We start from the raw sequence: 258,307 nt of genomic DNA, 5'->3' as shown, positions 1-258,307 counted from the left end.
CTCAGCCCGTCCCCCTGTCGCCTCTCGAGGCTTTGCGGGTGATGCGAGCTGACGGGGAGGCCTTGCCCGGGGCCGTGTACCCCTGTGGCCACTGCAGGGTGATCTTTCTGGACTACGTCATGTTCACCATCCACATGGGGTGCCACGGCTTCCGCGACCCGCTCGAGTGTAACGTTTGTGGCCACCGCAGTCGGGACCGCTACGAGTTCTCTTCCCACATAGCCCGCGGTGAGCACCGCCTAGAATTGAAGTAGACTGCAGGCGCACCAGCACTGCATGAGAAAAAGCAGATTAACTCATACGCAGTGTCAGAAATGAGTTCATGAAGTAGCTATCACGCTCTCTGTGTGTGTGTGAGCGTGTGTGTGTGTGTGTGAGAGAGACGTTATACAAGTGTAACGGGTTTCAGAATGTTTTTAGTCATACTGTAGTCATCTGAGAAGATGGTCTGTAAAGTGTTAATGCAGGAGCAGTTCTACCTCCTTTTTCATGCATGTTTTTGTACTTCATCGTCCCTGCTGTAGCCACTGTTTATATCCTGAGTCCCAATGACCTACGTTGAGTCAGCTGTTCAAAAAAAAAGTCAAAGTTAATACGTTTCTTGTGTAAATGCATTTGTTTTGTTTTTGATCAGTGTAAAGATGTAAGTAATAACAGACAGTACTTCCTTCATCACACACAAACTGCAGCGCACACACAGTTTTAGCTTCTCTGAAAAACTCTTTCCAATTCAAGACTGCAGAAAAAAAACTCCTATTATCTAGAAGGTCACATGTCTCTTCTGTTTCAGCTGTGGTTTTCTGAGTGCAGTTCACGGCTTCAAAGGACACACTTCACTTTGCTTCTCACTCCAGAATATTGTGCTCATTTAGCGCTCCCCACAAGTCGCTTCACAGTTTTTCACAAGACTTTCAGTCACACCAAACACGAGCGTTCAATTACATCTCTCACTTTGTTTGATTTGTAAAGTACCGCTCGAGTTCACTTCACATTGTAAAGAGAAGGCCATACTGTAATATAGAGGTTCCATTTGTTACATGTAATCCTTGGAAAGTATCAAACTGCACTACATCTGTGGGGGACGGAGGTGAAGGGGGTGGAAATGGGAATGAAAGTGGGTCTAAATGAAATCTAAAGTCAGGCCTCGAAGTGACTGAAGCCGTCAGGTTCCATTAACTCGGGGAAAGAAGAGGCTGAGCGCGTTTTCCATGCAGTGTGTGTGTGTTGGCATGTTCTGGAAATGATGAAATGTATGGATGTCTGAAACTGCCAGAATCAAGTTTAATAAATAAATAAAATGGCTCAATTAATGTAATGAAAATGTCATTAAATTCACCAAAATGTTGTTAAAAATAAATGAAGGCATTTTTTTAAAAAAAACTGCAACTTAAGTTTTTATTTCTGCTTTAAGTTGTTTGTGAATTACTTCTGTATTATTTTCCCTTTGCCCCCCCCCCCCTGTTTATGTGCTCTCGTGTTTATTTCTATGCTTTCTGTCCTGATGGATGTCAGAGCCGCAGCAGACGGGCTCCTGCAGGCTGAGCTGCTAACAGGATTATTTATTTACAAGCACTTCACTCATTTTACTTTGATGTCTGCGTTCGTTACATTAAAAAATGGTGCATGTAGCGAGATATTAATCTGTTTCAGGTTAGGTTTATTTGTAGTTTCCCATTGGAGAACCAATAAAACACACACACACACACACACACACGACATCAGCACTCTTAGGTGAACACAGAGGTAAAAACCTACAGTTGTAGCAGAGTCCTCCGTCAGCTCTGTTTAATCTGAATTTTTGTATTTTGTTACTCATCTTTGATTTTGGCAGTTTTGGCCCCCCCATAGCTGGAGGGGGGAGACGGCAGTGTTCGTCACCTTATTTAGATTGCACTGTTTATGAAGAAAATGAATGTCAGTGGGTCACATTTCTCTTCACACCTGTGTCCATCTGTGGGGAGAGTATGTGTCGCGATGATGAATTATCTGTGTGCATCGCTGCTGTCTGAAAGCGGTTTTGTTGGACAGAAGCTGAAGGGGATTTCAAGCAAAAATGAACAATAGTTTAATTTCAATACTTCTTTGACCAGAAAAGAATGAGAGAATATGCAAAAGAGGAAGAAAAACCCCACTTCCCACTTAAATCTCACTTCACCCACAGCATGGAGAGTAACAAATTATGCATGCCAGTAAAACTCCCAGATATGGGATCTCAAAGGTGCAAAAATGTATGCAAAATTTGTGGGAATTTCTTGATGACAAACTTTAGGAGGCTCCTCTTACGCCTAAATCTGTCTTTCCTGTGTGCTGGGGAAGTTTTTGGCGAGCACACAAATTGAGTTCTGACTAGCTAACTTATTATATGAGTGCAGGAGGGGCTGTGTGTGTGTGTGTGTGTGTGTGCGTGCGTGCGAATGTGGATGCACTTCGCCCCCACATGTCACTGCAGGAACTTGGCTACGCCTTGCTGCCTTCAGATCAGAGGAGGGTGTTAGCTTCATCCAGCTGCCACCTCGCTATCTGTCCCCTCCATCAGCGCCAGTTCCCTTTTCTGTCTTTGGGTTTGAAGAGAAATGACACTTGTAAGACAAACTGTCATCGCAGCTTTGTGTCCGTGTGTCGGTACAAAAAGCCCAGTCATCCATTTCAAAAGTACAACTGCACTGGTTCTCTTTTTTCCTATTATAAGACACTGACTGAACAGCATTTGTCTTGTGAGTAGTTTGATGGTGTCGGTAAAGACTGTGGCTGAGAGGCATGTCAGGTAGTGATAATGTAGGAGGATACAAGTGTTTTCTGACGCGTCATTTCTGAGCAAAAATGAAATGTGGGAAAACAGGAATGAGCCTGGTGTCTAGAAAACCTCTATGCAGAGGTGTGTGTGTGTGTGTTTGTGTGTGTCTGAGGTCACCTTTTCACCTTCAAACCTGTCCTGTAAGACGGAATTACTCAACCAGACAGGACGGGAGTCATAAAGCAGCCGAGACCAGTCAAAATGAGACGTTTTTGGTGACATCTGCTGACTGAGTTACAGGAGTTAAACTTGGCGTAAGTGGAACGACAGCCAGTAAAGTTTGAGTCATGAAACCTCAGTGCGTTTCAGATGGACAAAACGGATTAAAATTTTAGTCTAGTATCTGTTTACTACTTTTTAGTAGTGTTTCCACCTAGATCAGAGGAGTCGAGCGTCTGATTTTAGCTCAGGGACCACAAACAGCACAGTTTGGTCTCAACTGGGTTAGACCGCAAACGCCATTACATAATAACCTATATGGAAAAAACCCACCCAGCTCAGTGCGTCTAATAAGTGTAAAGAAATGCACTGAGTCATCCGTTCGCTAAAGCGTGATGAGCACACTGATGTAGCTGTATTTCAACAATACCCCTCAGTTTTTCCACATTGGGTGAGACTGCTGCCATCAGATTTACGATTTAATCACAGTGCATCTCTAATGGAAACCATGAACTCATAAATAAACAGGAAAAAGAGAAGTAAGGCAGAGGTGGTGTGGATGTGTGCAGAGGACGCACCGCGCGTGGATTAAACTCAGGATTTTGAAGGAGAAGTTGCCGGGCGGGAGGAAAACGGGAAGGCCACAGAGAAGGTTCGTGGATGTAGTGAAGGAGGACATGCAGACGGTTGGTGTGATGGAGGAGGATGCTGGGCTGGGGTGAGATGGAGGCCGATGGCCCGCTGTGGCGCCCCCTAAAGGGAGCAGCGGGAAGAAAAAGTGCTTCATGTCTTTGCGATTTTTAACTTTTTTTCTACATCAAGGGTGTTGAATTAATTTCAGTTCCTAGGCGCATACAGCCCGATTAGATGTAATAAAACAATTTCATAATAATCCACCTCTCTAAATTTAAGGAAGGGCCGGATGTTTGACACCCGTCATCCACAGGGAAATTAATGTGCAAAGAAAGAACGAAACACCTCTTTGTGGATACTTTAAATTCATTCAGACCAAACTGAATATATTAAAAAATATTATGAATAATATGGAAAACAAACATAGACAGCCACATGAAAAAGAAAGAACACTTTTTTCAGCCAAAAATAATCCGGTCCTTCGCATGTCTTAGAGAGAAATACCTCTGATGGACGACACATGACATAAACACTGTGTCAAAAATGAAGCACATCCTTACTTCCACACTCGCTTACTTCCCACGTTAAGTGGTCATCAGCGAGTGTGAGTTATCAGTCTTATAAGGCCATGTACAAATAAAGTCTGCAGTGAGAAATAATCTTCCCCAGAAAATTCACACCAAGGTCAGAGAAACGGCAACAAACCCAAGAGCTCCGTCAGGTTTTACAGGCCTCAGCATGTTAAATGGTTCACGATAATAAAAAAAAAAAGATTTTCACAGTACACTCATAAAAAGACTGAACAAGTCTGGCTTGTTCGGAGGGTTTGCCAGGAGAGAGCCTCTTCTCTCCAAAAACAACGTGAGAACAGGGCAGCGTGGCTGAGGTTTGCAGAGCTGCATCTGAAGACACCAAAATACTTCTGGAATAATGACGTCCTTTGGAGATGGTTGTCCATAAAGCACAGCAAACACAGCATATCGGCACGAACACCTCATACCACGGTGATGATTTGGGCGCCTCGCAGTCTCTGAGTGGACCGTGAACTCCTCTGTGAGGTCACCTGTCCAACAGCTAAAGCTTGGCTGAAACTGGGTCATCAACAGGACAACGATCCCGAGCACAGCAGCAGCAATTCTCCAGCGACCCAGGCAGAGTCCACACCTCAGCCTGTGCTGCTCTGCTGAGGTTCTGTGTCAGTAACTTTAGAACCTGATGAACCCCTTCATTATTATTTTTATTATGTAAAACCTTAGAAATGAAGGATGTCATGTTTTCTTTTTCACACGACCGCACGTGTTGTTCGCACCGAGGATGTGTGAGGAATGAGGAAACTCTAATCAAGTTAATATGCTGCAAGCTTTCAATTTTTATGATGTAGTCGATCCACCACACTGATAACATACAGAGCACGAAATATTTCAGGCCACAGGTTAGAGAGGGGCTGTTCGGTGTTGGAGACAAAGTATGAAAAAAGATGTTTATCTGTCAGAGCTGTAAACTTGTGTAATGGCTGTGATGGGGAATTTCAAACTGAGGTATGATTGGCATTGTTTATGAAACATTTGGTTTTGTGTTTCTTTTTTTTTTTTTAGTGTATTTGTAATGAAATTTGTGTGGTAATGAAAGTGCTTCCATTTAGAAAGGGTGGGTGTGATACTAAAGCTTCAGCTTACACAGAATTTGGTCTTTCCATTGAATTCAGTTCGTTGTTGTCATTTACTTATTTTTTACAGGCATTTCTTCTTTTTGGTTGTCATTTGTGACTTGGCTTTTTACATGGCGTTTTATTGTATTATATTTAGATTAGTACTTATTGAGCTCCTTTTTAAATGTTACCATTTTTATATTTAATTGAGCTCCTTTCTTTTGTGTAATTTTACATTTTTCGTTTTTCAGATTGTGTTGAGCTGTTTCGGCTGCTGTCACACAGGATTAATGTTTTTAATAAATCTCTATCTTTTGTTATCTGTTTATCATTATTTATTATTTATTTCGGCTCAGGACGCTGGATGGTGAAATCGGTTGTAATTGCTGCTGTTATCGATCCCCGCGGAGTCCTGCAGATGGCGCTGTTGAAGCGCAGTTGCTCCGGAGCGCAGCCAGCGGTTCTGACCGGTCGATGCACGTTTTATTTGTTTAAAGAACAAAACGGATTCAAACGGGAGCGCGTGCGGGTACGTGCGTCCCCGGGTCGTTAACGTGAGGCCGCCGCCGGTCCTGGAAACGCGCCGTGAAAAAGAGCTTCCTGCTTAACAACAACTTACCACCTTTGCTGTGACTTTTACTCCGACGGAGATTATCTGAGCATGCGCACTGCATCTATTGGGACGGGGAGGACATCACGGAAAACGTAGCAGAAGCACCACAAACCCCCACGCAGAGATTTCGGCTCTCCGCTGCGCTAAAACTGCGCAACGAGCGCGGCCCGAGACTATGCCCGGAACGGCGTTAAGATGTGGGACGACCGCCTGACAGGCCTAGCCAGGGTCTGAGCCGTTGCCGGGAGGGGATATATATTTCTTCATATGGGAGCAGCATGCGGGAAATGGTTGGAGGTTGCTGCGTGTGTTCCGACGAGCGAGGCTGGGCTGAGAATCCGCTGGTTTACTGTGATGGACACGGCTGTAGCGTCGCCGTTCACCAAGGTAACATTAGCCGCCGTTAGCGTGTTATTACCGGGCAGATGTGGCGGCTCGAGCCGGCGGCTGGAGGCAGCCAGAGGCGCTGGTAGGTCGGTAGGCTTGTCCTTGCCTACGTGCGTGTTTCTGTGTGCGTGCGGGAGGGGCGGGTAGGTAGGCGTGCTGTTGTTGCTTCCTCTCCGCACACTTGATTGATCGCGCAGGGCCAAGCGGGGTGACACCGAGCCCGGATGGCGCCTTGAGGTCCGTGCGTACCGGACCGCTACGCGGCACACTGCGATGGTTTTTTTTGTTTGTTTGTTTTTGCGGCCCCGGTGAGGCCCGGCGGGTTGGACATTACATGTGTCCACTTGCTTTGTTGCATTCGTGCGACTTGAAGTGGGACCCCACACAGGATGATTATTCTGAGCGAAAATCCGCCCTCTGAGTGATGGTGTTTATGCACAAATCTGCAGGCTGCATTTCTTAAAATTAATAATATTTTTGTTCCCAAACTCTGCAAAAGTGCTTCTGAAATCTGATAAAGAAAGATGAGGAGGCAGGAGGGGGACTCCAGGGCTGTCCCGGTCAAATTAGAGCGTTATGTCAAAGAGGATTTTAAGGTTAATCCGATCAGGATGACAGCAGCACTTCACACCACCGACAGGAAGAGACGTTTGTTTTAGACATGTTAAACTTAGAGAAAGAAAAGTAATAAAAAATATGATGTCTGTATTCAAATCATCCGTTATATTAACGCAGGGGGTCACTGAGAGGCTTTAGAAGGTGTAGAAACTGCTGTGAAGTCAGTGATATCTTCAGTGCGGTTCATAGAGAGGTAATGCCAGCATTACTACACCGGCGTGAAAGTGTACTGAAGTATTTCTAGAGACTGACAAGTTTAATTATAGAGAGTGAAATATTATATCCAAACTCTCCCCGTGTGCTTTTATAGATCCTCTGTTATCCTTAATGAACACATTGTTGACTGCTGGAGTCTCAGGCTGTTCTGTAAATGAATGACTCGTTAAATGTGCATGTTTTCATTTGCGCTTATTTAAATGAAAAGGAAAGGTGGGCTGTGGTGCGTGTGTTTTATTTGGCCCGGCCCACCAAACCAGATTTGGTTTAATGACTCTCCCGTGTTTGTGTGTCTGTCCCAGCATGCTACGGCATCGTGCAGGTGCCCACTGGCCCGTGGTTCTGTCGGAAGTGTGAGTCACAAGAGCGGGCGGCACGTGTGGTGAGTATGCCAACACGCATGACACAACACATCCGCCCATTCCTGCTTCACCCTCTACAAGCAGTCTGCCCAGGGATGTGCTGATCCAGCTCGTCCAGCTCCCGTACCATACCTATGCCTCGGCTTTGAGTATCTGTCAGTACCAAATACTGATCCGTAAATCAATAAGCTGTGTTGGTCAGTCTGGGGGTCTGTTTAAAGCTGCGTCAGGCTTGATTTAAACTCCTCCTCCTCCTCCTGCAGGCTGTTACAGTGAGTATTTTTGAGCATCCAGAAATGCTCCAATCCCTGCGGCTGCAACTCATGCACACACGCTTTGCCTGCAGAGTGGAGCTGACACGAGATAGATGAGGTGACATAATAATAAAAAAGCTGACGTCGACACATTATATTACCATAAGTGCAATAAAAGCTTCCCAACCAGCATAATACTGAAGATAAAGAGCTCAGAGGGAAAGTCATAAACTCATGCTGGCCCTCTTCTCTTAGCTTCCTCCAGATCATGTTTGGAATAGTTCAGCCACACAAATCTGGTCTAAGTTTTAGAGTCGAGATGAGACTGCTCTCTCCTGTGTTTCCTCAGAGGTGCGAGCTGTGTCCCCACAAAGATGGTGCCCTCAAGAGGACAGACAGCGGAGGTAAATAGCATCTTTGTCCCGCTCACTCTTCCCGAGGGCACAGCCAGTGTGCTCATTTCCACTTGGTTCATTATGAGTCTCGTCAATCCACTGACCCACTGCCGATGTCTCCTCCACTCAGGCTGGGCCCACGTTGTGTGCGCACTCTACATCCCCGAGGTGCAGTTTGCCAACGTCCTCACCATGGAGCCCATCATCCTGCAGTACGTCCCGCACGAGCGATACAACAAGGTACGGACACACGCTGTTTGATTGGGAAAGGTGGATTAGTCCACAGGAATTTTGGGGAGTGAGAGGAAAGAGAAATGAGGAGAGATCGGATCCAGCCCCGACGATGAGCTTCATCAAACAGGAAGGTCTGAAAGTAAAGAGGGTGTCTGCTGAGATCACTGAAGACCTCACAGTGTTGGTGTTGTGTTGTTCTGTTTCACGTTCATCATACAGACTCATTTCTAAAATAATTATCCAGCCTTCCAAACCCTCTGAGACATCTTTTCAGATCCTGCAGCTCCGCCCATTTCCTCCACCCACTCTCAAACTGAGGGTGAAGAGTCATTCATCATGATACTAGTTTGGGTTCCTAACATGTTTATCTTCACTAATTCCAAATCATTACCCAAAACAAATAGCCTGGGACTGTACGGGATATGAATCCCTATAACATCATAAATAATTTCGTATATTCTGGTCCAGAACCCATGAACATTGTTACAGTTTTATTATAGTTTTGTTACATGAGCATAAGGCCTGGAATAAATGAACCTCCTCACAGTTACTTCACCTGTTTCTTTTTGCCCAAGTCTAAATAATCTCTGTGGTATCCAATAATAACCATGAACAGTTTTAAAGGGAATAAGTCGCACCCGTGCATCACGTGACAGAATTTTAATATTCCTAAGAAACAGTCCCATTCTTTATCGTCCCATTTTAACCTTAAATCACTTTCCCATGTCTTCATGAGCAGCAGAGGAGAACTCTCCGTGACCTTTCCCAGGGTTCGTAAGTGTCTGAACGCTTGGCGACTGCGGGAGGTCTGAAGATCCCTGATAGAAGAGGGCAGAGCTGCAGAGATCTAACTTTTTTAAACTGATGTTTAAGATCTCCAGATGTTTTGGGTATATCATCATGGTGAGGGTCACTCAGAGCGGCCCCTCCGTTTTCTTTCCAGTCCTGCCAGTAAAATGTGGCAGAGCTTCAGGTCCAACCAGATACTGGAAGAGACAATTAAATATGGATCAAAATTAAACATCCGAACTGCTTTAATCCCGATTGTATTAAGATGAGTAATTATTGGGCAGTCTTTTGCTTTTTTAGCCAGTTTGGACTCTGCAGTGGTGACAGTGGGACTAAAAGATGCTGTTCGGTACCCCACTAAGGTGGCGGGCTCTCAGAGGGAAGAAACCAATGGACCGGATGGCTTAAGTTAAATGCATAATAGTAATAAAAGATATTAGGTAATCTCAGACCCCTCCGTCAACCAGTCTGTGCATTTTTTAGGATTTAAATACGTTTTTTTGTCTTTGTATGTGAAGTTCTTTGTAATCCTTGAACCCTGAATCTAAATAATTGGAGAGAAATCCATAACTTTAAGTTCAGTTGTTACAAAGTGACCCCACAAACCACAATTCAATAAACGGTTTAAAAAAAAGGGTGGGTGGGCTTAAAGATGCACTCTTATAATAGGGAACGTCACTGAATACCCTCCACAGCGTAACGTATAGACAGAGAGTGCATACGTCTGTAATACTCTGTTAAACAGGTTGCACTGGGAGGGGGTCTGATCATGTGTATCACAGGTCATCTAAAACAGAGCAGGGACTTTCAGAGTGAACGGTCCCACAGATGGAAACACATTTCCTCCATCCTCGACTTCAACCAATCACGATGCAGTGCAGCAAGGAGACACGCGGCACAACTCCTCTTCTTCCTCGACAGGAAACCAGTTCTGCTTCACATCCCCGTCGTCGCCTCCACCTACACGTGCTGTACTAACCCGGAGCTCGGCGTGGCGAGGTCACGCCTGTTCTCTGGAGGCTGTTGAAAGTCTTTGTGGGAAATGTGGGAGATTTCCAGCTGTAGTTGATGGGGCGTGTTTAGTAAACAGTACATTTCCCATAAGCACACAGATTCAAAAATACCCTGAAGTGATTTGTCTTTGTTTTTCTGGTGTTCATATCACTGACAGCTGATTCTTCCTGGAGGCTGAAAAAAGTCATAAACGATCTATAAAAAAAGTGGAAAATGTGTTAAACGGTGCTGAAAAGCAGAATGCAGTCAAATTATTTAGATATTTAATATTTAAAGTGCTATATTTGAAAGAAAATGTGCAAAAACGATGTGCCCGATGTTGAGCATTAAGACCAAAAACTCATTTTAAACATGAAGCTGGTAAATTTAGGAGAGGAGTGTGTGCCGCTGTGCTGGGTCGCCTCTTCATCGACACAAACGGCACGTCTGGACCCGTGCTTATTACCGGCTCCTGAAATAAGCTGCTTTATCTCTTATTATATATATATATATATATATCCTTATTAATGTTCACATTAGCTTTTTTACATAAATAAAAATCGATTTATAATTTAACAGTTTTAACATAAAGAACCAGCAGATGCTACAACTTAAAATGATTTTACTGTTCAGCTGATCCGTCCACGTTCGTCCACTAATTAGGTTCATTGGTGGGTTAAATGATGTCAGCTGTGATTCGGTGCTCAGTTCCACATAAGCCACCTGCACTGCTGTTACATGGAGAGAAGAGCGATCAAAGGCAGAATACATGTGTGTGAATGAGAGGGAGGCGGGTGGAGCAGCAGAGCTAGTGAAGGTGGATGGGTTTAAGTACCCGGCTCAACCGTAAAGAGCAACAGAAGAGAGTGCAGGCAGGGTGGAGTGGGTGGAGGCGAGTGTCAGGGCCGACAGAAGCTGCCAGCAGCTGGTTAATGTGTTTTCTTTTTTACATTATTGTTTCATATTATTGAATATCTTTTCAGCAAAATGAATGATGATGCTTTAGCGTTATTTGCTTTATGTAAGATGGTCAGTGTAAACAGAAGCAGGATAAACCGGTTAGTCTGCAGGGCTGTGCTTGTGCCTGTGCTCGCTGCTGGGTTAGCTCAAAGCTAGCAGCTCTTTAGTTGGAAAGCAGCCATCGTGGCTCTTGTCATATAGCTCATGTGACATCTGCTTAGACATCATTGATTGTATTCAGTGCAGCAGCAGCAGCAGCAGCAGCAGGTCAGCTGATGTCCACACAGAAAACAAACACACGGCTACGCCCAGGCCTCAGGACGTCCCCTTTCATCCCTCTTTTATAAACTGTCCCAACGTTTCTGTGCAACAGGCCGATATCCTCAGGTCTGCTTCCAGCTGATCTCCGTGCATAATTCATGAATTGTGGTCAGTGACATGCTGACATGAGGAACCGTTAAATGCTGCATCCTGGCTGAGGACCGTCACGCACGGACACGCTTTTGAGTGAAGTTATGGGGCATCGGCCGTCCTGTAACTTCACTCATTTATTAGGACGGCTCAGTTATGGTTATTTTGGTCCCAGACTTTGGAAAAATAGTGGATTCATCCACCACAGTGAATTGTTTTTAACATTTGGATGAAACTCCTTTGCAGTTAATTCCTGCCTGTAGTCTGTCTGTCTGATCAGCTCTGCAGCATTCGGCTGAATCTGAGCAGACGGTACGGCCCTGTGCACTTCACAGTTCATCCTGCTGCTTCTATCAGCAATCACATCATCAGTAAACACCAGTGACCTGGTTCCACGGGCCCACGTCACAGCCCTTCCTCCACCCACAGATCCCGCGGTATCCTTCGGATCATGAGCGGTTTCTCTGCTTCTCCACACTTTTCCCATCATTCTGGTGACCATGGAAACAATTCTGGCACTGCTCACCTCTGTGGTCTTTCAGGCCTTTTGGTGCCCATTGCATTCATTTTTAATAAGAATGTACCAGACTGTTGATCTGGCCTCTCCTGAAGTGGTTCCTTTCTCTCTGGTAGGTTTATTTTGGTTTTTCAGCCTCATGATGGCCTCCTTCACTTGTCCACATCTCTTTGGACCTCATATTGAGAGTTCCAGTGAACAACGACCAAATACGAGTTCTTTTTATCAGATGAATCTGTCATTAAATAAAGAGGGAACGGGCCTCGCCGGTCCTTGTAACTCCAGTCCTTGTGTACGGAGGCAAAGCTGCAAAAGCTGTTCAGTCACCAGATGCTCACAGAGCTGAGTGTGTGCAGAGGAGCTCTGCAGGGTGTGCAGCATGCACCAGAGCAGGCCTTTCAAAGCAGATCACATCACAAAGAAATCAATATTTGATTCATGGACATCTTGCATTCTGCATCGTTTACATGCTCTGTGTGTGTGTGTGTCTATGTCTGTGTGTGTGTGTGTGTCTGTGTGCGTGCCTGCATATAAATGTACATGTGTGAGTGTTTGAGGGCCTGGTTTCATATTACTGTGTCAGCTACAGTAAATTGCATGCAGCTTTCCCCCGTCAGGGCCATTCATCCAGACTTTGCTGCCCGCATTCCTAGAGTACGTTACAATGGACAGTGAAAACTCGAGAAGCCACTCTTCCTTTTACATGCCTGGTATAGTTATGTCTCCAGCCTTTCATTACACAGCAGACGTCCTCTGAAGGGAAACAGAGCTGAGTAGGATACGGAGAGAGGAGGAAAAAGGGAGAGAAAAAGGTGAAACAGAGAGGGCCGAAGTGAAAAGGTAAAGAGCCCGCTGTTCCTTTGTCCCGCACCTGTTGCTAGGCCTCTTCTACCCCCCACCAGTCAGCCCTGCTTGCTGGGGAAAGCTGAACACAAAGTACAAAAGCTGTGTGTGTGTGTGTGTGTGTGTGTGTGTCTGTGTGTGTGTGTGCGCGCATGCTTACATGTCTTTTGGAGACAGGCTGATATGAGTCTTTTGTCGTGTCGGCGTATGCACCGTTTGTTCCTAACCACGTCACTTTGGGGCAAAGACAAAGATTAACAGAAGGGTAAAAACTGCAGCTGTAGCGACCGTCCGCAGACCGATCAGCTTTCTTTACAACATCCCCAAACATCTGCTCGACAGTTTCTCTGTAGAAACTGGTCTGTTTGAAAACCTCATCTGTTGTCTTGACAAGCAAAACTTCCTAATCATCTGCACCGCAGCTGCAGCTGCGTTTCATCTCTCCTGCACCGCAATCGTGATGGTTCGCTTTGATGGCCGTCACGCAGAAACGCTGGCTCTGCTCGCGCCGCATCGACAGACGGAAAAGCGATGCAGCACCTGTTGTTGATAATAATGATGATGACTGATGTATCTGAGTCCCTGCATCTCCTGCACACTCTGTTTGTGCTGTTTCGACAGACTTGTTATATCTGTGAGGACCACGGGAGAGAGAGCAAGGCGGCCTGCGGCGCGTGCATGACCTGCAACAGACAGGGCTGCAGACAAGCTTTCCACGTCACCTGGTGAGTTCTGAACTGTGTGTGTGTGTGTGTGTGTGTGTGTGTGTGTGTGTGTGTGTGTGTGTGTGTCCAGATATGGTGATATTCAGACAACATGCTGAACATCATAGAAGGCCAAGTGTGATGAGTAGTGGATTATTTTTATTTAATTAGCCGATTGTTACCGAAATGACAAAAACAAGCAGATGTTAGGACTCAGTGTCAGACTGTGTGTAAAAGCTCCTTGATGTCAGCGTTTTCGGCCATCTTAACTTTCTGGGGCCACGAGTAGGGGCTTCTGGAGACTGCATGTTTTGTCAGTCACAAGGTAGCCCCACCCCAATGAACACCCTCCTTTATCCTCATTTGTTACTCTAAATAAAACCACAGTTTATAAAATGAGCAGTGCATTATTTTCACTGAGACCTGAAACTAACAGGTGAGACCATAAACTCATCAGTGAAGTGTTGAGTGAAGTCACTGATCAGGGTCATTTTCTCAGACTTCTGCACCACTGGAACTCTTTTTGCAACCAGAGGGGTCGCCCCCTGCTGGTCATTAGAAAGAATGCAGGTTTGAGGTACTTGTAAATCCCTTTTATGTGCAGCCTATGGTTAATACTGTGGTGCATGTTCTCTCTGAGCACTCCTCCCACAGTCCAAAGACATGCATGTGAGGCTCACTGGTGATGCTATATTGGCCGTGAATGTGTGTGTGTGTCTGTCTGTGTTGGTAACCTGTCGCCCTGTGGCAGCTATCATGGATGGATGTTTATTACTTTTTACTTACTGATGTGATATCTGTCCACGTGTGTCCGCATGTTAAAGCTTGTCCTGGTTCTGTAAGTATCCTGTGTCTTTGCCCTACTTTTGAAAATAAAGCTTAGAAAAGAAACTGAATCTCCAAATCCCGAGATTGAAAACTGAAAACCTGCTCAGTGAACAAATATCTGAATGGTCGAGTGTTTGGTTACAGCTTTAGTTTGCTCGCACAGTCAGACGTGATTCTCGACCAGATTTCTTTTGTGTCACTTACAGTCCGGACCGTCTGAACCGTCCTCGCCTCTGTTTTGTTTCCTGCTACGTGATTTATTTAAAAGTAAATCCCGGGAAAATGAACGGCTCAGATTCTAACCTGACATTTGATCCTTCTGGATCGACCGACTGAAGCTCTCAGGTGACTCTGGCAGGTGTCGCTGTCTGAGTGCGTGCACGTGTTAACCTGGCTCTCCTGTTTCACCCCCTCCCCGACCCCGTGCTGCTCCGTAGTGCTCAGATGGCCGGTCTGCTGTGCGAGGAGGAAGGACCCGAAGCTGATAACGTGAAGTATTGTGGCTACTGCAAGCATCACTACAACAAAATGGTAAAGAACGCAACAAAATCATATTATAACCCAAATAAAGAATTCAGCAGATAATCCTCCTGCAAAACGGCAGCATGCTGTTTTTAAAGAAGTCAAATGTTTAGTTATGTTTAATGTCGAACTTTAAATCTTCAGCAGCTGTTAAGTTTTTTTTGTTTTTTTTTTTTGCTCTTTCTTCTTTTGGACTTTACAGCAGAAGAAGTTGCGCTCTAGTGAAAATACAAGTAGCTCCTTCAGTCATTCCAGGGGGCGCTCTAGCTCTCCGTCACAGGACAAACCGCACTACCACCACAGACAGAGGAAGGTAAGCACTAGTGTGGTCAGATCAGAGGCAGCCTCCCAGAGCTGAGCGCGGCCCAAAGCTGCAGTTCCTCTAACGTCCACGTAAGGCTGGCTGCAGAAGTCGGTCGGTCCTCGTGGACTCGTGTCCAGCTTTACAGCCGTCGGTCCGAGTCCAAGTTCCTCCCTTCATAAGAAAAACCCGCCGTGATGCTGGAGTCGTGCTGTAGCTGCCGGCTGGTCTGAACTGTTTCTGTGCTGTTGGCGCCTTTTAATGCAAATATCAGACAAATGAAGTGGTTTACTGTTTGGAGCAGTGAAATTCTGGGATTTTATAACTCTGTAGCACTAATGTGTGCGTGTGTGTGTGCAGCTTGCTAACATTCAAATTCAAATTCATCCAAAGTTCACTCGTTGGTCATCTGCAGCTTCAGAAAAACCAACATGGCAGCCAAAACGTAACAAAAGCAGCATCAGGGCCGCCGCGCCGGTCAGATTCATAAGAACAATCCAGAACGCCGCTCACGCCGGTCAGTCTGGACTCTCGTTTTAGACCAAGAGAATAATTACAGAGTTGGCGCAGAGGGAAAGAGTGAGTCGTAATGACTGATTCTGAGCTAGTTGGAACAGGTAAGCTGAGCTAGTCACCCACCAGCCACACCCTCCCAGTTATCGTGCTCTCCAGCCTCACCGCTCCCATCTGTAGGCTCCGGGGGGATGTTTACACATCACTCCCAATTCCAAAGTGTCCAAATTGCAGGGAGTGATGAGCTCAGAGCTTTGACTCCAAACTAACTGGATACAAATTATGAGCTGAGACGGTCATAAATTGTTGGTGGTGAGCATAAAAAAATGTTGCTGTGCTGTAATCGTGCAGCAGCTCAGCATCACTTCCTCTTACCTGGAGATGATACTGCCTGACTAAACAAAGAAGCACAGCAGGAGTTCCACCCGTTCTCCACCCGGTGCATTTTTTAATTAAATATGCTGTTTTAAACAAAACAAGAAAGTTGGTTCTAGTTATCACCAATCCACTTCACAAGGCAACAACCGAAAGGTCTCTTGGTCATGAAGAATTAAAATGCTTCAAATTAAAAAGTGCCAAACTGGCAACATGATGAAGTATGTGTGCCGTCCTCGCGGTGACCTCTCCGTCCTCTCAGCCCTCAGACACCTGAAATCAAATGGAAGCCGTTCATGTAGCGCTCTTCTCTTTTTTCTGCACTACAGACCGCGTTTACCTGCTTCACACACATTCATGCAGCGCTTTCTTCAGTGCACTTGAATGAGCAGTTAGCCTGACATGCACACGTCAGATGATGACGAGTTAAGTCTGTGAAGGTGTAGCGCCCGTGTCCGTGTGACTGCACGCGCAGAAAAAAAGAACAGAGTCGCTGAAGCTGAAAAAAAGAGACCACGAGACAGTTCGAAGATCCAGATGTTCCAGAAGAGATCTGGATCCACAGACAGGGAAGTGGGGGGAGGTGCAGATAACGAAGAAATCTCAAAGTAACCGAGCTGTAAGAGCAGGTTTTGTTGCAGAGCGCTCTGTTTCATGGTAACCTCGCGACAGGTAAAATATGTGATCTAAAGTCATGCAGACGCCACCGGCAGCTGAGGTTGGTGAAGACGGGCTGCTGAGAGCAGGCAGGTGGTCTCGCTGCAGAGCTGTGAACAGAATTTTGCTCGACTACATATTAAAACGCTTTTTTTTTGGTTGTAGGTTTTAGATCGACTCAGTTGTGTAATTTCAGACAGTAAACTGTGCGTGGCGGCCCTTCATGTGATTCTCGTCGCTCACAGCGAAACTGACAATGGCAGCTTTTCAATGGCACCCAGCTATGGTGATTGTAGCCTAGGTTGTAATCGTTATAGATATTAGTTGATCAAATTACCCGCCTCAGATACTCTGATATAAAATATATTTGCTGCGACAGGAAACCCGTTACTGGAGACAGTGGTTATCAGAGGCAGTCATGTAGAAATATTGTTTCTGCTGCTTTTTAGTGTCACTGTGTGCTGTTTGTGTATCCCAGCAGATCTCACTGCTAAGACTGCTTCGCTGGTTTGTCAGACTCAGGCCTGATTGCAGGCTCATCCTGTGACTCTTACACGCCCGATCCCTGCGTATTTGTATGTGTGTTTTTTTCAGAGCCATAAAGACAAGATTCGGCAAAAGGAGCGCCACAAGAAGTCGAGCGACAACCTGAGCTCTTCTGTGACGTCCAGCGGTGTAGAGAAGGTATCAGAATCCACCCCGCAGTGATGCAGAGAGGTCCCGATGCCTCAGTCAGTGTTTTAAATACGATCGTTTTGACCTGTGTGTGTTGGGACAGAACTCCGGTCACCACAGCAGCAAGGACGGTGAGGGGAAGTCCAAGAAGCTGAGCTCGCACAGTCACAGCCATCGCAGTAAGAAGACGGGAAGCACCGGCAAGAGCTGCTCCTCATCGTCCTGCTCCTCCAGTCCGTTCAACACAGGTACCGCAGGAAGGGTCCGAGCTGATACCGTTGCTGACCGAAAGCATGGCCGCTTAGCTCGCCCAGCGTGCTCTTTTACTCGCCCCGGGCTGCCGGGGCCGTCAGTTATGTTGAACCCTGGAGATGGAGGGAGGATGTTTCACTGTTTAACTCTTTGTTTCTCCTTAAGGTGGTTCCCTGTCGTCTGCTCAGGATTTTCATCAGTTCTTATCTTCTTCCCGCCTGGAGCGCGAACATGACCGAGGGGGTGATGACCACAGCGGAGAGGAGCGCAAGGAGCGTCACAGGAGGCCGGCAGTGCACGAGGAGGAGGAGGAGGATGAAAAGGAAGAGGATAAAGATGAGGAGGAGGAGGAGGACTGTAAATACCACAAGCCACCAGCATTGACCCCCGCTGAGGGCCCGCTAGCAGGGTCACAAGGTCACGACAGGTCAGAGGGCAACTCCAGCCCCTTCGAGAACAAAGTCACCATTTCCACCTTCGGGTCTATCATGCGCATCACGTCGACGGGACTCGGCAGCGGCGGCAAGATCCGAAAAATCTCTTCCTCGAGCGACTACAAACCCTCCAAATCTCTCTGCAAACCGTCTCAGCTGAGCACGCCACCTATCCTGGAGGAGGCCGACCTGGAGGACAAAGCCGCGCTTCCGCCGCCGCTGCCTCGAGAGAGGAGGCACCGTGGCAACAAGAAGAGCCGGCACGGCCCGGGGCGCCCACGGGGGAGCAAGAACCGAGAGAGGAGGGACGAGGAGCACCACCACCACCATCACCACACAGCGCCGCCTCCTCTAGCCTTAACCTCCTCACTCTACCCGAGCCCGTCCTCCATCCCCCACCCCGCCTTCCCCTCGACGCTGCCTCCCACCGCCACCTCTTCCTCTTCCTTCTCCTCCTCCTCCACTGGTAGTTTTTCTACAGGCCGCGGCAACTCGCTGCTCGGCTCTGGTGAGTCTGAGCGAGTGGGCGTGTGTGTGGTAGCCCTCTAGCTTCCTGTGTGTGTGTGTGGTGAGGGAAAAAAACTGCAGCGCCGTCTCTTTGCACTTTGGTTTCCATTACACTCAGCTGCTCATCACTGTATCAGAAAAGTCCTCTGGAATTAAGATTGGACAGAAAAAATGTTTCTTGGCACTGCTTTTAAAATATGTGTTAAATCTCTCAGAATATTTCTGTAATCTGTGCGCGGCAAAGAGATTGCCCTACATAGTGTTTTTTAAGTGTGCTGCACGCGCCTGTGTGCATTTCCTGCCCTACTTTCCTTTTGATTTGCTCATGTGTTCTTTTTGCTCTCTACAACTTCTAAGATGAAAATAAGATTTTATTCCTTTATTTCCTTCCCTTTCCTCACTTAGGCATCTACTCCAGTCTCAAGGACCCTCTCACACTGGGAGGGGGTGTCTGCAGTACCCCCCTTTCCCTGGGTGGAGGGGTGTGTAGCACCTCCTTGTCCCTGGGAGGGGGCATGTGTAGCACCCCTCTCTCCTCAGGACTCCTTCCATCCCACTCCTCGCTGTCTCTCCCGCCAGTCAGTGCTGTGTCAAACACGCAGGTACGTCACAGAGAGGACAGTCGGTTTTGTTTGTGGTCCTTTTGGAAACTTTGTATCTGTGTCAGTAAAGTGCTTCATGTGAAGTTCAGGCCCTGAGGATTACAGGAAAATCATAATCATGATCATGAATTAAGACCAATAAACACATGAAAAGGCGGTGATGGAGGACACAGGCCCGCCTGGTTGGTTAGTCTCTGACTCGCAGGTGTTTTTAGGCAAATATTAGCCACTGCCAGCATGCCTCCACTGCAGGATCTCTGTGGGCACATGTCAGTGACTCATTGCAGTCTATAGTCACTGGGTGCAGATGGGGTGAAGAGAGCCCCAGGCGGTGCTGCAGAGACTCAAAGCTGACAGCCGACTGTCGCAGGCCCTGAATGATCAGCTGCAGGCAGACGTCGCGGCCCCCACACAGGCTCACCCACGTTTGAATTTGACTCCTTTAAGCTGGATCGTGTTTTTAAAGTGTCTCTTTTCGTTTTCTTGGCTCGAGCTGAACTACACTGTGACTGAGTTGGGCTTTTAGAGTTGGGGTATAATGCACCTCTGTAAATTAAAGGGGTGTGCCTGCTTCATAAGAATGAATGCAGTAATCCTTTCATGCACGGTGGAGCAGAGGTTAGTGCTGTCACCTCATAGCAAGAAGGTTCTGGGTTCAAATCCACCGGCTTGTGGAGGTTAGCTGGTGATTCTGATTTGGCTGTAGGTGTGAATGTGGGTGTGTGTGGTTGCTTGTCTCTCTGTGGGGGCCTTGTGATAGACTGGCGACCTCTCCAGGGTGGACCCCGCCTCTCGGTCTGTGGCGGGCTCCAGCCCACCCAGGATAAGCATAAGAAATCAGACGATATCTGCGGTCTTAAACAAGTGGACAGATGTGGAAATCATAAAAACTTCATTGTCGGGTTATTTTCGTTTCGTGCACTAGCTTCCTTCCTAGATTATCTTTCTCTGTCAGCCAGATGTTGACGTTCACTGTCTCGTAGGTGCATCCAGGTTCCAGCACCTCCTACAGCCTGAGCTCCTCTCAGCCTTTCGCCAGCTGTCTCTCCACAGCCCCGACACTGCCGCCACTACTGAGCCAAGCCCAGACCTCACTGCCAGGTGAGGCACGAGTTATTTATTGAGACACTAATGTTGGCTTTAGAGAAGCTTCACGCATAGTTTGTGCTCTCTCAGAATGCGGACCTTAATTCTGCTGTTATTGCACAATAAACATGATCCTCTGATGATGCCGCCGCCTTTCAGTAAGCAGCTAATGTCTGTCTGTCCCCTTTCTCAGAGTCTGACCTCGATGACTGTCGCTTCCCGTGTCAGGGGAACTCGCCGAGAGAGAGTCTTTCCTCGCAGTGAGTCTCAGTCTCTGCTTTTTCATCTTTATTGTTGTTTTTTAATGTCAAGTCCTGAGCACAATTCTTCATTCTCACATTTCAAATTTACTGATTGAAATGAGTCAGCAGGTAGATAAGTGCATGACCCATCAGTGACTCATCATTCATCTGTCAGATGATGGTTTGGCTGAATTTTCCCCTTTGTCATTTTCATTACCAGCAACAGGAAAATGCCGGCTGGTGAACAATCAAAGTGGCTGAGTGGATTAAAAAAAATACAAACCACAGCCACAGAGGCTGGTTGGTAGTTTCCCAGCTTAGCTGCCGCAGCTGTGACGTGTTGCTTCTCTCTGACTTCCTGTCGGTTTTATCCTCCTCCTCCTCCACACACAGGTCTCCGATGAGCTGTCTTCCTCTTCTGTTCGACCAGAGAGACGGGTTGGGCGCGGGAGTCAGAGCCCGTCCCGAGAACGTCCCTCCAGCCAGCTCTCACATCGATCTCCTGCTGGAGAAACACAGCAACGGGGAGATGGGAGTCAACAGTAAGTAAGGCCAGTGGGTCTGCATATCAAACCAAGTGTCATAGGGTGAAAGAGGGGATAAACATGTCAGCGTGCACTTCATTAGTTACACTGTTGGACCCCCTTTTACCTTCAGACCTGCCTTATTTCTTCCTGGCGTAGATTCAACTCCATTCCTCACACAGTTGCTGCAGATTTGTCCCACCACATCCCAAAGTTGCCCTCTTGGATTGAGATCTGGTGACCGTGGAGGTCCTCTGAGTACACTGAACCAGTTTAAGATGATTTGAGCCGTCAGGAGACGGGTGCACTGTGGCCATAAAGGGATGCACATGGTCGGCATCAGTAGTCGGGTAGGCTGTGGTCTTTACGCAATGCTCAGTTGGTACTAAGAGGCCTAAAGTGTGCCAAGAAAACATCCCCCACATCATTACACCACCAGCAGCCTGAACCACTGATACAGGGCAGGGTGGATCCATGCTTTCATGTTGTTCACGCCATCAGAATGTCACAGCAGAAATTAAGGCTGATCAGACTGATGTAGCCTCAGTTTCCTGTTAATAGGTGACAGGAGTGACACCTGGTGTGGTCTTCTGCTGCTGTAGCTCATCTGCTTCAAGTTATATGTTCACAGGTGCTCTTCTGCATACCTTGGTTGTGATGAGTGGGTATTTCAGTATTTTTGGCCACAGCGGCTTTTATGAGCAGTGGAGGGAGACAGGAAATGGCGACACAAACTTCCTGAGTATCATTCTGAGTTGCTGCAGCTAAATGTTCGAGCTGCTGCATCATTTTTACTTTGATTTTTGGGTTGTATTTGAATTCAGCCTCTGTAGGTTCATCGTTTTCATTTTTCAACAATGCGGCTCCTTTCGTTCCTAACACTGAGTCCAGATCAGTGCAGACATCCAGCAGGATGGGTTTTTTTCCCCATTGAGCTTCGATGTGTTTTCAAAGTGTTCCTTTAATATTTGAAGCAGGTTATTTGTGTTGCTTACTTCTTCACCTCTTTGAGCCTCTCAGAATCTTTCAAATGTGAGAAAGAGAAACAAACTTTTCACTTCATTTAAAGCCAAAGCGGTTAAACACACACTCTCACATACACTCCTCTAGTCTCTGAGCCTGGTGCTGTCTGCAGATGATGACTGTAAAAAAAAAAAAGGATCACATGTGCCGTTGATACTATAAGCTGCTCCAGCAGCTGCTTGGTTTCACCTGCCTTTGACTCTGACTCACTTTTTCTCTCATCAGCTGATGCTCGTTTCTAATTTATTATTTGCTGTTTCTTCCTGCACTCAGCCCTGTCACTGTTTTTGACATGCAGACAACTTTTTTATTTCCATAGTTGCCCCCCCCCCCCCCCCCACCTCCCAGCTCTTATAGCACTTAAGTCCATTTCTATAAAAGGATACGCCCCCCTGTGTTCACCTTAAGTATATTTATCTGCATGAGAAAGCATGAGAAGTTTATTTCACAGATTTTTCTCAAGCTGCAGCTTCTGTGCGTATCTTTTTTTAAGCCTCCCAGCATAAAATAACTCGACTTACCCCCACAATAAGCACCCCCCCCCCCCCCCCCCCCCCAAAGTCTGCTAAAACAGTAAAGTTAAAGCTAAAGTGTAACTACTTTTGCATCGTGCGATGATTAGAAAAAGTAAGCAATGAATGAGTGGTTTAAAGTAGGGTGCACAAGGCTGAAAATGTGGATCGGTTCAGGACACAGCCTTCGTTTTGTGACCTCTAATATTTTCCAGCATAGCGCTGCCCGACTTCAACCCAGGCAGGGGCCCAGACTGCCAGAATAATTGGAAACACCTGTGAGAGGGTGCAGGACTTCAAAAAAGCCCAGTACAGGTTTCTGGGTCCACCTTTGTCCCCCCTGTGCATCGGTGATCGTTTAGCCGTGACTTTTTTAATCCTGCATTGATATTAAATGACACAGAGCTGCAGAAAAACTGAAGTTTTGTTTTGGATTGATACATCCAAACGGTGTAGCCTCACCCTTCATCAGCTCTGTCCCTTTGACTGTATCGAACTGGCTCTGCAGCAACTTCCAGCAGAACAAGTTTCACGTTATCGAGCGCTCGCTGACAGAAACAGGCTCTGGGTGGGCGGCCATCTGCCCCGACTGGCTGGGCTGACACAGAAAAGACTGAACGCTTGTACTTCATTTTTATTTGAGCACCACCAACTGGTTGTTATAGTAAATACAATAATTGTGAAAATAATAACAACATCCCTCCTCCAAGGCCAGAGATCCGTAGAGCTAAAAGGATATCTGGAGCCTGATTTGTTTGTGATATTCTCTTGAAAACATCCAGACAACGTCTTCAGAGTTTTCTTATTTCAGTGTTAGCAGGTATATGTGAAGATGTGACGATCATGCAGATCCACCCATAACCTTCTAATACTGATAACAGACAGATTCAAGAAACGCAAACAAACTGATCCATCATTGCAGTAATAACAGTACTGACTGATGACACAGCTGGAGTTCCTGAGCCAGAAATACCTGCAGAAAGGGGGTCGGGAAGAGAGAAAACACAGTCATTGGTATGCAGTAGTGAGTGAAAGAGAGACAAGTGGAGCGCCCAGTGCATCATGGGAAGTCTTCCAGCAGCATGAGCGTAAAATAGTATAACTGATTGGATTTTTGATAAGCTTTATCAACAAGAAAAGTGTCTCCTGAACCCAAACTGGGAGCTGGTTCCACAGCCTGATAGCTGAAAAACGTCGACTAGCATCCACGTTTCTGACAATACTTATTGTCAGAAAATATATGCATGTATAGTATTATTTAATAATTAATTTAAGATAGCGTGTGCCTGCTTTCCTGGGCAAAAACCTGCATTCACCCGGGTCTCCCTGTCCCTGCAGTTGTGGAGATGCTCCAGTCGTTGCACTCCCTGCAGCAGGAGAACCAGCGGCTTCAGGACCAGATCCTCAGCCTGACGGCCAAGAAGGACCGACTGCAGCTGCTCAACACGGAGCTGGCCGTGCCTTTCCCTCCGCAGGTTCACTCCACCCAGGGCTCCATGCACGCGTCCGCCCAGATCAACTTCCTGTCATCCACCCAAGGTCAGATTAAGCTCTTCCGTTCGCGTTCATATCCAAACTTCAGGACGCATAATTCACTGTCCCATCTCCATTTTTTATCTGCACTCCTTCGTCCTCCCTTTGCAGCCCCACCTGCTTACACAGATGATTTATTGATGTTAATTAACTGTAGGATCAGTTTGATAGTACAGAAAATGGTGTTCAGCGCAAACTTGGTAGTTTTCGCCCTGTGATTGTGGCTCTCATCTCCTTAGACCCCCTGAGCACCAATAAGAGTCCCCTGTCCAAAAGCTGCTTCCTGAATGACACCTCCTTTGTTACCTCGTCCGAGGTGAGAAACTTTAGTTCCTTTCGTACCTTGAAATCACCGTGCAATCCTGTCAGGCACCATTAGCAAGTATATTTTTGTTTTTTGTTGTTTCTTAAGCCTCTTTGTAGATTTTCTCGTGTTCTTATTTTACAGTAAACTCGCTAAAAAGCTGCTCTCTCGTTTCTGTTCCAGGAGCTCCACTCTGGCAGTCCGTCCCGAAGTAGCTCGTCTCTCTCCTTCCAGAGCACCCCCCCTCCTCAGCAGAGCCCCGCCTCCTTCGGCCAGCCGCTGCTGAATGGCTTGGGTCGAGGGTTGAATGACGGCTTGGGGGCGATGAGTCAGGCCAGCGGCTCCGCTCTGCCCGTGATGGGCGGTCTCATGGCGTCTCTCGCGGGAAGTCCTCAGCTGACCATGAACGGCGTGCTGGGCAGTCTGAACGGAGTGATCCAGTCACCTGTGCAGAACGCCTCTCAGCCCACGCTCCCGGCTCTGCGACCCCAACCCCCGCCGCTCAACCCTCTGGCGCTGCCTCAAAGCTTTCAGCTTCCCAAGAGTGCGAGTCCGTACGTAACAAATCTACCTTTAAAACTGCAGAAGAAGAAAACTGGAAGATTTTTAGTTATTTAGCTTAAAGGCTTTAACTTTGGTTTGGGTTTTACTTCCAGGGACATATTTAGAATTCAGATTTTCCCTTTTTTTAATCCATCTGAGACATAAACACCTTCTGAACTGAGCAATCCCCTCGCTCCTATTTTTAAATGTTAGTGAGGTGTTTTTCCACCAGCCGGCCCGCTCGCCACACTTCTGTTGCAGTCCTTTGCATCAATTAGCTGCTTCCCCACAGTCGGCCACACTGCACCGACTTGGACTGCAGCTGCCGGTGGTCGTTGTTTTGCTTTGAAGAGCTGCTGCGAGATGGCGGGCCGCTCTGACCCGAACTTGCAGCAGGTGGAGGGGAGCAGGTTCACGCAGCAGAACGACCGCCAGCTGCAGTCTGAAAAGGTGGAGCTGGAGTTCACCGGCAGGAAGAAAGACCCACTCGCAGTTATTTATTTAGTCAGTTCAGTTCTTTATGATCACAAAGCAAATAACATCTTTGCAGAGCAGGAGATTCATTCAGGAAAGCACGCGTCCCTCGCTGGCAACAAAATCTGTGTCTGAGGGAAATATTTAAACGCTTTGGTGCTTCTTGACTTGCGTGTCCTCGTGTTTCAGGTCTTCGTTCCTGTCAGAGCAGCAGAAGCAGCTTCTTCTCGAGCAGCAGCAGCTGCAGCAGTTCCTCACCTCACAGAACTTCACACCTGTAAGGACTCTCACCTTATGGCTTTGTCTCATTCTCACCTTTCTGCATCTTCTCACAGGATCTCTCAGACTTTCCTCTGCTCAGATTTTTGTGATGTGGTACGTGCTGCCTGCAGAGTGACTCATGAGGCAGAAACAGTGACTTTGTTACTGTAACGTTTGTCTCCAAAGCTTCTTTCACAACTGTAAATAGAGTCACTTTAAGCCACAGACTGTAAATCAGTGATTCTCAGACTCCAGGCCTCGAGGGCCGGTGTCCTGCAGGTTTTAGATGTGTCCCTGATCCAACACACCTGAATCAAATGGCTGAATTACCTCCTCAGTATGCAGTCAAGTTCTCCAGAGTCCTGCTAATGACTTCTATATGTGACTCAGGTGTGTTGAAGCAGAGACACATCTAAAACCCGCAGGACACCGGGCCACGAGGGTCTGCAAAGTCCCGTTTTCAAGCCTGAATTTTAGCATCATGGTTATCACCTGCTTGGAGAGTGAGGAGCAGGCTTGTTTAGTGAGCTGCGTGCACAGACAGACCCCTGCTAATGAGTCCTAAGAAGCAGACATAAAGAAATATAAAACTAGAACTAAAATTCCTCTCGTGAAAACTGAACCACACATTTATTGGTACATATAACCACAGAGAAAGCCACATTATTTGTCTGATAATTGCAGCTACAGCTGTTTGCATCTGTATGTAATTGTCAGTCAAAGCAGCCACTCGTGTATAAATGCCCACTTTAAGCTTTAGAGCTGTAATTTTAAAATGGGAGTCCTCGAGTGGCCGTTAGAGGAACTGCAGGTTTTTCCACAGTGTGCTGCTGAGTTGAACCCATTAATAAACACTTAAATATTAATAAAATATGTGCTATAAAAGTTTTTAAATTCTCAGAAATATTTACTTTCTGTTCAGTGCAAACTAACTTTATAAATAAGATGGATTGCTTTGTGTAATATAAGAACTTGCTTTAACATACTGGAGCCTTTGAATTAGGAGAATTATTCTGTAATATTAACTAGTAACAAGACTTCATATAGCTAATTAAAATTGTCTCTTAAGACAAAAATGACACTAACAATCAGGAAGTGAACCAGCCGCTCTTATTTGACTTGCAAAGTGAGGAAAGCTTGGGGGGGTTCAAACCAGTCAGACACTGTAAATATAGGAACAGGCGGGTTTCCTGTTTGACTGTAAAATGTAGGTCCTTTGATATACTCGACCAAAGGCAGAGGAGAACTGAATACTTTCACTTTTGCCCTGTTAGAGTGAAACAGAATGAACGGCTGTAGGAAAGTAGTTTTTACATTTGTTCACGGTTTTAATCTCTAAGCAGAAAGTGCGCAGATAGGAAGGATTTTTAAAATAGAAACTTGTGAGTTCTCACTCACAAACAGGCGGTATGGTTAAGGTAGCGGTGCCTTCATCAAGGTGCAGGCTCACAGCTGGATTTGGGGCAGTAGAGTAGCTCCCTCTGTACTCTGTTGTGCTAAAAAAGAAAAAAGCTTTGAGTTTTTTAATGGAAGTCGCATCAAACGACGCAGAGCCAGTGAGGATGTCCTAAAATGAGTTGCTGCTCGGTTATGGCACTGTGATTATTTTACACAGATATTCCTAAACTTAAAGAGGAACAGGGATTTCCTTGAAATCCTTAAATACAGTTTAAAACGAAACAGTTGTGCACTTGTGAGGCCCCCTCTAAAAAGCATGTAAGCTAATGGTGATGAAGGCCAGGAAAGGGAGTGACAGTGGAGCTCAGCGACAAGAGGAAGATGCAAAAAAAGCAGCAAAGATATTTTTTAAAAAAGCACAAACGGGGACAGCCTGTGGCTGCTGTTCTCAGTCCATTCTGTGCGTTCCCAGCAGGAGATACAGGACCAACAAAAGCACAAACATGAGTGGCCCACACAGGCAGTGGTTCCACGTTATGGCAAACACTGCCCCCTGGTGGGAGTGCACTGCTACAGCAGGTAGATGTGGGCCTGCAAACCTCTGCACGGTGCCTACAGAGCGCTAACACTGCACCGCCCCCCTTGTCCATTAAAGCCGCTCTCCTCTCGCCCTCCTCCAGGAGCAGCAGGTGGTGGTGTGCCAGATGTTGCAGCAGCAGCGACAGAGGGAGCTGCAGCGCCTCACGCTGACAGGAGCGCTCACCTCCACCCCCAGTTCACCCATGATTTCCCAGTCACCCAACCTGCTGTCCTCAGCTACAGCCTCACCCCTGCAGGGAGGCCAAGGAGGCGGGCTCTTCGGTCTGCAGGAGAACACGCTTCACAAGCCCGGAGTGAGTATTCCTCATTATGGTTTTCCTGAAGAACTCCAGCAACACATAGAAGCTGATCCAACCCAAACTATAAACTTTAGCAAAAAGGAAAGTTTGAATCCTGATCTTTCTTTTTTCAAACATATATTTATTGAACTTTTTTTGCAAAGCAGGTAAGACAGAAACAAAGTGCAGTACCTGCAACAGTGTACAAAATATAGACAAACCAAACAGCACATAATAAAGTAAAAATCATATATGGCTGAATAAACTGACAGCAGCATAAACAACACACAAAAAGGACAAAAAAAGGGGGGGGGGGGGGTAAGTAAAATACATTATTTAGAAATAGTAGTTCAGGGAGACTAAGAAGGACAACATACATACTGAAGTTTGAGATCCTGAAGCCTGATCTTAAAAATAGAGAGGGTGTCTGTTTCCTGAAGCCAAACTGGGAGCTGGTTCCACAGAAGAGGGGCCTGAAAGCTGAAGGCTCTGCCTCCCATTTTACTTCTGTACCCCAGGAACCATGAGTGAGCCAGCAGTCTGAGAGCTCTGTTGGGATAATGTGGCACTCTGAGCTCTTTAAGATATGATGGGGCCTGATTGTTCAGGGCTTTGTATGTAAGAGAAGGACTTTTAATTCACTTCTGGAGCCAATGAAGAGAAGAATAGGCCCTACATGTAGGTCCACATTTATCTCGCTGGTATCTGGACACCCTGTTATACCGCAGGCGTTGCTGGAGTTTGGACTCGATGGCGGTGAAACTGTCAGAAACCTTCTACTCTGCTTTTCTTGTGTTTTCAGGCTGCAGGAGAGAAGGGTGGAGACAAGAACGGCTGATGTTTCTCTGCAACATGCGAGCAGCTCAGATGAAGACATGAGGTGTCGCATGCCGCCGTGAAGAGGTCGTCTTCACGAGACTTTTTCCTTCTCTGTCATCTTTCTCTAACGCCCTCTTTTTATGAATGTACAACAGGATGGACTTTAATGTCAAGGTGAATTTTTTCGTGTTTTGAAATTCTTGATATCAGAGGTTCTTCTCATAGGGTTTTTTTTTTTTTGTGTAGGCAGCTTTCAGAGAGCATGGATACAGTGGTCTCTTCTTAAATTGCACTAATTTGTTAGCTAGACCAATGGGGCTGCTGATGAAGGCAGAGTTCGTGAACTTAAGGTCGGAGTCTTTGCGACCTCTCAAGCACTGACTGTCTGTGAATTCCCTCCAGTTTCCATTCAGTCGGTCAGTGAGGAGGAAAAAAAAAAAACGGATTTCTGCCACTTCCTGCAACCTCAACTGTCTTCCTCGATATTGTGTCTTCCCTTTGTGTTCACCCCACTTATTTTCATCCAGATCTTCTATATGTGAAGCCTCTCACGGGCACTTATTATGTAAAGGATAAACATCCAGTCATTTCTGATGTGTGGTTAGTGGCATTTCGACATTAAGCTAGTTATTACCTCAGACTGTTTCATTGTTGACTTTTGTGCAGACTCATTACCACAACAGCCTTCACTGGATATAAATGCCCACCAAAAAAACAAAACTCTTGGTGTTTGCTCTAAGGTATTAACTCACGTAAATGTAAAAATGACACCGAGCCTGCGTGTCCAGAAAGCCGCCGTCATCCGTCAGCAACCGGCATCGGCGTGCGAGCACCGAGTTTTTATTCCGAACCACCGCCGGAGGTTCTCCAGACTTTTATATCCTTCCAGTTGCTATCGAGATTAAGCAGGCGAAACCAAACATTTGGAAATCTTAAGCAAGAAATTAATAGTTTTTTCCTAAACAAATGTGCACTTTGCATGTTAGTAGCTAACAGAGCAAATTAGCCATCAACACACAGTACCTTCTAAAGGACGCTCGGTACTTCGTAGGCCGCTAGGGACTAACAGGTTTTTTTTTTTTGTATGAGTATTTTGCACTCCTGTCCTGAAGTGTCAGTCTTTTACGTTCATGTCCACCAACTAGCTGTTCTTTTAGCAATACTGGATAGATAATGCCTTAATGATGTTAGATCTACAGAGGAAACCACGAGCCCAAAGGCTTACTCTCTTCTCGTGCTTCTTTGATAACGTGTTTTTTTTTTTTTAATTGCGGGTAAACGGAGGGGGTTATGTTATTTAACGAAAGCGCTCTTCCTAAACCCATTTCTACTTTTGATAGCTGACTGATAATTTCAACAGTGGAAAAACGTGTGAAGCGTATATAGTGGTGACTAAAGTGTCAAAGCATTTTCTATTGTAAGTTTTGTGTTCGGACGTTCTTGAGTTGTTTGTGCTTCGGAGACCTGAGAAAAGAGAATCTGCAGCGCTGCAGAGACAGTGTGCCGTGCAGCTGTTGGCAGCAGGAAACAGGGAGGCTGTAAAGGGGGAGACCCGGGGGGTGGGGGGGTGGCTGTGACATTTTTTACATTTTCCTTAACAACTTACAGACTATTTGCATCAGTATATTTGCATTTATGACAGTTTTGATAGCAAATCTGCAGCCGTTTGATGACGTAGAGGAGCTGAAACGAGCAGTGGTACCCTGAAGGTTTGGTCTGTGTTCTGATAGTTCACTGGAGAAAAAGTGCATTCTGGGTAAACTTTCAAGGGTCATATCACCAAGTGGGACAGGTGGCTGCTCAAAACAATCTGGAGCACATGAACGGTCTCATTTTTATCTACATTTTGGCACCAGGCTCGGCTTCTCGCTGTGATTCCTCCTGTGTTAAAGTCAGTGATGAGTCAGAGCAGTGGTTCCCAAAGTCAGGAGTGCTGCAGCCTAATTAAAAACCTGATAATCCCATGCAGAAGGGAAAGTGATGGATTTCCTTGAAATTTTCATTCAAAAAAACATAAACAACACAGGCTGTTGGCTATAAATTGCTAATACTGCCCAGTGCTAATACCAACATGTGACCCACCTGCCACTGGGGCTTTAAATTTAGGTCAGAGTAATATCACAAACTAGCCGCCTCCTGTTACCAGTTTTAATTCATTTTTTATATAAATGAATACATTTATATAAATATCTAACTATAACTAGTATTATGGCGGCCCTCCCCTGCAGTAGCTTTGTGGCTCATCAGGGGGCCGCGGCCCACACTTTGGGAACCACTACGTGTAAACTGGAAGAAAAACAATAATGACGTGAGGTCCAAACAGCAGTCAACAAACAGGACACAGAACATCTGCAGGACGACAAGAAATGATCATGAAAAATATACAAACAAAATCATTATGAAAGAGTTAAAATGTTACCAGACACTATAGAAAAATATGAAACGGTCATCCCAGTGTTACTGATCACAGTCATTACGGTAACTCACCGTTCTTCAGTACACAAAGCTTCGGGTCTGCATGAATCCAGAACTGTATTCCTTCCTTTGTAACAGGGATCGGTCCTCTTTCAGGAGCAGGAACGTTTCTGTCCCGTCGTGGCCACCGAACCGTCTCACCGCTCGGGTTGATCCGGATTTCTTATTGAAATCTTTTTCCTCCTCGATGTTTTATTGAAAACATCGAGGAGGTTTGTTGGAAGGATTTTGAAGAACTTCTTTAGGATTAAAGTTTTTGTGATATGTTACCAATGTTTCCACTTTTCACAGCCATGAGTTCCATTCAGAGTGTAAAAACAGGACTTCATTAGGCCAACGACACCAATCTGGCTCCTGAAACACGTCTGTTAATCCTGCCCTCGTTTTTGATTGGACTAGTTAGTACTGGGTGTCACAGCCGCCCCTGGTCTCCCCAGATAAGCTTCTCCTTTCATTCCACATTATCAACCGACACCTCAGCTTAGCTCAGTTTTATTAATGAAGGTTTGTTACTATTTCACCTGCTCAAAGTAGGGAATTATTGAATTTCCTCCTTCCTTCACATCATTTGTCACTCTGTTTGGAGTCTTGAACACGATCTCCCATACATGTGATATCTATTTTATTATTATTTTTTTTTTGTTAGCAGCTCATGTAGACATCAGAAACTCCAAGCAGCTCACTAGCTGGTGATAAATACTGTAGCAATGACAGACGGAGAATGTCGACAAAGACGTGAGTCAACACGACTCCTCCTGGGAGGTCTGCAATTTACCAAGTATGACTAGCGCGACCACGGGATCGCCTGCAGAGCGGCGCGAAGGATTTCTGAAGCGGTTTCTTTCTCATGTTGCACTGGGGCGCTTTGGCCCACTTGTAAATCTTTTTTTTTTTAGTACCTTTTTTGAATTTTGTTGAGATGCGAGTTGTATACTTTAATAATATGTTTGTGTAAAAACACATTCATTCTTTTAAGCTTTGAAGTTTGGGTAACCAAGATAATTCATGTTATGAATGTCGTACTGTGTATCTTTTATGTATTGCAACATTTAAGCACCTGGCTCCGAATGAGGTCTGATGGACAGCGAGTTAACTATCGGGATATGAATTGCATGAAATGCAGTGACGTCTCTCAAATGTATTGCTTAATACCAAGTAATAGCTATGCATAATTTTAAATGCATTGTTCCCTGAAGAGAAAAAAAGGAAATGAAATGAGCACTGAATTTAAAAAGGACAAGCACGTTGTCGTTGTACAGTGTATTTGAGAGAATCGATCGAAACAAATTTGACAATATTCAGATTAAAATCCCTGTAAAGTATTTTGATATTTTTGTGTGTAAAATTAAAAAGACAGATTAAGACAACGTTTTTTGTCAATAAATGTATTTTACTGAGTTGTTTGACATTTTCTCTTGGATGTCGAGTGATTTACCTGTTGGTGTAAAGGAGTCGACTTCAGGTAAAGTGAAACACCTTTCATTTGTTGAACTGGTGCTGATGTGATTTAGACAGCTGTAACAAATATGGTCTTTTACACGATATGAAGGAAAGTGTTTTGTATGTTGAGAGAGAGAAACCCAATTTTTTATTTTTGCTCTGGTAATGTTTTGCAGGTGAAGAAAGTTTAGGAATATTTTCTTTAGTTTTTCACCCAAAGTTTTTACATTCTGCTAAACTTTCTGGAAACTTTTCTCTAAAATGGTCACCTTGTATGGAAGTTTATTAGGAAAAAACTTTTATTAATGATGAAAAGGTATTAAAAATCAGTGAAGTGCACAGAAAGACACGACTAGGGTTATGTCAGCTAAAGGCATTGAACATCACTGAGACCAGGTTTCATGGGAGGGTATATCTGTCAGCAGGGCAGTGAAAGGACACTGTGAGTGTACAATTTCACAACTGCAAGCAAATAAACAGAAAAGAAAAAAGGGACCCAAAATCAAACCTTGCGGTACGCCACAGGTAATGTGAGCTGTAGACACGTTACCTGTGAGACTGAAAAGGTTGTTTCTGAAAGATCACAATGATCAGCACTGCCCCCCCCCCCCCCCCCCCCCCACACACACACACACACACAACCACCGCACCACGTTGATGTCCAGGATTATCAACCACATATCAAAACGATTTTATGATATCTTTAATTTATAATTAAATTTTGATTAGATATACTGATGAACCTTTCACTGTTCAATAATGCAAGTTAATGGTTAATAAAATGTTTACAGGATGTGGGATCACTAAGCATGACTTAAGCCTATTCCTGTGTTTTCTGCCCTGTTGATTAACAAACATGTATTCTATGCTTGATATACACACACACACACACACATGTGCGTGTGTGTGTGTGTTTCTATATACAAATAAACACACACGCACAAATATATATGTGTGTGTGTGTGTGCATGCGTGTGTTTGTTTTAATTTGGCCCAGGTAGGTTTCCATATATTCAGGGCTAATATCTCAGTAATTAAGTGGTCTGTAATTCATTAACGATGTATGAACTCACCTGTTCCAGCACGTGCATTTTAATGCAGGTATTAACAGTGACTTGTACCTCTTTGCAGTAATGAGTGAGTGCGGTGCAGGGGGAGGAGCGCTGGGGGAGGAGGCGTGTCCTCAGCACAGTGAGTCGTTACAGCCAACCAGCAGCACCGTCGCAGCTGTTTTGTAACTTTTCCTGGAGTCCGGTGAAGTTTTGTGGAGCAGCGGTTTGCAGGATTTGCTCTGACGGAGCAGCATCATCGGGCCCTGGTGCACAGGAAGCCGGCAGCAGCATGAACACGGCCCGGTTTATAGTCGCCATGCGCGGAGGCTGCGCGCAGACCTTCAGACGACCTCGGCTCCTCCTGCCTGTTTGCTCTCCCACGGTGAGGCCGTCTGCCTCGTGTCCAAGTATTATAGTTAATAATTACTGTGTTATTAGCTGTTCGTGTTACTGTGTTTGCGGCTGCATCCATTTTTTATTTTATTGCTGAGTCATGGTGAGAAATCTACCGAGCAGCCTGCCGGTATTTCCTGTCCTTTTTTCTGTGTGCAAACAGCCTGACGCGCCTCCTTCAGTCACCTTTAGCACCGATACTTAATGATCGGGAACACGTGAGGGCTCGGTCCCCTCAGCGCGGACTATGATGGCTGTATGGATATCTGTCATAAAATAACAGGATGTGCAGTACTGGTCAAAAGTCAGGACACACTCACTTTTGACTGGTGATTATTGAACCTGTATATAAACAAAAATCAACTTTTCTTCAATGCAAAAATATTTTCATAATAAAAGAAACAATTAAACTTTAGGGTTTCCCCCAAACTGCAGTAAGTTACAGTGAAACAGCTGGAAATAAAGTGCTCTGCTTTAAGTGTCTGATTAGGTTTGTTACAGACATTTTCACAGACGTGGAAAGTAACAAAGTACAAATAATTCATTGCCGTACTTTAGGATTTTCAGGTATCTCTATTTTTATGAGAGGATTTATTATTTCCTGTCACGCCTTCAACCTTCGCCTTCATCAACCTGATTTGAACCTAAATGGAGGGAACAGGAACACATAAGAGGCAATGCTACTGAGGAATCTATTTTACTTTGTTTCTACTGGCTTTTGTTTGAATACATTTATTTTGATAACTCATACTCACCGTGCCTGTTAGTGCCTGTTAGTAAATACAGACAGATTCCACCTCAGAGATCCACCATCATCAGCTGTCCCCAATGTCGCCACTCACCTTTTCTTTCTGGCTGCTCTGGATGGCTTCAGCTCAGCCAGAAATTAGTCCAGCTGGAAGGTCAGATTTCCAACATCTACCAGATCTGGGAGAATGAGCTCCTGCTGGACTCCCTGGGTGCTGAGGCCTGATCCAAGGAGTCAAAGGGAAGAGGAAATGAAGAAAATCCTCCCGCGCTTGGGATCCATCGCCCTGTCTAACAGGTTTGAGGTGCCAGGGAGGCTCGAACATCAGCACCTGTCCACTGCAACCATGGACACGCGGAGTTGACCACCTGTAGAGCCAGCTGAGGTCCTGGGATGGTGCTGCATCCAGGAGCCAGTGAAAGTCCCCGGTGCTCCATCTCGAGGCCAACCAGCTCAGAGCCTGCGAGACTTCACATACGGCGGGTGAAAACACTCTGGCGGCCGTGGCGTTGGGCGTTTCCGCAGGTTACTGTCACTGCACACCTGGCTGTCATCAGCCTGCGCTGCCTGCAGCGTCTCCTTCATTGACAGTTTTAATGTGTTATGGGAACGCAGCCAGTTACTCAGATATGATGGCATACAGCCAAACAAACACACTGGATTCTAATTTCCTCAGAAATCTCCCTCAGGTACTCCCATCTGAAATCAGTTCATCACCATCCATTCAGTCTGACCAGTCTCACTACTGCTGATGTCATCTGGGTCCTAAACCCAGCCCCCATCGATCCCCACTTATATAGATCGGACCCTGTGTAAACTTGATTCCCATATTTGGAGCTGTTCATCTTATGACATAAATCCAGGTCTACAATTACTAACACATCACTATATAACTTTGCTACTATCACATTTTCTCATATTAAATTAATAATTAACAACCGACCAATCACCAACAGGAAGCCAGTAAGCAGACCTCAAAGACCCTCTGCTCCGTCTCAATCCACTGATACCTCCGTCACTCCCTGCAGTTTAAAACTCACCTGCTGAATCCCACGTTAACCTTTAACCTCTGACTATGCACCTTTTTCTTTTAAGGTGTGGAGGCAAACTCACACATCAGAATCAGAAGGTTTTATTGCCATATGGGTGAACAGGTTCACAGCATTAAGAAATTGCTGCGGTACTTCGTGCTTACATAAAAACAAATAAGTATAAAACTATAAGACAATATTACAAATATACAAATTACAAATATACAGAGATATTAGAAAACTATAACACAATATTACAAATATAAAGTGCAGAGAATAATTAAAAGATAAAAGAATGTAAACTATAGTCCAGTAATACAAGCACACTGTGGTTTTTTTACTTTGAGTAAAAGTTTAATCAGTACTTTAGTGCTCACCAGAGTATTTTTAACACAAGTACTTTACTTCTCTGGTCACCGGTCAGGGCTGAGAATCAGGAACCTGGTCGGTGAGTCGGAGCATCTCTCAGACGTGCACCACTAATCAGATTGTTCTTTCCATCACCGTCTGCCATGTTTCTGTGCAGCACCTCAGCAGCTCATGTATCAAAAGTTTACTTTATTTTATTTATTTTTGTTTGAATTTTCTATCAGGCAGAACAAAACCAGAGACATCACATTGATTACAGTGTAGATTTATGTTGTAAAAAATTTTAATGCATTTTAAATTTAGATTTTTCAAAGTACTGTTGTACTGTTGTACTGCTGCTTTGGCTTAGACCACATGGGACGTGTCCCTGCAGGATGCTGCGGTGGCCATTAGGGATGCAATGAGTTAAGTTTGTGTCTCATTTTGTGCCACAGGTTCAGTGCTGTCTGGAGTCCACCCAGCCGGTTCCTGCCGCCCGGCTGCCCTACAGAGTGAAGCTGTCTGCTGGAAAGCACTACGCCTGGTGCGCTTGTGGTCACAGCAAGAAGCAGGTGAGGCTCGGGTTGCAGTTAAAGCTAATGCAGAGCGGAGTCTTAGCTCATTTACTGCTGTCTACGTTTGAAAGAAACAGTTTTAAGAAGCTGGTCAGGACCAACTGGTGTGTGATGAGATCCTCAGTAACGTAAAGGAGAGAGCCAAACTGGACCAACTCGCCTTAATGATGTCTGGGTTCTGTTCCTCCATTTCGACGCGTCCAGCCAAGAAAAAACTAATTACCTGTGGTTTACAGGTGTGCCTTTCCTTCATGATGTCTGCTGTTTAAAAGCTGCAGTTACACTTCCTCATATTCTTCATCGTGTCAGTAACTAAAAACCTACACATGTAGAGGTAATAGGAGGCGTGACCACCTCACCTCATCTGATCTGGAGAGTCCACAGTGTCAAAGTTCAGCGTGTCAGCTGAGGACTGAGAGCAGGAGCGGGCTCATCATTCTTCTTCCAGCATTGGTCCCCCAGAGCGAGGCTGTTCTGCCGTACCATCTTCAGGTGTCTGAGGGAGGACATTCAGGCCAGGAATGTTTTGGCCACGCCAGCATAGTCCTGATCTCACGCCAGAATCGGCTCCCTGCAGCTAGATCCACTTGTTGTCTTGTTACACTGGAGGAGAGCTGAAAAACACTGCAGAGGCACAAATAGAAGATATAATAGGACTTCCATCTGAGAGATCTAAAAATAGCAGCACTATACATGAAAAAAATCCCAAAACAGTTTTAAAGTCTGTGTCTTCATCCTGTTTTTCTTCTCCTCTTCAGCCCTTCTGCGATGGCACTCACAGGACCGAAGCCCCGAGCATCGCTCCTCTTCGCTTCACCGCCGACAAAGACAGGACGGCCCTGCTGTGCGCCTGTAAGCAAACCAAAAACGCCCCGTACTGCGACGGCTCGCATCTTAAGGTCATCTACCGGGACGTAGTGAAGTCGCTGAAAGGCATCTTTAAATGATGTCATCTTACAGGAAAATAATGTGTCATAATCATCTTATTCAGGAATGTGTCAGGGTGAAAAAGTATTTTTAGGCCCGAGCCGACGAAGTCTCGGCGAGGAGCCTATTGGATTCACTATGCCACATACCCCAAAATGCGTTAAAATCCCCACGGTCGCATGGGACGCGGTCGCCAGTGACCCCTGACCTCATAGGGACGTGGGTCAGGTCGAGACGTTTCCGAAAAGGTATGCGTCGGGGTGACTGGGAAAACGCCTAATTGTTTTTGCTCGAATTCTCCATTATTCTTTATTATTATTTTTCTTTATTATTATTATACTTTCTCTCTCTTTGAACCCAAATTTGACCCCCTGAATGTGCACGAAAAGTCACCATTTTTTGCATGGTGGTCAGGTCTGGCGAAAAATTACGTATTTTAATGTCGCCACAAACTAACTCCAAAACACGGCTCCACAGCGCCCCCTGGAAATTTCATTTTTCGGTGCCCTTATGGGAGAGGCCAAATTCAAGTTTGCCCTAGAGTCATGAAATTCTCGTCACACATAGAGCATGTCTGGGCAAACAATAAATCCTCTTGAGGCACCCCTCCATGACCCACAGGAAATCCACCAGGTTGACTTGAAATTTGGCTTTCGCCGAGTCAGCAATTTCGCTCACCTTGTATTTGCGCGAACTTCTCCTACAGCATTTGACCCACAAACACCAAAACGGCTCAGCATCATTTAGAGACATAGGGCATCTAAAGTTATCGAAGGCTTCGTATTCAATTCAATGGTCTTGTCACACTAGGCCCCTGAAGTTGGCCTTCGTTTGACCAAAAATTCCGGTCTTCTTTCCTGCCATCAATCGCACATGCTTTGCCCGATCTGCCCCAAAATGGAATCATTTATGAACACACCTACACTGAATCCATAAGTGCAGAAACCACGTCGATTGATGCCATAGCGCCCCCTACAGAACAAAATGAAAATTTGTATGGGGGTCCACAAAATTAGTTTCTCTGGTATGCATGAAAATTTTTTTACACAATCTTCTGATCCTCCTGGTCAGAAAAGGCAATCAGACCTATGCCCAATTTTGCACGCCACAGGCGCCACCACACCGCAAATGTGCGTTGCGTTTATATGGGGAGCCAACAATTTACTTTCTCATACATGCATGCAATTCGAGACAAACATTCTGTACCCCAGCACGATCAAAAAAGTCAATGAGACCCATGTCCACATTCCCACAGGAAATCCGCTAGCTTGGCTTGAAATTCTGTTTTTGCCAATTTTGCACTGTTGGACACCTCGTATTTGCGCGAACTTCTCCTAGGGCATTTGACCCACTAAACCCAAAATGGCTCAGCATTATCTAGAGACATGGGGCATCCAAAGTTATCGAAGGCTTCGTATTCAATTCAACGGGCTTGTCACACGAGGCCCCTGAATTTGGCGTTCGTTTGACCAAAAATTTCTGTCCTCTTTCCTGCCATCAATCGCTCGTGCTTTGCCCGATCTGCCCCAAAATGGAATCATTTATGAACACACCTACACTGAATCCATAAGTGGAGAAACAATGGCGATTGCTGCAATAGCGCCCCCTACAGAAGAAGCTGCAATTTTGTATGGAGGTCCACCGCATTACTTTCTTTGAAATGCATGAAAATTTTTTTACATGTTCTTCAGATACTCCTGATCACAAAAGTCAATCAGACCTATGCCCTTTTTTGCACGCTGCAGCCGTGACCACCACCCCAATGTCAACATGACGTCACTATGGACAAACCACAACCTTGTCACACGTATTGCGCAATCACTCACGCACTCTGTCTGCACTTTGCTTGCCATTTCCTTTCCCTTATGTACTGGACAAGACTTAATTTAGATTTGTGGATTCAGAGCAACAAGTGCACTAGTGCCCCCTACAGATGGAACAAAAGCATTAGATGGTGGGAATCACATTTAGGTTTTCTGAAATGCATGAAAAAAGGTAGACAACTTCGCGACAGTCAAATAGATAGATTCAACAGTGTTATCATGTCCATCCTTGCCAAGATTTTCATCTTTTGCCAGTGGGGATTACATTTGGCAGAACAGGTGGCTCTCTGACAGCTTGAAGGGGGATCTCAGGTGGCTCGCAGGTGGGTTGCAGGCTGTTTGCAGGGCAGGTTGTTCGCAGGGAAGGCAGGTCGCAGGTTGCAGGAGCAGCGGCTCTCAGGCGGCATGCAGTGGGGTTTGCGGGGCTCGCAGGTGGCTGGCTGGAGATTTGCGGAGCTCGTAGGTGGCTCGCTGGGGGTTCGCGGGGGCTCACTTGCGGCTCGCGCTGGGTTTGGCGGTCGCGCAGGCAGCGAGGGCCGTAAAACGCCGCTTGCGGCTTTAATTTTATATTGAAATCATTTAATGCTGGTTTGTCTGTTTTAGGCAGATTTTATTTTGTCTGTATAAATGCCACTTTTATAATACACATTCTATACAAATAAGTGTTCCATTAAAGTGCTTTAATAATGTTTTAGTGTCATAAAGAGACCAACTGGTGCAGCAACCAGCTCCTGACTGACCCCAGAAAAACCTCCTGTCAGAGCCTCAGAGGAGTTTCCACTGAAGTTTTGATAACTTTTAAAAGTCTATCATGGCTCTGCTTTAAATTAAAATACCTGTTGGCTTTATACTGTATTCTTAGTTTGGCTGTGAATCTCTTTCCTGCCTGTTTATTGCTTTTTATTGTGCGTATTATGTGTTTTGGTAAAGCTGGTTTTGGTGCCGTGAAAATAAACATTCATTTTCTTTTAAAATATAATTTTACGGAAGCCTTTTGAGGTGATTTTTTTCATGTCTGAAGATCTCCACTGAATTACTCATCGAACTGACCGGCCACAGTAAATAGATAAAGCTGATTTCATCACAGAGCAGAGCTTAATCAAAGTCGGGTTTCTGAGATGGAAACAAGATTGTATCTTAAATACTGTATGTTGTTCTCTGAGGCCAGATACAATAAACTTAATAAATAAAATAAATGAATACAATATTTTGCTCATTTAGTATCATTTATGAAATCTGCCAATGTGTGTGTGTGTGTGTGTGTGTATATATATATATTTATATAGTACCAAATCACAACTCACCTCAAGGCACTTTATAGTCTAAATGACCCCCTATGAGCAAGCACTTGGTGACAGTGGAAATGAAAACTCTCTTTTGACAGGAAGAAACCTCCAGTATATACACACATATGGATAAACTATTGGCTTTTAAACCCCCAGTATTGCTACTTTCCCACCAACGAGGACCCGGTTCGCGTGCCAGTGCTCGTGCTGTTTCCAATGAACCGGCGAAACGCTTCAGAACGGGCCCGCGTTCCCACCGCGTTTCTGTGAACTGCTCCTTTACGTATGAGTGTGGGCGGGTCCTCGTCTGGACCCAGAAGCCGAAGCGCACAAACGTGGGAGAACACGCTCCCCTTTCTGTGCTGCAAATACGTTTTAGGGTCCAAACCAAACTCCTGCAGCATCTGTGTGCAGCACAGAGGGAAACACAGACAGCGATTAGAGCAAGACGACAAGTACGCACTTTGTGTCCTTTTATCTGTGATATGAACTAATACAAAGCAGCAAGTTCAACCTTAGAGCCCAACCTAATTCACAGCCGTGAAAATCGCTTCGCTTTTCTCATGTAATGCACATGTAATATGGTAGAAAACTTGATGTTGAGACGGCAGAGTCACGCCCTTCTGCCGCTTTGTGGTTCCAGACCAGCTAGTTTGCGGGGCCGGAGTTGAACCTGTTTTTCGACCGAGCACCGAGTGCTTCCGCGGTGGAAAACCCACCTAACGGTTCAAATTAAGGCACGGGCACCAGAACCCTGTTGGTGGGAAAGAGGCTTATGTGTAACTTTGAATTATAAAATGTAAACTGCAGCTCAGGTCCTCTGTGGTGTCCTGCTGTTTTACTGAAGCGACAGCTGATTATTCAATAGTCTTTTCTTTTTTTTTTTTTTTGGCAGTTTTGATCCTCCATATCCAAAGTCCAAATCAGTTCAGGCCGTCCGACATTCTGTCCTGTGATTGGTTGAGCTGCCGACACGTGACTCTTCTTGAAGCTGGGAATTAAAAAAAAAAAAGAAAAAATGTTCTCTAAATTTTTTTTTTTTTTAAGGCATCTGAGATTAATTTTGACTCTCTTTGCTTTCTGTAGCTGTTTCCAACTTTGTCGCTTCTCGCGTGAATCTTAAATCTCGTCCGCTGTTTGTCAGCCGGTGGCAGAAGCGTCGCTGCGTTAATCTGTCAGCGGAAACATGAACGCGGCGGTGACCAGGTTAGACCCCAGATGGCTCCGTTTCACCGTCGGACGCCCGTGGACCGCCGCCGCGGCAGCCTCCAAGGTAAACGCCGCCTCTGTGAAACGACGGCCGGACTGTCGGTGCTGTGCTGCTAACGGGCCGTTTGTCCCTCTTCCCACACATGAAACGCTTGGAGGGGCTGCGCCGTGTAAATAATCCACGGGCCAAGTTTTTTCTTTTTTTTCTTTTCTTCCAAAATAGGCATAAAAAACAGATGTTTGGCATGAAGGCTCCTCCAGCTGTTTTCATAGTGGGTGCATCCCTCCTTTAGAATAGAAGAAATAATGTTTATTCAAATAATAACCTATTCAACGAGAAACTGGGTTTAATATGAATTTTGAGCACTATTATATTTGTTTTAACGGCCTGTTCTTTTCCATAACCTTCAGTAGTACCTGTGTGAGAGTTTGCTTATATAACTGAAAGTGTTGATGTATAAAAGACCCCAGGAAGGATGGCTGCTGCTGCTGAGGACACAAACTAAGAGACACACAGTTATAGTAAACTGATGCAGCTACATGAAAACTCCCCACCCCACCAATCATAGCCAACAGGTATTCCTAATGAAGTGGCCACTGAATGTATTTTAAAAGAAATCTGCTGCTCTCCCTCAGGTCCAGCTGTCCACGCTTCCTCCTGAACCCGTCATCCCGTCTAAGCAGCCTCTCAGAGTGGAGCTGATTGGCGGGAAGCGTTACTCGTGGTGCACCTGTGGGTGGAGCAGGAAGCAGGTAACAGCGTCTCTGAGAGTCATGATGGTTTTTACACTTTCTTTTGCTTTTCCAGTTCAGGGTTTGCGTTGGAGCTGGAGCCTTTCCCAGCTTCAGCTTTTTTTCTTTCTCATCATTACGTCATCGTAAACATTCTCATAAAAATAAACAAATAACAGCAAAGATTTTAATGGAAAACATTAAGAAGACAAATGACTGGAAAGTTGTTTGGCAGAAGCTTCACATGAAGCATTTTCTAAATGAAAACACTTCTGTAACTGTTCATCAAAAACAATACCAAGGAAAATAATAACAGATGTTTCATAAACAATAACAATACCTCAGTTTTCTGTTCTTTTACCATCTGATTTTAAAACTTTTTTCTATGAACTAAAACATCAAATTTAAAAGTTTGTAAGTTTATTGTTTTGGATTTTTTTACACTGAGATGAACTAAATTGTAATATTTAAAGAGCCAAGTTTTATAAATGATCTGCTGGTTCCCTAATAATTCAAACTATTTATAATTCTCACAGCTTTGTTCTCTATCAGATAAATGAAGGTTCATTTTTACACTTTACGTTGTTTTTTTAATTGTTTTTGTGAGCTTTCTGTCATATCTGTGGTTGCTGAGAACTTAGCAGGATTACATTTTTTCTCTTTCAGCCTTTCTGTGATGGAAGCCATAAAAGCCGAGCCCAGGGCCTGTCCCCGCTACGCTTTGTCCCACAGGAGGACGCCACGGTTTGGTTGTGTGGATGCAAACACACCAACAACCCGCCTTACTGCGACGGCACGCACAAGCAGGACTTCATTGTGTCTGCCCCCCTACACGAGCCAACAGAGTCCTGAGGGCGGGGGTGTCTGAGTCTGGTTGTAGGTGCATCTTAGTTGTTGCATCAATGAGAGAGACGCACATCTTGTTTCCTGTCAGTATTTTCATCAGTCATGTGACTTTGATGACAAAGACACTGCTGCAGCCACGTTAGGATGAGTTACTGTAAGCAGACCCTTCCATGATGTTAGATGGAGGGTCGTTAACCTGGAAGCTAAAGCTCAATAAGCTACTGGGCAGGCAGCCCGTGAAGAAGGTGGGATGTGGTGTTATGTTGGTCTGGATTTTGAAGCTCCAGTTTTGTTCTGGTGGGATGAAATTAGAGTTGGTGGGAGGCACCTTACCCCACACTGCTCACTCCACAGAGTCAAAACACTGTGGGTTTTTTCCTGTATGTACTGAAAATGATAAACCGAGCACTGTTCGTGGTCCTTGTCAAGCTTTTGCATAAGAACAATAAAAACTTGTGTTGGTGGATCTCAAGGCGTGCAGCTGAGGATCCATTAAAGGTGGTTAAACTTTGGGGCTCAGGGATGGATGTTGGTAACAAACATGTTTGTATCTCTGCCCTTACGCAGAGTGACTGATGCCTGCTGTGACAGAGCAAAGCTACACACAGCTGCATTTCTGTCATTCAAGTATTTAAAGCACACTGCTTAAAAAAATGAACACAGCGATCACAGCACAAAGTCTGCAGTTAGGAAGCAGAAACCACCTCAGCTGCTTTGGCACAAACCAAAGTGACAGAACAGGTGCACTGCAGAGGCGGGCACAACCACAGGTTACTGCTCTCATCCCTCCCCACTCAATTTTCTCTGCGTTCGGCCGGTCGAGTGAGACGGTACCTGCAGCCCGTTCAGGTGGCACAGGTGATCCACGCGTTAGTCTGGGAGGACGCGACCAACCGTCCATCCAGGAGCCTGCCCGGACACCGTCTCATGCTGCCAGCTGTGACAAAGACTCAAAGGTTTGTGCTTCCTAACTGGCTTTGTGTTACTGCGAGCGGTGTATCGTCTGCTATTCATAGCTGTGATTAAACTAAATAAACTGTCTTGCCACATGTTGTGAATTTAATTAGAAGTCGCCCTAAATATAAAAAATTTAATGGGCACTGTTACATCTTAGACCATAAAATACAGCTGTAGCTGTTTATGATGCAGCTGTGCCAAACATTTAATTCACACCACTTTAAAATGAAGGACGTCTGATTCTGAGGAGGAGGAGGACGACGAAGGCTGTACAAACTGAGGAATGAGAAAGGGGGTCAGGTCAGTGGGAAGGATGTTGAGCAGTACATGTGAGTTACAAACAGGACACTCAGGTCAGAAAAACCTAGTAAGTAAACATTTTATTGACCTAAAACATGCACATATGGCTGTTTTTTTGTTTTATTTTTTCAAAAAGTATCAGTTTTTTTTTTTAACAGAAAGGGGGGAAGAAAAAAAAAAAAAAAGGAATGCTTGAAATGTATGGAACTACAACAAACATGGCCAAATATCCAAAAATCCCTTTTGAGTTCTCCGGCTGCCATGAAGGAAAGCGCGCCGGCAGCTCCGTAGTGCTTCTGTGGATATAAATGCTTCTCCTGTCGGGAAAATACTCGTCGGCTTGCGTGACGTGACCGTAACAAAGTGCATCAACGGTTTAATGAACGCGTGTTACCTGATGAGCTGTTGCTTATACTGGACAATTATACAGCAGTTATTAACATGTCTGACTTTTTAAAGGCGAGGATTTTACTTCATGTTTACATCCAACCTCAGCAGCGAGTCTCACTGCACAGCCAACGAGGCCAAATCGATGTTCAGGGAAATGAAACAGACCCACTGCATGTACAATACAAAACGATTACAATATCTTGTATAAAAGATAAGTTTATACATATGTATGCACACATGCTCACATTTGATACATACTGTACAGTTTGTATGTGTGCACTGTTCTAGTCTAACACACAAACACACACACGCACATACATACAAGTGTCTATTTGGCTGCACGTTTCAGTCTGTCCTGCTGGAAGATAACAGAAATCCGACTCCCACGTTTCTGGGAGGGTGAAGGCCCGAGCTGTTTCTGCTCTGCACGAAGAAACAGGGAAGCAATTCCAACACTGTCCTCCCCGCCGCTGCGTGCGCGCGCGCCCGCGCGTTAGGTCGTCGGGGGCAAGCCGCTTTTGTCACCCCCCCTCGCCTCCTCTTTGCCGGCCCCGGAGCTCGTGCCGTTGACAGTCACCTTGCGAGCGGCCTGTTTGGAGGCGAGGGCGTGTCGCTGAGCGTTGTTGGGCACAGTGGTACCGTTGGAGCTTTGGATGGCGGGAGAGAGGTTGTGGGACGCCGGGCTGGACTGCGAGGAGGCTCGGGCCGGCTGAGCGGCGGCAGGACTGTGGACTTTGTCGCTCTGAGAGTCGCTCTCTGACGTCGGGCTGGTGTTGACGCCATCGGAGTGGCCCTGGGCGGCAGACTGGGACGGCCTCCTGCGTTTCCGGGTGGGTTTGACCAGATACTGCAGAGGGATGGGTCCAGTCTACACGGAGACAGACACAGAGCTGCTGTTACAGAGAATATTTGCTTACAGGAGGTTAAATTTTCCTTTGTTCATCTTCAAAAATGTGCAGAGCTTCACTATTAAAGCATTTACACACCAACAACACACACTGCAGTCCATTTTTAAACCAATCCCACATATACAGCCCTGCTGCAAGAAACACTACAGCAACAAAAGTGTGTTCATCCTGGGCTGAAAATGACCACGTCACCGCCATCAGCTGCAAACCACTGAGTCGACAGAGTCAAGTGAAGCTGAAATACCAGCGTGGCAGCCAAAATTAAAGCTGGTCAATTCCTCAAAAGGCCAAAGAAAGCTGCCTCACTGCTTCCTTTATTACCTCCATATAGGTGACATTGTGGTTCATCAGTGTCATTCATTTATCAGTATTCAATTGTACATAAAATTGTTTAAATTTCCATATACATTGTACATACACTTATACATTGTACAAAAAAGGACTGTGCATATATATATAATGACACCTATTTAAGAAATTTTGCACTCAGAAGTTTTATATGTGTATAGATTTAGATGTGTATATAGTCAAATTATCTCTTTAGTCTTTATATTTTTATGCCTTTAGTGTATGTTACTGTGTTTTTGGTTTACTCGTTTAAATGAAACGGTTGCAGCTGTAACAACAGAAATTTCCCTCTGGGATCAATAAAGTATTCTGATCCTGATTCTGATTCCTTCAGCAGAGCACTGACCGAGCCGTCCTTTCTGAAAGGAAAGGAGATGATGTCGTCCTGTAATTCAAAGTGGCGCATTAAGGGAGAAGTTATCGGATAAATAATTTTCCAGCCTGCATTCACAGACTGTATAAAAACGATGTACATAGCTTCCAGGTCCACAGAAAGTGAAAACAGCAACAAAGTGCCTTAATCTGGCATTCTTCCTAGTGAGCAGCAGGGGGCGACTCCTACGGCTGCAAAAAGATGTGATGTGTGACCTCCGTAAACAGTCTCACAGTTAGTGCAGGCATAACAGAACAGTCAGCTCTCCAGCTGAAGTCTTTGGGAATCAGCAGGTGTTACACAGCCTGCCGTGGCTGCGCTTCATGTGTTGGTCATCACGTGGCAAACTGTGACCTCGGCACATCCCTGCAACCACCTGTACAGGTGACATGCTGCAGTCTCCTAAACGACAAGCATCAAAGCTGAAATGTTAAAAAAAAAAAAAGTCACATGATCAGATTTCCTGGCCTAAACTGCACTTTTGGAGGGTGAAGCACTACTGGCCCCCATAAAGAGTCTGTTTTACCGCAACTAACAGCAGTCTATGAATTTTTCTGTCAATTCTTGTCATTTGAAAAACAAAAATGTATCTCATTTCATTAATAACTAAATTAAACCTCACTGAAAAGTGGGTAAAAAGAGTTGTAATCACAGCACAGGTGATTATTTCTTTCATTGAAACCAAAATGTTTCAAATGCAGGAAAATAAGCCCTGAACGACAGATTCCTCACATCAGAACTTCACATCTCTCCTTGGTGGAGGAGAGGGTGATCGCTCGCTTTGTGAATCAGCTGGGAACCGGTGGGTTAAAGGTTTGATGCAGGTGAGCGCAGCTCTGCTGGGTGTGTCTTATTAAACTGAGGGCTGCAGTACACGTTTGAAAACGGCAGATTTTGTAGGACTTGGTGACGAAGGTCAGAACAATTAACACACCCTTGTCTATAGTAAACTGTAGTTGGCGCTGTTGCTGAAAAAGAAGTTTCATATTTGCAGGAACTATTCGTAACCATCACGAATTCACTAAACTCACACTCATGAGGTTTTAGAAAATGATGAACTACTCATTTCAGCTTCTCCTCAGGCGTCACCACAGCAGATCATCTGCCTCCACCCTCACCCTATCCCAGCATCCTCCTCTGCATGTCCTCCTTCACTACATCCACGAACCTCCTCTGAGGTTTTCCTCTTTTCCTGCTGCCGGGTGTCCTTTGTCCAGTATATCCACCAGCCCTCCTCTGCACACGCCCAAACCCTCTCAGGCTCACCTCTGATTTTCTCTCCAAACTGCTCGATCTGAGCTGCCCGTCTGACTAACACGTCTTTAACAGCGTCAGCCTGATGAAGGACCACGCAGTGATCTGTCCTGTTTGAGCTTGTTCTCTTAAGAGTGTCTTCTTTTTCTTCCTGGCAGATCCTGCTTTTATTTCACAGTTTACACCAGTTCAACTTGCACGGACTTGAAGCTCGTTGGGGACGAGTAATCCATCACAGCAGACTTTGGTCTGCCTCGTTTGAAGGATTTGCTATGAGGAGCTCTTTCACAGAGAGCGTTACTACAGTCAGCACAGAAACTAACGTACTGCTTAATGCGCACAAGCTAAACTACATTTATAACATTTCCATAATCTTTCCCTTACCATCAGGGGCTCGAAGCCGGTATACTGCTCTCTTCAAACCACCAGACACCTTCGACATGAAGTCTAATTTTATGTCAGAGAACTGAGGAGTTGCTGGTCTAACACTGTCCTGATCACATTAGTAAAAGTAATTAGTAAGGAGCTATTTTAGATTTTTAGATTTCAAATTAACACAACTTACAGAGATCATTTTGGAGCTTTCTTAAAGGTCTGGTGACTTTAAAGCAAAGACCATGGATGCAACAGCTTCGGTTCCTGTGGGAAAATCTTCGGTTTTTTTGAGTGACTTGTGCTTCATATCAGCTGGAAGCGGTCTGCCCGTTCTGAGTGAAGACCCCTCGGTGATGGCAGAAGTCAGAGAGCTGCCACTCATTGGATAGTCTCTCTTTTTCAGACCACTCTCTGTAAACCCCGGAGATGGTTGTGTGGGAAAATCCCAACAGAGCAGCAGTTTGTGAAATCCTCAGACCGTCTGGTACCAACAAACATTTCTTCTCTCTTCCTCATTCTGATGCTCACTTTGAACTTCAGCAGGCTGGCTTCACCACGTCTACATGCCTAAATGCACCAAGTTACTGCCACGTGATTGGCTGATTAGATAGTTGCTTTAATGAGCAATTGTGGCCATTTGTGTGTCATTATCATTAAAAAATGGAAATAATAGGTAAAACTATTTTTAAAAAAAAACAAAAGAAAAAAACAACTTTATCCCCCACTGAATCCAAACTACACCTGAACATTGATGTTTGTGTTTCAAAGGCATCGAAGGTTTCACTCACTCGTCTCCACTCGTAGAAGTAGGCAATATCCATTAGTGTGTAGTAGTCCTTTAAGGGTTCATCTCCATACAGCACCTCCACCTGGAACAGACCGGGAAACCCATTTAACACAACGCAAGATGGAGAAGATGTCCACCTGCCAGAAGGTCTATTTGAAGCTCATACCAAAATAAACTATCACGGCCGAGGATTCGCAGTAAGCCTCGATGCAAGAAACATTTTTAATGCAAATAAAAAAAACTTGTTTAAACACACGAGATTGTCCAAACTTTACTGAAGATCACGGTCAGCTTATGCTCCTGATTTTAAACTTGGGAAATATGATCACATTTGCAGATATTTTGCTTCTGGATAAAATCCCCACCCACCCTTACATAAACCTTCACATACACATGGTACCCATCCAAATGGTTCATTTCCATCCAGTACTCTCTGTTCAGCTTTTTTAGAAGTGCTGATGCTTTATTTGCCCTCAGTGAACAGGTAGCTTACAGGGATTTTTAAACAGTGGTCTTCCCATTGATGAGGTGCTGGACTTGGTGGTTTTTAAATGTCTTTATTGTGAATTACTTCTTGCAGGCCACCTGCAGCACCTTCACAGCTTTACAGGGAGCTGCGGCGGTGATTGCCAGAACTCTTATAGCCCACAAATGCAACCCAATATGACCTCCACTTTTTAGCAGCTACTATGGAGCAACAAGGAGTTTAAATGTTTGCTCTGCAGAATCAGTATAGTAAGTGTTACGGTGCTGGGCAGCAGCGGGTACAATTACCCGATAGTTGTTGGGGATATCCATCTTGCTGCGGAGGAACTTTGCTAAGTGCATGACAGACATGGCTGCTGGACACTGCAGGAAGCGTTTACCGTTGGACTGAGAACAAAAAGAAGAGCAGAGAGGGGACATAAATCCAGGATGAGGACCAGAAAACCACATTAAACTTCAGCAGCTGCTTTTGAACATCTTCACTTTACCTTGTCTCCTTCCATCTCTGAATGCTGCCTCTCATTGTTTCTGCAGGCAAATATAAGAAAGAAAACTGTTAAACAAGAATTAAAATGTATTTTCACACAGGTTACATATTAATGATATTTATGAATCGGATTATTCTCGATCAAATCTTCCAGTTATAAACAGTTCAAAGTCAGAACAAAAATAAATTTCGGGTTAAAATTTGACCGCAACATTAACTGGCTACTAGCTGCATGTTTGAAGACATGATATAATTGTTGGAGGTCATTTATTTCTTTGCACCGTGCTGAGTGGCGGCCTGTTATTGGAACTCACACAGTTATTTTTTTAATGACTTTATTAACAGATAGTCGCATTTTGTTGTAGATTGTGTTTTATGTGATGGTGAATGTTTTTTTGTTACACTCCTGGGATGGAAAACCTTCAGGTGACATGCTCGGCAGTTCTACTGCCCGGAGAGACGCCTGTAACCCTGAAGCAGCACAGAGTTTGAACGAGTCCATGATACTCGCTGAGGGAATTCGCCTCCATCACTGCTGTTTGAACGGACACACTGTTTGGATTCCTCCATCAGCTGGCAGCTGATGGAGGAATCCAAACAGTGTGTCCATTCAAACAGCTGACATCTGTGTCAACTGATGAGGAATCCAAACAGTGTCTGGTCATCCCAATGACTGTGAATGACCCAGACCAAACTCTGCATCCACTCACTGGGCAGACAGCAGAGGACGTTTTTCTATAGAATCTTTAATCTGATTCTTTACATTTGACTTATTAAGCTTTTTATTGCCTGCAATTTGGGTTTTGCTTCATTGAACGCTTAAACTTTTTTCTATTTACTGGGCTCCTTCTTTCTTTTGGGATAAATAAAGTATATCTTGTTAATCTTAATTGTAAACAGTTAAATAGGATTGTGTTGGGAACTATCTGGATATAAAAACATGTACAGTACACTGGACGCAGACTCTGACACTGTCAGTGTGTCTTTGTAATTTTTCCATTACACATAATTGACTAAATTCTGAGCAACTTTCAGAGATTAACGGTCCTCCCTCTTAATTCTTGAGTAAAGTAAAAAGAAGGAACTGGCTGACTCACTTGTTCCTCTCGTAGAACTGTATGGACAGACTGATAATTTCATCCTCCGCTATGTTAAACGTCTCCACCACTTCCCCTGGTTCCAGCACACGATTCTCTGCATAAAAGTCCCGCCTCCGTTTCATCTCATCTGGGTTCAGAAAAGCAACAGGCATCATAAAACTTAAGCCTACGGCAAAGATCGTGACCGAGACGCTTCGCTCGCTCTCGAAAATGTGGCGTTACCTTTGAATAACCCCGGAACGAGCTTATAAACGATGTCTTGTAGAGTTTTGTCCGCTCTGGAATGAAAAAGAGATTTATGATGTCAGATATGAAATACCGCGGATTCGGAGATGTATAAAAAAAAATAAAACATAGGTGGCATGAAGCAGACTTGATTACCTGATGCTGAGCTGTGGACACGTCTTGTGAACCTGGACGTCACATCGAGGACAGAACTTGTTTGTCTCGAGGAAGGCAACGATGCATGTTTTACAAACTAAATGTGGAGAGAGAACAAGCAATTAGGAGACGAGCGGCAGGAAGTCCATGAACACAAACCTTTAACCTCAGGAGGAAAACTCAGGGTGCAAAACATACAATTTAGTTACAATTTAGCCATTTCTTTGATGTGTATCTACATTTAGAGGCTTAGAGCTTTGGCTCAGGAGATTCAGGTCCCATAGGCCTCTGCGTCAATCCCCGCCTCCTTCAGTCTGCGTGACGAAGTGACCTTTGGGAAGATACTGAACCCCCAAACCACCCATCACTGTATGTGAAAGGTAAAAAATACATACATGCATACAACAAAGTGCTGTGTGAATGGATGAATGTGGCTTTCAGTATGTGACAAAGTGCCCACGGGACCCCAAATGAACCCTGCCATCTCCCTACGTGTACGTGTGTAATAAAGTAATTAAAAAATATATTATAGTATTATAGAGGCACAAAATCAAAGTCCCTGAAGTCTTGACACACTTCTGTTTGCGTATTTGAGCACTCAATTTGAAGCATAATCTAAATTATCTTTCATTTTAAATGTAATGTGTACAATCAACAGTCAAAAATGCTTCTACCACCATCTTTACTGCTGCAGACTTCCTGCTTTTCCTTGATCAGTGTGACGAGGAGTGAAGGAGGATTTATCAGGACTCCCTCAGAGAATCCATCCGCGCACTCACTTCACTGCTCAACGGCACGATGGCAGACGGCCGCTGTGCTGAAACTACAATGTCTTAAAGCACGCGTTTCAGTCCACCCCAACGTGTTCGTACCACATCATTTCATGCAGGTCATAAAAGCAAGAGCCACCAGCAAAAAATATCACATCATTACAGAGGACTGAATTATTCCAAAAAAAAGAACATAAAGCCTATAAATTAAATAGATCTTATGTTTTCCAGTGTAATCTCTCGTTCTCCTCTTTGTTAAGGCTTCTTTTGTCGATCATATATTCCAGTAAGTAAAAATGAATCCATGATAACTGTAAAGGCTGCAGTGCAACAACGACACTCAGGCTTAATTAACGCAAACCTTAAACACACTTTGATATTGTTGCTATAACTTCTTCACTGGTTTGAGAGAGATTAGATAGATAAATACTTTATTGATCCCGAAGGAAATTAAAGCTGCGTTCTTTACATCTCAACAAGAATCAGCTTTTATTAATGCAGCAGGAAAATAATTAACATTTACATGATCTTAACCACCTGTTAGTTGGATGGCGCGTCACTGTGAACTGTTGGATGGCATTAGCGCTTCTCCTTTCATAAAGGACTGCCCAGCGTATCCTCCGCTAAAGGAGGCGGCAAAGGAAGCATTTAAGCACCTTTCCTTAGTATTTGGAGAATTGAAAGAGGTCTTATTAAGGCTGCCAAGCAGATACTCCTGAATCACTTCTGTGAGTTGGGAAACTTCCTGAGAAAAACTGACTGCAGACACTGAGAGTCTCTGAGCACTGCATGACTGAGTGAACAAACATCTGAAACCGTCTACAGCTCCTTTCTTTATGTTTTATGACGATCATTTTAGGTCCTACACGTTCCTGCCATTTCTGCTTATGTGCTTTCTGTATAGCAACAGATTGACGCACTATACCCAAGACACGCGTCCCCTCGGCGACATTAAGATTCACTTCATTTAATTAGTGTTAAGGTGCCGACACGCCTTCTGATACGCTTTTAATAACATACAATAAAAACAACACCACCTCTGTTAGTCTGTAGGCCTTAAAGTGGACCCATTCTACTCATTTCTACTTCATATTTTTATTGTTGGACTCTACTAGAGGAGCTTATAATCCTTATTATCTTATTGTGAGCCTTGATGCAGCCCCTCAGTTCACCCTCTGTCTGAAACATGGTCCCGTTCAGCCATCTTTCTTCCAATTGGCTGCCCTTGCAAACAGAAGATCGGTGGGACCTGTGCACTCACAGCGGGAGCTGGGTCAAAGCACAGGGACTGTGCAGCTGCAGACCAACATATACACTTTCCTAACAATGTTTGTCCTGTCTGTGATAGAAGAAGTTAAGGCTGCAGCTGGAGTCTCTTTTATGTCGTAGTAAAATGTCTTTCTGTAAGTTTTAGTGACATCACAGCATCACGAGCAGCTTTATGGCATCCGCCATTTTGACCCGAGGCGTGAAGCCAGCAGCAGCCTGACGACAGCGTCACCATCCACCACCACAACCAGCTGCTTCTTCTGCTGTGGTTTAATTACATTTCTAACGTCTGGATTAATTATTGCTTGTAAACAGGCAGCATCCAATGAGTGAGCCCTGTCATAAAACCTGAACTGACCAACCAGCACGCAGCAGCAGGATGCGAGTGTTTGTGTCAACTGATTTCAGCCATAAAGCTGATACCATATTTACACAAACAAAGATAAAATGTGGGCTTTTTTTTTTCTCCCCTAAAACATGCAAGAGCAAAATAAGTCCTGAGGGCCAGAAGAGGCGAGCAGATCGTCTCCGTCCGGCCTCCAACATCCAGAGAGAAAAGTCTCAATTCAGCACTTCAGTGGATTCTTTCCTGTCACAGCACACCTGACAGGCACAGAGAGGCCGACGTCTGCTCACACAAAGTTGTGCGGCCGCTCTCGTCCATCACGTCCATCAGCTCTCTGTGCTTCATGCTTCAGTTCCATTTTTCAAAGTGTGGTCCTTCATGCAAGTAATAAACCATGTTGCCCACCCCGGTTCTCCAAGCAGGTGTAAGTAATTATTTTAACTGTGCAGGTCCATTTATTCACTGAGGATATTTGCAGCCATTTTCACAACAGCAGCATTAATAAGGAGTGGAGTGGCTCTCCATAGACGGGCTCTGGTGGGTTCCTGAGTGACCATATTAGGGATATCCCCTCTCTGTGACATCATGCAGACCCAAGATTAGAAAAGTGTCAGGCTGAAGCCTGAGCTTGTGACTCAGAGATTGCTCGACCTCATTACTTGAAACTTTGCACATGTTTAATATGAACATCCACCATTTTAAACAGAATCCCGCAGGTGCATGAACAGTCACGTATTGTTACGCATGCATTACATATTTTTGCACAAGTGTGGTCCCTGAAGTGGACCTCCTACAGGCCTAATTAAGGTGGAGTGTGCGACTCAACATCATGCCTGCTCACCTCCCTACAACCTGAAGAGGAGCGGGACGTCTCCGTGCTCCTGTCAGGTCTGTGCTAATGTCCCGCTGGGGTTAACAGAAACGGTGTGCATGCAGGTAAGGTGGTGCTTTCATGTGAGGAACTTACAGGAGTGCAGGCACTCTACGATGGTTGTAGCATCAATCAGGTAGCCGGCGCACAGAGGACATGTGAGGTGCGGGTTCAGATCAGTGATTTTGATCCGGTTCGGCTGCATTTTATCCATCTGGGCTGATCTGCAGGAGAAGCAGAAAACGTGAGGGGTTTTTTTATGAGCACTTACTGCTGGAGACTACAAGTTATCCCCCACACTGTGTGCGGCTGCTCTCAGACATTGTCTGAGGCGCGTCACCGGGACAGCGGGTTGCGAAACCACAACAAACGGAGCCCGACGAAAACACCTCAAATCACGGTGCTGGGTTCAGTAACGTGCCGGGAGCCGGAGCTGTGCAGCTAAACGCAGGCTGTGAGGGGGTCACACGGCGGCGGACTCTTCAATCGCCCCTGTGTGGCCTCATCTCGTGCACCAGCTCATCTCCTCGAGCCCAACAAAGAGCGTTTCCATTTCCCCGGAGCTCCGCCGTCCGAGCGAGCGCCTCAACCCAGCACCAGCGGCGAAACCTGCGGCTCTGAAGGGGGCACGGAGCCGCAGAAAATCACACTGGTACACAAAGCAGCCATCTTAAATTCACTGACAGGGCTGCTGTATCGGGAGGCGAACAAGGGAGACTCAAATGTGACACCGTGCGCTTCGCGTTGCGCCTCCGCAAACAGCGTCGCGATGTGCGCGATAAACAAAAGCGATCCGCGACGCTTCGTTCCTACCTGATCAGACATCAAAGTTTCCCCTTCCTCCCAGCGCGGATCCAGGTAAATTATTTGGGACTTGGACAGAATTTGCAGCAGCGCCAGAAAATGGCTTTTTTCAGCACCGTCAGAGGACTGCCCATTTTGGATCACGTGATTTTATTTTGTCGCCTCGTTCACGGGGCAAACGGGGTATCCGGATCCAGAGAGCCCGCAGGCCCCGCTCACTTTGTCCATGGCGTGCATCCCGCACAGGCCGTGCACTGCACTCCGTTTTTATTTCCCACTTTGTGATTAATTTCTCAGAGTAAGTCGCGCTACAGTGCGCTCGGCCCCGCCCTCCGCTCCTCCGACTGTAAATTAGTTTGTGTGTGTGACCGAGAGAGAGGGAGGGAGGCCCCGCAGGCCGCGTGTCCCCGGGCCCGAGACCCACGGATGGTCCACCAACTCAGAGAAATTTTACTGCAAACGAGAGAGTCCCGTTCCGTTTCTATTTTAATTATAAAAAGTAAATATATTGTCCAAATTTCATTTTTAGACAATAAATTAAACAGTAAATAACAATAAAGTACAAAGAACAGATTTCCACCTTACCAACAAATACTTCACAGGTTTCAGTGCAGACTAGTTGACATGCAAAACCGTTAAATACTCTGACAACTATTTAAGTGCAAATTAATATGAACTAATATAATATAACAGCACATATTTACAGGCAGAACTACAAAAATAACAAAATAAAACTCTTGGGGGGAAAAAAGTTTTAACAGAAAATTGTGAGAAACCAGAAACCGTTTCAAATGCAGAGCTGGCATTAAAGTAAGAAGAAAAGTATGATGGCAGTTACCTCTGACCTTTAAGGATGGACAGTCTCATCCACAACATCACAGTAAAATTCACTGATCTAACATTCGCCTCAGCTGGTGATGTACTCTGACCTACGGGACAAACTGTAAAACTTAAATGAAAAAAATCCTTCTTCTTTGACATTATGGACATCTTGACTGAATCTGAGTGATTTCAAAGGAGAACAACAGAAATTAATTTTCTAAAGAGCCAAAACTGCAGCAGGATCCTCCCAGGCTGCTTTACACTTTCGCTTTTTAAAGTTTTAAGGGCCTGAAATTTAATATTGCATCCATGTGTGTACAGTCTGAATATTAAAGGGAAGCGTTATCAGGATCCTCTCCTTGGAAATTTTGATTGCCACACACTCGATTTTCCTCATTTTTGTGCTTTTTCTGCGTTAATCAAAGATAGAAACATCTTTATTTATGCAAAGAAAAACTCTTTTGTTTCCTCGGTAATTCCTCTGCTTCCTTTCACGTTTTTGTTGGGGGGAGGGGGACAAATTCATGTGTTCTAAATACTGAGAATGTCCCCCCACCCCACCTCCCAAATCTACACACCTATGAATGCACCAAAGCTGAAAGACTCACAAAAGACAAACTTTAAAAGAAAAATACAAAAAAAGAAATAATAGGCTGTAATCTGGATCCAGCTTTTTTTTTTTTTTTAACTACATCTCCCAGAATGCACCCTAGTAGCTACCATCTGTTCTGTAGACTTTCCCTGCCTGCTTTTAAAGGCCATGTCCTCTGGGAAGCAGGTTGTCGGGGCAGGGAGCCCCCCGTCCCCCCCTAGCTCAGAATAATTAAATAGCCATGTGTGGACACTGAGCGCAGAGAGCGTTCACGTAAGGTAGAAATTTAAATGATTTAGCATTTGGAAGCTGACACACAGTAACCTGCAGGGATAAACTGAGTCTGATAATTACAAATAAAAATTACACAATTTGAGGAAGCACATTTATTTGATTGTAAAACATTTTTTTACTATGTCGACATTTATAAATCATTTCAAAGGCTTGACGTGTTTACCCTGAGGGGACAGAAAGTGTAGCAGCTTCATGGCCTTCCTCCAGGAAATTATGAGCACAGACAATTAATTTCCTCTATTGCTTAATTTAAGATGGAAATATCACACACACACACACACACACACACGCAAAAAAAAAACCCAAATCAAGTAAAACAAACAACCAAAAAAAAAAATATGAACAAACAGATAAATTAATTATTAAATGCCCCCACCCTCAAAATGCACCCACAGTGAAGGACTCACAGAGTCAAACTTAAAAAAAAAAGTGGCACAAATATGGTTTAAATCCGAGAAACACTGCAGTCTATAACTCCTGTAATGCAGCTCAGAAGCTGCCGTCTGCCCTCCAGCTCGGTGTAACCTAAAGCTGTAGCCTGCAGTGAATTTTCCATCTTCAAGGAAACTATGGAGCTCTTCTAACCTCAGCGCAGGAAAATGAAAAAGCCACGTGCACAAACTCTCATCCAGAAATCTGACTGCTGCAGCGTCCGACTGACTTCTGTGAGAATTTCAAACAAATCATTCAAATCAAAGAAATGTATAAGAATTACATTTCTTTGATTGTGAGTAAGACAATCCTGAATATTGGAAATGAAAATATACATGTTTGGATATTTATGAATATTAAACTTAATATTGTTCTGACATGACTTTATATTAGAATTATAAGGAGCTCAGAGATCTGTGCGACCCATCGAAGTCTCACTTTGATAAATGTTGTGGTTTTTTTGTGTAGCCAGGTTACAGATTTTTTAAGTCAGGCCAGTTTGTTCATTTTTAATAATCACATCCTCTGGGAAGTTAATTTTCAATAAACTGCTGAAGAGGATCTCTTGTGCCTTTCATTATTTCTGCCTCGTGTTTACTGTTAAATTGATGGACACTCATATGAGACGTGGCCAAAGCTTCAAATAATCTGATCAGTGTATGCACAGGTAATCCCGGGATACACTGACTCTTCTAAACTCTCAGTTTCTGACAGTTTTCTCTGCTCTTGGCTCTGCATGATGTCACTGAGACCAGATAATCCTACATATGGCAAAAAATTAACGGGCATGTGAACGCTCGCACAGAGCCTTGACAAACTTAACACCACCCAGGTACATGTGAACATAGTCTCAGATGCAGAACTATAACACCAACATCATGTGGTCACCTCACACAGCTCTAGCTGCGAGCACTGAAGCTCCACACCCTGCTGTCCAAACCTTTTGTTTATAAGGGGAAGCCAATCAGAGGAAAGTTGGTCTAAATGGGGAGGAGCTAAAACAATTTTAAAAAATAAAGTTTTTTCAGACAGAGGATGAACTGAGGTGCTGCCCAAGAGCTAGAATGAGATAAATTAAAGATTATTTTCTTCTGGAAATTATGCAAAGATACTCTAGTAGAGTGCAAGAATAAGCATATAAAGCTGGAAATGAGCAGAACAGGGCCGCTCTATATAATTTAAGGGCAGCATTTCCTGCATTTTTCTGGGTGACCTTTTTGGGTGGGGGTAGGGGTGGGGTGTGTCACTGTGTGCAAGTAATGCGATGACCCTGAAGTGTAAGCAAGCAACATTTCAGAAGGCGTAACAAAGTAAACAAAACACAACAGAACAATGCAACATTTCACTTTAGGGAAAAATGCCGAGACACTTTTCAAAGTGTTCTCCCTGCCTTGTCCATAAAGTAGCTACACTGTTGTTGTGTTTTGTTTCTCAGTGAAGTCAATGAGCTCTTATTTAAAACGAATCTTTGTAACTCTCTGCTACATGGATGTCCTGTCCATTTGGTTAAAACAATCTCTATTCAGCTCAACTGAATAAAATGTTACCTTTAAAAAAATCACATTACAACAAACAGCATTAGTGAAGGTTACCAATGATCTTCTTACAGCCTCTGACAGTGGACTCATCTCTGTTCTTGTCCTGTTGGACCTCAGTGCAGCTTTGATACTGTTGACCATAACATTTTATTACAGAGATTAGAGCATACTATAGGTATTAAAGGTACTGCATTGCAGTGGTTTAAATCATATTTATCTCATAGACTCCAGTTTGTTCATGTAAATGGGGAGTCTTCTTCACACACTAAGGTTAATTATGGAGTTCCACAGGGTTCTGTGCTAGGACCAATTTTATTTACATTATACATGCTTCCCTTAGGCAGTATTATTAGAAAGCATTGCATCAGTTTTCATTGTTATGCAGATGATACTCAGCTTTATCTATCAATGAAGCCAGATGACACACATCAATTAATTAAACTGCAGGAATGTCTTTAAGACATTAAGGCCTGGATGACCTCTAATTTCCTGCTTCTAAATTCAGATCAAACTGAAATTCTTGTTCTCGGCCCCACAAATCTTAGAAACATGGTGTCTAACCAGATACTTACTCTGGATGGCATTACTTTGGCCTCCAGTAACACTGTGAGAAATCTTGGAGTCATTTTTGACCAGGATATGTCCTTCAATGCACATATTAAACAAATATGTAGGACCGCTTTTTTGCATTTGTGGAATATTTCTAAAATTAGAAACATCCTTTCTCAGAGTGATGCTGAAAAGCTAATTCATGCATTTATTACTTCTAGGCTGGACTATTGTAATTCATTATTATCAGGCTGTCCTAAAAGCTCCCTGAAAAGCCTTCAGCTGATCTAAATGCTGCAGCTAGAGTACTGACAGGGACTAGAAAGAGAGAGCATATTTCTCCCATATTGGCTTCTCTTCATTGGCTCCCTGTTAAATCTAGAATAGAATTTAAAATCCTTCTCCTCACATACAAGGTCTTGAATAATCAGGCACCATCTTATCTCAAAGACCTCATAGTCCCATATCACCCCAACAGAGCACTTCGCTCTCAGACTGCTGGCTTACTTGTGGTTCCTAGGATACTTAAGAGTAGAATGGGAGGCAGAGCCTTCAGCTTTCAGGCGCCTCTTCTGTGGAACCAGCTTCCAGCTTGGATTCAGGAGACAGACACCCTCTCTATTTTTAAGATTAGGCTTAAAACTTTCCTTTATGATCAAGCTTATAGTTAGGGCTGGATCAGGTGACCCTGAGCCACCCCTTAGTTATGCTGCTATAGGCCTAGGCTGCTGGGGGCGGGGGGTCCCATAATGCACTGTTTCTTTTCATTCACCTCTTTTTACTCTGTTTATACCCCACTCTGTATTTAATCATTAGTTATATTAATCTCTTCCACAGCATGTCTTTTCTCTCCCCTCAGCCCAACTGGTCACAGCAGATGACCCCCCCTCCCTGAGCCTGGTTCTGCTGGAGGTTTCTTCCTGTTAAAAGGGAGTTTTTCCTTCCCACTGTCACCAAGTGCTGCTCATAGGGGGTCGTTTAGACTGTTGGGTTTTCTCTGTATTATTGTAGGGTCTTTACCTACAATACAAAGCGCCTTGAGGCAACTGTTTGTTGTGATTTGGCGCTATATAAATAAAATTGAATTGAATTGAATTGAATTGAATCATGATTGATCACGATTGTGGGGTGACAGGGTGGAGGTGGCACTTAGTAAAATGGAAGTAAACGCAGTAATAATGAAAAGCGGGTCAGAGCGAGGCATTAGGAAAAATAAAGAAGCTTTCAGGTAAACAGGTTTTTTGTGAAGGAAGACACCTGAAACACTTTAATTAAAAAAGTAAAACATTTAATATATTAAAGGATCAGAAAAATACACATGCATGCAGGGACTCAGAAGAGACAGCCTGTGTGTGTGCTCTCTCTCTCTGAGTGTTCCTGTCTAACCAAAACATTTTTATACTACTTATTATCTATGCATAAACAATCTCTGGGCGCTATGAGTTGACCTTCGTCATTCAGTCTTGTTCTGGCTAGTTTTTTTCATGACCCAAATTCCTCTCAGTCATAGGCACATCTTCTTCCTGATGTTCTAATTTAATCAATACAGAGAAATCTTGTCCAGATTAATGACAGAACATGGTGACGTTGGCGATGTTCTAATTGTACGTTCGGTGGCCAGTCCTCAAGATAAGGTGCTCTGAAAGAGAGAAGGTACCGTACTACTTTCTGATCAGTTGCTCTCTGTCTAATGTATTATTTAATTGTTTATTATTTGGTTGATCCGCTGTTAATTATTTAATTTACTGGATTTTACCTTAAACATATGTCCTTTATTCACTGAGTAAAAAATAATCCCTAACAAAGCCATAATTTTCTAATATTTCTAATAGAGTGGGGTCACACAGGACCAAATGAAACTATGTCATTGAGTCGTTCTGTATGTGAGAAAAAAAAAAAGAGAGGTAAACACCATCACATTTTATTAAAATGTCACAGCTATAGAAGAAGAGAAATCACAAACAAAAGGAAGCAAGGCTGCTGATATGTTTAGATATTTTATTTTATTGCAGGGGGTTATTAATGGTAGCAGGGCTGTACTGTGGGGTTTTTAAGGACTGTAAACAGAATCTCTGAACCATGCCATCTAGAGACGTTGGCACTGACAAAAAGACAGAAGGTGGAGCTGGAGATGGCAGAGTTGAAGAGGTCAAGATTTTCACTGGGACTGACCAGGATGGAGAGGATTAGAAATGAGTACATCAGAGGGACAGCTGAGAGTTAGAGGCAAAGCTGAGATGGTTTGGACGTGTGCAGAGGGGGGACAGTTGCTATATATGGACAAAGGATGTTCATCATAGATGTTCCCAACCAGCCCCAGACTGAGAGACTTGGCCCCCATCTCTCCTCCACCCACACACTGAGCACTGGCTCCCCACAGGGCTGTGTGCTGAGCCCCCTCCCTTAATGCCTCTACACCCGTGACTTCAGCCCGGCCCACAATAACAACCTTATTTTCAAATTTGCTGACGAAAACCAAAGAGATCATCATCAACTTCAGGAAACAGGACTGACCCACTCTACAGCTCCCCTCTACATCAACAGCGAGCGTGTGGCGAGGGTCCACACCTTCAGGTTTCTTGGTGTCCTCATCTCTGCTGATCTTTCTTGGTCAGATAACATCACAGCTGTTATCAAGAAGGCTCAGCAGCGACTTCACAGCACAAAGAATCGTTGGCTGCCCTCTCCCCTCCCTGATGGACATCTACACCTCCCGCTGCATCAGGAGAGCCAAAAACATCATCAAGGACAGCACACACCCTGGCTTTGACCTGTTTGACCTGCTGCCCTCTGGCAGGTGCTAGTGATGGGTCGTTCACGAACGATCCGGCTCTAAGAGCCAGCTCTTTGAAGTGAACGATGGGAGTCGGCTCCTGATTGTGAGCCGTTTCTTTTTGTCTTTTTGTTCTTTTTTTTTTTTTTTTGTGGAACCCGCAGGTGATTGGTTAAGATGGGTGGCAGCATCTGTGCATCTACACTGAGCGGGAGGGGAGGGGGGGCGGCCATGGACACATCGCAGTGAGTACACAAACACCAGAGAGGGAGAGGTTCCTGCAAAGTTTGCTCAGAGACAGGAAAGAGCTAGAGGAAGTTGCGCTTTACATAGAGGCTACACGCGAGAATGTGAGGAAAATGAGTGCCAGAAAACGTAGTAAAGTTTGGACACGTTTTAATGTGATACACAGACAGAGTTAACTGCAAAGTTAAAATTTCTTATCGAACAGGCTCCACAAACAACCTGCAGGGACATATACGAACTGTTCATCCATCAGTGCAGTTAGAGGAACAAAACAGGGCAGGTCAAATCAGGAAGGAGAAACAGGATCCCCAAAGGCCCTTGGTTTTTCTGAGTCAATCTTTTGTTTTATAATTTGTATTTGGAGCACTCTATTCTATGCTGAGTATATAAAGAAACATTTGATATAATGTATGTTTTTACATTAGTAATTCATTTGACACATTTTTCAAGTAAAATCTGAGGAGCCAATTGGGAGCTGAAAGAGCCGGCTCTGCTTTGGGAGCCGAACCTAAAGAACCGGCTCTCTGAAAAGAGCCGGAATTCTCACCACTAGCAGGCGCTACAGGTGCATCAAAGCCAGAACAAACAGACTCGAGAACAGTTTCTTCACCAGAGCACACACACTCACTGAAAAATATCTATCACTCCTATATTGTGCAATATCCAATATTCATTCACCTAGTGCAATACTCACCATCTTCATTACTATATTTATACTGTAGCGATTCTCTTAGTTAGAGAGCGTGTTGATGTTGTGGGATTTCAGACTGTTCGGGAGGTTCGTGAAGGCAGCATGGAGAGAGAAAAAAGACCGAGAGCTTGCCTGTGTGTGTGTGTTGCTGTTCCGTTGTTGTAGTTGTGGTTGGCGTGGCTGTGGCCTACAGCAGCCGTTTTTCTGCTAATAAAGACGACCTTTGTTGTGAACATCGCCGACTGTGGAAGTGTGTTTACAACGTTACATTGGTGTCAGAAGTCAAACTGCTAACCGTCGGCTAGCCCTGCTTCGGCTACCTCAGTTGACAGCCTGCGCTAACTATGGCAGCGCAGCGAGATGTGGCCGGGGCCCGCCCGAAGATCAAGAAAGAGGCTATGGACAGTGACTTTGGGGGCACGCTGGGTCCTGAGGGAGCGGACAGTGCCGGAGAGCGTTTGGCCCGCCTCAGACGGACTGCCAGAGGCCTGGCGGCCGCCGCTGACTTTAGCCCATCGACTGCAGGAATATACGCGGGCGCGGAGACGCCCGCCCCGAACAGCGCGGGGCCCGTGCTTGGCGATAGTGGCGCCCGGCCCTGCCAGGCAAATGTGAAAACCCCCAAGTACTCCGGTAAGGCTGACTGGGAGGCCTTCCATGCTCAATTTGAACTGTTAGCGCATGCTGCGGCCTGGTCCACAGACACTAAAGCACTCCAGCTAGCCTTGTGCCTCACTGACGACGCTTTGGCATGCCTGCTGCTGCTTAGCCCAGCGGAGAGGGGTGACTACAGGGCTCTGGTTGGTGCTCTGCAGCGGCGGTTTGGGCAGTGTGGCCAGCCTGCTGTCCTGCGGTCCGAACTGACGAGTAGACGGAGACAACCGGGTGAGCCGCTTCGCGCTTTGGCTAATGACATTGAGATGCTAGCGAAGAAAGCATATGCCCACATGCCCATCGACGTGCAGAACGAGCTGGCCAGAGACCAGTTCATCCGCGCCATTATCCCTGGTGAGCTGCGCATCCAGACTCAACTTTCCCACCCCCGCAATCTGCACGAGGCCCTGGAGATGGCCTTGGAGAGGGAGGCCGTGGTGGCTTCTGCGGGGTGCGACCATAGCGAGTATGACCCGGTGGTGAGGGCTGCGGTGCCGGAGGCCCCGGGCCAGGGGGTGCCAGCTTGGGCGGCCGAATTGACCGAACTGGTTCGAGGCGTGTCTCTACAATCTTCACGCCGCGGTGCTCGTCCTCGCCGAGACCCTCCTGTTTGCTGGACGTGCGGACAGCTGGGCCACATCAGCGTGCGATGCCCAGACCGTGCCGGTGTTCAGGGAAACGCCTCAGGGCCTGCGTAGGCGGGACGGCGCAGGCCCCTTCTTCTGTGTCCCAATCCACCGGGGCGCCGGTGGACAGAGCCCAACGGTACAGCTGGGGGTGCGGGGCTCAGCTCCCCCCAGAAGCAGACGACAGCACAGAGTCCGCGAGGGTGGTGGGCTGGACGCGTGCAGGGGATTTTTGTCACATCCCCATCACCCTGGCAGGGGCTCCGTGCACAGCTCTGGTCGACACTGGCTCCACTGCGACCTTGATGAGACCTGACGTGGTGCCGGTAGGAACCCAGTTGGAACCAACTACAGTAAAACTGCGTACAGTGACTGGTGAGTTAGCCCCGATGTTGGGAAAAGGACTGGTCCCTATTCAGGTGGGGGGCCTGGGAGTGAACTTGGAGGTGTGGGTGGCAGCGGTGCAGGACGTTTGCATATTAGGCCTGGACTTTCTGCGGGCCTCACAGAGTGTCTTAGACCTGGGGAATAACACGCTGACCTTTCCAGGGGGCCCCATGGTTGACCTGGTGCGCCCCGCACAGGCCCCGAACCTACACCCGCCAAAGTCGAGAGCAGCGGGGGTGCACCATGAGGCACACCTTCCGCCCCCGATCTACCCCCCTGCACCCCTGTCCCCTGACCCTGATTTAGCCACCGTGGTGGGTTCTCCTGCCTCAGACCAGCACACTGTAATGGGGGAGGGGGATAGACTGGCAGTAGTGAGGGACATATGGACACGTAGCTGCCAAGATTTAGATCATCCACAGCGGGAGGAGCTGTGGCAGGTGCTGCTGGAGTTCAAGGACATTTTTGCTCTGTCAGAAGACGAGGTAGGCTTAACTCACCTCCTGCAGCACGACATTGACACGGGAGATGCACGGCCTGTGAAGTCACGCCCTCGCCGCCTCCCCCTGGCACATCAGGCTGCGGCTGATAGTGCGATCGGGGAGATGCTCAGGGCTGGCGTCATTGAACCCTCCGACAGCCCCTGGGCCTCGGGGGTTGTGATGGTTAAAAAGAAGAAGAGCCCCAAAATGAGATTCTGTGTCGATTTTAGGCCGTTGAACAGTGTGACTAAGAAAGACTCATACCCGCTGCCCCGCATCGATGAGTGCCTGGATTTGGTTTCCGGCTCTTCCTGGTTCTCCTCGCTGGACCTGCGTAGCGGGTATTGGCAAGTGCCCCTCAGCCCCGCAGCCAGACCAAAGACTGCTTTCAGCACAGGCAGGGGGCTGTGGCAATTCCGTGTTCTCTGCTTCGGCCTATGCAATGCGCCGGCCACGTTTGAAAGGTTGATGGAAAAGGTGCTGGCCGATATTCCCCGACAGGAATGTTTGGTCTACTTGGACGACATCCTGGTCCACGGAAGTTCCTTCGAGGCAGCTCTGGCATCCCTGCGGCAGATTCTACAGCGGATAGCGGCAGCGGGCCTGAAACTCCACCCTGATAAGTGCTGCTTTATGAGGAAAGAGCTGGAGTTCCTGGGACACAAAATCGGGGGTGAGGGTATCAGTACGCTGGAGGAGAAAGTGCAGGCGGTGAAGGACTGGCCAACCCCCACAAACTTGAAGGACTTAAAGAGCTTCCTTGGTCTGGCGTCCTACTACAGGCGGTTTGTAAGGGGGTTCTCCTGTATTGCTGCGCCCCTGTTCCGCCTGCAGAAAAAGGATAGTGACTTTGACTGGTCAGCAGGATGTGAACAGGCTTTTGAGCGGCTGAAAAACGCCCTAACAGAATCTCCCACCCTCGCCACCCCGGACCCCAGTCTGCCGTTTATTCTAGACACAGATGCCAGCGATGTCGGAATGGGGGCAGTGTTGAGCCAGGTGGGGCCAGCGGGGGAGAGAGTGGTGGCGTACTTCAGCAGAACCTTTAATAAGGCTGAACGACGCTACTGTGTGACGCGAAGGGAGCTCCTGGCCATAGTACGGGCAATAAGTCACTTCAGGTACTACCTTTGTGGCCTGCCCTTCACTGTCCGGTCAGACCATTCAGCCTTGCAGTGGCTAATGGCGTTTAAGGAGCCAGAGGGGCAGATTGCACGCTGGCTGGAGGAATTAGCGCCATACGTCTTCGAAGTGAAGTACCGAGCGGGGGCTCACCACGCCAACGCAGATGCCATGTCCCGCCGCCCCTGTGCTCCAGCTGGTTGCCGGTACTGCGAAAAGCGGGAAGCCCGGGAGGAGGAGCTCCGGGCTGGGGGAGAGCATGATTCCGGGTGTAGCGGAGGTGAGCTGGCCTGCAGAGTGGCACAGGTGATTGACCCGCTCGAGTGGAGAGCGCAACAGGAGCAGGATGTTGACCTCCGGCCAGTGCTACAATGGGTGGAGTCTGGTCAAAGACCGCAGTGGAGCGGAGTGGCTGGATACTCACCTGCAACTAAAGGACTGTTTGTGAAATTTTCAGCTCTCCGAGTAAAGGACGGAGTGCTGCAGAGAGCCTGGAAGGAGCCAGCTACGGGGGAGGAGAGGTGGCAGGTGGTGGTCCCCAGGGCCCTGAGGGAGGCAGTTTTGAAGGCCTCCCACGGAACCGCCGGGGTGGGGCATTTTGGAGTTTCCAAAACCCTTCGGCGGCTCCGGCAGAGTTTCTACTGGGGGCAGCTCAGGAGGGATGTTGAGGACTTTTGCCGCCGGTGTGACCTCTGTGCAGCGCACAAGGGTCCCTCAGACCAGTCCCGGGCCCAGCTACAGCAGTCAGCAGTGGGAGCCCCGATGGAGAGAGTAGCAGTGGACGTGATGGGGCCTTTTCCACGCACAGACAGAGGAAATCGTTATGTCTTAGTTGCCATGGACTACTTCACAAAATGGCCGGAGGCATATGCCATACCCGACCAGGAGGCGGAGACGGTGGTCGACAGGCTGGTGGAGGGCATGTTTGCCAGGTTCGGGATGGCAGAAACCATTCACAGTGACCAGGGAAGGAACTTTGAGTCGGCTGTTTTCTCTGTCATGTGTGAGCGCTTAGGGATGCGAAAGACCCGGACGACACCGTTACACCCGCAGAGTGATGGGCTCGTCGAGCGCTTCAACAGGACCCTGGCGAAACAGCTGGCCATCCTCACTGCAGAGCACCAGCGTGATTGGGACATGCATCTCCCCCTTGTTTTGTTGGCGTATAGGTCCGCTGTGCAGGATTCCACCTTGTGTACGCCTGCCCTGCTCATGCTGGGGCGAGAGCTACGGACGCCAGCGGAGATGGCACTGGGGAGGCCTCCGGACGCTCCGGTAGTCGTACCGGGTCCGGAATACGCCAGGAGACTGCAGGACCGGCTGGAGTCGGCCCATGCTTTTGCCCGTGATCAGCTGGAGAAAGCGGGAATGAGACAGAAAAGGAATTATGACTTGAGGGTAAAAGGGAAAGACTTCAGGGCCGGTGACCTTGTGTGGGTGTACAGCCCGAGGAGGAAGAAAGGCCGGTGCCCTAAGCTGGACTCCCACTGGGTGGGGCCTTGTGTAGTGGTAGAGAAGCTGGGGGAAGTGGTGTACAGGGTTCAGCTGCCGACTAGGGGGAGACGAGTGGCCCTTCATAGAGACAGGCTGGCTCCATATAAGGGTGATGTGCGCCCGGTCCAGTCGACCCCCCTGAGAAATGAAACAGCCACAGCCCCAGACTCACTGACTGTGCCCCCTTCTACTGCCCCACAGCTTCCTCCACTTTTGCACTCCATCCAAGATCAAAAGCAGGGTGCTGCAGGACAGCAGACACAGCCCCAAGTGTCGTCTACAAGGGGGCTGCAGAGGCAGAGAAGACCCCCAGGTCACCTCAGAGACTTTGTACGGGATCCCTCGGGGCGAGGGATTTAGTGAGGGGGGGCAATGTAGCGATTCTCTTAGTTAGAGAGCGTGTTGATGTTGTGGGATTTCAGACTGTTCGGGAGGTTCGTGAAGGCAGCATGGAGAGAGAAAAAAGACCGAGAGCTTGCCTGTGTGTGTGTGTTGCTGTTCCGTTGTTGTAGTTGTGGTTGGCGTGGCTGTGGCCTACAGCAGCCGTTTTTCTGCTAATAAAGACGACCTTTGTTGTGAACATCGCCGACTGTGGAAGTGTGTTTACAACGTTACAATACACTTATTTTCTTTTTTACTATATATATATTTTTTTTGTCATAAATTCTGTTTTAAGTGCTCTATTGGGGTGATACGGTACTATGAGGTCTTTAAGAAGACGGGGGCTGGTTATTCAAGACCTTGTATATTACACAAAGGATTTGGGACATCCCATCCCTTGCTGCATGCAGGCCTGAGTTTTGGAGTCTCCTGTCATTACTTCAGCCAAGCAGGAGGCTGCAGAACACCTGCTGTGTCGTTATCAACAGTCGAAAAAGAAGAAAATTCTGGAGTCTGAGGAGTGAACTTTGTTTTGGCTTTTGAAGTGGGGCATATCAGAAAAAAAAAAAAAAACCCAGAACAAAACAAAAAGCAAAGCTGGGAAGCACGGATCGCAGCATCAGCCCTGAGCGGGACACGGTGGGAATCCCTGCAGTTTCCCGCAGTGGCCTGCTGGGGCCGCTGTTGACCGCGGAGCGTAGCACGGACGCCATCTTGAGGAGACCCCGATCTCAGCGCTGGCTGCGGACTACACGCTCATCATGAGGGGATTACTCACTTCCAAGTAAAACGGCATCACACCAGTGTTGGGTTGCAGGCGTTCAGGGGAGAGAAGAGGAGCTGTCCCGGCGACGGTTCACCGCTGCAGGCTGTTTTTAGAGAGAGAGAGGCTGCGCTGTAACCCGATGGCCGGCTAGCTGCCGTGTGGATCCGCCGCGGCCTGCTCGGGAGGAGGAAGGGTGGTGACGGCGCAAAATGCTCCACCGCTGACTCCCAAACAAACAGTCATCCTGCCCAGAGACTCGCTGCGAGTTGGACTACGAGCACGATGCACTTATAGATTTTTTTTAAACACGCTCTCTACTTTCAGATTTAGTTTTTATTTATCGCTGTGTGAACGACCCGGAGCGCCGTCTTGCGTACCCTGAATTCCCAGCCGGAGACATGTCATCCAACTGCACCAGCGCAGCGCCCATCAGCGCCAGCAAAACCAAGACGAAAAAGAAGCATTTTATAGGACAGAAAGTGAAATTATTCCGCGCCAGTGAGCCCATTCTCAGCGTTTTAATGTGGGGTGTCAACCATACGGTAAATACATGTGAAGTGTGTGTGTGCGCGGTTTGTTTACGCCGCTGTTTTGGTTTAGCTAGCATGCTAGCTTGCTAGCCATCTGCCTTCATCTGTCAAGCCAGCTTCGATGTCCTTTAATTTATCTTTTTTATGCATGGACTCAGCCAAGTATTTAGCACAGTACTTGGACTGTAATCCAGCCACTTTGGTGCAGTTAACACTGAGCTGCTGCGGCTGCTGCCTCGGGTATCCGTGCCTGAAGCGTGCGTTTTGCAGGGATTTTATTTGCTTAACTTCTGAGAAAATATGCATATTTGTGACAGACTCGGGGGCTCATGCAGCGAGCTGCCATCCTAAAATTACAGATGAATGTATGAAGTGTCTTGTTGCTTAATCGTGAGCTGCTGCGGCCGCTGTAAGGGCAGGCAGGCAGGCAGGCAGGCGTGGGGTGGGATGGGATGGGATGGGTGTGACGGGCAGCCGGAGCAGCAGGTTACACAGATTTTCAGCTCCACACAGCTGCACACAGCAGCCGGGCCATTGTTCAAATAAACCTGCTCTCGAGGCTTTTATTTGCAGCTACCGCACTCCGCGCCTGCGTCCAGTTCGCTGCAGTTTACTCCATCGCATCATTTCACTATAAATAGAGCAGAAAATCTATCGCATTCGCTTTTGGCCGAGGCTGCAGTGCCTATGAAAAGCTCAGTGAAGGGGCAGATTTGGACACCAGTGATGGATGGACGGACTGGGCTTTGCACCAGCAGTTTAGTCCTGCCTGCTGTGCAGGAGCGGTTGCTCTCTTGCTTTATTGATGCGTGGTGAAAACAGCCCCTGAGGTGAGACACAAGTCTTTTGATTGGTGCTGACTTGGGGAACACCTGGCGCTGTAATGTTGCTTCATTGACACAGAAAGCTGTTACTTCTTTCCCAGGTCGTTTTAATTTGTCCTCTTGTCATGTTTGGGTGAATTATTCATTAATGAACTGGCAAAACACAAAATTTGTCAGCGAATAATAAAGGGTAGGGTTCCTGGGACATGTTACTAATTCCAGCCTAACTTCATGATATTCACATGAAGGGAATTTGCCTGCCTGGGATGGCAAGTAAAATGTAGCTGCTCTGGAATTAAGTGAGCTCCTAATGATATGGCTATCACTGCAGCATCTCCATTATTCAGCTGGTGAACTTACTTTGTGTGTGTGTGTGTGTGTGTGTGTGTGTGTGTGTGTGTGTGTGTGTGTCTGTGTGTGTCTGTGTGTGTCTGTGTGTGGGTGCATCACACAAGTCCTGATGATTTGAGGTGTGGGCGGGAATCCGATTCAAGACATCAAACAGACTTCTCATCAAAGCTTTCGTCTTCCACTCAGAAGTCGTATGCATTTTTAATGGCGCCTGAGCTGTGATGCTGCAGGATTTCGCTGTCGCTCTGTGCGTGAGGTGATGTGTGACATCACCTGTGTGATGCTATTAATCCCCCAGCAAAATGCCTTCACTGACGTGCACAGTGTTTTTAAAAGACACTGTGAGGTTAACTTTATTTCGCTGCATTACGTCTGAGTTCACGCAGGCCCTCAGGCATGAGGGAGCCTCCAAACAGGATTGTTGACAATCTGGTTTGGAAACTTTGCTCATCGTCACCGGTGTCAAATTGAAGATATTTGTTGATTCATCATTGGTGGCTTGTATTAAGACAGGAGAGTGCTGTTATTTACATTATAAATCTGCAGGTGAAAGCTTGAACCAGGTAATTGCTCAGTTTGAATTGGCTGTGTGTGATCAGAGGTAAAATAGCAGCATGTTTTGATTAACATGAACACACGGTTAGCATTTTATTAGGTTTGCACTGCTTGTGGAATTCTGGGCTGATATTGATGCTTAAAATAACAATATAGCCTACAGCGCATGCCGATACAACTGCTGTAGACATTTGGCTTTGTTGCTGCTTATTTTCCCACCTTTTATTCCAGGGAAACAGAAATCATCTCAGTGCTTCCTGTAAATGTAGATTCTGTCTGTGATGCGGCAGACGGTACTTTGTGGCAAATAAGTAACTGATCAATATAACCAGTAGCTTCTTCAGCGAGTCTCTCCCCTACAGATGAACTCCAACTCCACCGTCTTGTCCTGCAGTAGTCCGAGTTCAGCTCTGCAGCCTCAGTGAGGTTGATGTAGCAGTACATGCCCCCCCCTCCCCGATGCCAGCTGCAGTCCAAGACAGATGGGGTTCTAGCCAGCGGTTGAGCGCCTGGCACTGCACCGGGCTGAGAATACACCGGCTGTTTGCTATTACCACAATTAGGAATTGTTCTCCCGCCCACCGCGGTTGTCCCATACTGCCTGGATCCCTGGATGGTGGCGTTGAAATACGTCCAACCATGGGACAAAAAACTGGCTTCAGCAAATCAGCAGGAAGGGTCGGGGTGAACTTTCAAATAAGAGCGAGGGGTTGTCCACTAAATTGAACACAGGTGGTGTTGGCTCTTGAGAGATTAAAAATATGCTAAAAAATACAACACAAATTTGATAATAAATATCTGCCTGTGAATTGCTAAAATCAGTCTGCAGAGTCAGCTGAGGTATCAGTGCATTCCCGAGTCTGCTGTTTCCTTTCAGCATAAGAAGAGCTCGTTTCCTCTAAATGGCAGCGCCGTGAATGTGTACTGTCCCTTTGTGCCACCCTTTTAAGTGATCCGCTGATCTACGTGGAGGTTTTTCTGAAGCTCTTCACTGTGAGCGTTTGCTCTGAATGACTTTCAGTAAATGAGATGAGTGTCTGGAGGCTTAGCAGCAACAGCGGCAGCGAGAAAACCTGCCTGTGTGTGTTCTTTGGGCCCAGAGTTAATCACTGTCAGAGATTTGAAACGGCTTTGAATACTGAGCTGTGTTACAGGTAGTCGTGGCTTTGTTCTATAAATTAACCTGCACTACTCAGTGAGTACTTTGTGTATGAGTCTCTTTTTTTTTTTTTGTGCCCAGATCAAAATTGCAAAAGCCAATATTGCTCTCTTGATTTCTGCTATTCCTCGGTAATTGTGCAGTCTGTTTGTTCAGCTGTTTGCACTCTTCTTCAGGCTCTTTCCTCATTTCTCTCTCTCTCTTTCTCACTTCCCTCTTTCAGATTAACGAGTTAAGTAATGTGCCTGTACCAGTGATGCTGATGCCAGATGACTTTAAAGCCTACAGCAAAATCAAAGTGGACAACCACCTATTTAACAAGTAGGTACATCGCAGTCGCCGCAGCCGCCTTAAAGGCACAGTCCGTAATCCAAGAGAAAATAAAAGCGTTAATCCTTCAGCAGGGTTCTGACTCTGCCAGACCGACAAACCTCTCATAAAATGACTCCACAGGTGCTCAATGGTCAGAGATCGCAGGTTGTGCATTTTAACTTTGCATTCATGGAAGCAGACCTTTGAATGGCCTTTGAGGATATTGCTGCAGGATGAGGTTGCATTCACACACATTGTTGCTGGAGCTCAGCTGAACATTTAACACGTCCTCATGCCTCAGTAGCAGCTTGGGACCGCTGAAACACAACAACGTTTTCTTTACCTCTGCGAGGCTGAGCCAGAGAAATGCGTCCCGTGATCCTGCATGCAGGAGTGGACAAAATGATGATAAATAAATAAATAAAAGCCACTGAAACATTGCCAGCACTGCCCTGAAGATGAGTCATGTTTTGTTGCTCACATTCAGCAGTGTTTTGAACCCCCCCCCCCCCCCCCCCCCCCCCCCCCCCTGTAATGAAATCTGTGTAGGTTTTTGTTTGTTTGTTTTGAGCATTTGACTCATTATTAAGGTGCAGATGGTTTGCTCTCTTTGGTGCTCAGGTGCGCTCATCCTTTGAGGGCTGTCAGAGCACTTTTACAGATGCTATTATGAAATTAATTTTGTACAGTAGATCGGCAAAAGCAGCAAACTTTAAATGATAGTTTCACTTAGATCCAACTTATACTCTTATAGTTCAGGGGGCAGTCCTGATTTTAGGCCATAAATACTGTTGATAATGGATCAGTCATAGCTAAACTGTAGTGCTGACCCACCTCACCTGCAGTGGCTCTACAGCTGTATAAAGATGCACCGCAGGTGGAGCCTTAATGACCGGGGGAATTAGACCATAGATGGTGTAAAAGATCTCATCCAGTGGACAGTCTGTACCTCACAGCAAGCCTTAATATTAGCCAGATAGTTGATTAAGAAATGCTTTAGAAAGCAGCAGCACACACAGTGGAACGGTCCAGTTTAATGACTGGAAGTAGCAGTTCTTAGTAGTTATGAAACTATCCATAGAGGCCAAAACTACAAACATGTTTATTTCTACGGGAAAGTTGGACCTTTTAACAACGGGGTCAAAGTTCAACCCGTGTTGACCGCATCACACGCAAGTGCTCCTCGGCCGGCCTGCTTCTCCTGCTTTTCTCGCCGCAGTGGAAACTGTTGTTGGTGCAGGCCGTGGAAAAGGACGGATTTCAGAGCGCAGGTTTGTTTGTGTGTGAAAGGCCGTGTAGAGGAACTGCAGCTTTTGGCACTTCCACATTGGCTCCATTTGTTTTTAGCTCGGGGGGGGGGGGGGGTTCCCCCTTGAGTGAAACTAAGATGAATCACTTTTTTCCCCATTTGTGCAAAAATAAATGAGTTGATTTCTCTGAAGTTCAGCTTGGATTCTTTTAAGGCGGCACATGTTTGAGTTTTTGTAAAGGACTCGTGGTGTGTTTAGTTTACTGTAATCTGTTCAGCTGCCGTGCTGCTCTGCTACGTGTGCTGCAGAAAAGTTGCTGGAACAACTACGTGAAGACACCATTTCCATGTATGAAACACCCCAAAGATCTTTTTCTCAGTTATAATCTGTAAACTGTGATGATGCATGTTACCGTGCATCATCAGTCACCGCTGCTTCCAGTATTTTCAGTGTGAGGACGAGTGCAGTCGCACAGAAATATTTGATTTGTGGTTACAATTGATACATTTTGTTTAATTTTCATGTGCAAAGAGTCCTGATTGTTCTCTGTACATGATGCTGCTGAGGCTTTAATGAGGAGTGAGTGAGGTGCTGAGGTTTGACTTCTGCCCTTTGCTCCACTGTAAATGCCAACTTCTCACTGTTTCATTGTCTATTCTCATTACAAAAAAGCAGAAATAAATCCAACAGTCAGCAACCAAAAAAAGTTGAAGTCAGTGGTTCTAATTCCTTGTTTTAGAGTTTACTGACTCGCTCGCTCTCTCTCCTGTCAGAGAAAACCTGCCTAGTCGCTTTAAGTTCAAAGAGTATTGCCCCATGGTGTTCAGAAACCTGAGGGAGAGGTTCTGCATCGATGACCAGGACTACCAGGTGAGACCGCACAAACACTGATGCAGAAACCGAAACGCCCATTAGCTCTCATGAGGGGGGGATTTAATCCACCTCGCTGTGTTTGTTTGGCAGAACTCTCTGACCAGGAGCGCCCCGCTCAACAGCGACACCCAGGGCCGCTTCGGCAGCCGCATCCTGTCCAGCTACGACCACCGCTTCGTTATCAAAACCGTGTCCAGCGAGGACATCGCCGAGATGCACAACATCCTTAAGAAATATCACCAGGTAGAGACGCCACCCACAGGGAGCCGCCAGAGCCAGATTGTTACTGCAACTCGTTAAATGTTCACATGTTGGGTGATAAATAATTTTTGATTTGTCTTTTAATCTAAAGACAAAGACAACCTAAAATGATTTTATTTTCTGTCTACATTGAGATTCATATTAAATGTGGTCAAATTTTTAAATAATGTGGTCTGTGTGTACAAGTAATCCCTCTCACGCTCTGGGAAAGCAGATTAAAAACCAATAATCAAAATAATTATGTAATAATTGTCAGTTTAGATGTAGCAGTGTGACTCACAGGTTAATAAAAGAGTTAGTTAAGAATGAATGTTTTCTTTGGTACTCCTGCCTCTGTATGATGTTATAGTGGATACATACAATATGGCCATTTTAGGCGCACCTAAGCCCCACCCCCCACTGATCACATATTTGTTTTAGGAGGGGCAGCCAATCAGAACAAAGTTGGCCTGAAGTGGGAGGAGCTGAAACAGATGCAGCCAGGCCCAGTTTAAGATAAAGTAGGATTATTCTGAAGGTGAATCATGCAAAGCTAGTCTAGCAGAGTCCAAGAGCAAAAACGTGGAGCTGGAAATGAGCAGAATAATTTCCCTTTAATATTCACACAAACTAAAGAGGACTGTGGGAGAGAAATCAGGAGCATCAGTGTAAACGCTGCTGCAGATATGCTGCGCTCGCTTTGAATCAGCTGCTGTTCTGTATTTGATTCCTCACTCCCACACTTCCTGTTTCTCTTTGTACTGTCTCCAGTTTATAGTGGAGTGTCATGGCAACACGCTGCTCCCTCAGTTCCTGGGCATGTACAGGCTAACGGTGGACGGGGTGGAAACGTACATGGTGGTGACCCGGAATGTATTCAGCCATCGCCTCACCGTACACCGCAAATACGACTTGAAGGTAGGATACGCTGTGTACTCACTTTAATGTTCTTTTGCAGTCAAATATTTTTACACCATAATTCATATATGTAGGGGTATCTTGAAAACTGAAGCATTACTGGAAGCGTCTTCCTTCCACCTGCTGTTACGGGCTTGTTGACTGATATCAGCCTGAGGTTGGTGATGCTCCTCATAGTCTATCCCGTCCACTGAGGGGGTTAACGTTGTGCTGTCCACCCTTCATAATAACCAAATGGCCCTAGAACAGCAGAGCATGATGGGAAAGCCTGTAATGCAGGAACGCCCTGTTCACAAGAAGCGATGAATGATTTAGATTTACTCTAATTAGTGAACGTAAGTGGACAAACATCCTTTCCCTCCAAACACAGAGCAGACTCTTTGACTAACAAACACACACGTGCTTAAAGGTTAAAGAGACGAGATAAACGAGCAAACACACGGCCTGTGAGGCCCGTTTAAAATCAGACCAACACACAGAAACGTCTTCCTCACGGTACGTCTTCTTCTCACGCACATTCAACCCAAAGGGAGCCGCAGTCCGAGCGTGACCGTGTGAACTACGGCGTCAGAAGCCGTGGCGAGATGCTGAGCTATAGAGAGGCAGATTAAATGCAGTGTTGAACTGATCATATTGATGATGCTGATTTAATGCATCATTAGGAAAACAAGTTAAAAATCACTGTGATTGGTGAGCTGTTAGCGATCACTGTCATCAACTCCAGAGATCATTGTTCATTAGCACAACCCTGAATGATGTGACGGCGAGCTGAAAGACTTAAACGCAGTTCTGATTTTTATAATTGTTACTGTTGCCATCTTGGTGTTTTGAAACTGTAAGTGAGGGCTTGATCTGAGACACTGTGACTAACAAATCCTTAATCAGTGAAAATAATCTGGATTATCCTTCTTGGCTCTTAGAATGACCATAGTTTAAAAAAATGTAATGGATCTTGATAAGACTGGAACCCATAAAGTCAGGACAGGGTTTCACTGAGGTCACAGAGAAGGGAGGCTGTGGGACTTCTTTCCTTTCACTTCCACAGTCTGAAGTCTATTTGCAACGCCTGTTATCGCCCCCTGGTGGCCATTAAAAATGCCACACTGGCTTCTTTTTTCACTTATTTTTTTTTTATACCGTCTGAGATAAATAACACAAACAAAATGATGCTGAAAGGCTGGTAATAAACATTTTTTCTATATTATTTTATTTTTTTAAGAAAGTACATTTTGAGTGAAGGCTATAAGTTATGGTTCAAATACCCAACTTACAGTTAGAAATTGTATATTTTAAAACATGCAGCGTGTGTTGCTTTTTGGCTTTTCGGTAACGCATCAAAAGCGGGCAGATTCCTCGATATTTGCATCCTCGGTTCACTTCCTACCAAAGGAGGGAACTCAGTAAAACCACATTCACGGCTTAATTCTGTATTGTTACGTTACAGTGCTGTCAGATCACTTTTCATTAAAGGTGTAGTGCATAATTCTTATCTGCTCTTTGGTAAAACCTGATACATCTTGGTTTGTGTTGATTTTTTGAGCAGTAGCTGTTGATGTAGCTCGCTGACTACACACTTGATTAATCAGTCCTTTTCGACACGCACCTTATCGGCATCTTTGTGTTTCTAATACTGACAGCCTGAGTGCAAATGAGAAATATGCTAATATCTCCTCTGATGCGTCTTAAGCGGGTTTCAGTTCGTTCTATTTTTATGCTTATTTTCCCTCTTTTTCTAGGGTTCGACGGTCTCGAGGGAAGCCAGCGACAAGGAGAAGGTAGGCTTTATTTCTGTGCACTGATGGCTGCTGACACGATGGGATAAAAATAGATGCCCTCAGCTCACCCCACAAGCAAACCTGTCAAATGGCTGCTAAATTAAGTACTTATATGTAAGCAGATGTTTTCTAGTCACACTTTGTGTGCTGGCTTCATGCTGTCAGTGTGACCTAAATCTGCGTACTTTCTCTGTAATATTGTGGTAATCACGACTGTATGAGTATTGACATCGGTGCACACAGCAGCTGATGGTGTAGGTGGGCCCCAACACCTCTAAATCTTTCATTACCATTTAAAAACAGGTTGGTTTGAATATGAAGCATGTTTCCTGCTGCAGCCTCATAACACCACCGCCTCTCCTCTTCAGGCAAAAGAACTCCCCACTTTCAAAGACAACGACTTCCTGAATGAAGGCCACAAGCTGCAGATAGGAGACGACAACAAGAAGTACTTCTTGGAAAAGCTAAAACGGGATGTAGAGGTAACGCGCACATCCGGGGTTTCATCTCATCTGCTCTGGAATTAAAGAGTTTCACCCAACAGCCTGTTTTGTTGTTGGGATCTCTGGGGTAAAACGCTATGAGGAAGCAACATATGCTTTATTTTAAATTTTTTTTGATTAGTTTATGTAAAGCTTCCCTGTGGAAATTCTGGACTCTACTTTGGATCCCTTCTGAACTGTTTTTCTGCAAATTTGCTCCCATTTTAGTTTGTATGCTTAATACTGAACTGATCTATTGTAAAGTTTTTTCTACAGTTAGGGCAGCCTGAGTCAGAACTCTGTCTTTGCGTACAGTCCTATGAAAAATTAGGTGCACTCTTACCGCTTCCATAGGAATTAAGAGCATTAGTAGCAGCCAGGTGCTGCTAATTAATTGATTATCAGCACCTCCTATAAAAGCAGAAGTTCTTGCAGTCTGCTGCTCTGGAGCTTTCAGGTTTTTCAGTCTTCCCAAGAGTGGACATCCCAGCAAATTCACTCCAAGGTCAGAACCCTGCATCTGATACCCCTTTTCCACCACTGGGGTTCCGGTTCCGGTGCCCGTGCTGTTCCCAAAAGAACCGGCGAAAAGCTTAGGAACAGGCCCGCGTTTCCACCGCGTTTCTGTGAACTGCTCCTTTACGTATGAGTGTGGGCGGGTCCTCGTCTGGACACGGAAGCCGAAGCGCACAAACGTGGGAGAACACGCTCCCCTTTCTGTGCTGCAAATACGTTTTAGGGTCCAAACCAAACTCCTGCAGCATCTGTGTGCAGCACAGAGGGAAACACAGACAGTGATTAGAGCAAGACGACAAGTACGCACTTTGTGTCCTTTTATCTGTGATATGAACTGATACAAAGCAGCAAGTTCAGCCTTAGAGCCCAACCTAATTCACAGCCCTGAAAAATCGCTTCGCTTTTCTCATGTAATACACATGTAATATGGTAAAAAACTTGATGTTGAGACGGCAGAGTCACGCCCTTCTGCCGCTTAAGTCATGCGTTCTTGGTTCGAGACCAGCTAGCTTGCGGGGCCGGAGTTGAACCTGTTTTTCGGCCGAGCACCGAGTGCGTTCGTGGTGGAAAACCCGCTGAACGGTTCAAATACTGACACTGGCACTGGAACCCCATTGGTCGAAAAGCGGCTTGAGACTCTACAGGTTCAGTCAGCATGTTAAACGTTAAAGTTCATGACCGCACAATCAGAAGAAGAACAAATTTGGCTTGTTTGGAAGGCTTGCCAGGAGAAAGCCTCTTCTCTCCATGTAGAACATGGCAACGCAGTTTAGGTTTGCAAAGTTGCATCTTTACAAACCACAAGACCCTTTAACAAAGTGGAGATGTTCGATCGTAATGTACGTAATGCACGTTTGGAGAAAACCAAACACCTCATACCAACTGTTGGCACAGTGGAGAAGCGCCCAGGTCCTGTGTTTCACAGCCACAGGAGTCGATCATGAACTCCTCTGTATACCTAAGTGTCCTAGAGCCAAATGTGAGGCCATCTGTCCAACAGCTAAAACTTGGCTGAAACTGGGTCATGCAACAGGACAAAGATCCCAAGCACAGCAGAATGATGGACTGGGCTGTTTCAAAGTCCAGACCTCAGTCTGAGTGAAATGCTGTGCTGGGACCTAAAGAGAGCTGTGCATAAAGGAGTGCCCGCAAACCGCAGTGAACTGAAGCAGCGATCTAAAGAAAAAATGGGACCAAATTCCTCCACAGTGATGCGAGACACTGAAACTCATACAGAAAACAGTTGCTTCACGTTGCTGCTGCTAATGGTGGTTCATCAACCTCGTGGGGTTTACTTTAGTTTTTCACAGGACTGTAAAAACTTTGTTTTTCTTGATGACCAAATCTATTTCTTAAAATAATAACAAACCAGGTTGCACACCTGAATTTCTGTAGCCTGGTTTGTACACTTGTTAGCACACTCATAACCTTTGCTGTCTGTAATCACTGCAGACACACAGTGGTAACATTGTAGCGCTGGGCAGTGAACACTCAGCACAGCATTTGGATACTTATTTAATTTAAGCATCACACACAGAGGCATTTATTTTTTACTCTTTAATAGCCGTTTCTTGAAATTTAGACGTGTAATATTTGTATGATGACAATGACTGGACCCGCGCCACCTGCAGAAACCCAGAGGTGTTTCCTGTGTGTTTTAGTTCCTGGCCACCCTGAAGATCATGGACTACAGTCTCCTGGTGGGGATCCACGATGTGGAGCGGGCCGAGCAGGAGGAAATGGACGTGGAGGGCACGGGAGAGGACGAAGAGTTCGAGAATGACGGGATGGGAGGAGGCGTGCTTACAGGCTCTTTCGGCACTCCGCCTGACAGCCCCGGAAACCCTCTGAACTGCGGGGGTTTTTTCGGCCCCGGGGAGTTTGACCCCTCTGTGGATGTTTACGCGATCAAGAGCCACGACGGTGAGCGCCGCCGTTAACGTCCACCTGAACGCAGCTGTAGCACTAAATCAGAATCAGATGCATTATTTTTTTAATTCAGGCCAGCAGATTAAAACCTTCCTGTGTTTATCGGCCGGGTTAAAGCCGCTCTGAATGAGCACCGCTGAAGGGAAAAAGTGCTTTTAATAAATCTGCTCGTGTTGTCCTCCACAGGTGCTGTGAAGAAGGAGGTGTACTTCATGGCTATCATCGACATTCTCACACACTATGACGCTAAGAAAAAAGCTGCACATGCTGCCAAAACTGTGAAACACGGGGTGAGTGTTAAGATTAGCGCTCCGCTCGCTACTGAGTGTTTATTTTACTGCTGTTTTTGGAATCAAATCGGTCAACTCAGTTCAAACCCTACAGAGGTCTCACTGACACACAATCCCTGATTCAAGCACAAATTATTAACACATATTAAAAAGTATTAAACAATCCCAAACTGTAACAAAAGAGTTCACAGTTTGAGCTAACTCAGTCCAGTCCTCATTGATCCAGTTCATTCATAAAGGGGGGGGGATCCACTCCATGATTGGTTAATCACCCCTCCCTTCCAGTTCAGTTCAGTATGCACAAATTACTCCACTCCGGGTTTTTCAAACAATCCACAATAAGGAAACAAATGAGCCGGACATTTTCACTTAAGGAATTACGAAGTTCAAAAGCAAAAATCACAACGTCAGACCGGCTGGCTAGCAGCACTTACAACACCTCGGTGAGGTCAGGAGGCACTGCCGAGCCGATTCCCGGAGGAACCTCCGACCTGATGGCCTGCTTTGTGGAGGAATCCAACAGGAGGTTAACGGCGGGCGGATATACTGATGGCCGCGGAGACAGGCTGAAATACGGTCGTGGAGGATAGTTTGAGACTGCTGCACCCTTCCCACACTCCCCGGCTGGATCAAATATAAGGAAGGAAGGCAATAATGGCCTGACCAATCCTAGCTTGCCAAATCCCAGTAATCTAACTGGTTGAGTGGCAGCAGGATTTGAAAGTGTTAAAAGTGGAAAAACACAAATATAATTCAAAAAGAATAATCTGGAAATCGCCACAATCTTCTGACACTTATCTGGGTCTGGGGCAACAAGCAGAGCTCCGTCCCTCCAGCCTTCCTCTTCCAGCTCTTCCGGGCGACACCGAGGTATTCCCATGCTAGGTGAAAGGAATAATCTCTCCAGCGTGTCCTTGGGGGCAGACTGGGGACACACCTGAAATACCTGTAGGATGCATCCTGATCAGATACTTGAACCGCCTCAGCTGGCTCCTTTCAATGAGGAGGAGTGGCGGCTCCACTCTGAATCCCTCCCCGTTGACCGAGCTCCTCACCTGATCTCTGAGAGAGACACCCGTCAGAGGAAGCTCATTTCTGCCGCTTATATCCATGATCTCATTCTTTGGTCAGCTCATGGTCATAGGTGAGGACAGGGATGCAAACTGACAGCTTCCCGTTCACATTATCAGTCCGTCGATCCTCCTGCTCCCTCCTGCCCTCAACTATGAACAAGATCCTCAAATATTTAAACTCCTCCACTCAGGGCAGCGACTCATTCCCAACCCAGAGTGGGCACGCTGCCCTTTTCTGGATGAGAACCATGTTCTCATCCCGGGCCCTTCACACTCCAGTGCAAGATGATGATGAAGCCAACCGAAGCACATCATCTGCAAAAAGTGGAGTCAGCTGTAGTGAAATATGAATTTATATTTGCTCTTGCTTTTATCTGTTGGGCAGGACTTAATGGGCTGCTACTGCCAACAAGTGGTGGTGTCGCACCTACAAGCTGTTTGCTGACCACCATTCAAGAACCAGAGTAGAAGAAGGAGATACTAATTAACTAATTAACTACCACGTGTCAGACTGATTAAAATGTGTGAGATGGAGTGACGTTCAGGCCAGAGGTCTGCTACAGCTGTGCGTTTGAGAGTTTGTGTGAGGGGAGAGCAGCTGTTTGTTCTCCCTGAAAGTTTTTTTTTCTCTTGCCTGTTGCTGCGTAGCCTAATCACATCTGTCACTTCATCTACATCTTTTTCTTTGTTCCCAGGCGGGGGCCGAGATCTCAACAGTGAACCCGGAGCAGTACTCCAAACGTTTCTACGAGTTCATGTCCAACATCCTATCATAAACTTCATCTCAGTCCAGCCAGCTGGTCTCTCCCTGTCACAGATACTCCAGATGACACACACACATGCACACACACACTTATTTCTCTCCTCCTTCACCTCAGTGTAGGTCAATCTCCCACCTTTAAAACCTCCTCTGTCCTCAGCATCAAGCCTGTTACACTATCCCCCTCCATCTGTGAACCCCCCCCTCACTGAATTTGGTTCCTGGTAATCTCCCTGTGGTGTTTTCTTTTCTTTCTTTTTTAAAAAAAAGAAAAAAGAAAAAAAAAAAGGATCTGCTCTCCCTCATCCACCTTGTTGCTCCTCACGCCAGCACGGAAACTGTCTCACTAATGCCTTGAACGAGTGTGTCGGCTTCAGCAGTTACCAGTCCGTTAGTAGAGTCTCTTCGGTTTCTGTTCATGTTGTTGTTGTTCCTATAATTTCTATTAGACACACGCGCGCTCGCACACACACACGCAGATGAAGAGAGGTCCGATTGCATGACAAACTCTTCGACAGTCGCCATCAGGCTTTTCTCTCATTAACAAAAAAAAATAAAGTTCTGCTGATGGATTTTGGAAGGACAGGGTGATGAACACATTAATATGTAATGGTGTATTAAGTAAAAGAATGCAATATCAAAAAAATGCATGGCTGACGTGTACATGAGGCTCCACCAGTCGAAACATCGAACCACTGAACTTTAGCATCTGAGTGTTACGACTAAAGCTAAAAAACAAACAAAAAAAAAAAATCGGTGTTTGAATGTTTTGTTGCCATATTGTTTCTGAATATTTTTCAAATTTAACCGTGAGCTTGGTGGAGGTCGGTCAAAGAGGACAAAAAAATATTTCACATTAAAAAGGGGAATTCTGCAGCAAATACTTGTTTTATTACCATAAGGATCATTTTTATATCTTGTTTACATTAATGTAGCAACTTTGTGTTTGTATACAGTATTGTTTTGTTACCAACAGACATTAGGAAAAAAAGGTTACTTGAAAATGGTTCATTGCATATTAAAGGGAGTTTTATCTTGTTTTCGTGGTGTGGCTGTGCTGCTTTCTGCTGCTTGTGTCGTACGTTTGTGATACGTGGGCTCGGGGTGAGTGATGATTGGGTCCTGCCTGGGTTTGAAACCAGCCATTAATTCCTGTGAGACAAAAGCTTGATTTTGCTTTAAATCAAGGGTCTCAAACATAAGACCCGGGGGCCCAAAATTGTTCGTCACAGGCCCCAGTCTGGCCAGCAGGATGCTTCGAAAAATTTAGGACGGCATAAGTTTTTTTTTTTTTCTTTTAACCATGTTTTTGTTAACTTTGCAGAATCCTGACATACTGCGATAAACGTTTATTTACTGTAGTTTTTCTTTTAGCAGTAGGTTCACAGTAAAAACAAACAGGTCATGAAATTTGATTACTGGGCACTCTGGGTGGTGAGCTGCCGGTACAGACCCAATTCTGATTTTTTTGCCTTTATGCAACCTGTATCCGATCTTTTCATGACAGTCTGAACAACACAGATCCGATTTTTTTCAAATGCAACCCAGGCCACTTGGATATGTGGTCCTAAATCCGATACGTATCCGATCTTTTCAAATGCGACCTGTGTCTGTACGGCCAGGTCACATTTATCCGACCTGGCTGTACATTGATACTCGCCAAACGTCACTATTCTGCGTCCCGTTACGCGGAAGCGGGAAGGAAAACAAACTTACTTCCGTAAACACTGAGCATGTTCGCTACGTGTAACGTTATCACGTCCTCTACTGCACATGCGGGACACTTTTAGGTTCGTCTGCAATTCACACACAGATCACGTCCAAGTTGCATATATTTGGAAATGTGAACGACCATGCAAAAAAAAAAAAAATCGGAATTGGGTCACTTCAGGCTGCAGTGTGAACGTAGCCTTTGATTCTACAAACCGTTTTAAAGGGGCTTATTTTCTTATAACTACACGTGCTTCTTCCCTGACACCAGACTGTGACCTTATTCATATGGACATCCAAATTGGTGCCTTAAACATCATGTGAAGTTTCTGCGCAATCCTTCCTGGATTTGAACCCTCAATCTGCTCTTCCAAAAGCAGTAATACTACCACCACTACGTGCTGGTGCATCATGGTGGTTGAAAGTCTGAAGGAACTGGAACAGATGTCAAAGGTGAAGCCCAAAGTAGCCCCAGTGTAATTGGTGGCTGTAAGATTTTGATGTGAGATTAATTTCTTTGGTCTCTGATTTCCCAGAACTTAATAACAGAATTAAAATATTCTGATTGCTGAGGATTAATGTCACTCATGACAACTTGGACCTCAGTTTTATAATCTTTGTACATTTGTGGTTTAAAATCGTAATCCTGAAACGTTACATTTATTTAAAAAAAGTTTAAAAGCTTTTTGCACTGGCTCAGTATCTGACATTACAGCTGTGCATTAAAGATATTTTCACCTTTAATTCTATTGAAATTTCATGTTAAGTCAGTTTTATGGGATTCCAGTTTGAGGTATTCACTGATGACGTTTCTGAGGGTCGAAGTAACAAAGACATCAGCCATGTTTACGTTTTAAACCTAAGTTCATTTATTGAACAGTATGAATGAGAAAAGAGACACAATAGAAGCATTGTTTATTATTTTTGTACAAAACATCTGAGTTAGTGACGAGTGAGGAGAAGGAGCTCTAGTCCATCCTGGCCTTCAGGGTTCGTGTGGTGATCTTGTCTTTCTCACTGCCGAGAAAAGAAAACAGCTGTCAATCACTGCAGACTCCACCCAGCAGCTGTGCTCAGCTTGTTATGGTCGTTGTGTGCACTGACTTTATTAAGTTTATACACACTGCTGATTGGGTAACACTTTTTACTGACCAACAGCCCTCTGTCAGTCATCTCGAGCTGAACTGAATGCATGGGGACTCTGCAGCATGTCTCCTGCAGGTTAAAGGCGGACTCTACAAATCAGTCCTTGTCGGGGCTCATCGGGCAAAGCTTTGGCATTCAAGACAGCCCCGCCTGTTACACCGGCACCAAAACACTACTTACATGACGTGCACGACGACTCCCATGCCAGAAACTGCATCTCGATCAACTGCGTTCAGCATCGCCTGGGAGATGGTCTCAAACAGATCGTCCGGCTCCTGCGTGACCCGGAACAAATTTCAGATTAATGCTCAGTAAATTAAACACCTCCATAGAAGAAGAAGAAGTGTGTCTTTAAGAGCTTTTATCTTCCATTTTAATTCCTCAGATGTTGAACACTGAAAGTTAAAGCTAATGACTGCACAAATAAAATGAAACCTAAATGCAGGTGGTTTCAAATTCAATACTGACCATATCCGGCTCCCACAAGGATTCGCACATGCCGTACATCTGCTCCGAGCAGGTGCCGCTCACAACAAAGTCTTCTGTCACCATGGGGCAGCCAATCAAATCCAAGGAGCAGATGAAGGGTTCAAAGGTTTTAGGATCTAATCCAGCGATCACAGGCTCGATGTAGTACGGCCCAAACCTAAAAAGAGAATCACGCAGAAACCGTGTCGTCCGTGTGAGTGCTCACCACGTTCTCATTGAAGTTCACAAGAAGAAAGGGAGCGCTGTGTGGTTCTCATGGCTGCTTAGAGAGCTCAACCTCCAGGAGAACATGCTAGATATTATGTGGTCTAAGTATCACCAAAGAAAACTACTGAGGCACTCTGACTTCAGGTAAAATAATATTTTAAGTTCATTCTTTAAGCAAACGGGCAGAAATAACAGACCGATCAGTATCCGAGTCTTCAGCAGGGTCTGAGTCCTGTGTACTCACCTCCTTTCGTACAGCAGGTTGGACACCATGCTCATGAAGGTTTTGGGTTTGATCTGGCGACCCTCCTTCAGCTCATACAGGTTGAGCCTGAATTTAAGCCTCTGGGATCTGAAAAGAAGTCACAGCAAACAAGAAATCATCAGACTTCTCATCTGTCCCAACTCAACATTAGAGGTTCAGTGAAGTCTGTTACTACCATCTCATGCTGCCTAACACAAACACTATGGTAATGAACTTTGTGTAGGATAAATGGGATGCCACCCCACAGCAGTGTGAGACCAAGCTGGTGCCCAGCATGAGGGGGAGGTGGGGTAGGCTGCTGTGGTTCTTCCATGTGTTACTGAGGCCCCCATTTGTTACATGAATAAACTGTTAAATTGCTAATATGTCTCGTTTCTTCAGATTTAGCTTTTTTTGGTTCACTTCGATCTTTCAGAAACTGAACTGAAAGTTTGCAAACTGATGAGCCGATTCAGACCAAACAAAATAAAGGCATAAAAGTGGCTCTCAGGTCAGAGGTTGTTCATATCCACACTAAAAACATCAAAAATCCAAAAATGAGTCAGTCTGCCATTTTGAGAGAAAGAGATTCACACTCACACTGTCTGAACATCGGTCGCCAGGCCAGCCAGCGCGATGTACAGCCTGTCTCCCATGGGGAAGATTTTCTGGAAGTCTGTTGTGACCATCTGGGCCTGAATGCCAAATCTCCGGTCTGCTGCGATCGCCACGCAGTTCTTCCCCCGCATGGCCATGACGGCCCCGCCGTTATACGACATAATAGACTGGGAAGAGGAGACGAGGGCAGAGGGAAGAACTGACCAATCAAACTTATAACAGGGTCGCACCATCTCAAATCACAGTGAGCCTTCTACTCGGCCATCAAACAAATAATGACTGCTCTGAAATTTGAGCTTCACAAATCAAACACTTTAACATATATTAATTTGAAAAATGGTCCATCGACCCACTTCCAGCATGTTTTTTTTTCCCTTAGAAATCAATGTTCAAACATGAATATCTCTCTTACCATAAAGCTGAATCAGGGCAACGTGTATGCTACAAACTGGGACTTGGAAATGAAAAATGCGCTTTTATTTAACAAAATTATTTTCTGAGCTATAGTTAGTGTGGCATCGGATGTCTCCAGGATTTTGCTCTATTACATGGACTAGTTCATGTATAGTGCTTTTCTACTCTAGCTGAGAACTCAAACAGATTAATCAGGATTAGATCGTCTCATCCTATCTACTGATATTCTTGTTTTTGTGGTACAACTTGTCATATTTGCTCAATCCAGCATGAAAGTTGAATGAAAACAGCATTTTTGTGACTAAGAACCTCACTTTAAAAAGTATTCTTATTCAGATCCGACATGTTTTTTCTACATGTTTTATTTTGCATTATTGTGAAACACAACCATATACCATTCAGAAGATGTCACTAGTTCTTGTGCAACGTTTTTGTTTTAGTGTGTGCATTCAAATGCAGGCCTGCTTAATTTTTCTTTCATATTTTAAAAAGCCAATAATGTGAAGACATTTTTTGATAACTAACAGATAACAGATACTTTTAACACTAACAGCTGTAACTCACACACTAAATACAGTTACAGGACACAAACAATAAGAAAGTGTGTGAAACGCAGGCGTAACATCGGCTGATAAACTGCAGAAAATCCAGTTTTAACCGTTTTTATCCCTTTAAACTTTAAGCTGTCCGAGCTGACAGTGTTTGGTGACTCTTGGCTGAGGTTAAAAAAGTCTCATTAACGCAAAAAATATCCTGAAACTGAACCAAGAAAGTGAGTAAAGAGAAAATCCTGCCCAACACTGATGAGCACCAAGAGCTAACCATTTAGCTTTCCGGCTTTCTGCAGTTTTATTCTCAAGAACCGAGAACTGAATTATTCCATAGGACATAAACAGTAATGAAATAAGTATTTATGTAAAACTACCACTACATTTTCCTCAGGATTAATTCAGACTTTCACGGTCGGTAACTTTAGTGACCATGCTAAAGATGTCTGAAAGCTACCATCGTTAGCTCCGGTCTCTGCTCATCATTAACCTACAAATTCAGTTTTACATCATTTTATCCAAACAGCCGCACAGATGTGACCTCATTTTAATGTTCTTACCATTGTGAAGGCGCCGGTGTTGATTCCTATCTGCTAAAAACGTACAAACTCTGCCGCTTCTCAGCTTTGTGAGTAAGTGCCGCTAGCTTTCCAGAGTGACTACACGATTTAGAAACACACAGATCGAACTAACGCAACATCAAACGTAATCCAAGCGCTCAGATGTGATTGGCTGAGATTGTTGGCGATGTGCGGCTGTCATTGGATGAGGAGAGCAGCGTGGAAAGTACGTGCATAGTTTGGTAGAGACGCGTTAAAGTGAAATTGAAACAGAGTGGAGAGGAGGGTGAGTTTGAGCCGGTGCTGCGCCTCCATCAGACCGAGAACAGAGGCTCCTTTCAGCCTCAGACTGTCCTTTGACCCAGAGCTACAGACCTCAGAGCCCCTGAACTCCCTTAAGGTGATATTTACTTTTATCATGACTGAAACATTCATGTACATAATCACGTGTCATTTTTTTTTCACATACAATCAGTTTTTTTCTGCTCCATCATGCAGCCCATAACCTGCAGAACAAATTATTCTTGATGATGATGATGGTGCCATGAAATCAAACCACAAACCGTATAAAGAAGACAGACATGGCCTTGGCCTGGTCAAAAGTTGAGCTTTGGACTTGGATTTTGTCACCGCTGTGACTTGAATGCGTGGAGGTAAGACCAGGCAAAGCTGTCTGGGTCAAACTGCAGCTTTCAGAGAAGAAGAATGAAGCTGATGCAGACTCCCAGATGAAAACATCCACCTTTACAGCAGAAATAAACACATTTGCAACTCGACACAAATGATTTTGGCAGTTTTCAGAACAGCTGCGTGGAGGTGGTTTTTTTTTTAACCCAGCCACCTGTTTACAGGTGTGCCGACACAGGCAGCTGTGTCTGCTGAGCAACACCTCCACTAACTGGAGTCACTGAGCTGGACCTCAGGACCCGTTTGTGTTGTTTGTTCCTCCAGAAGAAACAAACAACACAAACGGGTCCTGAGCTGGACCTCAGGACCCGTTTGTGTTGTTGGTTTCTTCTGGAGGAATTTTAATGTAATTCTGACAAACACAGAGAGGTGCTGATCCTCCAAGAAGTTTGTGCTTCAGTTTTGGTGAGTGAAATTCTTCTAGGATTTTATTTATTTGCATTAATTAGCTGGTATGTTTGTCTGTGTTACACACTCACATGGTTCCTGGATGCACACACCTGTGGCATTTTAAAAAGAACAAATAACGGAACTCCAGAAACTGAGTTTTTAATACCAGCTGTTACTCACAGTACCAAACAAATTTACAAAAACATTGGAGATAAAAGAGGTCCTGTCATCATGGAAAAACAATCAACTGCACGAATCTACATGAACCTTATAAACAGTTATCTGATTGAAGAAAGTAGCTAAACAGATGATCACAGACCTTTTGCATTGTACATATGAATACTGTGGCGTCTGCTTTTCAAAATAAAAGCCTGACAGGCTCCCGGCACGTCTGCCTCAGCCCACTTTTAAAAAGCGATAAAATGGTGTGAGGCAGCCTTTACAAGTGTTTTAATTCAGTTCATAAACTGTAACGTTTTGTGTCTTCATCTCTTCATGAAGTTTTCCAGGGAGGCCGGCGTCCTCTGAATGGAGTGGATATTCCTCTTCACTCTGTCCTCCAGCGAGGAGCTAGCAGCACTCTCCAGCTTCATGTTGCTACATGACGACAAAAGGTGAGTGTTACTGAAGCTTAAAATGTATAAACAGGCACACAAACATCACACACACACTCTGAGTGATCTTACTGGATGAAGCCAGTGTGGCGGTCATGCTTGACGTTTTGCTCCCTCTGTTTCTCTTGCTCGTCCTGCCTCTTGTAGCGCTTCACGTTGTTCTCCCTGTCCTCCTCCCTCTGCTTGGCTTGGTCCATCATCTCACGCCTCTTTCGCTGCATCTCCTCTGCAGAGAGCTTCCTACATCAGGCAGAACAACATGGAAAATTAAGCGATCCAGCGTGGGTGGTGATAAAGATGAGATTTTATATAACACATCACTATTCCATCAGCTTTTTGTTCTGCTCATCTTAACACACACATCACAGTAATCACAATATTTAAATGTGCTTGCACTAAAAGAACAGATCAAAGCAGCTGCTGAAGTTTAATATTTATACTATTAGATTTCAGAATATACTATATTCATTTATAAATATATTTCCTGGAGATGGGCACACTCTTACGTGGACACGTGGTTCTTCTGTCTGTGGTAACGGTCTTTTTGTGGGCTGGGAGCTCTGGGTTCCAGCTTCTTGTCACTCCGATGTGAGGAGGATGAAGAGTAGGAGCGGCTGTCCTTGTAGTTTCTGTGAGGTGATCGGGATCGGCTCCTCTCACGGCGCCCTGACTGAGCGGAGGGGGCCGAGGTCTGCTGGTGTCTGCCGGCAGGGAGCTGAGAGAAAAGATGAAAAATTCAGGACTTTTCAGAAAGAAAAAACACAGAAGAAGAGCACATTTATTTTGTAACCTTCAGACGTGTGGGGCCCAGGAAGATTAGGTGCTTCTGTACCAACAGAAGAAAGAAGAAGCCAAAGATGACCACAGCTCTTCAGTGCGACCTCTGCCAGGCACAGCTAACATAACCATAACCAGCTGCAGAGTGAAACTGATGAGTTTTGCTGCAGCTTTTCTTTTCAGTTTGCACCTGGATGATTTTTTCTTTACATATAAAAATAAAGAAACTTCAGAGGCTCCACAGATTTTTACTAAGAGGCTCTGGGACTGTTTCCCACAGTGGACGTCTCAGAGATCAGTCGGTAAAAAAAAAAAAAAAAAAAACATCAGGAGGCTGGACCTGTGTGTGTGTGTGTGTGTGTGTGTGTGTGTGTGTGTGTGTGTGTGTGTGTGTGTGTGTGTGTGTAACTATGTTACTGACCTGTAGGCCGTAGCCTGGATGATGATGACGAGAATGAGATTTGGTGTGTGAAGACTCGTCTCGTGAGTGTGACCTGAAAAACAGATTAAAAGTGATAATTACATTTTTTTTTTAATTGTGTGCAGCTGCTTTGCTCCTAAATCTCATAATGTTGTGTAATTATTTTTCATGTAACCTCTTTACTAACCTGTGTTTCTTCTCATCTTCCTCCTCTGAGCTGGAACTCCTTCTCTTATGCTTCTTTTCCTTCCTCCTGTCTTTGTCGCCTTTCTTCTCCTTCTTCTCCTTCTTCCTCTTCTTTTTCTTGTCTTTCTTGTCGAGATTTTGACGAAGCTGTTTAAAAAAAATAATTTATTTACTTGGTGGAAAACTTCAGCCTTTTTAGGATTTTATATCCCAATGAACCACACACTGGTACCAGGTTTTGGAAGTTAACATTACCATTTCTTTGATTTTCTTCATCTTTACTGGATTAGTTAGAACTTCTCTCTTTTTTTCTTCCTCACGTTTCCTTCAATACACAAAGCAAAACACAAATAAGATCATCTACAAATTTAACAATATTTCCAGAACAAACCCGAGGCGAGAGGAGAGTTCTCTGACCTGATTTCAAACAGGGGGTCTTCCCTGATCTTGGTGGCGAGGTCGAGGCTGGAGGCAGGGGTGGCGGGGTTGAAGATGGACCCTGGCAGGAGGCCAGTCTCAGCTGAGGGACCGCTCTCTGGCTCCTCGTATTGGTCAGTGATCTGCTTGTCAATGGGGCGCCCAAGCAGGTACTCATCCCTGGACACTTGCCCGGCAGGACCATGGTACATCCAGTCCAGCCGATCGTCCTTTTTTCTGTCACCATCCAAAAAAAAGTACAGCATATCTCAGATGCAACATTTTTGTCTCAACTTGTTCTTCATAGAATCCAAAATGCTGCAGGGACTAGAAAGAGAGAGCAGATTTCTCCCATATTGGCTTCTCTTCATTGGCTCCCTGTTAAATCTAGAATAGAATTTAAAATTCTTCTCCTCACATACAAGGTCTTGAATAATCAGGCACCATCTTATCTCAAAGACCTCATAGTACCATATCACCCCAACAGAGCACTTCGCTCTCAGACTGCTGGCTTACTTGTGGTTCCTCGGATACTTAAGAGTAGAATGGGAGGCAGAGCCTTCAGCTTTCAGGCCCCTCTTCAGACACCCTCTCTATTTTTAAGATTAGGCTTAAAACTTTCCTTTTTGATAAAAGCTTATAGTTAGGGCTGGATCAGGTGACCCTGAACCCTCCCTTAGTTATGCTGCAATAGGCCTAGGCTGCTGGGGGGTTCCCATGATGCACTTTTCATTCACCTCTTTTTACTCTGTTTATACCCCACTCTACATTTAATCATTAGTTATTATTAATCTCTGTCTCTCTTCCACAGCATGTCTTTTCTCTCCCCTCAGCCCCAACCGGTCACAGCAGATGACCCCCCCCCTCCCTGAGCCTGGTTCTGCTGGAGGTTTCTTCCTGTTAAAAAGGGAGTTTTTCCTTCCCACTGTCACCAAGTGCTGCTCATAGGGGGTCGTTTTCACTGTTGGGTTTTCTCTGTAATTATTGCAGGGTCTTTACTTTACAGTATAAAGTGCCTTGAGGCGACTGTTGTTGTGATTTTTTGCTATATAAATAAAGTTGAACTGAATTGGATGATGAGAGATGACTTACTTTAGGACGCCGGTTTCCTCTGCGTATTTTGTCATTTCCTCTCGGGCTCGTTCCTCCTTCAGCTGCTTCTGGAGCTCCTCGATCTTCTTGCGTTCAGCCTCATGTTTCTGCTCAGCTTTCCAGACACGCTCGATGTTTTTCATAGTCTGGGGGTGCCAGCTCTTCTTCAAGTTCTGTTAGAAAACAAGTCAAAAGACTCAACAGCTGCATCACTGAAAACTATCAGCTGCTCCCTTCAGAGGACAATAACCTTTTGTGGAGCTAATTCTTATTATATCTTATTTATTTCAGTCCACTGTGATGATCCAGTTATGCGACTTGACAATAAAATGTATAATCCTTCATGTCTTTAAGTATATAAATAAGTTAAATATTTCTAAAAGGTTTCTGATCTCTCGAAATTCACTCATATATTTACAATCCTCAGCCAGTTTAGAGTAAACAGACCTAAGTGAAATATGGCCGAACGTAACAAAACTTCTCAGCCATTTCCAAATGCTGTTAATTTATGTTGTAAAAGCCCTAAGTGTGTGTGTGTGTGTGTGTGTGTGTGTAATATATGAGCAAACACGTCTTAAATTAAACAAATTCTCAATGGACTTCGGTATAGCGTTCTCGCTCCCACGGCGCATGCGCCCGTAGTGAACGATTTAGTTCAGACTCACCAGATCGCCGCCTCCCATCTTGAAAAGCGTTTCTTTTCGGGCCCAAAGAGAAAAATCACCGTTACCGACTGAAGACGAAACCACGAAAGTTTTACACCAGCTGGAAAATGGAGCTACCGACGCTCGAGTGTGACGCGTTTTGTGTACATCCTGTTTTCATGTTTCGTTTTCCGGTTTTAGCTCATGGTGCCTTCAGTGGTCTTTAAAAAATTCCGTTAATTTAACATCTGAGGGTGCGTTCAGTGAAAAACATAGGCCATAGCTGTAAAATCTTTATTATTATTATTATATTACACGTATACAATATAATAGGTGTTTATATGTTTCTCTATTATAGGCACGTCATTAGTGATGATAATTTTATTAATATAAAAACTATATACAGTCTATGGCTAAAACAAAGACTCATTGTTGCAGCAATGTACTTCGTCAGCATATATAGCCTTTATATTCCTGCCATCAGTTCTGCCTGTTAAGTATGTACTTTTATTGGCATCTAATTGGCGCATGCTGTCCCTGAACGCAACACCCCCAGTGGATTTATATGTTCCTTCAGTTTTTACCGTCTTGCAAAGATTTATGGCAACATGAATGATTAAAACCTCAGAATAAAAAAATCTCCCATCAAAGGTGACGTTTGATCAGTCATCAGCATCCAAACTGACAGTTATTCAAATAACCATTTCCACCCAAAACAAAATAAATTAATTACACAGTAATGCATGAATTAGTCAAACATTTTATTTTTAATCCTTTAAAATTAAGGAATTAAGACCCCCAATTTCAATCTCTAGAGCAGTGAAGCTTGCACATAATTTGACTTTTCCCCTCCACATTACAGGCGGGTTTAGAAGGTGGGAAGAAAAACATTTAATAATGTTGGGTTGGCTATTTAAAGCAGAAGAGCTGATGTGCTTGGATCTTCCAGCACATGATTTTTTTTTGTTTTGAAGTACTTAGAGCTGAGACACTTCTTCTTTCAGCTTCTTCCTTTAGGGGTCGCCACAGCTGATGATTCGCCTCCATCTCACCCCGTCCCCTGGCTTCATCTTCTGTCACGCCAATCCTCTGCATGTACAGTTGTGGCCAAAAGTTTTGAGAATGACAAGTATTGGTTTTTCACAAAGTTTGCTGCTTCTGTTTTTACGATGGCGATTTGCATATAGTCCAGGATGTTATGAAGAGTGATCAGATAAATTGCAAATAATTGTGAAGTCCCTCTTTGCTTTGAAAATGAACTAAACCAATCCCAGAAAAAAAAGAAAAAAAACCTTTGCACTGCATTTCAGCCACAAAAGGACCTGCTGACATCATTCCACCATTTATGTGTGGGGTTGTGTCTCATCCAAGACACAATTTTGCCTAAGAACACAGCCATCAATAAAGAATGGCACCAAAACATCCTCAAGAGCAACTTCCAAGAACCGTTCAGTGAAACACAATGACTTTTCCATCATGAAGGTGCATCGGGCCATAAGGAACTGTCAGGGCGCCTGGGTCTTGGATTGTTGGGTTTTTGGGATATTTGGGGGGTTCTCCCACTTTGTATGATATAAATTAGTTTTTCTCCTTGTTCTTGCAGTCTTGTCATCGTCAGGTTCACATGTGTGTTAACAATCACTTCCTGTTTTACTTTGGTAGCCCCTTGCATTCTGACCTTTGTATTCAGTTTAGCTTCCCCTTGTCTCTTAGTGTGTTCTGCTCACCTGTTCTCCCCAGCTGTGCCCACTTTCCTCATTACTTCTTGTGTATTTGTTGTGTGTGTCCTCCTGTTCTCCGCAGTGTTCTCCCTCTTGCTGTGTGGGGTACTTGCAGAGAGCTTTTGTTATTTTGGCCTGATGCCCTGCCAGCCGTTTTGTTGTGTTTGTTTCTTTTTGGAGAACTACAGCAATAAAAGCTGTTTTGAGTTCTAGTGATGGGAAGTTCGGCTCTTTTCAGAGAGCTGGCTCTTTTGGCTCAGTTCCCAAAGAACAGCCGGCTCTTTCGGCTCCCAAACGGCTCCTCAGATTGTAGTTTAAAAAAATGTGTAAAATTACTTACTTTTCCTCAACATTCCTGCATGTAGCCTCTATGTAAAGTGCAACTTCCTCTTGGTCTTTCCAGTCTCTGAGCAAACGTTGCAGGAGACGCTTCCTCTGGGTTTGATCTGTGTGGACTTACTGTGTGGTGTTGCTTCGTGTAGACATGCAGATTCTGCCACACATATTAACCAATCACATGCGACTTCCACAAAAACAAACAAACAAATGAAAAGAAAACGGAAACAGCTCACTATCAGGAGCCGGCTCCCGTCATTCACTTCAAAGAGCCGGATCGTTCGTGACCAACCCATCACTATTGAGTTCCGTCCTGCTTATCGAGTCCTGCTTTGGGATTCAGTTTCTGCCTGCCACACAGCGGTGTCTTGGCAGGAACAAGACATCGAAATTTTGAGACCATGGCCAGAAAACTCCCCAGATCTGAATCCCATTGATAGCTTGTGGTCAATCCTCAAAAGCCAGATTGAAAAACAAAAACCCACAAATTCTGACAAACTCAAAGGGGCTGCTATTAGTCAGGATTTGGCCCAGAGGTTGATTGACTGCATGCCAGGGCAAATTGCAGAGGTCTTAAAAAAGGAAGGACCAACACTGGCAATATTGACTTTTTTCCATAAACTTAATGTAATTGTATCTTAAAGCCTTTAAAACTTATGAAGCTCTTGTAATCAAACTTAAGTATACCATCGAAACATCTGACATAAAGACCTCAAAGCACTGAAGCAACAAACTTTATGGACACCAAAACTCACACAGCTAAGACACGATGTACCGAAACACAAGGAGACAAGCTTCGTGACCCCCAATGAGTACAGAACAAGCCGTTATATTAACAATTAAAGGCGCAATTAAAAAAGATATCACACATACGTAAGATGCTACAAGACAAACTAATAGACAACAGTTTGGACATCAAACGGGAACTGGAGATGAATCCTATCATTCCGGATGAAAAGTTGTCCTGGAGAGAGCGACACAGAATAACCAATAGTTCTGTTTGGAAAGAATTTGAGTAGAAAGTTAAGATGAGATTTTTTTATGACATCAAAATTTGGGAGCAGCTCAGATCAGTGTTTGGGGGGGGCTGATACACAAATGTTTTTGGATGGTCCAAAACTATCAAATTATTGGCAAAATATACAAAATGAAATGAAAAACTGTTTAAGTATAGAACTACCACCAGAACCTAGAACCTTGACCAGGTCATCTTTGTAAATGAGAGCTGGTTCTCAAACATTTTACCTGGTAAAATAAAGGTTTTTATATTGAGTATACTACCAGAAGGATTAAAAGGCCACAACTGGATATTCCTACTGAGAGTCTCCTGGCTGAGGAGGCCACAGCCCTCCACAGTGGGTCCATGGAGGGAGAAGGTGAAGGAGGTTTACTACACAGAAAGTAAAACAGAAACATTACAACTAAAATCAGATATATAATCAATAAAACAGGCCCCAGTTGTCTCATACTTCGTCATTTGATGTGATTTAAGAAATATACACATTTTTTTATCCCGCTGTTGTTTTTATCCCACTCCCACACTCTCCTCTCTAATTCAGGTGCATGTGATCCATGTTGTTGCTGTGTATAATCTCAGAGTGCTGTCAGGGCTCCTGCTGAATGCTTTTTATTTCTCTCATGTCTCGTAGCTGTGGAGTAATTTATGGACACTGTGAGAATCCATGGACTGATTTTGGATTTGACTGCACCTTCACTGTAACTGTGAAATGGAGACAAAAGTGACTGGACGGTCTGATCGCACTTGATGAATAAAAATTAAAAAGTAGTAAAAAAAAATAAGGGGATGGAGACGGTCGGCAACAATACTCAGGTAGGCTGTGGTGTTTAAACAATGCTCAGCTGGTACTAAGGGGGCTAAAGTGTGCCAAGAAAATATCCATCACACCAGCAGCAGCCTGAAGCATTGATGCAAGGCAGGATGGATCCACGCTTCAATGCAAAATCGCAACCCTGCCATCTGACTGTCGCAGCAGAAACTGAGACTCATCCATGTTTTTTCAGTCTTCTGTTGTCCAGCTTTGGTGAGCTCATGTGACCCGTACGCTGAGTTTCCTGTTCTTAGCTGAGTGGCACCCGGTGTGATCTTCTGCTGCTGTCACCCACCTGCTTCAAGGTTCAACATGTTGTGTGTTCAGAGATGCTCTTCTGCTTCTCTTCTGTTCCTGTTTCCTATCAGCTCAAAGCAGTCTGCTTCTTCTCCTCTGACCTCTGACCTCTGGCATCAAAAATGCATTTTCTCCCAGAAAACTGCCGCTCACTGGATCTTTTCTCATTTCCCGACCATCCTCTGTAAACCCTGCTGTGTGGGAAAATCCCAGCAGAGCAGCAGTTTCTGGCACCAACAACCATGCTACACTTAAATCACTTTTCTTCCTCATTCTGATGCTCAGTTTGAACTTCAGCAGGTCGTCTTGACTGACTCTACATGCCTAAATGCGCTGAGTTTCCGCCATGTGATTGGCTGATTAGGTATTTGCATTAACAAGCAGTGGAACCAGTGTACCTAATGAAGTGGCTTTGAGTATATTATTATTTGTATCTTCATTTTCTGAGTGAAAATTAAAATAAAAAAATAAAGTTAAACATGGACACAGCATACATACATATATCTTTATTTAATAAAGGGCAATAATAGATTAAATACAAGTTATTACACCGAGATATTTAACTTATAAAAAGTTTTTGAACTTATTTTATTACACTCTCCACAACTATTACATTTACTACAGCAACCAATTCAAAAAGTTGTCCATAAAAGGAAATATTATAAGCCTATGTATAAGAACTCAGAAATTATTTCTATTATTAATAATAATAATAATAGTCAATACACAATAATTGACTAATGTTTAAGCTCTCTCTTCCATTTGTTATTTTCTATAACACAGCAACTGTGAGCCTCCCATAATTCAAGCTCTCTAATATATAAAAATCTGCCTAACGTCTGTGACGGTTTACATACACCCTAAAAGTGTTTTACACTGTAAAGCTGCTCGCACTGCTTGCTACACAACTATCAATCATACAATATTGATTATGAAAGTTAACTACCCAAAACAAGCATCCTACAGTAAGCTCTGGTCTCCTTCTTCTGCACGCTGACGCTCCAGAAAAGGAGTCGAATGGTGCTCGTGCCTCAGCAGCTCTCAGTGGGATGTAACAGGGCCGGCAGCATTCGAAGCGCTGCTGCACTGGCTGCTCCTCAGCTGTATAAAGCTGAGGTGTGGAACATTTTAAAACTGGTTGTTGTCAGTATAAAACAAGGACAGATGTGTTCTCAAATAAGCAACCTTGTTGGTCCAGTTTGGAAGAGAAAGCCTGCGAGAGTGTGTGTTTGTATCAGGTTTAATGGAAAGGTGAGCACCTACCAACCATCTGCTGTAACACTGCCTGACAGCACCCTCATCACATGCTGGAAAGTGGCACCAGCCCTTCCAAAAACTGGCTGCGGACACACACCGTAAGACGTCACGCCCCTCTGATTAGGCCGGGCTGTGTTTAACCACACTGATGCCGATTACGCTGACTCGCTGTGGTTCAGTGTAAACAAGCAAATGCGTCATAAACAGGGGTCACCTGATATCCATCAAGGCGGAATCTCTGTGTGATAAACCAGGATCTCCAGCCTCCAGAGCTGGAAAATAAAGCCAGCATGGAAATGGCTGCAAAAAGGCTTCTAACAACTCTGAATTTTATTTTATAACTCGTCCACCTGATTAATTAAGTTATGGGTGTGGCTGCACTGATGGACAGGTGAGCTGAGTACCTCTGGCTCCAAAAAACGCTCACGCTGGCTGTGTCCACCTTTACACTGACTATAGCACTAAAAAAATAAATAAAAAGCTGTAAATGCTGACATTTTTATAACCTGTATTTGAGTCTGTCCAGTTGCACTCATTCCAGTACTTTTAAATTTATACACTATATTTGTAATAGTATTGGATCACACATCTTGGTCTTTGAATTCAGGTGTTTTCAGTCCCTTTGCAAACATCTGTGAAAGAACGAGTCAGTAACTGCAGAGCTGCAAACCTCCTCAGGCATTAATGTCAGCACAAAAACTGTGTGCCAGGAGCTTCCAAGGCTGGGCAGCTCCTGTAGGTGTAGTGTGTGTAGATGGTGCATTTAATTTTCGCTCCCTTTTAGGGACTGACAAATTATTAGGAAAATATCAAGTTTCATTGTCCTTACTAAAGTGTTTCCAGCTATCTGCTTGTTCTGTCTGGTCTTTAGTGCTGGTGGATGATTCATGGGTGAAGCTGAAACAACAGCAAAGCTGAGGGCAGGTAAACCGAAACAATGAGCTAAAAGATGCTGAAACATAGAGTCCAGATGAGATGAATGAGCGGTGACTCATCTCTGCAGGTGACGTCTTTCACATTACACGTTTGAGCCACCGTTGTTACGGAGCCTACATTTAAATGCAGCTTTAAATGTCGGGACTGCACGGGGCTGCGGATCAACGTCTCAGCATCGTCAGTGACCCGTGAAATGTTAGAGCCTCGTTTGGTTGTGTTTAAGCCACAATTCATAAAAAGGGATGAGTGGTAACTCTACCCTTGACTCTAAATGGCAGATGTAGCAGAAGGAGCATTTCTCTGTGCAGGAGGCTTCAGCGGCAGCCTGCCGTGCTCACCGGGCCGACCTGCGACCGCCGTCACCGGCGTGTCCTAACAGAAACCGGCCATTTCCCGTCCCTCCATCACTCTCTGTCTGTATGAGCTTTCACATCACTGTCGTAGTTTTTTGCTTCGTTGACCTCCCACCTGAACACCTGTTCACATTCTCCTACTGTGTGTTTAATAAGTGCCACTCCAGCAGTGACAGAAACACACAATTTTTGGTAAATACTAGCCATTATAGTGCATAATTTTCTATATTATAGCATTTTATTTTATATTATATAATCATCAAGCTAATTCTGCCATAGTACAACATTAAAGTTGTATTTTCTTTGGTTTATGGACCATTTTGATTATAGTCACACTCTTCTGTACTTTCACCCATCCAAATGGCTGTTAACCTACATCATCTTCCAGTACAGCAGGCTACACAAACACACACACAAACACGCACATAAACACACACACACACACACACACACACACACACACACACACACACACACACACACACACACACACACACACAGTAACAGTCTTAATCATAAGGAAAATATCAATATCATCATCTGCTTTCCTTGAAACTGCTAAACTCGGTGTTCTTCTCTTCCAGTTGCACATTTGATCTGATTGTAAACAAGCTAACGAACCACCTTCTGATGAGCTCGTGCCCGTCTCTGCTGGTGGCTGCAGCTCTAGCAGCAGCTGAAGTCCAGCAACAAGCTGCAGCTTCAGCTCCGTCGCCTCCTTCTCCACCTTTAGTAGGAAAGGTTTGCACACAGGTTCAGTATAATTCCTGCTTTTCTGCGTGCTGTAACATCACGGTTATCACATTTATGTGATGAATTCACAGGGCCACACACATTTATTTTTTTGTTCCATTCAGTTTTCATCAGTACAAGAGTGTTTGCACCTTCCTTCTACTCTCTAATCTATGGTGAGACTCTGACACCTCTGTGACAGAGATGTGAACCTTTGACTGACAGCGGCGCAGTTAGCCTGACTGCCCCGTCACACTGGAGACGGAGGGGTCGGTCTCACACTTCATCTTCAGCGGAGGATCTGCGCTGTCAGACACATTTGCGGACGACTGTGGGGGTGTAGGTGCGTCGAAGCTCTTATCCCCCCTCCCGTCTCCGTTTACCCTCTCCTCCCCTTGGCCTGGGGGGGACTCGTGCGTGCGCATGTGCTTGGCCAGGTGGTCATTACGCATGAACACTCTGGGGCACAACGCGCAGCTGAACTTCTTGGCGCCGGTGTGTGTTTGCAGGTGTCGCTGCAGTTCATCAGAGCGTGTGAACCTCTTGCCGCAGAACAGCCAGTTGCAGACGAAGGGCCGGTCTCCGCTGTGCCACCGCAGGTGAGCCTTCAGGTGGGAGGTCTTGGCGTAGGCTTTGCCGCAGCCGGGGATGTGGCAGTTGTGCATGTGCTTCCTCCTGCTGTCGTCAGTGCTCTGGCCCATCTGTTCAGCGTGGACGCAGTTGGGGCAGCGGCACACAGCCTGGCTGCCGCCTCTGGAAGACGAGCGCCGCTGGGGCTTGGGGCGAGCTGACACAGACGTCTCCTGAGGTTCCTCCATTGAGAAGGTTTCTTGCTGCAGCATTTCAGGTGCCAGTGGCTCCATCTTGAAGCCGTCCTGGGGGAAGAGGTGGGACGGTTGCGAGGGTGGAGCATGCTGAGCTGGGGGCAGGGTGCACAGCTGTGGGTCAGAGCCATAGGGCCCCAAGGAAGGCTGCAAACCCATGGAGCTCCCCGGACTGACTGAGGGCAGGCCGACACCTGGACCCGTCTGCAGGTCTATCCAGCTGCCTGCTTGCACGTCTCTGTGAAGGTCCCACCAGGAAGGGATGTTCATGTCTTCTGAGCTGCCACCAGGTGGTGCTGTCCGTAACCAGGGCTCGTACGGGTGGGCCATGTGAGCAGCTCGTGCAGGTGCAAATCTGTGGATGAGGTCACCTGCTCAGAGTGTTGTTCAGTGTCTTTTGGGCTGCACTGAGAAGATTACCACATGGCAGGATGGTGACGCATTAAAAACCTGCAGAAAGAAAGAGCAGACTGTTATGGAAGTAATGACGAGGCCAAGTTTCAAAGGGGCAAAACAAACTGTGGCAAACAGACAGAAAACAGGTCGTCGTGCTCCAACAGGCTCCACCTGCTCTAACCTTTAGGCCTTCCCGAAATAGTGAGACCTCAACAAATATACGGCTTGACTCCAGAAAAGCTGTGAAACTGCTTTAATTATAATGAAAATCTTATGCTTAAGACTTGTTAAGCTATGAGGATGAAGTGTTTTTAAAGACAAAAAATATCGATCAAGAATAAAACCACAATAAAAACAATCCAAGACTTCTTCTCCCCACTGAGGCTGAAAATTCCCTCCACAGCAGGCATGAATGATTCCCCGGATTCAGAAGGATATCTGGATGTAGATTAGTTTATCATTTCTGGAGGATGTCTCCCGGTCGTTCTTATTTTAATTTGAGATGTATTGACGATATAAAATGTCTAATTTTACCCTAATTTTCACAAAGTTCTAAAAAATCCTTCCAGAACTTCCTGGATACGAATTTGAACAGACGAAGTTGGTCACACCTCTGGTAAAAAAAAATTAATGCAACCCTCAAAACAAATCTCGAGGACGAATTTAAAAGCAGACATTTCCAGAGTTGAGCTACCAGCACGTGTTTTATCATCCTCACACCTTTACCTGGATGACCCTCTACATCCTCTGCGAAGCCTATCAGAACCCAGAGCCTTCCTGCTGTGAAGATACTTTGATTATATAAAATAATATATAAGTAAATGGAATAAATATGGTTTGTTTTAAATTGCTGTCTATGTGTTAGGAATGGACATAAGGCTGTCCTGGATTTATACAGTGGCTACGTGTGATGAAGACTAACTGCTAAATCTTCACTTCTGAACCCACATTAATCTTTTCTCTGACATTTTTTCCAGCATCCTGAAGCATCCCGAAGGTCCATGGAGGTCTGGTGGTTGGTGGGAACCCAGCAGAGCAAAGAGGATGGTGAGGAATTAAAACTTCATCAATGAATCAGCTGCCAGAAAAAGTAAAGCCCCGTAAGTCGTGAGCAGAATTTTAAAATGGACTGAAAAAAGAAATTAGTCACCAGAGCAAGGAGCCCAAAACTGGAGTAAGACAAAGTCAGGCTGCAGTTTTGTAGAAGCTGAGCTAAACAAGGTGTTGATGAGGAAATAAAAACTCCTGTAACATTTCTTTGACCTTCAGAATATCCCTGAGTTCACCATTTTTCTGTGTGTGTTTCTGAACCTCAGAGGCGCTGACGTTCAGCCCTAAATCCGCCTGTCTACAACATTTAAATAACCAGCCCTAAGCACACCTCCTCCATCGCCATGGATACTGCAGTTCTCACGCTGCATGGCCGTGGAGACGGGGGGGGGGGGGGGGGGGCACGGACGTGGCCAGGCAGAGGCCTGCTACGTGCATCCGCTGCCAGGTACTTCCCATGGAGGACAGTCAAAGACAAACACAAAGAAAACAACATCATCGGCCTGCACAGAGGCAGCGGTGGGGGGGAGGATAATGATGGTTGGATGGGGGGAGGGACGAGAGCGAAGGGGAGTGTTGACAGGAGAGAAGTTTGGTAAAGGAAGAAGTTCCAGGGAGGTATGGCTGCAGGCCAAAGTCTATTTGTACGTCTCTGAGGTTTGTGGAGATGAAACCTGGCAGACAGGAGAACCAGTTTTTTATGAATCACACATGATTTACAACAACAGCCCTCCAGGTGAGACCCGTGAAACGCCCTGCCCCTCACACACCGGAGGCAGAGAGCAACACTTGCAGACTGATGACATTCACAAGCCTGAGAATGAGAGTCAACTGCAACATGAGAACAATTACTTTACGTGTATAATCACGGGCACACGCGCTGAAATAGCATCCTGTGCTCAACATGCTCCAGGAATGCACACCGCAACAGCATCAGTGGGATGGGCTCAGATTTCCAGGTGACACAAAGCTTGTTAAAGGTGGACAAGTCTGTGAAAGCTTTGACAAGAAGCTACCAGCCTGCAGGTTTGTCCTTGGCTCAAAACAATCTTGTTTACTTCCACTAACCCCCGCCCACCCCCAGCCCAACCTCGAACATCTGTAATTATCTTTACAGCAGGAAACAGTGAAAGAGTCTGAAGCTTTAGAGGCTGGTACCTCAGTCTGGAGGTGGCTTGGTGTGATAACATATCTGACAGGCTGTCTGGAAGCAAGACGTCAAGCTTCAGCGGAACGCGGACATCTTGTCCGATGTGCAGATCCATTAGCAGCAGGTGGAGCTAGCAAGCAGGTGATGTCAGGCAGACTGACAGTGAAGTGTCCCCAGACAGTGAAGTGTCCCCTCGGTCACACGTGGACCGTCCATGGACTTTATCATGTGACTGGCAAAGTTTAAACCTCATCGCACATCATTAAGACTCAAGCTGAGTTTAGTTTAGTCGACATTTAGATCTCACTTCACTGCATTTTCAAACAAATACATGCTTTTGTCTCATTGTGTGCCTCCTTGTGTGTTGTATGGTGAGTTTTCCTCTGGACAGTAAATGTAACACGGAGCTGCAGTGGTCAGCATCTCAGGGTCAGGGTTCAGGGTCTGAAAGTGATCCGCTGATCTGAGGAGTTTGCTGAGTTGTTGAGTTGCATTTTTAATTCAATTCAATTCAATTTTATTTTTGTAGCACCGAATCATAGCAAACACTCACCTCAAGGTGCTTCGTATTGAAAGGTAAAGACCCTACAATAATTTTAAAAAATCTTTAGGTTATAAAGGAACATCTTTCTCTACTTCTGCGCACTTTTTTTGACGACCTCCCTACAGATGTAGCTACACACCGCACTGACACAGCTGTGAATGCTGGCGATGGTGTCGGAGAGTCACCAGCGTGGGTTCGGCCTCTTCCAGAGTCCAGGTAAAGGTCAAAGTGTGATGGAGCGTTTTGTCTCCTTTACTTCCAGCTGTACCAGTTTACTTTTCTCTTCCTTTACTTTTAGTTATGATTTCTTAATTCTGAGCTTTTTGCCTCCACCACAGAGTTCATGTGATTTCATGTGATCAGTTTGTTTGTTAGCAGGATTACTGTATGTGGAGCTCAGCCTGATTTTAGAGTCGATCTGGATCCAAAACTGGATCCAGGACTTTTCTGAAGGATTCTTTACTGTTGCTAAATAGGCCAAACTTGGATCTATAAACACAAATATAAATATATATCTACAAATATATGCCAAAAGGGACGAAGGGACATGTTTTCATCGACCAAAGCTTTACAGCTTTTACTTTTCATCCAAATCTCAGGGTCTTTGAGGCGTTTCAAACATCTTTCCACCGTCTTCTCAGCACGTCCTTGCCATGTGGGGTGGGTCCCAGTTTGTTGGTTCACTACAGCCTAACCATGCAGAGTACACGTCCTTCTCGAAGGTGGAGCCGAAGCCAATCAGAGATGCTTTCCTGTCTCTATGAAATCATAAAGCAATTAGTTTGGAATTCCCACATGAAAGGTCTGTCGTTAAAGGTCCAGCTGATTTATTTCCCGTCAGCCTGGAGCCACAGCTCCCGGCTGCTCTGTAATTTTTTGAGAATGTGACATGGTGCACAGCGGCATGGTCTCCCCATGAATCTGCTCTTACTGACATGAACAAATGAGTAGAGCTGTTTGCTAAAGTGCCGGGAGTGCTGCGGACTCCTAACGGGAACAGCTGGCATGGGGAGGGATGGGGGGAGGGGGCGGATGGTTCAGAGTAATGACAGATTTTAGGCCATAAAACATGTCCAACCAAGACTCAGCACAGCCCCAGTTTAGGAGTCGGAGAAAGAAAAGGCCCAACGAGGAAGCGACAAGAAAAGAACTTGTTACTGTTGGTCCATCAGCCGGTGATTTTTCCAGATTAGATCAGTAATGCATGAGTGCTATTCTCTAATTGTTTCTCTAATTGTTTTTATTTAGAAATGAAAAGTCAGCTAATTCTGGATGTTTCCTTCGGGTCCGCTTTAACCATCAGTCACATTTAAAGCATTCAAAGCAGTTAAACAGTGATGGTAGTCCTCCAAAAGAACTCGTTTGGGTCAGACGGCATTTACAAGTAATTTATTTTAACCTGTTTGAAGCACATGATGATGGAGTGAAGCGCAGCTTTGGGGGAAGGGTCATGCTTTGTGATAGAAAAATGTACAAACGGTGAGCTTTAAAAAGATGTTAAAGATTAAAAAGTCCTGTAATGATGACAGTCTGACTTCAGCAGTATAAAAAAATCTGGTCGGCCTTGTAATCTAATTTCTTCCATAGATTACAGGCCCGCTAAACTGAATGACTAACCTGCTTGGTTACACTGTTGCACCAAAAGTCAACAGATTTCAAAATCAGGTCATTTACAGCTCCAGTGTTTCCATCGGTCCATCATCTCAGCTCCCACATGGGGAGAAGATATAAAAATAATCACTCTGTCTGTGCTTTGGGTCAGATGGATGGAGTACAACCCCCCCCCCCCCCCCCCCCCCCCCTTCATGATGACAAGCACTTTTATCAAAATCAAACACTTCTGTCCTCTGCACAGCCGGCTGTTTTTGGTATCAGTACAAAAAAGATTTTAAAACAAACATTTAAAAGTCCCGTAGTGACCAAAGTCTGACCCCAGATCTGTGCCGACCCTTTTAATCCGTCAGTCTATCGTCCCATTTCACCCGAGATGCAGAAAAAAGCAGTTAAAACAGTCACATTGTTTCCACTCCAAAAAGACCAGTTTCAGTCAGATCATTTAGAAGCAGCTTGTTTCAGTCTGTCTGAAGTGAAAGATGAGCCTGAGAGGAGCCCGGCTTTGTGGCAGGAGTCACGTCTCTTTTCAGAGCCGGGAATAAAATATGAGCCTCAAACATATTTCTGTCAAAATCAAATGTTTCTGAGCTTTGCAGAACATGTAAAAGGGTTTGGCAGCAGTAGGAAAAGATGTTAAAACAAAACTTTAAAACTTCTCGCAGTGAAAAAGGTCTGACGTAAAGGTCCAGTTCTACGCCCCACATCATCAGAGATGCAGAACAGCGCAGTTAAAGCAGTAAAGCTGGCGCTCCAAAAACAGCAGCTTAGGTCAGAGGGTAGTTCGGTTTAACCTGCGTGAAGTGCATGGCACAGAGTGCACCTTTATGGCTGAGAATATGTGAATGTAGAGCGAATGCATGTGAGGAAATGTCTGCCATCATTAGAAAACGGTGCAGTGACCACAGTCTGAATGCAGTGAGCTGAAACATTTACAGTTTTAACTGCAGCCCAGATGCACAATAACGCAGTTAAAACAATAAAGTCGGCGCTTCCAGAAAGACTCGTTTGGTGTCCGATGACATTCAGAAATATTTTTTTTAACCAGTTTGAAATGCGTAATGGGTGGAGAGGAGATCGCCTTTGTGCAGGCGTCACGGCTGCTGTCAGAAGAGTGAATAAAATACGAGCTTCAAGCACATTTCTCTCAACAGCAGATGTTTCTGACCTTTGTGGAGCGGCCGTGTGTGAGAAACGTTCACCATCAGCACAAAAAGATGTTCAAATAATCATTAAAATGTTCCGTAGTGACACCGGTCTGAGGCCATTTGCACACCTGAGCCGAGGATTAAGGTGCAGGACTGACGTTTGCTGATCTCTTTATCTGCACTTTAACTGCATCATTAATCACAGAGGTAGCTTAGATATGGCTGACAGATTTACACGTGAGACACTGGTTCCCACTGCTGCTTATTTTAACACAGAAATTCTCATCAGAGTTGCTTTTTGCTTTTTTTAATCCTTTCCACCTTAAATCTGTTTGACGTGAATCCACAGAGGTCAGAGTCAGTCACCCTGCTGAGAGTGCTGAGGTACTTTATGAGACAAATACACAAGAATATAGAAAATATGGTTTCTTTCTCAGATGTTCCCAGTCACAAGTCAGCAGAAAGTTTTCTTTACATACTTGAAATAGTTTATTATTAAATGGACAAAAAAAAAAAATCTTTTCTCCTCGTTTGTGTGAGCAACAAGATTTTACCAAGTGTTGTGTAATTTCTAGTACTTTACTCAAGATGCCCCCCCCCAAAGACTTTTTAAGATATAGTATAATATTTCTTACTTTTAACCATAAAAAGTTTATAAGCTTATAAGATATGAAGCTTTGTTTTGCATTAAATTAGCCAGCAGCATATAAAATTATTAAAATTAGCTGCACATTCGTGATTAACAACAATAAAGTGGCTCTTATATTCCCAGTATATGTGAATATGAAAGCACCTACAGTTTGGCACTGAAATCTCACCAATGTCGGTATTTTCAGAATAAAACCTTTCCTCTAAAATCATATTTAATTAAAAGACAAAAAATGAAGCTGCATTTTTTCTAACTTTAAAAGACTTCATTTGAAATTGTCTCCACATTCTAAAACAATGATATTCTAAAATATATATTTAGAAAATTCTGAACTTTGGATTTACATGCTGTTGGGATTTATGGTTTGGTAATTTACAATAATTTTCTAGTAGAAAAAAAGGGGGAACACTGACATTAGACTGAAATCTGAAGCCTCCACACTGCAGTAAAATAAAATTATACAGGTTTGATTTATTAAGTGAAATTTTCTTTTTTAATTTAAAGTTTGAAAATACTTTTATTTTCATAAAAAAAAAATCATCCCATTGACGATCTAATGTGCACCTTTGGGTCATTTTGATGCTCGTTATAAAACTTTAAAACAAGCATTTTATCATCTCATTTTCTATTATTAGTCACGTTTTATTGAGGTGAATAACAGGAGCATTTATTAACCACTGCATTAATATATCCTTGAAAATCACTATGAATAACTTAATATTAAGTGGTAGTATCTGCTTAGGTTTATAATGTGAATTTCTCTTTTTTCTCATCGCCACGTTAAATGAGTTTGCGGCGCGCATGTTGCCTAATATTCTAATATTCTGTATTCTGAGACTTTTATTTTCTCAGATAAAGACGTTGAGTTTACTTGGAGCCTGCAGGAGTTTCCTTCAGTCTGACTGATGGTTAATAGCTGTGATTCCTTTGTTAAAGAGCGCTGATACGGGACCACTCACAGGGGGTCGCAGGAGATGCCAGACAGTTAAAATGCCGCCTTACCTGTTTGTCCTTCAGAGGAGCTGCGCTTTTCTTTCTGAAGCAAACTCTGTCTCGGCTCCGCTCCGCTGTTTTTGCCCTTGTTGGAAAAATACGCGCAGAAAAGTAAAATCCTCATCATATTTCATCTGCTCGTCTCCATCGCAGACGGTTCAGGTGAGGCGAAAGGCTGTCAGAGTCTTGGCGCACAGGTAAGCAGCATTCTCAGGAGTGACAAACTCTATAATAGGCTGCGCGTCTTGAGCCCCTCCAGGCTCCGCCCTCTCCTGCCGGTGCACCGTCTCTCTCTCCCCCCCTTTGAAGGTGCGCCCTCGGCGGCTGGAGGTGAGGAAACGACTCGCTTTTGGAAAACGGGATGAGCCCGTCAGAGGTGCAGTGGTGGAAAATGCATCAGTTCACTCATCAGCCTACTTTACATCCTTTCCACTGAATGCGTCCTACACAACAGTTCGCGGGAAATACTGCAGTTTTTATACTCTGGTTACTTCAGTGGGATTATGGATCAAAGATGAGTGTGACCACAAGGAGATACATGCATACATAAACTGGCTGCAGATCAGTCAGCTATAAACAATAATGATTGCTCTGATAATATATACTACTTTTAGGGTCATTTTTTAGCGACTTCAACAGAAATGTTACGCTTGTGATCAGCTGTTTTTACTTTATATATTGCTACCCCAGTGATTAAAAGATTATAATGTCTCCATTTCTTACCCAGCTGCAGACAGATGTGTGACTATAACAGCTGCATTTCCATAACATAAAATATGAACAATACAAAAGTATCTACCACCAAAAATTCTGACATATTTTTTAATAGTGTTGCCCGTGAAACAGTCACCACACATGCTGAGACAAAAAAAAAAAATGCAGTGTTTGAGAAGAGTTTTTTATTTTTCAGGTTTCAAAGGGGCTCTCTGGTTTTATTGCTATGCACAAATAGACAAATAGAACAAATTACTTAAATTAAATATTAATTTTAACACAACTTTGATGCAGTTGTTAAACCTTAAAAAAAGTTTGATCAAAAAAATGTAAATGAAGTAGATTTACAGATTCACGCTCCACGATGGCTGTGCTGGGTTTGTACAATCTCAGCATGCAAGTGTCTTTCTATAAATACTGAAGGTTATTAGTATTTGCTGTTTTGTATGAAATTGCAGTGAGAAACTCAGAGACATGTAAAATACTAAAAAAAAAAAAAACTACTAAAAATTAGTATTTAGTTTATTCAGTAAAAAAATTATATCTGGACCGATGAACTTTCTATCTTCTGACAGGTCTGTCATCACTCTGCACAAACTTCTTTGATTTTAATGTGCAAAGACGTCCCTCCTTCAAAACCTGCAGTTTCATAGAGTTGACATGAATATCAAACACGTGAATTACAGATTAATTTTTTATCACTTTTGTGTCTAAAGTCACAATTTGTTTAAAACAAACATCAGTGGTGCTGAACTGGACTGCTGATGGACTCCACACAGACTTTTTCTCCTGCGTCTGAAATATTTCTACCAAAGAAATATCACCAGGATTTTAATAAAGGATGTTTAAAAAAAAAAAAAAAAAAAGAAAGAAGGAAAAATTAAAGCATAAAATACTTTTTTTTGTGGTGAAAATTTTTTAGAAATAACTGACACATTTGTGTTTAGTGAGGTGAGACAGACTCTGTGCTCATGCAGGCGTCCGGCTGCCCCATTTAGAGCTTTTATTTTGATACGATGCCTCAGAGTTTAACTGCTCGCAGGTTTCAACTTTTTAAAACTCCACACAAAGAAACATGAAATGTGCTGATGTTGGAAGACGATGAATCCAGCACTAAAATAACTGGAGATTTCAAAGTTATTGGGATGAATACTGAGAGGCAGCAGGCAGCTGCACAGCTGTAACAGCTGTTTGTTGTATTTATTTATTACAGGAGTTTCAATCAAATTAAATATATTTGTCAACATGCTGAAGCCCAAAGTTTTATTTATGTGTTTGGATTAACACATCGGAAATGTATAAATGTGTTTTAATAACCGTGGTTAATAAATGGTAACGTTATAGTTAATTTTAAAAAATTATAATTATTACATTAAAAATTATTATTAATATTAAAAGTTTATCTCTGTTAGTTTGGATGAAAAAAAACTATATTTAGGATCATGTGTGATATCAAAGCTGATGTGAGTTCTGCAATAATAATTTTTACAGTATTGAAAAGTGCTTTACAGAAAGAAAATAAAATATATTAAAACAGCAAAATAAAAAAGTTAAAAACAAAGAAAAGCAGAAATGATAAAATGAGAGAAACAAAGAATGAGGAATAAAAAAGCCAAATATGAACAAAAACCTGCTGCAGGTCAAAGTTCAGGTAATAAAAGAAGAAGAAGAGATTTCAGAGACAATAAAAAGATTTCTCTTCTGATCCACGGTCGTCACAGCAGAGCCCCTTCATACAGATTAATGGCACAGATGGCATTAATAAATCCCAGACTGGCTCAGGACTGAGGACAATCAATGATTTTAAAGTCAGTGCAGAATTTAACAGGTGCCCAGTGTAACTTTACACTGAGAGGTCCTGTTTAAGTCCTGTTTAAGTCCTGCGCAGCAAAGCTTTGAATCACCTGGATTCGGTGAGGTGAGCTCTGACTTACAGAGAGCCACGCAACAGTCAAGGCGGGAGAAATGAGTAAGATTAGCTTATTGATTCCCGGGGCGTCAAATCCTGCTGCCCGTGTCGCAATGATGGGCACGATCGACAGGAAAAGTGAGACCGCTCCCACCTAACACATCACATCACATTTGAACCTGAACCACGAGCTGTTCCTAAACCGAACCAAACAGTTTTGGAGTTTATAAATCTGGGGCCTATGCAGGCTGCCAGAGGGCAAAAGGCAGGGCACACCCCGGACAGGTGGCCAATCTGTCGCCTGTCCAGGTGACACACAACCATTTGCATTTTAGATTTAATTATCTTACCCTCAGTAACTGCACGTCTTCGGCCTGTGGGAGGAAGCTGGAGTACCCACGCAGAGACGGGGGGAGCATGCAAACTCCACACAGAAGGGCACCAGCCAGATACTGGACTCAAACCCGGGACTTTCTTGCTGTGAGGCAACAGTGCTAACCACCATTCCACTGTGCCACCCCGAGGGCTCATAAACTTTAAAAAATTTACAGCATCCAAAAATATAGTGACAGGCAGCATTTATGAAGAATTTACAAAGATTTTAAATCCATCAGCTGAACCTTTACAATAACAATGCAGAACATGCAGAACATGAAGTCTGAATGTTCTCTCCATGTGGGTTCTCTGTGGGTACTCCAGCTTTGTCCCACAGCCCAAAGACCTGCACGTTAATTTAACTGGTAATGTTTAACTGTCTGTGGCTGTGACGCAGACACGCACAGAATCAGACTCACACATGAATGTGTGAGTAACTGTACGACTAAAAAAACGCTGCATTTTGTTAATGATGGTTTTTATAAAGTTTTATGAAAGTGCCTCACTGCTCTCATAAGGGGGGCTTTGCTGCTTCTTAGCCCTGGAGATGCGTCCCACAGTGTCTCACATGCTCTTTGCTTCATGTTTGGATGGATCTGCTCTCCCCGCTGAAGGCGGTTTGGCTCAGACTGAAACACGGGAATAGCACAAATCTCCTTAAAAACTCATTCATGTTTCTCTTTAACACGATGATTAAACTCAAACAAAAGCCTTAAAGAACACGCCAAACGATGCATTTCTTTTAACATGTCAGCGTTTAGCGGGTGGCTTTGAACATGCATCACACATTTAATAGTTTTTAACATCTTCTTCCTTTGAGGTGTTTTTTTTCTTTAAATTTCGTCTCCTCTCTGAGTTAATTCCTTTCCTGTCACGGCATGTCGGTGGAACAGCTTCAAATCGACTGACAAACACAGACCACAGACAGGCCGGCGGGAAGTGACTTCCTACCCTCTCTGCTCCTCTTTCTCTGAAAGAACGCCGAGCTCGGGCTGAACGCTCGCCGTGGACTGGAAGGCAGAGCGACTGACTAATACTGAGAAACTCTTGATTCAGGACACAGCTTGTTGGGTTTAGGCGCTCTCTGAAGCTGCACACGGTGATCAGGGAACAGTTTTTCTCCAGTAACAGAGATCTGTTTGTCTTCTAACACATGAAAAACCTCCTGAACGTGTTTTATTTTGATGTGACTGCAGGCACACGTGGAAAATCTAAAACCTGCCTTGTTATTAAAATCATTATTAAAATTGGGATACTGTAGATTTCTTTCAGCGTCAGGTACACGCGCAGAAGAAATCAAGCCACTAAACTGAAGACCACACACCACGCCTAAATAGTGTTTACCGACATCTTTAAATAGTCAAGCATATTTCCTCATGAATACAATGCAGCACCATTGGAAAGAGACTGCTTAATAACATTTAATTACAGAGTGATTTCAAGCAGGGGCTTACAAATTCTCCTAATGATTTCAGCGTGTTTGGAAAGCTTGTTTAACACTTTTTATTTCTGTCACTGCTTACATATTTTTGTATTTTTGATTTTTATAGATGTGTGTGACTTTATGCTGTGCGCGCGTGAATATATTTTTGGTTCCTTAAATATTCTCGAAAAGAAGCTTCGCCTGCACTGTTGACACGTGCAGCACCTTTGACCTTCACGCGTTCACACTTCAGATACAAACCGACCACCTCACACTGCTTCTTCTTCTTCTTCTGCTCCTTTCAGGGGTCAGCTTCTGTCACACCAACCCTCTGCATATGTTACTGCACTACATCCATGGATCATCATTCTGTCCATTATATCAGCTCTCCCTCTGCACATGTCCAAACCATCTCAGCCTGGCCTCTCTAACTTGGTCTCCAAACCACACACCACAGCAGGTCTCGCCACCATCTTGTAAACCTCCCCTTTCACTCTTGCTGCTCTCCTTCTGGCACAAATCACCCCTGACACTCGTCTCCACCCACTCCACCCTGCCTGCACTCTCTTCTTCACCTCTCTCTGCACTGTCCGATGCTTTCAATGTTTGACCCCAGGTACTGAAAGTCTTCTGCCTTCACTACCTCTGCTCCTTGCCTCTTCACTGTTACACCTGTCTCCCTCTCATTCACACATGTTCTGTGTTGATTCCACTGACTTTCATTCCTCTTCTCTCCAGAGCATACCTCCACCTCTCCAGGCTCTCACAAACGTCACAGTGCACAGCGACTCCTGCCTGACCATCATCACTGCAACAAAGATGGGGCTCAGTCGCTGATGTAATCCCACCCCCACCTTGAACCCATCATTCTCTTCATTCATCAACCCCTCAGAGTACTCCTTCCACATTCTCAGCCCCCCCCCCCCCCCCTCTTCATTTGTTAGAACATTTCCATCTCTGTACTTAATCACCCCAACCTGCTGCACATCCTTTCTGTAGCCAATTGTTACGAGTTCTTTTTCCTTCCTTAGTGTCCACCCTGACATGCATCTCACTCTAAGCCTTTTCCTTTGCCACCTCTGTATTTGCTGTACACCTAGCCTCCCAGTACTCCAGTCTTCATCTCCCTTTTTCTTTGCAAAATGCTTCCTTTGAATACTTCATTCCACCACCAAGCCTCCTTCCCTCCTTGTCTTCCTTCCTCCATCCAGAGGATACACCAAACACCTTGGTTCCCCCCAGCACTGCAGTACTTTCCCAGTCACCTGGTAATTCTTCCCTACCCCTCAGAGCCGGCATCAACTCCTCCCTGAACTCTTTGCAACTCTTCAACTTCCACCATTTAATCCCTGCCTTCACTCGCTTCCTCTTCTTTATGTCCAAAGTCATCCTACAGATCATCTGATGGTTCCTCCCCTGACATCACCTTGCAGTTTCCTATCTCTTTCACATTGCACCTGTCATAGAAGATGTAGTCCATCTGTGTGCACCTTCCTCCACTCTTATACATCTCCCTGTGTTCCTCCTGCTTCTTAAAATATGTGTTCACCGCAGCCATTTCAATCCTTTTACCAAAATCCACTCCCATCTGCATTCCTCTCCTAACACCCAACAGCCCCTCATCACCTGTTTCCTTTACCTACATGTCCACCGAGGTCCGATAATTTTATTTGAATTTGTTTAGTTTATTTAACTTAAACTAATCAACCTAAATGCAGTTAATTATTTGTTCAAACGGCTCAGACGGTAACTTTTATGTAACCACGTTACTGTGTGATTCTGGAACAGATTAAAAACAGAAGAATAATTTAATCCCATCTGTTGAGGAATGAGTATGAAATCTATTTTTTTCTTTCTACAGTTTGCACATTAAGAAATATTTTAAAATCATATGGAAATGTATTTATTTTCCTGTTTTTCTGGCAGTCACATAAACCACAGATAGCAGCCGTGAGCTTGGCTTAGCAGAAACATAAAGTTGCTCACTACTTAAAATGTTACACAGAACTGTTTAAATGTGCCATCCCTCATTTCTTTGTATTTTCCTAACAAAACGGGAAATACGTGGAAGGATCTTTAAAAGTTTTTGTTGCAAACATGCACTGAAATACAGTTAATAAGCAGAATTTGTACAATTCTAATGAGCTTGAAAGTCAGTGTTTCGGTGACCTCCTTTATTCTTCAGCACAGCCTGAACTCTCTGAGCAGCTTTCTTTAAGACGTCTTCAGGAATCGTTCTTCACGCTCCGTGAAGGACACTCAAAGCTCTTCTCTGGATTTTTTTCTGCCTTTCCTGTCCAGATGATCTCTCAGATCCTGTTTCGTGACTTTCAGATCTGGTTCATCTGCTGTAGATATTGTTTTAGGCCACTTCTTCTTTTGTCCTCTGCTAGTCCAGTTTCCTCAAAATTTTAAAGACACAGTGCACACCATGCCGAGATATGTCAAGTTTTCAGCTAATAGCTCTTTGCGAATCACCTTGTTGATGCAAAAATACTATTTCATACTGTCAAACTGTGCTGTTGGTGTTTTTCACAGATTCAATTAAAGAAAAAGGAACAAATGATGTCTTTTGTGACAGGCCGCTCACAGCAAAGTGCCTAAAGATACAATTTAAAATTGATTCTTTGCTAAATCATCTGTTTTATGCTCGACTCAAAGGTCAGTGCTGAGTGTTAAGTTGGTTACCAGACATAAAAACATTGCTCTGAGAATGGTCCGGTACAGAGACTGGACTGAAAATGAGTGAAAAAGCAGCCAATGTCCACAGAAAAGCTTTGAAAGACCTTGAGAAATATTGGTCAAGCGCAGCTTAAAAATTATAGAAAGTCTGGCTGAATGTGAAGAAACGAGGGGTGTCTCAAGACTTCTCAAACTCTTTTTTAAAAAAACTGTTTTCAGACAGATTTGCTAATTCAACCAACCACCATTCTTTTAAAGATGCTGAGCGCCTGATGCGACTGAAATGTGACTCATGGAGCACTCGCTGTGCTTCATTTCAGTCACAGAGATCCACAGTGAGCCACCGGTGTGAGGACGCACCTGAGTGCAGTTTGTTGGAAGCAGAAATGATTGTGCTGCAAAAATGTAAATTTTTACTGGAGCTTTTAACTGACTCATTTTGTCTTATTTTGTTTCTCCCGGGTCTCTGTTCCCCTTGGAGCCCGAGGGTTTTAAATTCGGCCTCACAGTGTTGGAGTCTCAATTTGGGGAATGTTTTTTTTTTTCATGTGGGAATTCCAAAAAGTAGCCCGGAGCTTAAAGGAGGTAAAAATAAAGAAGGTAATCCCCACAGACTGTCATTTTTACATGTTAGAGTTTGTAGTATTTAACACATGCTAAAAAAAACAGTTTCTTTATATCTGTAAGTGGTTCTTACCATATGCATTGTAACTATTTTACAGTATCAACATACTGTTTCTTGCTTGTTAGCATCTATTGTATTTTTAATTACAGTAATTAGCCAGAAACTTGTTTTGTGAGCTTCCTGAAGGTCAGAGCAGTTTACATGAGACAGCAGTCTGAATTCTTGTGCTCACGGTGAGTGTGTGACTTTATTTGTGTGTGGGACTTTCCTTAAAGGACGTGTGTTTTGTATACAAAGTCCCCAGCATATTAAGCCGGTTCTGATTCTGATTTACTGGCCTGCGGCTGGATCGACTTTTCTCTAGTCCCACGGGAACCGCACTGGTGTCCCAGACAAATCCTCCTGCGAACAGCCTCCAGAGAGCTAGGCCAGCTAAAGCCTCACTTCCCCTCCACAGGCAACAAAAAATCCAAGCAAAGTAAACAGTAAGCACCTAGTAGTCAACTTCCTTATCCTTGTTAATTATTCAAAATCCCGGAGGAGAGACCGGCCCACAGTTGTCTTCTGAGTCACTTTTTTTTTTCTCATGCAGGGACTCACTCACCACCCTCCCCCCCCCGCCTCCCCTTTCAACTTCAAACCCAGTCATTTCTGCAAGCTGAGCTTTGATTGTACCAAACACCTGTATTTTTCAAGGACAGACTTCCTTGCGAGCCCCCGCCTCCCATCTTTGATTGTTAAACAGCGGTGGCGCCGTCATTACTGTCTGTGCGACTGATGCCGCCCAGCTTCCCCTCCCATCTTCCACCTCTGCCTTTTAACCGGAACTTTAATTGCTCAGAGAAAATTTGGATTGCTTTATTTTATCTAATTTTCAAAACCCCCCGTTGTGTGTGTGTGTGTGTGTGTGTGTGTGAGAGAGAGAGAGAGAGAGAGAAGGGTTGTAAAAACTTTTTAAAAATTGCCTTGCTTGATTTATTGAATGAGATAATCACAGATTTCCTAACAGCTTTAAGCCCCCCCCCCCCCCCCCCCCCCACAAAAAAAAAGCTCTCATATTAACTATAAGATGTAGCAAGTTTGTAAATGTGCAGTAGCCACATGGACACAGACACACAACTTTTTTTAACAGCTCACCAGTAATCCTCCTGGAAGACAGACAGACAGACACACACACACACACACACACACACACACACACACACACACCTTTAATACCATGCTTTATTAGACGTCCTCCTCTGCTGCCATCCTGTCTCCCCCCTCAGATTAATATCCTCTGGGCTTCTCACCAGCTGTTTCCGTCCCTTAACACCCCTCATCATTCTCCGGCCGGCCCGCCGCTTCTCATCGCACGGCTCACAAACTGGGCCTGCGCGGCTTCAGGTGAAGTCCTCAGCGTGAGAGTGCGTTCACGCAGGTGAGCTAAAGGTCGGGTCTTGTGTCCACGCAACTTAAAATCCATCACAGTGCCCAGACGCCGTGCTGATGAAAAGCCTTGAACGCGCGTAGTTTACGCCGTCTTATTTGCACCCACTTAAAGAGCGACAGACAGATGCAGTTTTATCAGAGTTGCTTTTTTCAGCTAAAAGTCGAGTTCACCTCACAGCACGTGACAATAAATAACACGTTACATGGCAATATGAAGTTTTTACAAGCACAGAGATCCAGAGCGGATCTTGGTTTTTGGCTTTGCTCAACTGAATCTGCGTCCTAAATCATTTTTCATCACTCATCATCAGTCAACACAAAGTGTTGTGAGAGTGGTTTGATATGTGGGTGTATTTACAAGCTCTGTTTTTCACTCATCTGTTTAGTTTCACTCTGTCTCTGCTTGTTTCTGCACCCCAGTGTGTGTGTGTGTGTATGTGTGTGTGTGCTACTGTATACGTGTGCGAGCTTGGGTGTGTCTGCCTTTGGCTCAGGTAGGTGTTTGCTTGGTGTTTTGTGTAAGGGCAGACAGGATGTGCGATGCTTGTCAGCACACTCCGGAAGATGAAAGGCCGGAGAGGGAGTGGAAGTAGCCGGCTGCCGTTCAGGTAACAGGTTATCTTCTCAGGAAACTTCTCAACAGTCCAACTCCCGTTGCCTTCAGCGCTCCCCGTGAGCCACGGGGGAACACCACTCACCACCGCGCCGCTTCAAAAAAGTAACTCAACACCTCCTCTAAGTCGGCCGCAGCAGGCTCCAGGTGTGTGAGCTTGAAACACAACTTTTTTGTGGAACATTTGGAGCGGATTAGTGAGCACTCCTTGTTTCCTATGCGCTCGCCTATGTATTTAAGAACTTCAATAACTCTGATTGCGTCACCAAACATTTACAGATGCCAACATGACTCAGTTTTAAGAATGGGATGTACCGGTATGCATATTGACGAGTGATAGTAACACAATTACACGCTGGTTTTGACGCTGGATATGACATATGAAGGAAGGTGTAACTCACTGTAATGCAGCAGAGCCAGTTTTCTATTAGAGCAAATTAATCTGATTATCACTGACAGGGTTACAGTGACCCAGTTTAACCTGTCAGTTATTATGATACTTACAAATAAAAAAAATAAATTAAAAATTAAAAATATTTGTGCAAATAAAATAAAGTGAAAGAAGTTCTGTAAGCCTCTTTCAAACGTATGAATGATGTGTCATCATGTGCCAGGTAATAAAATACTAGAAATTCACTCATCAAAAGTGAGGCGCAGCCTTCTTGGATGGCCCGTACCACACAGTAATACAATATTAATTGTTGGAACAAAATTCCTGACTCCACTTAGTAGAACTGAGGCCTGAGAGCTATTGAGGTTCCTCACATTGGATGTGATTCAACCATTGGTTGCTTGGTAAAAACATGTATTCTCGACTGGTTGTTACAGTGTTCGTAGTTTCACTGCAGGTCGGAGAGCAGCTGCACAGTTTATGAGGACACGTCTGTCACTTCCATTCAAACTACGACTGCAGCAAGTGAAGCAATCGCAAGGAAGTTTTTGCCAACTGGTCGGAGAATCCACATTTTCCCCTCACAACCAGAGGCTGAGAGGTGATTACAGGCTGGTCTGTAGGCCTGTGTGAGTGGAGCCTCATTAACTCGATCCTTCACTGTGGCAGACGAGTTAATGTAACGTGGTTAGTGGTCACATGTCTGCAAAACCTCAATAGTCATGTGGTTGCACAATAAGTTGAAGTGAACATGCCTCTAATTTTCAGCCTTAAATTCCAAACAGTTCTAACAACAGTACAGTTGTTATGATGGGGGAACAATCCAGAGAGGCAAAAGCTTTCTCTATGTTATCAATCTGGGCATTTTAACATGGGAGTCCATGGGGACCCACTCACTTTAGGAACAAGCCTCCAGTGGCCATCAGAGGAACTGCAGTTTTTAACTTTGGCAGCAGAGGTTGCCTCTGATACTGAGAGTGAATCTGCTTTTACTCGTTTGTTTCTGATTGGAAAGGAATTTTGTCTTGGACATCTTTTAAAACACCTCAGATTAGCTTTTACAAGTGTTCATCTAGAGCTGAACTGATGATATTTTGGCCACTGGGAGGCAAAACATGAACACTGGACACCAGATTTTATGGTGCAGTTTCAGCCCTTATCAAACAGGTTGGTTTGGTAAATTATGGTTATTGTTAAATCAGACGGGAGGATAAACCAGCGTATGCTCATCAGCTGATGCCTGATTCCACCCCCCACTCATCAAGATGGCGACAGTGAAAACACTCAGTCTGAGTATGTAACTTCACTCAGCAGTGTCATGGTGGTGACTCCATCTTTTATACAGTTTATGGGTGTAACAGATCTGATTAATATCAGAAATATTGGTCAGTGTTAAATATGTTTCACATCATTGACTATCTGTGCTGATTTCGTGTGCTTACAGCTACTTTGTGACTATTTTCTGTCACTAATTTTCCTGCTCTGGATCTTGAAGGCAACATTCTGAGTTTTCTAACCTGACGTGGGGACAGAAGCAAAAATTACTGGATGCATTTTAATGGCTGAAAGTGAATCAAAGGGAGGTGTAGGAGTCTCTGGGAACACCTAAGGCAAACCAAACATGTGCCCTGCTCTCAGCGTTTTCACTGGGACTTTTTTCTGCTGATGAAGTAAGAAAGCAGACGGTATCCAGGGTGAAATGGGTCATCAATCAATGCTTTGCAAACAGCAGGTGGAAGTTAGACTCCAGCGACTGAGACAGGGAGTGCCAGCGACATAATTCAATGAAACACCAGTGATGGGAGACACCCACTCTATAAACCACTGACACACATGAATTCGCCCAACTTTAATTACACTGATTAGCCAACATGTGATCCAGAGCGCTGCTAAAAGGCAGTGGTGTAAACAGCGTTGGTGTCACAGCGCCAAAGAAGGTGACCTCCGACAAAATAAACAGAAATGTCTTTACTTACCCTGTTTTTTTTCACCCACTGCTCAAATCTAGTAAACAGTAATTCTGATTTCATTTCATTGTTGACCTTATCTGACATTTTTTTTAACCTACTGCTATAGAAGCCTATTTACATTGCATTTAATAGAGAAACACTTTAAAAAGTCCTGAGACAGACTGTCCAGGATGTAGCCTTCCCCTCCGTTTAAAACAGGAACATTTTCAAGATTAATTAAACATGTTGGCAGCTGGAGGCCAACATCCTGTCAGGTGGGGAAATAAATGTAAGATTAAGAAAAGGCTGTTTCTTAAATATCAGTCAGATAATCCTTTTTACAGTACACATTATAGTATTAGCTTTGTGGTTTGCAGACTTGGTCGTTTTTTACTAGTTACCTGTGTTTAAGCTGAACTTCAGGTACTCAGCTGGGGCTAGGCAGGTTATGAATTTTACTCACATTATTTATTGTAGCCACTAATGTCCCTTTTCATTTCTGGACTCCACATTTTGAATCCTGAACATCGGCATTTTGGCCGACACTGTTTTATTCTTTTAGAGGCAGAAGTGACAAGAAGCCTTGTTAGGAGGCTGCACACATAAAGTTTACAGGTGCATCACACAGACACAGATAGGTGCTAATTAGTGCTAACAGACTAATAAAATACTAGAAACTCACTCACCAACACTGAGGCACAAACGTCTTGGATGCACAGCCCAGCCCAGCAGAGCCAAAGCCATTAACAATCCTGCAGGATCCTGGCAGAGGTTCAGTTCAATGAGAGGTAAAACCTCTCAGCTGGCAGCTCCTGATTTTAATGCAGTTTTATTAACAGTTAGTTTCTTTGATTTATATAGATTGTAAAACACTTTTCCCAGGACATCCATGCTGGAAATGAATTTCCTGTTCTTATATACAGAGTTTTAAGCCTTGAACCAAGCCATCAATCTATGAGGTGAATCATGACCATCAGAAGATTTGATTTAGATCAAAACAGTAAAATAAAACACAAAAAAGGGGCTTTTAATGTGAAGGAACCACTCATCCCATAAAAGACGTTGTTGATATCATACAGATTTGTGACTCATAACAAAAATAAACTGGATTTTTACTGTTGACTGACTTTTGGATTTTGCCTCAAGTGGTCATTGGATGAACTGCAGTTTTTTTTGGCTTCATTTTTCAGCCCTGTGAGTTGAAGCTACCGACTGTGAATAAAAGCCGTTGGTTAGCCTGGAGCTGAGCATTTTCACCATCACCATCTTAGTGTTTTGAAACCAGATGTGACAAGCGAGGGGTGGTTTGGACTGTGAAACCAAAGACGCCACACTGACTGGCTAACGACTCCCTGGTTTATCCTCTCACGTTAATAATGACCATAATCTATGAAATATACGTTTCATTCACAAAGACTTAAAACTAGCAACTGATCCTGTGAAATCATCAAAAAAACTGATACTGAGGTCACTGAGGGAGGGAGCCCGTTTTCCTACAGACTTCATCAACCAGAAGTTGTTTTGCAACTAGAGCAGTCGCCCCCTGCTGGCCAATATAAAGGATGCAGGTTTAAAGGAGTCCTCAGACCCGGAAGCTACATCCATCTCTATGGTTACCGCTTGGCTGCACATGGATGCCCCTGCTACCAAGAGACATGTTTCCTAAAAGAGTGCTCAAAATCAAAAACCTGAACTTAAAACAGTAGATCCTACATTTCCCACAATCCCACTGATGCCATCACGTTTTTTTTTTAAATTTAATTTAATTTTTTTTCAGGCTTGTGAAAGTTTCCTGTAAAGCAAACTGTTTTTACAGAGGCGTGAAACAGGCGGAGTGCTCCTTTAACTGCGGCCGTGAATCTTATGAAAATGTTAACTTGTTTACGTTAGTGAGTGCAAGCTAAGAGGTTTGTCCAGCTCATCCTTTAAGTCACACAGACATGAGGTCATGAGTGTAGCTGACAACCATTTTGCATTTAATTATACTCGTTTAGGCTCTTTATTTATATCTGACCGAATAAAGCCAAAAACCCAACAGACTTTATTTGTCACCTTCTTAGTGGAAACAGCGGATTGTAAAAACTTGCAGTGTTTGCAGGGATTTCCTTGAATGTGGATGTAATTATGGTCGTGTTGACTGCGGGTTTGCAGCACTGATAAACAGGCGAAGGGGAGGCAGACTCATGAAGAAGAGCCACCTCATCACTCAGGCCTGCTGTGCAGCTTTGCACAGGTGTGGACTGGACTGTGTGAGACGGTGAGCTGTGCTTGTGGCCAGACGAGACGAGACCTTTAAGTACAGACCTTTGGATTTCTTTGTCACGTGACTCTGTATCTCCAGCCTGCCTTCTCCCAGCCGGCCGTGCGCTCTCACCATTGAAAACCAAAGGTAAACATTTTCTGCAGCACCATCCGCCGCTTAGCTCTAGTTTGCACACTATTATCCCTCAGATTCAGCCCCGCACTCAGCCCCCAGATTAAGGCGAAATGACGCGAAGCGACAGGCGCGTCGCTGCTCCGGAGAGAGCGCCGCGGAGCTGACAGTGTGGGCCTTAACTCTGAAATAAGCACTCATCTCAAAGCGAGCTCCGTCACAGGCTACAGCTGCTACAGCCGGGCCACTTTTGGCGACATTATTTCCGGAATGTAAACGATTCGTGCTCGAAAAGGAGCGACGGTAGAGTAACGTGGCGGTCGGATTTGTGAAGATTACAGTCAATAAAGTGCTCTGCACAAGACTGCCTCCTAATCCCTGTGTGAAAGGGATGGGCAGTGCACCGGCTGGATCTGACTTTCTGCAGAAAGCTGGGTGGGGAATGGATGGAGCTCTTCCTCTCGGATCCACACATGCACATTACGGTGACAGCAGGGTGTAGGCGCACGCGTTTGTGCCGGATGTCCGACACACCGTCAGACTGATGATTAGTTTGAAATCGGCTTGTTTACACGAGGTGGTGAAGTCAGTGCTGCTTATGATGCATCTTTATTTCACTCCCTACCCGATCTTGTTTTTTTTTTTTTTTTTGAAGGGGGGGGGGGGGGGGGGGGCACGGGAAAACAGAGTATTTGCTCAGATATAAAAATGATTTGGGGCTCATGTGAATCCCCGTGCCCTCATACAGATGGTATTCTAATAGTACATATAGTAGTAGATTTATGTTTTTAATTCTGCAAAATAAGAAGTAACTAAAGCTTTAAGATAAGTGTATGGAGGGTAAAGTACAAACCAGTACATCCAAACTGTAGTGGAGTACATTACAGTACATTAAAACAAAGTAAAGTACCTGAGTAGATGTACTGCTACTTTCCACCATTGAGCCTGGCCATGCTCTTATCCAGTGTAACCAATGTGAGATTAACAGTACTCCAGTCCAGTGTCAGTGGTGGGATAGGGCAATCATAGTGGGGTCTGTGGCACCCCTCTGGACACGCCCCTGCTCCCCACAGCTGGCCAGACTTCCTCACTTATTTATTTTTCTGTGTCTCTGTTGCAGGATGGCAGAGCCTCCTGTGTCATGTGACTGTTTTGTTTCCTTGCCCCCTGGCTCTCGTGAGGACCATGTGATTTTCGGGAAGAACTCAGACCGTCCTCGGGACGAGGTGCAGGAGGTGGTCCACTACCCTGCAGCCTCTCACCCTCCAGGCTCCACGCTGGAGGTAAAGCGGCCCCGGAAAAGTCCCACAACAGCACAGCTGCTGCTGCATTTTAAATCCAGGAGCTGACTGATATATGTCATATTTACAGGGTCTGCTGCAGAAAATTAATTCACAACCAGTTTATGAAACAACCCTTTTTAAGGGTCGTTGAACATTAAGAGACGTTGAACATTTACACACAAACTTTATGTGGAAATGTTTCCTGTTAATGGTTAAAGAGAAGTAACTGCTGTGAGCTCAGTGAGATCGGAGCGACTGAGCTTCACATTAATGCAGTCTGTCAGCCACTTCTCATAAATGTGAATTTTGAACAAGAATTAGAGACTTATGGTCCCGTAGAAGTCAGTCAATGAGTTTAGGAGCTCAGTCACTAATTTCAGGTCATACTGAATAAATTAGTTAAATAGATTTTATATATTTTGGTGATTTTAAGTTTCAAACAGGAGGATGAGCCTGGGATTATTCATCAGCTAACAACTTGTGATTAACAGCAGCCAATGAGTGCTTGGTTTCACAGTCGGATTGGCCCCTCAAGCTCACCGCTAGGCTTCGAAACAGGATGTCAGAAACATCACAGGATGTCAGGGTGATGTCACAGTAGCTACATTCAATTCAGTTTTGTTTATATAGCACCAAATCACAACTAACAGTTGCCTCAAGTCAGTCATCTGCTGTGACCGGTTGGGGCTGAGGGGAGAGAAGCAGGACAAAAGACACACTGTGGAAGAGAGCCAGAGATTAATAATAACTAACGATTAAATGCAGAGTGGGGTATAAACAGAGTAAAAAGAGGTGAATGAAAAGAAACAGTGCATCATGGGAACCCTCCAGCAGCCTAGGCCTATAGCAGCATAAGTAAGGGAGGGTTCAGGGTCACCTGATCCAGCCCTAACTATAAGCTTGATCATAGAGGAAAGTTTTAAGCCTAATGTTCCACTGTTATATGGTAATACTGGCATATCTGTAAAAAAAAATTGTTCATGCTCCCCTGTTCATACCTGCATGCAGTACACATAATGCTGAAGTCATCTCACTCATTTGTATTTATTTGAAATTTTTATCTGCAGTGCACGTACATCCAAATCCCTCAGGTGGAGCAGACCAATGCTGTCATCCTCAGCAAACCTGCCTGGATGTGGGGGGCTGAAATGGGGGCCAATGACAAAGGGGTCTGTATTGGGAACGAGGCAGTCTGGACCCGAGAGCCCGTCGCACCAGGAGAGGCTCTGCTGGGCATGGACCTTGTCCGGTGAGCTGCTGAAACCTTTTGATATTCCTCAAAAACCTGTATGGATTAAAAGCAGGATATCAATAAAGGGAAAATAATCCAACTGCTGACTGCATCCTAATTAAAGTTTGGATAGCATGTATTCAGTGGAAGTATTAAGTTAATCTTCTCAGGCTTTGATCAGGTGGGTGTGTAGGTTGTCATGAGCATGTTATGGCAGGTGGAGTAATGACTGTTGAAGTGTAGCCCATATCTGTTCATCACTGCGGGTAAAAAAATACTCAAACAGCATGGGCAGCAGCCAAGAAACTCTTTAACTGAGCAGCATTTCCTCTAATACACACTTCAGAGCAGTTAAAGTGTATTCATGGTTTGTGTAACTGATCAAACTTTAGATAAACAAATAGATGAAACCTGATATGCATATAACCCAGCATGGGTTCTGATCATCAGACTGGGGCTGGAGCGTGGTGACAGTGCCTGGGCAGCGCTGATGGTGATCACCAGCCTCTTGGAACAGCATGGGCAGGGGGGGCAGTGCAGGGAGGCCCCTGAACCCTTCAGCTACCACAACACCTTCCTCCTGGTGGATCGCAAAGAGGCCTGGGTGCTGGAGACAGCCGGGAGGCTGTGGGTGGCGCAGAAAGTCTCAGGTAAGGGGGTCTTTTGTGCTTTTCTGTCATATATATGCCGTCACATGGTGGATGCTCTCATCAAGGATGGTCATACTTTCAAATAATGAGGCCGGTGTATGTGCATGTAATACCTGTGAGCCAAAAGCTCAGGGTTCATGTTGCTCTAAATACTTAGTTTCAGAATTTGTTTTTTTTCTACTGTTGATATATAAAGCTCTGGCTATGAAGCCAGAGAACCCACCTACCTGCTATTCAAACCTTCTGTTTGTGAGGGGGAGCCAATCAGAAGAAAGTTGACTTAAAGGGGAGGAAAGCTAAAAGAGCTTGTTCCTTCAGCTTGTTCATTCAGTTCCTTCATAATTGCATCCGGTCGAGAAATAGTGAACAGGCATATTTCCAAAAATTTTTTTTTTTTTTTTTTTTTTTGCTGTTATAAATGAAGTCGTAAAATGAGCACAGATTTTGTCTGTATGTGTTTGTCTCAAGCAGTTTATGCAGAAAAGAGTTTGAGATGAGGTGTTATTAATAAGTAACAGTAACCAGGTAGTGGACGGTTTTTAAGTTCATGGTGATATTTTTTATAAAGCCCTCATTACGATTGTCTTAAAGGCCTTTGCACCCTGAACACCATGTGACCGTCTGTCCTTAGATCTACATCTACAGGAGAGGTTAAAGTCTGTGTGGTCTGTAGTTGCTTACAGACCACACAGAGGAGCAGAGCGGAGGACGCCACAGTCACTCTGCTTAACTTAAACACTCAGAGGGAAAAGGGTCTCATGCTAGGCTTCTCTTTTTCTTTTTCCCTCTGCTTTTTAATTTTTTAACCTCATATTTTACCAGTATGCTTTTAGAACAATTTGACTTGTGGGCACAAAATGAAGTTAAATGGAGTCCTCAAACCAGGTTTGCTCTTCTGCTGGTTCCTCACAGGGATGTGTGTGCTCTCACCCCTGTTATTTATCCTCTGCACAACTGTGTGTCAGAGTGTGATGATAACAGGACCACGTTAAAGTATGCAGATGCCTTTGTTATTGTCAGTCATCTCCAGGACAATGAGACCAGCCATAGCTCCATCATCAGTGGTTTTCTTGTGTGGTGTGGTGGACTAAAGAAAGGATAACGCATGCTAGAAGATACACTCATAAACATGAAAAAACATCCATTTGGAGTCAGGAAGTAGGAGGTGTGGTTGTTATTGACTCAAAACTTAAATCTATAAACAGGTTCTTCATGTGAGTATGTAGAATCTGTACACAAGTGACAATATTTTGGCAATCTGAAGGTTTTTGGTTTCCATTTGTGGTTTCCTTTTAGTTCCAGTGCTACGGACCAGTCATGTTTGAACAGGCTATGACTGCATGCAGGTAACAATCTGAGTGAAGAAAAAGGGGGATTATCATCTGTTTGTTAGTTCTTATTAATTTATCTGCATTTGTAAACAGTGACCTGTGGACAGAGGAGTAAATGCTGTCTTTGACATCATTACACCAGAAGACAGACTGAAAAGGAAACTGTGTGAAAAATGGAGCGTCAGCTTTGGTTATGTTTGGGAAAACTGTCCATAAACTTTTATTAAATCTATCTTAAGCCTATTGATCTGTAGCTCTGGTTTCTACTAAAGTAGCTTTGCATGACTCACAGGTCAAAATAATCCTTATTTACCTTATACTTAGCCTTACTGCAGCCCCTCAGTTCATCTACTGTGTGAAATAAGCCATTTTAGCGGCTCTCCCTTTAAGGCTGCCTTGCCTTTAAGCAAAGGATACTCAAATCTTTTTGGATACTTCAGAAACTACAGTTCACCCCCCACCACCACCACCACCATTTTGAATCATGATTAGCAATCAAAAAGATCCAAATTGAATTTTTTTACATGGACAAAGAGGAGAGTAAAACAAAGAGAAGAACAGAAGATCCCAAAAACCTCATATTCATATTATATTCTGATTGGCTGCCCCTGGCTTCCAAAAAGTCTGAAAATCAGGTGGGTGGAGCTTGACACAAGCATAATATTAGGCTCTGTATGATCTCTATCACATAATACAGACCGATGGGGATATCCTCCTATGAGGAATTAAAAAATCAACATCACAGCCCCATTTGTTCAATTCCTTGTGGTTTTGGACTCCATCGACCAGAATGGTTAAACCTCACAGATGGATGGACAGTATGATGATGATATTCTCCTGCTTTATTTTGCACAGGAGGATAAAAACTCCAGAGTGTTTAGAGAAGTCTGAATCCTGAGCTTTTAGGATTATTTGAGCATAAACTGAACCCCCGTAAGAGAAAATAAAGGACCAAAAATATGGAAAACTAAAGTAGGTCCTCCCCTGTGACAGACTGTCCTCTTGCCTGAAATCAGCTGGGGTGGGTTGGGAATGCAAGCATGGGAATCTTCATGGAGTGATTTATCCATAGAAATAAACTTTGTAAGTTGTTCTGCTTTGTGGAAAACATACTTTACACAAGCAGAAATTTTCTGGCTAAATTGGTTTAGATTTTAAATTGTGTTACTGTCAGTAACATCAGAGGTGTCTCAAAATACTAACATCCACCTGCTCCTTTCAGAGGGCGTTAAGAACATCTCCAACCAGCTCACCATTGGCACCGAGATCTCCACAGAGCACCCGGAGCTGCGGAGCGTGGCCAAGGCTCAGGGCTGGTGGGATGGTGAAGGAGAGTTCAACTTCTCTCAGGTGTTTAGTCCCGAGAACCCACCAGCCAGGATGGAGCTGGCCAAGCAGCGCTACATCGGGGGCACGGAGCTACTCCAGCAACATGATGGTAGGTACAGAGGTCGTGAGAGCTTAGAGCTGCTGAACATGAGGATACTTTGACATACCTGGAGAGCCAGAAACCGACGTTTTAGCTGTTGATTTGTGGAGACGTAGAGCTCTGTGTCTCTCCTGGTTTCAGGCTCAGTGACGGCGGAGGCGATGATGTCCATTCTGAGGGACAAACCCAGCGGCATCTGCATGGACTCTGGAGGTTTCTGCACCACCGGCAGCATGGTGTCTATCCTGCCCAGAGACACCACTCTGCCCTGCATCCACTTCTTCACTGCCACCCCAGACCCATCCAGGTTTGTAGCTCACTAAACTAAGAATTCATCCTAAATATATCAACTTAATGCTATATGCAGTTTCAGGGTTCCTTCTGTGTTGCCTGCTCTGGTCCCTGGAATACAATCAGCTATGGTTGCTGGTGTCGCTAGCTTCATGTTTCTCAAAACAGAGTCGCCAGTAACCAGAGTTTCTTCCTCAAGGGGCGTGTCGCTTGGGGGAAAATGGTTAGAGACATGAGTGCGGGAGCAGAGAAGAAACCGTGCCGCTAGTGCAGGGGTCTTCAACTCCAGGCCTCGAGGGTTTTAGACGTGTCTCTGCTTCAACACACCTGAGTCAAATATAGAAGTCATTAGCAGGACTCTGGAGAACTTGACTGCATACTGAGGAGGTCATTCAGCCATTTGATTCAGGTGTGTTGGATCAGGGACACATCTAAAACCTGCAGGACACCGGACCTCGAGGCCTGGAGTTGAAGACGCCTGCGCTAGTGAGTAAGAGCCAAGTTAATAGTGGTGCTAAGCTAGCGAATTCCTAAAAACAGCCTGAGTGAATAATGTGAATATAATTTACAGGTGATTCAGCAGAGAGTGGATAAAAGATGTGATGGTTACTGTATGAAATAGCTGTTATTGTAAAACTTGTAATTAATCAAGCTACACAGATTAACCTGCAGACACCACTGTGTGGATAAACCGACACCACTATTATATACTGTATTAAGTACAGTATATATTTATATATAAACATTTCTGACATGTAGGATAAAGGCTGTTTTAAATATTGCAAGATGCATTTAATTATTATTTTCAGTGTATCTGGTATTTTTTAATAATGTAAATTCAATTACGTCCTGAAACATAAACCTCAGTCACATGAATGCTGGACACCAGATACATTCCTGATGTGCGGGAGTTGCTGTTTGGAGAATCGTAGACAGCATAAACGAGTCTGAATGCTTTTTAAGACTAGTGGTGGCAGTAACTGTGGTTTCAAAAAGACGCGTAGCTTCACAGTAGCTTCACATGATGATGGCAAAAATGTTTATCCTGAGGTTTCATTAACCACAGCAGCTGCATCCACTTTGATACTCTCTGTTAAATCTGAAATGAAAGTAAAGCACTCTGTCTCTGTGGCTTCAGAACCACATTAAACAGACAGGGAAAAAAATCAATAAAAATGGCTTTCAACCAGTGGATTTATATATTTATTTGTGTGTGTGTGTGTGTGTGGGGGGGGTGTACGATAATAAACGCAACTACAAGTTAAATAATGTGTAAAAACTTTTTTTTTTAAATTGCCCCTGAAGGTGGTCACATTTTTGGCAGCCTCTGTGGAAGTCTAATTCTGACCATTAGCATCTGTGGCTTCACATCAAACTTGCAAGTTTAATTAAATTGAGGCAAAATTTTATGTTGATTTCCTGTTGAGGTCTCACCAAAACTGACTCTCAAATTCTTTGGATGGTCTGCTCCACACAGCGCACCATAATATGACTCAGAGAAGTCCGTTTAACATTGGAGTCTGTGGAGAGTGACTCTCGTTTGGAGCCAGCCTGAAGTGGCCTTTAGAGGACTGCAGTTTTTGCCACTTCCACGTTTGTGTTTCGTTTTTCAGCTCCTGATGTTGCCCCTCGGGTGCATCAGGGACGGGCAAATCCTGAGTGTGGGGCAATCTAAGAACAGTAGGAGTGTTGGAAGTAGTTCAGAGGTGCACACGAGTGTGATCTTGAATGGGAGACTGAAAAATGTAAATTATTAGTCACAAAACTTTATGACCTCCTCTGATATGAAAGTGTGAATCCCAGTTTCCTTTCCTTTCTAATCTTTATTCTTCTGCATTATCCTCTTTGGGTTGATGGGGATTTCTGAGTCCGCTCTGTCTTTCTTCTTTCTCTCCCTGTCGAATCATCTCACCCTTGCAGGTCTGTATTCAAGCCTTTTATCTTCTCGGACTGTCCCACCCCAGTGCCGAGGGTGGTCTCGCCGCAGTTTGGCCCCGACGACCCTGCGAGGAAGCAGCCTCGCTTTCAGAGCCAGGTGGACCGCAGACATGACCTGTACAAGGCCCATCAGGTGGCGCTGAACACCATGGAGACCAACCCGGTGGGCACTGATGGATGACCTAGGTCAATGATAGTCTTGCTCAGATAATGGCAGTGCTTGTTGTGGTTCATTGCATAAACATTCACAGCAGGATCACTTTTTATTTTTTTTAAAGAGCTGATCCGGTTGAGTTGTTGCTGATAAATTACAGGCGAGTTGCACAACCCGAGGAAGACACTCCCAGTGCAGAGCCAAACACAACAGCACCTCACAGACAAGACGCATGGCATCAGTGCAGACTAAACATAAACACACTACAAGTGCACATTCAAAGCCAAAGAGCAGGGTTTCAAACCGTGCAACCAGAGCACTTCCAAACAGGTTTTCCATTTAGACATTTTAGCTGATGTCCTGTCTGAGATTATGTGTGTGATTACAAGCTGAACTGGAAGTCAGAGAAAGGTCAGCGTCCTGTTTGGACTGAAATTTTGCCCCGGGACAAAATGAGCATACAAAATGTTTTTGTAGCTCTGCTAATGTTAGCTGCCAAAAGCTGTTCATTATACCACATAAATGCTGTTTCTTTTTTTTTTAAACTTATGATTTTAACTTTTGTAATTTGAGGAAAGTTTTTCTCTCTTTAAAAAGTGAAAAAAAGTCTGCCTTTAAAATTAAACAGAAGTAGAAATTTCCAGGAGAATTAAAATAGAACTGATGCAGTTTAATATTAAACATGACCAAAGTTTTGAATGATGACATCAGCATATGTACAAGTGATCGCTGTGAGCTCAAAGCTCAGGTTTGAGACTCTAAACACTCAAAACATTTTATTTCGGGTTTGTTATTTAACTCTTGACTCTGCATGATGTCATAGGGAGTGGATATCCCTTATATGGTCATCAGCTCTGGCTGCGAGCACAAAAGCCCCACCCACCTGTTGTTTAAACCACAGTGGGTTGGTTCGGGTTCGGGTCCAGTTTAGTTTTCATTAGTATCTTAGAATCACTTTCCTCCTACATGATATTAGTTATGACGATGATCAGTAGTGGATATGAATATGTGGCTCCACCTGCTGTGGTGACCTGTGAATAAGGAGCTGCTGAAAGTAGCTTTTAGATACCAATGGGCTAAAATGACCCCTTTTTAGCATTAATACACCTGTAACACTTTAGAATGCACTGGCTCATTTTGATTTCATGGCAGTCATGTCTAATTTATATCCACAAAACTTGAATATTATATATATGAGTCTATCATGTTGCCTGGCAACCACCTAACAATGAACTAAAATGACATTTATATAGTAGAGCAGAGCAGGTACTAGTTTACATTTTTCTTTTATTTAATGGATGGTATTTGTTTTTTCACACGTCACTTCGTTCTTCGTTTAGCTTTAGTTAACTCTAAAAACCTAGATTCAAACCTTTTGTTTGCAAGGAGCTGCCAATCAGAAGAAAAGGAGGGGTGGGAGGGCGGAGCTAATACTGCTTTTTTCAGGCAGTCAGAAAACTGTTGCAGTATAAGATGTAGGTGATACATAGTTACTGCCAAAACAGACTCACGTCGAGGTTTAACTCACTGACATCTCTGTGATCTTTGAACCAAATCACACAGAATTCATATTAGCACAGAGACTCATAAATCCATAAATCATACATGTTAGCATGAAAGTTGTATATTTAATCATTTCACCTTTGTACAGAACACTGATTTCTGTAAACTGTCTAAAAAATATATGCTGTGAGAGTGAGTGTAGAGTATATTTTGTAGACTTTTACCGTTTACAGCAGGGTTTGGCTAAAGGAAATAGAGGTGTGTGACAGCAGGTGTGTGACTGTGGTTATTCAGACTGCATCTCCCATCACGGATGTCTGGCTGCCTTGGATTCAGGGCTGTTTTCAAAAGGGCGACAGCAGGACCCGACTCTTAAAATCCAAATGAAGCCCACTATGATGAAAGACATTAATTTGGGAGGGGTAAAGGCACAGAGAAAGTGAGGTATATTAACAAACAGGAGGGTTGCCATATCTTGTGAATTAGACACATTTCACAGCTCTGTATGACTTGGCTCAGTTGTTACTGTTATTCTCATGTCATCTCCCTGTTTTTCTCTCTCCTGTCTCAGGATGACGGCCTAGCTGTCTACAACATTTTGAGGGATTTGGAGTCTCAGTGTCTGAGCGAGATCACAGCCATGCTCAGCGGAGAGATCCCAGGAGAGGAACTGGGGGACTTATTTTTTGATTGCGTGGACACTGAGATTAAGTTCTACCAGTGAGGAGGTGGGAGGCTGCAGGAGCTGTAGTTAGTGTTGCATAATGTGCATGAATGAGGTTTAGGCTGGGATTATACTCCCTTGTGAATCCATAGTTTGTTTTAATATAATCTTTATAAAACAAATTTAGCATGTATTTTTATTTAAATGCAGAACCTGCTACAAAAGGTGATTTATTTCTTTTCCACACACATTTAGGGCCACAAGCATTTGGACTTTTTTAATTTGTTTAATGTGTCCTGCAGTAATGAGAGAACAGGGCTCAACTACCGTAAACCTCGCCTGTCATTCAATTGCCAATTACTGTTGAACCTCTGAACATGGGGGACTGTGTTTAAGAATGGCTGTGATTCCTGAACACTTAATGCAGTACGTCTGCTAAACTCCTTTAATTAAAGCTGAAAGGCTGCACTTCACTCACATCTTGGTTATTTGATTTATGTCCAAAGAAAAACTTGGAATGACCTTCAGAAATTTTTGGAAGCAAATACAAAGACATGAGGGCTGGCTCAAAACTTTTGCACAGTACTACATATTGGATATAACAATTTTGCCAATTGGACACATCTGACCATAATCATAGAGCCTGTGCTGGCTACAATGCAAATTAAGTTGATTTTTTAGCCCTGCTGACTATGACAATCAGCAGCTTTTTTTTTTAATTTGTAAAAGATAAAAAGTATCAGCTCAATAATGTTTGATATCCAGTATCACATAGTTGTAACATATCGTTCAAGTAAAACATTTGACAGTGGAGCTCTGTAGGCCAACAGGTCTCTGTTAAAACTGTGTTTTTGGTATCAGGCAGCTGCTCTCTGACATCGCCCTGAAGGTGAAACACAAACAGAAAAGCCTTTCGTTTAAGGAAGTGATCTCAAAGCTCATCACTGTCACGAGAACTCATATGATTCCTACTTGTAGAAATATCCGTGTGTTAAAGTGGGATTTGCTGCTTTGCTCCCAGCAAAGCTAATTAAGCTTCTAACATGTATGTGTTTAACTGTCCTCTGCTACAGCGCCCTCAGGTGGACACCCTTTGTGCTCACAGAGTGGCAGGAGAAGGCCCTGGGACTGTTGCAGACTCCAGCGTTTCTCGTGTTGGCCTCACTTCCGCACCACATCTCTGACCCCATTCCATCCTTAACACAGACTAAATGTCTTAACAGCACATGTGATTGGAGCATATTTATCATCTATGTCACCCAGGGAGCAATGACTGCACCTCATTAGTGAGAAATATGACTACACGTAGACTACACAGGCGCCTATGTAGAGCTGTGTGATGTTGCACAAATACTGTGAGTATGGCATTTGTTTAACTTTTTGTTTGATGTTGCAAATGAATGGGTTTTCATTTGTTGACGGCTCCCAGTAGGGAACGCTCTAATAAAGAATGTGCGTAGCCTGTCCTGAGTGTGTTGTGAGCTTTTTGGTCACACGTGCACTAATGTCTGCTTGGACAGTCAGCGGGGGCTGAGCTGAATCGAGTAAACCCGCATTAACTAAAGTGAACTTCAAACAAAAATTATATAAATTTGTGTGGAAAAATAAAGCTATAGTACCCTTCATTTGCACTGGCAGTATGGTGATCTACATATAATGTACTTCCCATTAAAATAGTGATAATTAAAGGCAACAAAAATATTGCTGGTCTGGTCTGCTGACTGTTGGGTGCTGCATGAAATATTTGAGATAATGCAACATAATTCAATGTTCCTTTGTGTCAAATATAATCTGTGTGTACCTGGAAAGTGTGTGTGTGTGTGTGTGTGTGTGTGTGTGTGTGTGTGTGTGTGTGTGTGTGTGTGTGTGTCACCATCTAGTGGTTGATCAGATTTACTGCAAACAAGTTCACTCCACCTTTGCCTAGATCAGAGGTTAGCAACCTTACACACACACACACACACACACACAAAAGTATGGAGCCACAAAACATAACTGGGCCTTATGATGAGGGTGACAAAGCCCATCAGTATAAATTGCCCCAATTTCCTTTGGGAGCAATAAAGTATGTAAATTAGCCCATCAGCATTATGGGTGAAAATAATGACTACTTTCCAGTGGGCTATTTATGCATTGCAGTAAACCCATGTTTTGTTGCCTTTATGGATTTATAAAACTAAAACAAATAAAATTAAACTATTTTATTGTTGTTACAAACAAAACTGAACAACTGAGATGGAGGAAAAGAGTGCAGCTCTACTTTGAAACTGTGCAGGCCGATGTCGAGCATTCTGGGAAGTCTGATGCGTCGGTGGTGAAAGCAAACAAATCTGTCTGTGCACGGTAAAATTCTCTGTTTTCCTCTGTGACATTTTTCATATTTGGAGTCCAAAGTTAGGAGCACTTATGTGCATTCATCCACGATTCCCACCACAGGTGACAGATGTAGGCGGTGGTGCACAACTTAAAATTTTTTATTGGGGTATATAAGCAACACATTTTTTCTGTTATTACATGTAAAGAATCGCTTACAGCAGTGATAAAGATTAAAATGTTAAAAAATATTTTTTTTAAATCAGGCGCTTTATTGACCAACGAGTTTGCCTTGATAGGGTTAAAATGCCCCTGGTGGGGTCTTCCAAGGCAAATTGGTTTGAGGTTAGGGACCAGAGCAAGTGCAATTAGGAAGTCCTCTATGAAGATTAAAAACAATGGTCCATGTTACCTCTTCTGGAATGGGCTTACCGGCATCCCACCCTGGAGGCAGGCCTGTGGGGGCCTTGTTCACAGGGATCAGCTGGGCTAAGTCTGAATGAGCCACAGGGGTCCTGGCTGCATGGGCCTCTTGGTGGGGTGCTGGAAGGTGCCCAATCTGGGGACTCCACTGTCCTACTGAGGGACTGGAGGGACAGTCAGCTCGATCTCTGTTATTAGACTTCTTTGCCAGGTTGTCCATAATTAATACCATGTTCAGGTGCACTTGACAACAGGACCCCCCTGGGTTATGGGTCAATAACTGATTTTGTAAATGTATAATCAGACAGCCGTATCGGTTTGTCTCTGCATAAAAACTCCACTCTGGCGCTCACTCTCCCTCTCACACGCACTTTTGCAGAGCACGAGTTTCATAATTTTGTGCATTTTGTAGTTTGGTCCAGGAAGCAGTGACACACCCACCTTGAGTGAGGTTGCACTGGGAGTATCTGTGCAGGGGAGCAGATACGTGGGCACCATGCCACTTCCAGCTGAACATGATGGAGAGATTATGTGTCTTGGCTGACTTGGGAATGCTCCCGTTCCCCCTCAGAAGAGCTGGAGAGAGGGTGAGCTGTGCTTCTTTATTTAGACTGCTATGTGCTGACCCAGGCCAGGATCAGGGGCAGAAAATGAAAAGTTTTTTTTTCTTTTCAAAGCCACAAGAAGCCACTGGACATGTTCAAATAGACACACGTGTCTCTAAAATGGCAATTTCACGAACCCCAAAAGGGACAAATGTGACAAAAGTCACAAACATGCATTTGTTTAATTCATTACTGTTCTTTTCCAATCAAGAATCGAATTTTGTGGAGGGTTTGAGTTTTCAGTTGAATTGCATGTCTTTGGACTGTGGGAGAAACCCGGGATCACACACACAGAGGCTGAGGCTGTGACTCTACAACCCTGTTTCCAGAATTATCGGTGCGCTCATCGTAAAAAAGTCTTCTCTGAGCTACTAATTGATTGTATTCTAGAGAAATTACGTCCTGTTTTCAGTATTATCTGCATACCATTTTAAAATTTGTTGCAGTCATTTAACATTTCTGAAGAGGTTTGTGCATTATGTTGGCCTCCCTGCAGCCAATCGCTGAGCTAATCTTCCTAATCCGTTTATTCAGATTGTTGGTGTCATGCTGCTCCCCCAGCAAAGCACAATACACTGCTCCCAACTGAGTGACAGAAAGTCTCCGTCATGTTGCTGCACACACTGAAGGCTCTCAGCTTATTCTGCTTTTGTGTAGAGCCGCTGCTGCTCTTCCACTTCAGCCTGTTGTTGACATGGACGCCCGGGTACTTGTACTCCTCCAGCACAGCCTGCCCTGTCCTTCGGGGTAGCTGTGGCTCAGGAGGTAGAGTGGGTCATCTACTAATCAAAAGGTCAGCAGTTCAGTTGCCTCCAGCCTGCATGTTGAAGTATCCTGGGGAAAGATACTGATGCATTTATTATGAGCGTGCATGAATGTTGGATAATACCAGTCCAAATATATGTCTACTGGACACATGTAGCTGTCCTCTTCACTATGAAGTTGATCACCATCTCTCTGATCTTATTCACATTCAGAACCATCCAGACCAGTCCACAAAATCATCCACAAGTGCTCTGTGCTAATTTAGGGCAGCACAGTGGCGTGGTGGTTAGCACTGTTGCCTCACAGCTGCCCGTGTCTGCCTGGGTTTTCTCCGGCTACTCCGGTTTCCTTCCACAGTCCAAAGATCTGCAGTTAATGGGGTTAGGTTAACTGATGATTCTAAATTGCCCATAGGTGTGAATGTGAGTATGAATGGTTGCCTGTCTCTCTGTGTTAGCCCTGCAACAGGCTGGCAACCTGTGACAGCTGGGAGGCTCCAACCTCTGTGCGACCCTGAACAGGATAAGCAGAAGAGAATGGATGGATGAATGAATGAATGAATGGATGGATGGATGGATGGATGGATGGATGGTGTGCTCTGTATTCCTCCTCCTGCCCATCACTAGTACAGCAAACCACTGCAGAATCATCAGCATATTCCTGTAGATGGCAGGTAGGTCCTGGAGCTGAACTGAAGGTTTGAATTCTGGAGGTGAACAGGAACGGAGACAGCACAGTCCTCTGTGGAGCTCCTGTGCTGCACATCACAAGATCAGGGAGATCACTGCCCAGTCTCACATACAAAAAATGTTGGCAAAATCTCCTTGTAGCTCTTCTATAGACTGCACAGTACACCAGTACCAGATAGGGGCAAAAGGTCAAAAACACAAGCTATCACACTCTCTCTCTCTCTCTCTCACGCACACACACACACACATACACACACACACGGCTTATTTGTATTGTTGTAGCTCATCCTCAGAGAGAGTGTATGATGTTTTCTGATGCTTTATGTTGCTGCTTGAATACAAAGGTAATCATTTAAATATTTGCTTAATCTTTGTCTCATCCTGTGTTTAAAAAAGTGTAGACTAACTGTTTTGTGTGTGTGTGTGCCTTTGTGCTGTAATTGTGTGATTGGTGTAGTTTTTGAACGTGCATCCATGGCCTCAACATAGCTTAAATCGCAGGGTTCAGATCTTTCCAGTTATAATCCTTGTACGTGCACACCGTGGATTAATATGAGGGTTTTTATTTAGAAATAAAATATTACTTTCATGTTAATTTCATGACTGTATAATTGGTAGTTTTCTATGCTTTTGTACAGTTGTGGATTCAGACCCTCCCTGCCTGTCTTCTATTTTCAATGTAAGATGATTTATTGAGTTTCTAATGAAGAATTTCCGTCTTGTGTTTCAATGCTATCAATAAAGTTACATTAAAATAGCTAAAACCACTTCTTCATCGCCGGGGGGGTAGTTAGAAAAACAAACTCCCTGGACTTCAGTCAGAGCTTGTTATTAAATTGCTGACCAACTGTATGTATTATAGTTTAATATTGTTAGAAAAAGTACTTACTGCCGAACATGTTCTGAGTAGTTTCTTTGAGTGGTTTCATTTTCTCCAAGCGGATCCGGATTCACTGATTGGTAAAGAAAGTGGAATCGCCCGGCGGAAACGGTAATTTTACGATCCCTCGTTAGCCCATCGCTGCTAAGTAGGTTAATGAAAAACAGCGGCGCAGCTTAGACTTCAGAGGATTTACCTGCACCTCAGGCTGGGGGAGTTCGCACAGATGCGTCGCTTTTAGCTGGAAATAACTTCCTGTCGATGATAAAATTGTGAGTTTGATATTTTTCCGTCTTGCTAAAGCTAACTGAAGCTGCTCAGCGGCGTGCTAGCAGACGGACATTAGCGTTAGCTCGGTGTCGGCTGCGGGCGGCCCACCGCCGTCCTATCGGCTCCACAGCAGCTGGCTTTACCCGCAGCTCCTGTTTCAGCTCCTCTGCGTAAATCCTGCAGACTCCTGCTAAATGCTTCCTCGTTACTTTTTTATGTTTTGGGGCACATTTTCGTAGACTCATTGTGACCTGAATTTGCTTATATATGCTGCATGTGAGCAGTGTGAGAAGGAACAGCTGCAGAAAATAATCCAAATTGTCTGTAAAAGTTAATGTGTGAACTAAAGGGGTGAGGGAGTCCCAGTGGAGAGCACTTTATTTGCCATGTTAACACGAAATAAGTGATTGGTTCTGCTTTTCTTAAGTCTGACATAATTTAAGAGCTTATTGTCTCTCTTTGTGTGGCCCAGGTCTGAGGATGCACTCAAACAGGTCAGAGCACAGCCACAGGCGGCAGTACAGCCAGAGAAGTTCAAGGCAGTGGGATGAATATGACAACAGATGGGAAAAACGGCGTGAACCTCCCAGAGATGTACCACGGGAGTCCTGCCACAAATATGGTGGGGATGGGCACAGCAGTGCAGAGAGGACAAGAAGCAGAGAGTACAGTGAGTCGCCGAAGAGGCTGTACAGCAAAGATGCACTGAACAGAGACTGGAGCAGGAAGAGCCCAGCGAGGAGACGCATGTCTTCACCCATCTGGGACCCCTCTGATAAGAAACGGCAGAGGTTTGCAGACGATGATGAGCGGGATTACAGGCACAGGCGTGAGCCTCAGGAGAAGACTCACAGGCCTTCACCGGACAGTTTTTCACGGTCACATGTAAGCAGGAATTTTGAAGATGCATCACCACAAGATGAGGATTTCAAGTACAGGAAAACACCTCAGGACTCCAGACATGGGCATCGGCATCGGCAGGAAGATCTCCCATACAGGCAGCTAAATGACGAGTTAGCTTACAGACGGCTGCTGGGGTCTCACAAAGATGGAGGTGAATACGAGAGGAACCGGGATCCGTCGCAAGAGCGGGCACAGTCACAAGAGCGGGTAGGTTCACGTGATCGTTTTATGAGGGTCATTCATCTTTTAAATTGTGTGTTTGCATCAGTTTAAAAAGTGTTTAATCACAAGTACTCGTTTTGTGGTGTAATAAAATATTTATCAATGTCAAACAGAATTACACCAACCCCAGAGAGAGGACCGACAGCTCGTTCACATCCTTGTATGATGAGGATTATCGCCAAGATAGAATGAAATATCTGGTGAATGGCTTAAGTGGACAGGTGAGTTTGACATTACACATGCTGATAAATCTGTTACGATGTTTTGCCATTTTTCTCCCACTGGTTCCCCGAGACAGCAGATCTGAGTGTTACTGTCTCCGTGTATGTTTTTACTGCTCTGCAATAAAAGAAGCAAATTTTCATTACTTTATATCATTACTTCATTACTTTAATTGTATAAATCTGCAAAATAATTAGTAATTAAAGCTTTAAGACAAAATCCAGATGCTGTTACCTTGTAGCTCTGTTCACCCGTGACCTAAATGTGACCACCTGACAACAAAATGTGACGCACATCAAAACTGGCCTCAAAGCAAACAGAATAGCGATTAGCACTATTGTAATACAAGAAACAAAGTGTAATATCACGCTTCTATTCTGCCATTTTAGACGTCGCTGTTTTTCATCAGGTTCTGAAGTCTTCTCTACTTCCCGTAAAAGTAACTGTTGTTCAACATTAAGTTCAGTTTGACTCGTAGCACAGCAGTGTGAACACATCAGCCACAAGTGTGAACGCAAACAGCGATGCAGCTGTAAAACAATAAAAGCTCGACAGAGACGGCATCGTTGGAGCTTTTCAGTCCTGTCGACTCATTTGACCAAATTTGAAGTAGTAAAAAAAATAAATAAATAACTTTTGCAAACATATAAAGAAAGGTTGTTGGTGTAGCTCTCCTGCTAGTAACCGGTGCACTGCTGCTGACGCGTGGCGTACTGAACTTAGAGCAACATAAACCTGAATCGAATAGAACAGCTCGTAGGTCGTTTCGCCAACACCCAATCCAGCTTTTTGAGCAGGCATCAGGCTGATAGTCAATCCAAATGTTGGATCTGTGCAGCAGACAAAATATTTTAATCCTTTGGCATCAAATGTTTATATTTTTATTCAACTCAGCACTTCCTCTTGTGAAGTATAAACATATATATTGCCTTATCGATATTTTGTCCCACTCCCAGTTTGCTCCTCCTCTGAAGTGTGTCGTTCTCCATGTTGTCTTGACAATGAACTGTATTTACAGGGAGCACCGACTTGTAGAAAACATCCAAGCAGCTCAAGCTGAGTTGTTCTTTTAGTCCCTGCTGGGTAGATGTCAGCCTGCAAAGCTCCAAACACTTCCTTTAAAACTCCGAAGTAAAAGTGCTTCTCGTGTTTCACTGTTTTGGTTTGCTTTCAGAAATGTCTCAGAAAACTGGTTGGAAATGTTTAACCGTAGAGAGATTTGGCTGAACATTTCTCAGGGTTAAATTTTGACCTGTGTTGTTTGTATGAACTGTGGCTTCTGTGTGCTTTCCATTAGTCCTTTGAGAGTGATGCACCCGTTCCTGAACATAAGGCAACCAAAGGCTTCCAGCGTTTCCTCGAAGTGCTCAACAAGGGGGTGAATGTCGACGTTCTCACCAAGATCGTCACTCAGACCTCTACGGAAGACGACGAACAGCCCATTTCTCAAACGTTATTACCGAGCCCTGTCGATCGTCCGTGGTCTCCCCCTCACACTGCTGGGAGGAGTCAGGGAAGCCGCCAAGATGACAGCTTTTGGAGTGAGAGCGAGGGGTCCCGCAGCCTGGCTTCTCCACAGATTGATCACAGGTCCCACAGCCCAAAAAGGTACCCTCTGTCTGATGAAAGGCCCCTGCAGGGGAGTGACAGCAGGGAAGCCTTCCACAACAGATCCAGGTCCCCTCTGGTGGTAGAAAGGGTTCCACTGCCACCTGAAGATGAGCATAAGCGCAGGCAAATGCAGGATGTGCTGCAGGCCATTGGCATGGATTTGGGATTTGAAGAGCTTGGCCAAATGTCTCATAGAATCCAGGAGCGGCTCTATGGGAAGAAGGATGGCGACCCGGGCCGTAAAGTTGGGAAGGAGAGGGGCACAAAGCGAGCGTATTCTCCGAGACATCAAAGTGGAGCATCATCATCATCGAGCAGATCTAGTTTTAGCCCCTTAAATCAGAGTTACTACTCTAAAAAAGACTCGTACAGTGCTGAGAAGGAAGTAACGGATGTGCATCAAATCTACAAATCTGCTGAGTATGGCCGTAAGACGAGCAGCAGCTCTTTACAGGACAGTGTGAAGTGTGAAAGGAAATCTCAGGAGAGCGCTGCTGCATTACAAGCATTTTCTCCAAATTCCACATACCCCGTATCAGAACTTCCTCCTGCTCCGGTGGTGCCGGGGTACCCTCCCGTCAACTGCTCACCACTACCGTACCCACCTGTCCCGCCAGCTGTACCTCCAGCAATGCCCCACGTCCGGCCCGGGATGATTATGCCTCATTTGCCTCCCTTCTTCCCGTATCCCGGCATCCCACCTATGAACATCTATCCAGCCATGCTCCCTCAAGCGGGGCAAATGTTCCCACATAACATTAATCATCCACAGCTGCCAATGTTCAACCAATCCAACGTAAGCGCAGTTCAGCCAGTGAACACAATGCAAAAATCCAAACAGATGGCAAGGCCCCGCTGTCTGCAGGTTATTGACACCAAGCAACCTGGATGAAGGAGGCTGCATTGGGGGGGTGGGGTGAGACTTTGAAACTGACTGTTGGAAACCGATGGGCCTTCAGGGAGTCTTTTAGCCACATCACACGTTTGAAACATCAGAAAAAATCTGTTAAATATTTGCAATTAGCCAGGCCAGCAGCACCTAAGGGAGCATCACAGTGACATTAACAGCTACTGTATCATTCGTTAACTGAAAGACTGTAGGTGGTGCTGGAGTACTCTTTGGATCTCAGTCTGCTCTCATACCTATAGCGCATGTGCTGATCAGCCACAACATTAAAACCACTGAGAGCCGATGTTACTTTGACACCCGCTTAAACCTTGATGCAGACCTGGCACGGGGCTGGTGGCAGCAGTCTTCTCTTGTAGGACAGTGCAGCCCGTAATACTACAAGAGGTACTGAGCCAGCCTCCGATTCTGGATCAGCGTGATTCACGGAGGCTCACAGGACCCAAAGGATCTGCTGTAGCTCCCTGTTGCAGGCAGCACAGGGCACCTCCACAGGTCCCACCTGGTTTTAATGTGGCTGATTAGCTTATAATAGCCAGATCATGCTGGGGGAAAAACACTGAAACTGTCGATAAAAATGTGTTATTTTGGTAAAGTTTTACTAAAATTTGATGTATTTTCTTTTTGTGGACGTTATATTTGTCTTTTTGTAGGAGACTTTGTGTTCATTTATTAGCTTCAAGGCCATACCTACAACTACAAGATGTGCTCTACACTTCTGTCTCCTTACATATTTTCTTATTCTGTAAACATTAAAATTTGCTCTATAAATATAGAACTGGATACTATTAAACATAAAGCAAAGAGTTTGACTGTGTGCTGAGTTATTGAACGAGTTCAGAAGATTACAGCAACAGAAGATTATCAGGATTTTTCACGTGTGTGCTTCAGGTTAATTACATGTGGTCTACAGTTTGGTACACATCATTAGAAAAGTTGGCTTAAGTTTCATTTATGTACCACAAAGGCTGCAGATGTCTTGTTTAAATTTAATTTTTAATTATGATTTTTAGCTTTTAAAATCAGTCCAACCAGGAGCAACAAGCTTTAAAAGAATCATGCTTAAAATGTTGATTAATTATGATCGAAGCAGCCATAAGGTGGGGGGAAAAGTGGCTTTAGATGATGATGATATTGATACATTTTGGTTAAAATATTTAAATTACAGATGCAGACCTTGTAAGATAAATGATATCCCAAAGTTGGGAAATGACTGTTAGAGCAGCCAAAACATGAAAAATAACAGGTCAGTAAAATAAAAACAATGCAAAACAAAATTACACTATATGACAGATAAAATGCAAGAGAATGAAGAGCTCGATAAATCATAATGTGAGTATACAACAATCTGAAATGAAGGCAGGGTTTGTGGTATGAGGTGGGAGACGTTTCCGTACCTGTTTGTGTCCGTGGAGGTGAAACCGTGCTCGGCTGAATGTCCAGCGAGCGATGCAGAGGGTTAAACATTAATTATCCTCAGCCATTCACTGCAGCACAGAAGTTTTATTCAGCAGCAGTGATGAAAATCCTAAACGACGACTTATGCAATTTATTATTTATTTGGTCTCTGACTAATTCCAACATATTATGACCATAAATCTTATTTCTTTTAAGTTAAGTCAGTAGGAGGCTTCCAATGAGGAGGAGGAGGAGATGTGGAAGACAAAAAGAGTTCAGGGCTTCGAACTTTATTTCTACAGCACCTTTTGAGCCTCGCAGCAGGTTAGCTCAGTTCAGTAAATCTCTCCTCTAAAATCAAGGTAGAATAATATGTTCAATGTAAAATTAGAGCAATAAAACTGAACAAAAATGCTTTGTTTATAGAACAAAACAGCATTTACAAAACGTTTTGACAGACAAAAGCAAAATACTGAATTCAAACAGAATGAACCAACATATATGTGTAACAAAAGGAGGCTTAATGTAGAAAAACAAACTGCTAATTTAATCTGAGGCTTTTTAATGGATTCATGGATGGTTCATTAAATGCACATCTGCACAGTTAAAGAATTATTAAAAATAAATGATGACAATCTTTAAAAAAAAAAAAAACAGCTTAAATATGTGGGCCAACTGTCAGAAATAATAGTTTAAAAACCAGTTAAAGACTGCAGTCTGAAGGGCAATCTTTAGCATCAGTGATGAAAGTTTATTGTTGGAAAATGTGTTTATTTATAAATTAATAATGAATATCCATCCATCCGAACCAGGACTTTCTTATCATGAGGCGACAGTGCTCACCACCGTGCTGCATAATAATAATAATAATTCATTTATTTGCAAATGCAGACTGAACACATGAACCCAGAAACCAACAGCTGACCCGTTTCACTCCTGCGGTGTCGACTCTGTCCTGCAGGGGCCGCTGCTGTCACATTCCACTCAGCCGCACCACCGAAGCAGTGTGATCAGCCATGGCCTCCTGTTACCGCTACAAGCTGCTTTTTTAAGTTTTAATGGCTCCCATTTTCTTCTGCCGAAGCTTCTTTAATGCTGGAGCTTCGTCCGAGTGAGACCGAGTTTAAAAGTAAGACATCTTCCCACGATGTAAAAGAAGAAGCGTCGTTTGACCCGCAGATGACCATTTTTTTTTTTTTTTTTTTTTTTAGCAACGATGCTAAGATGTGCAAACATCTGCACCGTCTGTCCGCAAGTTAACGAGTCCCTGCTCTGATTTGAGGGTTGGTTCTTACACGCTGGGCTCCGTGTTTCCTCATTAGGAGCTTTCATGTAAGCTAACGCTGAGCGAAGACATGAAGCTGTTTCTGAAACAGCCTTTGTGTCTTTGTGTTTACATTAATTGAGATGGTCACAATATGTACACAAATCCATGCCTCTTAACCCACACTTACTGCTTGCTTCTCTCTTACTGTGTCTGCTTTAGAGACTAATAGATTCGTTGAGGCTGGAAAATGAATCAGCGTGAGTGGAATGATGCTGTGGAAAGGCTGCAGAGACTCCTGGAGCCAAACTTCCACAGCATGGAGAATGTGTCCAGAAGTAACTGGGACACCTACTGTGAATACCCGAGATATACTGTTCCTGAACCACACAGGAGCGACGTGGGGTGGAAGGAGCTCAGTCCTTCATCCCACCACGTTTACAGTAAGGCCCCAGAGATGGAGGATCCGGATGGAGAGCCGCTGCAAGGGAGTGGCGAGGATGCAGAGCTGGCAAGAAAAAAGAAACAGCTGAGAGAGATAGAGGAGAAGATTATGCACAAGAAAGCTTCCATCGCCATGAAAGCGGTGTTTGTGGAGAGCTCGACACCGCCAGGTGTTTCAGGTGACGAGCAGCTGGCAACATGTGAAGGTGAAACTCTAAGGGACAGAGTGAAGGAGATTCTGAGGCACCGACAGCATCTCAGCTATCTTTCAAAGGTGAGGCTCACTGGATAGACTCAGAGTAACTGAATTCCTCCCACATGAACCCCCAGAATCAGCTGATTAAGATTCTTCTTTTTTTAAATACCTTTGTATATTTAATGAAGACTTGAAAATTTTTTACCTTCATATGATAAATACGTTCTGAGTTGCATACATAGGTGTGGGTTGAAATTCAGGAGCCTAATTTTTTCCAGCATTTTTGAGCCCTCGTACAGGAAATATCCACACGAGAGTTTCAGGGCTGAAAAACACATTTAATCTGTTTTTAAAAGAAGCTGCAGCCAGTGTCTTTCATGTCTTTCAGCTTGTTAAATGTCCAAAACATTACATTACAGAAAAATCATGCTGAACAGGAAAAACAATGTTTGCTTTAGAGCGTGACACTTGGAGTGGGTGCAAACCAGCTGGTTCTAAAAGGGTGAGGTGGAAACTGTTCCCAGATTTGAGTGATTTTTATGTAGCGACCCAGCAGATACTTTCAGGTGTTACTGTAGAGCTTTCTTTTCCATTATTCAGTTCCAGTCAACCAGAGAGAGAAAGAACTCATCCAGCCTGAGCAAAGATGGTGTGCTGCAGGAAGAGCATCCTCTGAAGCTCAGAGTGAAGGCTCTAATGAGGAGGAGACGCAGTGTTTTACCGTCTAACAGCAGCGAGGTTTGTACTATATGTTTTTTTTTTTTAAATGGCAAGACTGTTTTAAAAAGAGGAAACACGTTATATTTTAGTGTTAGGCTTATCAACAGAAGAGCTTCACCAGAAGCTTAGATTAGAGTAGGCTGACATTTAAAGGTGATTTTGAAAATCTCAAAGAAAAATCAGATTCATCTTTTGACAGTAATCAAAGTTTTGCAGTCTCTGAAGAAAAGATCCTAATAAAACTGACAGCAAAGAAAACCTGTTCCTCGGCACATTTTATAGATGAGACACTTACACACACACACACACAGTATTAGATATTTTAAACTACTCTGTCATGGAGATGTTTTACATTTAACGTGGAGACAAAGACAAGTTGTTGTGTAGTCCAAGTACTGAACTGGTTTACTTATGTGTTTTTTTAAATTTACTTGCTGAGCGTGAGCATTAATTAACATCAACAGTAACATCAGTTTGAGGCTGCAGCCTTATTAATTTGGCCTGCGATGCCAACTTCTGATTGGCTGAGCATTGTCTAACATGTTGGTCAGCGATGACTCATGGCCATAAATAGCACAGACTGTGACTCATCATTGAGCAATATTAAAGCCATACCTACTGCTCAGCAATATTATATATTGTAATATAATATACTCAGATATAAACAACATGGTTGCTTTATGATTATAGTGATGTTATACCTAATGCGTTGATATCAGCAGATTATATAGTATGGGTGCATTATGTAGTAATATTCCTGTAGAACATGAGTATAATATGATGTGAATACCTTGTAAGTATACATTATATTTGTCTTATTGTTATGGAGCATATAAATGGATGCAGCCTTGTACAAGAGTGCAGTGCGTATTTTCTGTGATTTACCATGGAAATTTTTTTGTCTTTTTTTGTTGTTACAAAAAAATATTTGTAGAAATGTTAAAATTGATTTGATTTAATTAGTTTGGTTAATATTGAAAACATATTATTGCTGGAATATTTGTTATATCTTTACAAACTCAGGCGTGATTTGGATAAAAGTTTTGGGCAAGGCTTCCAGAGTAGGGCACAATAGTTTTGCAGAAGCTAATAAAATGTCTGCGTTTTTATAAGTCCAGTCTGAGCTGTGATTTCTTTTTTGAGAGTCTTCTGAATTTCTTCCAGCTCTGAAAGGATGTTGGCTTCCATAGCTTCTGTAGCTTTGTCTGCTGTTAGCTTGTTATCCTCAGGGGCCTCTTTCGATGAAACAACGGTTTCTTTCACGCTTTCTTGCTGAATTCCTCTTGTCTTTCTCTTGTTACCCCCTAACATACTATTATGAATATTAAGAACAAAGTTTTACTGAGTTAATTGTCGAGGGGCAACTGGACCGTCTAGGAGCTCGGAACTTAATGCTGGGGCTCCTAGACGGTCCAGTTGTCCCCGTAATAAAATGTCTGCTGAAGGGTTTCTGTCATGAAATCGAGCTGTAATGTTATCCTGACTTCTAACAGGGCTTTCAAATTATGCCGGCGCATTTTCCATCTACTCCACCACTCTGCGCCGTCTACTTTTTAATTTTTCTTAAAAAAAGATTTTGCGCCTTCCGCCGTCTCCATTTCCAGCGCCATGTGGACGCACGTGGCAATATTTACATTCTTTCAATCTGAGCCATTTGATTGGTTCACGACTGCCATGTGACTATTCATATAGTCTGCTGCTGTCATGGCTTCGGTCTCGGCCATAAGGTGCCTGCTACTTTGGCATGCCCCCCCCCCCCCCCCCCCCCCCCCCGCTACTCCAAAACAGTTTGAAAGCCCTGACTTCTATGGTTAGTGTATATATTCATTAATTGTGGGAGGGTATCCCCATCGGCGATGAGTCTTGTTATGACCCCATTTAAGCTTCTCAGCATGAACCTGCTGCTGACCTTTCTCAGGTCCCTGATGTCCCACGGTCTCCTCCCGGCCGAAGCGTTACATCACCAGCCAAGAGAGAGGACATCATCAACAAGGGTTTCGAGTGCTTCCTCAGCGTGCTCAACAAAGGAGCAGACATCAGCTTGTTCAAACCCGAGGATAATTGTGGCGAGGTACGCTCGATGCTGTTCTCTTTCGTGCATTTCATCCGAACCGTCCAGTTACATATAAATATATGCGAATGAATCCTTGACCTGAATTTGAACGGGTCGGTACGTTACTGAAAAAAGTCATGTAATTTATCACCATAGTGCTAAAATAGGAAGCTTTGATTAACATTAGAATACTTTACTATTCTCTGTAATAACACAATAATCTCTGTATTTCTGACCTTTCTCAGGCCCCCGATGTCTCACTGCCATTTCCTGGCCGAAGCATTTCTTCACCAGCAAAGGAGGAGAATAATATCAACAAGGGTTTTGAGCGCTTCCTCAACATCCTCAACAAAGGAGTGGACATCGAACAGCTCAGCAGAATTATGAGCAATGACAGAGAGGATCTTCCTTTAGGTGAGGAGCCCCTGAGCATTCAGCTCCCTGACATGGAGAGCAAGTCAGATCCATTCTTTAGGAGTGAGAGGCAGCAGACGAGCAGTGGAGGTTCCCTGCTGGGCATCAGCCAGGCCAGTGAGAAGCAACGGTTGAACAGAGGAGCCTTGCTGGAGAGTCTCAGTCAGACCAGCAAGAGTCTACACACCATGGACAATGACGCTGAGCCGGACCTCAGTCGGACAAAGGAAAGCCAACGATTGAGTAGTGGTGCCTCACTGCCAGGCCACAGCCCACCCAGTGAGAACCAGCGCTCAAATGCTAGACCCGCTCAGCGAAGCCTCAGCCAGGCGAAAGAGAGCCAGCGGTCAAAGAGTGGATCCTCGCTAAAGGGCCTCAGTCAAGCAAGTAAAACACAGCAGTCAAAGAGTGGCCAGGCCAAGAAGACAAAGGACTCCCCAAGGAGACCCCACACAGACAAAGTGTTACAAAGTGGCGCATCGTTGGTGGGCCAAAGCCGGACCAACATTACAAAGATTAACTCACCTAGTCGAGAGCAACCCCGCTCTGAGAGGCGTTCCTTACCTGCTGCTGAGGAGAAGAAGAAAGACAGAGGAGACCACAGTTTGGGCTCTAGTAGTCGATCAAACTCCCCTGTGACAGTGAAGAAGAAAAAGGAAGAGGAAAGAGAAGAAAGTCCGTCAGTGAGTGAGCAACATGAACAGCTGCAGAACATCCTTAAAACTCTGGGGTGGAACCTGGATGTGGAAGAGCTGAGCAAACTAGCGAAGCGCACTCACGAGAGGCTGTACGGGAAAAAAAATGAAGGTGCCGACAGTAGAGAGGCGCATGGGAGTCAGCCAAAGCGCTCTCACGACAGCGATCGCAGGACGTCCTCCTCCTCTCGCTCCCCTCTGCGGAGCAACAAAGCAGATCGCAGTCAGCAGAGAACGTGTGGGAGGAAGAGTGAAGGGAGCAGGAGGACCGAGAGCAGAGAGGAGGAAGAGACACGGCAGAGGCGCTCCCCCAGAGATCACAGAAAGTCCCCCTCCTCCTCGTCTTCCTCGAGAGCAGCCTCCAGCCCGAGCCCCTCACGCCAGCAGCGCTCTCGCAGCAGAGGTTTGAAACAGAGGCGAAAAGTCGAACGCAGCCGGTCTGGAGAAAGAAGGAAAGACAGACAGAGCAGCAGAGAAGCACAGAGGGACCAAAAAGACTTGAAGCATTTTTCTCCTTTTCCATATCCACAAAATCAAATGTTTCCTCATCCTGCTGCTTCGGCTTTTCCAGATTACCTTTCGTCTCAGTGCTCCCATTTTGCTCTTAGCCATAGTGGCCACTACAGTGGTGCTACGAATCCTTACTGCACATATAATCAGTATAACATTCCTCCCACTCTTTCTGCCAGCAGCCATCCTTACACACACTTTTCTGGCTCTGTAGTGGCACCTAACATGAGTTACCCTGATCCCAGTTTTCTTACTGTGAGTGAAAGGAAGGTTAGGCGGTCTTCTGCTCCTCGCTGCCTGACGGTCATCAATACCGAGCAGGCATCCTCTCAGGACCTCACAGGTGACCACGAAGAACTTATGGGAGATTTCAGGAACCCTGAAGATATTTTCGAGAAACACGATAATACGCCAGTGGAGCCAGAGGAGTCAAAGGTATACATAAAAAGTGTGGATGATGCCAACGCTGAGCCGTTAGAAGAGGAGAAACCGCAGCCAACAGAGGAGGAAATAAAGGCGAACCTGAGGAAAAAGGTTGGTGGACAGTTGGTTTTCCAAGCTCTCGAGTCCGTGTCGTGTTGGGAGGTTAGGTTATGGCTTTGTTTGCTTTGCTCGGGAGATCGTTTGATTCAGTTTCTAAACAAAGGTCGCAGGTGTCAGAAAAATGATTTACGTCCTAGTCCAGGTTTAGTTTAGACCAGGTGATAAAATCGGCACTGCAGGGATGATGGAGAGTGAAGTCGGCTCAGATCTGCTGAATGCAGAGGTCATAGCATGATCATTTTGACCTGTTTCATCGTAGGATGAAGGTGATCACTGAGTAAAAACCTTCTGCTGTACTTATGAAGATATTTAAAAGAAATTGCTCAATTTCATCTAGTCCCTAAAGACTTGATAGTTATTATAAAGTTTTACTAAAAGTGTGTGTAGGAAGCTCAGTAAGTTTTCCTCTGTTTTTAATCCGAGGATCAACTTCAGCAGAATTCCTGGTACACTTACGATGTTTTGTGTATTTTATGCCTAAGAAAGTCCTGTTGCACATCACAAAAATAATTAGCATTTTTAAAATTTTCAGCATTTGAATACATAGCTGATAAGTTATGAAATGTGTCTGATATGATATTCAGTTCTGTGCCCTGCATCCATAAAAGTTCATGTAATATAAAACCTTCGATATACTTTTCCGTGCCACTATCCTGATCTCAGTGTAATTCCAGTCATTGTTACAGTGTTTTATATTATCCTTCCTGTGACTGTGAGTGATTCCTCAGTCTTAGGCTCCGGACTTCATCATAAATCATCTACTACAAGATTTCTTTGCCTTTATTTTTCTAGCTTCAAGCGTTTAACCAGAAGGCGAAGAACACGAGTCAGCTGCCTCACCGCAAAGTCATGCAGCCGGTGAACTCCCTGATCTCTGAGATGGAGTGAAGTAAGTGCATTTAAAGGAAAATTCAGCTGTATTTCAGCCTGGGGTGTTTCTGCAGGTTACGTTAAGCGCTCCGTCCCTGCTGTGGAACACTTGTAGAACAATAGCACAACTCACATGCAGCATGACTGCGTTATTAAAAAAAACCACAAACAGCACTGCTAAATCAGCACCTTGAAGAAGAACATTAACAGACCCGTGAGTCAACAACTCCCAGCTTCCACAGGCTGAGGAACTGCTCACCGCAGGCTGTACAGAAGTGGAATCTGACCACTGAGACTGGGATGGCAACTAGCAGCTGTAGCTTTGGCTGTAGAATATACACAACTGCAATTAAGCACAACATTATGACCATACTGCCGAAACAGCCCTGAGCTGTCGAGGCTCCGCTGGACCCCTGAAGGTGTGCTGAGGTATCTGCACCAAGATGTTACCAACAGACCCTTTAAATCCTGTAAGTTGTGAGGTGGAGCATCCTTGTTTGTCCAGCACATCCCGCAGAGACTCCACAGATCTCCCTGTTTGCTTCGTGGCAGGGAGCACTATCCTGCTGGAAGATTCCACAGTCATCAGGGTGCACATGGTCTGCAATAACACTTAGGTAGGTGGTAGGTGTCAGAGTAACATCCACATGGATGGCAGGACCCAAGTTTCCCAGCAGAACATTGCCCAAAGCATCACTCTGCCTTTGCCTGCTTTCTTCTTCCCATAGTGCATCCTGGTGCCAGGTGTTCCCCAGGTAAGTGATGCATCCACGTGAGATAACAGAAAATGTGATTCAGCAGACCAGACCCCCTCTTCCATTGCTCTGTGGTCCAGTTCTGATGCTTATGTGCCCGTCGTTGGTGCTTTCGGGTTGGTGACAGGGGTCAGTACGGGCACCCTGACTGGTCTGCATATGCAGCCCCATACACAACAAACTGTGATGCTCTGTGTATTCTGACACCTTTCTATCAGAACCAGCATTAACTTTGCTGGCAGTTTGAGCTGCAGCAGCTCATCGTTGGATTGGACCGCACAGGCCAGCCTTCGCTCCCCACGTGCATCACTGAGCCTTGGCCGCCCATGATCCTGTCATTAGTTCAACACTGTTTCCTCCTTGGACCACTTTTGACAGATACTGACCTCTGCAGACCGGGAATACCCCACAAGAGCTGCAGGTTTGAGGATGCTCTGATCCAGTCGTCTAACCGTCACAGTTTGGCCCTCAAACTTGCTTTAATCCTCATTTTCATTTTTCTGACTCTAACATCAACTTTGAGGAGGAAATGTTCACTTGCTCCCTGATATGTCCCGCCCACTGACAGGCATCGTGATGAAGAGATGGTCAGTGTTATTCACCTGTCAGTGGTCATGATGTTGGGTCTGATTGTTGTATGTTTTCCAACTGTAAGGTCGACGGGTCGATTAAAGGCTTTCGTTTTGCTTTTTGTCAGAGGTTTCATCTTTGGGTCGAGGGATTTTCTGGTGGGAAACGCTTCAGTGCTGTGTTGTTGTGTAACTGTGTTGCTGTGTAAGTGTGTTACTAAGTTGTGGTAAAATTCTTCACGGACTGCATGGTGATATAAATGTGTTTGATTCTGTGCATTAACTGTACTTTCCTCCTTTTTCCAGAAATCTGCAGCCTGTGGAGACGATTGTTATTCGAGCCTGTTCTGAGGCTCGTCTTCACCTGCAGCTCAGTGTTACAGGACCATGCTGAGCTTTAGCTCCGCCTCCACATTTGTCCTGGGTCGTCCTGTATTGACTGTCATCTGTAATAGAATAGATTTTGCACAGTTTGTTACCGACTTGTTTTCAGTCATATTTTAACTCTACATTTCAATGAATGTCACAGTTTTGCTTTTCATCTTGTATAAATTTGATTATGAAAAATATATTTTTTAGGTTTTATTGTAGTTAATCAATGAGATGTATATTTTTATTGTTAGAAAGGTTTCAGCCTGTAAAAACATTCACGCTGCCGCAGTGAGTAAAGAAATCTCGTCTTGACTACCTCAGCGCTTGGTGACGCCTCTGTGGAGCTTTACTCTGTGGCTGAGCTGCTGTGGGTCCTCAATGCTTCCACTATAATAATAATAATAATAATAGTAATAGCAGCTGATTGTGGGATCTGTGGGAGGGATCCTCTGGCTTTTCGTTTAGTGCCACCTGCATCCTTAAAATGCTAAATATAAACCTGTACTGAATGTAATTAAGCCCAAATATTGAGCTGAAACTCTGCATGAAGCTCACAGAGCTCAGGGCAGCTGTAGACATTTCTGTTTGTCTCTCCTCATAATCATAACCCCGAATGATTTTACATTAACAAGTTTTGTGACACAAACACAAATTGCCATCCATCCATCCACCCATCCACTTCTGCTTATCCGGGGCTTGGCCACGGGCCCCGTGGTAGACCCAGGACACACTGGAGAGATTATATCTCTCGGCTGGCCTGGGAACACCTTGGGGTCCCTTTGGATGAGCTGGAGCAAACACAAATTGTATTTTTTTTTAATTAATACAATTCCAAATAGCCTGACACTGATCCTGAAACTGAAAATGGTCGGTTTATAGTAGATAAAAAGTCACAACCTTTCCTCTGGTTTCATCTCGTTCCTCTTTTCTGAAAACTAACAGCTGTTCAACACTTTTTCAGCATTAAGCAGATCTTTCAAAGTATTTCCTCTGATCATTTTTTTTAATTCCACAAAAATAAAAATAAACTGTAAATTCTGGACCTTACTGTTTAATTTTCCAGCAAAATATCACAATGCTATGTGCGTGCGTGTAGCTCTAACTTCAGATAATGGGAAAAATCTGATCGAGTTTCAGTTTCACCTTCAGATGTTTTGCAGTGAAATTCTGACATGTGGACGTGAGTTTGTCAGCAGCAGGAATCTGTTTTCACACATGAAGACCTTTTGGGGAGAATCAGGTATTTTCCATAGTTTTCCTTTCAAAAATGAAGTGATCCGCTGGAGCGGTGTTCATGTTACTGGAAGGTTTGGCTGTGGCTGACGGGCTGGGATGAAATGATTTCTGGGGAGCTCTCATCAGTGATGGAGTCATTAGTAAAGTAATTAATCACTTTACTCATTTGCTCCACAAGTGGCTCCATACTGTAGTGCATGGATTTCCTTAATAATCTGATTAAAAAAAACAAACACAGGCTGTTGGCTATAAGTTGCTAATGCCAGTACATTTAGGTCAGAGTAATGAGTAATACCACAAAGTAACCACCTCCTATTACCAGTTTTAATTCACTTTTTTGTATAAATTTATACATTTATATAAATATATAACTATGCATACATGTGAAAAACTTCAAACTGAATTTCTGTTATTACTGCAGTACCTTCAAGGCCCACCAGGGGGCCACAGCCCACGCTTTGGGGTTGTGTCAGGAAAATCTGATCAATAAATCAAACTGAAAGTAAGAAGGAAGAATTTTCTTTCTGTGGAAAGTAATTTGTTACACTTTTCCTTTCATAAGTGTTTCTCTGCAGCACGGCCTGAGATGAACCAAAACATCAAAGAACTCCAAATTGCTCTCAAATAGCAGTTAAAATGCTTTTATTCTCACAGCATTGTGTAACCTAAAAAAAAAAAAAATCTCCAGCAGGTTTCAGAGTACAAACTTTTATCTGTGGATTAAACAGATTACATGAAAACAGTGATAAATATTGTGGCCTTTATGCTAAAACCCTTTGGCCTCCTAAAACTGGTTTTGAACGGTCCTATTGATGTTTCCACCCTCACCCCAGAAGGACGTCTGCCTCTGGTGGAATATCACGAGCTGGAAGGTTCCTGCTGGTGGAACTAGAAAAGATCTGCGGTGTCAGATCATTGTGTTCGGCATGACCGTGCTTTGAGAATTGTATCCCTTCCAAAGAGCACCTCAAAAACTATTTCCAGGACACAACAACAAGAGTCGCTTCAAGGAGCTTTATTGTAAGGTGAAGACCCTGAAATGTTAGGAAGAAACCCCCAACAATCACATAACCCCCTATGAGCAAGCACTTGGCAACAGTAGGAAGGAAATCTCCCTTCCTAACAGGAGGAAACGTCACACGCATGCAGACAAGTTTTCTTCTGGCTTGAATGAATGATTTTGTTAGTGCTGCACCATAAAATGAAAGAATTGCATTTATTTTTGTATAACATTTATTCAAACGGTAAATTCTCCCAATGATGACATGGTAACATTTAAAGACACATTAGAGTGGAAACTGTGTCCAGTTATTGTTATTACAGACTGTTCCAATACCAGCACCACAGGTACACAAATACAGTTTTCATAAGGAATTCAAACAAGGTAAAATCAAGAACTTCCTAATAAATTACTCCACCTTCACAACACCACCACCAGCGCAGTCGCCCGGGAATGTGGCTCCTGCTGAAGCTCTTTTATAAATAGATCCTGCTGTTCTTCTAAAGTTCGTCCTTCTCCTCTCCTGGACAGTAGCAGGCTGCTCTCTGGCTGTTCATGTACGGTCTGCAGCCTAAAGTCCACACTGTGTTGAAGAAGGTGTCTGCTACAGTTTCACACGCTGAGGAGAGAAAGTAGAAACATGACAGCGCAGAATAAACAGTAACGTGCTCAGACTTTCAGATACAGACGGTGTGCACTCAGACCTCACGAATAATTAAAATATCATGAATCTGAAGGAGATGGTGATGGAAAAGCGTTCAGTTAAAGTTAAGACATTACTGACCTTCCACTTTTGACACAAAGCCGAGGCTCTTCTTCAGATCCGAGCAGATGCTGTGGAGGCACCAGCGGAACTTGGAGTCGCAGCGATACTTGTTGGAGCCGCAGGTGTCGTAACACATGTCCAGCTGATTACAGCACTTGGTCATGGCGGGGATGCCCATGTCCATCTGACACACAACGGGAAGGATCAGTGTAGAGGTGAGTCACATATTTAGGGACTGCAGGACAATTATTAGAAGGAGGAGGTGGATCAGAGGTGCGTTGGTTGTTTTTCTTAGTTTTCATTGGTTACATTTTAGTTGGATTTTTGCACTTTTGCTACATTTTTTGAGGCTTTTCACAGTCCTGCTGTTTCTGTGCTACTATCATTGTCTTAGGGTTAAGAAGGTCCGGCTGCGGTTACAACATAAACAGTCATATTTCTTTAATGAACACCTAAAGGAATGCCATCGTTAAAGGTGGAGTTCATCCCATTTTTCCTCTGGTCCTCTACACTCCTGTTTTTCCCAGGGCTCTCCATAGCCTTCTGCCTTGCTGTTTCTTCATGCTTGACCCCCAAACTTAGTTGTTAATAGCTGTAATATACAGTAGCATGCCTGTTTCTAATGCTATATATATATATAATATATATATATATATATATATATATATATATATATATATATATATATATATATATATATATATATATATATATATATATATAGTTATAATTTCACCCCATCTGCCAGTGGAACTTGAAGGTGTGTGTCGACAGGCAGACAGCCCAGTCAGAGCCTCCCTGCTGTCTGAACTGTTGTTGCTTCACTTCAGCAGGCCTTACTTAGATGACGCAGTAAAGATGGAGACTTTGACACCAATAAATAACTAAAAGATAAAGTAAGAAATAACGGTGAGCTGAGCTACATGTGTGAGCTGACAGATGTGAGGAGTTGCTTACTTTAATTAAGTCAATTTGAGGCTCCAGAATCAAGAACTTTTAAGGGAGACACTATAAAAAGCTCCTGTTTCCAGCTGGACTGAAGTACAGAAGAAGCTGGAGTCAAATTCTCATCAGAGCGCGTTTTCCTCTGAGCTGCTCGTGTGCAGGGATGCTCTTCTGCTGTTTGTCCATCTGCTCCGGTGGGAGATGCCCAACGTTGGAGATGTCTGCTGCCGTCACACTCAGTATAACAGAAGCAGATGCCACTCACCGTGTGCAGCTCAAGTGCACCAAAAATATGTGTGAACAACAAACTATGATCAATGCCTGGTTCTAAAAATTGTGACCTGCTTACTGAAAAAAAAAAAAAAAAGAAACAGAGCAGAGGTTTCAGGCACGATGTTGCCCACCTCCACGTTTCACAGAGAAGAACATGAAGTCTGAAGAGGTCGAAGCTCCAGCAACACCGGAGCAGAAAGAATAAACAGACATGTGTTACAGGCTGAAAGGCACCACCAAAGCAGTGGAGCTGTTCTTTTATATATATCTATATGCTGGAGCTTCGACCTCTACTGAAAAAAGAATCCGTTTTATGTCGGAATTATTTTCTTATTCTTAGTCCCTAAACATCCAGTATTGTTGGGATCTGTTATGATTTCCATGCTTTAAGCTGTTTTGATTTTACTGAATTGATTGACTTTGAATTTAGTTCATTCATTAATGCAGTAAACTTGAAACTGCATCTGTGTTAGCAAACAAACTGATTGCTGTAGATGGGGGTCTTGCTTGTCCTCCTCCCAGACTTTATCATTTTTGTACAGTCCCTCAGGAAGATAGATCCATCCATCCACCCATTCTCTTCCACTTATCCTGTTCAGGGTCGTGGGGGGGCTGGAGCCTATCCCAGCTGACATAGGGAGAGAGGCAGGGTACACCCTGTACAGGTCACCAGGCTGTCACAGGGCCAACACAGAGAGACAGACAACCATTCACACCAATGGGCAATTTAGAGTGACCAATTAGCCTAACTCCAGTAACTGCATGTCTGTGGGAGGAAACCCACGCAGACACGGGGAGAACATGCAAACTCCACACAGCCGTGAGGCAGTAGTGCTAACCACCACGCCACCATGCTGCCCGGTAGATAGATCCAACTTGCTCCAAATTAATTTGCTCTAAATAGACAAAAATTAAAAAAAAAGAAAAAAGCCTACCCCTTCTGGAACTGGAAGGCCAAAGAAATAGGAGCTACATCCATCGGGTTCAGGCATCTGGTAGCCAGGACGAGGAACAGGAGCTTTACCTGAGAGAGGAAAGGAGGTAAACATGAACATGTGGGTCGTGTTTCACAACAGGCCAGCAGGACTGTGCAGGACTCTGTCTGATGCCTCCATGAGTTTAAAATAGATCCCTGTTTGCACATCACTGGATATTTGACAGAGTCAGCGCGTAAAACCTCCCCTATCAGAGGTCACAGTCCGTTTCCAGGCCCTCACCCAGATAACAGAGATGATAAGTGGAAGAATGTACAATAAATAAATCCTACTGTGAGAGAAGGAGGTGATTAAGAAGTTATTGACTGAGTAATCAATAATTGATTTGTGTTTTATTGGAAATATTGCAAGATGAGCAGTTAAATAGTCAAAGTAGTGTGGATTTAAATTATGCAAATATTCAATCATTTGAAGTTTAATTATTTATAAAAACGTACAGTTTCAGATGTCTGGCTTTGCTCAAGTTTTAAATGGTTAAGCCCTAAATATAGGAGGTGGAGCTTGTTTCAGGCTGAGAACTGGAGACAGAGCAGCCAATTCCAAAAAAGTTGGGACACTGTGTGGGACACTGTGTGGGACACTGGCATGACGTCTCCCACTTCCACGGTTCACAGAGAAGAACATGAAGTCTAAAGAGGTCGAAGCTTTTTAAGAAAAATTGTAGCTCATCCTAAATTTGATAACAGCAACACGTCTGAAACCAGTTGGGCTGGAGGCAACAAAAGGCTGGAAAAATAAGTGTTACTAAAAATAAACAGCTGGAGGAACATTTATCACCTCATTAGATTAATTAGCAGCAGGTCAGAAACATGATTGGGTGTAAAAAGAGCATCACAGAGCGAAAGAGGTTCTCAGAAGAAAAAAAACTGCATCTACAAATTTTGGAATCGTTTGAGAATAATGTTGGTCAGCATAAACTTGTGAAGGCTTTGAATATTTTATCATCTACAGTAAACAGTGTCCTCACAAGAGTCGGAGAACCCAGAGAGATGTCTGTGCAGAAGGGGCAACGCTGAAAATCATCGGAGGCAAAACTCGTTTAAAATGGACTGCGGCGAAGTGGAAACACGAGCTTACACACAGATCAGCAGGACGAAGCTAAACTCCATCCTGCATCTATTACAGCAGCATGGAGCACAGAGGAGTCCGGCTGCTGAACCGTCCCAACTTTTTTCTGTTCCTGCCATCAAATTCAAAACGAGCTTATTTTATTTTCTAATTTTAAACATCTGTTTTCTATGTTCTGTTCATGCTGAGTAAAATGTGGGTTTATGAGATTTGTAAATCAGTGCATTCTGTTTATTTCAGAGCTGGGGTTGTAATCAGCAGCTCCTCACAAACCAGAGGGGATCATATCATGGATGACATCACAGAGAGCCAGGAAAAAAAACTGAGTGTTTAGAGCAGTATGAAGCTGAGCTTTGGGCTCACAGGGATTACTTACATATGCTGACCTCACAAGATGCATAGTGACTGAAATGATTTTGATATGTATGATAGGCTGTGTAATATCACACATCCACCTAACAGACTCACCATATCTGCAGCGGTACTGGCACACTCCGTCACGTCCGCCCATGAACTCCAGCATGGAGTCAAATTATCCGCTGACGGCCTCAAAGCTGCCTCGGAGGGACCCCATTCCCCAGTCCCCGTCTCCATCCTCCCCCTGTGTGCTGTCGGCAGCTTGGCCCTGAGGTGGTGGCGGCGGTGGTGCAGCTGTTGGGTCTCCGGCCTCCTGACTGACAGCACTGTGGGTGAACAGGCCCAGCAGGAGCAGCAGGACGGAAGCAAGAAGAGGAGCCCAGCGGGTCATCCTGTGTTACAGACGGCTCAGCGTGAACAGAGTTCAGAGACTGAGGGAGTAACGCTGTCACAGAGGTAATACTGACACCGACTGCGTGACCTGAACTTTGAGCCTGACTCGGGGATGGCCTCATATGTGGAGGAGCAAAGTCCGGCTTCTATCTCATCTTTTCAACATGTCTGAGCTTCTGTTGCTCCTGCTGACCGATGAGAGGCAGCGTGTTTGCAGCCCAGACAAACTGATTCGATCTGAGGGTCTTCCCCCGGGAAAGCTGGAGAATCAAACACTTCATTTCCTGTGTTTTTATGCAACACTGTGAATATTTTCTGTATCAGTTTATAGTAGAAATAAGACAGAAACTCAGTGGTGATATAAACTGATAATTCAAATGTAATAATTTAATAAGCTCCAGCCTCCCTGTGAGCCTAACCTGCATCAGTAGTTAACTGTTAAGAGGCTTCAGGCCTACCTTTTTGGTAAAGCTTAGTTATGATGGATGAAGCATCTCAGTGTTGATGCTGTGCGTCCCGACAGAGCAGAACGTGGCGAGCCAGAGCGGAGGTCACAGGAAGAAAACGACGTGACTGTCACGCAGGTAAATGAGCTGCTGCAGCAGCTAAAGGTCAGCGCTTCTGCAGTCACAACAGGAAGTATTCAAAAGCAAACAAAGGACACGCAAGAGATTAAAACATAAAAGCTGAAAAGGTTAAACAAACTGATGGGGGGGGGGGCATTGATTCGCCTTGCTATTCCAATCAAACCCACCATGTTATGCATATTTACAACCATACACGCATAATGAACTCAGAAATGAAGCCACAGTTATAAAAGTACGAAAATATCTGCTTTAGGTCGCAGAGACAAACATGAGAGACATTTTCTGTGGCTGCAGAAGTGGATCAGTGAACTCACCACACACACACACACACACACACACACACACACACACACACACACACACACACACACACACACACACACACACAGACACACACACACACACACATACTCACTCCTGCTCTGCCTGTTTGGCCGACAGAGACAGCGTTACTGATTTCAAATCTTTATTATTTACAGGAGAACAACAGGTGACTCGAGGTGACAGGATGTGAGTGTGTCCTTGGGAGGGGTCGCTGGTTTGTTGATCCGAGAAGAAGGCTGGGCATGGAAGTCTGACTGCAGAGGGAGGAGTTGAGGAGAGGAGGACCCCACCTGAGTCAGCAGGTAAGTTGTGTCGGTGAGCGCTTTTCCTCTGAGCCAAGCGAAACAAGAGGCACAGCAGACTACGTGACAAAGACTGGCAGCTTGAGCGGATGCTTAAATACTGGAGGTGACTGCAGTGTGGTGAATCACAGGAACCAGACCCCACCCCAAAGGGAGGAGCCCATCACCTGGAGCAGGAGGAAGGGCAACTCCAAAACAACTACAAACACTCAGAGAGCTGCTGCGTGGCCTCTAGTTCTCAGATTTAAAAATGTGTTCAATCAAAGTCAGTAAATTAACTCTGGGAAAGTTTTGTGGAGCAGCAGAAATTCCTCACTTCTCCAGACTGATTAAAGAAGTTAATGGAGGAACCAAGCAAGTCAGCTCCTCCTCTTCTTCTTCACTGGTTGCTGCTGTTTCTCCATCATCTCCTTCACCATTTATTTCAGCCTCAGTTAGAGGAGCCTCCTGGGCCTTAATGCTGGCTGGATATACTGGGAGGGTCACCACTGGAACCTTTACAGTTTCACTGCCTTCTGTGAGGTGGTGCCACAGTTCCTGCAGGGTTCCCTGGCATTTCAGCTGTTCAGAGATGAGTTGGTGTCTCTTTGACCAGGTGATTCATGTGGCGTGAGATGTGATTTAGGTGATGGGGTGTAAGAAGCTGTTGGTGCAGTGCTCTCTGATGCGCTGCTTTGTTGGATTTGCAGGCACGATCCCACAGAAGCTGCTGCAGTGCTGCTCTCACAGCTTCTCCTCTCTGGTCTGATGCTCAGCTCTTCTTCACCTTTCCTGCTCTTTGGGTGCCTCATCAGCCTGCTGCACTCCTCGGAGCTCTGAACCAACACTGTCAGCATGCCAACATGCACTACTGGATATGACTGCTTTCATCAGCATCGTGGTTTTAAAGGTGAAGGTGAAGAGTTCAAATTGTTTATTTCAGTATAGCTCTGTGAAAAGCAGCCTGACACGCTGGCCTTTGACCTTTAGGCAGCGCGCAGTGTCTGAGATTTTCATAATTATTTTTTATAGAAATTTGCAGTCTGTGGTCACAGATGTGAGACAATACAAATCCTTACCACCAGGCGGCGCCAACGTCTGCGTAACCTCACTCGTGTGACCTCACTGACTGTCGCCCAACATGGAAGTGACGTATGCTGACGCAGGTCTCAATCCCGGAATTAAAGGTAAACATCAGAAGGCGCACACGCGAGGCACGAGCACCGGCTGCATCGCCGGTAAAACGTGCGCGTGGCTGTTTGTTTTTAAATGTTTGACCCTGACCCTGCTCCGAAAGCACGGACACGCGCTCATGGCGTTTGCGCAGCTGTTCTCGAGCCTGTCCGCTGTGCAGGAGGACGTGAGGAGTGCGCGTCAGCCTGCCGTCACTCTGCGGTATTTAATGCAAGTTTAGCGGGTGAGTTTTTGTTTTTGTGGCCTCGTTTTCATCGCTCGCACTTTCTGTTTGACAGCAGTGACACTGACGGAGGAGGAAGGGGAGGAAGAAGAGGCAGGAAGAGGAAAACATCGTGCGAGCTGATTGGATCTTCCAGAAAGGTGAGTGAACTTTGGGTGAAGGTGTGATTATCTGACGTCACGTTTAAGGAAAATCCTAAAAAAGAAGTTTCCAGTTTACCCTTCATCATAAAGGCAGGTCCTGTTCTGCTCCTCCTTCTTCTCTCTGATTTAAACCGTCGTAATGATGGATGTTCATATTGAACATGACCAAAGCTTCAGGTAGATGTCAGCACATGTGCAGGTAATCTCTGTGGCTTCACACTGCTGTTTTTCCCTAATTTGGGATCTTTATGTTGACATCTTTAGCAGTGAACTCAGAGACTGCGCTGGCTTTCTAATCAGCCCTTCCTCTTTCAAAAGGCAGCCAATCAGAAGACAGCGGGCTTAAAGGCAGAGGAGCTGAAACATCTCAGAGGATGAGCTGAGATACTGCACCCGGTTGCTGGGTTGAATCTCCTAGTGGGAGTCGGTCTTTCCATGGCTTAATGATTTAAACAAATCTGTTTACTCCACTTTGCATTTAATCATTAGTCATTATTAATCTCTGTCTCTCTCCCCTCAGCCCCAACCAGTCGCAGCAGATGACTGCCCCTCCCTGAGCCTGGTTCTGCTGGAGGTTTCTTGATATTTAATTTCTGTTTTTGTTTTTTTTTTCCCACAGAAGCCATGCGTCCAACATCAGAGAACCCCAACTCCTGATAACTTCAAAGATAATAACACAAAGACGAATGAACGCCATACGCAGAACACAGATGGTGGACGAGGACTTAATGGCTTCAGCGGCAGAGGCCGTAAATCTCAGAGGCAGCAGCTCAAAAAGAAGCTGGATGGACAGAAAGATCCTCATCAGGACAAGGATCGAGGGAGCAGAAGACCGACGTTGAGGAGAGGAGGAAGAGGCGGTAAACATAATGGTGACAGACGGGTGAGGGTGACTCTACGGCATCCACCATCAGCTGTTAGAGCTGCAGCAGTTTGAGTTTGTGGTGTAATTGTGTACAGTTGGAATTTTGTGCATGAAAATAGACAAAACACAAAGTTTCTTTTTTGTTGTTTTACTTGTATTTTTTTTATCTGCACAGTATAAATACTACACTGCTGCATACATTGAGCGTATAAACAAACAAGTAAAAAACTGATAAAATCTAAAACAGATGATCTAAGCAGACACATTATTTATGCCAAACAGTCCTGGAAACGTTTAACTTGTGTCTTCTTGCTTTTAGGACTCTCAAGTGAAGCCGAGGTCCATGACTCAGGAGTTCAAGGACCAGAACGCGTTGTTGGTGGACGGACGGTTACTTTGTCGGCATTTTCTTCGGGGACGATGCATCAAGGTAGGTTGCATCACAGCTGATGAGTTAACTCTACCTGTGAGATCCAAGTCTCCCTTTTCAGACTGCAAAAATGAAACACGAGCTTTGCTTCTTTCCTGGCTGCAGGCTGACGAGTGCCAGCTGGAGCATATTCAGGGTTACAACGATCTCCTCAAAGAAGTCTGTAAATTTTACGTCCAAGGCTTCTGTGCAAAAGGCAGCAGCTGTCCGTACATGCACCATATCCTTTGATGTAGAGTTATAAACTGTCATATACACTTTGCATTCACCAAATGAAACTGAAGGTTGTTGGATTTCTTGTATTTCCTATACCAAGCTGCACAGTCCTTTCCCTGCAAGTTTTTCCATAGAAAGGGAAAGTGCACCCAAAAAGAAGATTGCAGGTTTTCCCACGAGCCGCTCACTGACATCACTGAAAAACTGCTGGATGAGGTTTGCATGAAGGAATTCAATCACGAAAATGGTCTCAAAATGTTTTACGTGCATCGCTCTGTGCTGAAATAAAAAATTCAAAAGCTTCATGTTTTCTCGCTGCAGGCATTAAAACGGGAAAGTGACCTCTATGAACTTGCAAGAAAAGCTGAACAGGAGTCTTCGGGACAGCCGGCGAAGAAAGAGGAGCCAGAAGTGATGGAACCAAACGGGACCCTTAATGTTCTCGAAGAACCCGTCAGGTATGGACCTCAGAATTGAAACCTGTTCTTATCCTTACGTGCAGTATGTAGCAAATAGGATGTGCTCGATTTTTAATTTAAGGTTTAGTTCATAAATATAAGCTAGTGAAAGCAGAAGATGTGCTTCTCTGGGAGCTCAGTGCATATGAAGCAACTTCTTCAGGCCCTCTGAAACATGTGGATCATAAAGAATGAAGCATAGACTCTACATAACAGATGGATGTAGCTTCTGGTTCTGAAACTTGAAGTCACCAACAGCTATGACGTGCACTATGATAACTTTCAATTTAGCTTTATTGCAATTTGTTTGAACTTAGCAGTTTCCCTATGGGACTTTTGCACTGAGCATCGAGAGGCTAAGAGCCCCGTTATACCCGCCGCTTTGGTCGCTTCGCGCACCTCTGGTGACGTCATCCCACAACCACGCCATCTGTGCTCGCCATTATGGCGCAGGTACCCGCCTCAGCGCTGGTGTAGGAGGAGACGAAAAAATTAGTTTTATTTTTTCAAAGTTCCAACTGTTGCTGCACGTCCCTCTGTGTAAACACCAGGCAGCGGACGGCGGGTATAACGGGCCCTAAGAGGAAGCTAACATTAATCTGAACACACACGACTCAACGCTGTTTTCTAAGAGGAACTTCAGCTGTTAAGAGGGCAGCATTTCAGCTGCAGCAACCAAATCGATCAGGAAGACGATGGGAAGAAAGAGTTCAGGTCATGTGACCAATTATAGTTCGGGACTGGTGTTTACAGCTTTTAACTCGAGTTACAAAAGGAATAATTCATACGTGGAACCTTCACTGAATATTTTTATTTTTCAGGCCCAACTTTTACAACAGCACAGAAGCATCTACTGAGACAGAAACCTCCTTACACCAGACAGAAGAAACACCCAAGATCACAGATGAAGCTGCCCCCCCGCGTGCATCAGACACTGCCCAGCCTCACAGCCCTTCATCGACCAGCATCAGCCACCCGGAGCCAGTTTGTTATTCAGTGGAAGCTGTGCTTGGACCTCAGCTATACAGACCTTTCCCTAGTTTTTGTAATAGTCCTAAAACTAAAGAGTCTACATCTCTTACTGTCCCAGAGACCACTTTCAAGGCCACTTCGGGCTCCATGACCCAAAATGAAGTTCCCTACTCCGTTGATGCAGTCCTCAGGTCCTTTAGGTCAGTGGAAAATTCAGCCTTTGACCAAAGACCTGCCCCTCCAAGCATGAACACTAAGGAAATCCCGGATCCTGTGTTAAGACCACAACACCAAATAAAAAAAGTCTCACTCAGGAACAGACAAGAACCAAACAAATCCCAAGACAAAGTGTACAAGAGCCTGCCTTCCGTCCAGGTGACCACCAGCCTGATTTCTAGCCCTGATCTTTCTTGTTTCTCTGGTAATCAGAAGCAATATGGAGATATACCAGAGTCCCTGAAAACTGCTCCAACAGCTTTTCATCAGGTTAAACTGGAGCGCCTGCATCCTCCTGTCAATGTAGAAAACTTTCCATCCTCCAAAAGCAAAGTAGATGTGAAGGAAAGCACACGGCTTCCTGCAGATAATGCACGTCCTCACAAACATCCCACACAGGTGAAGCCACATCCCTCTGTAGGTGTCACAGAGGTTAAAAGCAGAACTGCTGCTCCTGTTGAACCTGCAGCTAACTCCACTGAGACGAGTGATGCTGCAAACTTTGCTGTTCATCATTTTGCAGCAAAGCAGCTTGCTGAGATCTCCCAGTACCCCAGAAAGACACAGTCTGTCCTCAAAGGTGGTGCACAGAAGCCCTGTTCTACTAAAATGTCCCCACAGTGCAGCGGGGAAACTGCAACTTGTGGCCATTTTACAGGTGGATGTAAAGAGACTCAGAAAATTAGTTGCCTTTTTGCAAACCCAGTCACTGCGAGTGTGAGACCAGCACCAGACTCTGTGAGAACCGCACAGTCTGCAGATTTCACAAGGGAAGAAAGACACGTTAAAACCGAAGCTGCACCTGTAAAATCCTCTGCTACTTCCTTCCTCAGCCTCTTTGCAACCCCACTCACTGAGACTTTGAGTACTCCTTCCTGCTGTCAGGTGTCAGCTGAGAATACTTTTCATTTAGCCACAGAAAGAGTTTCTAATTTAGTACTGACTCCTTTATGTCAGGTCCAAACTGATGCCAAGCAAACCTCTCACAGTCCAACATCTCTGAAATGCTCCACAACTTCTAAAACTGAACCACATCCTGCAGAGCATCCGGCAGATCCTTCTTCTAGCATCGTGCAAGAGTCACTCAAGGAGACGCCCTCCGGTCCAGTTCCTCGTGGTTCGAGTCCACCCAAAACTCCGGCTCAGGAGCAACTGCCTGATGATCCAACCCCCAGAAGTAAGGATGCAGTGAGTGCACTTGTATGAATCCTAGTGTCACATGTTAATGTGTGTGGCTGAAATGTGCTGTTAATGCCTGCTGTAGGGGCCTCTAAGAATTCAGTCCTGAAATCCCTGTTTCTGAACCTGAGTCCATACCACGAGGATGGAGAGCAGCAGGACCGTATTGAGATCAGTGCCCGTCCAGGTACGAAGTTTATTCGAGCCTGCTGGAGACATTAGATTCTGTCGCCCTGCTGAAATTAATCAAAAAATCTGCTTTTTGTTTTAACTGAATTTTAGAAAGCAGAACCAACAATAAAGACAGCGTGGGGTCCGTCTTTGGAAAACCGCATGAACAACGGAAACAACGGGTATGTGAACGAATCAGGTTCTGTTCTTTTCCTCACATATCTGAATAATATGAGTTCTGCTTAAATAGTTTTTTGTGTGTTGTTCTTGGCAGACTTCCAGCGGTCGGTCTGCTGTGAAGGCAGCTGCACACTCAGAGGACCGGCCTTCATTTCAGACTCCTCAGAACTCCTCCGAGGTCACAGGTGGGCCGGCCCTCGGCAGTCCAGGTGTGACTGAACCTCAGGTGAGAAACTCTGGGATGCCCAACTTTCCACCGGAATCAGCGACCCGTCAGATCAGCCGTGACTGAACCGAGAGCGACGCACACCTCCGGGGGAAAGAAAAGGGGACGTGGGAATATGGCGGTGACGCCACCGAAGGACCTTTTTAAGACTTTAGACAGCGCTTTGTTCCACCCGGGACATTAACGTTGGAATAACTGGATTAAATGATAATTTGAATTAAAATGATTCATTCTTTTTGAGCCAGTGACGTAAATGTGAAAGTGGTCAAAGTGCTGATCTTTGTAACCTGCATGTTTGCGCTCATTAAGCCGTGCCATCACCAAAAGCTGTGACTAAATCATCACTAGATTATCAGTGTTGGTGCAGGATTTGTGACTCTATTATTTTCTTGAAAACAAAATGAAAAAACTGTCGGCCTAGCGCGCTCTACTTTTAATTCCTGCAGTATTTTTGGTTTTTGCCTCGTGTTCAGTCACAGTAACCGTGTTACAGCCCATTTAGTTAAATGCTGGGTTTGAACAGGTTCATGGTGCATGATTTTCTGTCTGCATGCATTATTTTATTCAGTCCTGTAACAAAAATTTAGTGCACTGTTTTTGTTTGTTTGTTTTTTAAAGATTTAATGTATTAAAAAATACTTATTTTAATAAAATAATGACCCAAAACACTAATTTGTGCCTGCAAAGTTTTGGTAAAGATGTAAAATCTTCTACACAAATAAACTTTGTTGAATACCAAATCAAAAAGACGTGAAATATTTCTCATTATAAAGGGTACCTGATTGAATAGAGTTATGAAATTATTTTTTTTGGGGGGGGATATACCAGTTCCCCCAATAAATGTACAAAACAGAAGTTAATTACAAGGATGGCAATGAAAAAACAACTTCAGGTGGACTTTATTTATTCAATCAAAACTAATTTTAATTGATCCAATAGCCAGAAATAACATTAACAATGCACACAAATATAAAGTAACACAAAATTACTGCCTTATGCAGCCCAATCAGGTTGATGTGTACAATCACCCCCCAAAGGCCCATTTTCATTAATCAGTCTTATTAATGAAAATGATCACTCTATAATAATAATTCTTCTGCTGCTGTTTGTCAGACAGAAGCTCTTCAGGTCCATCAGATCAGCTGTCACTTCTTCAGCATTTATTTTTAAAGGGAACCTATAAAAAAGTGATTATTTCTCTTCAGGTCAAACTTAAACAGCAGGTCAGGAAAAGCTTCAAACCTCATTAAATCATCCTAAATATTCAAAGATCTTTGCAGAGTGCACAGTTTTGATCCATTTTCCGTGTAAACACCAGCAGGTTATGACTATATTAATAATCATTAAAGGATTGACTGTGACTGCAGCCGCTGATCGTACCTCAAGCACAGCCTCTCTGTCCGCGTCCACGTTCAGGACGGCGGTCGCGCTCTCGCTGTCGGGTTGAAAGAAGTTCAGTCTGATCCTGAGAGGAGATGATGTGTCTTCCACAAAATTCTGCAGGAAACAAAGAAGGAGTTTCAAAAATATTACGATGGTGAAACTTAACTCGAGTACTGTTACACGATAAAGGTCACGGCTCTGACATCAGGCACAACTACTGAAAAATTCAGTGTTGGGATTGATGAAGATGACCTGGGCAGTTTCTCACTGCTGTTTGCATCGTTCAGGTAGGAAAGAAGTGGAACTGTATCCAAATATCAGCCTGTTGGGATATTCCCTGGAATGTTTTGGATTTCCATTTTTAATGTGGCTACATAAACCATCTAATCATGTCTGTCTAACATCTCACACTGTTAGATGTCCCATTTTTTAGTTTAGAAAATATATTTTTTTTAAAGGCCTGGAGAAAACTAATGCACAAACAGTATCCTGCTGTTTTTCTGCGGCCTGGCTCTCCATCTCTGCATCGAGGAATCGGAGCACCGTCCGCTGCTTCCACCTTTCTCTCTGAGTGATCATTTTAGATTTCAATGTAGCTGAAATCACAGAGCAGCGGTCATCTCAAACACACACAGCTTTGGCTGTGAGCACAAAGGCCCCGCCCGCCTACAGTCATTGGTTTAAACCTTATGGTTTGTGAGGGGCAGCCAGTCAGAAGAAAGTTGCCTTAAAGCAGGGGTGTCCAAACTTGCGGCTCTGCCCACTTCCGGTCCACAAATTGATGTAAAAAAATAACACACAATTTGGCCCTTTAAGTTACTTTAAGTTACTTTTTTGACATTTTGCCTTCTCCAATTAAGAGGGTTAAGCAAAATGTCAAAAAAGTAACTTAAAGATGGAGGATTAACTGAGGGGTGGCACCAAGGCCCAGTATAAGATAAACATGGATTAATTTTGACTCATGCAGAGCTACTCTAGTTTAATGCAAGAATAAAAATATGGAGCCTTGTGACTGTGGCTTAAATCCATTTAACCTGGTTTAAAAAAACTGCCTCTTTAAGGAATCCTACAGATGAAAAGAAGTGTTGGAACTTAGTGCATCAGATTTATATGTTGGTATTTAACATTTTAAACAGATGGATTCATACTGTTATGTTTATGGGGTAGTTGAAGCAGGTGCTTTCATCTCTCAGCTCTAAGGTTTGAATGAAGCTCTTCTGACTTGTTTGACTCGTCACACGAAGCATGTACTTGATGTTCAACGCTGAGCTCACTGCCCCTGAAAACATCAGACACACTGAATCAGCCTGAAGTACACGAGTGTGGAGAACAGCAGCAGCAGGAGTGAAGAAATGACGTTTGTATGCAAATCACTGTGACGGGAAGATGTAGCTGAATTATTTAATGTTAAGGCATTAATGAAGAGTAACCTGAGGCTAAAAAAGCGTTTTTAATGTTGAGCTATTGTCCACCCAAACATTACAACAGATTGTCGTACCCGCTTTCCTTTTTGTTGCTTCTACCATTTCAAAGCACACTGTTATTGAAACCAAAGGCACATTTGTATCTGGACTCAGGCAGTCAAGTGTCTCAGTGCTTCTCTCCTCAGGGTCAAATGACAGACGAGGCAGGACATTAAAGACCGGCTTGGACCTGAAAGGCAGTGAGTGAATTTAAATAGATTGTCAGGGTACTTTAACATATAGTCTTTATATAATATTCACCTGAGTACAACGGCTGCATCATGTGACCCAACCACAACACTCGGGAGTCCATCCTCCCCGAGGTCCCCAACGATGGCCTTCCCAAAGAATCGCAGCTCAGAATTTATATTGATTCCCACAATTCTCTGGAATAACAAGATATCAGACTGAGACAGAGTCGCCTCTTTCACATTACAGATGTGTCTCAGCACCGTCGTGATATTCTGACTCTTTAAGGCAGAGGCTAAGGATCATAACTGCAAATGATCAAACTTAACTGTGAGCGGAAGTGGTGAGAGTGCAAAAAGTACTCCACAAACAGACAAAAAGGAACAATTACATAATTATTTTGATTGTGTGTGCATTATTGACATAAGATTTTTATCATGTCAACTATCAGACACCTGGTAAATATGCCTGCTCATCTTTTACAGCTAAACTGTAAGACGACGACAGCTGTCTATGTATATGTACACTGAAATGTTTTCATATGTCCCCTCTGGAGCTTGAAAAAGGCGACTGGACTTCTTTTTGTTTCTTGAAGACGTTTCACCTCTCATCCGAAAGGCTTCCTCAGTTCTCAACCAAATGGTGGAGAGACCCAGGTATTTAAACCCCTGTGGGCGTAGTCCTCTGGAGGTGGTTATGACCCTCTATTGATCATGTGCGTGAACACGTGTCCCATTTCTTTAGTTGAATCTCTAAAAAATGGCAAATATACCACAAACTGCACACGATAAAACACTATCAAATCATTGATTGGCCTCCTCAAACCTCAACATTATATCAGATCAGATCATTTTTATCAGATCAATGTGGGAACATCTTGACAGAGGAGGGAACAAAAGGCAGCCGGCCAGAAAAAAGCTGCTGGAATGTCCTTCAAGAAACCCGGAGAACTATTTCTGAAGACTACTTATTACAAGAAAGCTGCCTGAGAAAGTTCAGGCTTGATGAAGGAGTTCATACCAAATATTGACTCTCAGGCTTGTTAGAATTGTACTCTGTTTTTGCCTTATATACTGTGTTTCCATTTATGTTTGCATAATATGCTTCAAGAAATCACTGCACCTGCCTCCAATTTTCCAAGAAGGGTGGCTCAAGACTTTTGCACACTAGTATATGTGGGATTTTTTTTTTCTGGGTCACCTGGCTGAAAGTGCTGGTTATCCCTCTCTGCCTGTGACCATGGTAGATATACACAACCCCACTGTTGCCATCCTCAAGGGGGGCTCCAACAGCAACGTCTCGGAGGCCATCTCCATTCAGGTCTGCAAGGCTGGATATGGTGGTGCCAAATCTACCCGTGGATGGTGCCGTCACATCCTGGTTCCTTTCCAGTAGCATCTAATGGGAAATTAGAATGTTGATAACTGACTATGAAAACACTAAGAAGCTCACACAGCGTCACTGAATCTCAGTTTTTATTGTAGCCCACCTTTTCAGTCAGAGAGTAGATGTAGATCCGGCCTTCTTTCATTTCAAGAGGCAGATGAAACAGTGGAGCTCCCACCAGCAGGAAATCAGTGTTACCGTCTGAATCAACATCGAATGAGTGCAGCTCAGCACCAAAGTAAGAACCGATCTAAAAATGTTAGCAGAGGATGATTTACAAACTACAGACAGTTTTATAGCCCCATATTATGCTCATTTAAGGGCTCAGAATACAGTTAGGTCCATGATTTGTTCTTATTGTTCATAAACACACACACACCCACACACACACATATATATATATATATATATATATATATATATATATATATATATATATATGTGTGTGTGTGTGTTTAAGAAAGGTTTAAGAAAGACTACAGGTTTAAGAAAGACTTAACATAGTTACCAACCTGATCTCCACTTATTCTTTGTACTGCGGTCCAGTATTTGCACTGGTGTCTGAAAAGTACGATCTGTCCTGTGTGCTCAAACACTGGTGCACCATTGAAATACAAAGGAACGCCATTTTTCTCCCCAACAGAAATGGAATTTCCTGCAACAGCCGTTCTCATTTCATAATCCGCTAAATGTTCACAAAGACTTGGGATCTCAAGTGTGCTACACTCCTGTATCTCAAGCCACACAAAAGAAATCTTATTAAAGAAGCAGATAATGTGCAAATAGAGAAATGGGCTTACCCAGGTAAGAATCCACCTGCATTTCTTCTCGATGTTTATGGAGAGAACTACGCCAGCTGTTTGATCCCACTGAACCCACGATCAGGGTATCCTGTTTGCAGAAAGGTCTGATTAAAGTTCAAATTAAATAGAGGCGGACTGGAACTGAGATCCCAGAAACAGTGATGTTGGAAGGTCTGAACTGCTGCTTTTTCACTACTGAGGCTGGCTGTTCCAGTGCAGCTGCAGACTTCCAGCTGCCTGGTAGACATTTAGTGATGGGAACAGTAGGAGGATTATTTTTTTCTCCATCACAGATAGCAAGCTAGTAAGGCTAGGTTTAGTTGTCTTAACATTTTCTTAACTGAAAATTTAGAGTCTCATTCGTAGGCACAGTCTCTGGATCTGGTCAGGCTGATGGTCCATTTGGTTCAGTTTACAACGAGCCTCTCAGATTTTCTCTACAGAGATTTCTGAAACATATTTTACTGTCACAGAGGAAAACAAATTCATGACAAATGGAGGAAAAGCTGACTGTAACAATTGTTATTGTTTGTTTTGTATTGTTTTCTATATTTATTTTTCTTAGTTTCACTGCATTACGTCCGAGATGCAATTTAACCATTTTAATAAACAAATCCAATTGTGAAAAATTTGGGACGCCATGTATAAAAAGAATGCAATGATTTGCAAATCTCATGAACCCATATTGTAGTCACAGTAAACTACTGTACATAGCAAATGTTTGAACTGAGAAAATGTACCATTTGAAGAAGAAAAAAATCTCATTGTGAAGCTGACAGTTGGGACAGGGCCACGCTTTCCACTGTGTAGCATCACCTCTTCCTTTAACATCCGGGAACTGAGGCGAGCAGCTGCTGGACTTCTGGGAGAAGAATGTCGTAGTTTTTGTTTCATGATGCTCCAAATGTTCTCAGGTGGTCAAAGGTCTGAACTGCAGGTGAAGCCATGCTGCTGGAATGGCTGCCGTCTGCGGTTTAGCATTGTACTGAAATGTGAAGGCCTTCCCTGAAAGAGACGTCGTCTGGATGGGAGCATATAAAACCTGTAAATACCTCTCAGCACTGATTGAGCCCTTTCAGGCGTGCAAGCATCAGTGCCAATTCCATAGGCACTGATGCACCCCCATACCATCAGAGATGCAGGCTTTTGAACTGAGCATTAATAACAAGCTGGATGGTCCCTGTACTCTTCAGCCCAAAGGATGATGGATCCATTCTTCTGACCACAGAACAGTTTTCCACTTTGCCTCAGGCCATTTGAAATGAGCTGTAGCCCAGAGAAGACTGTGGCACATGTATGACAGAGCTGCATTAACTGTGTTCACAGTGATTTCTAAGTGTTCCTGAACCCATGCAGTGATTTCCATGACAGAATCAGGCCTGTTTTTAATGCAGCGCCACCTGAAGGCCTGAAGATCACAGGATCCTATATTGATTTTCAGTCTTGTGTTTGCACACGCAGATTTCACCAGATTCTCTAAATCTATTGATGATACTATGTATTGTAGATGATGAGATATTCAAAGTCTTTGCAATCATGTTACTGACCTATTACAGTTAATCAAATTAGGTACAAAATGTCCTTCCAGCTGTTTCTTTTTAATACCATTTTTCTGGGTTTTTGTTGCCCTCGTCCCAACTTGTAACGTGTTACTGCCATCAAATTCAAAACGAACCAGGATTTTTCTTAAAACGGTACATTTTCTCAGTTTAAACATTTGATATGCTATTTATGTTCTACTGTGAATAAAATATTGGTTTATGAATATGGGTGTGAGAACATCCACTACCTCAAACTGTTTTGTTTGAGCAGCAAAGAGATGGAAGGGTAAATGTTACAATTATAATTTTCACTGTTTCTCTTTATGTTAAACAGTAAGAGCAGAATTCTTTCCAAATGATAAAAGTTTAAAACAGTGGCAGAAAAGTAGATCATAACACTGTTTTCTGCACTTCACTTATCCTGATGTTACTGAGTTTTTACCAATAACCAGCACTTTACTGTCAGGACTGAGATGTTGTAATGTTGTCATGAATAAACGATGTGGACTTTGAGTGTGTGGAGGTTATGTTGATTGATGTTACTCACCTTTCTGAAAACAGCACTGAATCCACTCTGAGACGACTCATCAGTCGTGTCTCTGACCCGAGTACTCCTGCAGACTAAATATGAGGACGTACCTGTTACTGCTGCACACCAGGAAGGCAAAATGATCTTTCTAACATTGTTATATTGCATAAAGAGAGGCAAAATCATCACCTTCCAAATCAGATGCCTTATTAACATTTTGCAGGACTTCTGTGAGTCCATCGTAGTTCTCAATTTTGAAGGCGTTTTTGTCCTTTGGTTCTGAAGCGATGGCCCTAAATTTATCCAGCTTTGCATCCTTGATCTGAAACCAGAATACTGAAAATATGAAATAATTCCAAGACTGACATCAGCAAACTAACAGACTGAAAACTGGAATTTACTCATGCTGATTTAGGAAAAACTAAATCTATCAAAGGGGCCGTGATTGTTCTACTGTGTCTACAAAGACGTGAACAGAAGAAACCACAGAATAAGAGGCACGATATAATGACATCACAGCCTACCCCAATGACAAGGCGAATTATATTTTTATCATCATATTTTTTAATGATCCCAGTTCTGTCTACATCACTGGGATCTCCGTCTGTGATAAGAACCAGAACTTTAGTTGCATCAGGAGTGGCGCCTGCAGCTGGGTTTTCCAAGATTTCATTCCTGAAACAAATGTAAAAGCAGCTTCTGTTACACTCAGAATAAACGAAGCTTCATCTGTGAGCATGAATACATTAATATGAAATCAACAAATATAAGATGCTCCTGAGGTCACAGCTGTACTGAGCCAGTTGTTTGTAATATAGCTGAACTTACATCACAAATTCGAGGGCTTTGTGTGTGTTGGTATGACTTCTTAAATGCTTTTCATCCTTGAGTTTTTCCAGCGCACTTCCAGCTTCATAGTCATTGAAGTCAAACACTTTGTTGACTGTTCTGGAGAACTGAACTGCTGCAAACTGAAAAACCAAACATACATTATTTATATAACATATTACACAGTATATATAACCTAACAAATAAGTGCTGTGCCTGCTTTAATGTCGCAGTAGTGCAGTGACCTTGATTGATGTGTTCTTTAGGCTGTCCATTATCTCCACAATGAAGTCTTTATTTTTATTGAATTCTGCTTGGGTCATACTCGCTGATCCATCAAACAGAAAGACGAGGTCCACTGAATTATTTGTGTGTTCTGGGGGAAAAAAAGAGTGAAAAATGTTAAAGAATATTTAACCAGGAGCATATAAACGTTTTAAAACGTCTTTTACCTTCAGCAGCAGGAGGAAAGGAGGAGCTTTGTTGAAGACTTGTGATCTTGTGACAGACAGTATTCAGGTAGGAGCTGTCAGAAGATTTGCTGACTACACGTGGACCGCAAACCTAAATCAAATCATAACCGAACTTAAACGTGTCAGAATTGAAATATTTACCAGTTCCAGTAGCACTAAATCCAGAGCTCTGTGCTGCAGACTCAGAATATGAAACTTAAAATGCTGACTTTACATCACAAAGGTGAATGCGCATAATTAAAGTGATTACTATGCATCCTGAGGAGAACATGATTTCATGGTAAATCATTCAGCAGTTGTTCAGAATTGTTCACTTTCATCAACTTTCAATGTCACAGAAGCTGCTTTTGTACTGAACTATCACTCCAAAGCTGGTGTTTGGAACAAACTGAATTTGTGATTTTGATTTATGGGAATGCCATCAGCACTGCTGGATTATAACAGATTGGTAAATGATGTAGATTTTCAATGTGTGGAGATTTTGCCACTTTGATATTATTCACCTTGTTGAAAACAGCACTGAATCCACTCTGAGACATTTCGTCAGTCATGTCTCCTGCCCGAGCCACTTTGGAGCCTAATTATGAACCATCAGGGGTACATGTTACTACTGCACATCAGGAAGAGAACATGAAGTTTTGGTTTTAGGAAAGAAATTGGACATCACCTTCTATGACAAAGATCTTTTTCTGAAAATTCTCCAGGACTTCTGTGAGTCCATCGTAGTTCTCAATTTTGAAGGCGTTTTTGTCCTTTGGTTCTGAAGCGATGGCCCTAAATTTATCCAGCTTTGCATCCCCGATCTGAAACCAGAATACTGAAAATATGAAATAATTCCAAGACTGACATCAGCAAACTAACAGACTGAAAACTGGAGTTTACTCATGCTGATTTAGGAAAAACTAAATCTATCAAAGGGGCCGTGATTGTTCTACTGTGTCTACAAAGACGTGAACAGAAGAAACCACAGAATAAGAGGCACGATATAATGACATCACAGCCTACCCCAATGACAAGGCGAATTATATTTTTATCATCATATTTTTTAATGATCCCAGTTCTGTCTACATCACTGGGATCTCCGTCTGTGATAAGAACCAGAACTTTAGTTGCATCAGGAGTGGCGCCTGCAGCTGGGTTTTCCAAGATTTCATTCCTGAAACAAATGTAAAAGCAGCTTCTGTTACACTCAGAATAAACGAAGCTTCATCTGTGAGCATGAATACATTAATATGAAATCAACAAATATAAGATGCTCCTGAGGTCACAGCTGTACTGAGCCAGTTGTTTGTAATATAGCTGAACTTACATCACAAATTCGAGGGCTCTGTGTGTGTTGGTGAGACTTTTTAAATGCTTTTCATTCTTGAGTTTTTCCAGCGCACTTCCAGCTTCATAGTCATTGAAGTCAAACACTTTGTTGACTGTTCTGGAGAACTGAACTGCTGCAAACTGAAAAACCAAACATACATTATTTATATAACATATTAAACAGTATATATAACCTAACAAATAAGTGCTGTGCCTGCTTTAATGTTGCAGTAGTGCAGTGACCTTGATTGATGTGTTCTTTAGGCTGTCCATTATCTCCACAATGAAGTCTTTATTTTTATTGAATTCTGCTTCGGTCATACTCGCTGATCCATCAAACAGAAAGACGAGGTCCACTGTGTTTGTGGTCATTTCTAAAAGTTTTGAGTGGGCGTTAGCAAGAAGTTTTTATTTGGGACAGAGATACTGAGACTAATATTTTACTGCTAGAAGTGAAAATAATATTTTACCTTTTAACATTTGCTGATGATAGTCAATCATCTTGTAACACACTTTGCTCACAGAGGAGTTCTCATAATATGGATGTTCTGCACTTGGGCTGCAAACCTACATCGGATCATAACAGAGAATAAAGAAACAGGATCTGTCATTTTGATTATTATATTGTCAGAGAAAATATGTTTTCAAGTGTTTCTTACGGTGATTTGGGAGCTTGTGGAGTCTTCAGATACCCACAGTCCAAATTCCCTGAAGGGTATTGGTGTGTCTGTGGCAGAAATTTCTGTGACAGTAACATCAGATTAATACCACATATGGGTACAGGCAGCATTTTGGACTTGATGTCATGATCCTGGGCCTGTGACTCTGTGTTTTGTGAGATCGTGCGTGGACATTGTGAGTCTGGTATCAGTGATGCGGCGGGGTGCGTGCCCGTTTGCTAATTGCAGTGATAGAGCAGAGTTTCAATAGCAAACCAGTGAAATTCTCAACCTGATGACCTCAGCATGGCACAGCGCTGGGCGATCAACCACTGACTAGAACCCTGAATATTTACACAATTATTATGCCAAAATCTACATTTGACGTACTGTAAAGCCATGGTAACCAGATTAAAGATCGGTAGGTACGAAATCATCGCCTGTTGAGCAATCAGTTCTCCAGAAAATATCGTCACCATTTGTGGAAGGTCCCTCGGACTTCTACACAGACAGACGGAGGGTCTTTGTGTTTCCCTGATGTCCATCAGTAGGGATAAAAAATTTAGACTCAACTTTATTCCTGTTCTTCCTTCTGTTTCCAGCAAACAATTTTACTACTTATTTTATTCTGATTTAAATAATTAGCCAAGCCAGCCATGCCAATTTTATTTATAAAGCACTTTAAAAACAGCAAGCACGACCAAAGTGCTGAACAAGGAAAACAAGACAACAATACACAAGGGAAGTGCAGATAAAAATAAATAAATAAATAAATAAAAATAACATAGGATAAAAGCAACAATAACATACATAGTTTATCATGAATCAAATAATAAAACAGTATAAAATAACTAGGTAAAATAAAATACAAAATAAATACACAACAACTAAAATCAGCATCTCAAACCTGGTCAAAAGCCAGGTGAAATAAGTGGGTCTTAAGAGAGGTTTTAAAAGTTGTCAGTGAAGAGGCCTGTCTAATATGCAATGGGAGCAAGTTCCATAGTTTAGGGGCTGCCACTGCAAAGGCTCTGTCCCCCCTAAGCTGCCTCTTAGTCCTCGGCACGTCCAAGAGCAGTTTACCAGCTGATCTGAACGAGCGGGAAGGGGAGTGTAGATGCAGTAACTCAGAGAGGTACGATGGGGCAAGGCCATTTAAAGACTTAAAAACAAATAAAAGGATTTTAAAATGAACTCTAAAATAAACAGGCAACCAGTGCAATAAAGATAAAACAGGGGTAATGTGCTCCCTCTTACGTGTTCCAGTCAAAAGCCGTACGGCAGCGTTCTGGACCAGCTGAAGACGAGCCAATGAGGACTGGTTTACGCCAATATACAAAGAGTTACAGTAATCCAGCCGGGACGTAACAAAGGCGTGGATTACTGCTCGAAAATGATTTTTCAACAAGATGGTTTTAATCTTGGCGAGCTGTCTCATGTGAAAGAAACTGGATTTCACCACAGCAGTAATCTGACCCTCCAACCTAAGACTCTCATCCATCTTAACTCCCAGATTTGTGACCATGGGTTTTACATACTGGGATTAGATCCGAGTTTGTGCATGTAATCCATTCAGACTGCTCTTACTGCTTTGGTTCAGGCAGTATTTTCTGTTTAAAGCACTTTTAGTGCTCAGAGTACAAAAGCCATTACTTTATCATTTACTGTGGCTATGGATGATGTCAAAGACGGTATTCCTAATTCCACATTCCTGTGGTCATCTCTGACTCACAAACCCTCTGTCTGTGAGGGGCAGCCAATCAAAACCAACTTGGTTTAAAGGGAGTCAAAAAGTCTTCAGATCAAACTGAAATTCTTGTTCTCGGCCCCACAAATCTTAGAAACATGGTGTCAAACCAGATACTTACTCTGGATGGCATTACTTTGGCCTCCAGTAACACTGTGAGAAATCTCGGAGTCATTTTTGACCAGGATATGTCCTTCAATGCACATATTAAACAAATATGTAGGACCGCTTTTTTGCATTTGCGCAATATTTCTAAAATTAGAAACATCCTTTCTCAGAATGATGCTGAAAACTAATTCATGCATTTATTACTTCTAGGGTGGACTATTTTAATTCATTATTATCAGGCTGTCCTAAAAGCTCCCTGAAAAGCCTTCAGCTGATCCAAAATGCTGCAGCTAGAGTACTGACAGGGACTAGAAAGAGAGAGCAGATTTCTCCCATATTGGCTTCTCTTCATTGGCTCCCTGTTAAATCTAGAATAGAATTTAAAATCCTTCTCCTCACATACAAGGTCTTGAATAATCAGGCACCATCTTATCTCAAAGACCTCATAGTCCCATATCACCCCAACAGAGCACTTCGCTCTCAGCCTGCTGGCTTACTTGTGGTTCCTAGGATACTTAAGAGTAGAATGGGAGGCAGAGCCTTCAGCTTTCAGGCCCCTCTTCTGTGGAACCAGCTCCCAGCTTGGATTCGGGAGACAGACACCCTCTCTATTTTTAAGATTAGGCTTAAAACTTTCCTTTATGATCAAGCTTATAGTTAGGGCTGGATCAGGTGACCCTGAACCATCCCTTAGTTATGCTGCTATAGGCCTAGGCTGCTGGGGGGTTCACATAATGCACTGTTTCTTCTCATTCACCTTATTTACTTTGTTTATACTCCACTTTGCATTTAATCATTAATTGATATTAATCTCTGTCTCTCTTCCACAGCATGTCTTTCTCTCCCCTCAGCCCAACCGGTCTCAGCAGATGACTGCCCCTCCCTGAGCCTGGTTCTGCTGGAGGTTTCTTCCTGTTAAAAGGGAGTTTTTCCTTTCCACTGTCACCAAGTGCTGCTCATAGGGGGTCGTTTTTGACTGTTGGGTTTTCTCTGTATTACTGTAGGGTCTTTACCCACAATACAAAGCGCCTTGAGGCGACTGTTTGTTGTGATTTGGCGCTATATAAATAAAATTGAATTGAATTGAATGCTCTAATCTCTGTAATAAAATGTTATGGTCAACAGTATCAAAGCTGCACTGAGGTCCAACAGGACAAGAACAGAGATGAGTCCACTGTCAGAGGCTGTAAGAAGATCATTGGTAACCTTCACAGTCAAATTTCCATTTACTTGTCATTCAAACAGAGCTCGAAAGCAATCAAGACGATCCTCCCAGGTATTACTGTATACCACCACATCAGCCAGGTAGACAGCACAGCCTTCCAGCCCATTAAACAAACATATTGATGAGTTGCTGAAATGTCGCTGGAGCTTTGCGTACGCTGAACCCCATGACTGTATATGAGTCCAGATGGTGTGATGAAAGCAAATATTTCCTGAGCTCTGGGAGTCAATGGCACCTGCAGCTAAAATAAATCAACCACCAACTAACTACACACCTGGAGGCATTTGGCATGTTTTCTATGCTCTGCTCTAAATAAAATATTATATATAATACTATGTAAAATTTACACAATGTCCCAACTTTTTTGGAATTAAAAATGCTTTAATGATATAATGCTTTTATCACATCTAACAAACAAATCACTGGTCCATGACTCTCTTAGACTCCAGGTAAGCTTCCAGACATTTCTGGATCTCATTCAGAAGAGTGTTGTTCTCCTGCAAAGTCTCCAACAGACCTGTTTGGGATAAAACAACAGGCTTGGAATTCTGCCTTTGCCCTTCACTGTTAACGTGCCTAAAATTCCCATTTTCCATACATTCTGTTAAGTCACTTTACCAGACTGCGTGGCTGCGTCGAAGGCATTGGGCATCCTCTTGACTTTAGCCATGAGCTTTTTCCAGGAATTGTCAACCTTCAGAAACATGTCTGACTCAGTAGGCAGCTGCCTCTGTATGTCTGGAGCCATGAACATACTCTCCAGGGATAACCAGTTCCTTTGGCATGTGAGCCACTCATCCTGGAAAGGAAGTAATAAAGGAGAGAAAATAAGAAACAGAAGGCAATGGAAGACAGTGGGGACAAGAAATTAATAAAAAGGAAAAACACAGTTCCCTCACATCAACTACTGAACTCAGTGAACTTTGAAAAAACATATATTAAAGGCCAAAGGACCTGTGAATCAAACCTAAACAAGAATCACTGAGAGCCAAATCAAAGATCCATCTATGCATTTCTTCTTTAAAAGTCTTTACCAGTGTTTGGTTAAAGAGGGTCAGCTGTCTTAGCAATTCGTTAACCCTCCACTTGATGGGAGCAACATAGCATGAAGATGCTACTGTGCCCACATTGATAATGCTGTCATCCAGGAGTGCCTTCACACAGAGATAAACACAGTTAGAGACACTGAAACGCTGCTGCTGCTCTTTTAAAATAGACCGCATGACGGTGCTACACATTACGACCTGGATATCCTCCGTGCCTCCCAAGATAAAGGCGTCTTTGGAGTCGCCATGAGGCAGCACAGTGAACTCTGTGTTCTTCCACAGATCCTCCACCTGCAACTCATTAGGAGGGATTCATCAACATGGGGGAACTACAGGGAATTTTGCATGCATGTGTATTTTCCCACAAACATGAATTTCCAGGAGAGTAAATGCTGTGTGACAGAGTGCTCATTATGACGCCACAGCCAAGACAGCTTAGTTTAGAAGTAAGAATGCAGGAAGAAACTGCTGACCTGCCTATGACTGATGATACAAATATCCGCCATACTACACCTCGAAAGATGTGGCTCATATTTGAGTATAAAACAGCACAACTGAATATTCAGCAGACTAATGTAAATGTAACTGCTGCAGTTTAGCCGGTGATAAATAATATGAGTATAAATACTGATATGTAGTCCACATACCTTTGAGATAATGGTCTCCACTGAGACCTCTCCTGGAGCTTGTTCTGAAACCTAAAAGTTAAATATTCTGTTAGAGTCTGTACTTCATTTGGAACAGTGACATGAGGGGTTTGACTTTTAATTTCTCTAGTACTGACTAGGGTTTAATCCCGGGATCCGGGATTCCCGGGAAATGCGATCAGAACCATTTCCCGTTTCCCGGGAAACGTTAGACGGGAAACCGGGAAAAAAGTCACGCAAAGAAAAGAAAGAAAAGAAAAGAAAAGAAAGCTTCAGAATGTTAAATTTAAGGAAATATTGAGAGAAGGGTTCGTTTAATGCGAAAAGCATTACTCTTCATTTCAGGCACGTTCAGCCTCCGTTTAAGGCTTCAGCCTTCATCTCAAGCGTTTTAATAGAGGTATTACACAGTTGTACTTTTTTCCTCTTTAATTTGTTGAAATCGTAGGCAATGTGTTTACCCTAAGGTATTTTGTATTATATAATTTTATATTATTATATATTGTTATATTGCAGTATATAGCCTATAAAATATGCCTGCCCTGAACAATAAAGAAATATCTGTTTAACTTCGAGTGTTTCTTTTCCTCGTTTGCAGCCGCTTACTAACAATCATGAATTAGGATACGGGCCTAATGTGTGAAGAAAGTATCATGAAATAGATTACTTTAACATATTTCGCTTTTAAAATGGAGTTGAGTAAAATGTATATTTTTTAGGCTATAAGGATCGGCCAGTTTTTCAAAAGACGATTCACAGCGAACCTACTTTAACCCTCAGACACGGTGTTATAAATTTCCTGTTGCCAGAATGGCAATGACCAAGTCGTAGTGCATTACTCAAGGCCCTGTGTTATGTCATATTATAGTGCAGTACGGTAGTTAACTTTTCAATGACTATTACAGCGTTCCACTGGTGGAGATATAGCGCAACAGATGTCGCCACGACAGCGTGGCTGAGCCTTTATCAATGCTGTGGACATGAACCGTATTGTTTTGCACCAGCAGTTGTAAAATAGCTTGGTATAATTCCATGTACAATGGAGGAATATTCTAATTATATTTGTTAAGGGAGTGTTGAGGAACGATACAACACCACATAGCTCGATCACTCGAATGTCGAGATGTAGGTTTTATTGCGTTAATCAAGCCAACGTTGCCCCCTACTGGGCATAACAGGACATAGCTGGAAAGCTACCTCTACAATATCACAATAGGTTAAGGCCGACACAGGCTACAGAAGGCCTAATTAAAATAAAAAAATAAATAAACTTTTTCCCGGGATTCCCGGGAAATGGCTCGTCATTTCCCGGGATTTGATTCATGTCATTTTCGGGAAAAATATTAAACCCTAGTACTGACTGTAGTAGTGACTCGTCAGCCAATCGACATTTTACCTCATGTATCTCTTTGGCATACTGGAAAATATTGAGCTCTTCTAAAGCAGCTATAGTAAGTTCGTTCACATTGAGGGAAGTCCCCACCAAAGACTTCAAGGTCTTCCAATGCTTTGGTTTCATATGTGGGTTATGAAGATCAGTGATCACAGGCAGCTGAAAAAGAACACATAAACAGGACTCGGGGGAGGTCACAAAGTAGTTACTGGCTTTCAGCCCATATTTAACATGGTATGATTTTAAAAAGAGATCGCTGTATGCCACATAAAAGCATCAGATACTGCAGAAGACTTTGTTCTACCCACTCTGTGCATCATCACTTCCACCTTCTCCTTCAGGCAGGGCACGCTGCTGTTGGGCGGCAGGCCCTCCTCAAGCTGGCTGATGCACTTGCTGTATTTGTTGACCTGTGAGGTAAACTGCTCCATGTCCAGTTGTTCAAGTGTGCTCTAAGGGATGAGTAACATGAAAGTGCACAGCAGAGCTGATGACATTCACAAATACAGCATGTCTGTACATTATAGTGTGTGCATGTACAGGCTTGCTGTACAGTGGGGGAAATAATTATTTGACCCCCTCCAACCCAGCCAGAATTCAGGCTTATTTCCCACGCTGTACATGCAGAATTCAACGTGTGCACCTCACCTGCTGCCATCCGCTCTGTAAGCAGTCCCATTGTTCCAGAGAGTCCCAGAGCAACTGTGTCAGCTTGAACATGGACATTAACTGCTCCAGGGACTCAAACGTGGTCACCTCCATCTGTATTAATCAAAGGACAGAGGACGGGGGAGTAGGTTGGGCTGGGCTGGGCTGGTTGGCTTAAAAGGTTGACATAGTAATGACCACATCTCTATTGCATCCCTTTTTTTTTTAACCACAAAATAAAATTGTTAAGTCTTGATCTGGGATGTGTTTCTATTATATATGTCGAAGTTACAGAAAGGATTTTAAGAATGAGAGAACCTTGAAGTTCCTCTGGTAGGATACGCAGCAGGATGCTTTTGATTTAAGATCTTCTATGGAAACCTGGATCTCCCTCAGCTGCTGACGCACGTGTGATGAATTGGCATCGATGTCTAGAATTTGTGGATCCTGCACATTAAAAAAAACAAGGTAAAGTATTAAGACCTTATGTCCTGCTAAAACTTTGTGTCCCTAGTTTTTAATTATACCTAATGTAATTTTTTATTAGCTTACATTAGTAAATAGAAAAAGAAAACATATTACATCATCTTCTCATACCAGCAATTTAAGCCGGATTTTCATGTCCTCGTTGTTAAGCTCCTTTATATCCATCTGCAGGGAGCTGCAGAACCTCTGCATGGTAGAGTCCTTTTCTTCCACTGCGTCAGCCGTGATACGTTCTAATGAGTCAATGAAGGTTTCCAGTGTGGCAAATCTCACAACATCCTCTAGTGGCGTGGGGACTGCGTGCACGTTGATCAGATTGTACATTTTTGATACCGTTTCCTGCTCTTTCTTTAGCTCTCCAATCTAGTGAAAGGACAACGGGAAATACCGTTTTCATAAATATATTTTTTTTTACGCCTCTAATTATTAAAGCGGAGCATCTTACACTGTTCTCAATCTCATCCAGAAATGTGAGAAAGTCGGCCAACTCAGCTGTGGTGGAGCGGTGCAGCCCCAGTTTAACCTCTGCCTCAGAAACTTCGGCCATTATGGTGTCGACTTTTCTCTTAGCGAGTTGGGTGAGCATGTGATTGATGACCTGAATTCAAATTTTATGGTAAAAAAAAGAAAGAAAGAAAAGAACTTCAAAACTTTTTAAACAAAATCAGGAAAAATATTCAATAATAAAAAAAAATTGTAAATTTGAATGTTATGTTGTTGTGCGCACAGCATACATGGGTATATAGATAACACTAACGTTCAGACATCGCAGCGAAGAAGACTGGAGCTTCTCTTTGAGCTGTCTGGTGTCCACAAGCAGGAGGCCGAGACGTCTCTCCTGTTGGATCCGTGTGGCTTCCTCGTGCTGACTCGGGTATAACGTGAGTGCTTTTTCAAAGAATGCCACATCTGGGAGACAAAATCAACAATCATCAGCAAAAAAGGAAATTCATGTTGCATAATTTATATTTTTTTCTTTAAGTAATTGTTTACTTCTTGCTTTTTTTTGTGACTTTATTTTCTCCTTTTCAGAAGCATTCCCTCTGTGGACTGTTCTCAGATGCTTCCCAGAATATTAAGAGCATTTATTATAAAAGATTTTCTACATCCATCCATCCATCCATTTTCTTCCGCTTATCCGGGGCCGGGTCGCGGGGGCAGAAGCCTAAGCAGAGAAGCCCAGGCTTCCCTCTCCCCAGCCACCTCCTCCAGCTCATCCGGAGGGACCCCAAGGCGTTCCCAGGCCAGCCGAGATACATAATCTCTCCAACGTGTCCTGGGTCTACCACGGGGCCTCTTCCCGGTGGGACATGCCCGGAACACCTCACCCAGGAGGCGGCCAGGAGGCATCCTAATCAGATGCCCGAGCCACCTCAACTGGCTCCTTTCGATGTGGAGGAGCAGCGGCTCTACTCTGAGCCCCTCCCGGATGGCCGCACTCCTCACCTTATCTCTAAGGGAGAGGCCAGCCACCCTTCGAAGGAAACTCATTTCTGCCGCTTGTATTCGCGATCTTATTCTTTCGGTCACTACCCAAAGCTCGTGACCATAGGTGAGGGTAGGAACGTAGATCGACCGGTAAATCGAGAGCTTCGCTTTTACGCTAAGCTCCCTCTTCACCACGACGGACCGGTGCAGCGTCCGCATCACTGCAGAAGCAGCCCCGATCCGCCTGTCGATCTCCCGTTCCCTTCTCCCATCACTCGTGAACAAGACCCCGAGATACTTAAACTCCTCCACTTGAGGCAAGAACTCGTTCCTGAGCCGGAGATGGCACTCCACCCTTTTCCGGCTGAGGACCATGGCCTCAGACTTAGAGGTGCTGATTCTCATGCCAGCCGCTTCACACTCGGCTGCGAACCGTTCCACTGCGAGCTGGAGGCCCCCCCTGATGAAGCCAACAGAACCGCATCATCTGCAAAAAGCAGAGATGAGACTCTGAGGCCACCAAGGAAGAAGCCTTCCGCCACCTGGCTACGCCTAGAAATTCTGTCCATAAAAATTATGAACAGAATCGGTGACAAAGGGCAGCCCTGACGGAGTCCAACACCCACAGGAAACAAATCCGACTTATTACCGGCTATACGGACCAAGCTCTCACTGTGGTTGTACAAGGACTGAATGGCCCGCAACAATGGGCCAGACACCCCATACTCCCGCAGAACCTCCCAAAGAACACCCCGAGGAACACGGTCGAATGCCTTCTCCAAGTCCACAAAGCACATGTAGACTGGTTGGGCAAACTCCCACGCACACTCGAATATCCTTGAGAGGATAAAGAGCTGGTCCAGCGTTCCACGACCAGGACGAAAACCGCATTGTTCCTCCTGAATCCGAGGTTCGACTAACGGACGCACCCTCCTTTCCAGCACACTGGCATAGACCTTACCGGGGAGGCTGAGTAGTGTGATCCCCCGAAAGTTGGAGCACACCCTCCAGTCTCCCTTCTTAAAGATGGGGACCACCACCCCGGTCTGCCAATCCAATGGCACTGCCCCAGATCTCCACGCGATGTTGCAGAGGCGTGTCAACCAAGACAGCCCTACAACATCCAGAGCCTTCAGGAACTCAGGGCGAATCTCGTCCACCCCAGGGGCTCTGCCACCAAGGAGTTGTTTAACTACCTCAGTGACCTCACCCCCAGTGATGGTCAAGTCATCCCCCTCATCCCCAGACTCTGCTTCCACTACAGAAGGCGTGTCAGTGGGATTCAGAAGGTCCTCGAAGTATTCCTTCCACCGTCCGACTATAGCCTCAGTTGAAGTCAGCAGCACCCCCCCCGCACTATAAACAGTGTGAGTGAAGCACTGCTTTCCCCTCCTGAGTCGCCTGACGGTTTGCCAGAATCGCTTCGATGCCGTCCGAAAGTCTTTTTCCATAGCCTCACCGAACTCCTCCCACACCCGAGTTTTTGCTTTGGCCACTACCCGAGCTGCATTCCACTTGGCCAGCCGATACCTGTCAGCTGCCTCCGGAGTCCCACAGGCTAACCAAGCCCGATAGGACTCTTTCTTCAGCTTGATGGCTCCCTTCACCTCCGGTGACCACCATCTGGTTCGGGGGTTACCACCACGACAGGCACCAACCACCTTGCAGCCACAGCTCTGAGCAGCAACCTCAACAATGGAGGTGCGGAACATGGTCCATTCGGACTCAATGTCCTCAGCCTCTCTCGGCTGAGGACACTGAGTCCGAATGTCTCTCTCTTTTTTTATTGTAGATTTTCTACAATAAAAAAAAAACAGCAAATTAAGAGCAATAAAAAAAAATGGGGGAAAAAAAATTGAAATAATTTATTATAGCATTAGCAGCAATGACTGATTGACCGTGTGCTGTTAACTCAGTGATTCTCAAATCCAGGCCTCGAGAGCCGGTGTCCTGCAGGTTTTAGATGTGTCCCTGATCCAACACACCTGAATCAAATGGCTGAATTACCTCCTCAGTCTGCAGTCAAGTTCTCCAGAGTCCTGCTAATGACTTCTATATTTGACTCAGGTGTGTTGGATCAGGGACACATCTGAAACCTGCAGCACACCGGGCCTCGAGGCCTGGAGTTGAGAATCACTGTGTTAACTAAACCTACTGTGATCAGTGTGATTTCATCTGGAAAGTTATCCGAGTAGCTACACCGACAGGTGTCTGATCTTAGGTGTGGGAGCTTCTCACAGAGTTGCGACAGAAAGTTGCGATGAGAACGCTGCAACAAAATATTTCTACAAACTGGCAACATGACAAATTCTGTCTGCAAGCTGATTTTAATTATAGGAAAATTCAACAAACCTGCTTTAAAAATGATTTATAGAATTAATAGAGTAGAATAAAATACTGTGTAATGATCTCTAAAGAGCTCCTGATTTGTTGATCACTGGAAGCTTTAGATGTACGAATGAGAAACGTTTTATGAGTATGAAAGTGAACAGAAACACTTACAGCATGTACACCCTGAAATGAACCAACTGTGATCTTCTTTTTGCTTTTTAATGGCAGCTCTCTGCACCCAGAGCCTTTAACTTCAGCACGAATGTGTTAAAGTGTCCCAAACAAAGAGAAACACACAGATTTCCTGAATGTTGTACTGTGAGACACAAAAACAGTGTTTATGTTGATGTGCTGCAAATTACCATGATCCTGTTTGTGGAGTGCATCCAGATCCAAACTTTCATTCTCCCTGTAGACTAATTGAAAACGCTCAAACGTGTTGGAGTACACTTCTGCAGCAGCAAATGCAAACCAGAGCAATTCCTGAGGGAGAAAAACACATCAGACTGATTCAAACCTGTAACACCGCCGCAGGAAAAGCAACGCAGGAAAAACACCGACCTGGATGCTGTTTGTGATACTTTTAAGGTGACCGTCATTTTTGAGGATGTCTTCCAGAGGGTGCGCGTTTTCATCTTTCTTTACCACCTTCTAGACATGCATAAAAACACACAAATACTGTCACATATCAGTTATAACTTAAAATCCAAAATAACCAAAATGTTTCAACCGTTTCAACAAGTTTGACATTTGCAACACTTCACTACCTTGTCCCCTTCAGGCCGTATCACTGAATCAAAAACAGGATCTGTGGAAAGTGCTTTAACTGACATCACCATGTTCTTAAACCGCTCGATAAAATCTGCAACAGCATCCTGTAGGGAATACACAGCATAAGGTTGACAGATGTTTCCTGAGCAAAGTGACAAAGCTGAAAAAAAACTAACTTCCATACCTGGAAGTTCTCCTCAGACGGTTTATAAGTCAAGCTGTTTGTGTCCAGCATCAACTCAGACATGAATACAGGATGGAAGTGCAGCGCTTCTGAGTCAGCAAACTAATGAAGAGACACCGACAGAAACAAGCTGAATACACCGTGTCCACCTGACTTCTTAGTTTCTCAGGTTTAGAGAAATAAATGCAATATTTTTATGGCTGTACTGAAAAAATTGCCCTGCCTTCTTCATCTCTTTTTCAGCTGCTGTAGAGTCGTGACTCCAGCTCTGAATGATGGCATCGCTGGGCGTTTGACCTGCCTGCACCTGGAGCAGAGTCAGCATTTCAGCCACTGTATTCACCACAGAGCTGTGCAAGGTGGTCGCAACTAAACAGTCTATAAGTCGAATTAAGCTGGGGAGGGAGAAAACACAGGCAAATACATGTGCTTGATTATTAAATCATGCTTCTGTGGTGGAACTGAGCCATCATTAACTGTGTGTTATATGTTTCTTTTTTTTGCAATTTAGCGACATCACTATCAGTGTTCTGTCATTAAAACAAAACGGGGTTAAATATGTTTAGTATACAAATCAAGGCAGAAGCATATAAAAATATAGGAAAGCCAAAAAAAAAAAAAGCAATGCACCCACTGGATGATGCGGCTGGAGAAAAAAAACATGTTGATCTCTGAGACGATCTTCTTTTCACCATCTGTGACAAACAGAGAATGATCAGCCTTCACCTCTGTGAGCTACGCATGGATACACAAATCTATGTTCAGCGTAGACACACCGGGACAAGCTTCAGTTTCCAAACGGTAATGTCCACAGGCGCAAACGGTCACCTCCTTTACCAGTTCATGAAACTTCTCCAGGTCCTTGGATGCCTGACAATAACAGGAAACCTAAAATAAATAGGTTTGTACTCTCTCTATATAAAATATATATATAGAGAGAGTACAATCCAAACAATAAGATAAAGTCTTGCACACCTCTTGTAGTTGTTTGATTTTGGTGTCCTGGAATTCCTGCAGTGTGTATGTGTGCTGCTTCTTCATGTGGCAAAAGCCTGTCTCAGTAATTTGGCAGCACATTTTCCTAATATCCATCAATGCAGAACTTAGAGACTGCACAGACAAATGTAAACAACGAAATCAGAACTGCACACAAATTAGAAGTTGTATGATTCAAAGACTCTCTCGGTGAGAATGATTAGAGATCACTGAGACTTCAGCTTCTGCGTGCACATACCGGACTGAGAATGAACAAATATTTCTGTAGTGATTGTTTGGCCAAACAAATCTTCTTGGCACGAATCTTGGTGCGCCACACGTAGAAGGGTTTCCACATTTTGTAGCGAGCGAAGAAGGGGATGCGGCGCAGCTTGCTGTGGATCTCGTTATAATTTTGCCAGCACTCCAAGCTTTGAAATTTGATGTCATCCTCACAAACTGAAAATACAGCTTTGTTGTGGATGAAAATATACTCAGTACTGCTGTACTTACGAAGTTCAATTTGGGGGGCCGGGCCCAGCTGTGGAAAGCTCTTAATGGAAAATCTTGGTCTTGGGGGAGGAGGGGTCGACGCTACATTCTTTGAACCCTGAGGAAGGAAGGGGGGGGGCACAGTTTTAGTGAAATCATTTCATGAATTCATTTTTGCTGTGGAACTACTTCAGCTGTTCACTGTACACTACTGATGCTGTTTAAAGATGCACTCTAGGCTTCTTCAATGTAAAATACACCGTCGTGATCATAAAAGTTCAAAGATACCATTAGAAATTCCTGAAACTATGTCTAGCAGAAGAAAATGGATGGATGGACACTGCAGTTACTTTAACTCATGCTACAGGCCTTTCGTGTTGTGCTGTGGGTGAAAACATCAGAGCAGGATTGGCTCATATTATTTTTAATGGCAGGTTTTGTAACCCATACCTGTTCTCCCCTCATACCTGTTGGTCACTGGCGTTTTTAGTGGATGGCAGAGGAGGCATGTGGACAGGTTCATGGCGCCTTTGCTCCTGATCTGTTGGTTTAGATGGCGCTGGCTCGGTGTACCAGCCCGGAAATCTGTTCATCTGCTCACGGACTTTTAAATGTGGGAGACTGGGCTCCTTTTGTTTGACGTGTCTCTTCAGCACAGCCTACATTAAAGGAAAGCAAAAGACATGCAAAGATTCACACGGCCGACTTTAACTGCATTTCACCCCATCTCGGTTTGACCTTAACAAGCCAAGTCTCACCTGGGGATCTATGATTGGAGGTCTGGATGGGACAGATCTCTGTAGTGCAGGAAGCTTGTGCAGCGGCTCTGTGACAGCATCAAGTAGACATGAAATTTACTCCTAATATTTGAAGCGGTTGACTACCCAAGTCTTACTGGTTATATGTGACTAACTATGATAGATGTTTTATTATTATATCTTTTATTTAACCCAATACAAAAAAAACCTCCTTGAGATTAAAATCTCTTCTTCAGGGGGGACCTGGCACGCCTACCTCGGGAGTCACTGTCACTTCTTTGGCCAACGAGGCTCGGCAGAGCCCCCCTCGGAGATGAGGAGGCCATATCCTGAGGGGGTGAAAGGGACAGCAGGACAAAAAGTGCCAAAACAAGTGTGGACGGCGATGAGACCGGCTGAACTCACACAATAAAACGCTGGGTCACACGGGAAAAACGGTTTTCTGAACTCACCTGTAAGTGGGTCCAGACTGGGTTTTATATAACTTTAAAAAACAACCCGCTGTGATTGCTGCCCTCACAGACCTGAGGTTTACGGTCTCCTAGCAACAAAATTATCTCCCGGCATGCAACGCGGCCAAGCGCACCGCGGCGCTCACACACGTGTCTCACTTCATACGGGGATCATGCAACATGTCATCGCTCCTATCAGGGATCCACGTTTCGAGTGGGTCGAGTTTTCAAAGATTTTTTCACAGCTGTTTGCCTCAGAGAGAGAAGCGCTGATCTCTGAGTGCAAACCGGTGCTGTGCCAAAAAGTGATCGTCTGCCAAAGAGCGATTTGCCAGAAAACGATCGGCTGGTGGTAAATGGCTTCTTGATCAATAATCTGTGAAACATGTGTCAAAAATATCTCTCGTGAATTCTGTCAAATCATTTCGATCCAGAAACAACATTCCCGTCACAAGGTAGAAGCTGCAATCACGTTTTGGCAAAGTGACTTTCATATATTCTTCATTTATCAGGGTAAAAACTGTTACTGACATTTAAAAAATTATTTTTAAAGAAAAATCTGGCCAAGAAGGCAGCAGAAGTCACAACTACCATTCAGTTCAATTCAGTTTTATTTATATAGCGCAAAATCACAACAAACAGTCGAATCAAGGTGGTTAGGACCAGGGGCGGAGCTTATGGAGGGGCTGGGAGGGCGGCACGCCCCCGGCCCGGGGCTAGCGGGGGCCCGGATGGGAGAGAGGAGAGGAGAATAAGATTTCAGGTAGCTAGGCCTCTGTCACGTCCGAGGCGAGGTGGAGAAGGAGGGCCCTGTCTTGATTATATCGCAATATGCATGGCTCAATGTGCACAGTATACAACCCACTATACATCACCCATCATTCATGTTTTACACGGGGGTTTTAAAGGTTGCCACAGTCAGGACTGAGTCATGGTTGCTCAAAACTTTACAAGACCGACTGACTTTAGTGATGTAGTAGGTGTAAAATATTGAATAAGATGTTGTACTGCATGACTGGCTTTATTTTCACTCTAAAGGCCCTTTCACACCGGATGCGTTGCGTAAAAACAACATGAAATTTCAAATCTTTCGGATGTGAACTTGTCGTGTAACCTATATACACACCGGACGCTGCGTTTTTGCGAATAAATCAGAGCGCTGCATTTAGCAACATGTGAGTTCATAGCTCTGATGTACTGAATATACAGTGATGTGGGAACAGTAAACTCGGACTATTTTACCTCAGACACACAGCTACACGCTGTTCTGAGTCAGTCGGCTCTCTGAAATTATTCTCTGCCTCCTCACATGTGATCCCAACTCTGTCAACAACAACTGCCCACTGATGATATGAAATGTGCGCAAAAGCATCCGTGATGCAGCTTCATACACATGTTCTGGGCATGTGTATGTTATAAAATGATGTTATGATGAGCTTTATTATTTGGGTATAAAGGGCCCGGTCACTTGCCCCGCCCCCGGGCCCGGCTCTGATTTGTTCCGCTAGTGGTTAGGACATTACAGTTCTGTAGAGATATTACCAGAATATCTAGAATATATATTAAAGTGGCCAAACGGGACTGGATTGATTATAATGTCTTTACCCAGATACTTCCAAAACAGGTTGTTTCTTTATTTTATATTGTATATAGAAGTCATTTATAAATCCTGTTTACTGCACTCTTTTTACCAATACAAGCAATGACATTACACAAAAGCACATAAAAACATCAGAAATCACTTTATAGCAGACAGTCACTTTTTGGCACAACACAGGCCGTGACTGATTCAGGATCAGGTTCACGCAGTGACCCCCCCCCCCCCCCCACAGCAAAACTTTTTTTTTTTTATCTGATCTCTCCTAATAAGGTATGCACATAGTTATACATTAAGTAATAATTAAGTAACACAATCCCAGTCACATCACATCCATCTCCCCAATTTGTTCCACTTTACCTTTTGACCCCACCATTGTATAATAAAGACAGACACCATGTGAATAAGTTCAGAATTTATGTATTGGCACCACAAACTTCGTTCGTTTTATGCTTTACATTTACTGTCCACTTGATGGCGCAAAAGAAAAAAACAAAGCACAGTGACGCTTCAGCCCAGGAGTTCACCAATTGACGTAAAGCTTCAGTGCTTCATGAAGCTTCATCTCACCATCACTACTTTTGGCTTATCCAGGTAATTTCAGGGTTTACCTGTACCACAGAGGTGTCTCACTTCTTATCGAGGTAAATCGCCATAATAACTTGTGCTGTGACCCTAACCTGCTCCAGAGTAGGTTATGTTTTATATGATTTAGGGTAATCTACAGCATTACATCATGTTCTCTAAGGATGTCATGTTTGTATCTCCTCTGTCCAGTTAGACCTGCTCATTAAAATATCAGCCCGTTCATAGCTCAGATATCTGTTTTAACCTATTATGATCTGGCATGATTTTCTCACCCTATAAAAGAGTATTTAATATTTAATGAATCTCCTCCATTCTATCAGAAACATACACAAATGATCACATCAGGGTTTTTTTTTTTAATAACTTTTTTGGGTGGGTGGAGTGCCCACTCCGGCTCAGTGATGAGTTGCTGCCCCAGGTGGAGGAGTTTAAGTATCTCGGTAGAAGGCAGCGGGAGATCGACAGATGGATCGGGGCTGCATCTGCAGTGATGCGGACGCTGCACCCGCTTCGAATGTTATCAGTCCATTAAATGAACGTTATTAGCAGTTTTCAGGCCCATAGTTAAGAGCCAGTAGGTCTCGTCTCCACCTCCTAGCTGGTCGAAAAAGTTATCATCGTTCTAATCAAGGATTACTGACAGACGCATGAAGGACTACAGAATCCATGCTCGCTGACTTCCGGCGGAAGTCGCAGTGCTTACAGGTAAGACGAGTTAAATGGACAGCGTTTATATAGCGATATTAATAAGATAGTGAGTGTCAATAAACACTTGAAATGATATTAATGTGCTGTAAGAGAGCACTAATATCACAACTCTGAGATGCATTTGTAGAAATTATTGCAGGTTTGTAACGTCTTTGTGGCGCTAGCTTAAAGTTTCTGTGCAAATGTTAGCGGATATCGTAGGAAGCAGTCACTATTTAAACGATGTTATGACAAAAATATGAGCTTCTGTTGGGGATCACTAAGTTACCAGTTAAGTAAAATTAATATTTTCAGCCACAAATAAATTCCCGATTAGCTTAGCTTCAGTGCATTTATATTCAATATCTGCGAATTCAGTGCTTCATTAAGCTGCATCATACTGAGCCAGGGTTATGGACAATGTAAAATAAAATGATATTTGTCTGTACAAAATCTGGCTACCTTTAATCCTCCGTGGCAAACCCGAGGATGCAGCTTTATACGACCTGCTGTCACCTGAGAGTGAGCTGAAACTTCCAGTAATATTCCCATCATGGAGAGGCTGTCAGACTCTGGGAATCCTGATTCACTGTCCTCAGCTTTAAACAAACCCAGAGTTCATCTATGTCTGTGTGTCTGTGCTGAATTGGACTTTTCCCACTTCCCTTTGTTGTGTCTCTGTCTTAACGCCAGTATTTTTATGATTAGATGATTTGTTAGTTCTACATGCCAATATTTTTTTATTCAGGTGTGGGAACAGTGGTTCAGAGGGTGCACTTCAGGACTGTTAAATGAAGTTGGTGAGATGTACTGGATTCATCCCTGTGCAAAGATATCTACAGATTACTGGACTGACCACATCAACCTTTTGTGAGGTCTGTCTAAAGAAGACTAACAACAATTCAGTGCAGCATCCTGAGAAGATGGATGTGAGGACAGAAGCACACAAACATGTAGTTGCAGTGAGCTGCCAGTAATTATAAATGGATTTGTTCCTCTAACTCATGTCTGTCTCTCTATTAGACCTGTGACACATTGGTGACCTGTCCAGGGTGAACCTGCCTGTGCCTGCTGGGATAGGCTCCAGCCCTCCACCCACACCCTGACAATCAGATGTGGACAGACTAACTTCTTTTTTAGATTGTTCTAAAAGTCTGTTGCGATGTGTTAAGCAATGTATTCATATTTAATTTAAAAAAAGAATCAATGATTTTCTATAAATTTGTGATGCATTTTTGTTTACTGATTCCAAGATGGCGTAGTGGTCTTTAGAGAAATCCTGTTTGGATTTTTAAATGTTATTTCTGTTTTCTGTTGCTAGCGCAGCTCTGCAGTCACTATCCAGGTGGGTCAGTGGGAGCAGAAGCCCTCTGCTGATGTACAGGCTCTGATCAGCAACATCCAGCAAGACCCACACAGCCTCTTCTTGCTGGAGCTTTTTGTTTGCCTGTGACTGGAGAGTCAGATTTCTGTTGGGAGGTTGCAGCTCCCTGTGCTGGAGAAACCACTTCACACCTGCAGAGGTCAGTCAGTTTGCAGAGGTCATTAAAACCCTCCCACCCTGGCTTTCATGTGGTGGATCTTATTAAACAAAACAGCAATATTTCAGTGGCTCCTGCTTATACCACAGGTTTACACTCTACAGATCTCTGATGGGCTCCTTCAACAAAGATGTTTAGTAGATGTTGGTCTCCAGTTTGATGCTCAGCATCTCCAAAGTTTGTTTGTTTATTATTCATTCATACAAAGTAATGTGATATCTAATAGTATAACTGTGTCAACCTGGTGCTCTTCATTTATGAAGAATTAATATTGGAGTATGAATGTTGGACCCTGTGTATCTGTGTTCTCTGGGCTTTTCTGACCTTGGTCTTTTTGCAGGGTCAAACAACAAACCTCGTATTACTGTACATGTTTCTTTCTCAGGTGGACCGTGATGTGATTGTGACCCGGGCTGCCACCTTTGGTCTTGTGAGGAAGCAAAGCTCAGAAAGAAGGAATCCCTGCAGTCCTGTTCTTTTAGCTCCAAGCCTGCTCAGGTTAGTCATAGTTGTAGAACACAATAACGAGTGCAATAACTGAGGTATAAAATTTGTGATTAGATGGATGGAAAAGAGAGAAATGTCTTCTATAATTATCACTATTCTAATCTTCGGTAACTTCGACATGCTGAGGTCACAAAAACAGGAGAAAAGAACTGCCTGGATGTTTGTCACCATTTGCCAAGAAGAGCACAATAAAGTAATGACAAATGTGACTTTGGCCACAGTTCCACAATAATAATTGACACAATAATAACCGTAATAACCGTAATAAATAATAACCGTAATTGATTGTTCCCATACAAAAGGTTTTATCCTTGTAACATCTGTAGCATCACCCTTACATAAGTCATGAATATGGGTAATTAGGTTCATAGCTTAGTGAGAGTATTACTATTTTTCATATTCAAAGTATCATAAGCTTGCTATGGTTGAGATGATTCTTGAAAAAATATTATGAGTTACTGCCTGAGCAATCTGCAGAAAAACATCTACAGGAAATAAGGGAAAACCGAGCATCAGGAGTCGGGACAAACACAGTTGATGCTGGTAGCAGTGGGTACAGACACACGATGAGTGAAAAGTGGGAGGTGGAGACAAAAGCTCAGTGATTCATGGGACGTTCCCAACACCCTAGGCCTATAGTAGTGTCACTAGGGGAGATTGGGGTGGTTCAGGGTTACCTGATCCAGCCCTAACTATAAGCTTTATCATAAAGGAAAGTTTTAAGTCTAATCTTAAAAATAGAGAGGGTGTCTGTCTCCTGAATCCAGACTGGGAGCTGGTTCCACAGAAGAGGGGCCTGAAAGAAACTGTATTCATTCAGAATCAGGAGCTGCTACATCACCCAACATCTCACTGTCCATGATTATGAAATGCTGCCACCTGTCCTCTGATCTGTTTGTTCTGCTGTTGAAATGAAGATCTAAAGTTATCTAAACTTGAGCTCTAATGTTTAGTAATATAATATTCTTCACTTCTGCGTGTGATTTTCTCCAACTAGCTTTAATCACAGAGGAAGCAGCAGAGCAGCAGACAGTTTGAGAGGTTTGGGCTCACAGATGGTGACAGCATGGAGAGACTGTGGTCCTTCCCCTGAAGAACTGCAGGAGTCACAGAGGAGATGACTCCATCTCACTGTCTGGACTTGCTGACTGATGTTCTTCTGCACTGCAGGTGTAGCTTAGCACTTACAGGCTGCTAACATCTGAATGTTTGAATATTGGTGCTGTGTTTTTGTAATAAATAGGCTGTGTTTGGGACTTTTATACACACAATGAAACCCAGCAACCAAGCAATACCTGTTATTGTTGTCTTATAAGTGTGTAAATCTTTAATCTTACCTGCTGCCCATCTTAGAAGGAGTGTTCATAAAAACATGGAGGAAAAAGATGGAAGAATCTGAGCTGAACTTCCTGTTTCCTGCTACAGATGCTGAGTATGACCTCAGAGGCCAGCTGGTCTGCAGAGTTACAAGTGAATCAAGGCGGAGGGCAGTCTGCCTGCAGCTTCAAAGAATACATCCAGGTGAAGGTATGTGGATCAGTCGATAACCCTGTCGCTACTTTCAAATGAGAGCCTATTAGAGAGAGACAGTCTGAGCCTCACAAGAAGGACAAAAATGAAGATCCAACTTTGACCATAATACAAATGAATCATTGCTGTGTTTTCAGACTCAGATGGGCAGGATCTCAGCATCAGACTGTCCAAACAGGCTCCAGCTTCAACAGCAGACTGAGACAGCCAACAAGAGAAAACAGCAGCTTCAGTGGGCTCCACAGGTGAGCGTGTTCCTGCACCAATCAGCATCTGTTCTCTGTCGGTCTGTGTACTTTAATAAATGTAGTATTGATAAATACAGTAACCTAACCATAGTAACCATACAGCAGTCACTCAAAACATCTACTTTCTAACTGCCTGGCTGCTGCCTGCCACTCATTTTAGAAACCACGTGGTAACTGGCCTGAACCTCTGCTTCCTTTATTCCCCTCAAGGTCAAAGGTGACGTTTTAAAGAGTCTTCAGAGAGTAGGGACTGATGTCATGTATCGATCACAACGATAATGAAGATGACAGCGAGAGCAGCTACGACTGTAAAAGTCTGACCACGACTGTTTTGCACTTGTTTTACAAACAAAATTCAACAAACTCAGTTTAACTGAAAAAACTGCATTTTTACAGGCCACACTCACTGCACATAAGAAAAGAATAATTTAATCACTGATGACTTAGTGACTTTATAAAAGCTTTAAGTAGAGCCAGCTTTGAATATTAACACTTACCATATTGTACCTGTACAGCGTGTTTATGTACATATATGATGCATGAGATGTTTTGCATGTTGAGGTCATTTCCTGATTTATTTTGTAATCTTTGTTGGTTTTCTCTTCTTTGGAACTGATTGTGAGTCAGTGTGTAACCTCACCTGCTTCCCTTTGTTCCACATGACTTTAAGTTTTTTATTTCTGTTTACTTAAATTTCTGTTTCATTTTGATCTGTGTTGTGTGACTCTTGCAGACTGTTTTGTGGACTGCTTGCCTCGCTGTGTATACACTGTCTGTTTTTGAATAAAGATTTGGATTTTTGACTTTTAGCCCGTCTCTGAGTGTCCTTTGAGTCCTCTTCCTCTGAGTGAGGCACATACACATGTTTGAATTCAGTAACTCAGCTTTGCCACTGTTTTCAGCTGTGGTCAGCAGCAGTGACTCACAGCATGTTTGAGAAAGGAAATTCACTTTTATAACGTGATTATAGTTGGGACTGTTAGGATAATAGTGTTTTTATGCTTTTATTATTGTGTTAGTTACTGTTAATGTGTTTACTTTCTCTGGACCAGCTCAGGTCCACATTACAATTTCAGCCTACAAATGATCTCAATATTAACATACACTAACATCAGTGCGCTTTATGAAGCCAAATATTTAAAGTAAATTAATAAATGTTTATTCATGTCTCTGAAATAAGTACAGCTGTTCACGTTTGTCATTACAGTTTTATTTATTTATTTATTTGGATTGTGAACTTCAAATTGTGTATTTAATCAGAGTTTAAAATGTAAACATATTAATTAAAATAATATTCAGGTGATGTGAAATGCGCACACAATGACGTCACCTCATTCACTGCTAGCTACATCGTATCATTCATGATCATCTGTGTAAACAACGTTTAAAGATGCCGCTACAGCTCTGCAGCTGTAATTGTTTCAAACCATATATTTTTGTTCGTTATGAACTCTGAGGATGTTTTTAAAACGGCCTTAAAAGGCTGTTGCTATGGTGGTTGTCATGGACGCCTCAGTAGCTTCTTGGGCTAACCTGACGCGTCCGGTTCCTGCTGCGTCCCATTTCAAAGAGCTGCTGCTGCTCCGCCGTAACTGTGGCTCAAACACCACTTTATCCTTTAAGAAAAGGGCTTTTGTAGCCACTGATGACACACACACCTGTATGCACGTCACTGTCACAGTGTGACTTCACTAAAACCTCTAAAGTATTGTTTATAAAATGGAAAATGAACCGGGCAGGGACCTGATGATGGAGACTGGGGGGTCTGCAGCTGACGTTTCACAATCCTGATTGACTCGCTGTACATTCATATAATTCATCAGAGCAGAGTTTAGACTGCACAGTGCGCTGTGCTCACTTTGAGCCTGCTGCCTTCATATATGAGGTTTGATGAAGCAGGTGGAGGAGAGTCAAAGAATGATCACAGTCAGCTCATCATTTCCAGGCAAGGAGCCTGCTTTGATTTTAGTTTGATTTATAATCTTGATCCAAATGTTAGATATGACTGATGAGCTGCAGACCTGCAGGGTGCAACATAACTTTCACCCAAGGATCCCAGGATAGAGCCCATCCCCACCAAGACCCTGGGTGGATCAATGGTGAAAATGAAGACTGATAATCAATATGGATATTAAATAATATTCCACTTCTTATGCAATTTCCTACTTATTTGTTAGACTCAGCAAAAGTAATATGGATGACATTTAGAGTCTGAATTACTAACCCTAACCCTAGCTCAGCATACAGTGATGCCCTGGACTGCCAGCATTATTAGTTTGAGGAGAGTCATTTTGGTCGCAGTATTGATTATAAAATAAAAGGAAAATATAAACAAACAAAAAGCTTAACATTGTGAAGACTTGGAAGAACAATGTAACACTGATGAGAGGATTAGGCTTATTTATGATGACAGACCAGTAATTCATGTTATATTGTAAAAATTGTCATTGTTTTGGTATGCTTATGGTCACCACCTCCAATCCAGTTTAACTTATATGCAAAAACAATAAAAAACTGTATATAAATTTGATTTGATTGACAATATTATCAATAGCATAAGAGCACATTTTCTAATATTTTATTAAAGATTTGATACTTTATTTTAATTATACTTTACTTTGATATTTTATTTTAATTATACTTTATCATATGCCAGTCCTAATGCCAGAAAGATTTTTCACAGCTCCTGCTTTATACAGAACTTTATAATTTGACCTCATGTATGTTTAAAAGGTAATAACTCAATAATAAAAGCATAAAAACACTATTATCCTAACAGTCCCAACTATAATCACGTTATAAAAGTGAATTTCCTTTCTCAAACATGCTGTGAGTCACTGCTGCTGACCACAGCTGAAAACAGTGGCAAAGCTGAGTTACTGAATTCAAACATGTGTATGTGCCTCACTCAGAGGAAGAGGACTCAAAGGACACTCAGAGATGGGCTAAAAGTCAAAAATCCAAATCTTTATTCAAAAACAGACAGTGTATACACAGCGAGGCAAGCAGTCCACAAAACAGTCTGCAAGAGTCACACAACACAGATCAAAATGAAACAGAAATTTAAGTAAACAGAAATAAAAAAACTTAAAGTCATGTGGAACAAAGGGAAGCAGGTGAGGTTACACACTGACTCACAATCAGTTCCAAAGAAGAGAAAACCAACAAAGATTACAAAATAAATCAGGAAATGACCTCAACATGCAAAACATCTCATGCATCATATATGTACATAAACACGCTGTACAGGTACAATATGGTAAGTGTTAATATTCAAAGCTGGCTCTACTTAAAGCTTTTATAAAGTCACTAAGTCATCAGTGATTAAATTATTCTTTTCTTATGTGCAGTGAGTGTGGCCTGTAAAAATGCAGTTTTTTCAGTTAAACTGAGTTTGTTGAATTTTGTTTGTAAAACAAGTGCAAAACAGTCGTGGTCAGACTTTTACAGTCGTAGCTGCTCTCGCTGTCATCTTCATTATCGTTGTGATCGATACATGACATCAGTCCCTACTCTCTGAAGACTCTTTAAAACGTCACCTTTGACCTTGAGGGGAATAAAGGAAGCAGAGGTTCAGGCCAGTTACCACGTGGTTTCTAAAATGAGTGGCAGGCAGCAGCCAGGCAGTTAGAAAGTAGATGTTTTGAGTGACTGCTGTATGGTTACTATGGTTAGGTTACTGTATTTATCAATACTACATTTATTAAAGTACACAGACCGACAGAGAACAGATGCTGATTGGTGCAGGAACACGCTCACCTGTGGAGCCCACTGAAGGTGCTGTTTTCTCTTGTTGGCTGTCTCAGTCTGCTGTTGAAGCTGGAGCCTGTTTGGACAGTCTGATGCTGAGATCCTGCCCATCTGAGTCTGAAAACACAGCAATGATTCATTTGTATTATGGTCAAAGTTGGATCTTCATTTTGTCCTTCTTGTGAGGCTCAGACTGTCTCTCTCTAATAGGCTCTCATTTGAAAGTAGCGACAGGGTTATCGACTGATCCACATACCTTCACCTGGATGTATTCTTTGCAGCTGCAGGCAGACTGCCCTCCGCCTTGATTCACTTGTAACTCTGCAGACCAGCTGGCCTCTGAGGTCATACTCAGCATCTGTAGCAGGAAACAGGAAGTTCAGCTCAGATTCTTCCATCTTTTTCCTCCATGTTTTTATGAACACTCCTTCTAAGATGGGCAGCAGGTAAGATTAAAGATTTACACACTTATAAGACAACAATAACAGGTATTGCTTGGTTGCTGGGTTTCATTGTGTGTATAAAAGTCCCAAACACAGCCTATTTATTACAAAAACACAGCACCAATATTCAAACATTCAGATGTTAGCAGCCTGTAAGTGCTAAGCTACACCTGCAGTGCAGAAGAACATCAGTCAGCAAGTCCAGACAGTGAGATGGAGTCATCTCCTCTGTGACTCCTGCAGTTCTTCAGGGGAAGGACCACAGTCTCTCCATGCTGTCACCATCTGTGAGCCCAAACCTCTCAAACTGTCTGCTGCTCTGCTGCTTCCTCTGTGATTAAAGCTAGTTGGAGAAAATCACACGCAGAAGTGAAGAATATTATATTACTAAACATTAGAGCTCAAGTTTAGATAACTTTAGATCTTCATTTCAACAGCAGAACAAACAGATCAGAGGACAGGTGGCAGCATTTCATAATCATGGACAGTGAGATGTTGGGTGATGTAGCAGCTCCTGATTCTGAATGAATACAGTTTCTTTCAGGCCCCTCTTCTGTGGAACCAGCTCCCAGTCTGGATTCAGGAGACAGACACCCTCTCTATTTTTAAGATTAGACTTAAAACTTTCCTTTATGATAAAGCTTATAGTTAGGGCTGGATCAGGTAACCCTGAACCACCCCAATCTCCCCTAGTGACACTACTATAAGCCTAGGGTGTTGGGAACGTCCCATGAATCACTGAGCTTTTGTCTCCACCTCCCACTTTTCACTCATCGTGTGTCTGTACCCACTGCTACCAGCATCAACTGTGTTTGTCCCGACTCCTGATGCTCGGTTTTCCCTTATTTCCTGTAGATGTTTTTCTGCAGATTGCTCAGGCAGTAACTCATAATATTTTTTCAAGAATCATCTCAACCATAGCAAGCTTATGATACTTTGAATATGAAAAATAGTAATACTCTCACTAAGCTATGAACCTAATTACCCATATTCATGACTTATGTAAGGGTGATGCTACAGATGTTACAAGGATAAAACCTTTTGTATGGGAACAATCAATTACGGTTATTATTTATTACGGTTATTACGGTTATTATTGTGTCAATTATTATTGTGGAACTGTGGCCAAAGTCACATTTGTCATTACTTTATTGTGCTCTTCTTGGCAAATGGTGACAAACATCCAGGCAGTTCTTTTCTCCTGTTTTTGTGACCTCAGCATGTCGAAGTTACCGAAGATTAGAATAGTGATAATTATAGAAGACATTTCTCTCTTTTCCATCCATCTAATCACAAATTTTATACCTCAGTTATTGCACTCGTTATTGTGTTCTACAACTATGACTAACCTGAGCAGGCTTGGAGCTAAAAGAACAGGACTGCAGGGATTCCTTCTTTCTGAGCTTTGCTTCCTCACAAGACCAAAGGTGGCAGCCCGGGTCACAATCACATCACGGTCCACCTGAGAAAGAAACATGTACAGTAATACGAGGTTTGTTGTTTGACCCTGCAAAACGACCAAGGTCAGAAAAGCCCAGAGAACACAGATACACAGGGTCCAACATTCATACTCCAATATTAATTCTTCATAAATGAAGAGCACCAGGTTGACACAGTTATACTATTAGATATCACATTACTTTGTATGAATGAATAATAAACAAACAAACTTTGGAGATGCTGAGCATCAAACTGGAGACCAACATCTACTAAACATCTTTGTTGAAGGAGCCCATCAGAGATCTGTAGAGTGTAAACCTGTGGTATAAGCAGCAGCCACTGAAATATTGCTGTTTTGTTTAATAAGATCCACCACATGAAAGCCAGGGTGGGAGGGTTTTAATGACCTCTGCAAACTGACTGACCTCTGCAGGTGTGAAGTGGTTTCTCCAGCACAGGGAGCTGCAACCTCCCAACAGAAATCTGACTCTCCAGTCACAGGCAAACAAAAAGCTCCAGCAAGAAGAGGCTGTGTGGGTCTTGCTGGATGTTGCTGATCAGAGCCTGTACATCAGCAGAGGGCTTCTGCTCCCACTGACCCACCTGGATAGTGACTGCAGAGCTGCGCTAGCAACAGAAAACAGAAATAACATTTAAAAATCCAAACAGGATTTCTCTAAAGACCACTACGCCATCTTGGAATCAGTAAACAAAAATGCATCACAAATTTATAGAAAATCATTGATTCTTTTTTTAAATTAAATATGAATACATTGCTTAACACATCGCAACAGACTTTTAGAACAATCTAAAAAAGAAGTTAGTCTGTCCACATCTGATTGTCAGGGTGTGGGTGGAGGGCTGGAGCCTATCCCAGCAGGCACAGGCAGGTTCACCCTGGACAGGTCACCAATGTGTCACAGGTCTAATAGAGAGACAGACATGAGTTAGAGGAACAAATCCATTTATAATTACTGGCAGCTCACTGCAACTACATGTTTGTGTGCTTCTGTCCTCACATCCATCTTCTCAGGATGCTGCACTGAATTGTTGTTAGTCTTCTTTAGACAGACCTCACAAAAGGTTGATGTGGTCAGTCCAGTAATCTGTAGATATCTTTGCACAGGGATGAATCCAGTACATCTCACCAACTTCATTTAACAGTCCTGAAGTGCACCCTCTGAACCACTGTTCCCACACCTGAATAAAAAAATATTGGCATGTAGAACTAACAAATCATCTAATCATAAAAATACTGGCGTTAAGACAGAGACACAACAAAGGGAAGTGGGAAAAGTCCAATTCAGCACAGACACACAGACATAGATGAACTCTGGGTTTGTTTAAAGCTGAGGACAGTGAATCAGGATTCCCAGAGTCTGACAGCCTCTCCATGATGGGAATATTACTGGAAGTTTCAGCTCACTCTCAGGTGACAGCAGGTCGTATAAAGCTGCATCCTCGGGTTTGCCACGGAGGATTAAAGGTAGCCAGATTTTGTACAGACAAATATCATTTTATTTTACATTGTCCATAACCCTGGCTCAGTATGATGCAGCTTAATGAAGCACTGAATTCGCAGATATTGAATATAAATGCACTGAAGCTAAGCTAATCGGGAATTTATTTGTGGCTGAAAATATTAATTTTACTTAACTGGTAACTTAGTGATCCCCAACAGAAGCTCATATTTTTGTCATAACATCGTTTAAATAGTGACTGCTTCCTACGATATCCGCTAACATTTGCACAGAAACTTTAAGCTAGCGCCACAAAGACGTTACAAACCTGCAATAATTTCTACAAATGCATCTCAGAGTTGTGATATTAGTGCTCTCTTACAGCACATTAATATCATTTCAAGTGTTTATTGACACTCACTATCTTATTAATATCGCTATATAAACGCTGTCCATTTAACTCGTCTTACCTGTAAGCACTGCGACTTCCGCCGGAAGTCAGCGAGCATGGATTCTGTAGTCCTTCATGCGTCTGTCAGTAATCCTTGATTAGAACGATGATAACTTTTTCGACCAGCTAGGAGGTGGAGACGGCACCTACTGGCTCTTAACTATGGGCCTGAAAACTGCTAATAACGTTCATTTAATGGACTGATAACATTCGAAGCGGGTGCAAAGTCGGTAACTTGGCAACGCTGGTCAAACCGTGCATTTTATTTACAATAAAATGAACACGTCACGTGACAATCTAATTTGCATATGGAATGTTTACTTTATTTGGAACTCGGTTACGTCATTAGAATCTTACGTCACCGTCAGTGGCCTTGAAGGTGACGTGGTCTTTGATCCTTCACCTATAAGTAAGGGGGAAAAACTTCAGTGGAACATTTTAAGTCGAGAAGTGAGTTTGTTCACAGCGTTCAAAGATTTGAATATGTTTAAGGGGATTCTTCAGCAGAGGAAGCCGAGAGAGAGAAAGGTTCGCACTGAACAGACAGACAGGTTTATTTGCAATAAACCGATAATGAACAGACAACAAGAAGTTCAAGGGTTGCAGAGCAAAACGGATGATAGGAAGATAATGTGTGGGCAGAGACATAACCGCAAAATGAACTTGATGCTGCGCAAGACGGAAGAGTTGAGATTTATGCTCATCGACAAGCTCAGTACACGAGTGCCAGGACATGTAGAGTTGCTACACATTGCGAATGAAACCCTGCAAGAAATTGGGAAAATTCTTAAAAAAACGATTGAACAGGACATAGAACTCAAAGAGGAGCAGAGCAAACATCAGGACACCAAGAACGAAAATGCAGGCTTGCGAGCGGAGCTTGATGAAGCCCAGCTAAATATTGAAGAAATGCTTAAAGAGAAGGAAGAACTGAAAGCGACACTCAAAGAGGAGCAGAGCGAATATCAGGACACCAAGAACAAAAATGCAGGCTTGCGAGCGGAGCTTGATGAAGCCCAGCTGAAAATTGAAGAAATGCTTAAAGAGAAGGAAGAACTGAAAGCGACACTCAAAGAGATGCAGAGCGAATATCAGGACACCAAGAACAAAAATGCAGGCTTGCGAGCGGAGCTTGATGAAGCCCAGCTGAAAATTGAAGAAATGCTTAAAGAGAACGAAGAACTGAAAGCGACACTCAAAGAGGAGCAGAGCGAACATCAGGACACCAAGAACGAAAATGCAGGCTTGCGAGCGGAGCTTGATGAAGCGCTTAAAGAGAAGGAAGAACAGGAAGTGACACACAAAGAGGAGCAGAGCAAACTTCAGGACACCAAGAACGAAAATGCAGGCTTGCGAGCGGAGCTTGATGAAGCCCGGCTAAAACATGAACAAATGCTTCAAGAGAAGGAAGAACAAGAAGCTAAACACAGAGAGGTGCACAGCAAACTTCATGACCTGGAAGTGACACACAAAGAGGAGCAGAGCAAACTTCAGGACACCAAGAACGAAAATGCAGGCTTGCGAGCGGAGCTTGATGAAGCCCAGCTAACACATGAACAAATGCTTAAAGAGAAGAAGGAACTGGAAACGACACTCAAAGAGGAACAGAGTGAACTTCAGGACACCAAGAACGAAAATGCAGGCTTGCGAGCGGCGCTTGATGAAGCCCAGCTAACACATGAACAAATGCTTAAAGAGAAGGAAGAACTAGAAGCTAAACACAAAGAGGTGCAGAGCAAACTTCAGGACACAGAGGAAGAAAATGAAGGCTTGCACGCAAAGCTTGATAAAGCCCAGCTAAAAATTAAAAAAATCCTCAAAAAAAAGAACGATCTGGAACCTAAAATCAAGGAGCTGAAGGACAAGCTCAATGACCTGCTACCGAAACACACAGAGGCGCAGCGCAAATTTTACGACACCAAGAAAAAAAATGAAGGCTTGCGAGCAAAGTTTGATGAAGCCCAGCTAGAAATTGAAGAAATTCTTCAAGAGAAGGAAGAACAGGAAGATAAATACAGAGAGGTGCACAGCAAACTTCAGGACACAAAGAAAAAAAATGAAGGCTTGCGAGCAAAGTTTGATGAAGCCCAACTAGAAATTAAAGAAATGCTTAAAGAGAAGGAAGAACAGGAAGCTAAATACAGAGAAGTGCAGAGCAAACTTCAGGACCTGGAAGTGACACACACAGAGGTGGAGAGCAAACTTCAGGACCTGGAAGTGACACACACGGAGGTGGAGAGCAAACTTCAGGACCTGGAAGTGACACACACAGAGGTGGAGAGCAAACTTCAGGACCTGGAAGTGACACACACGGAGGTGTGGAGCAAACTGCAGGACACAGAGAAAGAAAAGGCAGGCTTGCGAGCAGAGCTTGATGAAGCCCAACTAGAAATTGAAGAAATGCTTAAAGAGAAGGAAGAACAGGAAGCTAAATACAGAGAGGTGCACAGCAAACTTCAGGACACAGAGAAAGAAAAGGCAGGCTTGCGAGCAGAGCTTGATGAAGCCCAACTAGAAATTGAAGAAATGCTTAAAGAGAAGGAAGAACAGGAAGCTAAATACAGAGAGGTGCACAGCAAACATCAGGACACAGAGAAAGAAAATGCAGGCTTGCGAGCGGAGCTTGTTGCAGCCCAGCTAAAACATGAACAAATGCTTCATGAGAAGGAAGCTAAACACAGAGAGGTGCAGAGCAAACTTCAGGACACAGAGAAAGAAAATGAAGGCTTGCAAGCAGAGCTTGATGAAGCCAAGCTAAAATATGAACAAATGCTTCAAGAGAAGGAAGAACAGGAAGCTAAACGCAGAGAAGTGCAGAGCAAACTTCATGACCTGAAAGTGACACACACAGAGGTGCAGAGCAAACTTCAGGACACAGAGAAAGAAAATGAAGGCTTGCGAGCAGAGCTTGATGAAGCCAAGCTGAAGGAACTTACTGTCCAAGACAGAGAAAAGATAAAATTCTATCACACACTTACTGACAACTGCAATAAAATGGAGGAAGACAAGAAAGATCTGCAGAAAAAATGTGAAGGGATGCACCAGAAGATCCAAGAAATGATGAGAGAAAATCAACAACTGCACAACAAAATTCAGCACAGAAACATTGAAATGGACACGAAGCTGAAAGAACAGGAGACCAGGCATATTTATTTGGTTAAAGAAAAACAGAGCCAGCTTCAAGAAGTGCAGAGGAGAAATCAAGAGTTAGAAGACAAGTGTGGCAAACTGCAGCTATGCACTTATGTCATGCATGAGGCACAGAAAGAACAGGAAAAGACATATAAAAAACTGAAAGAAACGCAGCAAGAATCAAAAGAATTTGAAAAAAAGTGCAAGAACCTTGAGAAGAAGCATGCAGAAAATATCAGTGAACTGCAAAAGCTTATATCAGAGAACGAGGATCTGCGAAAACGCTGCCAGAAAAAGCCCTTCTGGTTTTTATGGAAGAAATCTACTGATTCTTCAGTGCCGCGCAGACAAAATCGTGTTTTCCCGTTATAACTCTGCTACTTCTTCAGTGCTACCTGCACAAAACTAGCCTCGTCTTCCTCCATCTTTAATCCTCTCAGACATCTCCCCATCCTCTTCATCCCTTTCTTCTTCCTCCCCTCTCTTCTTCTGTCTCCCGTCTTTTCTTTTTCCTTTCAAACCCCCAAACCGGTCCCGACAGATGACTGCCCCTCCCTGAGCCTGGTTCTGTCGAAGGTTTCTTCCCGTCTACAGGGAGTTTTTCCTCCCCACTGTTGCCTCGTGCTTGCTCATCGGGGAATGTTGGGGGTTTCTCTTCTCTCTCTCTTTCCCTCTTTTGCTTACCCTATCATCCCCAACCTGTTTCTTCATCCTTGAGAATACAGGATAAGGAGGTAGGGTCATAATATTATATGTAATATTATATATAATAATAAAGGCAATCACATGCCATCTAAAACAGTTATTTGTGGATGTCTACTTTTTCCCCTTTGCTTACATTATAGTCTTTGTGCAAAGCTAGACTAAATGCTTACCACACAAATATGAAAGTTGTATAAAATGTGTGGTGACCAAAAAGCACTTTTATAGTTTGAAAATGATTATGCTAATCCTTATGAAAATGACCAGAATTATAGATTACATTCATACTGGTTTGGACCATTGCTAATTTTAGATTTAAATGAATATGACTTATCTAAAGGTTGAAGTCAGGTGTGTTGAGCTGGCTTTCACAGAATGACACTAAAAAGAATGCAGTCATCACATGCCAATCAAACCCTCCAAATCTCTCATGTCTGATGTGATGATTAGGGTGTTTAACACATTATTCACATTCAACTTCTCTTGTGCACAGAGTCAACAATTATGTATTTGAACACATTAAAAAATCTAAGATTGCATTATGATTAGGATGGGTTGGTCCCACAGAGGCAGGAGTGTTTCAGATGTGACTTGGCTCGGTGACAATCTGACGCCTGAATACAGTTACACTCGAATAATTCTTTTAAAAAGCACAGCTAACCGTCGTGGTTCCAGCCTGTTTCCGTAACAACTGTAACCACTGGGAGGGCAATCAGTTACAAGAACAGGTCACTGATGTCATTTCTACTAGTCCGAATGGAATTAGAGATATCTCAAATAGGTATTTTGTCTAGTCAAAATATAATTAGAGATATCTTAATTTACTAATATGTCTAATCATAAATCAATTTCAGATCTCTGGAATGAAATGGATTTTATCTTAAAACGGCCTGCCATATCGATTGCAACTACTGCAAATGAACAATTATGCAAATTGGGCAATGACGTGTCATATAGCGACTTCTATTTTCAGCAGCGGAAAATTTCCCTTATTTTTAAATACAAAAATTGACAGGTATTCGGACAGTGGAGCTGCCTGCATGCTCTTGCCACATGAGGCCAGGCACTGTGGTGCACCAGGAGGAACCCAGGACCCACTGCACCAGAGTGACAGCGGGTTCAAGGATTTCATCCTGATACTCTTGTTATAGATGACCTGACTGACCTCTGCCACTACTGTGGCAACCAAGATGGTGACAATCACTGAGTAAATGCTTATGTTTTATGTGTCCTTCTCAGGTTCTGTTTAAGAGATATGATCATTTACAATAAATATGTAAATATGAAGTTAAAATTGACAGAACATGTAATCACTGAAAATGACTTATTGTAGTCGTTAAGCATGATGGCCTTCTTTGTGATCTAAGAATTTAGCAACCATTAGTGATTTTTATATAATATTTGTGTGTCCGTGTTTTTCTAACTTAGATCGGCTGTGACGCTTGCCCACGGTGGTACCACAAAAGTTGCGTGAAGAAGCCCCGCATGAGCAAACACAAAAAGTTTTTTGCAAAGCATGCCAGTAAACGGTCCAGGGTTTCTGGGTTTAAAATATTGTTTGAGTGTCCTCAGTGTCCCTGTTTTTGATTTGTTAGTTTATGTTATGGTCCTGGGCCATTTTGCCCAGTGTTTTGTTCTTTTAGGTTCTGTTTTCATTTGAGATTCTTGTGTTGTTTCACAGTTTTCATGGGGTTTCAATTGTTACTTCATTATACATTTTAGGCCCTATTATTAGTTATAGTTATTTAAATTGAATATATGTTCTGTGTTGTCTTCTTTGCATCTTGTACTCTAGTGTCTGTCCTGTTCCCCTGTGTTTAAGTTCCTTGCCTCTTGTGTTTATGTATCCAGTTTTATTCCTAGTGTTGTGTCACATCTGCGTCTGTCTTTGTATTCAGTTGATTCCCATTTTACTTCTCTAGTCTCAGTCCTGTCTGCCTTCTATTTAGGAAAGTTCATGGTCCTATCTTGTTCAATTATTCCCAGCAATGACTCCACCTGTTCCCGATCCTCTTGTTATCCTGTGTCTGTATTTCAGTCCTCAGTCTGTGTCAGTTCTTTGTGGTGTTGTCAGCTGTTACCCACTCTGCTCCTTAGTTTATGTTGAGTGCTGGCACCCATCCAGCCCCAGTTTATTGGTGTTCAGTATTCCTTGTTGTTCCTCTAAATAAACATTGCTAAGTTCACTCCTGCCTTAAGAGTCCTGCATACTGGGTCCAACCTTGCCTGCCACACAGCTCCAAACATGGTCAAAAGAAAGAAGCACAATCAAAGAGGAAAAAACAGGAAATAAAGGAGCTCAAAAAATATGAATAAATATTAGAGCACTGTGTGCATTTTACATATAATCTTTGGCACTGCGTACTAGAAAACACAAATGTGCCTAAAGAAGCACAACAGCAGCAAAATCAATAACAAATAGAAAAGGCGGGACTTGCTTCCTTTCTCCAAGCAGAATTCGGCACAGTATGATTCAACCAATGAGCCACACTGTTCAGTGAAACAGCAAAATAATACAAGAAGTTAATACAGTCAATCTGTAAAAATACAAACACATTTATTATCATCATACAGAAGCAAAAAAATCTGTCCTGTTTTTCCAAATGGTTTTGAAATCAGTCCTTTAATGCAGCAGAGACTCTTTGGGATGTGAAGATCACATTCATTCAGAAAAAAAGGACTTTTTGTCAAGTTAAAGTATTCAAGCATCTGTTTAGTAATTTTTCAAATCTACAAAGAAAGAACTTCTCTGCAGCACCAAAAACTGCAGTTCTTCTAATGTCCACTTGGGGCAGCCTCCAAAAGCAGGTCAACTCCCCTCAACTCGCACCTTAAAATCTCTCACAGCAGAAAAAAGTTTTCATCTCTAGAGCTCATTCACACCTTTATAACAAATGTATAAAGGATGCTGTTTTTTTTAAAAACCTGAATTTTATTAGGACCTAAAGTTTGGGGCATGGCACCTGTGACTGACTGTAGCTACCAGCTGTCTCTCAGCTTCAGAAGCCAATCAGCAGACTGTATGAGTCCTGCTCCGGAGTGCCTGAAAAGCACACTTACTATGATTTACTCCTAGGCGATCCTCAGGCCACATTCCAAGATTTTCATCTTAGCATCCATTGATCCCCAAACCGTACGTGATGCCATGGAAGCAGGACATGAAGAACCACAGACTTCTGATGAAGGCAGGTATTAGTCAGGAAAACATGCGCCTCACAACAGAATAAGTGCTATTATAGCTTTTTTTTTTTTTTTATGAGGTCTTATCAATATTTTCAAAATCAAGGATGCGCCATATTGTGTAATAAAACATTTAGGGTGTGATTTTCTGTAGGCACAAATGCTCACTGGTAGCTCCAGTAGAACCAGGCGGGAACAATGTTACCCAGTTTCTGAACTGGAGACTCGGCTCCGCACCCTGGAAAATCCTGCATCTAGCCAGGCCCCTGTAGTGGGTGCGGACCGTGGTAGCTTAGCCGCCGTTAGCTCCCCCCCAGCAGATCCCGAGCAGCAGGGAAAACAGGCCAGCTGGGTGACGGTGAGGAGGAAGCGTAGTCCTAAGCAGAAGCCCCGGGTACACCACCAACCTGTTCACGTCTCTAACCGTTTTTCTCCACTCGGCGACACACCCGCCGAGGAACAAACTCTGGTTATTGGCGACTCTGTTTTGAGAAACGTGAAGCTAGAGACACCGGCGACCATAGTCAAATGTCTTCCAGGGGCCAGAGCAGGCGACATTCATGGAAATTTGAAACTGCTGGCTAAGGCTAATCGTAGATTTGGTAAGATCGTTATTCACGTCGGCAGTAATGACACCCGGTTACGCCAATCGGAGGTCACTAAAATTAATATTGACTCGGTGTGTAACTTTGCAAAAACGATGTCGGACTCTGTAGTTTTCTCTGGGCCCCTCCCCAATCAGACCAGGAGCGACATGTTTAGCCGCATGTTCTCCTTGAATCGCTGGCTGTCTGAGTGGTGTCCAAAAAACGACGTGGGCTTCATAGATAATTGGCAAAGTTTCTTGGGAAAACCTGGTCTTGTTAGGAGAGACGGCATCCATCCCACTTTGGATGGAGCAGCTCTCATTTCTAGAAATCTGGCCAAATTTATTAACCCTCCTAAAAACTGACTACCCAGGGTTGAGACCAGGAAGCAGAGTTGCAGTCTTACACGCCTCTCTGCAGCTTCTCTCCTCCTGCCATCCCCCCAAAACCCCATCCCCATAGAGTCGGTGCCTGCTCCCAGACCACCAAAAACCAAAGCTAAAATCAGCAAAAAACTATTTAAGCATAAAAATTCAAAAACAATAAATAATACAGCTTCATCAACTGCACCAAAAAATAAAACAATTAAATGTGGATTATTAAACATTAGGTCTCTCTCTTCCAAGTCCCTATTAGTAAATGATTTAATAATTGATCAACGTATTGATTTATTCTGCCTTACAGAAACCTGGTTACAGCAGGATGAATATGTTAGTTTAAATGAATCAACACCCCCGAGTCACAGTAACTGTCAGAATGCTCGAAGCACAGGTCGAGGAGGAGGATTAGCTGCAATCTTCAATTCCAGCTTATTAATTAATCAGAGACCCAGACAAAGTTTTCATTCTTTTGAAAGCCTGACTCTTAGTCTTGTCCATCCTAATTGGGAAAATCAAAAAGCTGTTTTATTTGTTATTATCTATCGTCCACCTGGTCCCTACTCAGAGTTTCTGTCTGATTTCTCAGACTTTTTATCTGATTTAGTGCTCAGTTCAGATAAAATAATTATAGTGGGTGATTTTAACATCCATGTAGATGCTGAGAATGACAGCCTCAACACTGCATGTAATCTAGTGTTAGATTCAATTGGCTTCTCTCAAAATGTAAAGGAGCCCACCCACCACTTTAATCATACTCTGGATCTTGTCCTAACATATGGCATAGAAACTGAAGACTTAACAGTATTCCCTGAAAGCCCCCTCCTGTCTGATCATTTCTTAGTAACATTTACATTTACTTTAATGGATTACACAGCAGTGGGGAATAAGTTTTATTACAGTAGAAGTCTTTCTGAAAGTGCTGTAACTAAGTTTAAGGATCTAATTCCTTCATTGTTATGCTCTTCAGTGCCATGTGCCAACACAGTGCAGAGCAGCTACCTAAACTCTGCTCCCAGTGAGGTTGATTATCTCGTCAATAATTTTACATCCTCACTGCGTATAACTTTGGATACTGTGGCTCCTCTGAAAAGGAAAGCTTCAAATCAGAAGTGCCTGACTCCGTGGTATAATTCACAAACGCACAGCTTAAAGCAGATAACCCGAAAGCTGGAGAGGGAATGGCGTCTCACTAAATTAGAAGATGCTCATTTAGCCTGGAAAAAAAGTTTGTTGCTCTATAAAAAAGCGCTCCGTAAAGCTAGGACATCTTACTATTCATCATTAATTGAAGAAAATAAGAACAACCCCAGGTTTCTTTTCAGCACTGTAGCCAGGCTGACAAAGAGTCAGAGCTCTGTAGAGCCGAGTATTCCTTTCATGTTAACTAGTAGTGACTTCATGGATTTCTTTACAAATAAAATTTTAGACATTCGAGAAAAAATTATTCATAACCATCTCAAAGATTATTCTTCATGTTCGGCTGCTTTCAGCGCTGCTGGTATTTGTTTAGACTCTTTTGCTCCAGTTGATCTTTCAGAGTTAACTTCAATAGTTACTTCCTCCAAACCAGCAACATGTTTGTTAGATCCCATTCCTACTAGACTGTTCAAAGAAGTCTTTCCAATTATTGATGCTTCAATCTTAAAAATGATCAATCAGTCTTTAGTAGTTGGCTATGTACCACAGACCTTCAAGGTGGCTGTAATTAAACCTCTGCTTAAAAAGCCATCACTTGACCCAGTTGTCTTAGCTAATTATAGGCCAATCTCCAACCTTCCTTTTCTCTCAAAGATTCTTGAAAGAGTAGTTGTAAAACAGCTAACTGATCATCTGCAGAGGAACGGTTTATTTGAAGAGTTTCAGTCAGGATTCAGAATTCATCACAGTACAGAAACAGCATTAGTGAAGGTTACAAATGATCTTCTTAGAGCCTCTGACAGTGGACTCATCTCTGTTCTTGTCCTGTTGGACCTCAGTGCAGCTTTTGATACTGTTGACCATAACATTTTATTACAGAGATTAGAGCATACTATAGGTATTAAAGGTACTGCACTGCAGTGGTTTGAATCATATTTATCTCATAGACTCCAATTTGTTCATGTAAATGGGGAGTCTTCTTCACACACTAAGGTTAATTATGGAGTTCCACAGGGTTCTGTGCTAGGACCAATTTTATTTACATTATACATGCTTCCCTTAGGCAGTATTATTAGAAAGCACTGCATCAATTTTCATTGTTATGCAGATGATACTCAGCTTTACCTATCAATGAAGCCAGATGACACACATCAATTAGTTAAACTGCAGGAATGTCTTAAAGACATTAAGGCCTGGATGACCTCTAATTTCCTGCTTCTAAATTCAGATAAAACTGAAATTCTTGTTCTCGGCCCCACAAATCTTAGAAACATGGTGTCTAACCAGATACTTACTCTGGATGGCATTACTTTGGCCTCCAGTAACACTGTGAGAAATCTTGGAGTCATTTTTGACCAGGATATGTCCTTCAATGCACATATTAAATATGTAGGACCGCTTTTTTGCATTTGCGCAATATTTCTAAAATTAGAAACATCCTTTCTCAGAGTGATGCTGAAAAGCTCATTCATGCATTTATTACTTCTAGGCTGGATTATTGTAATTCATTATTATCAGGCTGTCCTAAAAGCTTCCTGAAAAGCCTTCAGCTGATCCAAAATGCTGCAGCTAGAGTCCTGACAGGGACTAGAAAGAGAGAGCATATTTCTCCCATATTGGCTTCTCTTCATTGGCTCCCTGTTAAATCTAGAATAGAATTTAAAATTCTTCTCCTCACATACAAGGTCTTGAATAATCAGGCACCATCTTATCTCAAAGACCTCATAGTACCATATCGCCCCAACAGAGCACTTCGCTCTCAGACTGCTGGCTTACTTGTGGTTCCTAGGATACTTAAGAGTAGAATGGGAGGCAGAGCCTTCAGCTTTCAGGCGCCTCTTCTGTGGAACCAGCTTCCAGCTTGGATTCGGGAGACAGACACCCTCTCTATTTTTAAGATTAGGCTTAAAACTTTCCTTTATGATAAAGCTTATAGTTAGGGCTGGATCAGGTGACCCTGAACCATCCCTTAGTTATGCTGCTATAGGCCTAGTCTGCTGGGGGGTTCACATAATGCACTGTTTCTCATTCACCTTATTTACATTGTTTATACTCCACTCTGCATTTAATCATTAATTGATATTAATCTCTGGCTCTCTTCCACAGCATGTCTTTCTCTCCCCTCAGCCCAACCGGTCGCGGCAGATGACTGCCCCTCCCTGAGCCTGGTTCTGCTGGAGGTTTCTTCCTGTTAAAAGGGAGTTTTTCCTTTCCACTGTCGCCAAGTGCTTGCTCATAGGGGGTCGTTTTGACTGTTGGGTTTTTTCTGTATTATTGTAGGGTCTTTACCCACAATACAAAGCGCCTTGAGGCGACAGTTTGTTGTGATTTGGCGCTATATAAATAAAATTGAATTGAATTGAATTGAATTGGTTGGTCATTTTACTCAGCTACCACTTTGGTCCAAACCAAGCTGCACGTTTTAGAGCTACAAATTATGAAGCAATAAAACTTTGTGCAGGTATTTAAGGTAAAATGATGGCATTTGGTGTCATAAATCTTTGTTCATAGATTGAATGTTAGAACATTGATAATCTCTTAATTTATCATCTTGCACCATTAAAATTTCACTTCATGCCAAAAAAACAGGACACTACCATTGGTCTCTTTGTTATTAGCATTAATTAGGAAAAGCTAGCAAACATAATAAACTGAGATGGTGAATTTAGTAAACACTGTAATCAACTACTTTGTTATTGTGAATATCAATATTATATGTAGGACATACCTCAACAGCAGACTGCCTTCTACTGTCCACGTTCAGGATGGCGTCTGCAGTCTCACTGTCAGCTTGGGAAAAGTTTAATTTGATGCTGATGGGTGACAATGTGTCTGTCACACATTTCTGCAAAGCAAAACCAACAAGATGAATTATCTGGTACGAGTTCATCTCTGAAAGTTTGAGTTCAGTATCAAACTAAAGGACTGGATAATAAATACAAGGTGGTTAGTATTACTGTTATTCCTTTAGGAAAGGCTAAGTCAAAGCTCAGGATAGGCGATATCTGCTTATAAACACATTAAATATATGTGCAAATATTAATTCAGCTTCATACGGGCATGTACAGTGGTGTGAAAAAGTGTTTGCCCCCTGCCTCATTTCCTGTTTTTTTGCATGTTTGTCACACTTAAGTGTTTCGGAACATCAAACCAATTTAAACAATAGTCAAGTACAACACAAGTAAACACAAAATGCAAGTTGTAAATGAAGGTGTTTATTAGTAAAGGTGAAAAAAAATCCAAACCATCATGGCCCTGTGTGAAAAAGTGATTGCCCCCTAAACCTAATAACTGGTTGGGCCACCCTTAGCAGCAACAACTGCAACCAAGCGTCTGCGATAACTTGCAATGAGGCTATTACAGCGTTCTGGAGGAATTTTGGCCCACTCATCTTTGCAGAATTGTCCTAATTCAGTTACATTAGAGGGTTTTCGAGCATGAACGGCCTTTTTAAGGTCATACCACAACATCTCAATATAATTCAGGTCAGGACTTTGGCTAGGCCACTCCAAAGTCTTCATTTTGTTTTTCTTCAGCCATTCAGTGGTGGACTTGCTGGTGTGTTTAGGATCATTGTCCTGCTGCAGAACCCAAGTACGTTTAAGCTTGAGTACACGAACAGATGGTCTGACATTCTCCCTCAGGATCCCTTGGTAGACAGCAGAATTCATAGTTACATTTATCACAGCAAGTCTTCCAGGTCCTGACGCAGCAAAACAGCCCCAGACCATCACACTACCACCACCATATTTTACTGTTGGTATAATGTTCTTTTTCTGAAATGCAGTGTTCCTTTTACGCCAGATGTAACGGGACACACACCTTCCAAAGAGTTCCACTTTTGTCTCATCGGTCCACAGAATGTTGTCCCAAAAGTCTTGGGGATCATCAAGATGCGTTTTGGAAAAATTGAGACGAGCTTTAATGTTCTTTTTGCTCAGCAGTGGTTTTCTTCTTGGAACTCTGCCATGCAGGCCATTTTTGCTCAGTCTTTTTCTGATGGTGGAGGCATGAACGCTGACCTTAACTGAGGCAAGTGAGGCCTGCAGTTCTTTGGACGTTGTTGTGGGGTCTTTTGTGACCTCTTGGATGAGTCGTCGCTGCGCCCTTGGGGTAATTTTGGGCGGCCGGCCACTCCTGGGAAGGTTCACCACTGTTCCATGTCTTCGCCATTTGTGGATAATGGCTCTCACTGTGGTTCGCTGGATTCCCAAAGCTTTGGAAATGGCTTTATGACCCTTTCCAGACTGATAGATCTCAATTACTTTCTTTCTCAATTGCTCCTGAATTTCTTTGGATCTCGGCATGATGTGTAGCTTTCAAGGATCTTCTGGTGGACCTTACTGTGTCAGGCAGCTCCTATTTAAGTGATGTCTTGATTGGGAACAGGTGTGGCAATAATCAGGCCTAGGTGTGGCTAGGGAAATTGAACTCAGGTGTGAAAAATCACAGTTATAGTATGTTTTAACAAGGGGGGCAATCACTTTTTCACACAGGGCCATGATGGTTTGGATTTTTTTTCACCTTTACTAATAAACACCTTCATTTACAACTTGCATTTTGTGTTTACTTGTGTTGTCCTTGACTATTGTTTAAATTGGTTTGATGTTCCGAAACACTGAAGTGTGACAAACATACAAAAAAACAGGAAATGAGGCAGGGGGCAAACACTTTTTCACACCACTGTAGATGGAGAAGTTAAAGCAAGTTCTTCTTTCTGTCAGCTTATAGGTAGAAGTAAAACTTCTGGCTTTCGTATCAGTTGGACTGAAAAACCCTCGATATTTTTGTCTCATTGGATCCACGGTGAGCGTGTTTGTGATATTCAGTCCAGAGCTCGTAGCCCCTGCAGACACATACAGCAGGATTAAAATGATGCAGTCAGCAGCTGTTAATGGTTTAACTTTACTGGATGAGGTTCCTACCTCGATTTCTCTTTGTTGCTTCTACCATTTCAAAGCAGGCTGTTAAGTCAACCATATGTAAATTAGCATCTGCACCCAGACAGTCGAGCTGCTCAGTGCTTATCTCCTTAGGTTGGAAAGATAGATGAGCCATCACGTTAAAGACGGGCTTGGTCCTGAAACACATTTATGTACAGTCATGTGAAAACAGAAATTACACCCTCTTTAAGTTCTAAGGTTTTACATATCAGGATATAATAAGAAAAAAATCCCCTGGTCTTTAAATGAGACAAGTACGTCACATGAACAACAACACATGACTTATTACAATTCAATTCAGTTTTATTTATATAGCACCGAATCACAACAGTCGCCTCAAGGTGCTTTGTGTTGTGACAGCCATTGAGTCAGCTTGCCATACGCAGTTTTTAGGTGTGCCAGACCTGATGAAGATCCATTGAGGATCGAAATATCGTCTTTCTTTCGGCACACCCTTCCTTAGTTGTTTGTTGAAAATTTTTTTTTTTTTTAATTTTGATAATTATTTTCTTTCTCCTTTTGCGAAAGCACTTAAAGTTTGCATTTAAGCACAAAGCAAATTACACAGTCATAAAAACACACAACAAAACAAAGATATGGTTGTGGGCTGTGCTGTGGAAGGAGGCGCCAGCACAACCGCCAGTTTGATGACGACCAAGAGTACTAGGAGTCCTATGGGCGGATGGACCGTGCACAGAGAAGGGCTCTTATCCCCGCTATGAGCAGCACTTTGTGACAATGGGAAGGGAAAACTCCTTTTTAACAGGAAGAATCTTATGGCAGAACCAGGCTCAGGGAGGGGCAGTTATCTTTTTCATGACCGGTTGGGGCTGAGGGGAGAGAGACAGGGACACACTTTTTGATCAAGCTTATAGTTAGGGCTGGATCAGGTGACCCTGAACCAACCGTTATTTATGCTGCTATAGGCCTAGGCTGCTGGGGGGGTTCCCATAATGCACTGTTTCTTTTCATTCACCTTTTTTACTCTGTTTATACTTCACTCTACATTTAATCATTAATTATTTTTAATCTCTGTTTCTCTTCCACAGTGTGTCTTTTGTCCTGTCTCTCTCCCCCCTCAGCAGATGACCCCCCCTCCCTGAGCCTGGTTCTGCTGGAGGTTTCCTTCCCACTGTCACCAAGTGCTGCTCATAGGGGGTCGTTTTGACTGTTGGGTTTTCTCTGTATTATTGTAGGGTCTTTACCCACAATACAAAGCGCCTTGAGGCAACTGTTTGTTGTGAGTTGGTGCTATATAAATAAAATTGAATTGAATTAAATATCCTGGCAGCACGATGGTGCGGTGGTTAGCACTGCTGCCTCACAGTTAGAATAACATCTAGAACAGGGGTGCCCACACTTTTTCAGCTCGCGAGCTCCAAGCAAAGCTAGCATGGTTAAATGCGCATGTGTAGGGTGGTAACGAAATGGATGGATGACAGTTCATCAGTCCTCTTCTACTTCTTTTAATGCAATCTACATTTCCCCCCCAACTCCACTGGGGGTTCCGTGCGATCTAACCGCACGCCTCTTGTGATCGACCAGTAGATCGCGATCGACGTATTGGGCACGGCTGATCTAGAAGGTCTGGGTTCGATTCCACCTTGGCCCAGGCCCCTCTCTCTCTGTGTGGAGTTTGCATGTTCTCCCCGTGTCTGCGTGAGTTTCCTCCGGGTACTCCGGTTTCCTCCCACAGTCCAAAGACATGCACTTACTGGGGTTAGAGTAATTGGCTACTCTAAATTGCCCACAGGTGTGAATGTGTGTGTGTGGATGGTTGTTTGTCTTTCTGTGTTAGCCCTGCAACAGGCTGGTGACCTGTTCAGGGTGTACCCTGCCTCTTGCCCCCCGACCCTGAACAGGATAAGCGGAAGAGAATGGATGGATGGATGAATATCCTGGTCAAAAATGACTCCAAGATTTCTCTCAGTGTTACTGGAGGCCAAAGTAATGCCATCCAGAGTAAGTATCTGGTTTGACACCATGTTTCTAAGATTTGTGGGGCCGAGTACAAGAACTTCAGTTTGAGCTGAACTTAGAAGCAGGAAATTAGAGGTCATCCAGGCCTTAATGTCTTTAAGAAAGTGATTCTCAAATCCAGGCCTCGTGGCCCAGTGTCCTGCAGGCTGCTTCAACACACCTGAGTCAAATATAGAAGTCAACAGCAGGACTCTGGAGAACTTGACTGCATACTGAGGAGGTGATTCAGCCATTTGATTCAGGTGTGTTGGATCAGGGACACATCTAAAACCTGCAGGACACAGACCTCGAGGCCTGGATTTGAGAATCACTGCTTTTACCCCCACATTTGTAAGCTCATTGACCCTTGACCTACATACACAGGTGAATCCAATCATGAGAAAGGGTTAAGGTGGCCAGTTGCAAGTATTTCTCCTCTTTGCATCTTCTCTGAAGAGTGGCAACATGGGAGCCTCAAAACAACTCTCAAATGAGCTGAAAACAAAGATTGTTCAACATCATGGTTTAGGGGAAGGATCCAAAAAGTTCTCTCAGAGATTTCAGCTGTCAGTTTCCACTGTGAGGAACATAGTGACGAAATGGAAGACCACAGGCACAGTTCTAGTTAAGGCCCGAAGTGGCAGGCCAAGAAAAATCTCAGATAGGCAGAGGTGAAGGATGGTGAGAACAGTCATAGTCGACCCACAGAGCAGCTCCAAAGACCTACAACATCATCTTGCTGCAGATGGGGTCGCTGTGCATCGTTCAACTATTCAGCGCACTTTGGACCACAAACAGAGTTGCTGAGGTCTGCTAAAGCACATTTGGACAAGCCAGCTTCATTTTGGAATAAGGTGCTGTGGACTGATGAAACTAAAATTGAGTTATTTGGACATAACAAGGGGCGGTATGCATGGCGGAAGAAGAATACAGCATTCCAAGACAAACACTTGGTACCCACAGTAACATTTGGTGGTGGTCCCATGATGCTGTGGGGCTGTGTGGCCAGTGCAGGTACTGGGAATCTTGTTAAAGTTGAGGGTTGCATGGATTCCAGTCAATATCAGCAGATTCTTGAGAACAATGTTCAAGAATCAGTGACAAAGTTGAAGTTGTGCCGGGGCTGGATACTTCAACAAGACAACGACCCTAAACACTACTCAGAATCTACTGAGGCATTCATGCAGAGGAACAAGTACAACGTTCTGGAACGGCCATCTCAGTCCCAGACCTGAATATTATTGAAAATCTGTGGTGTGATTTAAAGCGGGCTGTCCATGCTCAGAAACCATCAAACCTGACTGAACTGGAGATGTTTTGAAAAAAAGAATGGTCCAAAGTACCTTCAACCAGAATCCAGACTCTCATTGGAAGCTATAGGAAGCATTTAGAGGCTGTTATTTCTGCAGAAGGAGGATCTACTAAATATTGATGTCATTTTTCTGTTGGGGTGCCCAAACTTAGGCACCTGCCTAATTTTGTTTAAATAATTATTGCACACTTTCTGTAAATCCTACAAACTTCATTTCACTTCACAAATATCACTGTGTTCATCTGCTATATGATAGATTTAACTGAAACTGCTGATCCAAACAATCAATAAAGGAAAATCATGACAATTATCAGGGGTGCCCAAACTTTTGCATACCACTATAGCAACATAAGTCATTACCAGTGACTTATGTTGCTATAAGTCATTACCAGTGAACATGGCATTGATACCTTAAGATAACAGCAGTGCCCTGTGATCCAATCACAATATCTGGGAGTCCATCCTGTCCAAGGTCAATGGCTCCATCGATGGCCTGTCCAAAGAAGCTTCTCCCAGGTGTTTTCTTTCCTGTGAGTCTCTGGAACAAGAAATTTGACAGCTGAGAGAGTGCTCAGTTTGCACATATATTTGAAAGCATTCATGGTTCTTTCAAATATACGGTGACAAATTTTTGCATTTTCAATCACCAAGCATCTTATAGGAATCACTACCGGTACTCTTCATGGTACTGATTCCACATGTGGGATCCATTCATATTGACCGTTCTCCTCCATCCTCTCTCATGACTGTTTTGCTGTTTTTTGGGTTTGTTTTTTTTTTTTGGAGTTTTTCCACAATTTCGAGTAATCTCTACACACTACTGTGATAAAATGCTGGAGATCAACAGGCGATTTCAGGTTTTGAGCCAAGGGTAAAAGTCAGAGGTCAAATTCTCTGAAAATCTTGTCAATTTATTTCAGGCAACCTGAATTTTCTTGTTCCCGTCAATTTAACAAGAACATTTTTGGTTTGGCCCAGATTTTTATACACCAGATACATTCTTAAGCTACTGCATCAAATAAGTGAGCAGCCAAAAGTTGTAATGGCAAAGTTTTATGTTACTGATGCTAAATTTATTTATTTTTACTCAAGTATTTCTGTTTTTTGAAGCTCAAATTTTATTTTTAACCTCAGAGGAATATTGTAATTAGGTGAAGCAAGAAAATTCAGTTTACCAAAATCTTTGTTTAAATTTGTAAATTTTAGTAAAGTTAAAAAATCAAAAGGTGAGAAAACTTACAGTTATTAAATTGTGTTGCTTTTATATTTGACTTTGCTCAACTTTTTTGTGTTTTACAGTGATGTCACAGTGCCTATTTTCATCTGTGACTATTTATATGTTTACTTTTTCTAATTCATATCAGACTAAGACAAATGTTTAATGATAAATGCTTTCAAAAATAAAACCAAAATCCCTGCTTTTCATGGTCACTGTGGTTTCTGTGTCTGTCTCTCACCTGGCTGAAGGTGCTGCGTATCCCTCTCGTTCTGTCTCCAAGGTAGATATACACAGCCCCGCTGTTGCCATCCTCAAGGGGGGGCTCCGACAGCAACGTCTCGGAGTCCATCTCCATTTAGGTCTGCAAGGCTGGATATGGTGGTGCCAAATCTGCCCATGGATGGTGCCGTCACATTCAGTTCACTTTGCAGTTGCAGCTATGGGAAATGAGTTTAGTTCATGATTTAGATCATGGAAACAGTAAGTTTCATGCTGTAATATTACATAGTCGGGGCTCACCTCATCAGTCAGAGTGTAGATGTAGATCTGGCCTTCCTTTCTCTCTTGAGACTGGTAAAACATTGGAGCTCCCACCAGCAGGAAATCTGTGTCTCTGTCTGAGTTAACATCTACCGCGCACAGCTCCACACCAAAGTAGGAACCGATCTGACAAGTTAGTTATATCATTAGTTCAGTTTTAATTTAAATACAGATTTATATCATTTAAGGACACCAACAGATGACAACAATGATGAATGATCAATGCAGGGAAAATATAATTACATAAATAAAAACAGTCCATAAAAATATCAATCCTTACAAACATTTAATTCAATTCAATTCAATTTTATTTATATAGCGCCAAATTACAACAAACAGTCGCCTCAAGGCGCTTTGTATTGCGGGTAAAGACCCTACAATAATACAGAGAAAACCCAACAGTCAAAACGACCCCCTATGAGCAGCACTTGGTGACAGTGGGAAGGAAAAACTCCCTTTTAACAGGAAGAAACCTCCAGCAGAACCAGGCTCAGGGAGGGGGGGTCATCTGCTGTGAGGGGGCTGAGGGGAGAGAAAAGACATGCTGGGGAAGAGAGCCAGAGATTAATAACAATTAATGATTAAATACAGAGTGGGGTATAAACAAAGTAAATAACGTGAATGAAAAGAAACAGTCTATTGTGGGAACCCCCCAGCAGCCTAGGCCTATAGCAGCATAACTAAGGGAGGGTTCAGGGTCACCTGATCCAGCCCTAACTATAAGCTTGATCATAAAGGAAAGTTTTAAGCCTAATCTTAAAAATAGAGAGGGTGTCTGTCTCCCGAATCCAAGCTGGAAGCTGGTTCCACAGAAGAGGGGCCTGAAAGCTGAAGGCTCTGCCTCCCATTCTACTCTTAAGTATCCTAGGAACCACAAGTAAGCCAGCAGTCTGAGAGCGAAGTGCTCTATTGGGGTGATATGGTACTATGAGGTCTTTGAGATAAGATGGTGCCTGATTATTCAAGACCTTGTATGTGAGGAGAAGGATTTTAAATTCTATTCTAGATTTAACAGGGAGCCAATGAAGGGAAGCCAATATGGGAGAAATCTGCTCTCTCTTTCTAGTCCCTGTCAGTACTCTAGCTGCAGCATTTTGGATCAGCTGAAGGCTTTTCAGTGAGCTTTTAGGACAGCCTGATAATAATGAATTACAATAGTCCACCCTAGAAGTAATAAATGCATGAATTAGCTTTTCAGCATCACTCTGAGAAAGGATGTTTCTAATTTTAGAAATATTGCGCAAATGCAAAAAAGCGGTCCCACATATTTGTTTAATATGTGCATTGAAGGACATATCCTGGTCAAAAATGACTCCAAGATTTCTCACAGTGTTACTGGAGGCCAAAGTAATCCCATCCAGAGTAAGTATCTGGTTAGACACCATGTTTCTAAGATTTGTGGGGCCGAGTACAAGAATTTCAGTTTTATCTGAATTTAAAAGCAGGAAATTAGAGGTCATCCAGGCCTTAATGTCTTTAAGACATTCCTGCAGTTTAATTAATTGATGTGCATCATCTGGCTTCATTGATAGGTAAAGCTGAGTATCATCTGCATAACAATGAAAACTGATGCAGTGCTTTCTAATAATACTGCCTAAGGGAAGCATGTACTGTATAATGTAAATAAAACTGGTCCTAGCACAGAACCCTGTGGAACTCCATAATTAACCTTACTGTCTGAAGAAGACTCCCCATTTACATGAACAATTTGGAGTCTATTAGATAAATATGATTCAAACCACTGCAGTGCAGTACCTTTAATACCTATAGTATGCTCTAATCTCTGTAATAAAATGTTATGGTCAACAGTATCAAAGCTGCACTGAGGTCCAACAGGACAAGCACAGAGATGAGTCCACTGTCAGAGGCTGTAAGAAGATCATCTGTAACCTTCACTAATGCTGTTCCTGTACTGTGATGAATGCTGAAACCTGACCGAAACTCTTCAAATAAACCGTTCCTCTGCAGATGATAAGTTAGCTGTTTTACAACTACTCTTTCAAGAGTCTTTGAGAGAAAAGGAAGGTTGGAGATTGGCCTATAATTAGCTAAGACAGCTGGGTCAAATTTAGAGAAACATACATACAGTATATGCCTGCAAAGTAAGCATAAACCTTCACGGTGCTGCAAGCAGTTCTCAGTTTCCAACTGTCTTTGTTGAAGCCATCAATCAATCGATCCCTCCACCCCCACTTATCCAATTCAGGGTTTCAGGGGCCACTCTTCCATTGCCGGGGGACTCATTTACACTGCTCAAAAAAATAAAGGGAACACTCAAATAACACATCCTAGATCTGAATGAATGAAATATTCTCATTGAATACTTTGTTCTGTACAAAGTTGAATGTGCTGACAACAAAATCATACAAAAATCATCAATGGAAATCAAATTTATTAACTAATGGAGGCCTGAATTTGGAGTCGCACATAAAATTAAAGTGGAAAAACACACTACAGGCTGATCCAACTTTGATGTAATGTCCTTAAAACAAGTCAAAATGAGCCTCAGTATTGTGTGTGGCCTCCACGTGCCTGTATGACCTCCCTACAACACCTGGGCATGCTCCTGGTGAGGTGGCGGATGGTCTCCTGAGGGATCTCCTCCCAGACCTGGACCAAAGCATCTGCCAACTTCTGGACAGTCTGAGGTGCAACGTGACGTTGATGGATGGAGCGAGACATGATGTCCCAGATGTGCTCAATCGGATTCAGGTCTGGGGAATGGGCGGGCCAGTCCATAGCTTCAATGCCTTCATCTTGCAGGAACTGCTGACACACTCCAGCCACGTGAGGTCTAGCATTGTCCTGCATTAGGAGGAATCCAGGGCCAACTGCACCAGCATATGGTCTCACAAGGGGTCTGAGGATCTCATCTCGGTACCTAATGGCAGTCATGCTACCTCTGGCAAGCACATGGAGGGCTGTGTGACCCTCTAAAGAAATGCCACCCCATACCATTACTGACCCACTGCCAAACCGGTCATGCTGAAGGATGTTGCAGGCAGCAGATCGCTCTCCACGGCGTCTCCAGACTCTGTCACGTCTGTCACATGTGCTCAGTGTGAACCTGCTTTCATCTGTGAAGAGCACAGGGTGCCAGTGGCGAATTTGCCAATCCCGGTGTTCTCTGGCAAATGCCAAGCGTCCTGCACAGTGTTGGGCTGTGAACACAACCCCCATCTGTAATGGAGTCGGTTTCTAACCATTTGTGCAGACACATGCACATTTGTGGCCTGCCGGGGGTCATTTTGCAGGGCTCTGGCAGTGCTCCTCCTGTTCCTCCTTGCACAAAGGCGGAGGTAGAGGTCCTGCTGCTGGGTTGTTGCCCTCCTATGGCCTCCTCCACGTCTCCTGGTGCATTGGCCTGTCTCCTGGTAGCACCTCCAGCCTCTGGACACTACGCTGACAGACACAGCAAACCTTCTTGCCACAGCTTGCGTTGATGTGCCATCCTGGATGAGCTGCAGTACCTGATCCAGGGGCGCAGCTATATACTTTCTGAGGTGTATGCGGACACATCTTGGACGCCCCCCCCCCAATGCTAATTAGCAAGCTAATGCTAACCACTAAAACTCTTGCTCCAGCCTCTGACGGGGACGGTCGCATTCTATCTCTCTCCCTGCCCTCCCTATCTTTCCTGCTTGCTGCTTGCTGTGAGAGCGTCTCTTGCACACTGTTCGAATAAGAATAAGATTGAGAGCAATATGGATTTGGCAAACTGGGCCTTCAAGACCATTGATCGAATTTTTTCCACTATGAGATCTGGGAAAGGGGAGCCTGCGTGTCCGAGTGGAACAGACCCGGTTGGATACGTCATCGACTCTTGGAGCTCGTGGAGACCTGTGTGCTTCTCGGCCCTCGAGGTGGAAGACGTGGAAGACGCTTACATATTTGGCTATCTGGTAGCGGTATCTTTTCTGTTTGGGCTTGGAGGATACCTGATTTACCGAGAAATCAAGAAAACCTGGACGGCAGTTCGACATCTGCAGAAGCTGCCGACCCAGGTGGATGGGCTGACCAGAATGGTACAGACTCAGACTCAAAGCCTGATGAACCTGAGCCGTAGACTTGGGGAGTAGCAGGTGAGAGGGGTTCGATCTGGAGATAAGGTACGGTTCTGCACAGTGAGGACGGTAACTAATGAATTTGGATTATTGGATTTATTGAATGGTTTCCCAGTGAGACTGAAGGCTGTTGAAAAAACAAGCAGCCTGTTCCAAAACAACATCTGCATTATCAGAATTCGGCTCCCTAGCCGGCCTTGGCTGGCAATCATATCTCTCCAGAGCTATGTGTGAAGGCCGCTATCCCCCTCAGCCCTCTCTGTGATTTGTGAAGCTGGATCTGGTGTACCAAGGCCGCTGATGAACTTCCATCACTATCAGCGAACTGTTTGGCTGGGAGCTGGCATCTGGGCTCCACAATGCCCCCACCTCTCGTCTCCGTCTGCATCCCCTCCTGACCCTGACCCTACCCACCATACTGCTATCCCGGCTTTATATGTGCAATATGCTTTTTGCTGAGGTGTTTTTTGGAACCTCGTAAGGTGTTCTTTATGAACACAGTATGAGATGATTTTTTGAACCTAACTATCCCAATGTATCTCTTTCTGTCTCTCTGCTAAAGGTAGCGCCGTTGAGAAATGGTTGCATGACCTCAGACATCTGTCCCCCCTGTCTGTGTTATGTTTATGCTTGTTTTGGATGGATGTTCTGTTAACTGCAATTTCCCCATTTGTGGGACTAATAAAGGCATTCTTGATTCTTGATTCTTGATTCTTGAAAAGTTGCTCCTGCTTGTTAACTGAGTGACGGGGCCTACACATGTAACCAGAAAGCACATCTAAAGCCTAATCACAGTCTTTGTGAACCTGTAGTTACATTTCTTGAGGTGCATGTCATTTTTCTTGAAGGCCTTTCACAGCTCCACTGGTGCTGAAAACTAATGTTTGACTATGGCTTTCTGAATACAAGTAGGGCTGCAACTATTTTATTAATCGAGTATTGTTTTGATTATTCCATCAATTAATCAAGTAATCAGATAAGAAATAATTTTTCGTACTAACAATTCATCTACACATTTTAACTTCCGTACGGCAGTTTTTCTCTATGTCAAATGTGTCAGACTCGAGGCTTGAGGGCCACTTCCAGCCCACGATCTAATTTTATACGGCCAGCAAGATGATTTCATATAGCTTGGCCCGCGGATAAATGTGCTTCCACCACATACACTACAAATCCCACAATGCACTGCAACAGCTGCCGGCAGCCGGCAAGAATTGTGCTATCCCGTTTTCTGTATTGCCGAGTGATCAATGATCAGCGGATAAAAACATCGGTCAGCACTTTGGTGACATTTAAGCTGCCTGACTCCCCAAAAATGACCAAACGAAAAGTGGAAAACAGGGATTTTCCAAACAGGTGGGAGGCAAAAGACCTGAACGCTGACATTGGAGGTAAACCATCTGTCTCTTTTCCTCACTCGCGATGCGGGGAAAAGAGCGGATTGGTGGGACAGATACGGGACAAGATGAAGAGGGAGACCTGCACAGGTGAGCTGACAGTGCATCACTGCGTCACACAGCAGGAAATGGTGCGCAACAAAGTCCTGAAGACAGAACGCGTCATAAACACCGAAACACAGACAGGGAACTTTATAAGAGGTTTAAATCACAGCAGTTTCAGTCTTTTCTGGAGTAAATAGCTTCTGAGTTTGGTGACGTGCCTTATTACACAGGTGTGATTATCTGCCTGAGGAAATCTGTCAGTTCATAGAAAGTGAAGGAAACGGCACCAAACAATCGCACAAACCACAATAGTGTGATTATCACCAGATTGTGGTTATAGTGATCGGTCTGGTGGCTACAGCTGATGTAAGGAAAAAATAGCAGCTGACATTCTCAGCACAGGAGTAAAACCACACAGAACAATGGAGGCATGAAAAAAAAAACTTGTCAGCGATGATCCACTCATGCTAAAGCATGACTGAAATTTTCATTTGATCTTCGTTTTTCTTCTTACTTCTTCTCATTCATGCCGGTTGTCATTTCAATTTCTGTAGCTGCGAAATCAAATGCGCGCATGACCTTAGGGACATCAAACGTGCACATTGTGAACTTTCCCTGCTGTGGTAGATTGTAAATTGCAGTGAAATAATAGAGGCGCAAGCAGCGATAAAAGCAGCGATCTAGCCGGTGAGGAGTCCGCGGGGCTCCTGTTTGCTAAATGCAGAGACAGCAGAGCTCCGAAAGTGAAGGTGAAATCCGGAGCGGCGCCTTGTGACCGACCACTAGCTACAACACTACACACACACACACACAACGCACCATCCGCATCCTCTCAACATTTACTGTGTTCATGTGTGCAGATCACTTATTCATGGACTTATAAAATACGAGACTTCTACCCCTATGCATTGCATATAGTGCATACCCCCTTTTTGCGCCACTGACCTGATCCACTTGTGTGGGTTGTAGAGTCCATCTCATGCTACCACGAGTGTGAAAGCACCACCAACATTCAAAAGTGACCAAAACATCAGCCAGAAAGCATAGGTACTGAGAAGTGGTCTGTGGTCCCCACCTGCAGAACCACTGCTTTATTAAGTGCTGCTCATAGGGGGTTGTTTTGACTGTTGGGTTTTCTCTGTATTATTGTAGGGTCTTTACCCACAATACAAAGCGCCTTGAGGCGACTGTTTGTTGTGATTTGGCGCTATATAAATAAAATTGAATTGAATTGATTGTGTCTTGCTAATTGCCAATAATTTCCATCTGTTGTCTATTCCATTTGCACAACAGCATGTGAAATTGATTGTCAATCAGTTGCTTCCTAAGTGGACAGTTTTATTTCACAGAAGTTTGATTTACTTGGAGTTTTATTGTGTTGTTTAAGTGTTCCCTTTATTTTTTTTGAGCAGTGTATTATCTCAATATTTTACTCTACTTTCCCCATGGCTAATTACTGGCTCTGTTCCTAGGGGCCTCTAATGAGTCAGTGTTACTTTCATTTATCATCACATATATGGGAATATATCTACTCTTACTGGTCACCTATGTTATTTGTATTGTCACTATTTTTACTTTTATTACTTATACTGAGACTATTTTATTATCTGTATGGCCTTCATACTGGTGCATGGAGTCATTATTCTCATGTTTTAGATACCATGTGTCACTTTTATGGCTTAGTAAGAGAAAGCCCCCACACACACACCAATGTATAGAGTGCTTTATGTTGTCTGGATCACTGGGGTGAGGGTGAGACCTGTTAGATCTCAGGTGTGCGTTTGAGGCTTTTGGAGAGTTGCCAGAGTGAGCGCTGTTCCTCATGACACCTGTAACACTATTGCTACTTTCCCACCGCCAAGGAACCGGTTCGCGTGCCAGTGCCCGTGCTGTTCCCAATGATCCAGCAAAACATTTAAGAATGGGGCTGCATTCCCACCGTGTTTATGTGAACTGCTCCTTTACGTATGAGCGTGGGCGGGTCCTCGTCTGGACACGGAAGCCGAAGCACACAAACGTGGGAAAACACGTTTTTTGTGCTGCAAATACGTTTTAGGGTCCAAACCAAACTACTGCAGCATCTGTGTGCAGCACAGAGTTAAACACAGACAGCGATTAGAGCAAGACGACAAGTACACACTTTGTGGCCTTTTATTTGTTCAGCCTTCCTGTCCTCTTTTCCTTTCCTGTTTCTGCTTCTTTCTCTGTCTCTGTGTTTCCCTCTTCTCTTCTTTCTTCTTCTTCTCTTCTCTGTGTGTGTCTGTATCTTAGTCTCAACTATGTTACTGTCTGTGTTTTGGTTGTTGTCTGTGTTGTGTGTAACTAATATGTCTAATAAATAGCCTGCACCGGAACCTGCTCGTCCCAGTGAGTTTTTGGATATTTGGGTTTAATTGGGTTTCAATCTTTGGCCAAAAGGAACATGAAGCCCTTAAGGAAATGTCACCGACACCAGCCACCTCTGTTTCAATGTAAATATTGAAGCAAAATGATCAACTCTCATGATGACATAGAATAACTTCCATTGGCAGGTTTGCACATGCTAAGCAAAACACACTTATTTTTGACTGGCAGCTGTATGAAGAAAAAATATGAAAGTTACCAACCTGGTCTCCATTTATTCTTTGTGCTGGGGTCCAGTTCTTCCCGTTGTGTTTGAAAAGAACAACCTGCCCTGTGTGCTTAAACCTTGGTGCACCCGTGAAATACAATGAAATATTATTCCTCTCTCCAACAGAAACAGAATATCCTGCAAGAGTCAAATAACACACGTCTTTATTTGAAAATCTAATCTAATGCAATTGTGGCTTACCAGAAAGATATTAATACATCAGTTAGATTACAGTGGGATTTTTTTAGGTGCTAAGAGTGAAATATTCAAATCGTATTTTTAAAAAGGAAGATCAGATAATATGCAAAGTTTACCCATGTAGGAGTCCATCTGCATTTCTTTATCTTCAATTTGTGTTTCAGTTTGTCCCCGACGTTCTCGGAGAGAACCACGCCAGCTGTTTGATCCCACTGAACCCAGAATCAGTGTATCCTTTAACAGAAATGTGCAGGTGTAAGGAGGACAGAAATCCCAGCAAGAGTTAGAATGGGAGGTGGCAGATCATCTGTGCCATCTGACCTGCTGCAGCTGAACTACCTGTTCCAGTTATTCAGCAGCAGAAATTAAGCTGTGAGCATGCTGAAGTACTAAATTTAGCATGGAACATTGAGAAATTCATCTTCAGCACTTCAGGTCTTGTGTGGTTTCTACGTCCTTAATCTCATATTCAGTTAGAGGTATAGATTTATAGATTTTGCCACTTTGATATTATTCACCTTGTTGAAAACAGCACTGAATCCACTCTGAGACATTTCGTCAGTCATGTCTCCTGCCCGAGCCACTTTGGAGCCTAATTATGAACCATCAGGGGTACATGTTACTACTGCACATCAGGAAGATAACATGAAGTTTTGGTTTTAGGAAAGAAATTGGACATCACCTTCTATGGCAAAGATCTTTTTCTGAAAATTCTCCAGGACTTCTGTGAGTCCATCGTAGTTCTCAATTTTGAAGGCGTTTTTGTCCTTTTGGTTCTGAAGCGATGGCCCTAAATTTATCCAGCTTTGCATCCTTGATCTGAAACCAGAATACTGAAAATATGAAATAATTCCAAGACTGACATCAGCAAACTAACAGACTGAAAACTGGAATTTACTCATGCTGATTTAGGAAAAACTAAATCTATCAAAGGGGCCGTGATTGTTCTACTGTGTCTACAAAGACGTGAACAGAAGAAACCACAGAATAAGAGGCACGATATAATGACATCACAGCCTACCCCAATGACAAGGCGAATTATATTTTTATCATCATATTTTTTAATGATCCCAGTTCTGTCTACATCACTGGGATCTCCGTCTGTGATAAGAACCAGAACTTTAGTTGCATCAGGAGTGGCGCCTGCAGCTGGGTTTTCCAAGATTTCATTCCTGAAACAAATGTAAAAGCAGCTTCTGTTACACTCAGAATAAACGAAGCTTCATCTGTGAGCATGAATACATTAATATGAAATCAACAAATATAAGATGCTCCTGAGGTCACAGCTGTACTGAGCCAGTTGTTTGTAATATAACTGAACTTACATCACAAATTCGAGGGCTGTGTATGTGTTGGTGAGACATCTTAAATGCTTTTCATTCTTGAGTTTTTCCAGCGCACTTCCAGCTTCATAGTCATTGAAGTCAAACACTTTGTTGACTGTTCTGGAGAACTGAACTGCTGCAAACTGAAAAACCAAACATACATTATTTATATAACATATTACACAGTATATATAACCTAACAAATAAGTGCTGTGACTGCTTTAATGTTGCAGTAGTGCAGTGACCTTGATTGATGTGTTCCTTAGGCTGTCCATTATCTCCACAATGAAGTCTTTATTTTTATTGAATTCTGCTTGGGTCATACTCGCTGATCCATCAAACAGAAAGACGAGGTCCACTGTCTTTTTGGTGCATTCTGGGAAAATAAAGTATATTTAATCATGAGATAAACATGCAGGAAACCTTTTTCAGAATGTGCTTTACCTTGAAACGCAGGTTTGAAAGAGGAGATTTCCTGGAGTCGATCAGAGAGCTCATAACAAATACTGTTCAGATAGGAGTTCTCATTGCATTCATGCACAAAACTTGGACTGCACGCCTAAATCAGAGCACAAAAGGTTAAAGAAAGCTCTACATATTGATTTGTTTTGCTCATAGTGTGAAGGAAAGAGAGTGATTTACTTACAGTGAATCTGGAGCCTGAGGAGTCTGCAGCAGGGTTATTATAGTTAACGAAAACGAACGAAATAACGAAAACTGAAATTGAAAAAACATTATCGTTAACTGAAATAAATAAAAACTAAAATTAAAAGGAAGAAACGACAACTAACTAAAACTGAATTGTGAGTTTACAAAACTAACTAAAACTAACTGAAATTATAGATATTGTTATTTTTTCAAAAGTCTTGTGGATTGATATGAAATCATTTTTTTCTCTCTCTGAGTTTAAGCTCGGAACGCCGTCGGGCAAATGGGTGCGCATGTGCGTGCGTGCGCACACCGCGCTGCTCCTCAGAGAGTCCCATGTGGTGTTTTTTTTTTTTTTTACTATGATAGCACAGATAGCAGCGAGTGTCTTGTTGTGGATGATGTTGTGGATGATGTACGGAACACTTCTTAGGCAGGAAAAAAAACACCAACATCAAAGTAGACCTGAGAAGCGCACACAAGGCAGCTACGGAAACCGCTCTCATCCTACAAGGCAACCCGGCCTGCACCTCCAGAGAAACGTGACTACTCGTCGGGTCAACGCAGCCACAACGTTGTGTTTAGTCCTTGTGCGTTTCCGGCTACTTTATCAGTCAGATAATAACAATCAGGACTAATAATCAAAGCATCAATATAAGGACTCACAAATGTCAGCAAATTCCTGGAGGGAGCTGCTGAAACTATGGGAATGGACGTGAAGGAATGAAGAAAGTGAAAAAACAGGGACAAATATGTTTGCACCCTAAAAACTGAGCACAAAGAGCGAGGACCAAAAAACCCCCAGCACACAACCACAAGGTAATTAACACACGCAATCCAGCTATACATGCATAAATGCGGACATGAGGTCGGAGGTAGGCTACATAGGCCGCAAAGACCCTGCAAGTCTAATCAGCGAGCATCTAACCAAGCTAGCTCCAAAACAGAAGCAGCATCAGGTGGAGAGAACATCAGGATGCAGCTGGATTTGAGCTTTGACTCCTTCAAGGAGTTTGTTTTTGTCAAACACCACATGTAGCTGTTATTAATCTGCTGCACTGAGGCTGAACTTTATTGGGAGTTTATTGTAGAATTTATCGAGTTTTGGAGTTCATATTGTTAGCAGTTTCTCCCTGTAGATGTTCATGTGTGTCCTTAATATTACACACATTTAGCATGTAGTTCTGCTGTCTGTGAACAGTTGGTTGCTGAATTTATTTCTTTAAAGGGTATCTTTAAAGCGTACCTGATTAAGTATGAAAATACTAAAACTAATACTGAAACTAACTAAAACTAAGCATAAAACCAAAAATAAAAACTAATAAAAACGAGCAAAACCACTCTGAAAACTAATTAAAACTAACTGAATTAGAGAAAAAAAAGTAAAAACTAACTAAAACTAAACTATAATGTAAAATCCAAAACTATTATAACCCTGGTCTGCAGCAATCGACAAGCCAAGGTGTTTGATTGCTGTTGTGTTTGTCTCAAAGTCCTCTGCAACAGAAGTATTTTATTATGATATACACAGAGTTTTACAGTACTGTGTTTCTGTATTTTAATGGAGTGATAAATTATGTATTATTCTGTTGGTACCAGTAGGGCTGAACCACTTCTCTTGGTCAGGTTTGTAAATTCCTCCAGATCCATTTAGCCTGAGAGGTGCAGTGATGACTATCCTGTGGAACATGATAACACTGATTTGTTAATATATTTAGATGGTCAGGCTGACACAAGCTCATTTAAACTCCCCCAAAATGACTAAAAGGCAACTTATTAATTGCTCTAATTCAGGGGTGTCAAACATGTGACCCACTTGATTAAAGCGTTAGTACACAGGAGCTAAAATGCAGGACAAGTTCAAAGTCTTGGGAAATATCGACAAATTGTTTGAATCAGAGTTAAATATTGTAATTGATCCCCAAATGTGAAGATTTTGTGCATTTGTAGCTCCACTGTGATCATTAACACAAATTAAGACATGCTGTTAAAATCCTAATTTATTGAAGACATGTTCAGCTTCTTATTTCTAAACAGATTCTGAACGGACACTTCATTATATATGAAAGTTTTTAATACATACTCTTTCATATTACAAGAAGAACTGCAATGATTTACTCTTCCACCTGAGATCAAACTGGCTCATAAACTAAAGTTTGACACCCTGCTTTGCTTTTTAAGTTAAAGTGATGAACTTGCTTGAGCACCGTTGTCCTTCAGTCAACTCACATGACACGTGGCAGATGGTGACGGGCGGGACTCGAGCCTACACCGGCTGCACACCCAAGCGGCATACATGATTGCCTGGTCACACCCTGAGCTAACCTGGTGCCCCATCTGTGCCTTTTTTTCACCAGTTGTGTGTTCATGGTGTACTTCTCTAACAAAATCATTGATGTCGAATTTGGCGATTGGCATTTATTGGCATCGTCACGTAACTCAAGATCCTGACGTGCTAGAGAAATTCTGTTTGCGTGTTTGGAATCAGCATACCAACATTAGTAAAAATCAGTTGTTTTGCCTCAGGTAGCAGACAAAAAGGTTTTTTTTTTTTTTGTTGACCAGTATTATTACTCATGAATCTTGTCGTTCATGAAGCTGCTGATGAGTGATCTCACACACTGTGAAAGCACATCAACACAACTGCTTGAAATTCACCTGAAAGATCTTTTTCTCAAGAGGCAGAACACGAGTCTGCACTCCTCTCAGTCATCATTAATAACCAGCTACTCACTTTGTTCCTGGTGTCACAGCTTTGCTGTTCTAACATGAAGGTAAATGAAACACAACCTGAGCAAATCAGCTGTAAATACAATGGAAACTATACGGAGTTATGGAAAAACTCAGCATTCAAACTGATTCAGTGTCTAGAATTTGCTATTGTAATCCCAAAACTTGAACATGACTCACAGTATTAAAGGACAGTTGCAGAAACTAGTACTGATTCTTTTAAGTGGAGTTTACTTCATCTGCAAAATTGTTCCATTTAGTCAAAAATAATCTTCATGCAAATGACACAGAAACTCAAATATTTATAAAAACAAACATTTTAAAAACCATTTATACTAAATGTATGTAATTACTCTGAGGATTTGGGTTTGAAGTGCAGCAGCAAAGTTTTATCTAAAAGAAGATGCGTTTGCTGCTGTGGGCAGAGTGTTAGATTAGTCACAGGATGCACTAATTTTCAACTCTCTTGTGTCAAAACCATGGGAGTGCCTTAAAAACACTAAATCAGAATGATCTTGATGATATCTCACATGTTAATTTCATAAACATGAAGTGAAACACTGAGCAGCAAACTCACCCTTTGTCATTACTGGACTTGTTCAAGTACTGCAGAACTTTGTAACCAAAGAAATCCGCTGGTTTCCCGTCACGTTTATCAGGATTTGTTGTGTCGATGTTAAAAGCCAAACAGGCAGGAATGGTTGAAGCTGAGAAACAGTTAAAAACATGTTTTGCCAATTTTAATCACAAACAGCAACAGCTCAGTTAAAACTGGTACAAATAAAAAAGTCGAATTTTAAAAGACAGCAATTAACTACAGTTTTAAAAATACTAATTTTATTTTAAACAGTAAAGATAAATCCTGCACTTCATTTGTTTGGCTATGTTCCACGTCATGTTTTAGCTGGGTCAAAGCCATCATTTTACCCAGCTGTCTTACTTAATTATAGGCCAATCTCCAACCTTCCTTTTCTCTCAAAGATCCTTGAAAGAGTAGTTGTAAAACAGCTCACTGATCATCTGCAGAGGAACGGTTTATTTGAAGAGTTTCAGTCAGGTTTCAGAATTCATCACAGTACAGAAACAGCATTAGTGAAGGTTACCAATGATCTTCTTAGAGCCTCTGACAGTGGACTCATCTCTGTTCTTGTCCTGTTGGACCTCAGTGCAGCTTTGATACTGTTGACCATAACATTTTATTACAGAGATTAGAGCATACTATAGGTATTAAAGGTATTGCACTGCAGTGGTTTGAATCCTATTTATCTAATAGACTCCAAATTGTTCATGTAAATGGGGAGTCTTCTTCAGGCAGTAAGGTTAATTATGGAGTTCCACAGGGTTCTGTGCTAGGACCAATTTTATTTACATTATACATGCTTCCCTTAGGCAGTATTATTAGAAAGCATTGCATCAGTTTTCATTGTTATGCAGATGATACTCAGCTTTACCTATCAATGAAGCCAGATGACACACATCAATTAGTTAAACTGCAGTAATGTCTTAAAGACATTAAGGCCTGGATGACCTCTAATTTCCTGCTTTTAAATTCAGATCAAACTGAAGTTCTTGTACTCGATCCCACAAATCTTAGAAACATGGTGTCTAACCAGATACTTACTCTGGATGGCATTACTTTGGCCTCCAGTAACACTGTGAGAAAGTTTTGACCAGGATATGTCCTTCAATGCACATATTAAACAAATATGTAGGGCCACTTTTTTGCATATGTGCAATATTTCTAAAATTAGAAACATCCTTTCTCAGAGTGATGCTGAAAAGCTAATTCATGCATTTATTGCTTCTAGGCTGGACTATTGTAATTCATTATTATCAGGCTGTCCTAAAAGCTCCCTGAAAAGCCTTCAGCTGATCCAAAATGCTGCAGCTAGAGTACTGACAGGGACTAGAAAGAGAGAGCAGATTTCTCCCATATTGGCTTCTCTTCATTGGCTCCCTGTTAAATCCAGAATACAATTTAAAATCCTTCTCCTCACCTACAAGGTCTTGAATAATCAGGCACCATCTTATTTCAAAGACCTCATAGTCCCATATCACCCCAACAGAGCACTTCTCTCTCAGACTGCTGGCTTACTTGTGGTTCCTAGGATACTTAAGAGTAGAATGGGAGGCAGAGCCTTCAGCTTTCAGGCCCCTCTTCTGTGGAACCAGCTCCCAGCTTGGATTCAGGAGACAGACACCCTCTCTATTTTTAAGATTAGGCTTAAAACTTTCCTTTATGATCAAGCTTATAGTTAGGGCTGGATCAGGTGACCCTGAACCAGCCCTTTGTTATGCTGCTATAGGCCTAGGCTGCTGGGGGGGTTCCAATAATGCACTGTTTCTTTTCATTCACGTTATTTACTTTGTTTATACTCCACTCTGCATTTATTCATTACTTGTTATTAATCTCTGGCTCTCTTCCACAGCATGTCTTTTCTCCCCCCTCAGCAGATGACCCCCCCCTCCCTGAGCCTGGTTCTGTCGGACGTTTCCTCCTGTTAAAAGGGAGTTTTTCCTTCTCAGTGTTGCCAAGTGCTGCTCATAGGGGGTCATTACTGTAGGGCCTTTACTTAACAATAAAAAGCGCCTTGAGGCAACTGTTTGTTGTGATTTGCTGTATAAATGAAATTGAATTGAATTGAGGTTTTTTATGTTTTTCCATATACATATTATGTAAAAAAGCAGTCACGTCAGAGATGCCAGAATCTAAATATTGACTCAAATGAGTATCCCGCTCAGCCGTCTCACCCAAGTCTTAAAAGCAATTAAAAGTATCTACTGCAGCCACTGTCTGTGCTTTTTATTTTATTAATTAATTTTTTTGATGTTTTTAGGCATCTGCCCTTCCCATTGAACTCCATCACTCCCTTCCATAATCCGGCCTATTTTTCCACCTATCAGCATTAGATATGAGCACAGGCTCTGAAATGTACTCAAAGTAAGAAAGTAAAAGCAGCTCTTTGGAGGACATTTCTACCAGATATTTTGTGCTTGAGGTACAGCCCGAAGGTTGCAGGTTCGAGCCCCTGTCCCTGCACTGTGTTGTGTTTTTCAGCAAGACACTTAAACCACATTGCCTAACGGTAGTGCTGGTCTCTGGCTGCATGACTGCTGATGCTTCACTGTGGATGAGTGATCGGGAACGATCATTTCATTGTGTGCCTTGTGCGCACAATGAGTTGAATCTAATAAAACATTATTACTGAAACTTTATTTAAATTTAAATTCTAAATCTAATTAATGTACTCAGCCTGAACACTGTTATGTAGAACATGAGCAGAGAAAAAGAAAGAGAATTTAATAAAAGCTCAATTTGTCGTCACTGGCATTGTAGAGGGTGAGAAAGTATTATCAGGTGATAATCAGATACAAAGAGGTGAAAGAGCCAAAATATGGAACATAAAAATTTCCTTCAAATACGTAAAACGCAACATAATGAGTCTGTTTGAAAATGTAAGGAGTAGAAAGTACACATACAGATAGTAAAAGTAAAAATTAGTCAGAAAAATAAATACTCAAGTAAATTGCAGATGCCAGAAAATTCTACTGAAGTACAGTAACAAAGTATTTGTACATTTTATACTTCCCCTCTCTGCTCTGTACCATAAATTCAGCATAACTTGAGCAGGATGGAAGAGTTTCTCATTTTAAACATTAACATGTTTTATTAAAAACGATATATGTGAGCTCTGTGTACTTCATCAATTTACTGAACATTAAAGTAGCATAAAGAACAACTCCTTCTATGGTTGGGAGGAATTATGATGAATTTCACAGCCACCTTTTTTTCCAGTATAATAACAAAGGTGCATTCAGGAATTCCAGCTCCTCCAGTTGGACTGTTATACAGACGGCACTCACAGAGGAACAGTGGAGACCTCCATATTACTGATCAATAAAGTTATTCATTTAAAGAGGGAACATGTAAAAAAAACAATAAACACTATGATTTAAATGCATGACATGAACACTCCAACAAGCTGCACTTATTTTTAGCAGAACACTGAAACAAAGACACAAAAGTTTCTGTTTGAAGGAAGAATTCGTCCCTCTTAATTTCACTCTCACAGTGGGAGCATGTGGGAGAAATCGCCTGTCTGTATCTGAAGTGCACAGACTGAGTCTGGGTGCATTTAGGTTGATTTAATGTAAGACAGGACAAAAGAAAAACAGCTGATCTGTATCTGTGCAGAGTTCAGACCTGTGCACATTCAGAAGACGTCCCACAGCTCTTTCCCCAGACACACAAACCATCTCTATCTGTTTCAAATGGTAGAAATCTGCTTAAATCTCACCTACAGCCGCTGCACAGATGAGCCAGACTATGTGGTTCTTCATCTTTCTGTACTGCTCTTTTCCAGACTGAGGGGGTTTTAAGAATTAACAGCATGTCAGTGAGCACCAAACAGGAGGCGTGTCCAAAATTCAGAGAATGAACAAAGATTGTCAAAGTTAGAAGGCTTCTCAAAATGCAGCTCAGAAATGATGCTTCCATGTCTCTGGATTTAAAGGGTGCATCATGTGAATCCTTCACGGTCCATGGTCTTCCAGGATTCCTTGTGATTTTTTGGCTGTTCAAGAGAGTATATATATATATATATATTTATTTTCTCTTTTTTTATAAAGTCAGTATCGGATTTCATGTCACTCAAATTAAAATAACAAAGAACCTTGCATAAGTCCAAACCTGAACAAACGGATAAGTTAATGCACAAATTTTTTTATTTTAACTTCACGAATATGATTTTTTTTTCAGTTCCTGTGTTTATAATTGTCTAAAAATATTAGCAACATTCTTTTCCAAGTTGTGTTTACTGCATACGCACTTCAACATTTAGGTTCTCTCTACTCTGTGAATGCTGCTGGCCTTATTGCTGTTTTATATTTTAGTTACACTGTTACTAACTTGCACTGCTTTGATCCAGAAAAAAAAACATTTTGTTTCTGTTTGTACCTTGCAACTGCAGAAATGACAAAGAGATCAAAATGAAATTTCAACTGTGCTCTTTGTCTGCTCTATCTCTACCAAACATCTGCTAAGCAGAAGACTTTTGGCAAAAGCCACAACTTGCAGTTCCTCTTTTCTAGGTGGCCCAGCTAGAAACCCTGAGGTCTTTCAGTAGATAAAAATAAGCCTGTGGCAGAATAAACAATAACCAGGAACAGTCTTTTACACACTAATAATGAAGTTGTGCCACGTTTGACCGCACACTCTGTATTCTTGTACATAATGGCAGTGTTGCCTAAAAAGAGTTACAAAGAAAAAAAAAAAGAAACAGCACCCTCAGCTGAAGATTTAATATTGAGATTTCACGTTGAACACCATAGGCATATGTATACGTTGAACACAACAGGTATATGCCAGCTTAGGTGGTGATGGCTGCTTGGGAGTAGCTGTGCTTACATCTCCTCCTGCCTGGCCTCCTCAAATGGTCAGTCCATATATTTTTATTCTATGGATTAGCTAAGGTATACATGATATGGTAAAATAGCAAATTTTGACTGTTTTGGGTGGACTGAAACAACGCAAATGCCACACGCATCAAAAGTTACCTCACAAACTACAACTGAGAGGGACATCATGGCGTCCACAGAAACGAATCTGAATCTGTGCTCGAGAAATATTTCACTAGAGCAGAGGCAACATCAAAGGAAGGATTCGTTCAGTTGGAGCAATGTTTGGACTTACTGCAAGCTGACTTTACATCACTCAAAGAAGAAACAAAGGCGCTCACAGAAGCTAACACAAACTTAAAGACGCGCATGGCCTGTGTGGAACACACATCTAAAGCCTTGTTGAAGACAGTGAAAATTATGGAGATAAAGTTAGCAGAGTTAGAGGATAAGAGCAGACAAAATAATATTGGTATACATGGACTCTGAGCAGTGGCGGTTCCTGATATGGGTCACATGGGAAGCCACCCAGGGCGGCTTCTCATCCAGGGTGGCATTACCGCCCCCCCTCTCCCCAACGCATTGCAATCGCCTACCGCGCTTGTGGGGTAATGGGCACCCTCTGCCTGCTGTGTGGTGCATGTACCTTTCTGCCATGGTCTGACAGACAGGTTCTAACAGAAGGAAAGGGGCAGGCGGGGGATTCTCTTGTCTCGGTTGCTGAACCTAGAATGAATCTGTGCATCTAATAAAATTAGATGCATACAAATGATAGAACACAAAGCACATTTCATTTATACTACTATGGGATTAAATTTGTCTCAGTATTATTCAAACAAAAAACTAATCTCAATCCAAAAAAAAATTGTGGTCAAAACTTTCAGAATTGTAATGAAATATTTTTTTTGTTCAAATTACAAAAGTTTTGTCTTAAAATTATTTTTTTATTTAAATGACTCATTTTTTTCTCATGAAAAAAAAATTTATTTGCAAAACCTAAACTTTTATTTCCGCACGTCAGAAATCTTTGGTTACGATTCTCTAACTTTTGGTTTTGACGCTCCCTTTTTTTGGTTGAGGTGAGTGTTTTTTGAGCTCTCGGAACGTGAACATTCTGGGGCGGGGCCTAAAGATGAACGATGTAACACGTGTCCCTATTGGTTAGCGCCAATAGGGACATAGCACCTCCGAACTTTGCCGAGAACTGCAGGGCTTGCTTTGTTTCAGTTACAGGACATCAACAACAGAAAAGAAAGGAGGTAACACAGAAACTGAATGGTAAATAATCTTCACAAATTTACACTGTTTAACAGCTGCTAAAGTGTCCATCCTCTTTTCAAAGAAGAAAGTCTTACACAACTTATGAGGACAGTCGATATTATCTTGTGTGCTGCGGCATTGGATAGCATGCTAGCATCAGGTAAAGTGCATAAACTAGGCTTGTGTAATGTTCGCCCGTCTTTATGTCGAATCCGTTAACTAGCGCACCTTTTTCGAGTTGCATTAAGCTTGGCAAAATGCCAAATGTACCTGGAGTGTTAAAAAACTGTTATGTAATCAATGTTCTAGCTAGCAGTTGATCGCCAGGCGCACCGCCGGGCTGAGACGCCCTTGCGCCAGGCTGACTCACTTTCGGAGCTCTGCTGTCACTGCATTTAGCGCCCCCCCCATAGCTCTATAATTTTAATAGCTCAAATATAAAGTGCTGCAACCATAAAAGGTTTACTTTGTATATTAATGTAAAATCACTGACATCTTCCAACACTGTTGTTTAGAAGAGTGTTTTAAATACTGACTTAAAAGCTATATGCCAAACCATTTCTATGTTATGTGATTCAGTTTTCTTTTTGCTTTCTTCTTGTGTCCATCTTTCTCAGCAGCAGCCCACCTAACAAGCATGGCACAGTCATCAAGATGTTGCAGTGTGCGCTGCTGTTCAATAATAAACAAAAAACTCTGTATTTGAGTTCCCACGATTTTCCAGTGGACGCAGAACTATGTGTCTGTTGGGGGAGAGCGATCAGGGGCCAAGTTTTAAAATCCTTTGTGGAAGCATCCATGTATTCAGTCAGCACTTTGCCCCAGAGGATCTAAATACATCAGCCAGTGGAGAACCTGGATTAGACAAGCAGCGGTGCCATCAAGATTTTGCTGGAATGACTGGGGTAAAGTGAGGAGGACAGTGTGTGACAGCATCTAAAAGGAGACAAACCAGTTCAGAGCCTCCCTGACCTTTAAACTCTCACTGGATGAACATTCATTACTGCGAGCAGCTGTTATAAATGAAATCTCTATATATCTATCCTGTGCTTTTTTTAATAGCTATTAATGAATGAATTGATGTGAAGAATTCTGTAAAATGTTTTGTAAATAGCTTGTCTTGAGTGATATGCATATGTACATCTTTTACATTTAAATTGCATATTTTTGTACATTTTACACATCTGGCAATGGAGCAGCTTCAATTGTGGAACGAAGAAACAAGGTTTGTGGCAGTTTCTTGCAAACATTTAATAATTATATTAAACACTGTACATGGAGCAATGATGGTGAAAAAAAATGATGACAGATAATTATCACAGTTCACAATTTAGGTCCATTTTGCATTTTCAGAGAAAATGTATTTACGAAAGGCATATCAAATTCTTTTCAACATTAAACTAAATTCCTCAGGGTTTACAACTTAAGAAGACATCCATGTAGATGTCATGATAGAAATGATCAAGCCTCTGTCTCATTGAGAAGATAAGCTCCTCATCCCCCCTTAAGTCCATGCAGCAGCTTGCATATCCCTGGTTGTGGACGTGTGTCTTTTGGGTTCTCCCTGCTGGCCATGATGTGAGGATATGGAAGAGGACCTGCAAAGTGAGATGTCAATTTTAACATCCATCCATCCATCCATCCGTCCATCAATCCATTCTCTTCCATTCTCTTCCGGGTCGCGGGGACAAGAGCCTAAGCAAAGAAGCCCAGGTTTCCCTCTCCCCAGCCACCTCCTCCAGCTCATCCGGAGGGACCCCAAGGCATTCCTAGGCCAGCCGAGAGATATAATCCCTCCAGCGTGCCCTGGGTCTACCACGGGGCCTCCTCCTGGTGGAACATGCCCGGAACACCTCACCCAAGAGGCGGCCACCTCAACTGGCTCCTTTCGACGTGGAGGAGCAGCGGCTCTACTCTGAGCCCCTCCCGGATTGCCGCACTCCTCACCTTATCTCTAAGGGAGAGGCCAGCCACCCTTCGAAGGAAACTAATTTCTGCCGCTTGTATTCGCGATCTTATTCTTTCGGTCACTACCCAAAGCTCGTGACCATAGGTGAGGGTAGGAACGTAGATCGACCAGTAAATCGAGAGCTTCGCTTTTACACTAAGCTCCCTCTTCACCATGACAGACCGGTGCAGCGTCCACATCACTGCAGAAGCAGCCCCGATCCGTCTGTCGATCTCCCACTCCCTTCTCCCATCACTCGTGAACAAGACCCCGAGATACTTGAACTCCTCCACTTGGGGCAAGAACTCGTTCCTGAGCCGGAGAGGGCACTCCACCCTTTTCCGGCTGAGGACCTTGGCCTCAGACTTAGAGGTGCTGATTCTCATGCCAGCCGCTTCACACTCGGCTGCGAACCGTTCCACTGTGAGCTGGAGGCCCCCCCCTGATGAAGCCAACAGAACCGCATCATCTGCAAAAAGCAGAGATGAGACTCTGAGGCCACCAAGGAAGAAGCCTTCCGCCACCTGGCTACGCCTAGAAATTCTGTCCATAAAAATTATGAACAGAATCGGTGACAAAGGGCAGCCCTAACGGAGTCCAACACCCACAGGAAACGAATCCGACTTATTACCGGCTATACGGACCAAGCTCTCACTGCGGTGGTACAAAGACTGAATGGCCCGCAACAAAGGGCCAGACACCCCATACTCCCGCAGGACCTCCCAAAGGACACCCCGAGGGACACGGTCGAATGCCTTCTCCAAGTCCACAAAGCACATGTAGACTGGTTGGGCAAACTCCGACGCACACTCGAATATCCTTGAGAGGATAAAGAGCTGGTCCAGCGTTCCGCGACCAGGACGAAAACCGCATTGTTCCTCCTGAATCCGAGGTTCGACTAACGGACGGACCCTCCTTTCCAGCACCCTGGCATAGACCTTACTGGGGAGGCTGTGGAGTGTGATCCCCCGAAAGTTGGAGCACACACTCCGGTCTCCCTTCTTAAAGATGGGGACCACGACCCCGGTCTGCCAATCCAATGGCACTGCCCCAGATCTCCACGCGATGTTGCAGAGGCATGTCAACCAAGACAGCCCTACAACATCCAGAGCCTTCAGGAACTCAGGGCGAATCTCTTCCACCCCAGGGGCCCTGCCACCAAGGAGTTGTTTAACTGCCTCAGTGACCTCACCCCCAGTTATGGTCAAGTCATCTCCCTTGTCCCCAGACTCTGCTTCCACTACAGAAGGCGTGTCAGTGGGATTCAGGAGGTCCTCGAAGTATTCCTTCCACCGTCCGAATATAGCCTCAGTTGAAGTCAGCAGCACCCCACCCGCACTATAAACCGTGTGAGTGGAGCACTGCTTTCCCTTCCTGAGTCGCCTGACGGTTTGCCAGAATCGCATCGATGCTGTCCGGAAGTCTTTTTCCATAGCCTCACCGAACTCCTCTTTTTTTCAAGATGGCGCCGGTGAGGTCAGCAGCCGTCGTACCTGCTCCTATGCTTTGTTTGTATATATTAGGTTTAGCTCTAATTCTGGACTTTATAATTCCGCCTGCTCTGTGTCATATCACGTATGACAGACAGACTCTTTTTAATATCAGAATACAGCACTCTGGCTGTATTCTGACACCTTTTTCAACTTGGCCCCAGGAGATACTGCGTTTCCAGTGGGCCAGCTCAAACAAAGGACGGCGCGGAGCACCCAGGTCACGGACAAGGCCCCGAGGGAAAAGAGCCGGCGTAAGAGAGAGGCTGAGGCGCAGAGCGCACCAAACGCCACTGCCGAGCATCCTGTTGGCTAATGTCCAGTCACTGGATAACAAGCTGGACGAACTCAGGGCCAGGATACAGTTTCAGAGGGACATAAGGGACTGCAACATCATCTGTCTCACGGAGACATGGCTGACCCCCCTCATACCGGACCACGCCGTACAGCCGTCGGAGTTCTTCAGTGTTCATCGCACGGACAGAACGAGTGAGTCTGGAAAATCAAGAGGGGGAGGTGTGTGCCTAATGATTAATAACAACTGGTGTGACAGTAGGAATGTTGTCCCTCTGAAACAATCATGTTCACCTAACCTGGAGCTCCTAACCCTGAAATGCCGCCCCCACTACCTGCCCCGCGAGTTCACTTCGGTCATCTTCAGCGCCGTCTATATTCCACCTCAGGCGGACACAAACACTGCACTATCCGAGCTACATGAGGCGATTTCCACCTATCAGGCTAACCAGCGTGATGCGGCTCTCATCGTAGCCGGGGACTTTAACAGTGCAAACTTGAAAAAGCTGATACCGGAATTGATTCAACACATCGACTGCCCCACCAGAGGAGAGAGGACCCTAGACCACTGCTACTCTCCATTCAAAGAGGGCTACAAAGCAAAGCCTCTTCCGCCTTTTGGGAAGTCTGACCACACCGCTGTCCTTCTCATGCCGAAATACAAACAACGGCTCAGGCAGGAACCCCCTGCTGTGAGAGAAGGGACACGGTGGTCTGATCAAACAGAGGCCGCTCTGCAGGGTGCGTTGGATTCAACCGACTGGGACATGTTTCGCAGCAGCGCGGGCGGAGACATCGAGGAGTTTACGGAAACTGTTGTGGGATTTATTGGGAAAGTTGTTGATGACACTTCACTTAGGAGGACCATCAGGACTTTTCCCAACCAGAAGCCGTGGGTGGATAAATCTGTCCGCGACGCCCTGAGGTCCCGCACCGTTGCCTACAACTCCGGCCTCGCCTCTGGGAACATGGAGGACTACAAGGTTGCATCATACAACGTCCGCAGAGCGGTGAAAGAGGCTATACATCGCTTCGGCCGCAGACTGGAACAGCAACTACAACAGTCTGACTCCAGGGGACTGTGGCAGGGACTACGCACCATCACGGACTACAAAGCACCACACACACACCCTGTGAGTGCCGACGCTTCTCTGGCTGATGAACTCAACATCTTCTTTGCGCGCTTTGAGTCGGTAAGCCGACAGCCCGCTGCGCTCCCGGCCGGAGGGGCGGAGACACTCACTGTGACGGAGCGCGACGTGAGGAGGGCGTTTAGACGTGTAAACACCAGGAAAGCGGCTGGACCAGATGGTATTAGTGGACGTGTCCTTAAGACCTGCGCTGACCAGCTGGCACCTGTGTTTACACTGATATTCAACCTCTCACTGAAACTGTGTGTGATTCCCACCTGCTTTAAAAAGTCCATCATAGTCCCTGTCCCAAAGAAACCACACCCCAGCAGCCCCAATGACTTCAGGCCCATAGCGCTCACCTCTGTGGTGATGAAGTGTTTTGAGAGACTCATCAAGACATTCATCACCTCCTCACTGCCCACCACCCTCGACCCACTACAGTTTGCATACCGGCCAGACAGATCCACAGATGACGCCATATCCTTCCTCCTCCACAAGACCCTTTCACACATAGACACTGGTAAGGGGAACTATGTGAGAGTGCTGTTTGTAGATTACAGCTCAGCATTCAACACCATAGTTCCTTCCAGGCTGGTCTCTAAGCTGCTGGACCTGGGCCTGGGCCCATCCCTGTGCAGGTGGGTTCACAGCTTCCTGACCAGCAGACCACAGGTGGTACGAGTGGGTCACCTCACCTCATCCTCCCTCACCCTCAACACTGGATCCCCCCAAGGCTGTGTGCTCAGCCCTCTGCTGTACTCACTGTACACCCATGACTGCGAGGCCACGTCAGAGTCCAACGTCATCATCAAGTTTGCTGACGACACTGCTGTTGTGGGACTAATCTCTCACAATGAGGAGACAGCCTACAGGAGAGAGGTCTCCCGCCTGGAGAACTGGTGCCAGGAGAACCACCTCCTGCTCAACGTCAGCAAAACGAAGGAACTGATCGTGGACTTCAGCAGGAAGCAGCAGAGGGACTACCATCCACTTGTCATCAGTGGTGCTGAGGTGGAAAGAGTGGACACTTTCAAATACCTGGGAGTGACCATCTCACACGACCTGTCCTGGACTCATCACATAAACATCACTGTGAAGAAGGCCAGACAGCGTCTCTACCTCCTCAGGCGGCTGAGAGACTTCAAGCTCCCACTCAAGGTGCTCAGGAACTTTTACACCTGCACCATCGAGAGCATCATGCGTGGGAGCATCACCACCTGGATGGGAAACTGCACCAAGCAGGACTTCATGGCCCTAAAAAGGGTGGTTCGTTTAGCTGAACGGACCATCAGAACCACCCTCCCCAACCTGCAGGACATTTACACCAAGCAGTGCAAGCTGAGGGCCATGAAGATCCTAAAACAGCCCAGCCACCCCGGACACTCTCTCTTCTCCCTGCTCCCATCAGGCCGGCGTTACCGCTGCCTGAGGACTAAGACTGAAAGGTTGAAGAAGAGTTTTTACCCACAAGCCATCCGTCTGCTCAACTCTGAGCCCTAACTGGACTATCATTGCACAATGTAAATATTATAATTTATAAAAGTGTGTATAGTGTATAGTATATAGAGTATAGTGTGAATTACTTTTTTTAATTTTTATTCTTCTTATTTATATGTGTGTGTATATATGGTTGCAGGTACAAAATACATTTCACTGTGCATTGTACTGTGTATAACTGTGCATGTGACAAATAAACACTATCTTAATCTTAATCTCTTAATCTTAATCTTAATCACTCGAGTTTTTGCTTCGGCCACTGCCCGAGCTGCATTCTGCTTGGCCTACCAATATCTGTCAGCTGCCTCCGGAGTCCCACAGGCTAACCAAGCCTGATAGGACTCTTTCTTCAGCTTGATGGCTCCCTTCACCTCTGGTGACCACCATCTGGTTTGGGGGTTACCACCACGACAGGCACCAACCACCTTGAAGCCAAGCTCTGAGCATCAGCCTCAACAATGGAGGTGCGGAACATGGTCCATTCGGACTCAATGTCCTCAGCATCCCTCGGAATGCTGTCGAAGTTCTGCCGGAGGTGGGAGTTGAAGATCTCCCGGATTGGGGCTTCTGCCAGGCATTCCCAGCACACCCTCACAATACGTTTAGGTGTGCCAGGTCTGTCCAGCATCTTCCCCCGCCACCTGATCCAACTCACCACCAGGTGGTGATCAGTTGACAGCTCAGCTCCTCTCTTCACCCGAGTGTCTGCAGATCTGATGATACGATTACAAAATCGATCATCGACCTGCGACTTAGGATGTCCATAAGTGCATGTGCACTTATGGACATCCTTATGTTTGAACATGGTGTTCGTTATGGACAAACTGTGGTTTGCACAGAAGTCCAACAACAAAACACCATTCGGGTTCAGATCGGGCAAGCCGTTCCTCCCAATCACGCCCCTCCAGGTCTCACTGTCATTGTCCACGTGAGCGTTGAAGTCTCCCAGCAAGACTATGGAGTCACCAGATGGAGCACTCTCCGGCACCCCGCCCAGCGACTCCAAAAAGTGTGGGTACTCTTAACTGTCATTCGGCGCATAAGCGCAAACAACAGTCAGAACCCGTTCCCCAGCCCGAAGGCGCAGGGAAACTACCCTGTTGTGGCCTAGGGGAGAAGAAGAGGGTTCATCACTGAGAGGACCCTGGTTCAAACCCTCGGGCTGGCATCACTGTGGGTCCCTGAGCAAGCCCACCCCCCCAGGTTGCTCCCCGGGCGCCCCTTGGCTGCCACCTGCTCCATGCTGTGCTGTGTGTACTACATACTCCATGTGTGTGATGGGTTAAATGCAGAGAATGAATCTCACTGCATGTATATGTATGTGACAAATAAAGCTCTTTCTTTCTTTCTTTCTTCTTTCTCTCTCGTCCACCGGTGTAAACTCCGACGTACAGGCAGCAAGCCGGGGGGATACAAGAATACCCACCCCAGTTCGCCGCCTCTCATCGAGGGCAACTCCAGACTGGAACAGAGTCCAGCCCTTCTCCAGGAGACTGGTTCCAGAGCCCAGGCCATGCGTTGTGAGGTGAGCCCAACTATATCTAGCTGGTATCTCTCAACCTCACGCACTAGCTCAGGCTCCTTCCCCACCAGAGAGGTGACATTCCATGTAATTCCAAGTTTCGATGGCTGGGGATCGGTCCGCCAGGGCCTCCGCCCTCGGCCACCGCCCGACACACACTGCACCCGACCCCTACAATGCCTCCTGCGGGTGGTGGGCCTACAGGAGGGCGGGCCCACGTAACCTCTTCAGGCTGCGCCCGGCCGAGCACCACGGGCTAATGCCAGGCCACCAGATGCTCTCCCTTGAGCTCCCTCCCCAGGCCTGGCTCCAGGGTGGGGCCCCGGTAACCCTATCCCGGGCAGGGTAAACTGTTCCCTTGATGTTACGATCATAAGGGTCTTCTGAACCGCTCTTTGTCTGGACCCTCACCCAGGACCAGTTTGCCATGGGAGACCCTACCAGGGGGACAAGCCCCCGGACAACATAGCTCCTGGGATCACTGGGACACACAAACCCCTCCACCACGATAAGGTGGCGATTCACGGAGGAGTCAGCGATGATCCACTTGTGTTAAATCATGCCTCAAATTTTCCTCTGATCTACATTTTTCTTCTTACTTCTCCTCGCATTCATGCAGGTTGTCAGTTTTGAGTTCCGTAGCCCACGAAATCAAGCGCGTGCACGACCTTAGGGAGTTCAAACGTGCACATTGTGTACTTTCCGTGCTTTGTGGTAGATTGCAAATTTGAGTGAAATAATACAGGCGCAAGCAGCTATAAAAGCAGCGATCTAACTGGGGCGGAGTCCGCGGGGTGGGCTCCTGTTTGCTAAATGCAGTGACAGCAGAGGTCCGAAGGTGAAGCGGTGAAATCCTCAGCCCGGTGCGAGGGCATCTCAGCCTGGCGCAGCACCTGGCTATCAACCGCTAGCTAGAACACTGATTACATAACAGTTTAACACATATTTTCATGTTCAAAAACAAGCCCAAAAAACCACAACCCGCGATTCACGAGATTTGCAAGCGACTTTAGAAAAAAAACAAGCCCAAAGTCGCTTATAATAAGCGGACTTGGCAACACTGAAGGCGGGGTTGCTCACCCAGGGTGCCAAATACGCTAGGATTCTGGAGCGCATCGTGTTGGCCCTCCCAGGAGCAATGCGACCATAAAACCGAGGGTTATGATTTTCAAGTGCCTACAGTACACTGACAGAGCAAGGAATTTGAAAGCAGTGAGGGACTCACCACTTCTGATGGAAGAAAAAGGAAATCCGCTTTGCAGCAGACTACAGCGTGGCAACACAAGCCCGGTGTAAAGCATGCTATCCTGTCATGGAGAAGGCTCGGC

The 258,307-nt window shown here is 43.8% G+C and overlaps 18 protein-coding genes and 2 long non-coding RNA genes across 36 annotated transcripts in view; 11 read left to right on the top strand and 9 right to left on the bottom strand.

Annotated features, from left to right (window-relative positions):
* The window catches only part of LOC115788521 (zinc finger protein Aiolos-like), a 39,784-nt gene extending 38,426 nt beyond the window's left edge, over positions 1–1,358 (top strand). For all 4 annotated transcript variants that reach the window (XM_030741585.1, XM_030741600.1, XM_030741576.1 and 1 more), the window contains one exon: positions 1–1,358. This exon is cut by the window's left edge and continues 381 nt beyond it. In XM_030741585.1, the coding sequence (XP_030597445.1) occupies positions 1–254 (254 nt within the window). In that variant the 3' untranslated portion in view covers positions 255–1,358.
* Positions 1,359–5,728: 4,370 nt separating this feature from the next.
* Positions 5,729–30,322, top strand: LOC115783472 (protein AF-17). 3 transcript variants are annotated; one of them, XM_030734313.1, is made up of 21 exons: positions 5,729–6,234; positions 7,371–7,450; positions 8,034–8,088; positions 8,210–8,319; positions 13,448–13,551; positions 14,796–14,889; positions 15,083–15,193; positions 17,321–17,410; positions 17,505–17,649; positions 17,819–18,595; positions 19,000–19,021; positions 19,121–19,196; positions 20,180–20,297; positions 20,476–20,542; positions 20,918–21,066; positions 23,922–24,122; positions 24,356–24,432; positions 24,604–24,974; positions 25,627–25,714; positions 27,777–27,989; positions 28,777–30,322. In XM_030734313.1, the coding sequence occupies exons 1-21, from the start codon at positions 6,126–6,128 to the stop codon at positions 28,810–28,812; spliced, it is 3,093 nt and encodes a 1,030-aa protein (XP_030590173.1). In that variant the 5' UTR covers positions 5,729–6,125; the 3' UTR covers positions 28,813–30,322. The 3 variants fall into 3 exon arrangements, with proteins under 3 accessions (XP_030590173.1, XP_030590182.1, XP_030590167.1); XM_030734307.1 differs by having other exon boundaries at positions 5,730–6,234; positions 19,000–19,196; XM_030734322.1 differs by lacking the exon at positions 15,083–15,193 and having other exon boundaries at positions 19,000–19,196.
* Positions 30,323–33,889: 3,567 nt separating this feature from the next.
* Positions 33,890–41,908, top strand: LOC115783189 (CDGSH iron-sulfur domain-containing protein 3, mitochondrial-like). Of its 2 annotated transcripts, none has more exons than XM_030733896.1 (4): positions 33,890–34,142; positions 36,736–36,852; positions 37,614–37,707; positions 41,787–41,908. In XM_030733896.1, exons 1-4 carry the CDS (start codon positions 34,050–34,052, stop codon positions 41,891–41,893), a joined length of 411 nt encoding a protein of 136 aa, XP_030589756.1. In that variant the 5' UTR covers positions 33,890–34,049; the 3' UTR covers positions 41,894–41,908. The 2 variants fall into 2 exon arrangements, with proteins under 2 accessions (XP_030589756.1, XP_030589767.1); XM_030733907.1 differs by lacking the exon at positions 41,787–41,908 and adding an exon at positions 40,168–40,812 and having other exon boundaries at positions 33,894–34,142; positions 37,614–37,872.
* Positions 41,909–41,987: 79 nt separating this feature from the next.
* LOC115783197 (CDGSH iron-sulfur domain-containing protein 3, mitochondrial) lies at positions 41,988–44,721 on the top strand. The gene is made up of 3 exons (XM_030733919.1): positions 41,988–42,164; positions 42,737–42,853; positions 43,499–44,721. The coding sequence occupies exons 1-3, from the start codon at positions 42,078–42,080 to the stop codon at positions 43,682–43,684; spliced, it is 390 nt and encodes a 129-aa protein (XP_030589779.1). The 5' UTR covers positions 41,988–42,077; the 3' UTR covers positions 43,685–44,721.
* Positions 44,722–44,996: 275 nt separating this feature from the next.
* On the bottom strand, positions 44,997–56,125 carry LOC115789177 (polycomb group RING finger protein 2). Its single transcript, XM_030742456.1, has 9 exons — positions 55,894–56,125; positions 55,177–55,304; positions 51,825–51,921; positions 51,666–51,721; positions 51,441–51,570; positions 50,345–50,384; positions 50,145–50,243; positions 49,372–49,452; positions 44,997–46,193 (listed from the first exon to the last, which is right to left on the bottom strand). Exons 2-9 carry the CDS (start codon positions 55,292–55,294, stop codon positions 45,819–45,821), a joined length of 996 nt encoding a protein of 331 aa, XP_030598316.1. The 5' UTR covers positions 55,295–55,304; positions 55,894–56,125; the 3' UTR covers positions 44,997–45,818.
* Positions 56,126–69,656: 13,531 nt separating this feature from the next.
* On the top strand, positions 69,657–84,610 carry LOC115784967 (phosphatidylinositol 5-phosphate 4-kinase type-2 beta). The gene is made up of 10 exons (XM_030736383.1): positions 69,657–70,275; positions 73,376–73,473; positions 75,488–75,584; positions 75,678–75,830; positions 76,599–76,745; positions 78,482–78,520; positions 78,889–79,002; positions 81,180–81,441; positions 81,634–81,737; positions 83,506–84,610. Exons 1-10 carry the CDS (start codon positions 70,132–70,134, stop codon positions 83,584–83,586), a joined length of 1,239 nt encoding a protein of 412 aa, XP_030592243.1. The 5' UTR covers positions 69,657–70,131; the 3' UTR covers positions 83,587–84,610.
* Positions 84,611–86,125: 1,515 nt separating this feature from the next.
* Positions 86,126–89,663, bottom strand: psmb3 (proteasome 20S subunit beta 3). The gene is made up of 6 exons (XM_030733581.1): positions 89,507–89,663; positions 87,967–88,151; positions 87,367–87,474; positions 86,895–87,072; positions 86,607–86,701; positions 86,126–86,297 (listed from the first exon to the last, which is right to left on the bottom strand). The coding sequence occupies exons 1-6, from the start codon at positions 89,507–89,509 to the stop codon at positions 86,249–86,251; spliced, it is 618 nt and encodes a 205-aa protein (XP_030589441.1). The 5' UTR covers positions 89,510–89,663; the 3' UTR covers positions 86,126–86,248.
* A 1,066-nt stretch (positions 89,664–90,729) lies between these two features.
* cwc25 (CWC25 spliceosome associated protein homolog) lies at positions 90,730–94,910 on the bottom strand. Its single transcript, XM_030737337.1, has 9 exons — positions 94,756–94,910; positions 94,091–94,263; positions 92,999–93,235; positions 92,837–92,906; positions 92,583–92,728; positions 92,396–92,468; positions 91,704–91,912; positions 91,270–91,437; positions 90,730–91,180 (listed from the first exon to the last, which is right to left on the bottom strand). Exons 1-9 carry the CDS (start codon positions 94,771–94,773, stop codon positions 91,069–91,071), a joined length of 1,206 nt encoding a protein of 401 aa, XP_030593197.1. The 5' UTR covers positions 94,774–94,910; the 3' UTR covers positions 90,730–91,068.
* Positions 94,911–99,471: 4,561 nt separating this feature from the next.
* Positions 99,472–110,762, bottom strand: sp6 (Sp6 transcription factor). Its single transcript, XM_030738129.1, has 2 exons — positions 110,570–110,762; positions 99,472–103,469 (listed from the first exon to the last, which is right to left on the bottom strand). Exon 2 carries the CDS (start codon positions 103,347–103,349, stop codon positions 102,429–102,431), a length of 921 nt encoding a protein of 306 aa, XP_030593989.1. The 5' UTR covers positions 103,350–103,469; positions 110,570–110,762; the 3' UTR covers positions 99,472–102,428.
* Positions 110,763–124,725: 13,963 nt separating this feature from the next.
* Positions 124,726–136,984, top strand: scrn2 (secernin 2). 2 transcript variants are annotated; one of them, XM_030731219.1, is made up of 8 exons: positions 124,726–125,061; positions 126,167–126,329; positions 127,397–127,578; positions 128,011–128,210; positions 130,764–130,979; positions 131,112–131,277; positions 133,182–133,362; positions 135,428–135,580. In XM_030731219.1, the coding sequence occupies exons 2-8, from the start codon at positions 126,168–126,170 to the stop codon at positions 135,578–135,580; spliced, it is 1,260 nt and encodes a 419-aa protein (XP_030587079.1). In that variant the 5' UTR covers positions 124,726–125,061; position 126,167. The 2 variants fall into 2 exon arrangements, with proteins under 2 accessions (XP_030587079.1, XP_030587069.1); XM_030731209.1 differs by lacking the exon at positions 124,726–125,061 and adding an exon at positions 136,594–136,984 and having other exon boundaries at positions 126,168–126,329; positions 135,428–135,584.
* A 4,326-nt stretch (positions 136,985–141,310) lies between these two features.
* Positions 141,311–146,137, top strand: LOC115790155 (serine/arginine repetitive matrix protein 1-like). Its single transcript, XM_030743832.1, has 4 exons — positions 141,311–141,467; positions 141,938–142,575; positions 142,704–142,811; positions 144,110–146,137. The coding sequence occupies exons 2-4, from the start codon at positions 141,946–141,948 to the stop codon at positions 145,313–145,315; spliced, it is 1,944 nt and encodes a 647-aa protein (XP_030599692.1). The 5' UTR covers positions 141,311–141,467; positions 141,938–141,945; the 3' UTR covers positions 145,316–146,137.
* Positions 146,138–147,734: 1,597 nt separating this feature from the next.
* Positions 147,735–157,626, top strand: LOC115778952 (serine/arginine repetitive matrix protein 1-like). Its single transcript, XM_030727379.1, has 8 exons — positions 147,735–147,857; positions 147,940–148,060; positions 148,215–148,710; positions 149,233–149,370; positions 151,271–151,423; positions 151,651–153,558; positions 154,360–154,456; positions 156,068–157,626. The coding sequence occupies exons 3-7, from the start codon at positions 148,243–148,245 to the stop codon at positions 154,453–154,455; spliced, it is 2,763 nt and encodes a 920-aa protein (XP_030583239.1). The 5' UTR covers positions 147,735–147,857; positions 147,940–148,060; positions 148,215–148,242; the 3' UTR covers position 154,456; positions 156,068–157,626.
* Positions 157,627–158,369: 743 nt separating this feature from the next.
* On the bottom strand, positions 158,370–163,347 carry LOC115785782 (group XIIB secretory phospholipase A2-like protein). The gene is given in 4 exon segments (XM_030737640.1): positions 158,370–158,988; positions 159,154–159,319; positions 161,289–161,377; positions 162,885–163,347. Coding segments are annotated over 4 exon segments (654 nt in total). The 5' UTR covers positions 163,165–163,347; the 3' UTR covers positions 158,370–158,869.
* Positions 163,348–165,539: 2,192 nt separating this feature from the next.
* LOC115783316 (uncharacterized) lies at positions 165,540–171,491 on the top strand. Its single transcript, XM_030734129.1, has 11 exons — positions 165,540–165,753; positions 165,831–165,915; positions 166,538–166,801; positions 167,103–167,213; positions 167,319–167,433; positions 167,536–167,645; positions 167,751–167,887; positions 168,709–170,252; positions 170,340–170,441; positions 170,537–170,607; positions 170,700–171,491. The coding sequence occupies exons 1-11, from the start codon at positions 165,671–165,673 to the stop codon at positions 170,895–170,897; spliced, it is 2,820 nt and encodes a 939-aa protein (XP_030589989.1). The 5' UTR covers positions 165,540–165,670; the 3' UTR covers positions 170,898–171,491.
* A 277-nt stretch (positions 171,492–171,768) lies between these two features.
* On the bottom strand, positions 171,769–181,476 carry LOC115787770 (integrin alpha-L-like). Its single transcript, XM_030740502.1, has 22 exons — positions 181,397–181,476; positions 181,208–181,304; positions 180,981–181,111; positions 180,736–180,878; positions 180,432–180,582; positions 180,094–180,229; positions 179,930–180,003; positions 179,406–179,517; positions 179,199–179,329; positions 178,954–179,096; positions 178,650–178,800; positions 178,315–178,447; positions 178,144–178,217; positions 176,053–176,143; positions 175,765–175,907; positions 175,356–175,502; positions 175,067–175,264; positions 173,939–174,063; positions 173,713–173,867; positions 173,363–173,493; positions 172,212–172,328; positions 171,769–172,008 (listed from the first exon to the last, which is right to left on the bottom strand). Exons 2-22 carry the CDS (start codon positions 181,236–181,238, stop codon positions 171,985–171,987), a joined length of 2,541 nt encoding a protein of 846 aa, XP_030596362.1. The 5' UTR covers positions 181,239–181,304; positions 181,397–181,476; the 3' UTR covers positions 171,769–171,984.
* A 3,360-nt stretch (positions 181,477–184,836) lies between these two features.
* LOC115787139 (dynein heavy chain 6, axonemal-like) lies at positions 184,837–196,344 on the bottom strand. 5 transcript variants are annotated; one of them, XM_030739731.1, is made up of 25 exons: positions 196,088–196,343; positions 195,892–195,964; positions 195,636–195,703; positions 195,345–195,536; positions 194,645–194,995; positions 194,386–194,520; positions 194,187–194,280; positions 194,045–194,105; positions 193,634–193,805; positions 193,411–193,512; positions 193,223–193,330; positions 193,017–193,103; positions 192,818–192,938; positions 189,454–189,605; positions 189,142–189,294; positions 188,808–189,059; positions 188,529–188,657; positions 188,211–188,324; positions 187,871–188,014; positions 187,566–187,721; positions 186,170–186,220; positions 185,721–185,813; positions 185,511–185,630; positions 185,095–185,275; positions 184,837–184,993 (listed from the first exon to the last, which is right to left on the bottom strand). In XM_030739731.1, the coding sequence occupies exons 2-25, from the start codon at positions 195,959–195,961 to the stop codon at positions 184,896–184,898; spliced, it is 3,204 nt and encodes a 1,067-aa protein (XP_030595591.1). In that variant the 5' UTR covers positions 195,962–195,964; positions 196,088–196,343; the 3' UTR covers positions 184,837–184,895. The 5 variants fall into 5 exon arrangements, with proteins under 5 accessions (XP_030595591.1, XP_030595578.1, XP_030595584.1 ...); XM_030739718.1 differs by having other exon boundaries at positions 193,017–193,106; positions 196,088–196,342; XM_030739724.1 differs by having other exon boundaries at positions 193,017–193,106; positions 195,892–196,343.
* Positions 196,345–198,773: 2,429 nt separating this feature from the next.
* LOC115787098 (uncharacterized) lies at positions 198,774–203,539 on the top strand. Of its 3 annotated transcripts, XR_004020481.1 has the most exons (8): positions 198,774–198,977; positions 199,708–199,888; positions 199,983–200,482; positions 200,886–200,998; positions 202,005–202,177; positions 202,433–202,534; positions 202,675–202,782; positions 202,996–203,539. It is a non-coding gene; the product is annotated as an uncharacterized LOC115787098 (long non-coding RNA). The 3 variants fall into 3 exon arrangements; XR_004020478.1 differs by having other exon boundaries at positions 198,775–198,977; positions 199,708–200,482; XR_004020482.1 differs by lacking the exon at positions 198,774–198,977 and adding an exon at positions 198,986–199,119 and having other exon boundaries at positions 199,708–200,482.
* Positions 203,540–205,731: 2,192 nt separating this feature from the next.
* Positions 205,732–210,618, bottom strand: LOC115791987 (uncharacterized). 3 transcript variants are annotated; one of them, XR_004020998.1, is made up of 8 exons: positions 210,349–210,618; positions 209,438–209,618; positions 208,844–209,343; positions 208,328–208,440; positions 207,149–207,321; positions 206,792–206,893; positions 206,545–206,652; positions 205,732–206,331 (listed from the first exon to the last, which is right to left on the bottom strand). It is a non-coding gene; the product is annotated as an uncharacterized LOC115791987 (long non-coding RNA). The 3 variants fall into 3 exon arrangements; XR_004020997.1 differs by having other exon boundaries at positions 208,844–209,618; XR_004021000.1 differs by lacking the exon at positions 210,349–210,618 and adding an exon at positions 210,207–210,344 and having other exon boundaries at positions 208,844–209,618.
* Positions 210,619–210,635: 17 nt separating this feature from the next.
* Positions 210,636–214,154, top strand: LOC115790699 (trichohyalin-like). 2 transcript variants are annotated; one of them, XM_030744717.1, is made up of 2 exons: positions 210,636–212,603; positions 212,646–214,154. In XM_030744717.1, exons 1-2 carry the CDS (start codon positions 210,813–210,815, stop codon positions 213,831–213,833), a joined length of 2,979 nt encoding a protein of 992 aa, XP_030600577.1. In that variant the 5' UTR covers positions 210,636–210,812; the 3' UTR covers positions 213,834–214,154. The 2 variants fall into 2 exon arrangements, with proteins under 2 accessions (XP_030600577.1, XP_030600498.1); XM_030744638.1 differs by having other exon boundaries at positions 210,638–214,154.
* Positions 214,155–221,869: 7,715 nt separating this feature from the next.
* Positions 221,870–246,854, bottom strand: LOC115778475 (integrin alpha-L-like). Its single transcript, XM_030726514.1, is given in 22 exon segments — positions 221,870–221,875; positions 222,176–222,292; positions 224,127–224,293; positions 224,373–224,527; positions 228,072–228,199; positions 229,119–229,199; positions 229,201–229,317; positions 229,400–229,546; positions 237,533–237,675; positions 237,852–237,969; positions 238,254–238,327; positions 238,418–238,505; positions 238,507–238,554; positions 238,757–238,907; positions 239,061–239,203; positions 239,306–239,436; positions 239,505–239,619; positions 239,707–239,720; positions 241,134–241,205; positions 241,305–241,387; positions 243,016–243,145; positions 246,737–246,854. Coding segments are annotated over 22 exon segments (2,271 nt in total). The 5' UTR covers positions 246,780–246,854.
* Positions 246,855–258,307: the final 11,453 nt, after the last annotated feature.

The sequence above is a fragment of the Archocentrus centrarchus genome, chromosome 1, assembly GCF_007364275.1.
Source record: "Archocentrus centrarchus isolate MPI-CPG fArcCen1 chromosome 1, fArcCen1, whole genome shotgun sequence".
In the NCBI taxonomy this organism is placed as follows: Eukaryota; Metazoa; Chordata; class Actinopteri; order Cichliformes; family Cichlidae; genus Archocentrus; species Archocentrus centrarchus.
The sequence above is the reverse complement of the archived record's forward strand: the minus strand, read 5'-3'. Positions and strand labels throughout refer to the sequence as shown.

Coding starts and splice junctions, on each gene's coding strand:
- scrn2 (XM_030731209.1), top strand. CDS start 126,168: ATGGCAGAGCCTCCTGTGTCATGTGACTGTTTTGTTTCCTTGCCCCCT. Junction 130,980..131,111: donor GCTACTCCAGCAACATGATG/GTAGGTACAGAG, acceptor TCCTGGTTTCAG/GCTCAGTGACGGCGGAGGCG. Junction 131,278..133,181: donor GCCACCCCAGACCCATCCAG/GTTTGTAGCTCA, acceptor TCACCCTTGCAG/GTCTGTATTCAAGCCTTTTA.
- cwc25 (XM_030737337.1), bottom strand. Junction 93,236..94,090: donor GAGGAAACCGGCGTCCTAAA/GTAAGTCATCTC, acceptor GGATGGTGACAG/AAAAAAGGACGATCGGCTGG. Junction 91,181..91,269: donor CGCCACACTGGCTTCATCCA/GTAAGATCACTC, acceptor GTCGTCATGTAG/CAACATGAAGCTGGAGAGTG.
- LOC115783472 (XM_030734307.1), top strand. CDS start 6,126: ATGCGGGAAATGGTTGGAGGTTGCTGCGTGTGTTCCGACGAGCGAGGC. Junction 6,235..7,370: donor TAGCGTCGCCGTTCACCAAG/GTAACATTAGCC, acceptor TGTCTGTCCCAG/CATGCTACGGCATCGTGCAG. Junction 8,320..13,447: donor CGCACGAGCGATACAACAAG/GTACGGACACAC, acceptor CTGTTTCGACAG/ACTTGTTATATCTGTGAGGA.
- LOC115787139 (XM_030739724.1), bottom strand. CDS start 195,961: ATGGCCTCCTCATCTCCGAGGGGGGCTCTGCCGAGCCTCGTTGGCCAA. Junction 188,015..188,210: donor TACAGAGCGGATGGCAGCAG/GTGAGGTGCACA, acceptor CTCATCCCTTAG/AGCACACTTGAACAACTGGA. Junction 185,631..185,720: donor GAGGCACGGAGGATATCCAG/GTCGTAATGTGT, acceptor CTCTGTGTGAAG/GCACTCCTGGATGACAGCAT.
- LOC115784967 (XM_030736383.1), top strand. CDS start 70,132: ATGTCATCCAACTGCACCAGCGCAGCGCCCATCAGCGCCAGCAAAACC. Junction 70,276..73,375: donor TGTGGGGTGTCAACCATACG/GTAAATACATGT, acceptor TCCCTCTTTCAG/ATTAACGAGTTAAGTAATGT. Junction 81,738..83,505: donor CCAAAACTGTGAAACACGGG/GTGAGTGTTAAG, acceptor CTTTGTTCCCAG/GCGGGGGCCGAGATCTCAAC.
- LOC115783316 (XM_030734129.1), top strand. CDS start 165,671: ATGGCGTTTGCGCAGCTGTTCTCGAGCCTGTCCGCTGTGCAGGAGGAC. Junction 166,802..167,102: donor AACATAATGGTGACAGACGG/GTGAGGGTGACT, acceptor TCTTGCTTTTAG/GACTCTCAAGTGAAGCCGAG. Junction 167,214..167,318: donor TTCGGGGACGATGCATCAAG/GTAGGTTGCATC, acceptor TCCTGGCTGCAG/GCTGACGAGTGCCAGCTGGA.
- LOC115790155 (XM_030743832.1), top strand. CDS start 141,946: ATGCACTCAAACAGGTCAGAGCACAGCCACAGGCGGCAGTACAGCCAG. Junction 142,576..142,703: donor GGGCACAGTCACAAGAGCGG/GTAGGTTCACGT, acceptor AATGTCAAACAG/AATTACACCAACCCCAGAGA. Junction 142,812..144,109: donor TGAATGGCTTAAGTGGACAG/GTGAGTTTGACA, acceptor GCTTTCCATTAG/TCCTTTGAGAGTGATGCACC.
- LOC115787770 (XM_030740502.1), bottom strand. CDS start 181,238: ATGATTGACTATCATCAGCAAATGTTAAAAG. Junction 176,144..178,143: donor TCAGTGCTGTTTTCAGAAAG/GTGAGTAACATC, acceptor TTCTGCAAACAG/GATACCCTGATCGTGGGTTC. Junction 175,908..176,052: donor GCAGGTGGATTCTTACCTGG/GTAAGCCCATTT, acceptor CGGCTGTTGCAG/GAAATTCCATTTCTGTTGGG.
- LOC115790699 (XM_030744638.1), top strand. CDS start 210,813: ATGTTTAAGGGGATTCTTCAGCAGAGGAAGCCGAGAGAGAGAAAGGTT.
- LOC115783189 (XM_030733896.1), top strand. CDS start 34,050: ATGAACACGGCCCGGTTTATAGTCGCCATGCGCGGAGGCTGCGCGCAG. Junction 36,853..37,613: donor GTGGTCACAGCAAGAAGCAG/GTGAGGCTCGGG, acceptor TCTCCTCTTCAG/CCCTTCTGCGATGGCACTCA. Junction 37,708..41,786: donor GACGGCCCTGCTGTGCGCCT/GTAAGCAAACCA, acceptor TTTTTTTGGCAG/TTTTGATCCTCCATATCCAA.
- LOC115778952 (XM_030727379.1), top strand. CDS start 148,243: ATGAATCAGCGTGAGTGGAATGATGCTGTGGAAAGGCTGCAGAGACTC. Junction 148,711..149,232: donor ATCTCAGCTATCTTTCAAAG/GTGAGGCTCACT, acceptor TCCATTATTCAG/TTCCAGTCAACCAGAGAGAG. Junction 149,371..151,270: donor TACCGTCTAACAGCAGCGAG/GTTTGTACTATA, acceptor GACCTTTCTCAG/GTCCCTGATGTCCCACGGTC.
- psmb3 (XM_030733581.1), bottom strand. Junction 86,702..86,894: donor CCTTGTGGGAGCCGGATATG/GTCAGTATTGAA, acceptor CGGGTCACGCAG/GAGCCGGACGATCTGTTTGA. Junction 86,298..86,606: donor GGAGTCGTCGTGCACGTCAT/GTAAGTAGTGTT, acceptor TTTTCTCGGCAG/TGAGAAAGACAAGATCACCA.
- sp6 (XM_030738129.1), bottom strand. CDS start 103,349: ATGGCCCACCCGTACGAGCCCTGGTTACGGACAGCACCACCTGGTGGC.
- LOC115789177 (XM_030742456.1), bottom strand. CDS start 55,294: ATGGATAAAATGCAGCCGAACCGGATCAAAATCACTGATCTGAACCCG. Junction 51,722..51,824: donor TGTCCACAGCTCAGCATCAG/GTAATCAAGTCT, acceptor TTTTCATTCCAG/AGCGGACAAAACTCTACAAG. Junction 46,194..49,371: donor ACTTCTACGAGTGGAGACGA/GTGAGTGAAACC, acceptor GTCTCCGTGTAG/ACTGGACCCATCCCTCTGCA.
- LOC115783197 (XM_030733919.1), top strand. CDS start 42,078: ATGAACGCGGCGGTGACCAGGTTAGACCCCAGATGGCTCCGTTTCACC. Junction 42,165..42,736: donor CCGCCGCGGCAGCCTCCAAG/GTAAACGCCGCC, acceptor GCTCTCCCTCAG/GTCCAGCTGTCCACGCTTCC. Junction 42,854..43,498: donor GTGGGTGGAGCAGGAAGCAG/GTAACAGCGTCT, acceptor TTTCTCTTTCAG/CCTTTCTGTGATGGAAGCCA.